Source organism: Gasterosteus aculeatus, chromosome 1, assembly GCF_964276395.1.
Source record: "Gasterosteus aculeatus chromosome 1, fGasAcu3.hap1.1, whole genome shotgun sequence".
In the NCBI taxonomy this organism is placed as follows: domain Eukaryota; kingdom Metazoa; phylum Chordata; class Actinopteri; order Perciformes; family Gasterosteidae; genus Gasterosteus; species Gasterosteus aculeatus.
The window spans coordinates 29956446-30230647 of record NC_135688.1 but is presented as its reverse complement, the minus strand read 5'-3'; the positions used below and the strand labels follow the sequence as shown (position 1 = coordinate 30230647).

Sequence of the window (274202 nt, the reverse complement as noted above, 5' to 3'; positions counted from 1 at the left end):
CGCACTAAACAGCCGACTACGGGTTGATCCTTGACAGTAAAATGACACTTTAGGAAACAGTTCTATAGAATAACAACAATAATATGTTTTTGTTAATTTTCTTCTCTTGGATCAATGATAGAATCCTGTTGTAGTTTAATGGATGTTGCAAGGAACGGATTCGCTGAATTAGCTAAAAGCTTTTACAATGCTGGAAACATTTAGTGTGATATTTTTGATATGATGAAACAGCCCGGCACACCTTTAACTGCTGCTCCAATGTATTCAGATTCATGTTGAATCATGAACATGCGTCACGCTCGTCCCAGCCAATGAAAACACAGCACAAAACGACCGCGCGTCCCGGTGAAAGTATGACGACTGTCATCAGCGACGCGGCTTCACTCATTTCCTGCTGTGCTCTGTCAGCTGCACGTTTATATTTTCTTCCATTTTGCATATTTTTGCCAAGCGGTGACCTCATTTCTTTTGCCATGACAACGACACTTAAATAAAGGATTTCTTTATTAAATGAGTAACAAAAACTCGTTCTGTGTGATGGACATTTTATTAAAAATATATATGTTTTTTGTAAAAATAAAACCGCCCCACTCACGTTTCATGAGTACTTCCCGGTGGGTAAACCTTCTTTCCCACATTGCAGAAGCATTAATTAATAGATTGGTTGAGATAATTAATTACTAAGGATTCCGATGATAAATAACTCCTTGCCAGTGAACACATGTTCTCACTTTCTCAGATTCCAGCTTCATATTTTGGCCACCTTGAGTTTTAGGAAAATTCTTGACAAAATAAACAAATGCTTAATCAAAAAATAATTGTCGGATTAATAAAAATGCAGCTGCCAGTATTGTTTCAATTTTTTTTTTTAAAACACCTAGCCCATTACTCAACATCCCACCCAAGATTAGATTTTTCTTCTGGAACGCTGCACAAAAACCAGCCACAAACAAGCCCGACGCTGGTGTGAAGTGCCGCCCGTCACACGACAGCTCCAGCCTTCACAGCGATGTGCGCAGATGAAGGGCCGCGGCTGAGGGGCCCGGCCAGGCGGCACGGCGGCCCGGAGAGGAGCGCTGGGAGCCGCGGCGGCCCGAGCTCCCCTGGTACCCCCCCCCACCCCACCTAATGAGCTCCACTACAGCTCCCGACATGAGCCCTCGCTCCTCCACAACATCACACACACACACACACACACGCAGCTGCTGCAGCGTGGTGCAAGGACACACACACACACAGTGAGAGTAGCAATATGCATGTTTAAACATACAGACACAGCCCGAGACTAACAAGTACACACACAGTCATATGTACTCGGATGCTAAAATAGTCCCTCCACTTACACACACACACACCTCACAGCTGTTGCATGGCCCACTCCAGCAGGAAGAGAGAGAGAGCGAGAGAGTATTTATTAGAGCGGGAGAGAGGCGGCTAATTAGAGATGCAATATGCATGCACACACAACCTTTCCTCAGCAGTAGCATGGACTGTAACATTACACACCAGAGCCCATGAGATGAGCTGCACACACACAGGATGAAGCACCGCTCCATATACTAAGCAGAACGGAAACCCAACCTGCAGGCTTGGTTCGACTCAGATCTCCGTCCCTGATTGAAGCAATCAACTGATTAGTCAATAGAAAATGAAATTAAGAATTTGTTACCCTACCAGTGACACATGCCATCTCCCATTAAGAGTGTCGAAGCTTAGCAATACAGGGAACTGTCATCATAAAGCATCCCATAAGCTTTCTTAAAACATCATGAGCAAACAAAGACATTTCACTACTTTTGTACCAAAAATACATGTAAATATCGTCGGAATAAGTCTGTTCGGCCTTCACCCCTTTGGTGTCTTTTCATACGTGTACTCAAATGACAAATTATAAAAACAGGACACGTTTTGCAAATCGCACCCAGTGAACTTCCATCTCCAGCAGGACATCGGACCGTCTCCACGGCCTCAACATCAGCAGTGGACAAGACTTCCAACAATTACCAACACTTACAGAGACGCCGGATAACGTCTGCCCGAGGAGCAAACAAATTCAATTTGTTTTTATTCCAGTCAAAGAAATCAACTTCCAGTAATCACCCCACATGGCCCAAAAAAACAAGGAGGGAGGAAAATGGCAAACTATAATATTTGTATTTTTTTGCCGACCATTTCAACTAATGATATTGTAATAAGATGCCTCGGAATGGAAAACATAATTACATGCATTAGTTTATCTAAGCGCTTGTACCGTCGCAGATCCATCAGTTTTTCAGAGCTCATCTGGAAGCCCATGCATCACTGTCAGGGGCCGTTTGATAGGAGGGTGTGGGGGGGGGAGAAACGTGTTCATTTGTTAGCCTCGTTTAAAAGATGGCGCCTCAGATTCACTTAGGCCCGGACGGAGCAGAGCGGTTATGACAGCGCCATTACAAAAACACACAGCGGAAGAAAAGAAAAAAAGAGAGAGAGAGAGAAAAGGCCGGAGACGGAGCCGTCTGCGCCTCGGCAACTTCATCAGCTTTTTACATCAAGGAGATTAGAGGCGATGAGAAGAGCCCGGGCCGTGTGGTGTATGTTGATGCTCCACCTGCACGGGGGCGAAGCTGCTCGGGGGAGCGAACGCACCGCGCCGGGGCTCCTCGTCTCCTCCCAGAGACGCAGGTCACTTGTTCTGCTCAAGTCATCAGTCGCCCGCTAAACAAATAGCGTTGTTTTTGCGAGCCGAATCCACTTAATTATCAAGTGAGTGACCCTTAGACGAGAAAAAAAGGAAAAAAGGGCAGCGGATGTTGTGTAATAGATGATACAATTAACAAGTCGAGGTTTTGCGGTAAATTGTTCTTTTAAAAGTCTGTAAGGGGGGAAAAAACCCAAAAAGCATGCGTATGCTACAGGACACATTACATTCCTCAGTCACCGTCTCTCAACTCTTAATGGACATTAAACACGGAGCTGGAAAAGCCCAATTGAGTTAGCGGGCACTTACAGGGGAGACGCCCGGCTCTATACATTTGCGTAAGAACACACAACTGTCACAAAACAGGTCACTATTAAGCAGATCGTATGGATTCCACTCATTGTTGCTTAATGGCCTCCTTTTCTTTGGAAATGTGGTTAGCCGGTGTTTAAAGGAAATGCCGAGGAGGATGCTGGGGTGTTGTCTTCCTCCTGCCCCCCCCCCCCCCCCCCCCCCTCCTTCCATTGAAAGCAAGAATCTGCTCATTCAGTTACATTTCTAGCCTCAATTTCCGTTTGCAATCAGCTCATTAGGGCTGACAGCTTGAGAGGCGGCCATTAATGACCCACACAGTCACTCCGTGTCCAAGAGGAGGCCTGCTTCTTCTGCAGCCAGGACGCGCTGCAGCTCAGCAGAAGGGGGGAGGCGCCCCCTGCTGGCCGGGCAAGAGGAAAGCACCCAAACAAAAGAGGATTTATTTCACATCGTTTCCTTTATTACTTTCTATTGTAAAGCACTATCTATGTTTTCATGTTGGCCGGTTTCATCATTAATAAAAATGACCAACAATCGAGCTTTAGTAGAAGGAGAAAAGGTAGGCGTGTCCCGCCGCATGCATGATGTAATATTTAGGCAGAGTAGCCTCTTCATTTGGGTGACAATAGCTGATATTTGTGTAGATAAAGTCTAAAGTCCCTTAAATCACGACCTTTAGTAACCGAGCAGGTGTGGATCATTGAACCAAATGGAAATCTTTTGATTAAAACATTTTTTGGCAGCTTCTCTTGCATGATTCATGGAAGACCTGCAGAGGGATAATTGTTCAAATTAATTTGCGTAACCGACTAAGCAAGAGATAACAGAATTACATCTGCACCTCCCTGGCGCGGGTTCAACAGTGAGGGGCCTCGACAGGCAGCCGCACAAGACCCCCCCCCGCCCGCCAGAAATTACAAGCCACAAACATTAATTAATAGTGGGTTTGTTACGTGAAGTAAAAGTAGGTGGTGTGTGCATAATTACAATAAATTTGCTGAGTTTTTCTTAGGAAAAAAGGTAATGGGTTAAATTAAAATGCCTAAGGAAGGGGGAGGGGTGTAAGACTTCAATCAATCACCGTGGTAATGGCGTCGCTACAGTTGGAGCACATTTGGCGTTCGGTGTGAAGGCGGGCGGCAAAAACAACTGACCCCAAAAAAGGGATAAGAGGAAGTAGAACCATCACCTCCCCCCCCCCCGGCCTCCTCTTCCCCACAAATGAAGGAGCAGGCCGCACTTTGCGCTTGTCAATCTGGAGCTTTATCTATTTATCTCAAAGTCTTGATGGCCCGGATGTAAATGATCTTAACTATCGCTCGCGAGGAGAAGCAGGAGCTCCAGGAGCAAACACTAACTTTAAGTGCACCGTGGAGAGAGAAGGCTGCTTGGACAGAGCACGTAGGCTTTAAGTCCGGACAGGTGTGTAAGTTCAGGTGACCTTCGCATTGCTCACGTCATCATAAACCTACGTTTGATATCGCACACTTTTTACAGCGCAGACGTCACGTGCAAAGTGCTTCAGAGACCAGACGCCAAATACAAACGTTAACTTTACGAAATGAAGGCACTAAAATATAGATTTCTTTAATTGACAGAAGCAACCAGGAAACAAACCGTGTTGTGGCACCAACGCGGTATTCAAGAATTAATTTACTTGATCGATGCCCCCCAGCGCTGGAAGAACCGTTTTCCTCAATCACAAAGGCAACGTAAACGATGGAGGAGGCCCATTTCTCCTCCGCGTCTTTACCCGCTCACCATGTCAGGGGATGTTATTAGCATAAGTTACGGCGGTAGCGCGCGGTGGGAGGCGTCCGGGCATCCATTTAGCTCTGCTAAACTTCCCCGTTGCCGCCGGTTCATGATCACCCATCCAAACGCACCATTTTATGCTCCACTTGTCTGATGCATGAGGAGGAGACGTATGCACGTGCATACATATGGACACGGAGAGGGCCATAGGAGGAGAAACCAGCTCGCGTCGGGCACGCGGCACGACTCACCTGGGCCCTCTCCGTCGCCCCGAAACCCACCGGCCACTCCCGCTGCGTCGCCGCCGCTCGCATGTGCTCTACACAGCTAAATGAGCCTTTTTCTTATGTACAACTAAAACGCTGCGACTCCGAGATGGATGCGATTCTCAAAACATTAGCTCTGCTCGCTCTGATTTATTAATCGTTTTTTCCTCCATCTTTCCCCCCAAATCCCTATTTCCCCCCCCCCCCCCCCACCACTGACATCCAGACAGTTGGTGCTGCCATGCTGCTGGAGGCCTCATTTTTCTTCTTCTTCTTCTCTTCTTCTGCTAATATATTCAGCCTCTTCCCCTCCTGATACATATTCCCGCTTGATTGTTGCTGCCAATTAGCCGGCGAGGCCGTGGCAGTTCATCCGTCTGACTTAAAGGTTCCTTGCCACTAATTTTGACGGTCGGGTCAAGTAGCAGAGGGGCCCATTAATTGGAATAATGAAGTCTTCAGTGAGTGATCATCAATGGCTCCAGAGTGCCATTAATCCTTTAAGAGGAATCATCATCTTTATTTTTAATGTTTAGCTTTATCGTCCAGCCGGCTGCTGCAACATCTCATTTATCCAAAACCTAATAAACATCACGCACATACGAGTTCTCTTTAACCCAGATGTAATTTAGCTTAATATCTACTTCTGCCTTTATACAATTTTATTTGGTGTCCTTTTCCTCTTCGTTTTCCCCCCCTTATGAATCTATTGCACACTCCTCATGTCTCCTTCCTCCCACTTTTTTTTTTCCTCACTCCTTACTTCCTTCCTTCCTTCCTTCCCACCGACTTTGAATCCACGTCAAACCCTCAGCACTCATTATCACCCTTGAACACACATTTTGATCCTTTTATTCTTCATCATTCTTCAATATGTACACAACCCTGTATGTCTAATGCTGCCTAATGCTTCCTCGATGCTTTCATCTTCACCTTCTTCACCCCCCCCCCATCTCGCCCGTTCCCTCCAGATCTCACTGCACGCGTGCTCTTCCACTTCAGGTCTATATTTGCTGCTTGACTGGACAAAGAGGATCTATCTGCGCACAATTTTCCTCTCATTCATTCTGTTGCCAGGCGGCAGACAGCTTTAATAACCAACCTAACAAATAAACCAGTGGGGGGGTACAAACAGGTTCATCACACGACTGGCAACCCGAGCCACATTATGCAACCACGGACCCACAGACAGCGAGGCGGGACCATCGTGCGTGACCACGGCGAGAGGCGTGATGTTCCCGCTGGTCAGTAATTGGTTATTAGAATTTAGTATTTAAATAGTGTGAATGATCCACATCCAGAGCTTCGCCGTCGCCATGAGCTCACGGGAGGGGGGGGGGACACGTACGGGTCAAACCAGTAAATCTAAAACACACGTTTTTCTAACGCAGATGTCACAGCCGCCCAGAAGAAAAGCAGAGGAAGGTCCATCTGAACCCGTGGAAGGAGGAGAGGGTCTCTCTCTCTCTCTCGCTCTCCCTCATTATGATCCAATAGTTGTAAAGTGATATTTTGCATCCAAACTTTCATTGTTTCTCATGTAGTCGTATTAATTACTGGTCATTTATACCTTTGGAGAGACAAATCGTGCTGCAGCTGGTCGAAGCATAACATAGTGGAGCATGCTTGTCTGACCTTTGACCCCCCCCCCCCCCCCCCCGCTTGGACCAACACCTAAATGGATAAAACGATTTCAAAAACATTCATCTATTTTCTAGCTCCATTTTTCCATCAAGCTGACACAGTAACTAATCAATGGAGTTGTTTGATGCATTCATCCCTTTCAAAACACGCTTAATCTATTTAAAATATCTATTCATTCACCTCCAGTGTCTCTGCATCCCCCCATCAGTCGTGGTGCCGGTATGAGCTGCACTACAGTTGCGTGTCCATTACTCACGGTGACAGTGAAGAAGTGACTGCCAATAATCCCAGCAGTGAATACACGTCAAAGGCAACTTAGGTGGAGCTCCGCGTGACACTGCTGGATTTCACACATGAAGGATGGACTCGAGTCGGCCCTCTGACAGCAAGTGCAAAGCCTCTGTGCGTTGGTGGCGTGGCTCCCCCCCCCACCCTGTCAAATTGTTCATTTTACCTCTAATCGTGCCATTTATCAAAATGCTGCTCAGCCGCGTCAGCGGTGCAGATATGCTAACGAGGTGCGAGAGGACGGACCGCCGCGAAGGGTCCGACGCGGACGTCTCCGGAGCAGGTACCAATCAAGAGTGTTCAGTTTGTGCATTCGCCGGGTAGAAGCTCATTGGAGGGACACCGACGCTTTAAAAGCTGCCATTAGCTGAACAAGTACAAAAACGGCACGGCCGCGACTAAAGAACCCTGGTTCCTTCCAGAGGAGCTGTGGTTGTGCGACTGTTTCCTCTCGTATTATTATTATTATTATTATTGAGACGGTGTGAATCGGGGGGGCAGAGCGCCACAAACAGTCAATTTACCCATTTTGCATCCAATTCTGTGGGACTATTATGAGCCGCGGCGCCGCAGTTGATGGAGAGATTAATCTTGCTTTGATAGAAATGTGTCAGTTCCCGCAGACTGTGATGGATGCGATTTATCATTCCGGACAAATCTGCGGCCGAGCGTCCCTCCCCCTGACAGCTCCATCGTGGCAGGAATGGCCCCAAATGTCACCTGTTGTACGCAGAGTGACCTTCTAATTTTCTAATTCAATTTGGAGAAGCCCCCTTTCCCGCCGCTCATATCGCGGACCAGTAATAGCGATTACACACTCCGAAACCTGCAATTCCCCCACTTTAAATCAAACCCCAAGTAGTCTTTTATTAGGCTGCCCGGTTAAATCAATCTAAATCTAAGCATAATAACTCTCTAATCAGGTGCTGGGGAGAATAATAGGTTGTCACGCTCGAGGAAAAATAGGCAATCATGGAATGTTTTCTTTAATTAGGCCGGCTAAAGTAGAAGGGCATGGCGGGAGCGTGGGACACATTCATCATAGCCAAGGTGGGAAATTACTTCAATTACTCAGGAAGGGGAGAGCGAGCAGAATTACAGAAGTCGGAGAGGCAGAAGAGAGGAGGCCGTGATCGGCGAGGAAGTCCAGACGACACCGAGGGGCCGGAGGGGGGCGAGGACAGAGGAGGCGAGGAGCGAGGAAGAAGGGGCCATACGGACGTTTACAGCGGTGCGGAAGAGGTCGAGGACACAAGAAAAACAAATGTTTACTCTGAATATGTAGGAATATTCCATAGAAGTAGAACACTTAGTCAATCATTGAGGGTTTCGTTGGAGATCCCATGTTACTCACTTGACGACCCTCAGGCCTGGAGGTCTCCATCCATCCATCCATCCATCCATCCATCCATCCATCCATCCATCCATCCATCCATCGCCACGAATCCGGAGTCTCTTTTCATCTGCTGTCAAAAGCAGTTTGATGGCAGACTGATTAAAAACTGCAAGAATTACTCACAATGTTCCATAAGCTGCTAAACATTAAGCACGTGCTTTACATTTTATTCATTGTTTACTGTAAAAAAAAAAAAGTATTTGTTCTTTTGTGAAATATTATATAATATATTGCAGGAAAAGACACATTTTAGCCAAATGTTTTGACTGATTTGCTTAATTTCTTCCGATTTGTGCCGAAGCGAAGTGTGCAGAAGTATGTATGACCTCCTGTATTGCTTGTGCGCGTCACTCCCTTTTCCTGCCCACTTCCTCAATCCCTTCCTTCCCTACACACTTCCCTCCTTCCCTCCTCTTTCTGCTTCGCTGACCTGAGAGCTCCATCATCATCGCAGGACCGGCCCAATTTTAGTTGTAAAGGCCATAAATCATTTCAGCTCTCATCTATCGCTATTGATGAATGACCAATTATTTGTCATCTATTACGCTGAGAAACGATGACCCGCGGAGACGGATCAACCTCTTTTTTCTTCTTCTTCCTCCACCGGCTGACGTGACGCAGGGCAGCGGTGATGGATTGCATCCTTAAACTGTTATTACACGTATAATGTGGCGCTCAGATCAGACAGCTCACTTGGTCGGGTTTTCCCCGGACTGAGCCGATAGATTCTGTATCGGTTAAATTAAAGAATAAAGAGCAGGGGATGTTTAAGATCATTGTTTAAGGATTCAAACAAGGTGGGATGTGTACCGATGCCGCGGACAACATTTTGCTGTTAAACCATTTCCTTAAATTCATCAAGAATTGATTCTGTTTTCTTGGTTTCCCACGAGAGAGAAAACAATTGTGTATATATATACACATACATACACACATTGTCCTGCAGAATTCAGGATATTTGCTGCCGTGCGACGACGTCAGCAGGTGTGTTTACGTTTACCTGTCGAGCAGCAACATCCGGTCGCTCCTCGAAACTGCAGCAGAGAAAAGAGAAGAAGGGTCGAGACGTCAACGCTCAATCAGTCTCCTCCACGTCACATCAATCATCGGCCTCCCGAAACATCCAACATCTGGAGGCACAAAGATCCAGTCCAAGTCCAATTAGGGCTCACGTGGAGAAAACATTTAGAAAACTAAAAAGGGAAATGACAAATGAGGCAAGGAGGAGAGTTTTTATTGATGGCAATGAAGTGTGTGCATACCTCCTTAAACTACATATTCAAGGTTATTTAATTAGGAGAAAAGTGTTTATTCTTTCACTAAATATAACAGTGACGGCTGTTTTTACCAGAAACCTGATTATTATCCATCGGTTCTTCATGCAGGAACAACATGATGCATCACAGAGAGCTCATAAACCCTCTAAAAGTACATAACCAAGTTACAATTACCGTAATAACTCGAGTTAAGATACTGCTAAACACACCGAGCTGTTAATAAAACTACAGCATGTCTTATTATTAGTTCTCGGGTGGATCCGCTATGAATTAACGCAAATAACGTTTATAAAGTTACATCAAAGGAACATCATTAAACTCACAAACCTCCAGGGAGAAGCTCTTCTTCCTCGATACACTTTATTAACGGTAACGTCGGTAATTAATTCAGGTGAATTAAAAGGGGGCAAGCTGCGGGTCACCCTCGTGTCACGCAGCTGCTAATTGGCAAGTGGGCGCGGCTGTGACTCGGGTCACGTGCTGTGGTCACGTGCCAAACGTTGAGTTCACTGCACCGCTTAATAAAATGAAATCTGATAGATGCAGAGGAGGAAAATAAGTAGACTATGTGCTTCAGTAATGCAAATATAATGTTTAGGTACTTTCATAATTAAGCTACTTTGTACTTCTGCACTACTTAATTTTAGCAGGAAATACTGCAGTATTTTCTTCATTGCATCATAATTGCATATCTTATGTTACAAATTCAGAAATATAGTATACAAATAATATAATATAAATGAACTCATCAATTATGAAAGTCTGATTAAATTAGATGCAATTACAAATTATATTATTGAAAATCAACAGATAGTATTGTGATGAATACATGAATAGGATTAAACTACGCAACTGTATTTAAATCAAATTACAAAATAATTGTCCTTCTTATGTTTTCATATAATTTATTTCACAATTTGGTGCTAATATTTTTATTTGTATATGTTCTTTCCAACTCGACTTTTTCTTCACCCTTGTTCTTGAGATTTTCTTTACTTGAAATTTTCTTATTCGATATTATTTATTCATCACAATCATTAACAATTGAAATTATGTCATATGTAACTTGGACACAAGGTGGCGGTATTTCATCACAGAGGTTTTCTCCTTCTCTAAATAGCGGTGCATTGTTTTAATATGTACTGTATTCATTACGAAATTAATTAAGACAAACTGACCTCCAGTAGTTATTTTATTAGTTTACACAGTTTAGTGTTGGTCTTTTGCTGGATTCAACGTTATAGTATTTTATGTTTGAGCTTAAATATGTATTTATTTTTCGTTTGATGTAGTTTGAAAAAACGGCCGCCAGGGGTCCTTGTTTAACAAAATATCGATCTGGAATCCAGATGATGACTGATTATATTAGCATAGAGAATGTATTACCAATACATTGTAGTCAGATTAATATCTGAGAAGTGTCCTTTGGGGACCTGATCCAACTATATAAGGGAGCAGAACACCTTACTAATTAATTGTAAAGGTTAGTTGGGAGAAGAATATTTGAAAAGAGCAGAATAGTCCAAATGTTACACTGCTAAAATATGTCCATTGTGTTAACAGGGAACCATTTGGCCTGATTAAAGGATCACTAACTCAAATGAGCTTCTTTTAAGCAGAAACATTTCATTTCAGTTTGAACAAGATTACTCCCATGATGAACAATGAGAGACATTTTGTTGTATTTTGCTTCCATGATTTGTTGTCTTCAGTATTTATTGATTTAATGGTCGGCTGCAGGAATTGCAGCTTCTTTTCTGTTTGCTTGAAAGGACCGACCATAGAAATGTAAATGCAGCTTCACAGAGCAGTGCTCTTATTCTCTGAAGTGTTATGAAAAAAAGTCTCCCAGTCCCATTTCATTTGTCAAGGGGCTACTTGAGAATGAAAGATACCCACCCACCCCCCTCTCAAGGACATATGAGCTCATGCTGCCTGGCCGGCTGCCTGGACGAGGAGGAAGAGGAGGAGGAAGAGGAGGCGTTCATCAGGTGCATTACGTCACCGCGGGCCAATCCGCTGCCCTCTGACATGATCTTTGAGAGGAGCGTCCGTAGCGGAGATCATCGCGTGGGAACCGGATCAGAGCTGGATTTCACCTCAGGGGTCACAAGGTCAAACGGACAAACCCTCCGCTGGCAGGTCGTCGCGTGAGGTTTTCATTTATTTATTTTGAATCTGTCCCCAATCAAACATCTTGGGTGATAATATTACTTTTGTATTGCTTTGACTGAGCAGCATTCAAATAAATCAACAGAATTAATCACCTGTATTCGCCTCCTTTTTTCCAGTTCTTTTTGCTGCGCTTGTTGCACACAAAATATCCGTATGACAAAAAACAAAACAAATTAATGATTAAAAATAAATCAATACGTGGGACATAAAACCTTTAAAATGACGCAACACTCTCGAGGTCGCTCGTCCTGTGCACAGAAGTAAGGCTGTAAAGCTGTCAGCCTCGCTCTGCTTCAACCTCCGGCAGATTGTGTGTCTGTGTGGGTGTGTGTGTGTGTGTGTGTGTGTGTGTGTGTTTGTGTGTTCCGCCCTTTCACCCAACATGAACCCACCCGTCATTCCTTGAATGATGAACTGATGGAAACATGTGAGCACGATGGAAGGATGGATGGATGGATAGAGGATGGATGGATGGATGGATAATCTACTGCACACACACACACACACACACACACACACACACACACACACACACACACACTGATATGATTAGCACCATTCACCCTTTAAGAAAGTACATTGTGTTCACAACAGAGGAGCCTGCGATTAGACTCAATCTAATGTTCTGCGGTTAAACTGTCTGTCTGCACTCCGACATTCAGGAACAAACAAATCTCGTCGAGGTCAAACGTCAACGATTGTGGGGGAGAAGGAACAACGGAAATGGAGGCTCCGTGCAGACGGAGGCAGGAAGAAGCTGGTTATGAATCCATGAGGATTAGTGGTTTCACTGGCACGCGAGTGTGAGACGGCACACCGAGTGAACTCTGTCAGGCTGCACTTTAAGGCGTCACACGGTGAGATGATCCCTCTCTGCATCTGGATCAAAGGTTAAAGGTAATCCGAAGATGTTCTTGGACGTTCCTCTTGTTCTCCAGGAAGAGTCTGTAGTTCCTTAAACAGCAGGTGGAACCTTTTGTCTTTAAAAGTGACGGCGGGACAACGCCATCAACATGGACACAAGTCGATGAAGCATCTGTGATGGGAGGAGCCTAATCGAACTAGCCAATGACCTACATGCCCAAAGCCGTGCCAGGTCCCTGCATAAGACAATCACTGTGGTTTAATAGCATGAAGGAAAGCTAGATCAGATACCGTGTGCCCCCCCCCCCGTCGGGCAGCGTGTTTGGAGCAGTGATGACAGGGCTGGCACCAACAGGGAGTGCTGCAAGCTGGCCTCAGACCAGCGGCGTGCAGTGTGTGTGTGTGTGTGTGTGTGTGTGTGTGCGCGTGTTGGTGTGAGGCGCCTGTCTGGCTTCTGGCTGGAGCTCGAGGTTGAGGCCTGTTGGAAACAGGGAGATATAAGTGCAGATGCCAAAAGTGGACTCTCTCCAGCCGGTGGGGGGGGGGGGTCCGAGTCTGCCTGGATACACGGACGCAGAGTGAAATAAACAACAATGACACAAAATGTGAGGTAACAGAACCCAGGAGTCAGAAATAGTCCCATTTGTATGTTGGTGTGTCGCTTCATCTAATAACACACTCGTCCTCTTGCACTTTTACTGCAATTTGCAGTCAAAAGAAAACTAATTTACAGACATTTTCATTCTTTTGTTTCCTAGTCGCTAACCCTTAAAAACAAGTTGTAACCCTTTTGAACCGTCCTCCCTCGCACGCTCTCACTCTAAAGGCCTGAAGCTCAAAATGGGACCTGACAAAGATAGAAGTACAAGATCACACACACACACACACACACACTGTTACCTCCTGAGTATTAAAAATCACACCGCTTAAATCAACACACACATGACAGCCAACAGAGTGTGTGCGCGCGTGTGTATCGCCGCACCGCTGCAAAGACCTTTGACCCTTTCTGATGATGGAGGACCACAGAGTTCTGTGTGTGCGTCTGCTGGCGTTGTTGTCCTGCGGTCTGCAGCGTGTAATCAGCCCGACCCGGCGGCCCGCTGTGAACGCTCCGCGCTTAGCGCCATATTCTGCAGAGCACCGAGTCGACCACAGAGGCCTTTTTCACTCTGAGGCTTCGCTCACCTGCCACGCACACTCGGCGCGCGTGTGTGTGTGTGTCTTGGTGTGTTTCTCGCATTGGTTTCCGCCGTGGCTGGAAATCAATTTGGGTTCTTTCATTTTCTGTCCAAAAGCATATGGAAAACAGCATTTTGGTCTATTTTAGTCGGGCGGAGAGGCTTTGGTCTGAAGCTTTGACGACTCTGAGTTGCTGCTTCTCATTTGCAAGGTAGAAGGCGGCAAACGTGACGGAAGGACAGACACGAAAGAGGTTCAGCGCTTCTTCGGGAATATTGTGTCTTTTTTGACACATTTGGGAGGTCATTCATTGGAAATGTGGCATGATATTTTCTGTAATATCTGAAGACCACATATGGCTGTGTGCTAATGCATTCCTTGCGAAAAGCCGTTTCCTGTTTGACATTATAGATGCGAGTTATTATTAGGTGTGATCTCAGCAACCCACAGTACATTTCGTCTCGGCTGGCAGAAGCGCACACTGACACGTGGTGAACGGTGTGAAAAGAGACCTTAGTTTGTGGGGAAATAACAAAGAGAAGTCTCCTGGGTGAAAGACGTGTGTTTCTAACACTTTCCTCCAGTATTTCATCAGGTAACGGAACACCAATGAGTTGTCATGGTGACCGGACTGGATCGCCGTATATCAAATCCACACCAGAACAACGGCGCCGCGTTTATGGCGCTTTCTTTGATTGTGTCTCTGCGGTCGGTGGGTTCGGCGGGGCCTTTTTTTTATAACACGCCGATGTCTGCGAGTTCTGAGACGTGAACCAGAAGGAAGCCACGCAGAGAAAGAATTAACGTCTCTCTCTGATCGCTCGTTTTGTTCCTCTGTTCACCCGCCGACACCGTAAACGGGTGTGGAGGTCCTCCACCAGCTCAGGCCGCTGATGAAGTCTCGTTCTGATGTGCTTTCAATGGCGGCCTCGCTGAAAGCATCACACTCGTCTGTTGTTTCCTTCTCCTGTGAGGCGGCAGCAGAGAAGCTCTTTGTCAACGCGTGTTAAATATACAAGGTTGTTCCTCTCCATCTGTTTGTTACAGCGCTTACACCAAGAAACATATATATACATATATATATATATATATATATATATATATATATATATATATATATATATATATATATGCATGCCAGACATTACGTGCATTGAATGCATCGACTTTCAATAGGAACTCACACAATACTCAAAAAGTTAAATATTAGACGGACAGACAGAAAAAAAGTTTCCACTTTTCTCAACAGCTCTTATTGTAAATGTGAACTAGTGCATAAAAGAAGCAGATGCCTTAAAATAGTACGTACTGTTCAGGCGTCCCCCCCCCAGAGATGAAGTTTTTTGAAGTATTTAATATTCCGATCTTTTGCTGCTTGAAGACAGATTGAGGCCATCCAAGAGTCTCTGTCGTCCTCGGCTCCAAGCGGATCACCAGCAGGGGAAGGACATCGTCTTCATCATTCTGTTGTCTCTTGCATAATTGACGGTATTAACTTCCCATCGAGCAGGTCTAATTATTATCAATCCTCCAGTGAGGCGTGGAGCGTTTTGATTGGTGGAAGTTTAACCCCGGGGCCTAATGATAGTGTGTGAACATCTGGAGAGGCATTTTGGATTCAGGCTCACGGTCAGAGCAACATTCTGCTTTGTAATGACTCCTTTCATATTTCACACGTTAACTCGATGCTCTTTTCTCATTAAAAGACGAGGAAGCTGCAAACAAACATTTAAAATCACCCGTCTTAATTCAGAAGCGGTGCCGCAGACAGAGCGACTTCGTCACAAAGCCAAAGAAGCTCTCGGGGGAACCGACGGGCACTTTTCTCTTCTCTCTTTAACTCCTTCTTCCCCTCAGCAGCGCCCGGTGAACTTTGACCTGCACAGCTGGACGAACCCGCGAGCTTCAACTACGATGCGCTACACAGCTGCGTGAATGAGTGAGCGTTTTAAACAGACGTTTTCACCAGATCAGAAACACGCTGAATTAGTCTGTGGTTGGTTCGGGGGTCTAGCAGGTGGTCTTTTTGGCACCCGTTGAAGCAACCGTAGTCTTCCAGCAGCACTCGCCATCCACAGAGATCTGCCATTGACGTCTTCCCTCCGACACACGTGACGGATGGTGGGAGGGGGGGGAATAAAAGGCGGCGGCGGCGGCCATGTTTGATGCCAATGGCTCCCCGCTCACTCAATCAATGCCCGGGGCCCAGGTGACACATGGAAGGCAGAGAGAAAGAGAAAAGCTTTTCTAGCCAACAAAAGGATCCCTGTGCTCTCAGACACACCAACGAGTATCGATCCGTACCTCTGAGCCCCCCCCCTCACCCCCCCCCCTCCTCCACTAATGGATCCGATCGAACACACAAACTCAGTTTCAAGTCACATGTTTTATTCAGCATTTTGCGCTGCTACGCATCCGTTTGTCGCCGCTTTGGTTAAAGCTTTTATCGGTGTTGGTGGGGGAAGGACAGAGTGTGCCGCTTTCTTCTCACGCTTCAGAGATCACGCCGCGTGCCGTGGATTCCTCTTTCACAAGGTCGGGACTGCAGCTACGATCTGAATGCTTTGAGAAATCCAAAAAAACGGGCAAGAAGCGCAACGAGGTTCCTCGCCCCTTACGTGCGCGGCTTTTGTGCGTCGTCCTCCGCTTCTGGCGTAAAGCTCCTCGAAGGCCCTCAAAGCTAATGGAGCGATGTCGGACACATCGAGGACGCGGACGCCGGCGAGGGAGAAGAGCAGCAAAGAAACACACGTGCAGACAAAGTGTTCTGGCCCGGACAACAGTTCTCTGCAGCTCCTCGGCGGGCAGCTCGTGTGCGTTTCCTCCATTAACACCTCCTCGCTGTTTTGGGAGCTCGGGGAGTCGTTTCATTGTAACCACATAAGCAGCCTTAATTGCATAAGAGAGGCAGAGAGAAACAGGTGGGAGAGGAAGACTGCCGCACCTCTTCAGCTTCGGAGAGACGGCGCTCCAGAGGGCCGAGGGCCCTGCAGGCGGACGGGGAGGACGGAGACGATGGTCCAACTTGGAACCGCCTCTAAAGCTGCTGGGTCTTGTCTCTGCAACTCCAGCGGCTTCCTCAACAAACTGCCTTTAGGTTGGTGATTTCCTGCTTCCCCCCCAGAACAGGTGAAGCTGCACTGGATCCAAGTCTGTCTTGTGCTCTTTGTGCATAACGGATGTCAGAGACAGAGAGATTCTGTCCTGGTCACAGGTAGGACATCGGTGTCCGTCCCAAAACCTTCTTTTGGTCAAAAATCACAAACTGAGGGAAAGAAATCAGAGGAGATTGGTACACATCACAATGTCTGTACATCCGATTCAACAGAGCAGGAGCCTCCTCCTGCGGGTCACATCGATGACGGACAAATGACAGAAATGACGGGGTTACTAAAGGCACGGAGGTCGCCGTGCCGCCTCCATCAGGCGGCTCGGCGCCTGCTGCAGCCAGTCGGAAAGACGACTGGACTCCTCAAAGACATTATCCGTCTGCAGGAACACACACACACACACACAGAACATGGAGCACATTCAGGGAGTCTTTTCCTGGAAGGATTTGCACACACACACACATTACATTTAAGTATAATGCATTAAGCCTTCCCTTTGCCTGTTCTGTCTGGCCTCCCTCACTTGACATTATGTTCCTGAAGTAAAAATGTGAAGGGACTTTTCACATCGGCATACGACGCTGGAGAGTAGGTTCGAAGTCCCGTACAACGTGAGAGATCATCTATTTTATTTACTTTCTTAAACATTTAACTGGCTCACTGTGGTCAGTGCAGCTCAGAATACAAGTGACGGGGGGGCAACAAAGTTTGCTGCTGTTTACCCGCCTAAAGAAGATGAACACATTGAAGCTGGACTTTTGTCGGTTTGCCGGTTTTAAATCATATTCTCAGCCCTGCTCACGTTACACATTCTGGTAGCCGTCACGCACGCGCCAGCTCTCTCGCGTCCCCCTCCCGGGAGGTTTCCTCTTGTGTCGGCCGCCGCCGCGTCCATCACTCCTCGCCCCGGCTGCGACTCTCCCTCCACTTCATCACTGTCAGAGTCCTCTCTGTGTGTGTGTGTGTGTGTGTGTGTGTGTGTGTGTGTGTGTGTGCACACATGTTATTTGACCCTCTCAATCACAACACACAGACACACGCCCGCTCCGTCTAATGCAAACACATAATATTAATTTCAATTACCGCGCGGCGAGAAAATAAATGAAAACAACAACATCCAAAAAATAATTTAAAAAAGACACAGCCGGTGTTTTTCCTCCAAAGGCCGCTGAGGAAAGCAAATCCCGCCGTACTCGTTTGGCTTCCGACTCTTTCCATTTCCAGTCGACCTGAAGTTTTAATTTGGATTGATCGCAGTGGCGTGGGTGTCGCAGCCGCGGCGGCGATGAGCGCTGTGGGAGGGAGAGGAAGAATTATTAATGAGACACTAAAAGGTGAGAGGAGGAGAGGAGGAGAGAGCCTGATGAATGACTAGAGAGGGAGGGTGTCTGAGATAAACTGAGATGATCCCTCAGTTGATTTTACATTTTTACAGTACTGTTATTTTTGACAGTTAAAGCACCAAAGCTGTTTTCATAATTGGGGTGAAGTGAGCCGTTTTTACTTCAGTCTTCGCTGTAGTATTTAAATAAAATAATACGGTAACATTGAACACAGCAGCTGGGATTACCATCCGTGTGCTGCCGAGTAGACACACACACACACACACACACACACACACACACCTGTCAGTGCTTCACCTGATCCTCCAACAAAATCCGCATCCCCAGGGAGCAGCAGCTGTATATAATCCGCCTCATTTGAGTCACACACAGGCTTCCGATGCTCACAAGGACACGTACTCTCACTCTGATATTTCCCTTTTCCTCCCACTTATTGTCCCCCCGTTTCATCACGCCGGCGTCCCTGAAGCTCTCGCTTCCCTTTGCATCCCGTTTCATCAAGCGGACACGCCGCGCCGAGGATGAAATGAAGAGAAGCGCCCTTCACATCCCCTCGCATCCTACCAGTCGACCCTCCCCCCCAAGACAAGCACTTCTTTCAAGCCTGACAGCCGGAGGTCTGCGGCCCCCCTCTGCTCGCACTTGATTGCAGGGGAGGAGGAGTGTGTCGGGGGGGGGCTCATTTCAAAGGCAGAGAGGAGAAGGATTTGAAGAAGCCCCAAAAGGAAGGCTGGTGCCTCCTGTGCTCCATCCCAGTCTGAGGAAGCAGAGGCCTCCTGCTGAGAAACCGGCCCGCAGGGGACAGAAGTGGACAGTTCTGTCTCACACAGCCGCGATTAGCACCTTTAGTTTGGTTAGTTTGTCCTCTCAGCGCGTCTTAATATATACGCGACGTCTCTTTGTTGGCGCGTTATACAAACACAGAATCCGTCACGCTAGCTGCGGCTGGAAGCGCCGATGAGAAGCGCCGATCAGCATGTGTGCTGGCACCCGTCCTGCCGGAGATCTTCTCCTCGGAGAGCCGGAGCGCTGCCAGTCAGCGGGGCCCCGGCGGGCGCCGCGCTCCTGCAGGGTGTTCTCGTTCAAACAAACAGAAAATGTCCTCTGCGTTAAATGTTGGTACTGGAAAGTTAAGGAGTCCATCCGCCTGCAGAGTGAAGTAGTTCTGGTGTTTGTAGCCCCAGAGGAAGTTTTGTGTTGCACAAACTGAAATCTTTGGCAGTATGTGATCACAGAGAGTCACACGTTTTGTGCTCGCTGTGAGCTACAAGAACCCTAATTGTTTCTCTGATTACATCACTTGTTTTGTAAGTTGTTGATGGCAGAATTATTGGCTATTCTGCATCCAAATCTTTTTAATCACGTTTTACACCTCAAAAACAAATCTTCAGCGTCTCCTCGAGTTTGTGGGGCAACGGTGGCGGAAGAAAGTGAAGCAAACGCACACTAACACGAGCAGTGGGACCAACACAAACATGGTTTTAGGGGCGCTGCTGGATGTCTGTGGGCTGGGGGGGGTCAGCACTGGACGCAGTGTTGTGTTTGAGCTGAGATTCACATAACGTGTGTAGAAAGACGGAGGTCTGGAGGCTGTAATCTGCATTTTCTTGTTGTCAGTGAGTCCTGGGAAAAGAAAAATGGAACGATTGCACCAACAAAGCCGGATGCATGTCCTTCCCCTGAGCCACAGAGCTCCATTGTTGTCCAAAAACTATGAAAAACCTACACTGATAATATATTCTCCATTTACCTGCTGCACAATTTTGAAATTTACGACCATTTCGTTGGCGGCAGTTAATGAGAAATAAAAAACAGTCAACGTGTAAAAAGGATAAAGGAAAAACAAGTTTCAAGTAGAAGAAATTAGAGGATGCGCATGAGAGAAAGAAGTGCACATCCATGACGACAATGGAGCCTGGAAATGGATCAATTAGACAGGTTTGCACAGAAAACGACATCAAGGCTTACGTTTATTAACGGAGGAGATGAATGAGCTCAAAAAAAGCCGCAGCATCTCAAGAGAGAGAAACACGTCCACGAAGGAAGAGCAATGATTAACCAGAAAGAGAAATAGAGAAAGAAAAGGGCAGAACATCTATTTGAAAAAGAGGCTGCTTTTATAAATGATTCACAAAGATGAATGTGTGATAGATGGCATTAAGACACAGGTGACTACTTAAAGAGAGCAAAATGTAAATGTAAGCCAGAATGCTGATTGAAAAGGGGTGATGGAGATATGAACCAGAGAAGAGAGACGCAGATACTAAAGGACACAGGCTGGCTCCCTTTGTATGAAGGAGCAGTATTATTCCCTCTGAATCCCTCTGAAAGGTGAGGACTTACTCCTATGGATGTGAACACTGATGGTAAATGTCCTGAATCAGAACCAAAGAGCAAGGCGATGGCCTTGGTTGATGGAACATGTCAAATTAAGAGCCCAATTAAAAATAGCACTGGAATACAAAGATGGGGTTTCAAGGTTGGACAAGGTGATGCTGAAAAGGAGAGTCTTTAGATATCTGTGCAATAGCCCAACATCTCATTCTCAAACGTCTCTGGAAAATGGTCCAGCACGTGAAGCAGGATGAAACATGTCTCAGCCTCCCGGACCTTCAGCACCGGTTTCCCCTCTGCTCTTCTCCCTGTACACAAGCTCAGCTTACATCTTAGCATCTGTGGCTTTTCCCAAAGCTTCATCTTTCAAAGCAGGGGGACAGAAATCCAACATCTACAAAGAAAACGGCAAACAAGGGTTCATTAGGCCACTAACGTGGGCATTTTCTGTATTGTCAGCGTTTTTACTCAACGAAATAAACAAAGATTTCATTAGGAAGCTTAAACAAACGTTCTGCACATTTCTAACACATCAGACGGCTTCGCAGAAAAAATGATTGCCTTAATTGTGCGAGAGACATCGATAAAGCGTCATGGAAGCCATCTTACGTCGGCCGTGCTGTGTGAAAATGAGCTTCGCAGAGGAGAGTACATTGTGTAACATCACCACATATGATTCATGTGGTATTTTTGTCAGCTCTTGGCAGGACGCATCACGTCCTCTGCTTCATATTCTGCAGAAAGCAACCTTCTCGTGTTTAGAATCCTCCTCCTTCAAGGAGGAGAGGACGGCCTCCACGGAGCCTCCTGGCTTTTGCAGCGTTTGCATCATTTTGTATTCACGCCACCACCGCTACAACCTACATTTGTCAATGGGTGACAAAGGTTTTGAAAGCCATTCTTAACATTCCTGCCAGAGGAGTAAAATCCTTAAAAGTAATCGCTTTCCAGGAAATAGATGATGATTCATGTAATGATGACGTTATTGGTACTTTGTTTTCTGTGTCTAACGTGTTCTGTGGATTTTTGTCTGCTTTCAGATGGTTGTCGTAAAGGCGACATTACAATAAGTTGCTACAATTTAACAATTTGCGAGGCAATTGCAAAATAAAATACTCCGAAAAATGCACCTCAGAGGAAGAGACCTCTTCAGGGAACACCAGCACACATCCAACCGCACTGCTGCCACTAATATTTTCAGGGGGATCATTTCCCAGAGCTTTTTCCCACCTCCACACAAGATGGCCGGCCTCGTGCGTAGGACGGGGAGGAGGAAGAGGAAGCGGCACTCTTCCTCCTTTTGGTAGCGCCCGGGCGAGGAGCAGATGGTGCGAGAGATTGGAAGCGTCGTCTGGAGCGGGACGACCCCGGGCTGATGGCAAGCTGTGCTGGCAGCGCCGCGTGAGGCCTCGGGATTGTCTCACTGCGCGTAGCCGGCATGCAAAAAGTTCATTACTTTATGTGCGCGTGCACGTGTGTGCGCGTGTGTGTGCGTGGCTGCCTTTTCAAACGCCGCGGCGCGTTCATGTGCGCGAGGCGCTAATGAAGAGACAAACAGGGACGTGAGGCGGAGAGCTTGAGTGTCATTATTCCCGTGAGAGTATTCGAATAACTTTGCTAAAGCAGTGAAGACGCTTCACTGATCAGAATTTGGAGGCATCAAAATAAGCGTTTAAAGTGTCACCGCGTGCGTCGGTAAACAAGCCCAGGGATGTAAACAGGAGACACAAACACAGTTAAACTGCATCCTGCCTGCTCTGCCTCGCTTGCTTCTCTCACTGCTGATCCATCAGCAGGTTGAGCTGAGATCCAAACCGGGCGCTTCCCCCCACAGGTTCCTGTTGGAGAACCTTTGCAGGTCCTCAGAAGATGGATATTGGAGATAAAACAACAAGAGTATGCAGTCTGATCTCATCTTTGTGATTTTAATAAACTGCTTTTTCCAATGACAGCAGGGGTCGTCTTTCCAGACGCCGTAAACGACTCGTCTTTAGGTTTCTCATGATTAATAACCTGTTCTGGTTGTGTGAGCTCATCCGTCTTCTCTGATAGGGAAATGTAGTGTGACGTTATGCTGCTGCGAAACCTCTCAGAGAGGATGTCGGGCGGGAACGTCTCTTTAAACAATGAGGATCGTTTCCACCCGGATCCTTCCCCCGTGACAGTTTCCATTAGATTATAACTTCAGAAAATGTCCCGTTCCTTTCGTGTGTTGAGCAGCAACCCTCACATGATCCTATTGAAAGCATTTAAGTAGAACAACATGCGGCAAACACACGGTTGTACTGCTCAGCAGAGAATGCAAAGTGTTCACAACAAACAATAGAATGTCGTGTTGTTGTTTTTTAACCGACAAGTTTGAGATAACAAGCTTTTCCTCCAAGCGCAGAAACCTATTGGTATCCAAAACAAGCGCTCCTTAGAAAACAGAGGCTTTCTACGGAATAATGACGGCATGAGTCGCTTCTGTGCCGCTTTATTTCTTGAGATTCCGCGAGAACAATTTGAAATGGATGGTGAAAAAAAACACATCTCCTTAAAAGGTTCAATCTTGTTGGGCTTGATAGCGTGCGGCCCGTTGGAGGAAATGCCAGGGCAGGCGGGAGATCCCGGGGAGATAAGTGGCGCCAAAGGCACCTCTGATGTCACCGTCTCTGGAGCGAGAACCCTCCCTCGCTCGCTTCCCCTCCTCCACGCGAGAGAGAAACGGAGGCCAATGCGAGGAGTTTGGGTCCGAAACAAGGTAGAGCTCATTTATTCCCCCTCGCCCCCCCCCCCCCCCCCTCAAAAAGAACCCCCATGGAGGTGAAGTCGAGCGAGAAGCTGCGGACTCACAGAGTACTTTGAAATGAAAGCGCTTCCTCAGTTCTGGGAAATGACATCATCCTTCAGCTCAATCAGCAGAATGTTTGGAATATTTTGCCAGCGGGTTCGAGATCGCTGAGGAACGCGGGAGCTCGCCGTCGGCAAAGGGCCAACGTGGAAGCGTTAAAGGCGAGGCGGTAATTCACACGGGGGCGAGTCAGGGGCTCGACGACTCGAACCTCAGCAGGCAGAGACAAAGCCGTCTGCGGGGCGCCCGGAGGAGGACGAAAACCCGCTCGACGCCGAGTGCTACGAATATCGATTTCGGCACCATGTGAAGTAATAAAACGCTGCGTATGTTCTCACGGGGGAGGCGGGGGATGTAAAGGCAGCTGTATATAGTAGCGCAGGTTATGTGTCTGTGTACGCAGAGGCCGCGCCATCGCCTGCGTTCACCTCCCACGCGCAGCCCCAGTGCATTGTGGGAGTGGGGGTGGCGGAGCGCGGCCATCTGCCGCCTGATAACGCCTGTGTTTTATCTCGGGAGGGAAAGAATGGGGAAGAGAAAGGGTGAGGCAGAGAAGGGGGGAGGGAAGAAGACAAAGTTTGCATTTCATCGCTGCCTTTCTCTCCCGAAAGAGTGAGATCTTTGGCCTCATACAGCTGTTGAGTGTTGTCACTCAACAGCTGTATGAGGGGTCATAGATCTGACCCCCCCCACCCCCACACACACACACTCACACACTCAGCAGGGGTTAAGCCAGCGACGACGCCGCGACTAGAACTTGGATCCGTGCGATAGGAGACAAACAGGAAACATTTTTCCATTTTCAGCCGTCTCAACGGGTTTCTGATGACAAATGGATGCGAAGTGACAAACAGTTCCCTGCAACACAACACACACACACACATGCGCGCCACATTTTCACGCACACAACACGAGGACACTAATGTGCTGCTGCAAGAGCTTTGTGATATTTCTCACTTCGACAGGAAAAGCTCCACGCAGCACGACGCTCTGCCGCTGCGACCGGAGAATACATGCATTTCATTCTTATAATGCACACGCACACACGCACACACACACACACACACACACACACACACACGCGATGTTCCTTAGATCATAGTCACGTGGAAAACAACAACCCGCTGACCTCTGAGAGGAGACTGGAAATTGGTTCTTTGGAGTCAAGAACCTCATGTATTGTTTTGGACGGTTTGTTAATCACACAAGGCAGAGACGGGCCTGCAAAATGAATCAAAGTCAGCAAATAGTCGGGGGAAAGAGGCCCATCGATGCTCAAATGAGAGACATTAAAACCAACAATGGGAATGAAAGGCATTGAACTCAATGCATGACACAGCTGTGAGCCCTCTGCACCCTGAGGAGTGACCGGGTGCTGCTGGGCTCCTATAGCACCCTGGTTTGCGTTACCGCAACAGCTGGCCGGGGGGGACACCTGTGATGTGAGCAGTTATTCCCGATTTTGAGTGAAAAAGACTGAAACAAAGTTGTGAGGGAGGATTATAGAGGATTATAAAACCATGCACTTGCTTCTTACCACATTATTACACTGAATTTAATATCCTTTTTAAAAACACGGTTGTGATTCCTGTTTTCTCAAGTAGTTTTAATGAAGTGGTTCAATTATTGATTGAGTGTCTCGGAAGCTTCTTTAAAACAAAAGCACGACGAAGTGGCTTCCATTAACTTCCGCTCCATTCCAGGAATCTGGTTCAAACTGTGATTTCCCCCCCTGAAAGACGCTTGGACGCGTCTTGCTTAGGGGGGATGGACGGCCGCCAGTTGGCTCCCTAAAAGTTGGCAGCAGCTGGCCCGTAAAGGGTGCGGGGTATTGGGTTACATTCCCCAGATACCACGGTGCGGTTGCATAAGAGTCACGTCACGCTCGGCTCACGGCTCCTGCACGGTGTTTGTTTTCAAACCAGCCCGGTCATGCCGATGCGTATTTATGGGCCGCTACGTACTCGATTCAGAGCTGTCAGCGCCACGTCACCCTCCCCCCGACCCCCACCGGAGAGAAAAATAAAGGGGAAGAGAAGTGCTATGTGAGGAGAGTGTTCTGCTCCTACTGATCCTAAACTCATCCTTAATACATCAGAATCTCTTTTCTGAACGCCGGATCAGAGCCACATGCTGCTGGGGGACCCTAAAGAAACTAAATCTGCATCTCTGACAGGCAGCCATTGATTAGTGGGCTAGATGGAAAAGCAAGGAGATGTAAAGCATTCTTCTCACAGCCTGGCAAAGGTCGAGATTCACACAGACACCAGCAGCGCTCAGGTGGCATTGATCAAAACGGACGGCGATGGATGTGAAGCTGGAAGCCTCACAATAAGTGTGTCCTTCGTAGCGCGCGCGCTGTACAATGTGCCTCTCTGCAGCGTGCGTCATCGCGCGGCTCGATCCGTCCGTCCGTCACACAGAGCCTCACCTACGGGAAACATTGTCGAGAAGCTGAGAAGGTTGGAAGTTCAACCCCCACACGCTTCACAATGGGATTCAACCCGTGCCACCTCTTTCCGCTTCACCTTCACTGTGCACTGCTTCTCTTTTTTTCCAGAGTGAACCCGTCGACCTTTCAAGTCGAGGGGGTGGGTGGGGAGGGGGGGGGGGGCTCATCCCGGGCCTCCGGCGGGCTGATGTTTGATGTCTGACGGGCACTTGCACGTCTCCAGTGATACCTGCCGCTCTGACGTAAAGCGACAACTTGACGATCCGACAGTAGATTCGGTGTTTCAGCGCCTCCTGACCTGGAAGCCGTAAGAACACGTTTCTCCGAGCTTCACGTGTGCTGCTTTGGCGATAACGTGCTTCGGCAGCCTCGTTTTTTAACTCTCCTTGCTGCACGGGTGTGTGCGGGCACGAGGAGGGCAGCTGGGTGCCGGATGAGAGCGGTAATTAGGCCGCTGTACACCGGGCTTTGGTTACAGGTGCAGAACTGCCTGCGGGGACGAACAAAGCTGTCAATGCAAAAGATCATTCATGCTGGAACAACAGGAAAGGAGGGAGGGAGGAGGGGGGGGGGGTTTGCTTCGGCTACAGAGAGACAAGACAAATGGCTCTGAGTGGCATTGCGACATGCCCAAAGCAGGCGTACAAATCATGTCTTTCAGGTCGTTTTAAGAGCAAAACGAGCCTTCGATTTGAGCTGGAGAGCCTCTGCTTGGATAGAGCCGACACAAGCCTCCTTCAGGCCCACTGGACGGCCCGCCGATACTATTGTTTCTGTAATCACAAGCTTTGAATCAGACAAAGGGGGCTTCCAGTGGGATGCTCGCTCTCAGTGGAGCGGCGTGATTTTCGACGCGATGCTGAAGAATCTCAGAGAGGATTTTAACTGAGTTGGCCCAGAAGGAGGCTGCTGGTTCAATATTGGACCACTGCCTGGTTGAATGCACACTGTAGGAAACGTTCTCTCCCTTTCAAGTGACTTTGATTCTATTTTTGCTCTCGTACTCGGCTGCATATTCTCTCTGAAGTATCTTTAGTATTCTGTCTTTGCAAAACAGCCTGTTAATCTCAGTGGCTAAGTGCATGTAGCATCTGTACTTCACACTGGAGAAAGAGGTGTAAGCCTTATTTCAGGTATGAGAGAAGTAGAGGATGGCCTGAAGCATGTACACACCTCCGTCCAACTGCATGCTTTCAGCTCCCGTGTCGGCGGTTTGCTGAAGGCCCTTTCCTGTTTCAACGTGTCTCTGCTGCTGTGAACACATCCACGTCCGTGCAGAAACGACTTCACATCTCGGGGGAGGAGGAGGTGACTGACCTGCACGAAGGAGCCAGCCCAGCACCCGAAATCAGCGTTGGTCCTAAAATGATGTTGATGCTACAGGTTGTGTTGAAATGCACAAAGGACGTTTGACCACTGGAGGTCGGATAAATACAATTCTGTGACCGTAATTAATGTGGATGAGTATTTCTAAAGACGTTTAAAAGGACCTTTCTGAAAGCTGCAGCAGCAGAGGGCGCGACGGCTGCATCCTTGCATGCATCATTCATGCTTGCATCTTAAAGCGTCCACCTGTCCTTGCTGTTGTCCTGTCACACACACACACACACGTTGCAAACACACACACCATCTCCGCCCTCAACTACAAACGTTTAGACCCAGTTTTAAAAGTATTTACATCCTTTGTTGCGCTGCAATGCACTCTGCAAGTAACCTGCTTTTTGTTAAAAGCACTTTGTCGATAAATTTGACTTCCCTCGACACTCAATACTAAGTCCATTAAGCCGCGGGGCCGCGGCGATGCTCTGGACGAGGGGCCACCGGTTCCAGTAAGGTATATCTGCTGAGCTCTCATTAGCAAGCATCATCATACGTAATTCTGGCACGTGTAATGCCATTAGAGGGGATTTGGCATCTGATAGTTGAGTAATGGGATTAGCTAGACGGTAAACCTCCAGGGCCAAAACCGTAGGTCTTCCCCACTCAAAGGAAGACAGACAGACGCTCCACACAAGCCGACCTTCTTTCCACATGAGCGCGACGCAAGTCATCTCTTTGTCATGGCACCAAAGTCTGTTTGCGTTTTGTTAACGACTTCTCGCAGAGAAGTGAGAGAAAAGAAGCTGTTTGTACAACGTGTTGTCAGAAGTGTTTGCGCCTGATCTGAAATCAGAGCAGGTCGTCTCTTCTCGGAGGCTTCGGCAGCGCACTCGAGGTCGTGCCAAGGGAGAGAAAACTTTAGACCCCGGCTGGATTCTCACCTCCGTGCGAGTGGCCAATCACAACGTGGAGAGGGTGCAAATACCAGAACCTCTTTGGTTCAAGAAAATTGCGGTTAATACGAATCGTCCTTTGGTGTTTTTGCTCCTCATTCTGCGGTGCGTCTCTCAACGTCCGGAGGAATGCAAACCGGTGGAGTCTCTGGGCAGATAGCGCAGCATCTTCTGCCTTCAACTCAGCCTTTGTGTGCAGTTCACATTTCTTGTTTACAGGTATACACGGTGACGCAAGAAGTAATATCCATCACTTTGTTTTCTTCACCATGACATTCACAGAATGTACAGTGTGCTACTTTAATACGACTGAGCTTGACTTTTTCTTTTGCTGAGTACTTCACAAGTGGAAGGCTTCTTCCCTCCGGCAACACAAAGACTAAAATGAGGCTTTGACTTGAAACACAAATAATGTACCTGCGTCTCTGCAGCTGGTACGGTGTCAGTGACCTCGCAGTACACAAAGAGAAGGAAGCCAGAGGAGAAGCGCGCGTCGTGCTGGATGGTGGTGGGGTTCAGCTCGTGTTGACCGTCGGTCGGTTGATTAAAGCGGGCGCACGCTGCACATTTCAGGGACGTCTGGGACATTTAGAGAAATATTTCATGGCTCGTTTTTGTTTCCTGAGAAATGAATTTGTAACGACTGTTTAGTGACTGTGCGGAATATGATTTCATGTGGGCGCGTTATCGTTTGTTCTTTCTCAAACAGAAATTCTAAACTGGCAAACTGCAGATTAGATTTTCTTTCTTTTGCATCTGCAGAGAGTTTAGTGTGATGCAACATGGGACAGTTCAGAGGGAATCTTGGGACCATGTTCGATAATAAAGAACAATCAGTAGGGTAACAACGTGCACAGGAACCGAACCCCTCACGGACGACAGCCAACACACCGATATAGAACAGGTGACTCAGCTTCCAGCTTGGCAGAGAAATCCCCCGAGACCTTTGACCTCCTAATCGTTCAGCAGCTCTTATGGTTGGAGATCTGCTCCAGGCTATTAGAGAGATTAGTGTCACACAGATTTGGGAGTGGGCCAAGCCTATATCTGTACTTCAGGGTATTCACAGCATTTATTACTGAGCACCCATCCCATGTTGAAACCTTTGTCCGAATAATAGCACAGAATGCAAAGTCCGGCCAAATATTACGAATAACCTATTGATTAATTGAAGATAGAAGGCATTTTCTGAAAAAATAACATTACTATGATTGACTATGGGTGCAGGATCTGATTAAAAAAAATAGATAAATGCTTGTTAATATATTACATCTGTACACATACACACCGATTGTAGGCTGCAATATAATTGTATTTTTGCAAATACTTACAGTAGCCTACATGGTTAACATCTTTTTTTGGTTATTGCGTAAAGATGACCGCCCCTCTTTTCAAGCAAACAGCACAAGCCAAGGTACAAAACGAGCACCCCTCCCGAATAAAAACAATCCCTAGCTCGTAAAACTGTTTCCCTCAAGCTGAATAAAGTGTGTTAAACTGATGCCGGAAATGAGTAATTGTGGCTTCAAAATAATGGTGAATAAAATGTAAACATTCAATATGCGCAACACAAACTACATATTTCATTTATGTAGTCTAGTGAATAAAATACCCGAGTGAATTTAAAAAATAAAATTGCTAGCACCAGTCTGAGCCCGTTTCATACTATCAGGAACCGCCACAATTTGCTTTCAAGCCACCATTATATAACTATAATGTAGACTAAAACAAGGGATGATGTAAATTGGGGCGCAGCACCTTACCGTTGGGTAACATTGCAGGACAACACCGAAGCACAGCATATTTTCAGATGGTAATGTAGTCTGGACATTCACTTATTTGTCCTAACAGTGGACTGTGACCACTGAGACACATGTGTTACTCTCAAACAGCAATATCTGGCATATCCTGTAATGCAGATGGAAAATGGAATGAGCTCCACTTCACCTCTATAACAAGTCTCACATAGTCAAAAATAGACAACGCGCATATGAGGGCAATGATGGGTAGTGCTGTTCTTGTCGAACAGTATGTCTCATCACGCGTTCCATTTCACATTTTATTTTGAAGTCCCTTAACGGAAGCTTTGCGTGTGCGCTCGGCCACCTCGACGCGGGTGCTGTGACGCCATCTTGAAATTGTCCCGACCAGAGGAGCCGAGGAGGAGAAGGACCTGGGGGGGGAAAAGCAGCTCGTCCTGAACCCGATAGCCCCATTAGCTACACGGATTAACGCAGCTTTGCGGGCTATTGCTAACACACGAGAGCGTTTCCACTTGTTCCTTCGAGTAATTTTCGTCGGGGGGTAAGGTTGTTTGGCCCACTTTGGAGAGGTCTAACGCGGCGGAGGGAAGCTTCGTTAACGGTTGTTTCCCCCGTTGGAGCGGACGGAGCTCCGGTTGTGGCCGCCGGAAGGAGCCGGAGCTTCCACACGGATTATAACAACAACAACAGAATAATACACGCTTTGAACATTGCTTTTTCTCCTTTTGGGATATTTTAAAAGCAACATGTCGAGTTATTTTTCTTTTTTCTGAAGCTATGCGACCGGAGCTTCGTCGAGGAGAAGTTTGATCGGAGAGCGGTGTGCGCTGGATTTGCTGTCCGATGGATGTTAGCCCCGTCCGGCCGTGGCTCCGCTCTGAAACCAGCCGGTGAAACGTCCTCAGGCTCCGGTGAAACGCGTCCGTTCGATGCTCAATGTGACAATGCTGCAGACATGGCAAGTGCATGACGGCCGCGGCTTCGGTGCCAACACGTCGCCCTCCATCGCCCGCCTGTAAACCTGGAAATACCTCCAACCAGCCCCTCCATCTTCTCCACCCCCCTTCTGTTGCTTTTTTTTGGGGAGGGGGGACAAGGAAGGCTTGCTGGGATATTTTGGATCTAGACTCGTTATTGACATTTTTGCAAACGTCCTTTTTGCTCTCCGCGAGACATTTGATTTAACTCTTTGAGTGTGAGATATTTTTTAGTTGGTGTTGCTTTATTCTCTTTCCAGTCAGAGGATCTATTCGGATGGAAAATGGGAGACGCCACCAAACTGGCCTTCGCCGTTTTCCTCATCTCCTGTTCTTCAGGTGGGTGGAGGGGGGGCTTGTTATCTGTGGAGCATGCAAGATGGGGAAATACCCCTCTGCTGCTTTCTCCACCTTTTTTTAGGATGCAGATTCCAGTAGTGAGTGAATGCGGGTCCTTGATTGGCTTCTTGTGCAGCACAAATTGGGGTTTTAAACCTGATTACATTGAGAACAGAAGCACTTCTACCTCCAACTTGCAGTAGACACGTTAATTAAAGTTCATTCAGATTGGGCCGATAAGAGGATTTGATGAAGCTGGAGCATCATAACATCTAATAATACGTAATAATAAATCTATTATCTTCACTAATACAACATAGTGGCTTAATGTCTTGGGAATCTAGCTCAGCAGGTGTAACCATTTTTTAAATTTAAACTGCACATTCAGGTATTGCAGTGTCGAATCTCTTTGCAGCAGTGCAATTTTCCGTCATGCTGGAAGTATATTCTCTTTATGTGTTTCATTTCCCGGTGGTGGATGCATAATGAATGCCAGCGGGGTCCGTAATGATAAGCTAAAAAGAACCGGCCCACCAGCACATATCTTCATGCTGAAAGACGTGTGATGAGTTTTTACCACACTGGATACTTTGAGTTTGACGCGTCGAATGTTGAAAGTTGAACTGTTGCGACTCCCCAAATGACCAGGACGGGTCGGGTGACGTGCAGGACCGGGCAGGGTTCCCCTCCTGGGTCAGCTAGGTCCAAACGCAGGAGGGAAACTGAGACGTGTCAGAACACCTGAACCCGCCGTGATGTTTATCCATCACGTGGCTGAAAGGTGACGAATAGTGAAGCCGTGCTTTCAGCTCCCATTTAATCGTGTAACGCCCTAAAAGAGCCGCGATACTTTCACTTTTCGCGTTCTGTTGGATTCGATTGGATTGTTATTGACGGGGCTTAAAATAACACGTTGTAGGTGTTTACAATGAAACAAAACTAGGTTTTTCTTCCCCCCCATATATTCCTATACATCATGATTTATTATGTGTGCAACAGTGGCTTACGGTAATAGCTTGGATTGGCAGGAGTGGCACCAGGTGCTGCCTTTATTGCGCCGCGCAGCAGGTGATTATTCCACTCGCTCATTACCGTGTGAAGTGGGTAAATGGGTAAATGAATGGTGCCTACTCGAGCTGGAATGATAATCTTCAGAAACCTCTGATAGTGGCAGAGTGGTTTCATTTAATGATGGCTGTGGATTTTTATTCAAAGACACTTTTATTTTAGTTGTTGTTCAAGTTAAACTGTGGCGTATGCCGGTTACATTTCATTAGACGGGGCGTGATGACAGTGAGAGTTTTTACACTTTAAAATGATGTGACGGCCAACCTAAACCTCCTGTCAATTGATGCGCAATGAATAAGCTACATTTATAATTGACGATTAGCAATTGTTTGCACCAGATTGCTGGTTTCATCTCCTTATATGTGAAGGCTTCTGGTCGATATACCTTTGCGTTCTGCTCGGTGTGAACTTGTCTTCCATCTAGCTCTTCAAATGAAGCGTGGTATTTTTTATGACACCGTCACCCTAAAAAAATAGATGGTTTACATAGTGTTTGTATACACGTAAAGTCGGTACAGTATGTACTCATGAATGGCTCCCGTTATGAACCATCATAAATAACTCTACATGCTGAGGTTCCTCCTCAGCTGCTTTCTGGATATTTCTGCATATCCAAAGCTGTCTAATTCAGCCTCAAAACCAGACGACTTGCTTTTGTAATATGCTCTTATTTTTGGACGTGTGTGTGCGCCTGGGTGTGACGTTTGACCTGGTTTAAGGTTGCATCCAACAGCTGCCCAGTGTTTTGATCCCTGCTGGCATGTGTAAATGCTGCTGTAACACATGGCGGCTCAAGGTTGTCCGCCAAAGTACTAATGTGACACCCTACTAAACGGGCTTCTTGTGTAAGCTCTGTTGCTTTGGTGGTTGGGTTAAAAAGTCTCTTTTGCTGAACAGGAAAGTGACATTTTACCTCCAGGGAGGATGTTGGACCCGATGACATGTGAGCTTCAACTGCAAACATGTAAATATATTAATGTGCTGCGTCATCATTTATGGGACGTCAGATTTAATGTGGCGCAGTAACACCTACTTGTTTTTAGCCTTTGCTGCACCAAATGACGGCTATCACTCATATCTATGACCGGGTCGGTTATTCCCGCTGGGAGATGTTGTGTTTATTTGACCCTGTGACCACCTCATTGGTCCCAAGTTAATGCGCACGAATGTGTCCACGGTGACCTTTTGTCTTCCTCCAGCTGTAGAGACGAATTTCTGCATGCGTCCACCACCGAGACCAGTCAAGTCCACGCTATGTCTTCACATCTGGCCTCCTTTCTTTTGTGCTCTGCAGCAGTTTCACGCAGACATCGACCCCGGTGCACACCGGTATAAGGTTGCAGCAACGTGCCGAGGGTTTTCAATCCTCAGCTGCACAACTGAGCCGACGATCTGGTTTCACTTGATTCCGACTTCCGGTGATCTGAGAGACCCAACGTGTACCAGTTGCATTAACTGGGCCCAGTTGGTTGACGCCCCTGCCAGCAGATTAGAGCCGCAGTCATCAAATGGTGCCAGCTGCCCAAGTGTTTTGCCGTCGACCTCTGACCTTTTTGTAGTGCAGTGAAAGAGATTACGAGGTCTTTTCCTCCTGCATGCCGTTCATTATCTGATTATTTTCATGACCGTGTTGTACTATTATTACTGTACATATCCGTCCTCTGCTTTGGGAGAATTGATTGATGTGTTTTGTTGGAATTTTGTCAATTTTACTATTTGAGTAGAATTCAAGTGCAATATAGTTTTCTTTCTTTATGTGTCCTGAATAAAACCCCAACTGGGTTATTCTTTGTCCATTGGAACCATTTGGATCATGTGCTGCAGTGTTCTGGTGTTTGCTACCAGCTCTGTTCTATTTGCCCCCCCCCCCCCCCACCCACCTCTTTTCTTACCTAATATGATCCCATGCATTATGCATTAGGCTCCGCACGCACAGGTGTATTTTTTAAGGCCAGATGTAGCCTTGAATTTCCCAGCGGGCCCAACTAGTCTGACTGCGTCCTTCCATGGCCGTGTATCATCCTGTGCCTTAACATCATAAAAACAAAGGGCTGCACTAGCTCATGTTCACTGAGGTAAAATGGTGACCAGATCAGGGCAGGGGAATTATGGCCCTCCTATATTTAGACCGAGGCCAGGTGTTTTGTGCCCTATGGACTTCACTCTTGTTGCATCCGTGCAGTGGAACAAGAGCTTTGTATAGATATGTTGTTGTTTTTTTACATTTTTTATAAGGCAGTCAATAATAATCTCCACAGAAAAGGACTTTGGATTTTGCCATCGGCCCACAGCGGTGAGCCAAAGCTTTCACTTTTTGATCAATGCAGTTGCCTTAATCTCCATTATTTTGCACGAGACAGGCTTTAATGAAACTACATCACACACAAGTGCAGGCGACCTTTGGAGATCACATTTCTCTGTTTGCTCACGTGTGGGCGTCGTTTCTTTGATCACTGAACTATGTTGAAAATATCGTCTGTCAGATGAATGGCAGGTGACCTTTTTTTAAGCATTTAAAAAAAAAAAAAGACACAATGATGCATGAACCAGTTTCAAAGCCCTGAGGCCTCTGAAAACACACTCATCACATAAATTACCATCCAACTCTCACTCCAATTAAGAATCATCCAAACACCACAATTGCCTTCTTCAGCTGCAGCGACTTGTTTGGACCTGCTCCGGGTTTTGTGCACAGGACCACATATGGGAAGAGGAAACTAGCCTCCGATGCTCCACACAGATTTCTAACAGCCGCGATCTATGGACTAAAATACCTCCTCAGCCTCCACCTCCTCGCAGGAAGCGGAGGGGCCGGCTGGAGCAACGTCGTCCTTCATCCCGACTGTTCGAGCCTAAGATGTAAACACAAACCGAGCGCAGCACAATAACGTGAAGAATTAGTCAAAGTGAAACAAAATATGGGGAGGAGAGTCTGCAGATGTAGATTTACTAAATTTCCTTTTGGATAGAAGCGCTCAAATACAGGGGACTATTTTATCTCCGTCTAGAGCGCTTGGTGTGTCGGTCCCCACCGGTCCTTTACTGTAATTAATGTGTCCTGCAGATGTTGCCTTTATGTGCTCCGGAGCGTCTCGGTCTAGACAGGCTGGCTGCTCTGCTTTTGATCCTTGATTAAAAACCACGAGCTGTACATTCGTCTCTCTCTATCTCGAGGGTCTTTGGCCGCTTCACGCTCCCTCCTTCTTACCCCTCGTCCGTCTCTTGCCAAGATTCCTCACTGTCACGAAGGTCGCCCTGGCTCCTTATCACCAGACCCACTAAAGGGAAATGGTGTCTCTGGCGCTCGGCGGCTCCTGATGCTCCTGATATCGGCGGTCTGTTATCCGGCCGCCATTGTTGCTATCGCTTTGTGTTACTATCTGATGAACCTTAAATGTCATTTAGGATGCGTCGAGCTCTATGAAGTGCGATACACATCAACGCGGCCCTGCGATCAACATAAATACCACATCTGATTCGCGGTAAAACAGCTGTGGCTCTTGTAGTTTACTTCAGTCTTAACTCTTCTTCTTCACAAGCAGCATTGATGGTAAAGTGACTTTTGAAACCTCAGCAGTTCCTGTAGTCAGAGTCATCAATGGTATTGACAACCCCCGCTCTAATCCCTGCAGATGTGTTTTGTGGTTATTCCGTGCTTCGGGCGGAGTGAAGACCTGCAATCCAATCTCGATTCTAAATCCAAGTGTTGGTGTTTTATTTTTGGCTGCGGGCCTCGTGACCAGCGTGTGTCGCTGGCTAACACTAAATATAAAGGCGAGTCAGCGAGGTCGTCTGAAGAGGGGCTTATCGACTCGCTGCGTTTATTAGCTTGTCTTCAGCAAATGTGAAGCCGCCGAGCGCAAACAGTCAATAATAAAAGTGAAGCTGCGCTCTCATATCTTTGATTATCTGGACAGCGATGTGTTTGCAGTATGAAGGTCTGGGTTGCTTGGGGAACATATGTGTATATGGCTTTACAGCAAAGGATTATGGGAATCTTTTTACTGAGCTGGATTCACAATATATATATATATATATATATATATATATTTTATAAACTGTCTCCCCCTCTCTCTCTCTATGTCCCCCTTTGCCCCCCCCCTCCTCCCCTCTTCACTTATGGATTGCTTGTTTTTTACAATGCTGCAGGCTTTGTGACTTTATAATATCACTGCTAACTCAGTACTCGGTTCCGCCTTAAACGTAAGTGGCACTTAAGGCACCCTTCAAATAAATAAATTCAAGCAATAAGAGGATTGTTTTTTTGGGAGGGGGATTGGGGGACTTTGGCGATCCTTCTAGGGAATCCGGCGAGAGATAACAAGGGGTTTTAAATTACTCGTCCTGTACAGAATGTGAGGAATGCAGCTGGTGACGGCAGCCCATTAGGCTCAGGCGATGCAGTGTGTTTGTTGGTGTGTGTTTTGTGTGCACGGCGCTCCTTGTGCAAACTGCACACTCGTCGGTTTGCGGCGAGGGACCCCGGCGCTCTCCCGACCCGCCTAGCAAGCGGCCCCATCGCTGCTAATAGAGGCGGAGACCAACGGGCGTTTGGCGCTCGGGCATACCAGCGGGGATTATAGGGATTGGATTCAGTTGCTGAGTGCTGTGGTTTTTAATGCCCCCCCCCCCCCCCCCCTCCTCCTCACCGTGTCCCCCCCCTCCCGGCCATGGAAAGACTGCAGTCTTTGTGACCAGCTTACCCGAGCCCACCCGACCACCCCTGCCATGTCACGACACCCTCTGATGAAACGTTAATGTAGCACTCCGGCGTGAGCCGAGCTGCTCTCTGGGATGGTGTCTGTGAGCGCGTCTACCTCTCTATTCATTGAGCCCCCGCCACATGATTAACAGTCCTGCTGGAGAAAGTGTGAAAAAAAAATAATCAAATGAGACATTTTCCACTTAAATACACCATTACATCCAAAGAACTGAAGTCGTCTTTCTCTGGACCCATCTGAACTTAATATAGTCTTCATGTAATCATTTTTATAATCACTACCACCAGATACGTGAGGGTGATAAAGCAGCCGCGCCGATTAAGCAGCATGTCCAATCCCTTGTATAACTTTGTACAGTGGTCTAGCATACTACCATAGTCATCTCATGACTGTTACTGGAGCCGCTATAAATGGTGTAAAAAGAGGGGGGGCAGTTTTTGATCGCTCTTGTCCCCAATGCCGTTTGCCCCATTCAGCAGGAAAAGGACACCCGCACTTGTGTGGTTTGGACTTAAAACCATGCTAGTGAATGTATCTTGTTTTTAGCAAGCAACCCGGAGCTTGATTTGATCAGAGCTGGAGACGCTTCCAGGCCTGACGGCTTAAAAATGTTGTTGACTGAACCCAACTTCCCCCCCAAAGCCATGACAAACGTTCCCGTCCCTCCCTGCATGTCGGATACTCCTGTCGTTACCGCAGGATGTTTGCAGGATTTGTGGGCGACTGTTTTTTTAGCCATTGTCACTTTTCTGCATATTCGTACACGCCGAAGCTGTATTTAGTTGAGTCCTGACTCCGTCACGTGGGGGAGGGGTGTCCACCGGCAAGTATTGAATCCAAGAGGGCGTCTCTGCAGACTGACCCCTGGCCTCGGCATAACTTCTTTCTTCAGCACTATTCAAAAAAAACACACATACTCCCACACAGAGCCACGCCCCCGAAGAACCATACATCACCTCAAGTCTGCCTGGACGCAGGTGATGAGTTGATCCGGAGAACAAATTCCATCACAGCGAACAATACCTGCTCCCGGGCAGGCCCACAAAAGAAAAAAGAAAAGGCCCTGATGAATGACTTGTTTACCTACTTGGCTTCACGCGGCGCCGAGTGCAGACCCGGCCCGCCAAAACGCCTTTTCATTATGAGGCCCTGTGACCAGGCGCACACAGGAAATGAAGTGTTTGATTGTCTGGCAAAAACATGCCCGACAGTGTGTGAGGTAGAATTTTCACGCTGTGGTGCTGCTACGGGCCGGTGGGGAACCCACCTGAGGGTCTTTCCTTTGCTTATAATGAACCCCTGGAGCGAGACACTTGCCGCTGCAGCGTTTTACAACCAACGTATCAGCCGGAGTCGTGACTTCCTATCTGCACGTTCCGGTTGAATGACTCATTGTGGTGTTAAGACCACTTGTAGTTCAGAAGAACCAAGTATACGTTTATGCACTCAGAGGTGTGGGGCGAACATGTAGCCCTCCGGCACAGAGCTGCCTGAAGCTTTCCCATCCCACAAGCTCATGGCGTCCTCAATGAATGAATGAATGAGTTTTGGAAGAGATGACTCAAAGGTGTCCGCTGGCCGCCTGCCAGATGGACTTGGTGGAAATCTCCAACGTTTGGCAGGTGGTTGGTGGTCATTTCCCACCCAGCGTGCGCCTTGCTGGCCTGGCCGCGGATCAGACCAGAAGCATCTCTGCTGCGCGGCCCTCTGACTCGGGCTAATAAAGACGCCGATGGAGCCGTCCCCGGGGCGTCTCCGCGGCGAGATGGAAGAGGTGCTCGCAAAGTGAAGCCACTTAGCTTCAGAGAAGGAAAATACTGTGCTGGAAAAGTTGCTCATGGTCATATTTCAAAGGGTCAGAGAAGTAATGGAAATGTAAGGAGAGTTTTGCAATCCCCAGAGGACTTCAAGTGTTCAAGTGTTTGGAGGATGGATGATTATGATAACGTCCTGCATAACAGAATACAGTGTGCTCTGTGTTACTGTCGATACTTTTAATCAAATATGATTTTATAATTCATATGAATACTTCCCATTAGGACATTTTTCAACAGAAATGGTAAAAATCCTTTTGAGGGAAAATATAGTATAAAGTGATCATACGTTATATTCGCCACTCAATGTCCAAATAACTTTCACACCTGATTTGTCTTGTTAATAACACAAGAAATGTAATGAGGATTCTTTTTGGTAAAACATTCCATGACATGAATACGTGATTGGAAGCAGTTTTTGAAAAAGCCCCAGTGGATTGAGAAGTGGGTCGGGTGTTTAGACGTTTTCCAGGGGAGGCGTTGCTGAAACATCTACGACCAAAGTAGGTCGCGGTTCACCTTGATACATCTCTCCCTGGCTGGAGGAGACCAAATGCTCTGGTAATTTCCCCAGAAGAACGGAAGCGGTGACGAGGGTGTCACGCGTTGTGCTTACATTCATCTTGATGGAGTAAGTGGCTCATTCCCTATATCTGATATTTAAATGAGCATTATTAGCAATCCAGTCGTGATGATTAGGAATAAATGGCTTTCCTCCCTTTCATGTTGCTTTGCCTCCCCTCTTTAGTTTCACGCTATCGTTTCCCGTGCGTAATGAATTAAACATTCGTTGTTCTTCATCCTTAAGAGGAGAGACATAGTGACCCGTGTGCCGCTCATATTTGACATTTCTATATGTGAAATATGGATCTGAGACAAAAAGGCTTTTCTCTGTATTGCCTGGATACGTGCTGGTGGGTGGAAGCCTCCTTCCTGCATGTCCTTGCACAATCGTCATATAGACTCACTGACATTAGTCGCTTAGTGATCTGAGCTGCAACTTAGAAGATTGATTTCTCTGCTTTATATCCTTCATATTCGCCATACAGCAGGGCAGCTCACGCCCGCCTTTGGCACACGGCGCTATAGGCAGCCGTCCTTTATTGTCACCTCATTTCAGAGAGGTGATTGATTCGAGCTCTTAACGGCTGTATTTACAGCGGAGCGCAGTATTTGCAGTTCACATGGCTTCCAGCTCGCTCTCAGCCACGGAGCTGAGGCGTTATCAAAGAAGCTGCTGCAGCTCGCCGGGGCCGACTGGAACAAAGTCGACAGGCTGTCCTAGTTAGGCACTTTGACAAACATTTCATTTTGAAAAAACGGTTGACATCATACATATACAAGAAGATATTAGAACTTTCCTCTCAGTGAAGTCTCCTAACAAGTAGGTTTCACCAAGTTACAGAGACATCATGTTTTAATTTATGCCACATTGGTTCCCTAGCAACACAAACAAACAGCACTGTACGCTCCTCATTATGACATGCTTGTGATTACGTTTGTAGTCAGGCTTATCCTTCCTGCTCACTTCATTGTAAATCCCTCGCGAGTAAAATGGAAATGCGCGTTTGGCGAGGACCTCAGCATGGCTGATGCCGTTACGCCAGAAGTGGCTAATGAGCGAACCTTCCGCTTTACCTGTGCATACCGCTCCATAATTAGCGCTGTCAGCTCCCACGAGGGGCCGGAGGAGGGAGCGCTGCATTCGCCCCCTCCAGGAAGAAAGCAGGCGCCATACAATGGCCACTTAAAGTGCTGAAGGGCCCGATGGGAGAGGCTGAATTTACCAAACGCAGCATGGAAAGGGTCTCTCCAAGGAAAGCATCAATCCTTATCCTTTCCTGCCTTAACAGCCCAAAGGCATGATGGGATATGGGACAAAGGCATGAACCATGCCAGTGCAGTGTTTACATTTCTTTCGTTAGTTGTGTTCCGTGCAGACATTTTTATAAAGGAAGCCGTGCCCTTATCAACAATTCTCATTTCCACCTAATCCCTGCCGCAGATTTCGGTGCCTTGCTCAAGGGCATCTCTGCAGTAGGTTGTGATGGGAGTGAGGGAAACGTGATCCTTTTCCTTCACTCGGTTCTGCAGAGATCACGACACAGAGCTATTGTTGCAATGAATCGTCCACCTTGAGCCCGACTTGTCGCTCTCCTCACGATCCGCTTCCATCGCACACACGCAGCTCACTGTCGCACCTGTTGAGGGAGGTGGGGGGGGATTCGGCGAAAGGAAGCTGAGTGACCTCGCCTGGTGGGGGAGTGGGCGCTCTGCGCTCAGTTCCATCTGCAGCTGTTGATGTCGGTGGAAAGAGCCCTTCAAGGGCTCCGTGCTCGCATCTACCGGCTTTACTTAAGTAGCCGTTTTGATAAAAAATAGATCTTCCTCCGAAAGGTAACCTCCATTATGGAGGCTACGCCCTAATTTCCTCAAAGCGCTGTGACCGGAGACACGGTCGGGGCAGACGGGACACTTGTCCTCTGTGACGCACACTAGTGGAGGAGAATTGGATAATGATCATTTATATTGAAGCGTTATACTTTAGATGTCCTTCACTTCGAGTTACAGAGCACTTTGGTGCATTAAAAGCAACAATAAATTAAAGATGACCAGGTCAACAGTGCAAATTCTAGCTGGCTGGCAGACAAAATATACAGGATATCAAATGAATAAACCCGGTTTAAATAATGAATGAAGCCTATTCGGAAGCCAAATATTGATGCTAACCGCGCTGATGGCTCTGCACAGGAGGGTTTCCTCAAATGTTTCCAAGATGAGCTCTGAATAGATTCACTACATGGGTCACTAACTCGCACATAAAACCCACAAATACAGCCTCCACCCGTAGCCTTAAAACGAATGCGTTGGGGGTTATAGACGCACGTTACAGACCGTAAAAAAGACGATCATGTTCCAGTTACATAAAACCGTCTATATACGAGGTTATTGTTTTTCATAAGAAAGTTGCTGGTGTAAAGAAAATTCTATCCCCTCGATAAGCAGCGGAATAATAAACTGCTTCTTGGGTCAGGAGCAGAAATGTGTCACGGCGCTGAGCGACGCTCATTGCATCCGGATGCTTCAGAGTTCCCATTGATTTCTCAGAGCTGTAAAAAGCTACTTATTGCCCCTTTGGGAGCACAAACAGAATGATACGTAGGAAGCATCCTGGTTTCCTGTGTGTCTGAAGCGCTCGGGGAGGCAAACAAACCGACTGTCCTCCGTCTCGACTGGAATAACCCGCCGATGAGAGGCGGCGGCACCGTTAAACCGCCTGCTTCCATCTGCAGGAAATCCGAGTTACCTTTTATTTTGGCAGGGAGTGCAAGTCAATTGGCTTACGTCAGTTGGGTTTGTGAACAGCAATCTGGTTGCTCTATAACTCCTGGGTTGTTTATTTTTTTTATTTTTTTTTACATTTTTGTATTGACTCTAAAGCACTAGAATAAAATGTACTGACTACACTTAGGCTGCAAAGAAATTCCGCCAGTTATTGATGCAAAACTAAAGTACCTGGTTTGTCAGCAATAACCTTTTTATCTCCCACCCCAAGTGGCTCCTAAATCCACAGGTTTTACAGCACATCATGTTTGATAACATGCCAGCAACGCAATGTCTTAACGAAATGAAAGAATGCCCTCTTGTCCCTCTGCAGGGGCCATCCTGGGACGCTCGGAGACGCAAGAGTGCACCTACTACAACTCCAGCTGGGAGAAGGAGCGCACCAACCGCAGCGGCATCGAGCCCTGCTATGGCGATAAAGAGAAGCGAAGGCACTGCTTCGCCACGTGGAAGAACGTCTCCGGCACCGTGGAGGTCGTCCGGCAGGGCTGCTGGCTGGATGACATGAACTGCTACGACAGGTAACGCCTCATCTGCAAATCAGCAAAGGCAGGAACCGCCTTAAAACGTACGTGATAAGTTGGGCTCCACTGTGAAGACACTCAAAGCCCCCTTTTTTATTCCGAGGGATGCTCCCTCCTCGGAGAGACTGGCACAAGGCTGCGTTTTTAATTCCCGGGCAGAGGAAATTGAAATGGCTGCGTGCCCTCCTGCAGTAAACAGACATCAATAGGTGGTGTTATGATGTTTCTTCCTGGGTCTGCGCGTGTTTTCCTTTCGGATTCTGGAGCGATAGATTGTAGATTGTGCAGCTCGCACAGTTTGGGTTTCTCTGCTCAGACGGCGCGGCCACGCCTCCCCGGAGAGTCCAGAGCAAGTCGAGGGCGGCTGCCACTTCCTTTGGCTGTTATCTGATGACTGTGTGATTGTTAGTGTACATGTGTGTGTCGGTGTAGGAGTTAGATTTTATAAATGGAAAAGGGAGGAAGCGTGTGTTATGCTCCAAGTGTGTTTGCGCGTTTCAGCAAACGTGTGTGTGTTCGTGCACTCACCCGCTCTTCAATAAAATGATCTTTTGCAGTAAACAGAGAAGAGAGTATTGTTGAGCTCCTTGTGTTTTTTCATTTCCACCTCTGCAGTAGCGAGTGTGTGGAGAGGAAGGAGAGCCCCGACGTTTTCTTCTGCTGCTGTGAGGGCAACATGTGCAACGAGAAGTTCCTGTACGCCCCTGAAGCTACGCCGCAGAGCGACCCGCACCATTCAACCGCCTACAGTACGTACACTTCAACACACTCACACAAACATCTGTATTTCTCTACCATCCCAAAACATTCAAACCACGGCCAAGCTTTAACTTTGAAGATATAGTCCTCCACCAAGTGTTAGTAACGTCTTAGTACTTCATCTAAACAACATCATTAAAGCCAATGATAAACCCATGCAGTAAAAACGAGGCAGTTAAATCCATATATCATCATTTACTGTTAAATATGTAAGCACAAAATCTTCATATTAATATGTTTATAGTTGCAAATGTGTGTGCATGCGGCTTATTTTCACTTTATATGGTGTGATTGAGAGTATGCCTGAAGCATTGAACCTACCATCCATCCAAATAATCCATAAGAGCTGTCACTCACAATGCTAAAAGACAGCTAACGCTAACAACACTGAAATGAGCTCAGAACAGAGACAAATAGCAAAAGGCTTTTGTTCTAAGGGTTACAACAGTAAGGCCAGTAAGTGCACAATGGTGCCGCTGCCATGTGCACCAGGCGGTTCTGGTGTCACTCTTCACTTTTTTTGCTAAGTAGTCCAACAGGCCTGTCTGTCTTTTCATGTTCCTTTTTAAATGCGAGTCTCTGAAACTTGCAGACACCCCGTGGAGTAAAACGCTTTTGACAAATGCCCTGAGTGGGCCATGATGCAGCTGGTGCAACCCTGCCGACCCCCACTATTTCTTGTCCTGCGCCCCCTCCCCCCACCCTGCGGTCGGCGCTTTGACAGCCCTGTCGAATCAGTCTGTCCCACCTTGGGATGGGAGGACGGGCTGAGCCAGCAGGCGTCACCCGGCGACTCCTGCCGGGGTCGGACGCAGTTCAGGGCTCTGTTATTTTTGGCAGGCGGATTACGTTATGTCACAAGATAGATTTGCTAGTCCTGCTCCGTGTGTGTGTGTGTGCGCGTGTGCGTGTGTGTACGCGTACATTGATATGATCCCAAAGCACCGTGACTGTAAGCTGTAAGCAGAGTTGGTGCTGCACTCAGAGGGGATGGAGCACAATGTCGGGCCAATCAGGAAGGCTGTTTTTATATTTACTTGTGCTCCGTCCATCACATTTTACTGTTCATTGCTTTGCTTTTGTTTCTATGAATGTAAAATAATCTTCACGTTCTGTTTTCTTCATTCCACCATCCTCTCTGTCTTGATCTGTCCACAGCAACCTCCAACCCCTTTTCCCAGAAGCCCCAGCTCTTCAGCACCCTGCTCTACTCCCTGGTCCCCATCATAGGCCTGGCCGCCGTGGTCCTCTTCTCCTTCTGGATGTGGAGACATCATAAACTGGCCTACCCAGCGGCCCTCGTCCCCACACATGTGAGTCTTACCAGGGGGACAAAACGAAAGGATGGATTCTTAAACTCTGACTAACGTCCAGTCCTTGACCACCACGCTCGTGGCCCTTTCCAGAGGTCACCTGTCAATCAAACGGTGTGGCAGGGACTGTCGGTGTCCTCTTTCTTTCTCTAAGTGTCTGCTGATGCGGTCAGAGTTTCTCTTTCTGTCTATTCAGCCATGCCGGCCACTGCGTCCCACTGCGTCCCACTTTGTCCGTTAATTGCAAACAAAGAGGAAACGCATCACATTCTTCCGCCCAAATCACTTATTTCTTGGAACTCAACAGAAATAACCAAGAAAGTTTAAACGTTACTCCTGTAAAAAAAAAACATGAAAATAATGAATTGCAGAAGTCGTGTAGTTCTGCTCTGTTTGCTTTACTTGATATTTGATTTAAAGCTCTTTTATTTGCTTTTGGAAGCAGAGGGCGCCTGCATTGTTTGACGTCATTGTTAGCACTGGTCTAGTTTCTCTCTGGGCAGCCTTGGCCTCTCCTGCCCCAAAGGGAAAGCGCTCCAGTTGTGTGCCGGGTTTATGTTCACTGTGATTGCTTTTTCAGCTACTTCTTTCAGAGTTGGACGAGCGCAGCCTTGGTTCTGTCTCTTTCTGAGACACGTTCCATACTGGGATGTTCGTATAGTGTCCGTTTAGTTCTTTTATTACTTTGGTTTCCCGTTCAGCCGACCTCGCCAGCGTGTTCTTTCCATTGCTGCTCAGGGTGAACTGTGTCTGATGATTTAAAGTCTTCTCTTGAATCGGCCCGTTTCTTCACCTTTTGGAAACCTTTTTGGTATCTTGTCCTCTTGGACTGACCATGTTTTTTTTTTGATGATTTGAAGACGTTTTTAACCCAACGTCAGCGAAGCTCTATTCTCTGCTGCTCGGCAGCACCCGGGTAAAAAGAAAACCCATGCAGAGCTTCCACCGTATGGAAGAGGAGTCGGGGGCCTCTGCATTATTGATGAGGCTTTATATAGGCAAACACAACTAAACACAGAGCCGCTCGCAGCTCTGCCTCGGAGGATGGGGGCGGTGGGCTGGGTGGTTAGTGCAGGGGAGGGAGGACGGAGACACACGCTATTCTTTCAACCTAGTTATTGTATTTGCAATAAGCCAAAGAAGAGCAGGCAACAGATATTAAGACAGTGACACAAATGCAAACGGATGCTAATGTTCATTGGAAAGATAGGAGGCGGCTGAGTCATCTCACCTGGAAACAGATGAATAAGTGGATGAATAAGTAAAGAACGTTAAACAAAACATGACCACAAAAGAGTGGATCGGATAACTAATTATAAGAAAATGAAATCCCAAATCCTGGATGGAACAAATGAAGTCATGCCGGGTGTGTGTAACCGTGCGCGTGCAGAGGTATTTCATGCATGAACGAGTAGGAGGAGGGAAGGAGGTCACAAGAATGTGTTTTAAAAGTCAGCTCGTAGGCTTTTTCTGGAAGGAGGTGATGCAGTGAACCCCACCCGCCTGCTGCTCCGAGGAGGTGGAAACCAGCACGGGCGTATTTGCAGTCACTGTATGACACATGCTCCGTGGTTCAGGCATTCGTAGCTTGTTTTGTAAGCGATTTAAACAAGGTTCTTCAAGAGAGAAGATGGAGGGGGGCATGCAGAGGAGAGAGATGCATGATGGATGCAGCGAAAGGCATTTATTACTTGGTTCTTTTTATTCTTTTTGTGTTGCACCAATGCTGTAAATACAGAAAAAATGCTTGGCCCACTGACTCGAGAACGGTATCAATCTTCTCGCATGAATCTTGGCGAGCAAACAAAACGACGATATGCTTCTTTTTAAGTCGCTCCCCGTGCAGGCGCTGTCCAAAAGGCACTTTGCGGACAGCCCTTTTGCATTGATTGAGTAAAACGCATTTAATTGAATTTGAATAATATGTTTTTGAGAGAGAGAGAGGTCAGTCGGTCGTTATGATTCCATATCAACTTTCAGTGAAACCTGGAAAGCAGAAGCTCCTCTACAGATGCGCTTCGTCCTGCTGGTTTCTGTGCTGTTCTGCTCTGCCACCGCGTAGCGCTCCATTGGCGTCCTGTAGTTTTGATGCGACGGTTACAAATGGCCCGCACTTGTTTGCCAGTCGGGTTTTTAGGCGCCCCATGCGAATGGGAAGTGGTGACAGTCGTTCATCACAGGCGTTGGTAGCTTCTCAACGTCCATGTGCAGAGCGGTGCTACACACTGTGCTCCTGTATTCCACCTCTTCAATAAAGAGGAGTAGGAGTGTGATTATGTCGGATCAGCGGACAAAGATCTCACAAATACGTTATGCTGATTTCAGATTTTCATTAGAACTGTCTTTTTATTATTCATTACAATGCCGCTGAACCTCGAGTTCTTTTTCATCCTAATGACCATAAGAACAAAATATATGTATTTGTCTTCATAAAATCCCCCAAAATGTCTCATTCATTTGATTTTCTGCATTTTTGCGAGTTCGTAGTCTGTCGAGAAAAACACAAAAAGAGGCATCGAGTTGCCGCCGCTGTGTTCTCTGTAAGGTAATGAAACATGCAGTCTTCAAGAGGCAAAAGTAATAGTTCCCACTTAATGACCTCTAATGGATTCATTATCACGGATCTGTTGTCGAACTTAGCGAAGCGAGGCACCGAGGAAAGAAGGAAAGGAGACTAGGCCGATGCAGAGAGCACACACAGCTCCACACTGCAGCCGGCTGAAGGGTGCAGCTCATAGAGAAGTGCTTTGACTTTTGCTGCACACGTATTCCCATTTTACACTGCAACCCTTCAAAAGGCCGAATCCAGTGCGGCCGAGTCACTTAAAGGCCTCCTGTCACTAGGCCATTGTGATGGAGGTTTATCACAAAGTGCATATTTGCCACCAAGCCTCCATTATTCACACCACAGTGCGAAGTGGAGGCAAACTGGAATTGATTGTGTCTGAGTACACAGACCCACAGCTTTCACACGGAGCGGCCTGCAGCACTTCAACTTAAGTCTGGCCATTTTTTTCTTTCCACCTGGACCCGATTCTGTTATCTCTAGCCATCTGGCAGATCGATTCTGACCAAAATCTCATCAATTGCTTTATTATGGAGCTACTTGCGTCTTGTTTGTCTGGGTGCAGCCTTCCAAAGGACTCCTGATAGGCCGGTGGACTCCAGGCGTCTGGAAAAGCCCCCAAAACCCCGTTCCGAGACTCCATGTGGTCCATGATTTTCATCAAGCAGATTTACACTCTCCACTGCTTCCTATTACTTTTCTTTTTTACATGCAGAGATGTGATTTAATTCTCCCCAGTGAGAGACGTTCACTTCAGCTGTTTATTTGTCTCATGTCTATGTGGACAATTTATCTAAAAAAAAAAAAAAAAAAGGTTGGGGGTATTGACCAAAATGGGCCCAACAGCTCATATTTGGTTCTTGTTGAAGTAAGGTTTGAAGAAAGGCAAGGCGTTACTCAGGCCTCGGCGAGAGGGACATACTGGGGCTCTTTGTTAATATTTTCTTCCCTTCGCCAGCATTTCTCTTACATGATGTGAGTCCAGTCATCGTTGCATTCATCTGGGTTTGGTTTCACAGTTCGGTCAGAGAACTTTTTGGGTCCTTTTCATCTATTTTCATCATCAAAGTTCCTGAAATATACCAAATCGGCTTTGGTGCCTGCTTGTTATTAACACCTTCTGTGATCACGGGGCATCAGGAGCCCCCCTGAGCTGTTGCCCTTCATGTGTCCCTTAAACCCCAAAGCTTGGGTGGTCCAGAGATGACCCATCCTCTTCTACCTGTTACCTGCCTCTTTTTCCTCCTCTAACTGACAGAAAATAATGACTGTGTTTGCTTCTTATGTTCTTTTTCAACAAGCACGCCTTTCACATAATGGTGGAGGTAAGAGCAGTTCAAATGAAGTTGAAAGCCATTTGAGTTATCCCTATTTTTTGGGATTCAGAGCTTGGTATGAATTCTCTCCACCTCGATCCCGGACCACTATTTTTTTCTTCTCTTTGCTTTTCCGACAGCACATTCCTGTCTGCTGTTTTTTTGGGGGGGGTCTGCCGGGGTTTATTGCATGGATGTCTTTTATGTTCCCTGGTGAAAACATATTGTGCATGGTGGAAAGTGGCCAACGTGGCTCCGAATGCAGCCCCCACCCCCCTTTTCTAGTATTGTGTACAAATGTCCACCTGTGATGTTTATGTAACGCGCTGTGCCTGATGTGACCCAGTTTCCAGAATGGTACCTGCTCGACCGACGGCTCAGAAGCAGAGCAGGAGGAATGCAAACTGCTGCATGCTTCTCCATCTTATTTGCTGACTGAAGAGTGCAGCCACATTTTGCATAAGTAGGATAAATGCTACTTCCCTGGAACACGTTTCAAGTCAGAGTGTAAATGACTTAAGCACAGGAGGAGCATCAGCCTAAGTAGAAGCATGGCTGCAGACATCACAGAGAATGCTCCCTGGGTAAGAACGTCGGGCTTACCGTCAGTCCAGCCTTCCGAGTCAACACTCGCTTAGGTCATCAGTCTGTCTTTGATATAATGATTTAACCTCCAGTTTTATGGCCATATCAACATCATCATATGACCTTAAGACATGAGGCTGAGCCCAGAATAACCATCGCTAAAACAAAAAATCAACCATAGCAAGACATAAGCCTGGCAGCAACCAAAGAGGACCTAAAGGACCCGTTCTGATAAAGGTGTAACCCGACCGGGCCATGGGAGCCGGCTGAGGGTTGGGAAGAACGGCGTGAAGCAGCAGATTCTGTTTTCCTGCTTCCTGTGGTCTGCTGACTAAGTGTAATGCGCCACGGCGCCCTGCGATCGGACGAGGGATCCGGTGACTCCCGGTGGGGGGGGTGGGGCGGGTCGTCAGGCCAAAGCCCGAAAGAGGGACGGCGAGTTTACAGAAACCAATGCGGATCCAATAAAACGACAGCAAAGTTTGTTCCATCATCATCCCCAAAAGCCTGGACGTTGATGACTTTCAGCGCAGCGCGGCGCTCTGCCGATGGCGAGGATCATCACGCCCGTCAGTCGTCATTCCCACCTGTCCGTCATCTTGATTGGAGGCGGTGGCACATATTTCACCGGATGCTCAGGAGCGTGTCTGGGCGATGCACCGAGGGTTGCCGTGGAGACGCGCCGCGTCTCTCATCACCAGGGACCTACAACACAGAACCTCGTTGTGTCGATTTAATGGCCGTCTGGTTAACAACCCGCGTGGTTAAACCGTCTAAAGCATGAACCGAATCCTAATCGCGCAAGCTTTGTTTTTAGTGCTTTTGTTTCTGCAGACTCCTCTATGGATTGCATTTAAAATACGAATCCTGATCAGAATGGGAAATGCTTTAATTAGCGACCACAAAAAAACACACACACACACACACAAACACACACACAAGGGTTTGGAGAGGCAGACAATTTGATGAATTGCTTCAAAACACTGAGCGCATCACAATATTTAGAAATAATAACCGCTACTGACTGAGCGGTACGTTTTTAGTTCCATCTCCTCCTGCACAAAGTAAGAGGTGCTACTCGATGTGCTGAACACAGAAAGAAACATTTTTGTGAATCCGAGTACATCGTGTTCTTGAAGGTGTTTTTTTTTTTCCGTGGTGCCGAGTCGGGCCCGCGATGTAATCCGACCCAGGCACCGCCGCGGGTGACGTTCTCCCGCCTCTTGGCCGGCGCTCGGTGTGAACGCGGCGCCCGGAGACAGCAGGTCTGCCTCACAGCTCTCTGTCAGAGGGGAGACGCTTCGAGGCAGCTCGTCAAAGACTCCTCCATTCTTTCAATGTGCAGCTGCTACTGTGTGTACGACCTGCACCCCCGGAACCAATGAGTCGGGTATCAGAGATCAGCTCTGGAATACAACTAACATCATGCAATGCACCAAACCACCACAAGAATCTGCATTTCTGCACCGTTTTGTTTTATAGTCCCATATTTTTACATCAGAAATTGTGCTTTTTTTTTCTTTCCTGGGCCTCGTGTATCGTGCAGGAACAGCAGGCACAGATATTAAAGTATTGAACTGGAGAATCACATGTCATTTAAGAACAAAACTGCTGACTCTCGCTTCATGTGAGATTCTTCTCCTCCAAACGGCAGAACCTTCTTTTGTGTGTTGTTGTTCCGGACCAGGTGAACATTTTCAAATAAAAATCAAAGTACACTTGGCTTCCGATGCCACGATATTCCTGTCGGGACAGGCGCCCAAAGAGACGCGTGTTTGTCTTTAAGAAAGGCCGAATGCCAGAACCCCGGCAGTAATGTACCTTTTTTTTTTAAATTCCCCACAGCCAGAAGGGACGCATTATGAGTGCTTCACCTCGCCCGTGGCCCCTATAGGGAGCAAACCTCTAACCCAAAGGGGCATTTTATGTGGAGGTGCCATTGACGAGGTCCTTTGATAAATCACCACGCTACTTGAATGGAGCCTGTGGGCCTCGGGGTCCTTGAAACTCGCTCCAGCTTATCGAGCACCTTGTAAGCCTTCAGTTCAAGTAAAAACACGAACATTGGCTGCGGGGAGGTGGGGGGGGGCTTTTTCTTCTTTTCCTGACAACAGCGATACACAGACCTGGAGGTGAAGTGGAGATTTTACAGAAGCATATCTGGTTTCATCTGAGGCCATCAGTCATGTGCTAATCTTTCTCCGCTACCTTTTATCCTTTGGAAATGTGACTCCCTCAGTGCATGCTTCTTTTTGCCCCCCCCCCCCGTTCGTCCTTCCCTGTGAAGTCACATGTGAAAGTGATCAGCTTAATACCGATCACCAGCTGTGTTTAACCTACTCTACATTTGGAACACTTGGCCTCCTCGCTCCCACTTTTGTTTATATGGGATTAGCATGACACACGCATGAGGTTTGACCTGCCAGAATATATGGTTCCTTTCGGTCAGCCCCGTTCATATTCATTGGGGTTAAAGCCTGAGCTTTATGTGCCTTGCTCAGTGGCAGTGGAGGTTTCAGATTTCAACTTTGTTCTCCTTGACCGATTTGGTCCAAACTGGCACTTTTCCAGTTGCGATGTCTGTTAACTCGAGCAAATGCAGCATCCAGGGGTTTAATTGCGTTCTGAAATGAATGAATCAAACCCCTATTTAATATGCTGTGTCCTCGCTGCCAAAAAACGTCACAGTAATATTAATAAAGCTGATTTCAAACACGCAGCGCTCTCCCAAGTGCTTCAACTATCAAATAAAGCAAACCGCTGATCCATAAAACACAGAAGTACTGAGGCTCCACTGCATAAAGCATAAAGAGAGCGGCTAAAAACAGCATGTTGGCAAAGGATCGTAAGTGCACCTGGCCACCTCAGTCTATAAATGCAAGTTGTGTTTGAGGATGTGGAGATGACGCTGCCTCTGCTGCCCAAGCTCCTCAGGCACGCTGTTGCCGTGCCAACGGCCCGGTCACCTTCAGCAGAAGCCGATGCTGTTTCAATGTCGCGAGGGGAAGAATAACGCTCTCTCTCTCTCTCTCTCTCGCGCCCCCCCACAGGACCCCGGGCCCTCACCCCCGTCCCCCATTTTGGGACACAAACCGCTGCAGCTGATTGAGATGAAGGCCAGGGGCCGCTTCGGCTGCGTGTGGAAGGCCCAGCTGCTGAACGACGTCGTGGCTGTAAAGATCTTCCCCATTCAGGTATTGAACCGAGGAAGCTGTAGGCGAGGAGACGCCCAAGACGTTTCCTCCGTCGTATCGAATCACTTCTAACATTAATCTTCACCAGCGTGACCTTGATTTGTTAGAGGGTAACGTTAATGAAATATGTCCACGTTTAATGTCGCTGAAGGAGAATGTCGGGGGACTTGTCGCTGAAAGGAGACGGTGGAAATGTGAGGGAGAGGAGTTACTTTTAATTTCAACAAACTCTGAAGAGGCCGAACCCTCTGACGAGGCTTCAGGGCGAGACTCGGATGCCCAAATAACTCGACTTGGTGAGAGAAATAAAATCTGCATCCGTGTCTCTCCTCGGCCCAGGACAAGCTGTCATGGCAGAACGAATACGAGATCTTCAGCGTGAGCGGCATGAAGCACGACAACATCCTCCACTTTATGGGCGCGGAGAAGAGGAACAACAACCTGGACCTGGAGCTGTGGCTCATCACCGCCTACCACGAAAGGGTACGCTGTCCGGGAGGGAGGAGAAGTGGGCGCATATGGTCTTTTCTAATGTAACACAATTATTTTTGATGACTGAATTGCCCATTTTAACATAAATGTAGAGAGCCTGCATTCTCTTTCCCCTGACAAGGTCAAAAGAGCTTATCCACTGAAAGATTGGTACAAAATCTGCCTTTAGTCCAGCCTCTAAACCTGACGACGCTAGCCTGGCTAAGCTAGCTTCATCTAAACCCTGATGAAGACATCGGAGGGGGGAAAGCTTTGCTGCAGCAACAGTGCGGAGGGTGAACAGATGAAAGCTGTTGGTGCTGCATCGCTGCATCCAAAATAATTCAATCTAGTGTGTAACTGAAACTAGGACTGAAAAAAATGAGTCCAAATAAGCGCTCGAGTTCCCACAACCGAGCGAGAGGCAATTTGTCAAATTCAGACGCATTAACATAGTAAGAAAAGAATCAACATGGCGCTTCCTTTTTGGTCTACAACACAGGAGGAATGTGATTAGCGGCGGGCTTTAGACGACCCATCTCCGGTTACCAAATAACCCGGTTAGTGTGTGTCCCTGTGAAGACATTGTCCCGTGCTCCCTCTACACAGCTCTTGCAGCCCCCAGGACGGGCTGCTGGGAAGTTGTAAAGGCAAGAAAACAGGCATTGTCTTGCTAATCCAACAATCACAATACACTTCATGCTGTTCCCCTTTCCTTTTCACCAGCCCTGTTTGTCCAGAGAATGTGGATTTGGGCTTTGTTGGCCGCGTGGTGCTTCACTCGCCCTCGGCGGCGTTGGGGGGCTCTAAGTGCCTCTGTGCTTTGAGGGTCATTACCGACGGAGTGGAGAGTGATTCTCGCTTGCTTGGGTTTTTCCCCGCCTGGCCGAGAATTTAAATCGCCGTGCTTGAAGACCTTCCCTGTGTGAATTAAGGTTGGAGGGGTTGTGGGTGTGGGGCTTTTACCCAACAATGCACCTCTTGGTCAGCCACTCAACCCCGCAGTACGTCAGCAAGTGCTCCTCTGGCTCGTAGAAGCTCCTCAAGTAGGAATACCATTGAATGGACTAGTTTTAGCAAAGGTCATCCGACAAGCACAGATTTGAGCCTTGCCAAGCGTGCACTGTAATTATTCTGAAAGGACAAGTCTGTAGGGGATACATAACTTAAACTCTAACCTACAAAAAGCTTTTCCTTCCTGCCAGTTTTCGGGAACGTTGGCCACGGCAGCTCGGGCTGAGCCTTCGCTGGTGTAACAGCTGGAGCAGTGATTGGAGAGGCCTTGACAGCTGATTTATGCCTCGATGCTCGGTGCACGTACGCAGCTTCACGTGTTGAGGTTTGCACTATCCGTAGCATGCAGGGGCTTGCTCGAAGGATGCAGGCCCCTCCAAAACTCCCTATAATTAAAATATTTGTAGTAATGGCTGCCAGGGATGTTGCCTTTTTAATAATCACGCGGACTAAATGCATCTACATCTGTTGAAGTCGGCTGCCCCCTGGTGGTCACTACTGCAACTACGGCTGTCTTTGGCCCCGCAGGAAGTGACCTTGTATCCTACTGACATACATTATATAAGAACGTGGAATTGTCGAGGAAAAGGAACGTAAGCGGTGCCGTTGAAGATTAAAGCGTAAACATCTCAGTATACGGGAACTGCATTTATTCATAAAGAACCATTAACCCAGTGATTTAGGTAAATTATTAAACGCGTAACATCGTCTCCAGGGCTCGATGACCGACTACCTGAAGGCCAACGTGGTGTCGTGGAATGAGCTGTGCCACATCACCCAGACGGCGGCCCGCGGCCTGGCCTACCTCCACGAGGACATCCCGGGACACAAGGACGGACACAAGCCCTCCATCGCTCACAGGTTCCGCTGACTAGATATCGACACGGCTTCCATCACTCCGACACACTGTGGTCCGTCGCACTCAATGTGTTTCCCTCGTTGCCTCTCAGGGACATCAAGAGCAAGAACGTGCTGCTGAAGACCAACCTGACGGCCTGCATCGCCGACTTTGGCCTTGCCCTGCAGTTTGAGGCGGGGAAATCTGCAGGAGACACACATGGACAGGTACGGTTTGAAATGGGAACAACTCGTCCACGTCTTCACCACGTGTCTTGCCTTTTGGCCGCCAGCTAATGGCGGTGTTTTCAACGTGAATGTGTTGATTTGTGAGGTGCCAGTAGGTGGCAGTGTGGGACAGGAATCTCCTAACTCGCACTAATGGAACTTCTGGTACTGTCCCCCGCCAACTAAGTACATCGTCGAGCTGTTCCATGACTTCCTGATTCCTGGCAGCTTGTGCTTGATGTTCACCCTTGACCTCTCAAGCTGTTCCATCGTAACCCGCCCCACTCATCCCCTCAGGTGGGGACGCGGCGCTACATGGCTCCCGAAGTCCTGGAGGGCGCCATCAACTTCCAACGTGACTCCTTCCTGCGCATCGACATGTACGCCTTCGGCCTGGTCCTCTGGGAGCTCGCCGCGCGGTGCACCGCCGCCGACGGTGAGACCACCGCATTCAATGTGGCCGCCGTGCCGCCCGCTGTCTTTGGGTTCACTTTAATAGTGTAATAATGTGTTTGTTACCAGGCCCGGTGGATGAGTACATGCTCCCCTTTGAGGAGGAGGTGGGTCAGCATCCGTCTCTGGAGGACATGCAGGATGTGGTCGTCCATAAGAAGCTGAGGCCCGTTCTGAGGGACTGCTGGCAGAAACACGCGGTGAGCAGAGACGTCTCGGATCCAGCAGAGCCCCGTGGAGACGCTGATCACGTGACCCTGGATGACCCCGCTGCGCTCTCTCTCTCTCTCTCTCTCAGGGTCTGGCCATGCTGTGTGAGACCATCGAGGACTGCTGGGACCACGAGGCCGAGGCTCGCCTGTCCGCCGGCTGCGTGGAGGAGCGCATCGGCCAAATGAAGCGCCAGGCCCCCGTCATCGGGCCCGAGGAGATCGTCACCGTCGTCACCACGGTGACCAACGTGGACCTCCAGCCCAAGGAGTCCAGCTTATGAGCGCCAGCCGGAGCGCGGATCAGCGCGAGGCGATGAGCAGCCGACCCGGGCCGGTTGGCGAGGTGTTATTTTTCTTTTTTTGTTCCTTCTTTCCATTTTTCTGTTTTTGTTCCTTTTTTGAAGTGCGGGCCGCTACTCGCGTTCAGGAAACACCCTGCGCCCGCCTCACCACGTCACCCGATACCATATTAATACGTAACATTTTACCTGTGGAAACCGTTGAGGATGAAACAAAGTGGTGCTCAGCTGCTGGGACGCCGACACGCAACAAACACTTTTATCATGTATTGTTTTCACACACACACACACACACACACAGGGGGGCGACCTGTTCTGCCCGGTTTTCTACAGAGAGAGAAGATCCGGCAGAAGAATTTCACAGAACTCTCAGTGCATTTTAGTGTAAAACAAAAAAGAAAAAGAAGAAAAAGACGAGCACCAGGCTCTCAATACTTTTGCTGTTTTCTTGTGTGCGTTTTTCTGAGGAAACGACTATCGTTCTGCCAATAAGCAACGGCTTCTGAATGTTTATAGTGTAATGCTGCTGTACATAGTGTATTATGGACCCAGGCAACTTGGTAATCGAGCTTCTTTTGAAGGGGGAGGGGCGGGGGGGGGGGGGGGGTCCATCTTCAAGCATTACGGCGATTAAAAACCATAAACCTCCTTCAACCAGGTATACCTCAGTTCAGATGGACAGATTGAATTAGTCCCTTTTCAGTCATCGCTCACTCATTGTGACATCCAAACAGCCTCTGTCAACACGGCCGTACGCGCCAAACAACCCCAGTGTTTCTCCCCTTTTCCTCCCCCTTCTCAATCTTTAGTTGTCTCCACTTTGATGTGTGGCTGAATATTGACCTTCCCTTGTTGGTTATTTCTTTTCTCTTTGAGATTTTGATGAACAAAAAAAGAATATCCCCACGATAAAGTGGTCGTTTAAATAGATTTTTTTCTTCCCCAGTTTTTTTGGGTTTGCAGTGTCAAATGCCAACAGAGTAATAATATCTATCGCTGACCAGCCTGCTTGTGTCTGAGATGTGGATTTACAGGATGTGTATTTATATCTCCGGGTGAGCCAATGTTACCTTTTGGTTCTTTTGATCCTCGGTGTCTTGTTCCTCCTCCCACGTGTCTGCTTCCAGGAGGGGACGGGTTTGGAGCCACGCTCATCTGGATCAGTATTCCTGCGTTCAGCCGGCTCGCTTCTGGATTTGATTGCTCACGCATCTCTTTTCTTTTTCTTACTATCAAGAGTTTCTGCTCTCTTTTGATACACCTCAGGAAACTTTGCTACTCATCCTCACCCGTCTCAGACAGGAGTACCTCCTCTCTTGTTGATACGTGCCCCCCCCCCCCCCCTCATCTAACAGTTGCCGTGCCGTGTGTCTCCACAGGCTTTAGGACCAGATAGAGCTTCATCTCAACACTAATGTGCCGGTCGAGCCTTGTCGATCCCCACACCCTCTTTTATTAAGTCCTACGTCAGTATTTCTACTGGAGCGGCCGCTCGCACCTTCGTAGCTCTGGACCTGTTCGGGCTTTTCACTAAAATAATGAACACAGAGGCGTTGACCGCGCAGCGAGACGAGGAGCTCTCCTCCCGGTGCCATTTCGACGTACCATAGTAGTTCACTCTAGTAGATGTCAGGCAAAACGGATGTATTCGTCGTCGTCGTTGTGAAGCAATGACATTTTTCAGAGTATTTCTTTCTCCTGAGGGACGTTGACACACTGGCGCCGACCTGCAGTCTCTCCTCCAGCTTCGGGACGGTTTCACAAGACGCGGTTTAGAATCGAGCGTTTTCTTTTTAAACCAGAGGTGTAGAAACGTCTCTCTGCCAAAGCATTTCAGATCCAGTGTCGAGCCGGAGGAGAACGCGTGTTCATTTAACCCCTCGACTGAGCTGAATGTTCCGTTGGAGTCCCCGACCATGAGATGACTCAGCGTTTTTACCGCGTTGCTGCACGAGACCGAAGAGCAGGACGGATGCGCTGACCGGCAGCAGAGGCGCCAGTATTACTCTTCAGAAACCGCCGGTTGTGGTTTCCTGCCAAAGTGGCGAGTAGAGCTGAGAAACCCATCAGCCCCCCCACCCCCCCCCCCCCCCCCATCGCTCAGTACTAAACGGCTCTGCTTCAAACCGCGCTTTGAGGAACCGACCCGAACTAACAAACACCATTCAGGGATTCAGTACTATGCTTTTCTAAGTTCTAGCAAGTTATATGCAACCAGTGGCGCTAAGTACCCTGCAGGAGGGACACACAACACAGACACACAAATAACGTGTAGCATTCTGATTTCCTTTGTATCCGTTACCTGGCATATTGATGTGTTGTATTTATTTTGTTATTTACAGGCCTGAGGTTTGGGGTAACACAACATTGGGTGCGACTCTGAATAAAGCTGAGTTGGCACGGTTTGTTTGAGGGGGGGGGGGGTTGTAATTCAGGAAGTACTTTAATTAATTCAAAAAGAAAAGATGTAAACTGTAACGTGCGTCTTTCTATTCAGTCTGCGGACTGCCGACCGAGAATGAATGTTCTTCAGGCTCCTGGGTGGAGGGGGGGGGGGGGCCCGGCCGGTTTGGCGGGTTTTTCGCTTGATTGTGCCCCGTCGCCGTGGAAACTAGTAAAACCAACGCACCCCGGGGACTCACTCCCACGCCTCCTGGTTGGACGTGAAGGAGGCAGCTGAAGCAGCACCGCCGCGCAGCGAGGAGGAGAGCAGCAGGAGTGAAGTAACTTCTGGCCTTCCTGCTGCTCCGGCCCGAGACCTCCGCCCCTCAACCCTGCACACGGGTCACCTGAACGAACCCCCGCGTCCGCTTGTGAACACGTGGAACCCGTCTCTGCTTCCCTTCTGGGCTGCGGACGGGGTCATCGGATGGGGTCACCCGGAGGTGTATGGGCGGGTTTCCTCAGCAGGCGTCGCGGGCTTCTGTGTGGACTTCCTGCAGCCCAGCGCCTCACGCTGCATATTAACTACCAGTGAAACATTTGTGTCTTTGTTGCCCCCACTATTTTAAGCAGTCTAGGATGTGTACAGACATGAGAACATACGTACCTGTATCAACTATATACTCTGAACCTTTATAAGTGCGTGTTGAACTTCCGTTTCCTCTCCATTCACGTCTCCTTTGCTTGTGTTTTGCCTTGGCAGCGGGTATGGGTCCGGCTGCATAAATATTGTCCTTCACAATGCGAATAAATGCTTTAAGTTGAGCTTTGTGTCAGCTGAAAGCTACAGGCCCATTGGAGTACTTTGTAAGGCATCCAAGAAAGCACTTAAGGGTTCCTCGCCATTAAAGAAGAGGAATCCTCCACGAGGTCCCTGACGGTTGTAATTTGAAGGAGCTCCAAAGCTCTCGAACATCAGTACTCCACTACAGGTCTTTCATTCCAGCCCCTCCTTTTCCCACGGTTAGTCACATTTTTAGAGGAAACATTGGACTCGAATGACCTCGCCGCCGAGACTTTGTCTGGATGGAACCCCCCCCCCGCCCTAATCCAAAACACTACATTTGTGACCCCACATTTCTCAAGGCTCTGGAGTCGCAGCGCTGATCCAGGATCTGCCAGCGCAGCGTGTACAGGAAGCGATGCTCACTGGGTTTCTGGTGTTTAAGGCCGGAAGTATCCAATAAATCTGATTTGGTCACATGCTAATAAAATGGTTTCTTCTTTGCATCTTGACCAAAAGATGTGGAAAATAGTAACATTGATGGGACTTAAGGCAGTAGTAGCACCATTTCCAGGGCAGTCCCACCCTGACCTTTGACCTTGCAGTGGAGGGAGGATCAGAAAACTTCCCTCTGAAAAGTATTGCAGCAGAAGAACTTCAAAAACCCTGGAGCCTGATCGGAGAGCAGATCCCAGGTCAGCGCTGTGACCGGGCTCATGGTTTTTATCAGCTGAAGTGATCCACGTGATGTAAATAAATGTTTTTAGATTGTGAATGCGGTGTCTCCTTTGTTCACTGACTCAATCGTGACTTACGATGTATTTATCAATTGAAGTTCCTGACATGTGCAGGTGGTTATAATGGCAGGAAACCACCACTAGATGGCAGCGTGAAGCCCTGACGCCACGTCTTCTCTCCAGACTAACGTTTCACGATTCATTTCAAGAAGGACTTTGTGCCAAGTTATGGTTGATAACAGGTGTCTTGATTGATTCACAATACAACATATAATACACATTTTATTTGAGCACATCCTCAGCATCAGTAAAGCAAAACGTGTCCAACAAATTTTGAAAAATGTTATATTCAGAGTACATTTCGTACAGACGGCAGCCGTGCTTTCTCCTGTCATTTTGGTCCAGTTCAGTGTCAGACCTCTGAGGAGTTATTCCACAGCAAACAGAACAACGGTCTACATGGAGGCCCAAATGTAGGCGGAGTCTTAGCCGAACGCCGACATGGCCCACTGCTTGACCTCCGTGGGGCATTGTGGGTACTTCTGCAGGGCCTCCATGATCTGACTGTGGTCCAGCATGAGTCTCATCAGCTGGAACTCCCTCTGAGTTTTGGCCGAGGAGCTGTCGACCGGCCGGATCATCTCCAGCTGCTGCAGGTGCTCAAAGGCCTGAAGACGGTGAAAAGACCATTTTTGTGATGTGTTGGTAATGGCATTAACTCTCCACACCAGCAGTGGGTGCTATGCTACCGTACATAAGATGTATGCATTAGGAAATAAAGCAGTGTAGAACTGTAGCTAAATGTGGTCAATTGTCATTCAGAATGGTCTTGCATACCGATGCTACATAAGGGAATAAGTACTATAATTGACTCAAAGTCACTACAATTTTTATGTAAAAGAAACAGGACTCTTTAAAGCGGCCGCGCCCACCTTCAAGATGACCGGCTGGTCAAAGTTGTACATGGAGTTTGACTTCCTTTGCAGGAACTTCTTAAACTCTGAAAAAAAACAGAACATGAAGAAAATGATTATGTACAAGTAAAGAAAAAGCCAAACAACCTTCTGGCTGATATTTAATGGTTTTTTATAACTTAAAAGTGCTCCTCCATGTCTTCATCTTGAAGTTCTTTCACGACCAAACCACAAACGGGCCGTACCGTTGTGAACCATCTGCAGGTTGAACGGCTCTCCTTCGTACACGTCGTTCAGGTGCTTCATGGCGATGATCAGGCACAGCTCCAGGATGGACAGACCTACGGAGAGAGGAGCCAAAACACGGGTACAACACAGGCGCGAGGGAGACGGTCCCGAGTGCCAGCGGGCCGCCGCTTACCGTGGAGCATGTTCGCCTCGCCGTCCGCGAAGCTCAGTCTGCTGGCCTCCAGCAGGTCCGCTGGCCTGATCCAGGGTTTGGCCACAGACACGCGACTCAGACACAACATCTGGAGGATTTTAAAAAGGGGTTAGGAGGTAAAGCTAAGAGGCAGGATGTGGTCCGTCACAGTTCAGGTGAGGCGTGTCGCACCAGAAGCATGTGCAGGGAGCGGAAGTCCTTGCTGGAGTGGAAGTGTCTCCGTAGAACCTCCTCCACCGATTTGTCTTCACACAGAGTCTGAACAACGAACACAAGCAGGGGGGACAGTCAGACTGCGGACGTCTAAATCCAGATGTTCAACGCCCAGGTGCGGCCCGCCCTTCACCTCTACGCTGGCGTTCCAGTCCGCAGCGAACCTGCTGTCGGGGAAGTGGTCGGGCAGGCCGAGCCGGGTCCGGATCCGCCCCAGGTACTCGGCGAAGGTGGGGTTGCTCAGCAGGTGGATCTGACGGTGGGAGAACCGCGACTTCACGCGCTTCTCCAGCAGCTCCAGGACGTCCTGGAGGAGAAAAAAAAAGGAACCGCCGTGGTCAAAAAAAAAAAAAAAAAACATCGGTGCCATCAAAGCCGCGCGGTGCCTGAGCGAGGCTCACCAGTCTGCAGGTCATGCCCACCACGGCAATGGGGGCCTGGGCGGACTGGGACACGTCCAGCAGGTTGTAGAGCAGGGTCTGGTTCTTGTGGGCGGCGAACAGGTCGAACTCATCCAGGACGAAGAGCACCGGGCGGCTGCTGCTGCGATCACCTGGGTGGGAGAAAGAGTTGAGTGGGGGAACCTCCCCAAAAAGAAACTGTGCCACACTCTTTATAAACACTAGATGTTCTGACCTTTCTTCAACGCCTCCAGCAGGAAAGTCAAATTCTCTGCAAAACTGCCCTGGAATCAAAGAGGAGGACGTTTTCAAGCCGTTTCGTTTAAGCGGTTGAAACTCTTTCCAAACACTCACAAACACTTTGTCGCCGACGACGTTTTCCAGGTGCAGCTGCCGCGTTATTTCTTTCAGCGCTATTCTGTCGTCAGTCTGCAGGAGACCTGCAGCAAGCAGGCAATAAAGAGATCTAAGGTCGAGGTTTGAGCCCTGGGGGGCGTGTACAAGAAGAATCCCACAACATTCCTGATGCTGTCATTCTGAAAAAACGACATCGGGTTTGGACTTTGTACCGTTGAGATGAACCTGGAGCAGGTTCTTCTCCGCTTCTTTCTCCTCTTGCAGGTCTCGCAGCACACACTTCAGCAGCTGCAAACACACAACCGCTCACAGGATTTAGGCACACTTCATCATCATCATCATCATCATCATCATCATCATCATATCATTTTAACTACGTGATCTGGCTGCAGAGGCCCACCATTGTTTTCCCTGCTCCTCTGGGCCCGACGATGAGCACAGAGTTACTCTCCCCGTGGACGGATGTCCTCTTCAGCAGCTCCAGCAGGTGTCTGAAAATACAGAGCTTTCACTACAATACCCAGAATGCTCCTGCAGCTGCAGAAAATAGCAGGTTCAGTAGTTGAGAGACTTCTTTGAAACCACTAATGAGTGTAAAATAAAATGCTGCGTGGTGGAGGTGGACTTCACTACATCTGGGCTACGCGTGTCGTGTTCAAGTCTGCGGGGAACTGGAGCTTCTCTAAACTGGGACAGCTGTCCGCCAGGTCACTGGGACTCGGCCGGATTACAGATGACAAAGCTACTGTAGCTTCAGGGACTTCCCTTTGATCGTGTGAATCTTATTTTCATCTCCCCCCCCCAACTACACCACTACAACTACACCAATACACCACTACAACACTACGCCATACCCCTCACAGCGACAATGGCCATTTCCAACACATCAAAAACCTTTATATGACCTAAAACACTACAGCAAAAACAGCCAGTGGATTAATAGAAAATGAATCTGAAGCTATGGTCATTACTCATGTGTGTTACTGTTGGTTGGACAGAAACAGAGAAGTTGAGATGAACCCACTTGTGTTGCGCTTCCACTCCCTCGGGCCGGTCAGGGAGCTGCTGATGACACAGCCGCTGCCTCAGCATCTCCTGCAGCTGAAGATCAGCGACAGGCACCGCAGTGAGACGTCACGCGTAAACAAGTTGCATGATCACAAGTCAAGTTGGCAGATACACACCTGAGAGACGCATTCCCCCGCTGGCAGATCAGCAGGTTGCATCTTCCTCTTGCTCATGATGCTGTGACTCGACACTGAAACACGTGTCATTTTATTAACGACTCGGCATATTGAGGGTTCATCGTTGAGTACTTATGCCAATTTATAAAATAGCGTATAAAAACCCAGAAACGGGATCAATTTGTCTTCGATGGTTTGAAAATTGATGCTATGCTATTGATGAATATAATGTTATATGCGTATGTGTCCTTTGGTACACGTCCCCCCCTCGCGCCGTTCTAAGCGTCCGGGGCTCGTTAGCTCAACAAAGAGGAACTTTGACTGTTTGACTCGAGCCGCGTTTCATTATGTGGAACAATTAAGCGCACGGAACGATAAAAGAGACAAACCCGATGACACGCAGAACTCACGGTCGGCGAGGGCTCAGTCTCCGCGGGAACGCCGCTCCGCCGGCGGTGACGACTTCCGGCTTTTACGGATTCTCCCGTCTCTGATTGGCTGAGCGTCAGAAGAGAACGGACGCACTGTTCCTGTTGTAATAAACCACGGCTTTCAAACACAACGCATACACATACACACGTTACTCATCTCACTGTCTGATGTCAACAGAAACACATGCTGACATCCGACTATTTGAGTTTGTTTGAGATCTCACGGTGTTTATGTGCTCTAGTCATGATGCTTTGCCCATTTTGTGACGTTTTTTTAATATTTCGTGAGAACAATAAAAACAAATGTATTGATCCAATGTTGGCTTTAAATCATTCTCTGGACCTTTTAACCCCCTCCAGATGTTCAGAGTGCTCCATGCAACCGCCATTAGACGCGCTTGTAAGGTTACATTTCTATCCTTTAGACCCTATTTACAAAAAAAATATTGTAGAGACTCCAGAAATTCAAATTCTATAAAGCGTTTATATACTTCTGATTTGGGGTAGTAAAGAAGCCTGTGGCATTTCAAAACATGACAATGGTTTCCCCAGCAGAAGGAATTAAATGTAATTCGGATTTATTTCTTTTTTTAATCCATCCCCACAATTTTGATTTTGTTCATCTGAATGCCTGCATGACATCTTTGACGGTGACCACACGTTCCCTGTGACTTTTGGTTGACTGATGAAAAAAGCCCAATAAACCACCAGATATCTCACAAACCGTCTCTGCTCCACGTTAAGCCTGTCACATTATTCTAAAATACGACTCACCGCTCGAACATTCAGCTCCGTGTTTGCCCTTAAAAATACACGAAGCGGCCCGTTTACAACAGCCACACACTGAATTAATTTAACGTCTCCACAGGTTTGACCTTCAGACACAATTCTAGCATTTGCACCCTGAGCTACGTCTCCTCTCCTTTACAGCTCCATATCTGAGCTTTTGTGACCTTTATCTATTTTATCCAGGGAAATTATTTTGCTGAACATCATTTTTTGCTTCAGTGCCTCTATGTTTCGTGCTGAATTACCACACCTGCCTTACAGATTGGTATTGTCTTTTGTCCCAACAATGTATTTATTAACATACTATGAGTATTCTTTTGAAATGTTCTTACTTTAAATGCTGCTTCCCAGGCTTTTTGACCTGCCAGAAATAATATTTTATTTTATTACCATTTTGCGTGCATTAAAATTATTTGAACATGTCTCAGCCAGGAAATGCAATATAAATGGATCCCTTATAATCAAAAGGGTGCAACGTGATTATACGAGCGGTCAGAAGGCTAAATTCAAATAATTGAAACCACGTGAACTGTTCTTTATTTGTGAAGCTCCCTCAGCAGCCCCTGGAGGCCCCCATAACCCACAATAGGAGCCACAACTCTGTGTGAGTCATCCCACCCACACATCCAGTTGTTCCTCATTCATTTCATAATTTTATTCCCGTTTTGCCATAGAGAGCTTATGCATGCGAGCTGTGGGGGTAACGTGCATCACCTCTCCCATCTGCTGCTTGATCCTGCCACGCATGCGCAGTGCGGCTCTCCATCATTTCCAATATATCCCAGTGTAGAAGAACCAGCAGAGGCAGAGAGCTAATGGGTAGGCTTCTTATTCTTATTTTTCTAAAGGTCAGAAACGAACCGCAGCCCCCACGTTTCACTGTTTCGGTACCGGCGTGCATTCGCCGCGGTGGCCGGGTAAGCACGGACTGTTTACGGTTCGATTTGACGCAGACAGAAACGTTAGTGCCTCAAAAGCGTCTCTCTCTCTTCTTCTTCTTCTTCTTCTTCGCTGTCTCTCTGCAAACGCAACGGGTTCGCACGGCTATCAGCTAGCATGCTAAGCTAACCCGTGCTAACACGGCCTGTGCCCCGGCCTTGCCTGGCCCCTTGGCTCGAAACCTAACGCGGGCCTAGCTAGCTTGTCTTTCACTTCGATAATTTGGAAAGTCGGAATCCGGGCTGGCGGGTCCGCACGCGGGCCTCACGTCGGTCCAGCTTCGCCCATCAGAACGCCAAAACGTTGCTAGCGTAGCCGAGCTCGCCCTCTAATCAATTTTCGTTACAACAAGCTAGCTGGCTAGCCGACGGTTGCTAGACAGCTGACGGTTGGCGTGCTAACCCCCCCCCAAGCTAGCAGACGCTGTATCCAATGCATCAAAAAGCACAGTCAGACAGGAGCGATTCCGCTTGTTGACACGGTCACTTTTTCAACGCGGAGGCCCGCGGGCGATGGAGTCCGGGCAGCAGGCGTTGCCACGCGACGTGCTCGACCACATTTAACGGCACACGGCTGTCGCCAAAGCGGTGATAAAGCGGCATTTGTCACAGGTGATCACAGTCTAGCTAATGGTCACTAAGCTAATTTGGCTAGCCGCTACGGTTCAGACAGCTGTGGTTGCTTTGGTTATGTACACAAGCGGTTGTCATGTTCGGAGGAATAAGTCGTGTCATGGAGCCAACTTGAGTAGCTGTCAACTTTTGAAGTTGGTGAATTTACGGGTTTCAGTCCGCCTGAGCCAGCTGCATGGGGTCACGGCTAGATGGAATGCTAGGTTGGGAATTAATGGGTTTAATCCGGTCTGAGAGACCGAGGTAGAGGTCTTGTTCTTCAGTCAGAGGAGGGCAAAGCGCGTAACGTTACTAAAAGGATTCTCCGTAAACAGTACGCGCTTTGTGCAGGTAACTTGCGTTGCTACCTGTTACCTGCTCTTTATCTGACAACATTCTGGCAAATGCGTTTCTAGAGATAAATGATCGGAATTTCATGCAACGGCGGTTTGTCCGCCACCAAAAACCTGCCCTTCGTTGCACAGTCAACCGAACGGAGAGCAGACTGACGTGACATGAACTTTCCAATCACTGACGGATAAAACCACTGCAGTCCTTATTTAAAATGATGAACAAACAAGAGTAAAAATGTGATCCAAAGTTCCCGAGGATAAAGTGTTGGTGTTTGCTGGAATGAAAATGCATAACACACATAGTGTGTCAAATTCAGCAGACCTTAAATGTCTGTTCAGGGTGGACCTATTTCCTGCAACATCTTTTAAAGTATATACTTTATTTTAAAAGGCTCTCACTTATTACTACGTATGATTACTTTTTAAATAGCTTCATTCATTTGGCGGTCTTGGTGTTGGTAACATCCTATAATCCAAATGCTAAAGTCGAGTTCACCAGCTGCTCTTTTAAGTAAATCGTAGATATTCTTTCGTCGTTACAAGCAACATGTTCTTCTATTAACCTGTACGAGAAAACGCCTGTAATGAGATCCACACAAGCCACTTTGTCTGATCGTGTTCTATAAAATCTGGACATTGAGAGGAGACGTTTTCATTTACTTGAGCTGCAAATTCTGTTACTCAAGAACCTTTTGAAAAATAGGAAATCCTCGATAAAATGATTGACTGCTTTCCCTTCACTTTCAACAAGGTGCACTTTACCTTCCTAAGTCCCAAAAGTTTGACTCTCGTACTATTTTTGCCGACCTTTCTAAAATCTTCGGTGACTCCGCAGTGGCGTTGGGCTTTGTGTGTGTCCTTGTCCTTAAACGCACACACCCTTCTGCGTATCATAACCTAATCACGAACCCTTTAAAGTTTAAAAAAGATGCAGTCGATTGCTTCTTGCAAAGAGTTTAGTAACGTTCAGTCACTGACGTTTCATATTGTCATCGTAAAAACAACTTGGACATTTTAAACAACCATTTCTTACACTGTTGCTCAATCACACACACACACACACACACACACACACCGTGCAGCCACAAAGGAGTCCAGGCTGCGTTACTGTTGGGCTTTTATTTACACGCAATGTCCTGACTACAACAACCTCTGGTGTCTTTCTGGGTCCTTTCTCGCCGTCAGTCTGTCTCCTGCTTGTTTCTGCCAACGATAGATGTGTAAAGGCCAAAAACATAATCTTAATAAAAGATCCACCTGCAGCAAAACGGTTCCAGATTAGAGGGTTCCGTGTGGGACTCGAGAGTCGGGAAATGGTGGGCAGTAAACTGGTAAGAGCTGAGATTTCATTTTGTGCCTTCACATTAGCAAGGTGACAGATTTAGATGGCGCCGCTTTGCCAAAGGTTAAAATGAAAACATTTGGCTGTGTCACCCGTAGGTTTTAATCAAAATGTCTTTAATTTGATTCCGGTCCAGGACTTTTCTGGACATTACGCTCCTCTCTTTGCACTGCCTCCCGTTTGCCTCCAATTGAGGCAAAAAAGCCCAAATACCGAATCAAAACATGAGAAATTGAGGTTATTCGTGTCACCGTTGTCAAACGGCTATTCTTGGGAAAATAATTAGTCTTTATCTTCAATATGAACCCAACGTTCGGCATGGCGTTTTCTCTGTTACCTCTGCATTCTCCAAACAGAGAGGAGGTTTCAGCGCTGCGATGGCGTCTGACACGGCGCTGCGCGCCTCTCCCGGCAGGACGTGGGGCGACGGTTGCTGCTGCGTATTTCCAGTTAAACAGAACGCGTTTTTTTTACTGTGACCACGGGCAGCACCACCCTCCTCACCTCTCTCTCTCTCTTCCTCTGTGGTGGTGTCACCGGGTTCAGCAGCTCACCGGGCAGTTATGAGTCAGCAGTACTGGCGGATGAGAGGAGGCTTTGCATGGAGCGCCGTCACTAACGCACCGATTTACCAGCTCTGATGGGGCTTCTAGCAGCGTTTTGAAATGCACTCTGCGGGACTATTTTTCTTCTATATTATCTTATTTTTATGATTCAGTTTTGGCGTCCACATTATTTACAAGACTCATTTTAAATCTGCAATATTTGTGCAATGAGGTGGCAAACGCGTTAATGGCTTACGCAGTAAAATACTGAGCTGATGTGTTTTTTTAAATATCCGCTGTTGCCTGTTCTGGGTCTTCTAGTTTGTATTCTAATATCTGGTAGTTTGGTGCGTTAAAAAGACACATTACCAAGCAGCCCTTAAGACTGGGGTGGTGCTGCTTAAGGCATGGCATGAATTATGATCTAGGATGACAGATCTAACCCCCGAAAAACGACACCGCAGTCTGTAATACTCTTGCACAGAGCTGGACCGCAGCCGAGGTAATCGTTTGAAATACTGCGTTCATGTTTCAAAGTCATGTATGGAAGTTCCAGCAAGCTCCTGTCAGCACCACGTCCGGTGAAGGATCTTTATTTAGTTTTACTTTGTATCGCAGACCATTTAAAAAGGTCCTTCCACACAAATATTGAGCATTTTGCCTTTCTACAGAAAAATGGAAATACTTTTTTAAATTTTCTTTGACTGGTGGAAGTTAAAGGGGCCATTATATCACCTGTCCACACTGACCATTTATGTATTCATCTGGTCTTCTGTTGTGCCCTCACAGGAACCATGGGAATACCACCACCACCCAACTGCGTTCGCGAGCCGATACGCTGAACACGCTCTGAGGGAATCCGTGGCAGCACAAAACCAACGGTATAAAATAGTGAAAGTGAAGCCACTCCTGGTCCAAACTTCGTCAGCCAGCACCTTCCCCAGTCGGATGGCTCCGGAAGACGAGATGCACTAATGGAAGTCCACGCACAGTTTAGCTCCGTAGCTATGAAGCAGCTGAAAGGGTAGGGTCTGCTGCGAGCTTGCCTCACCCTACCCCCCCCACCCCACCTACCCCCACCCTCTGTCCACCGGCCATCTCCTCCACCACGGCTTCGGAAGACCGCCATGAGGTGCGTTGCGAACACGCCGATTGATGTCTGATAGATATACCTCTGAGGCGTCGAGCGTAAAACCAGTGGAGCAATGAATGGCGGAAAGAACTGTGAGGCGGGGGACGAGAGGCCGGCCGCCCCTGTCCAGGTCCCCATTGGCTGGCAGCGCAGGCCGGAGCGCGGCGGCGGCGGGCTCGTATACGTAAGGTAAGAAATGGACGATGACAAATCTGCCTCTTTATTTTCTCCAGCCGTTGTTGAAATAAGAAGTCAACAATAACCAAAATTGAGCACATTGACACTTTTCTTTTTTTTACCAATTGTTAATAATAAGCTTCAAGACTTTTGCCGTAAAATGCCTGTGACGGTGAAACTCATTTAATTCAATTGAAATGTGCCTTGAATTTTGCATCATCTTGAATGACTTAAAAATGCTCATTTTGTCCCCCAAAATCATGTTCTTTACTCTGGTGAAGCTGCAGCGTGTCTGGCACCTAGTAGCTGTGAAAATCTGTGAACCATACGGTTCTTCCGGGATTCTGCCGCTAACGTTCCAGCGAGCCGTCCCGCCACTCCAGTAAATCGCAGCCCACATGTTTTCCCGGCTGGCAAACGGCAAATTGTAAGAAGCGTTGATCGTCGCAAGCAAATTTCACTCCGCCTCCTTGGAGAAAGCGGCGGGCGGCTTCTAAAGATCCGGCGAGCTTCGCCTGGTAGTGGATCCCCTCCCAGGGATTGAGTTGTGCAGACTGGAAGTTGGTGTCCTTCCCAGCGTAACAACCCCAGCGCCACAATGAACCAAAGCAGTTGGCTGGTGTCAGGTTTATTTTGGGTGTTGGAAAGAATCCTGTGTACTTCTGTGACCGTGGCCTGATACTGTCACCGCGCACCAGCTCATGTTCTTTTACATTCAAAGTGTGCGTTTGCTTCACATATGTGCAGCCGTTGATTTCTTGGTTGCAGTGAGTCTGTCGACGGTTTCCTCTCCTCTTCTGAGTCAGGAAGACAAATGCTGGGGGAGAACGAGGCCCTTTTTGAATGTTTCCCCATGAATATGTTCAACGTTAAAGTCTAAACACGATGACAGACCTTCCGAAATCCTTGCTGAACGTCGGCGTATGACGGGAGTGGCGGCGCTCTAACGTCGCTGTGTTCTGTGTGCAGTCCCAGCGGCTCGGTGCTGTCCAGCTTGGAGCAGGTGAAAACCTACCTGCTGACTGATGGGACCTGCAAATGCGGCCTGGAGTGCCCACTCATCCTCCACAAGGTAATACTTTCCGGCCCGTTTCATCTAAAACAAACAAAGCGAAACCTGCATTAGCGTCCCTTTTCCTAACGAGCTTCATTCATCAGCTCTTCTCCAAAGGTAAAAAGTGAAGAAATGGATCGGAACCACACAATTTCATTGCAAGCGTCGAATGACTTCAAATTTTGGCTGAGCTTGGGAAGTCGTGTCTGATCCGCTGTTTGAAATCACAGGTTGAAATGAAGTGAACATTTTTGACTTCTTTCTGGTCCATTTCCATATTTTTACTCTAAGAGAATTAGAAGTCAACACAAACGGGGAAACAGTATATTAAAACAGTTATTGTTGAGGTGATGCTTTAATTTTTGTCGACCTGGTGTTTCGAGTATCAAAAAGTTGCTGTGAAATGTGGCTGCGAGGCCGGTTGGTGGTTTTGTCCTTCACGCAGCGCGGTGGCTGCGGTCGGCTTGGATTAACGTCCGTCCCCATGAATTCCAGTAGAGGAAAACCGCATAACAATGTCCAGGGAAAGCTCTGCAGCATAGTCCCTTTCTCCACCCCCATTCGGATGCGCAGCATGCATGAAATAAAGACTCCCCTGATCTATGGGACGGTCCTCACTGATGATGTTGGGTGTCGTGAGGCGTTCACTGTATCCCATTACGTTGGATAAAGGATTATCTTGCTTGAAGCTAAATTTGTCCCTGATGTCGTGTCCATCAGATTAGGCGGATGTTGTTGTGTCTGCTCTATTCATTTTTTTAATAGCAGGCACTAACCCTTTTCTTTTAGATTCTTGACCATTCTTACATTTAAGGCTTATTAGTCCAATTCACATTTAGCTCTGCGGCCTTGATGAAACACTTTTTGAAGCGAGGTCCATAGTCGGTAGGATACCTACAGTAGCCTGCAAAGCTACCATGAGTTTATGGATTCACCTAATGGCACAGCACCACTTTCTCTCTCTGGCTTTTAGTGCAACATTTTAATTGAGTTTCACCTGCAACAATGAAACCTGTTATCTGTTATCTGTTCAACCCTCCAATCCTTTTTTCCACAGGTGTTCAACTTCGACCCCGGGGCAGCTGTCAAGCAGAGGACGGCGGAGGACGTGAGAGCGGACGACGACGTCACCAAACTCTGCATTCACAAGCGGAAGCTTCTGGCGGTGGCCACGCTGCACCGGAGCATGGGGACGCACCCGCCTCTGACGCTCACCAGTCCGGGGGGAGGTACCAGTAAATCCAGTTGTTTCCACCTGAAAATGAACGTTTCCGTTTGATGACGGGACGCCATCAGTAACCCTTAATATGCAGAGGTGACGTGGTTTCGTGGTGTTTGAAATCTACTACTTAAAGTGTGCATTATTTCAGCACTGATATCAACTAGTTTGTCATTTTAATGGTTCACAGCCACTGTGACCTGCGGGCAACAATCATTTTCCTCCTCTGCTTTTTGCTCAATGAGGTGCTATTGATCCAACTCAAGTGTTCCTGTTTTTGTTGGGTCTCAAGGTACATCGTCTGTGGTCGTTGCGCATTCCACGTCTCATCGAGCAATAAGGACTAAACCCCACGACGGCCTGCCCAATGCTGTTGGCCCAGACTGCAAGATTCCTTTCAAGATGATGATGATGGCAGTTGGACAGCAGCAGCAGCAGCAGAGGCTGTATCCACCCCAGGAGATGGGTGGAGCTCAGCAGCCCGAACTCTACCCGGGCTACCCCAGGCCGCAGAGGTTGAGCAGTGGGGAGCCGGGCCCCAAATCCCCTTACCGGGTGGGGTATGGGCGCATGCTGAGCCCACCTCTCTCCACTGCCAAGCTGTACGGAGATGGCTCCCATTCCCCCAGTGCAGACACTGTGGGCGGCCTCGATGGCTTTCAAAGGACCAATTCTTGTGGGTTTCCAGGAGCCGGTAGTCCAGGCTCCGCCTCCATCCACAGGAACACGAGGACGCCTCTTTCCCCACCCGGTTTAATGCTCCATGGCTCCCCCGCGGGCCAGCCATCTTGTGCCATGACAGGGAGGACTAGCACGCCCCTCTCCCCCACGGCCACTGCCAAAAGCCCTGTCATGAACATGCCTCGGGGGGGCTTCCCCCCAGGGATGGACATGTCCCGTGCAGCATTTCACCATAAAACACAACCCCCTGTGCACACCGTACCACCTCCTTCATCCATACAACCATCCTGTGCACTTCAGAAAAGGCAGTTGACCTCTGAAAAAGACCCATTAGGTATCCTGGACCCCATCCCCAGCAAGCCAGTCGGCCAGCCCCCCGGCAACGCACCAAACGCCTCCAACTTCCAGCCCAATATCCACTCTCAGGTACAAATGATGAATGTAAACACCCCCCCTCCCGCCATCGTTCCCTTGCCAAGCAACTTACCTTTACCCACAGTGAAGCCTGGGCCTGTGGGGCATGGCAGCCACGTTCAAAGGACTCAACAGGGGGGTCCAGCGTCCTCCATGTCCCCCTCCCCTGTCACGTCACCTGTCCACATGGCGGGGCCTGTCCTTGGCAGAATGGAGGCCTCTCCTCATCGCTCACGTTCATCCTCCACCTCCTCTGAACATGGGAACTTTGCATTGCCCTCGGGGCACCAGGCCCCGTGCGGCAGCATGAAGGTTCCTCCTCGTTCCCCCAGGTCTGCCATGGGATCTCCAAGGCCTTGCATGCCCTCCAGCCCCTCCACCAACAAAACTGACGTGCACCACCAGTACAAAGACCCCCAGATGCTGCCCGGCATGGGAAACTCAATTGGCCTCCAGCAGCACAGCAACCCCATGTACTCGCCCACCTCTTGCTCCTCGTCGTCATCCTCTTCTCTGGCAACCCCGAGCGCTTCCCAGAAGGGCCACCCAGGACTCCTGGGTATGCCCCTCAACCAGATTCTCAACCAACAGAATGCCGCTTCCTTCCCGGCCAGCAGTCTCTTGTCAGCCGCAGCCAAAGCACAGCTAGCAAATCAAAACAAACTCGGCACCAGTGGCAACAGCCCTGCGGGCATGGGTGGTGGTGGTGGAGGAGGTGGTGGTGGTATGGCAGGCATGGGGGCTGGTGGTGGTAACGGAGTAGCCGGTGGACACCCTGGCTCTATGAGCGGCCCTCGAGGCATGGAGGGGCACGGCACTTTAAACTCCATGCTGCCGCCAAACTCCACCATGCTGCTCAACACTCCCGAGGGTCAGAGCGGTCGGGCGGCCCTCAGAGACAAGCTCATGGCCCAGCAGAGAGACCCCATGCGCAAACGGAAGCAGTCCTCGGGCAGCGCCGCCGCCGCCAACCACGACAGCAGTAACAACATGGTCTACAACATGCTCAACAAGAGAGGCATGGGGGGACCCCACATGGCGGGGCCCAGCGCCACTGAGCAGCTTCGCAAAGTGGGCCGACTCGGAAACCTTCCCCCCAACACCTCCATGGCCCAGCTTCTTCAGTCCATGAGCTGCCAGAGCTCACACGGCCATCGTCCAGGTCTCAGCCCGGGGCCTCAAGGACCCGCACAGATGCACTACAACGACGGCACCGGAATGGCCCCTGCTGGCCCTCCGCAGAACCTCCTTGTTCAGCAGAGGCTCCGGGTGCCAGGAGACGCCATGCAGCACTGCCAGAACATGGACACCTCCGGGGGCCATCTGGGCCCTCGTCCAGGCCAGTTCCCTGACACGATAGGCCAGATGCAGGCCTCTTCCATGAGTAACTGTGGGCCCATGGGGCCAGGAGGTGGACCAGTGGGTCCTGACGGCATGCCGCTGGGACGCCCCCACGCCAACCCACCACCGCTGTCCCATGCCGGCCCTCACCCGTCACAGCAGAACCTCCTTCACGGAATGGGAAGAAACACCATGGTGGGGATGCCACACGGAGGTGGTGACGGAAGCTGTGCACCGACCATCTCTGAATCGGGTGAGACTTTTTAGCATTCTTTCATTACATTTGCAATGTTACGCCATGTTATTTAAAAAAAAATTTAAAAAATCTGACATTTGCATTTCAATGTCCTTTCTATCATGTGATCACGCTCATAATTCCTTGATTGCTGAAATGCTATTCAAAGAAATAAGATGCGAAAAAGGCTCCTATTTGTCCTGAAATGTAAATGTAGGTTTTTGATTACATATGTCCAACTGGTAGATTTTATTCCTTTTGAATTCATCTATACAAATCCTAAAAATAATAGTTTTCAAAATGACACACATACATACAAACCAAGAGTCCAAAGTTGATGTCCTGTGTAGTTAGAGACTGTGTCCACCGCTCCTCCTCGTGATAAGCTCGTGGTTGGATGAAGATGTGGTTTCTATGGTTATGGGTGAACAAAAAGCAAAGGATTTAAGTGATAGGCGCCGAGCCGAGACAGTCGGGCTCCTCCAGTATCTGTGAGCTAATGAGCAGGCCCCTCATCTTAGGAAGCTCAGCTAATTGTCAGTCAGCCAGTGTGTCTCTTTGTTTTATTTGTATGGTAGCATCAGTCAATGGTGTAAGAAGATGGAAATGGGATCTGGATCACGCTTTTAAGGGAGGCAGCCTAGATAGGGCACTCTAAAGAGCTTCTCGCTGCTAGCCGGTCGCTATAGTAACGATGGACCCTGAATGAGGACCAGAGTGAAGCTTTTGATGAGGGTTTAAGCCGTAGCGTGTGTTTGAATGATTGCGTGTGCATGCCTACGACTGCTGGTGTATTACAGGGTTTATTTGTGCGCATATGAATGAATGTGTGTGACTGTATGCTTTTTCGTGTGTGTGTGTGTGTGTGTACTGGCATTCATGGCAGCATTTGTTTTGAATGCACTGAAAAGATCTAGATCTTGTTTTTTGTTTTCCTTCCTGCATGCTGTGGGGCCGGGTTTTGCGTTTATGCATTCACGGTGCGTCTGTGTGTCTTCATATGGTTTATAATGGAGATACCACCAAGGTCTCCTGCAGGCCACCTGCTCTTATCACCAGGTGTGCCGCTATCCTCCCAGTCGAGGCGAAAACATTGGGTTGGTCGTGTGAGGGAGAGCATGACGGGACGAAGGGACGTATGATGTAACAACCCCAGTGAAATGACTGGCCTCAATGCCTCAGATAAGTGCCTCTCCTGTCTGGCAAATACGCACTCACAGGCTCTTAGGATAAAAGAATATTCTGTCACAAATGGCATGTATGCCTCCGAGTAGTTCTGTTGATTTTCCCGTACTTGAGGCTTATTTGAAAGACATGTTCGGGATCTTTAGAGCACGCAAAGCTCTTTGAATGTGGCCTAGTCACTGGCTTTTTAGCATTTAGCCTCTAACCATCTGTTTCCAGACAGCTAGCGAGCTTTGAACACGCCCCCCCCCCCCATCAACAAGACCTCCTGCCACCCAGCTGACCACCCCCCATCCCCCCAGAGGAGTAAAATCACACCACCCGACCCGAGTAACCCCCCACATCCACCCACCCAACTCCCCCAACAAGCTTCCTGGCAGTGGACAGCCCCACCAATCATCACTCGGTTCCCATGGCAACCTTCCTCGGCAACAGCCGTCACTATATCATAGCGGAGGATGTGGGGAGTTGGGGGGAGGGGGTTGGAAGCCCGGTCGTGGCTCTCTGCGTTGTAGAGGGGAAGAAAGAAAAGAGAGGGAGAAAAAAAATGGAGAACGCACACACAGCTGCCCCTCAGCTACGTAGCATCGCACCAGCTGCCCCAGTCGCCACCGTCCTCACACGCACAGAACACAACGTCAGGCCTCGGAGAGTTTGAATCCGCCTCGGCTTTGTCTGCATCGCGTTGCTGCCGGCCCTTTTCTTCATTCATTGATACGTCCGTGGCCTTGAATTGTTTTGTTTATGTTCTGTCCTCGAACGCTTTGCTAGCTGGACCGCGCAGCGAGTCCATCTGTTACTTTTGGAGGCATCCAATAGGTTAATGTGCACCTTTTTCTTTTATTCTGAAAGTCTTGACACTAGCTCAGCTTTGGCAACTTGGTCTGGATGTTGAATTTATTTGGGGCTGCCAACTTTCAGTAGATCTGCTTGTGTTTCTACGCCGTTCATTGTTTGCAAAAAACAAATGTAAAGGGTTAATGCTAATAGCAACGTCTGCTTTTATAAAAAAAAATCTTTTTTTTTTGGAATACAATTGAATAATTCTCTGGTTGGAGAATCATTTTCCAGCTACAGGGAGAGTAAACCGTGACTTTGCTGTTTGGTTTGAATGCTGAAGGGATCGTTCCCTCCAGCTCCCGTCTTTCTTGTTTTCTCCCTGGACAATTTTGTCATGCATCATCCGGTTTTGCAGGAAACCCCTCGTCCCTCAGCTGTGGCATGAGCGGCCTGCAGCCGCACGGCAGCACCGGTGTGGGTCAGATGTACCAGCAGCAGGTCCACCAGGGCATGCAGCAGGGGGTAGTGGCCTCCCACCCGGCCTACCAAGGACCACCACACTTCTCTGACGACCCGGCCTACGCGGACAGAAGCAACGCCGGCTCCATGGCCTGCCTCTACCAGAACTACCAGGTGGGGGCGATGAGCTCTCCTCCAATTGCATTCCACATTCACGAGAGAACTTTCTTTTCATCGTTGTGACCTTGCTGTTCTGCCCTCAGCCGGGGATGTCGTCTCACCCTCAGTTCCGGGAGGAGCAGCAGCCCCACGGTGAAGGGCTTCCCGGGGGGGCAACCGGCGGCGACAGGGGCCCGGGTGGAGGCCCCGAGTCGGTGGACGCCATCTACAGAGCCGTGGTGGACGCCGCCAGCAAGGGCATGCATGTAACCATCACCACCACGGTGAGTGGGACCACACAGGCGAGTCCGGTGCCCGCCCTCAGCGCCATGAGTGCCTTCACCGCCTCTATAGGGGAGCCGGTCAACCTCCCCCAAGTCGTCAGCTCGGTGCTGCACCGGCACCAGGAAGCGGAGGCGTTACCCCAGCAGGCCAGGCCGAGGCAGGTGAGGCCTGGACGGGGTCAGAAGCACATGGACGCGGGGAAGAGCACTCCAGACGGCCCCGAGGCAGGCGACTACTTCCGCTCTCCCGGCCGCGCGACTCCCAGGGCGCAGTGGGACGGGGAGACGCAGCACGTGGGGGGCTTCGACGCTCACAGCAACAGCAGCGCCTGGGGTGGCGAGGAGTTCCTGGAGTGCTCCACCCAGGTGAGGAGTAGTCCCTGCATGGAGCGTCCTGCCAGCCTGGCCCCCGCCCCGCCCTGCCCCAACGAGGGGTCCGGCGACCACGGCCTGGTCATGGCCCACGACAAGGCCTTTTTCGACGACGGCTATCGCTTCAGCAACTGCCACCGGGCCCCCGCTAACTACAAGGAGCGTCTGGAGCAGACGGTGGAGCGCTGCGTCCACATCAACGGCGCCACCCCCCACTTCAATGCCCGGGGTTACGGAGAGGTGCTGGGCCCCCCGCGGCAGGAGTTGACGGGGGACGACCAGTCGCCCAGCTCCTCCACCAGCCTGGAGGGACCTCTGGCCACAGCCAAAGACTACAGCCACTACAACGGCCACTTCAACGGTATGGCGCCCAGCCCCTCGGACACCAAGAGCCTGAGCAGCGAGGAGGACCTGCGGCAACCGGACTCTCCCTCCTCAGAGCTGCTTCACTACCGGTCCAGGACCTTCAACATGGGGGAGCTGGTCTGGGGCCAGCTCAAGGGCTTCCCACCGTGGCCCGCCAAGCTGGCCGGGGACGAACAAGTGCACAGTGCTGCCGTGCAGCTGCGTGAGCAGGCCAAGGTGAGCAGACCCGCCTGTCGGTATTTCACAGGCCACCTTCCAGACTGAATGCAGAGTGAAACAAAACAAACCAGCCGCATTCAAGGTTCTGCAGCGTGTTTTTCCACTGCAAGACTGATGCTTGCCAGCAAGTCAGTGGCAGGTCGCCTGCCAAATCTAAATATCTGCATGGAGGACTAATGACAGTCCAACAAATTCACCGTCATTGTTTTGGTGTTTGATCTCCATCCAGGTGGAGCCAGAGAAGCTGAAAACACTGACTCACGACCTGGAGGCACTCGAACGAGCCGCCAAAAGAGGCCTGAAGTAAGTCAATCTCGTTTGTGATCATCAAACTCTTGTCTGCATTAGCGTGACCGTAACTAATGACAAATCCAAATGTTCCACAGACCGGGGAAACTGAATAATCACTTGGAAGCTGCTATCCACGAGGCCATGAGTGAGCTGGATAAGATGTCTGGCACGGTGAGCCTTTGCACACACTTAAGAAGCCATTTTTTCTCCTGGTCAGTTGTGCTTGTGTTCCACCGGCGACGTGCTGCTTCTGTCCCTCAGATCCCGTCCAGAGATCGTCAGGTGAAGCTGCCCAAGCCGAAGAGGAGGAAGATATCCAGATAACATTGAATGTGTCGGCCCTTCGGAGACGTTGTTGTCTGAGCTCTCCCACAGGTGCTACACGTGGACTTTCGGTGGTACATCAACTTGACTTAATGACCACAGAAGGTGCTGGATATTCCAAACACCAATACAGTTCAAACTGAAGAGCAAGAAACTGAAAAAACGGAAAAACATTGGTTGCGATTTGTCTACAGCTCACTGAATTAACTATTTTTTTCTAGTATAAGACAGTAAAACGAACAAAAAAAGCGACAAGCATAACTTTACATATTTAAGAAAAATAGACAGTCCAAATATTTCTGATACATTTTCAATATGTATATAGATAATCCTGAAATTTCATGCTATTAAGAAATGTATGTAAATATTGTACAATGTCATGTACAAGCATACCTAATGCACATTTTATCTTTTATTGTACAAAAACAAAGCAGAGGTGTACCAATGTCTTGGTTTCTATTGAGACATGCGGTGGCGTACGGCCGCATGCGTAGGATAAATAAGAACGCAGCCTAAAGCTTTTATACGATGAACTGCGAGACGCGCTGTTGTTTCGTTACGTTTTTTTGTTGTGAGCGAACAGCAGTGGAGCGAGTTACGTCAGTTCTTCATCACGAAAGTCACCCAGTGTTCCTTTTGTATTTGGGGAAAAAAAAGGCAGAAAACAGAATGAACTTTACCAGCCCAAAGTGTTGGAGTGTCCCATCAGCGGGTCGGGGGGGGGGGCGACGATGGTGGAAGGAGCCTCCACACCAAAAGCCTGCCCCGTCGGGTTGGCAGAAGACTGCTTTGGGTTCACCAGCTGCTTCTTTTCTTTATTTGAGGGAAAACTCCACCCGCAGGCTCTTTTCAACATCCAGTGTGTTTCTGAATCATTTTCATTTCTGTGCAACTATTTGGATAATAAGTATTTATTTAAGAAGATACTGAGAAACGTAAGGGTATTTTTAATGTTAATAAGTTAATGATTAAAACAAAAACAAGCAACAGGCAGGTCAATGGACAATAATAAACAGTCAGCATTTCCCATTAGCGCAACTTCCCCAGCTATTTTGATTCAATTATTATCATTAAGCTAATTTCTTACCATGAAATACTTTCTCAACCACTTCCCGCCCCGTTTTTTTAATCAATATTAAACTGAAGCATGCAGCTTCTGGAGGTGTGACCTACATACTCTAACTGCATTAAACCGGATTACCCAGAGGACCCTGAATGCAACACAACCTAAAGAGCCTTCGGGTGGATTCCTCAACCGCTGTCAACCATCGCCGGCTGCGTTGATGGATTCCGTCATTTGGTTGTTGTGATCATGTTCTCGTGCTTGTTTGTACAGTGGTTTTTGTTTCCATGGCGATAGCTTTAGGTAGAGTAACCGACCTCCAGTCTAGATCCTCCACAGGGACACTAACGCGGTTTCCAGGAGCAGTGGAAGCATTTCTCTCATTTAGGGGCCTTGTGTTACTATGTTTTGCTTATTAATGTAAATTATTTATGTACAGTACTCCATATTTATTTTAAGCTTTACAAATATGCTAGATGGCAATAATACTACCAAGAGTTGAGAACTCAAGCCTTATATGTGTATATGTATGTTTGTTTTTTTAATAGAGATGTATTCAGAGTGTTACGAAGCTCGTGTTCCCGCTTAGGAAGCGAGCATTACAGATTGCTCCTTATTTTACAGGCAGGTTTTCTGATTTTTTTTTTTTCTGGATTTCTTGGCTAAAAGAAGAAAATGTAACAACGTCTGCGTCCAAAAGACCATACTATTTATGAATATGCACATCTGACGCCGTTAACGATGGTAATAAATGCAGTTTTAACACTAACGAAGCAAAACCATCACTTGATCAGTCATGAAAGCCACAGTGAGCCCATTATTGGGAACTGTGGACACACACACACACACACACACACACACCTCTGCTCCTCCAGATCAAAACAACCTGAAATCGCAACAGAAATATCAAGTGCAATATACCGCTGGATGGCAACGATCCTCATCTTAGAAACTCTGCGTCTGTGATTGTCTGAGACCTTCTATCTGGTGCTCGTCCTCAACATGCATGCTCAAAAACTCATGAAGTAGTAATTTATTTGTAGCTTTAACTTTGACGTGTACACACACACAGCTGGCTACAATGCATTTAATTTGAATTTTTTGCAAAGAACTCAGCGATTACAAATGTTTCTGACGATAACTTTAAAACCAAATAGCACACTACGTTGTATAGAAACCCACTGAAACATGAAGACACTACTATTGAACTATATAACTTTTATTCCTAATATCCTGAACAAACTGAATCACAACCCAGAAACAAGCCAAACCCTTCTGATTTTGTCATGGTGTACTCGGGTTTAAGAACACAACTTGGGTTGTGTGGTATTTTCTAACCAGATTCATCTTTTTGTGTTGTGCACACTGAGGAATAAAAGGGCAATTTGAAAAATGTGCAGCCTCGCGAGGTCAGATAACATTATTTAAAGATAAAGATCATCGGGCTCAACACTTGGAAGTATTTTATTGGCGTAATCCGTGTTCATAATGCCCCTAATCCTTCAGTGTGCACACCTACGTTTCTACTGTAATCTGGAGCGGAGGTCTCGGTAAAGTTCATTCTGCCCCCCCCACCCCATTCTTTGTGCAATGACATGCAGGAACCCGGTGTCATGTTGGGAACCCATGTGTTATGGATCTGTTCTTTAACCCGTTTCATGTCATTTGTGGTCACGAGTTCAAAGCCTTTCTGTGTTTGCGATGGTGTGTGTGTGCAGTCGCTTTTTAGTTTGTTTTCCTCCCGCCTGTGATTGTGTGTTGAGGTTTGAGTGTGATGGTTGTTTTTCTGCCCTCTGAATCTCACTTCCCCCCCCAGCCCGTCATTGTCAGTATTTTATTTTGTCAACTTGTAATGAAGTATATATTTTCTCACTAATATATACTTTACAAAGAATATACTTGCGTGAAGTATGAGGTGCACTTGATTGCTCTTGTTTGTTTTTCTTTTTGCATTAACGTGGACTCGGCATAGTTTGTCGGTCCATTCTTTTCAGATTGTTTGGACTTTTTTTAATGGTTTGATGTAAACAGCATTTTTTTGTAAATATTGTGAAACATTACAGGTCATGCAGTGATGCAACATTATGAATAATGTTGCACAGATGTTTAAGATATTAAAAACATGGTCACTCTTACTTGAATAATCTGGTGTGTGACGTGTATTTGTTTCTTGATTACGGTTCTTCAGGTTCTAAAATGTTTACATTTTTAAAGTGTGGAGATAATAACTAGGCTCATTTTAAAGCTATTGTTGTCGCACACTGCCCTCTAGCGGGCAAATAAGTGTTTGTCTATTAAACGAAATTTATTTCATTTAATGTAAACGAATGATCTAATGAGTCATTTACATTATTTTCTAATATACAAGCTTTAAGCTTCACTGTTTAAGCTCGCAGTGCTGGGTTTACTTTTGACAAATATTGCTGCATTTTTGATCTATAATAATACATCATCATTTATTTATTCGTTCTATTTTGATCAGAAGACCCTCTCGATCCCGGAGGGACATTCGGGTGTGGTGGCAGCAACAGCAAAGAGAATGAGCACATGTGCAGGTAAGAGCCCACAATACACGTAATAAAAGCAGACTCACACACTGAGCATCTGGAGCTTAAAACATAATTGGCCCTTCGTGTCAATTTAAACACTCCTGCATGTCATATAAATAAAGATGGCAGTATGATGTGGATCTAAATATGACCACCGATGAGAATATAAATCCACCAGTAATGAAGCAATACGCGATTAGCGGCTGCAACCTGCGAATGTTCCACCCGAAAAATAATGGAAGTTTTAAATCAGAGATTAGTGCAGTTTCTTGTGTGTGCGCGTGCACGTTCGATGGTGCTGATGCAGGGCACGGGTGCGCGCCGCGATCGTCAGGACTCTGCGGATGTCTCTGCGCATCCTCCCCGGACCCCCCCCCCCCCCCCCCCCCCCTCTGCAGACCGGGACCGACCCCGGAGTCCGTCCCCGCCGCTGATACGCGCGCACACGCTCGCCAGTCCGCTCCACGCACGGGCGTTTCATTGTTTTTGTGGGTGTCACCGCCGCAGCGGGAGGTCCCCGCTTCACTTCGGCCATGGCGCAGCGGAGCGAGTCCGGACTCGGGTGAAGGACGCGCGTGCGCATCGGACAACGAACACAGCTTTGATCGCGGTGAGGAAGCCGGACGTGTCTCTCCACCCCCCCCGGAAATCTGTAGCCTATTTCCCAATAATGATGTGATTCTCTCCCGTAGTGAATCGTGTAGCTCTCTCTTGGCCCCGGGACGCAGCGAGGAATCCCCGCGCTGCCGGCGGGTGCGCATTGCTCGGAGGGGCGGTGTAAACAGCAGCAGCAGCAGCCATGATGGATGCGGCGGAGTGCGGGGTGAGGGTGATGTGCCGCTTCAGGCCCCTCAACGAGTCCGAGATAAACCGAGGAGACAAGTACATCCCCAAATTCAAGGAGGACGACACGGTGGTCATAACGGCAAGTGTTGCAACGTGTGTCCGTGCTGCTGTGTTGTCCGTGCGCAGCCACTGCGGAGCTCCAGGGGAGAAGGTCCCCTGGAGCTCCGCAGGCAGGTGCGCAATGAGCCGGTGGTCCCGGTGTGGAGGGGGGCACACAGGTGCTGATGGTCGGCCTGTGTCAGTAGATAGAACGTGGAATAGTTCATGTATCTTTTGGTATATTTAGACTTACACCTTTCCATTATGGGACACAATAATAATAATTATAATGAAATACTGCATTACCATATCGTGCAAAAACGTCGTTGGGTCTACACTGTAAATGTCTTGTTCCAGAAGGTATTATGAAGCTTATTATGAAGGGGCTCGGGGAGGTCCGGGAGTGCTGAGGGGTGCGTTTCAGACGGAGACGGAGACACTGGTTGGATGGGTTCAGGAGGAATGATGGACTGGAGGCGTTTTTGTGTGACACTGACGTGTGCTTCCCCTGAACAGAGTAAACCCTACGTGTTCGACCGAGTGCTGCCTCCCAACACGTCCCAGGAGCAGGTGTACGACCAGTGCGCCAAACAGATAGTCAAAGGTACCGTGACAGGTCGCTCGTGCCCAACAGAACCTCATTGTTCATCCTGGTCTGGTTTAACAGCTGGTGTTTTTAACGCCTGTGTTCTGCCGTCGCTCCAGATGTGCTGGGCGGCTACAACGGGACCATCTTCGCCTACGGACAGACGTCCTCCGGGAAGACACACACCATGGAGGTGAGACACACACACACACACACACATCTTCAGCCCGGAGGAGCCTCGTCAGAACCTCCACAGAGGTCTGACCTCAATGTCTGCGTTCACAGACGGAATCCGAGCCGTCGAGTAACACCCAGCGATGCCCTTTATTTCCTCGTCTCCGGTCAGAGGGTTAGAGCACAGCAGGCATTGTGTAACAGACTTTGCGGAAACACTAAATCCAATCTCATAGGAGGTTCTCTCAAAGCCCGGAGAGAAGTTTCGGTCCAAAGCTTTCCAGCGAGGCATCGATGTCCAAATGAAATCAGAAACCAGTGGAAGAAGGAGAACTGTTCGCACAGACTGCATTTAAAGGAGATCCTCACTCATCATCACAGACCAATCCCCCAGACAGCAGTAATACTCTGATCTGATCTGCCATGAAAATCATCTGCTTCCTTGTCTCTGCCTTAAGTTCTTGCTCCATCTCAATCTGCTATAAAGTGATTAAAACCAGCTTAAAGTTCCGTGAATACTCCCCGCTGTGTTCAGGGCAAACTGCACGACCACCAGCTGATGGGAATCATCCCTCGCATCGCCCACGACATCTTTGACCACATCTACTCCATGGACGAGAACCTGGAGTTCCACATCAAGGTGAAGAAACAAACACCGCAGCTGCAACATCTGTAATGATGAGTCATAACGTGATTATTATTTACTCTTATAAGACCTCAATATTTTAGATGAGGATAAACTGACACCAGTGAAACGTTTTAAGAACATTTTTTGGTGCAGGTTTCGTATTTCGAAATCTACTTGGACAAGATCAGAGACCTGCTGGATGGTGAGTAGGACTGATGGTCTGAAGCGTGTAACATCGCTGCATCGTTCCCCCTCTTTTTTTATTCCCACAAATCAACGTGTGACCGTGAGGATTTTCTGTTTGAAGTGTCGAAGACCAACCTCGCTGTGCACGAAGACAAAAACCGGGTTCCCTACGTGAAGGTCTGTGAACTGGCCTCAGGGTTCAGAACCCTTTCACTGTGCGATGCTTCAGCTTGTGGACGTCACGGGTGAAGCGCCTCAAGGTGATCTGTGAGTGTTCCTCTGTCTCCGCCAGGGTTGTACTGAGCGGTTCGTGTCCAGTCCAGAGGAAGTCATGGACGTCATCGATGAGGGCAAAAACAATCGGCATGTGGCCGTGACTAGTATGTATCTTCAATGTCAACCGAGGACATCTCCCACCGTCCTTCACATGTACTGTAAAAAGACCAGAACCTGTTTCGTTCTTCTAGACATGAATGAGCACAGCTCTCGCAGCCACAGCATATTCCTCATCACCATCAAGCAGGAGAACATGGAGACGGAGAAGAAGCTGTCGGGGAAGCTCTACCTGGTGGACCTGGCGGGCAGCGAGAAGGTAATCCCGGGCGGGATCAGGAAGATGAGCGGCCCCCCCGCCGAGGGGCTGTGATGTGTGACCCGTGTGTTCCGGCCCCGCAGGTCAGCAAGACGGGAGCCGAGGGGGCCGTGTTGGACGAGGCCAAGAACATCAACAAGTCCCTGTCGGCGCTGGGGAACGTCATATCGGCTCTCGCCGAGGGAACGGTGCGGCACTCGCAGCTGTAGCTCCTCCCCCCCGGCGTGTTTTAGAGGACGCGGGTTGAACGTGTTTTTCCCCTTTCAGAAGTCCCACGTGCCGTACCGGGACAGCAAGATGACCCGCATCCTGCAGGACTCTCTGGGGGGGAACTGTCGCACCACCATCATCATCTGCTGCTCGCCGTCCGTCTACAACGAGGCCGAGACCAAGTCCACGCTCATGTTCGGGCAGAGGTAGGCGGGACGTGGTTGGCATGGTAACAAGAGCGCAGCGACTCAGTGGGACGTCGGTGCGGAAAAACAGGCAACCAGATGGCTTTTAGTTTCCCCGTTGTTTGTTTCTGTGATGAGACTCTCTGCACCTTGCTGGGTTCTATTTTGAGAGAATAAAGAGTCTTGAATATCCACTAAATGGTATAATTACTAATGAGAATAATGATTTAACATTTGCTGGATTTTACCTTCTTAAGTTTGAGAGAAGAATCCACAAAAATGACTTTTTACACGAACTTCAGAGCCAAGACCATCAAGAACACAGTGTCTGTGAACCTGGAGCTGACGGCCGAGGAGTGGAAGAAGAAATACGAGAAGCAGAAGGAGAAGAACAAGAGCCTGAAAGGCATCATCCAGAGGCTGGAGGCGGAGCTGAACCGCTGGAGGAACGGTGAGACAAAAAAACACACAGGAACCTTCGGGTTGTTTTGGGTCTAGACGGCCGCGTCGGCTCAAATGTTCGCCGCGTTTAGAACATCGAGCAAACCTCCTTCGGTCAGTCCCAGTGTCATTGACCAGATACACAAACGCACCACCAGGGACTGTTTCTGCTCCTCTCTGAGACCGCAGGGACACCTTTAACATCACCTGCTCTGTTGCTAGGTAACCGCTGTCCCTCGCCCCCCCCCCCCCCCCCCTCTCTCTCTCTCTGTCTGGCCATTGCGTTTTTAGATTGTTTTAATTCCCACACTCACGACCCCTCTTCCGTAGCCACACGCTGCGCGTGCGGAAATGTAGCGCGCACACGCACAATCTCTGAAAACACACACACACACACACGTAATGCTGATGCAGCGTTTCTGACATGACGCAGCCGCTGGCTGCACGCCGAGGCCTCTTTAACGGGAACAGCTCTCTCCTCCTCTCCGTCGTCCCATTTGCTGATGACTTTCACCCCAGTGATGAAATGAGAACAATTAGCTTTACGTGATGAGGTCACACACGCGCACACACACACACACACACACACACACAAAAGGATCCGGTGTTGATGCACAATACGTGCATGAGAGTGGACCTGACCGGCGGGTCGGCGTTGCAGGGGAGGACGTCCCCGAGGAGGAGCAGCTGAGCTCCAAAGATCAGAAGAGCGTCGAGGCGTGCGACAACACGCCCGTGATCGACAACCTGCTGCCGCCCGACGGAGGCGTCTCCGTCTTCGGGGACGAGGGCGGCAAATACGAGGAGGACATCAGCAACCTGTACAAGCAGCTGGATGACAAGGTGACACCTTGCTTTGCAAACTAGGAAGCACTTTTTAGCGATTTTATAAGTGTCTCTATTATATTTTTTATCCACTTTTTTTTACATGCTATACGTTGACATTATTTTCTCTTTTTTCTACAGGATGATGAGATTAACCAACAGAGTCAGCTGGCTGAGAAACTCAAGGAGCAGATGATGGACCAGGAAGAGGTTTGTCTCCGGGACCATGAAACCCACATTTCTCGCCTCAGCCGTTAGTTTTATGTTCCGATACACGCGTGTATCCCGGCTTTTATAGACCCGTCTCTTTCCAGCTGCTGGCGTCGACGAGGCGTGACTACGAGAAGATCCAGGAGGAGCTGTGTCGGCTGCAGGCGGAGAACGAGATGGCCAAGGAGGAGGTGAAGGAGGTGCTGCAGGCCCTGGAGGAGCTGGCCGTCAACTACGACCAGAAGAGCCAGGAGGTGGTGGAGAGGGATGGAAGCAACCTGCAGCTGATCGAGGAGCTGCACCAAAAGACGGTGACTGCACAAAGATTACTGCCGCCTTTGTGTTCTAAAAAATACTCAACGCCTTGTAAATTTGAGATGGAGGAGCCTACGCCGCCCGTGCATGCCGCTGATGTGTGGCGGTGCGTTCGTGCGTGTTTGCAGGCGCTGCTGGCGGCGGTGCAGAGGGAGCTGAGTCAGCTGCAGGAGCTGAACGGCCTCCAGAGGAAGAGAGCCGCCGAGGTCCTCAACCTGCTGCTGCGTGACCTCGGCGAAATCGGCGCCATCATCGGCAACGGCGACGCCAAGATCAGCGCGGTGAGAACGGAGGCGCTCACATCACGTGTCATCGGTCACGCGTGCCCACTGGCGTCCTAACCTTCTCCCCGCCCCTCGCTCAGTCTTCGGAGACGAAGGGGAACGGCTCGGCGGTGGAGGAGGAGTTCACCATCGCTCGCCTCTACATCAGCAAGATGAAGTCCGAGGTCAAGTCTCTGGTGAACCGCGGCAAGCAGCTGGAGAGCGCGCAGGCCGACGCCCACCGCAAGATCCAGGCCAATGAGAAGGAGCTGGCATCCTGTCAGCTTCTCATCTCCCAGGTGACCGTCGCATTGGAAGCAATGGTCGCCTGATGCGTGTGTTATGTGCCGAACGTTTGTTTGTTTGCAAAGTAGGAAAATAAAATGTCCCTCGGCTTGTTGTCCCCTCTGTGCGCAGCACCAGGCCAAGATCAAGTCTCTGAGCGACTACATGCAGAACATGGAGCAGAAGAAGAGGCAGCTGGAGGAGAGTCAGGACGCCCTGACCGAGGAGCTCACCATCCTGCAGGCTCAGGGTCAGCCCAGGAAACCACCTCGCCTTCACCTGCAGCTTATGCCCATAGCTCAAAACAAATCGTCTCCTTTGTGTTCTCTCAGAGAAAAGACACGAGGCGTTAGGGAAGGAGAAGGAGAAGGAGGACATCAGTAGACCAGGTGGAGACGAGGACATGAAGGTGACCTGAAACGGCAGCCGGAAAATGAAAATGACACATGTTTGAATGGTGAATCTCTAATGTTCTTCCATCCGTCCTCCAGAAGACGCTGGAGGAGCAGCTGGAGAACCACAGGGAGGCCCACCAGAAGCAGCTCAGCCGCCTGCGAGACGAGATTGAAGACAAGCAGAGGGTGCAGGACGAACTCACAGAGTAAGGAACGCCTCAGCACTGGCGACGTGCAGCTGTGCCGCATTTTCCAAATGGCTGAGAAAGAGAGGAGAACATGAAGCTGCTGCATGAAAGTCGTCACATTTTGTCGTCGCAGGACCAAATAACGGCCCGTGAATTACTTTTGTGTTTACCACCACGTCTCTTCCTCTCAGTCTGAACCAGCGCTTGTTATTGGAGCAGGAGAGACTCGTGTCGGACTACGACAAACTGAAGGCCGAGGAACAGGAGAAGGATGCAAAGCTACAAAAACTCATGTAGGCGTCTCATCAGTGATCGCATGTAGTCCCAGTCGATTTGTAAATGTTAACGTGTGCATGTGTCCAGACTGCTGAATGAAGAGAGCGAGCAGGCCAGAGAGGACTTGAAGGGCCTGGAGGAGACTGTGGTGAGTGTGTGAGACCAAGTCTTCTAACACGCAAGACGCTGCGAGCGATTTTATCTTTGACAATAACATTTAGTTTCAAAGAGGTTATGACTTCATAATTTAGGACGTTGACTCTTAATATCGTTCCCCGCAAGATTAAAAAAAAAAACGAACCCTCGATTCACATTTTAATGCGTATTTAAAAAGTAATCATCCAATGTGACAAGACAAGTCACAATATAGGATGTCGGGAAAAAGGCAAAAAGAAATCATGGTATGTCGTGTTGAAAGGATCTACAGCATGCTTCACAAATTAAAAAATAATGCCTTCAGAAATATACAGAAGGTTAGGCTTGAAAATACCCAGAAACCTACAGTATCCCTTCGAAATAATCCTAGAAATGTACAGAATGCCCTTAAAGATCCCACACAGAATGTCTTATATACCTGAAAGAATCCCAGAAATCTCCAGAATAAATTTAAAATGAAATAAATGTATAGAACGCCTTTAAAATAATGTACAGTATGCCTTTTAAAATGCTAGATATTTACAGTAAGTGTAGAGTAGACCTTTTAAAATACTACAAATGTGCCGAATGCCTTTTAAAATGCTATTAATGTACACTACGTGTACAGTATGCCTTTTATAATGCTAGGGATTTACAGTGTACAGTAGGCGTTTTAAAATACTACAAATGTGCCGAATGCCTTTTAAAATGCTATTAATGCACACTACGTGTACAGTATGCCTTTTATAATGCTAGGGATTTACAGTGTACAGTAGGCGTTTTAAAATATTACAAATGTGCTGAATGCCTTTTAAAATGCTATACATTTACAGTAGGCCTTTCAAAATGTTCAAAAAGTGTACAGTATGCCTTTTAAAATGCTACAAATGTGCCGAATGCCTTTTAAAATGCTAGAAATCTACAGTAAGTGTACAGTAGGCGTTTTAAAATGCAAAAAATGTACTGTAGACCTTTTAAAATCCTATTAATGCACACTACGTGTACAGTAGGCGTTTTAAAATGCTACAAATGTGCCGAATGCCTTTTAAAATGCTATAAATTTACAGTAGGCCTTTCAAAATGTTCAAAAAGTGCACAGTATGTCTTTTAAAATGCTAGAAATCTACAGTAAGTGTACAGTAGGCGTTTTAAAATCCTATTAATGCACACTACGTGTGCAGTAGGCTTTTCCAAATGCCTTTTAAAATCCTATATTACGCTGATTCAAATGCTAGAAAAGAGGGTCTGAATTTAATTTGGGGGATTTGTACTCAATACAAATGTGCTTCTGTATCTAACTACTGGCAACGTCTTTTGGTAGGAATCAACCATCATTTGCAGGGTGTTGGAGGAGAGTTCCACATGTGACACTATGCTTTGCCTTTTAACTCTTTCACGGTGGTATTTGTTACACGTTATTATTTTGGTATCGGTTGTGTTTCCGCAATGCGCAGCTTTTATTATTAGTTTAGCATCTATTTTAGGACGAACTTTGTTTTGTTGTATATTCGTACTCACTCTGGTACCGAGCAGGTCTTGAACCCGACACGGGCGCCTTTCGTGTCGAGGACAAACCTGCTGCGCCACCAGCACGAGCACACTAACACTTCCTCTTTTTGCCTTCTTCAACTTTGCTTTGTGCAATTTGGACCTAAATAAAACCAACACCCATGGGTATTGAACCCACAACCTTTGGTTTCATGACAGACGGTGTATTCCACTGAGCTACTCTACCTCTCCACACGTCAACTGTCTCTTCTTGTATTTATTTCCGATTCAGGGAGAAATTTGTCTAAAATAGTTAGAAAAAGGTTTTAGAAAATAGTAACGCAAAATTTACAGTATGATATGTGAAAATATAAAGGAATGGACTCACAACCTCAAGATTTCTCACCAGGCGCAGGATGGAAAAGTTTTTGACATCACTTGGTGTTTGAAAATTGTTCAAGCTAATTAAATAAGCATCAAATTATCAAACTCTCAATCCCAAACGGGTCCTCCGTCACTCTTTGCTGTCTTTGCTTCTGATTGGCTCGGGGCTTGACTTCATCACATGACAAGTTGGTTCTAATAAATCAAGGCTCGAACCAACAAACTCTCAGATACAGAGCAGTCCTGCATCCCTCTGAGCGGTTCAACCATCTGTTTATCTCCTTAAATTTACAAATAAATGTGGCTTAAGGCGCAGACGTCACCTGGTGGAATTGAACCAACAACCTCATGGTACCAACCCCAGTGCACCATCACAACGAGCTACTGAGAATGTACTTTAGCTCATATATTCAGCTCATCTTCTGGGGTGTTGGTTCTAAAATCATCAAGAATCAAAGATCACACCTACAAACCGGCTCTTCGTCACTCCGAGGTGTCACAGCTGAGAGGCTCTTCATCGGGTCGGCTCGGGCTTTGACCTCCTCACCGGGAATTGAACCAACATCTTTGTGGTTCTAAGGCTGCAACCATCTCACTGAGCTAAAGCAGCTGTGAGGTTCTGCATCTGGTTTCTTTAACTTGGGCTTGCAGTATCATTCTGAATTTGAAATGGACACCACTGGTCTGGACTCCAGAACGCGTGTGACTGGGTGACTCGTTGAGCCACGCCGTCTCTCGCACCCTTTAATGAGGATAACCTAACCTCCAGAACCGTTTCCTTCCTGTTCCCTCAGGCCAAGGAGCTGCAGACTCTGCACAACCTGCGCAAACTCTTTGTTCTGGATCTCACCACGCGGGTGAAGAAGGTACATCATCTACCTTCCCCTGGTTGTTTGGTGCCAGGAACCTGCCAGTTTAACGTGAAGCTGTGGTTTGTTTCCTTTCCTAGAGTGCAGAGCTGGACTGTGAGGAGGGGATAGGAAACATGGCCCAGAAACAGAAGATCTCCTTCCTGGAGAACAACTTGGAACAGCTCACCAAGGTCCACAAGCAGGTGGGAACACTGTAGAAGATGTATACGAAATGAAGGAGTAACTAAGGATGAACCAGGACCTTTTGATGCATCGAGCACTTCAACAGACGCACTAAAGTAAAACGTCCTTCCAGCTGGTTCGAGACAACGCGGACCTCCGCTGCGAGCTGCCCAAGCTGGAGAAGCGTCTGAGGGCCACGGCCGAGCGGGTCAAAGCCCTGGAGAACGCCCTGAAGGAGGCCAAGGAGAGCGCCATGAGGGACCGCAAGCGCTACGAGCAGGAAGTGGACCGCATCAAAGAGGCCGTCCGGGCCAAGAACATGGCGAGGAGGGGGTTCTCTGCGCAGATCGGTGAGCTGACGGTCAACATTCCAGCCTGGGATCGGGGGGAAATTGAACATGTGTATTGAATGGTTCACTTTCTTCTTTGTTTGTGCCTCAGCGAAGCCCATCCGACCCGGCCATCACCCGCCGTCATCCCCCATCTGCAGCTCCATCAGAACCGGCGCCGTCTACGGCCACAACTAAAGCCGCCGCCGCCGCCGCAGCGACTTCACCCTGTGAGAAACTCGTATTTTGTTTTGGCGTCAGGGATGCATCAAAGTGTGATTCCTTTTTCCCTCTAGAGTTAAAATTTCCCTTTGCTTTTATGAACATATAGATGAGTACATTTAGTAACTGACTGTAGATAATTGCAGTTTTCATTTAAAAACAGAAACAAGACATAAAACGTCCAACAATCTTCCTGCAGACTGAACGACTGACGCATGCCCATCGTCCCGACCGGATCCACAAGCCCCGCCCCTTCTGCTGGAGCACCAATGGGAGGCCATCACCACAGACTGTCAGCCGCCCTGAGAAGAAACATCCACTGTGTATTTACTCATATGAGCTGTGAACACCTTTCATTTGATATCAGAGGCCTCATTTAGGAAATGTCCCACATCACGTTTTCGGAAAAAAAAAGATCAAAAGCATTGAGCCTTCTCCTGATTACATTTGTATTTATATGTATGCATTCTGTTGCATAATTACAAGTGTACGATCTATAAATGAGGCCCTGATTGAGAAATGTTGCGTTGACGTGATTGTGACCAAAGCTGGAAGAGGCCGACGCAGCAGCGACACGTTACGATGTCAGTTTACTGATCTTAACCCGGCATTCGTCCATTTGAAAGAATCTGTTCATATTTTTCTTGTATATTCACACCAATATCAATATGCAGAGTGGTATCAGAATATCTAAGTCTCTGTGAAAAAGCTAATAATGTCCCAAAATGTCAAAGCATTCCTTTCAGCAGGACGTGTTTTGCTGAAACCTTTGAGTTTCCCACCTTGATGAAGTTGGAGGTCACAGCTGGTTATAATCAACACGCACACGGCTTGTTAAATGTTGCGTTGAAGCGTTTCCCCACTGACGCCTGATATATCGATGCTAATGTGCTGGAGTGTTGGACATTTTCCCAGTTACTTCTTTTGTCCCCCAATTGGTGACAATCATCTAAAAATGAATCACCACGAAGCTTAGAAGAGAGGCGTCCCCTGCTGAGGCGTGTCTGCAGGAAGCAGGTGTTCAATGACTGTAGGCCTCCATAACTGAGCATCACTTCTTGTTGTGGTTGAATGTACGTGTACGCTGCAGGGACACTGACCAGCCAATCAGACGCTCCCGGGGCCGAGCAGTACGACACGAAGGCTTCTCATGGTTTCACACTGCAGCAGGAACAGGAACAGAAAAGCCTCCTTGCACATCCAGGATGTTTCCAGTCCTGTAAAGTGTTGCACTTACTCTGTAAAGCTCCTGATCAGCCAATCAGAGAGCTTAGAAACGGGGCGGTGACTCATCAATCACGGAGAAAAGTCGGCTTTTCACTCTGCCACACCTTGTGCCTTTAGAAACACCTGAACGTATACGTGTATTATTTCCGCAGGTAGAAACACCACTTCCTAAATTTAAAGCAGAAGATTGTAATGGATGAGAGCCCATCGGCCTTTGATCAAACATCTACAGACGATATTCTCCGTCGCTGAGAGCAATGACGAAGGGGGAAACTTTCTAGTGGCGGCACTCTGAGCAGATTATCAGCATCTTCATTTCACGCGCAATTGTTTGATTGTGTCCGTTTTGAGGGAGCTGCAGTCACTGTACATGAAGACGAATTCATTGAATTAAGATGAAATGAATGTACCTGCATGGCTCTTGTGTTAAAGGCATGCTCAGGGAGGACCAGCTGAGGCCATAACGATGTACATTTTGTTGGTTAAATGCTGTTTGTTTTGGCATCTTATCTCTGAATATACCTTCATCTGATGCGATTAAAAGATAATATTAATCCAAGTCTATTTATCTTGGGATTTTTCGGTCCAAAAAGATGATTTCCGATCTGTTGTCATGATATAATCTTTAATCCCTATACATATATTTCCCTCTGTAACATTGCACATTATCATCAGTTTTGGACAGAACAGACAGATGTATTTTGGTCAGGTCACAAGTAAATAAATAATAAATAATAGAAAAATCTTCTTCACACAATCACAGAAAGTTCCACATATTGAATACAACAAACTGACAGGACGCTCAAACCGTTGTACCTGTACAAATAGATTTTCACGTTTTTTTCCCCCACACAATTCACATACTTTATGATATTACTGCACTTTTTGGCCAACACACAGTTGTAACCGCGGTTCTAGGAGTCTTTTAAAAGTTTTTAGAGCACAGTCTGTTTTATTTATCGCAGTTTTGTTTATTTAAACTCAAATAGTACCACTATGACTTATCCTTGTTAATAGTATTGGGTCTTCTTACGGGATCCCTCAGGATGTTGCTGGCTAATGACAAATGAAAAACGCTCTAGACGAGCAGCTTTTGACGAAGCCCACGGGAAACAAATCCACGTCCACAGTAATGCAGATCAGGTTCAAACGCTTAAGTTGAGATTTCCTGACTGGCGTTTTCTTATTTTCAATACAGAAAAACCTTAATGGAAACTTGCTCTTAGCAGCACGGCTTGTAGCCATAACTTCACTTTTAAGTTACTTCTTCAAAATTGTTCCTATAAACAAATGCATTAAATGCAACTTTTATTTTATATTTATTTATTCATTTTTTCTCTCGAATTTGAGACTTTTATTATCGAGCTTTGTATTGTCGTATAATTAAAGCTGATTGTTATTGTTACAATTGTCCTCCTTCCCACGTTAACGGTTAAGATCACTAACTTATACAAAAAGCACGTCACGGTTCTTCAGTTTACAAAGTAAAAGGAATAGTTCATATTTATCTGCATTATTGTGGCACATGGTCAAACTGAGCCCGCGTCCTTCGGTACAGTTTTGACAAACGCACACACACGCACGCACACACACACTTTCTACACCCAGGAGTCGGGGGAGCCGGTGAACTTGTTGGCCCTGCTGGAAGGCCTCCGCGTGGTGGAGTAGAAGTCCACGTAGTTGGTGTTGGCTTTGAATGGCAGCGAGTGGCCGGCGAACGCGTCGGGGGAGGCGGGGTCGAGGTGTCCCGGCTCGTCCTCGTAGCGCTGCTCCTCCTCCCCGTAGCCCTGCGGGGACGACAGGTACATTCTGTAGCTGTTGTAGTTCTTCCTGTCGGGCTCGTCGTAGAACGGCTCTGCGTGCTGGGGGGGGGGGGGGGAAGCGGACATTCGGCGAGTGAGACACTAAACCGACCGCTTCATGTTGACGCTGGATTTCACAGATGTCTTACCTGGGACCTTCTCAAATCCTCTCCCGACTGGGAGGAGTAAGTCCCGATGAAGTACGGAGTTTTCGTCTGGGACTCTGAGGGGAGGAACGCAAAGCCTGAACACGGAGGCACCTCGGTGTCAATGTGCAGCAGGTGTCAGGTGAACAATGCCGACCTGGGTACTGTTTGTGTAAACTGTTGTCTCCGTAATACGTGTCGAGTTGCATAGACGACTGCGCTCTCTGGTAGTTTGAACTGTGTCTCCTTATGCCGAGCATCGCCGGCGAGGACGTCGCGCTGCCGCCTGGAGAGGGTTGGAAAAAGAAAGAAAAGAAAAAGACAAATTATTATCAGTCGTGTAGTTTCTCCAACGCTCGATGTCCATTGAACCTCCGGGAGACGCCCCGGGTTTGAGCTCTCGCACCCGATTGGATGACGGGGGACATCTGCAGCGGGCTGGTGGGCAGCGTCGGGTGGGACAGGTAGCGGTCTCGATCCAGGGTGGAGACCGGGGTCACGAAGTGGGTGTAGTTCCAGCCGTCCTGCTCACACAAAGCTCGGTTTAGTCCCTCCCTCCCTTTTATACCGACAAGTCTCATATTTGTCCCCCTGCAGAAATCATTTCACTGGGACACGCCGACGTTTCACGACCTAAGACATTCATGCTGCGTCTGCGGGCCCCGACCTGTTTGTAGAGGTTCCTCAGCTCTCTGTACTGCCACAGCGTGTTCAACACCTGCGCCGCCGCCTTCACCACCTTCGTCGAGTACCTGCGGCATCAAGGTCATTTCCCACATCACATACCGCGCGGCGCGTCTGCGCGTGCTCGCTCAGCTGTCGGCGGTTCCGTACCCTTTCCCGCGCCCTTTGCTGATGTCCACCAGCTTCTCGATGCCGCCGCTGTCGGCCAGCGCCTTGGCGTTCTCCACGTTGCGGCTGGTGACCTCGTGCAGCGTGCAGCAGACGGACGCCACCGTCTCGTCCGACAGGACGGGCGGAGCGCCGCCGGGCAGCCGGTTCACCAGGTCCCGCATGGCGTACTTTCCTGAAGCAGAGGGGGGGGGGGCGGCGGCGTGCACTGTTGTCATCACAGATCCAGGGTGTCAGCGGACGTTCGCGACGAGCGGCGGTGAGCTCACCTATCAGCTCCTTGTTGCGGCTGTCCAGCGCCATGTTCCGGAGGGCGGTGGCGACGGAGCAGACGACCCGGTCGTTGTCCATCCTCAGCAGCTCCACCAGGATGGGCAGACCTTTCTCCTTACGCACCGCTGCTCGGATGTAGGCTGAGAACTGGGGCCACACACACACACACACACACACACACACACACACACACAAACACACACACACACACGTGTAATCAGATCATTTGAGGTATTGCGGCGTTCAGAGCGCCGAGTTCTACCTTCCAGTTCCCAGCAGAGAGGTTCTGCAGCGACCCGGCGGCGCCTTCCAGCGTGGCGGGGTTGGAGCTCTCGGCCAGCAGGTTGAGGTACGGCTTCACCACCACGGGGTGCCACAGAAGCTCCGCCCCCCTCAGGGACTGGGAGGAGCCCGGGGTCGGCCCCACGCCGTCCCACTGCGGCGAACACATGCGAGGTGGTTTGAAACGTTATTCTGTCATTTGGACTGCAGAAGAAAACGTTTACCAAACAATCCAAAGACCCCCCCCCCCCCCCCCCCGCGCTGCGTTCACACCTTGTCGTCGGGCCAGCCGCCGCGCTTCCTGCCGCGCCTCCTCTTGCCCCAGCAGAGGTAGTCCAGCTCCTTGGCCGGGGAGGAGAAGCCCAGCAGGGTGTCCAGCTCCTGGTTGCCTAGGAGACGGGAGGAGGGCATCTCCACCTCCAGGCGGTACGAGAGGTTCCTCAGGGTGCAGACGCTGTTCTCCACGATCTGAGACGGGTAGACGACCATTAAACCTCCAGCTGGTCCATCGGAATGAGCCTTTTGTCGTCGCTAACGTTTGTTTCCACGGGGTGAATTGTACGTGAATAAATATGTTTTTTTAGCACCTTGCTGTCGTAGTCGGAGGTGTTGACGCAGGCTTTGAGGACGTGAAGCAGCGAGTCCACCAGACCTTCACAGCAGCGCAGCTGACTCCTCGCCTCCTCCCCTGCTGAGCTCAGGTTCCTCACACACACACACACACACAGACACACACAGACAGACACACACAGTCACACACTAACCCAGACTGAGAAGCAGTGTGTGGATTCTCCCACACGGTGGCTCAAAACCTGCCTGGATACAAGTAGATGGGGGAGCGGGGGGGGGGGGGGGGGGCGTGGTTCTCCAATAGGATCCTTGGCGGACACGAGAAGGCTGCACGGCAGCACATGACTCCCACAATGCATTTCTATACCATCAATCTACCGCCTGAATGCAGAGCATCGCTGGAGGCTTCTTGTGGACGAGAAGACGTGAGTTTGTGTAAATGCAAAACACGTTGCTGATGAATACGCATAAACATCTGCAGGTCAAAGCCACTTTATCGTCTGCCAATGAACAACAGGAGCAAATCCTCACCTCAGGCAGCCGGTGGTGTTACGCAGCAGCAGGGAGGACTGGAACTTGACCTTGTGCTCGTCGCGGTGCGAGAGGCTGCTCCAGCCCGAGTGGGGGATGACCACGGTGTTGGTGAGTGTGGAGAGGGCGTCGCGGATGATGGTCATCTTCACCGCGTCACATGACGAGAGGTTCCACAGGACGCCTGTGGGTGCAAAGGGAGGCTCGCGTGTATTTTAATTGCACTTGAGTTTACGCTTCTCGTTTGACCTTCTGACCCGTGAATCACGTCAAGGAAGAAATCATGCTTTTCTGCAGGATAGCACACGAAAACGATTTTAAAACCCTTACTTTGCCTGGGCTGGACGTGCAAATCAAACAGCCTGCGGGGGAGAGCCTCGCTCTTTCAGAGCATTGTTTTTATTTGTGTAATAAAGACACAAATATAGTTTCATAATAGGCTGAAATATGTGAAAAGACCAAACCTGCGGTGAGCTTGTAAAGAAAGACGCTTTCTATCAGACGGGAGGCGTCTCGCAGCTTCCCTCCTCCCGCTACCAAACAGTATGTCCGCTTCCAAAGCACATTATCTTAGCATCTGTCCCCAGATCTGTTCCTTCAACACCGCCGCCGCACTCGCCTCCCACAGCACAGCCGCCACTCAGTTCCATACACAACACGCCGCCAGGCGGTCAGACCGGCAGGACACCCACGCCAATCACAGCGGGGGGGGGTGATGTCCATCTGGAAGCTGCCTTCTCTTTAAGGCTCCTGTTCTGTATCTGACCTGCTGGATTCAGGGATTTTAGCTTGTTTTGGTGAGGATTTATAATAATTAAATAAAGGTTTTTTTTTGGTTGTGCAGCTTTGGAATTGATCAGGTTTTGGTTTTCAGTGAAAGAGAAATGTAGCAAAGTGTTTCCCGGCCGCCGTGTAAGGTTTTTGCACGACATAATGCACATAATGCGCGAACAAAAGGACCCTTTTCAATGTGAGTCTGTGACTCAGCACCTTTATGAAGAGAAAGCGCTCGCGTTAACCCGGAGAGTCGTACCGGTGACCAGCTCCCGCACTTCGTTGTCGGTGGTTTTCCTGAGGAGTCGCAGCAGGGCCGGCACGCCGCCGCAGTTCCTCAGCGCCACCTTGTTGTTGTCGGTGGCCTTGCCGTAGACCAGGTTCCTCAGGGCCCCGCAGGCGCTCTTCTGGACCTCCGTCAGCTTGTGATCCAGCAGGTCCACCAGGTGCTGGATCCCTCCCAGGTGACACACCTGCAGACCAATCAGAGACGAGGGATGTGCGGGTGTTTCACACACTTTCATTTCTCATTTATCTTGTGCTCATGCTGGTCAGTTAAAACGGTTTAAACATTCTAAGACGTAGACAATCGATCCAATTCTCTCTATCGGAGCAGATTGATAATTCCTTTACAGAAACATTCAAATAAAGCGAGAATTCGTTCAATGCTCAAAACTTGTGTCATCTCAAAATAAAGCCGTCTGGGGGAGCAGCAGACACTTCTCTCGAACCGCCACAGGAAACGAGCCGGCGCTCCTGCAGGCTGATTAAAACCACGGAGGAGCTATTTATTGCACGGGGAAGAGCGAGCGGCTGCACATTTGGCACCGACGTTCCTCAAAGTTTCACAGGAGCAGATGGCGCTTTGGCTCAGAGGACGGCGGCAGAAAGAAAAGTCAAACTTCAAACCCCGGAAGCGGAGAATAGACCCTCGGAGACAGAGGAGGGTATCTGAGGAAAGGTAAAGAAACCCTCGGAGGACGTGTTTTGAGTCGAGCCCTCGAACGCGGCGTCCTCACCTCCACCTTCACCCCGTTGTCCCCGTAACACAGGTGCTGCAGGTACGCGGCGGCGTTGGCCTGCACGGAGGGGAAGTGATGCTGCAGCATGTGGATGACCTCCTGCAGCTCGGGGTCACGCCAGGCAAACTCCCTGAGGTGGGAAAAACGGAGAGCGCAGCTCATTCAAGGCCGACCGCTCGGGCGCGCTTTCGCGGTGTGAGTGGGCGTTTTGCGCCCGCCAGCACCTGGGGTCCTTGTGGATGCTCTCGATGGACGGCGTGCGCGTGACCTCTCGATCCAGCAGTCCCGAGTGGCGGTGGGAGAAGACGGGCTCCCCGGAGAGCCGGTAGGAGTCCACGTACAGGGCGGCGGTGCTCAGCCCGTAGCTGCTCCTCTGGTACGGCAGCGTGCCGCACTGGCTGGAGGCCCGGGGGAGGGTCCCCATCCCCCCTGAGGAGAGGACGGCGGGAGACGTTAGAAACAGAGCGGGATTTGGAGCTTGACAGCCAAACCACACTGGAGGTAAGAGAAACGAGAGAACGCTACCCGGTTTCATTAGCGCTTCACACGAGCTTTTAAAGCAGCGGGGGGGGGAGGAAGGGAGGCGTCTCACAGGCCAAACTTGTTTGAATCTAAACGGAACTAACATGGCTCCTTAGACGCTGCGCTATCAAACCCCGCAGAGCTTTCAGCTTCAAATGGTTCCGCGAGGGCTTCCATTAGGCAGCCGGCGAGGACATGAAAGGTTTCAGCCTAATTAAGTTCTGACGTCGGGGAGCGACGATAACAACACTTCCTGTGCCTGTAAACGCTGATTTCCCCCCGCAGAGAAAGAGAGAAATGATCTTCTAAGCAGATGTGACGGTCCGGCAGCTCAACCAGGGGACGCCAGACGCTGAGGAGTGATTCAATCAGTTATTTGCAATGTTTTGAGAGATTATTTCTGCTTTTACCGCAACGTCATTACTTGAATTAGTCCTGTATTCATGCTGGTTTTCCTGCTACGAGTACTACTATTGCCAGATATTTGGTACTTTGCCAACAAGCTGCGCAGTAACATTTGAATACTATCGCTGTGCAGCATCCGCGTGCCCTGTGTGCACGCTTACAGAGTGTAATACCGAGAATCGTTGGTGCGCTGCAGTACCTGCGCTGGTCCTGTAGAGGGAGCCCTGGGGGTCGTGGGTGGGGCTGTGGTACAGGGGGCTGTGGAAGGAGCGCTCATCGAAGACGGGCGTCATGTGGCAGTCCGGAGACAGCGCCGCCCTCATCTCTGCGTCCATCTGCCCCGAGTGGTCGGCGTACGAGCTGTGAAGCCCTGCAGCCGCAAAGGACGTTATTTAAGCGTTTGGTCAAAGCAAATCTTATCAAGGAGGAGAAAATAAATATAGAACAACACTGAATGTTTGCTGGGCAAATCTGCCACATACAAGATGTTAGGATGGTGAATCATGAGCGTAACATAAGAGGATATAAGTATATAATTCCATGCACGAGATGATTTTAGTCCAAAGAAAAGTGCCGAATAACGTCTGCAGAATGACATGAAACGGAAAGCTGCGCGACATCTGTAGGAGCCAAATGAAGCCCCGTCGTGCTCATACATAAATCATACGTTCATCTCGTTATCACGCACACCAGCCCTCTGTAGGTGAGACCGTGCAACTCTACGCCCATTACACCGGTGGATTTCATAATGCCGACTCATCCCAACCGCCGCTGTGCTTATAAAAACGTACAGAAAAAGACTCGGGTCATTCATTCTGCTGCAGGCGCCGGCATCAGCAAGTCAAACAAGCGGAGCAGAGGGTTCCTCCGTCCTCCAATCTGAGCGCAGATCAGTTCAAAGCGCGCTCCAATTATAAGCAGGCTTCAGGGCACGAGGAGGGGGGATGGGGGGGGGGGGGCTCTCTGGCTCAGTCCAACGAGAAGAAAGCACACAATTTGCACTTTACGCTGGTGATGAAGGAGCCGCTTGCTCGCGCAGCGCTCTTTACATAAGACGGTCGCTTATCGCTCAGAACATTCCTCCGGAGGGGAGTGAGGAGCGGCGCGCTGGATGCGGCTCGGGCCTTGTTCGAGCGAAGACCGCGACCTCCAAGTGCAGAGGATGCTTAGGCTGCTACCAAAAGCCCGCTCGTCCTCCGAGTGGGAGCCTCGCTCTTCCACAGCTCCTTTAAACTGGATATTATTCAATATGAAGTATGAGTGGAACTATCTGCAGTGGCAGGTTCATAACATTCGGGTGGTTTTGTTTAAGTTTGCATTATTACTGCAGAATAAAAACGGTTGAACAATTGAATCCGAGGTTTTTAGCTAAATAACAAATGAGGATTTAGCTCCTCTGCAGTCCCTTATCACATGAATATTACAAACTATTATTATGTTTCAACCCATTCTGCGCCCACTCTAAAGAAAGAGATCATCTCGCGGTTTATTGCCTGGCGGCTCACCCCGTTTCCCCACCTCAGCCACCGGTTAGTAGTAGCCTAATCTCGTATTTTGATCTATTGCTTATCTCGCGGGTGTAATCTGGGATTACGTTGGATGTGCAGGATAACTGAGAATAAGGACTCAGGCGACGCATTGGGCCACTTAGCAGCGCTGCAGGATTAAAAGCATCCAGCTAGAGAATGAGAGGCATTTTATTTAGTTCACTGACTCGGCCTCCCACACACACACACACACACACACACACACAACCCTCCCAACACATGCACAAACACAACAGCACCGATGTCGTCACACACACACACACACACACGCACGGACGAGCATCGCTTGAAAGCGATCGCGGCAGAGCAAAGCCTTCCCGGGGCCGTCAGCTGATAATCGCGGGCTGATGCTCTGCGATAGAAGCAGCCCTATATGGGTCAGGGGGAGCGGCTTAGGACGGGGGGATAAATCTGCGTCGCTGCTGCAGCGTCAGCGCTTCTATCAGTAAATCCTCAGCAAAGGGTGGAGAAAGTTGTCAAAGGGCCGGTTAGGGAGGGAGGAGGAGCGCCATGTTTAGGAAGAGAGGTCACGTGTCTCTCCGCGGCGTTTGATGCGTCCGGTTCGGGTTTGAAATTCGTCTCCTTGAAAAGGTGTGTGAACATCGGTCTTAGTGGACGGCACAGAAATACTCCCTCCTCACGTCGCTCAGGTGTCAGTCATCGTCATCGTCATCACACTGTAAACGTTCAGAATGGTTTCCCGATTTAGGAAAAAACAAAACAAAAACTATAATAAGTCGAAAAACTAATTTAATTTATATATAACGTAACGTTCTCACCTCATAATTACAGTTGAAATGTAATTAATATCTAGTATTTTCTTATAATTATGGGGACTTGTATTGTAGTAATAATCAGTAGTAATAATCATTATTATAGAAAGGTCACAATGTATGTAACGTATGAGTATTAGCTGCCATCACGTTAATATCAGCTTTTTGATTTGATACATGATATTGGAATTATAAACATCTTTAATTGAGCAGATTTGATCAAGCAAAATGGTTCCTGATTCTAGAGGGAACTCATACAGTCTAAGTGGACCCCCCCCCCGCTGCCTCCTCATCGAGCGTATGAAGACCAATAGATACTAACGCGGTTTCTTCTCACAGACTTCAACGGCGCACGAGAGAGATCCTGGAGGAAGGTCACCGCGCTGTGATCTTGTTTCCCTTCAGACTGCTGCAGATCAAAACATCCACCTGGGAGAGGAGGAATCCTCCCCCCTCGAACATTACGTTCCCCGTTTGTCATAGCGGCACGCAGCACGTTGTCAAACCCAGCAGCGCGGTCTGCTGGTGCTGGAAGAGATCATGTGACCTAAAAGTGCATGAAATGAGCCCGGTTGCTGATGGAAACCCGCCCAGCTTGCAGTTTGCCTCAAACGTATTTTTTGTTCGGCATGCAGCTTTGCGGAGATGCAGGAACCTCTACAGTAATAAATGAGAGCAGCTCGATCAACTTCCTGTGCGGTCAATGAACCGGAGAGGCGGTGCTGAGGCTGCGGAGCGCAGGAGACGGTTTACTGAAGAACATCCGCGAGCGCAGCAGCCAAACTCCCCAGTGGAGCCATTTTCTCAGAGGAAACGCAACTTGAGATTTTCTGCCCCACATTTTTGACCCGGTTGGATTTTACCAAATCCACCCGGAGGCCGAGCTGACCGCTCTCACCGCAGCGAGGAGCTGAATAGAGGCCAACGGGATCTCGGATGTGTGCATTCACTGGTCCTCTACGGCCGCCAGTAAGACGATACGCACCCCACCATTAAAGAACATCGTCATGGACAAAGCTTGTAAATATATAAGCGCGTCGATATTAATGCACATGCAAAATACAAACATCATAAATAATCCTGACTATTGCAGCGTTAAACGAGCTTTTGAAAAGCAGACTTTGCACTACTTAAAGAATATCAGGGGTCAGGGGTCAGCGTGCATCAGTGGGATGAATGCCTGCACCGCGTTGCACCGTTGCGTGAGGCGCCATTTGTTTAAATGTGTGCGTGAGAGAGAGAGAGAGCGTGCTGACCTATGAGGCTGTCGGGTCGGGGCAGCGCGCCCCTCTGGTACAGCCCGTACGGGTCGGCTCCGTAGCCCAGCGGCTGGCTCTGCCGCGGCAGCGTGGAGCCGTAGTGCTGCGGCACCGCCGTCATCCCCGCACGCAGCGGCGACCCCGTCAGACACCGCCCCTCCACCAGCGACAGGGTGGAGCCCAGACGCCCGCCCGCCCCGACTCCCCCGAGGACCAGGCCGCCCCGCGGGCCGTCGGCCGGGGAGGGCGGCGAGGGGCAGGAGGGCGGCAGGGCGGTGCCGGGGAACACGGCGGCGAGAGGTTTGGGCTCCGAGAGGACGGGCGAGTCGTAGGTGCTGCCCTGGGACGTCCGCAGGGAGACGCGGGACGGCGAGACGGCGCCACAGCCGGGAGACTGGCTCCGGGAGGGCAGGGAGGCCATCCTGCGCAGCACGCGGCCCGACACCTGCGAGGAAGAAATACACAATTCATACCGAGGCATCTGTTGTGGAAAAATAAGATGGTGAATTCTAATACTTATTTTATATGTGAACTATTATTTTTTTTGCATTGTGACCATCGCTGTCTTTTTGTGGTTACAGAGAAGCTGCTGGGTTTTGGACAAAATCGGGAGAAAAGATTCAAACCACTGCTCATCAGTCATTCCTGCTCCTGCTGTCATTATCAGCCACACGAGAGAATAACGTGATTCAGATTTGAGTCAATTTGAAAGGTTAAGCTGAAGTTCTTCATCATTATTAGACACCAGTCTGTGATAAAAGGAACTCATTCGTTTAAATCATCTTTGTGTCAAAGAAGACAAACGTTCGCGCGAGCTCCTACCTGCCCGGACGCTTGGCCCTCGGCTCTCGGGCTCCTGGACACGGAGGCGCGGGGCTCCGAACGCACCACGTTCTGGTTGCTGTAGTAGCTGACGCTGCTGTCCTGGTAGCCGCTGTCCGAGTACGAGGTCACGTGGGCCGAGTGGCCCCCCGAGCCTGAGAGAGGGGACGACAAGGTGAGGAAGCACCTCGCCGGTGCTTCTTGTGGTCAAACCCGGCCCGGCGCGGACACAGTCACAGCCAGCTCCATGATTTGCATTTCATGTCGCTGGGCTCTCAACTCGTTGAGGGGCGTTATGCGTGTGAACGCGTGCACATGGATGTTCTGCTTTAAGAACCATCGGCACACAGCTGCTGGACTACTTTCTCCTGTGGGATGAGGAGCAGGAAGCATGTGAGGGACATTTTCATCAGACCACCCCAGCCGTGTGGAAAATTCAAACAGCTCTTTGTTAAAGTGATGTGAGTGGATGTTTGTATTTGACGTGATGATCACAAAAGGGACGTGTGGGATTTGTTGCAGATTTCTGCCGTTTTTTTGCCTCATAAAACGACAAAGTGCGTCGATGTCGGTGACGGGAACCCGGAATTTTGTACATGCAACAGACCCTCACTGTCATGCAGGGAGGCGCGGTCCGGTTCGGGCATGAAGAGCCCGTCCTCCGCCTCCAGCTGACGTCCAGACGCCACCAAGGCTCCGCCCCGCAACTCTCCACCTGCCGGGGCATCAACCGCCGAGTTACGAATCTGCAAAGTCAGATGCGTTTCCCCCCAAAAAATGGTCCACTTCGGTAGCTCTACCTTTGCAGAAGGAATTTTCTTAATAAAAGACATTAAATGTAAAGGTTGTTTGGCCCAAACACACGACGGACTTTACACCGTTGCTTTTGTTCTATTGGAAAGCCGGCAGAGAAGAATGAGCCGTGAAACCGAGCCGAGGGATCTGTGACAGAATAGTAAATGGATCCATTTCAAAGCTCATAAATTCCGCCGGAAACGTTGTTTAGTTTTGCTTCAGTGGAATTTCCATCCCTTTGGAGGTGGAACAGTCCTTCTACAGCTTGAAAAACTGCTTTCTTTAGAGCCGAAATGATTAGATTTGATCTGATTTCAGGTTTCAGGGACATTTTGTTCGCAGAACCAGATAGTAACACTTTCTCGCCAAAGTAACTTCCTAGATAAAACATTTAAAAGGTTAAAACGTGAGAAATCTGTACCTGCAGACCTCCATGCAAACGACTTCTCGGATGAGCTTCAGTAGAAGAGAGGTGGAGAAAATAGATGAGAGATAAATGTTTATACACAAATGTAGGAAGATTACAACGGGAATAAGCGCTCAAAGGAAATCTGATTTAAATGAATGAGACGACAAACAAAGGAGAACAAGACGCCTCCCTCGTTGGTCACATGTAAACTTCATGCTTACCTGCTACTGTCTCCCGCCGGGGACTCGGCTCCCAGCATGCACCTCTCCAGCTGGCTGGCCACGATCTGCCGCTCCTCCTCCAGCTCCCGAGTCAGCCGCTCGAACTGCAGCTCCTGCAGGGAGGCGTTCCTTTTTTACTACAACGCGACAGCAATTTAATCCTCCTTTTTAAGACTGATGCCAGTTAGAATTACGCCTAAAACCCGCTCTGTGTTTGGGCCCCGCGGCTCGGCGCATTCGATCGAGTCAGTGTGAGTGAATTCTAGATTCAAAACCCTAAAAAGAAGAGGTGCAGATAGAATCACTGAGCCGAGAGCGATAAAACAGAACAGGTCGGTTCTGCTAGTCGATTGGGGTCGGAACCCCTGGACATTAAAGCATTAAATATACACTTCATATTTTCTTCTTTTTGTCAGTACACGAGTTTTAAGGCTTAAAGTTATCCTTTCGCCCTCCATAATTAAATGGATTTTTTTCGCTGGGAATTTAAAACGTTAAGACCGTCTGATCGCGCTCCGCAGGAATGTTTATGTGCATCAGACGCTTCCTGATTCAGTGCTTTGTGATTTAAATAGAAAAAATCCTTTTCATTTTGTATCCATGTTCAAAATGTGATTAGGCAGAGAAGAAATGTGATATGTATCTCAAAACATGACATTTGTCCATTAGGCAATCTGGACAACTCCAACGCCGCGACACTAAGACGTGCCCTACTTCCCAAGCGCTTGGAGGGATCCAATGCCTTGCTCAAGGGTAATGAAAGAAGAGCAGACGTGTGCAGACTGCGGTTGGGTCCCTTGCAGTTTTGGCCGTGGCTCATTTTTATTCAGTTACATAACACGCAGCCTTCCAGCTGCTTCGTAAATCTTCTAGGAATCCCAGCTGGCGTCATCAGGGTCCGTCTCCAAAAAAAAAAAAAAAAGAGAAGGTCTAAATATAAAGCCACCCGGCTGGAAACCAGGCTGCTGGAGGTCACTTTCACACCTGTGGTGAAGAGAAAGGGTGTCGACGCGAGGGCTTAACCACAAGGACACATCCGAGTCACCAGGGCCGAGGACACATCGACACAAGACGTGTCCTCAGACGCTGCAGGCGTCAAACCTCTGGCAAAAAGACGGCCGATGCTGAAAAATGCGTCGGCACTTCTCCCGACAGGAGGGAGATGAAGGTGTCTACAAGTGAAAAGACCTCACGGGGAAACATCCCGAGGTAGAAAAAGACACGCAGTCGAGCATCCCAAGCTGAGATGGTGGCGGATGGAGTGCTCTTCACCAGATCAGACCAACAGAATGTCCTTCCAGCAGGAGATCCTTCAGAGACACCACACGGGAACCGTCCTTCTGATTAAATACATACAAATGTGCAACGTTCAAATCCGTCCCTGGTTTGTTTAAAGCCGTTCGTTTGATAATCCTTCAAAAAGTACAAAAGGCTCGCAGCGGTGCGTCTGTTTAAGGCTCTTGATAAAAGCCCTTTTGTATTTGGGTCAGCTCGGGCCGCGTGGCGCTCGCAGTTTACCGCCGCACGGTTTAACGTTAGCGAACGGTTTGACGTTAGCTAACGGTTCTTCCGCGTCGGCTGTTTGCTCGTGTCTCATCCGCTAGGGAATGTTTTGGCGGCAAGAACTAAGAGCGACGGACCGATTGCAGAGTCTTAAATCAAAATGAGCTCAGAAATAAAGACTCAATCTGACGTATTATCACACACATGATCACATTATTGCGGCGGCTAATTTTACAGTTCTAATGATGTTGAATTGTTTAAATTGCCGACTGCTCCGAAATATTTCAAAATGCCGATTTCAGTGCGCAACTGTGGAAACTTCTGCCAGACTTTCTCAAGCCCCCATAACGAGGTAAATTGGATATATCTGGGGGGATTTACTGGTTTCACGTTGCATTATGGTGACTCATACAGAGAAACGGCTTGAAAGAGGAAAGACAGATCCAGAGAAATAGTCAAAATCAGTGAGCGATTCTTTGTGGCTCACCTTTGAACTGTGTCGACACTTTGAATCTACAACGTCGGCTGCAGTCACACATTGGCAGATTCAAACTAGCAAGAGGTCGCCTCGGGGTGACCTCGGGATGGGACGCGTCCAGCAATTTGAGGGACACAACAGTGACACTGTCACAGCACCACGGCGGACTCCGCCTGGCCTTCTCCTCAGAGACAGGACGGGACGGGTGGGAGGGGGGCAGCGGCGGCACACAGCCCCCCTTGTTTTCACGGCGGGGGGGGGCCTCCGGGGGACAAGCGGAGCCGCGTCCCGCGCCCCCGTCACCCCCTCGTGATGGCCTGGAGACCGGGTTGATTGCAGAGGGCTGCTTGGTGCCAGCTGGGGGAGGCGGCGTTGCCAACGGTTTCTCCCTGCCATCGAGGGACACCAGCCTTCCTCCCGCCGTGTCGAATCGCAGCCCGGCAGGTTGCTTTATCCGGGCTGCACCGGTGACATCCGTGAAATGTCGGGCCTGGTTCTGCTGCTGCGACACATCGCCGCCCCTAAAATCGCCATCTTGTACAAGCCTGAAGGAGTCTTCACACTTTAAGGCGTTGTTAAATAGGCAGATTGGTTTTTTTAAGGTGCATCTTTTCTGCAGAGTCTGTAAATACGTGTGAACTATTGCAGTGCTTCACCCACAGAAGACGTGATGGTTCTCTGAGGGCCCCCAAGGGGCTTCGTGGGAGCCGCCGGGAGTCACTAAACACACGAGGCACCGAAAAGGTAAATAACTCCCACAATGCAATCTGAGGGTGGACTTTCCTCTTTGAATCCGTGATCGGTAGATGACAGCCAGGCACCATCTCCAGCTCCCGCTTTCCCCCGAAACATGACAGCGAGCACGCATGGGAACGTGTAACAGCAGCCGCTGCCTGGGGAGGAGCGGCGGTGACATTAACTGGATTGACGGAGATGGTTTAACCCTGCGACTGAGATTGTGACCCCCGCGGAGGCGGACCTCTGACAGGACAAGCTCCATCAATCATCCCCATCGACGTTCGGTAAATTCACCAGGTGTTTTTAGCCCCAATAGCTGAACTCAATCCAAGCGTGCGGAGCGCTGACTTGGCCCAGTTGTGGTTTTATTGAGCTTTTTCTCCCCCCTTTCTTTCCCCCGGGGTGGGTTTTGCAGAGCATGCACGTTCCTTTTCAGCAGCGCCGTGCGTCACTTGCAGAGGACCACTGCTCCTGCACCCTGCAGCTGACCGCCCGGCAGCCGCCGCCTGGTCCTTGGACCCCATCTGAACCCGTTTTAGCAGACGGGTTGGATGCATTTCAGAAACGTTGGAAGTCAAAGCCGACCCAAACTCCTATACTCGGCTCTCCAAGCGCGTTGAAACGTTGTATTGTGACAGCTCGCCTAACTGCTCGGATCCGATGTCAGGGACGCGTTTCTCTCTTGCAGCGGCCGACATCTTTGCAGCAAGCTGTCGTCTGTGCGTCAGCCCCAGACGTGGCAAGCTGTGCGCCACCGCCGTTATTTCCAAGCCTTTAACGGACTCAATGAGAGCAAAGTGGCAGCGCGTCAGGGCCCGAGCACAATGGAGGGCCATAAGTGATTTGCTCCATTTAGCAAGTATAATTTGACATTTCTGTGGCAAAGCTGCAGGAGGCAGATTTGACGCTTGAGCGGCGCTGCCGCTTGCATTTCAGCACGCAGAAGAGAAAGGTGAAGCTAATTACTTTCCCCACTCGCAGCTCGAAGCCCGACAGAGAAAATGGTTCCTCTCTCGCGACGTCAATCCGGCTGCACGTTGTTTAGCTGTTCAGCATCCGCATCTCTCCGTCCCGCCCTCAACATGCACCTCCTGTTTGGAGCCTTGTGTCTGGTGAGGAGCTGAGCCTCTGCATGAACACTGACTGCGAGCGAACACATGCACCTATTCCACCGGAAGGCAACGCGCGCTGCAGCAGTCACGGGTCCTCGCGTGTGAAAACGAGTGAGTTTCCAGCGGCAGGCAGAGCTTCTGCGGCATTAAGTCTTGATCAAGGGCTGACGAAGCGGCTCCCGCAGCGCCCGGCGAAAACCAACGCCGCACCACGGAGGAAGCCAGAGTGCCTCAACTCCACCTGGGAGGAGAGCTTCCCGATGCCTCCAAAGGGACCAAGATTAAGAGGAAGAGCAGAACCTCTTTTCTTGGACGTTTTAAGCATTTAAACAGCAGTGCGCGCGCACACACACACACACACACACACACACACACACACACACACACACACACACACACAGTGGAGAACATGGCCACTGTCCAGAACAGAAAGGCTGCCATGTTGACGGGATAGAAAGCAGCATAGGAATAACAGCCGGGGAAGGAGACAGACTAAGAGACAGACAGAAGGAGACATACTAAGAGACGGGGAGAGACGTTCTGAAGCTGCAAGTGTCTCTGGACATGTAACACAAATCTCGTTTTACATCATTTAAACAGACATCGCCTCCTGAGAAGTTATTATTGGGGGTTTTAATAGATTTTGCGGGGCACATTTGGAGCATAGCATGGAGACCAAGTAAATTTCAGTGAATCACGGACTTAAATCATCCTGTGAGCGGGGGCGGGGCCAGCCGGGTGGCCCCTCCTACTGGAATCAGAACACGGTGATGGTATCACACATGGACCTCGCTGGGTCCATGCAGCGGAGCTTCTGCACGAGGAGACTATAAATAGATGCTAAATGACCACAAAGAGACAATAAGTGACTGTGGTCACTTGTCTGTCCATTTGGCTGCTGTTACGTAGGTGGGATGGGGGACTTTTACATTCAGGGGCCCATCGTCTCCGTGCATGACTGTAGGCTCATCAGGAGGGCCACCAGCCAGCCAACAAGGGCTGACTGCAGCATCTCCTGCCTCCTACCTGCTCTTTGACGGAGGCCAGGAGGTTGTTGGTGGTGGTGGTGCTGCCGCCGCCGGCGTTGGGCTGGATGCCGTGACCGCTCGGCCTCTCTGTGACCGCCAGGGGCCCTTCCCCCTCTCCGTCCCCTTCCTCCATCTCCGCCGCCTCCTCCTCCTCCTCCTCCTTCCGCGCGCGGTAGTACGCCGCCGGCTGGCTGCTGAGGCGGCCTCTGACCCTGCAGAAGGACTACAAGCCGGTTAGGAAGGTGGGCGCACGGCGAACAGGAAGTCACTGTCAAGGCCCCCCCGGGGGGCCGCTGAGCAGGTTCACGGAGATCACTGCGTTTCTGCTGCTTTAACAATCCTGCAGGGACTCGTATTGTGTCCACGGTGACCTTATGGTGTAAACATACACTCCCGGCAGTAACCCAATGGCGTCTAAGCCGGTACGGTAATGTATCCTGTGAGGATTCCTAATGAAATGGCAATGCCTCCCCTTGTTTAGTTCTGCAGCGCGATGTAACCCTCACTAACGCAGTAATTGGTTCTACCTTCCGAGCTTTGCAGCGCGTGTGCAGGTGAGCGCGCGCGCGCGGCACACGAGGCGTCTGACAGCGTGTCAAGCTCAAGGAATCAAGAAAATTCTCTTTTCCACGCAAGAGCTCGCGCGCTCCTCGTTAATCACACGCAACCTCTCGGTCAGCGCGTGCACACCGGCGGGCAGAGGACGAGGTCACGGCGACTCACCGGGCTCCCGCTTCCCGGCGCGGCTCACCGGCCAGGTGTTGCCGTCAGGAGCAGGCCACAGCTGGCTCAGTCCATCCTCCTCCCCCCGCGGGCGGCCGTGACGGACCCGCTACATGCCCCACGCGCCCGCCGCGACGGAATAAACAAAAACAGCAAACAATCCCGTGCGCGTCCACGCACGCCGCTCGTGCAAGAGGAGAGTATTTGGTGTTTTTCCTTCGCTTCGTTAATCCGGTGTGGAGGTTCCGCTGCTCCCGTCTGCCTCCCTGGCAGCCCCCCGCCCAGCAACTATTGCCGATCAGCGGCGTGACGTCACCATGCGGCTACGGATTGGTTTCCGATACGGGGGGGAAATCGATCCCGGAGCCGATGCATGCGCGGCTGCAGAAAGCGAGAGGGATGCGGCGCTGCAGCTTCGTGCAAACTGCGCTGCAGGGGAGGAAGGACGCGCGCCTGCAACGGCCACTGTGCGTGTGCACGCGCGCCCGTGTGCGTGTGTTTTTTTTCCCCGCGACACGATTGGTGGAGGCCTGACTGGTCGTTACGGAGCCCAGAAACGAGATCTAATGATTCATTACTGTATGAAGCGTTTTGTTGAGGTTACAAATAAACATGATTCAATGTTTAGATTCTGTCACGTGGCTTTTTGAGCTGCACTTTGTGAATAAAAGCCAGTTAATAAAGCTGCATGATGCTTTTGATAAAAGTGCTTTTAGGTCCAACGCATAATAACACCATTCAAGAAATTGCAACAGAAATTGCTCAACTAATTTGGTCCTTTGATAAATGTAAAGATATTCATGGCATAACTAATGTCCTGAAAATTGGTTGAAGAAAAACAGCACACGAGTCCATGCACATGCCCATTTATTGAGATGATGGTGGAGTCTGTGTGCAGTCATCGGGGAAAAGCGGGGTCTTACATTGAGGCGTGTCAGCTGGATTCCTCTCCAAACACTTGGTGATATTCTGTTTAAAAGCGTCAGTCACTTCTGGTACATTTGCACATGAAAATGAACCACTTGCAGATAAAAAATAAGCAATGGGGGGGGGGGGGGGTACAAGCAACTAGACATCAGGGAGGACGTTGCCGTTCACCCGGTGAAGATTCCTGCTATGGTTTGTAAACAGTTATGCCACCAACTCACACGGGAAGAAGACGAAACACATGAACTAAAACTGTACCTTAATACCTAACCATACAAAATAAACCTGTTCATCAGCGTAAAACCATACCAACGACACGACGGCCACTCCGTCTACTGCAAAACAAGGTCCAGTGCGTCTACTTTAATACCACATACAGATAAATAATGCATCACTGCTGTGACGGCAGCGTTGAGCATGACACACATTTCTTGTGAGAGTTTTATCAGCGAGTTCTTTTCAAAATGACAGTCTGCTACTGCTGCATCATTTCAGAGTGATGTACGTGCTGGATTTATGGAGGACAAACCCGGAGCTTAAACCTCGCCGTGAGCGGCCAAATAAATTATTCCCATCCTTTTCCTTTGCAGGACAATGTTCCCTGCAGGATTTGGATTTCACTGACTGTCAAGCGACAGAGCGGGACTGTCTATCAAATCAAAAGCTATCCTGTCAGTCGGAGGCACTGACCAGCTTCTCCTCCCCACATGGACCTTTATCTCACTCAGCAAGAGACTTTAAGGCAAAAACAGTCAAACTAAAAGGGTGTAAAAGTGATTGAAAAGTTGGCTGACAGTTCAGCAAGTCAGATTTAAGGGGTTAAGACCTTGTTAGTGTCACGTGAACCGGTTTGAAACTAGTTGGGCGGAAAGCAGCAGGGACATGAAATCTCTCAGCACGTCTTCCCAGTAGTGTGTAATCAATAAAATAAACGCAACCTGGATACGCGGCAGAAAAAGCATTAAGAGACCAATTATGCTTTATAAGGTTTTTGCAAAAAAACAACATTAGCCCATCACGAGCTGAGCAGCGTTACGGAAATAGTTTGCTGCAAATAAAAAGTACATTTAGACCATCCTACGGAGTGACCGGTAAATATTTTTAAAACAATCAGCATGGCAGATGTCTTCCATCCTAAATGTGTTTTGATCTGTCGACTTCCTGGTTAGAAGTCTTCGAATGCTAAAACGTTGCCGCGGTAACCGTTGATGAGATGCAGGGTTTGTTGCGATCAGGCAGCGCACCAACAAACAACGACAAACCGCTCGGTTGGCATATTGAGAACTCGCTCGCTGGGCGTCACGACTTTCAGCTCGTCTGCTCCACGAGGCCCCGAAGGCTCCCAGAACTCTGCTGCTGCTGCTGCATGACGTTTGGCTTTACGAGGCGGAACGTACAGGACAGACCTAATATAGTTATTAGCAACTTCCTAAACACTCGGCAGAGTTAATAATCCTAATAAAATGAATGTTGCAGCACCTGATAGTATCCAAACCCTTGGAACTACCTTAAATCCAGTTATTTTCTTATACGAGGCATTTTTATTCTGGGAGATGGACGAATAGCAGCCGGATAATGATGTCAAAAACAGATTTAATGTGGTGGGGGGGTGGGGTGTTGAGAAGGCCTTTCTCCTCGTAGCCAAACTAACGGTCAGGATGAACTCTGACATCTGGCAGCAGCTGTCTCAACCAACAAAAATTTCCACCTCTGCAGCCGAAAACACACACACACACGGGAACCTGCAGCGTCCCTTCAGAGAGCGGGGGCCCCTTGGTCCAAACTAATGATACCTCACGTCACTGGAACCACATTTCATCAGCACAAACACTTTAAATTCACCGACTCGATCGTCATACAACCGGGGGGGGGGGACTAACGCCGGGTCGAAGCTTTAGAGCCGGCCGGCCGAAGCGATGGCGATCAGACGGGCGGTTAGTTCCCTCCCCCCCCACAGCGCAACTCGTCTGTCAAATCGAGAAAACGTCAACACAGAAATAAAATGTTTAAAAAAAAAAGAATCACACCGCGAGCACCAACACATCTACTCCACAAAAACAGCCTGAAGTCTTTTTTACAAATGAGAGCAAATAAATAGATTATTAGACACAGTACCTTTGCATAAACATGAGTACCAAACCTAACAGTCAGGATGTACAACAAATGCGAGTGAATCCGAGAGGGGGGGTGGGGGGGGGCAGGGGTGTAGTAGTAGTATGTTCTCAGATCTGTAGGAACCATGAACCAGTGTTACAACGAACCCCCTCTTCCTTTACCACCTGGACGCACTACTCCAGCTCCCCCGCGTCCTCCGTCACCGTGGTGCTCGTCTGTTCTGAGGTCACACCTGGAAGGCGAAGCACACGTCAGCACCCGTCAGCGGGCGGAAAACACTGGCGGACCTGCACGGCGCGACCGGGTCGTACTTGAAGTGTCGTCGTCGTCGTTCTCGGCAGACTTCTTCTTGTCCGCCATGTAGCCGTGACTCAGCAGCCGGGTCATGCTGACCGGAGGAGCCTTCTTCTCGTAACACCTGGGGGGGGGGGGGGGGGTGGGAGGGGTCACAGGCCGTCAGAACGCCCCTTCGTCTCAGCAGGCGGTTTCGGTTCTCCAGGATAAACAATAACACTCACGTTCTCTTGTACTTGTTGGTCATGGACAGACCTTCCATCTCGTCGGCAACTCCGTCAGGAGACATCTGGAGGATGGAGGAGACACCCACATTTAAGCTGGACAGATTAGAAGAACTAGCGTGGGCAGGCCACTGCAGAATCAGACACGGTTCACGTTATTCACAAATATACCAGCTGGGGGGCAGGTTGAACAGATCGCGGTGACGGAGGAAAAGGGTGGAGTGATGGAGGAAAACTTCAGACGCAATGTATCATGCAATGGGAAGTGATTGAAGAAGCCTGATGCCAAACAGCAAGTCATTCTGCAACGAGTTAAAGTGATTTCAATCACAGGCAGCGCAGCTTATATATAAAAATATATGCATATACACACACACACATTTGTATACATCTATTTTTAAAAACAGAACTACGAATACACGTTGAATCGGGTCCTGTCGATGCATCGCTCTGTACTTACCTGGAAACTGCGATATGATATCTAGCACACAGCCAAAGCGCGGGCAGGAGATGCAACCCGAAGGAGTTTAAACCAAACTGAAAATGCGACAATGGAGCAAAATTGGGTGGAGGAAAAAAAAAAAGGGGGGGGGAAACGGTGGTGGTGGTGGCAAAAAATGTAAAATAAATGGATGAAAATAGGATGAAAGACATCAACACGGTATAAATGTTTGGGGGTGGGAGTGGGGGGGGGGTGACCAGTTTTTTCTATTCACCTTCTCTTTATCGGGGGAAATTATATCACCGCTTTCCCAGGACGAACTGTTATCAGTCCCAAAGGGCGCAGCCATTGGCTGCCGGCTCGCCATCCTCACGCCGCCGGGAGACGCGGTTTTGTTCCCGCTGTAAGCACAAAACCACGGTGATATTCCACGTGCAACGGCATCACGTTGACGGCGCGGACGCTCGCTGGGCGCTTCCTCCCAAAAGCACTTAGAAAATGTCTCTCAAGACCCCCCCTCCCAGAAAAAGACGAGGTACTTATTTAAGGATCACGGCGTCCGTTGACTGTTTGAGCCTACCGCTCGTGTGTCGGGAAACGGACTTTGAGTGGCAGACAAACCCTTCTCACTGTTAGCTGCTCTCACCCCTTTGACTCATCTCCAAACCAGTTGGGTGGGTTGTAGGCCGTCACGGGGAGGTCATCGGCTTCATCGTCATCATGGCTCAACAGCCCTGCAGAGACAAGAGGGGCAATCAAACACTGCCTGCAGTTATAAAGCACTGGATCCCACCGATAGAAGCTCGGTCGGTCATTTAAACGTCCGTTCAGCTCATGTAGCCTCCAGATCCCTGCTGCACGTCAGCATGGCTTTCACAGGAGTAACAAGACAAACACGCCGTCTTCCATCTGTTCAATCGATCATGAGGAATAGCGCAGGTGTGCAGAACAAAACATACAATTTTAAGAATGTTTATTTGGTTATTAAGTTGTGGTTTGGTTGATGCCTCTTCTTCCCAAAGTATCAGGAGACAGCAGATTAACTAGAAACAAAATCAGTCTTTACGATCAGCATCTTGTTGAGCAGAGTGTCGCTTCTTCCTGATTTGCATTTCAAAGAGAACCCCATTCATAAAACTGCCGAACAGACGCGTGCACCACATTTTAAACTCAAGAATTTTACCTTTGTGTCCCCCTCCCTTCGCGAGCTTGACATACTCAGAGTCCGACGCAAAGATGCCGACCCGCCTCCCACTGGTCCTCTCCACCGGAGAGGTTTCGTCGGCAGTCTGGGACAGACCCGGGATCTGGGAGTTCGGTCCGGTGGCGCCGCTGCTGCTCACAGGCACGGTTTTTATACCTGCAAAGACCTGAGAGTTGGGCTCCATCCATTTGCACGGCTCCTAAATAATGCACGCTCCAAAAAAATAAAAGATGCACTTTGTGCTTAGGGAGCAAAGCTGGTAACACACATCCGAAGCATTTCTTAAAAGCAAAAGTGATTTTAGCTGCGTTACACAAAAGAAAGCGTCGTGTGCTTTAGCTTTGGGTATGTAAATACATTGCAGGCGGTGGAGCCGTGTCTTACCGCCGGGTTTGGTCCTTCGGTGGTTGGGTACTGCAGCACTCATTTCCGCGCTAGACATTTGACAATCTGAAGAGCAGGGGAACCTTTTTAGTCTGTTAAAGGCAGATGAAAACATAATGTAAATACAAAGCAACCTCACTTATTAGCAAGCATACTGAATATGATGTGACCTAAATTGGTTATCTTTTAAAATGCTGAACACATTTAAAACTGTGAAAAGAAAATTACTTGTTGCACAGATTTTTCCTTACTCATCCTCCACCAAAATGGACGTACAAAGATAGTGGCCTAAACCCACTTGAAGATGTGATTTTTAGATTTTAGACTTTTTTATATTCAATAGTATCTGGGCCGAAATGACCGACGGAACGCTGCAAAAATAAAGCACGTCATGTTTAAAAAAAACCCAACTATTTTCCGTTCACTAACGGCGAAGCCGTCGAAAATGATCGATTTTTCCAATGGAGCGTGGCCTTCTGTTTCCCCTTTCCTCCCATATGCGAGAGCGCGGCCCGTTTGCGCTGCTCCATCGAGACAGATGCAATGACGTTAGCATTATTGAGGGGAAATAACACGGCCCTTATTGATCTATCGTTATATTATTCGAATAAATACAGCTACCATCAAGAACACTACATTTGAAGTATAAAAATAAATTGGATTTAAAAAAAAGTCCACTTTGCAGAGGATGTATATTACATAAAAGCTGGGGTAAAATTACAAATCGAGCAGACACTGTGCAATAAATACATTTAAACGCGCACAGTTCTGAGAGGCACGCATGTATTAAAGAGGAATAGTAATAACTTAACGTTAGCATGTACCGTTAGCTAACAAAGCCATGCTAATTGAGTTAGCCGCCTAGCTAGCTGCCGCAGCGGCGGCTTTCCACCGGCTCACAATACAGATCCCCGAAACGGTGCAGTTTTCTCCGCGCGAAACACTCGTTACTGCTCATACAAAAGCCAACACAATACTCACATTATATGATGTGCTTATTTTGGATTTAATTGCTGAGAGGCTTGTTGCAATTACACGCCACTAGCTCCCTCCCTTTCTGCAGGCAAAGGCTGAACCGCGCACACTTCCGGTGGCACCTGCTGCCGACTTCCGGTGCGCTAAACAAAGATCGCTTATTTACAACAAAGGCTGGCGGGATATTGTGGGCTTGTAGGCTGTTCACAGAAAACCAGATACTTGAAATACGACAGAGTAAAAGCTCCTTTCGACAGTGTTGTTGCTGATGCGTGTAAAGACGATCTTTGTTCTTTCAGAGGATAATCGGGAACAAAAGCTATTGGTTAACATTCGCTCATAACAACAAATTGGATGCTTCAAATATTATTAGCAGTAATTTCACACTTGAAAAAATACCCCAAACACATCTGTAATTAATTTGTTCTTATTTTATTCACCTCGCTACACCTACACTTTAAGTGCTATTTGTTAGTTTATTTTTGTTGATTTTGTTAACATTTTAAAAACACACGTTTTAGCAAACTAACCTAAATATGGATTAAAATAGTAACTGGACTGTCATTGAAATGTTTCCATGACAAGTTGCACCACTGATAAATAAACATTCTTCAATTGTATTATGTTATGCAATAGACAGAATGTATGTAATTTAAATGAACAGTATTAGTAGCATTAGATTGTAATATATTAAGAGTGTTAAGAGTTAACAATAACTTAACTTCCTCTAAATATAATGTAACATAGTTTTGCAAAGGGTTATTTAGATGCAACACAGACAATTTCACTCCAAAATGAAATCAGTTTTTTTTGTTGGGATACTTGCTTTTGAATTAGGAATGTTTCACAGGACAAAGATTTCAACTCAGTGTCATCAGCACGTGTAGTAAAACCTCGGCAGTGAGAACAGGTTAATGTGTGACAAATCAATACACGGTAGTTAAGGAGGATGCTGCCAACGCCCTCTGCCTTGGAGTTGGTTAATTGGGCCTTCGGAGTTTGCTCAGAGCTCCTTGACGCAGTCGGGGCAGAGGATGTCGTCTTTGCTCGTCAGGAAACCTCGACCCACCAGAGACATGCAGCACTTTTTGCAGTTGAAGCAGTCGTTGTGCCACTGCCGCTGCTCAAACGAGATGTACTTGCTGCCTCCGAGACCTGAAAAGCAACAAAGAGGAGCCATGAGGTACCAACAAAAAGTCCCGGGACGTCTGTAATGCAATAATCCAGTAATTTGTGGTAATTGGATACACATCGGGCAGCATATAAAAGTGTAATTTGTGCTGTGGTTACTTGACGCAGTTCACGTGGGAATGCTACATGGAATCAGAGGTTACCTTGGATTTAGCAGACGGAAGCAGTACAAGCTGCTGAATAAACGCCAGCACGAGTGAATTGTTGTGATTTAACTTCCTCGCCTTTTTTTCCCCCCGTCCGACCTGCACTCGTCGCCATGCGTGTTTGATGCTCGCTGACATCTTACCACTGATCGGGGTGGTGCAGTGGGCGCATTTCTTGGCAAACAGGTTGCAGAAGCAGTTGAGGCAGTAGGCGAAGTCGTCCCGAGAGGTGAACCGCTGCCCGGCCAGCTGCTGCTTGCAGCCGATGCAAACGAAGCACTCCTTGTGCCACGGCTGGTCCCGGTAGTTCACTCCTCCGGTGGTGATGGGCTGAAACATTCATGTCATGTAGTGTGAAATTCCACCGGTTACAGTATACTTAGAATCAAGTTAAAAAAAATGCTTTGGATGCAGGATTTTTGGAGATAGAATGTCAGATCCACGCATGAATGCATGGATTCAACTCGGTGTCATCAGCACGTGATGGTCTGGAGATGACGAAATAACCCAAACCCAGAGGAAGTGGCTCACGCCGGTGGTTTCACCTTCTTGCAGTGGACGCACTGCTTGGCAAACTGCTTCTCGTAGCAGGGCAGGCAGTAGTGGTCGGCCTCCTTCTGGATGAAGCTCCTGGTGCCCATCGGCTGCTGGCAGCGGTTGCAGGTGAAACAATTCTCATGCCAACTGTTGCCCCTATGCTCCATCTTTTTGGTGCCTGGAGGTGGAGGGAGAGGGGGGTGGGGGGACGGGGGGGGGGCACAGAAAGGGTCAGGCTCGACCAATTAGAGTCGATGGCAGTTTGCTGATGTCATGTGAGTCATGCAGAGCGAGTGAGCCGTCTAATTAAAAGGCCGCTCTAACCGCCGTGGGACATTTGCACAGTAATTAGAGGAGCCTGATTGAACTGATGAGAATAATAAGAAGCACGGAACCCCGGGGAGAAAAACGAGACAGGCCTCCTCACCGGGCATGATGGTCTTCAGGCACCCATGGCACTTGGAAGAGTACTCGTTGCTGTAGCACTCGGTGCACATCGGCACGTCGTCCGTGGTGGCGAAGGGCCGATCCACCAGAGATCGCTGGCACTTGACGCAGAGGAAGCATTCGCAGTGCCAGTGGCGGTCCTTGTAGGACAGATCCTGCAGACGGAGCGTTTGGTTTGGTTAGAAATCGGCGGGACACTGTTCTGAGGTTAAAGAGCTAACGGGTGAAGAGCGCTTGGACCTTGCTGGTGCAGTTGATGGGCTTCTGGCACGCTTCACAGTTGCTGGAGAAAAGGTGCTCGAAGCACTTTATGCAGAAGGGGTCGTCGTCTCTCAGGATGTACTTCTGTCCGTACAGAGAGTCTGTGCACTCCGTGCAGTTGTAGCGCTCGGCCATTGTGACGGCGGCTCCTCTCACGGTCTTCAGTCCTGCAAGACGGAATAAGGAGACTATTAAACAGGAGAACAAGATTTTAAAAAACTGGAAATTGGATTTCTGCGATTAAACTGACAAATAATCCAATAAATGAATGATCGTGCCTTCATGACCTCATGAGGTAGAAAGACGAGCCTCTCGATTGGAAACACACTGCAGGGAAAACGCCTCCCACTTCATTAATAGACATTACGTGACTTCTTTATTTGGTTTACTCCAAGAGAGACTAATCCCGAGCAGTAGGATTCATTTAATAGGGGGTCGGATTGAAGCGGGTGGAGGAGAGAGGAAAAGAACGCGTTAAAAGCAACGATAGAAGGAAGAGAAGAAATGCGAGGAACAGAGGAGTTAATCAAAGGAAGGCATCATACAAGAAGAAATGAAATAAACCTTTTCATCATCACCCACAGCAGGAGTTTTTAAACTCCCTTTAACTTCAGCTGGAGGACGACTTTTAGTCTGCTGTTAGCATCATAAGAGGTTTAAATACTGAAGACGTAGGAGATCATTTCTTGGAGGAAATCTAACTGGACGGCGTTCAAAGGGAATGATGCTTCTCTACCAAGTCAGTTCAGGGCACATTTGATGTGATCAGCGGAGCCTACAAGTCTCCTTAATCATTATTAACAGCGTATGTTCACTGATTGGTCTGAAGTCAACCAACAGGAAGTCGATTTAAGGATATCAACGGCACCGCTCTGGCACAAATAATTTGTTTTTAAGTAAGGAAAAAGGTTAACAGAGACTTGTGTAGTTGGATGAAGAGCAGTCAGGGTTTCTTCATTTGTCATGAAGACGGAGACGAGAACCAGTGATTTTATTCCTTCACAGATTGATTTAATTAAAGGGAAGAAAGACTTCAGCAGGTAGCCCCAAATACGCTTCCACAAAACCTGGACTGTACCTGCTATAAATATCAGGATTCTTTTGAAAAAAAAAAATTAAAACATCTCCACACTCTGGAAAATAGCGTGTAATCATCTCAGAGGACTAAACTTCAACAAACACCCCCCTTTCTAAATCCTGCGTACCATCACAATCTAATAAAGAAATAATCTAAACTTTCTTCTCCTCCCATCCGTCTATACGCCTTCTTCTTCAATGTGTACCGCTCCAACTAAAACAGCCTGTTTTAGTTGGAGTTCGAGCCAGCCTCGATGTCACTTTAAGATATAGTGAAGCTGAAAATATAACAGCTTTTTGAAAAATACACGCCATTAAAGGAAAGTGTAATTTAAATAATCCTCTAATCCGCTTGAGAAACCTGGATTATATTTACGGAATGATGACGCAATTACTGATACGATTACTGTATAGAATACATGGCATGGTAAACTATACGAGGCTGAGGAACAGCGGCTCGTGAAGACCGAGGTCTTACCTGTCGGAGGGAGAGCCGGCGTGCACACTGAGTCCAGAGGTGTCTTCTGAGCGCTGTCCTTCATCTGCCTTTCAGCTCACCTCCCGGCTCAGATGGGAGTTGAGTTGGTGGTGTGACCAGAGTGGGCAGGTCAGGGTTATATTTAGACGTCGAAACCTGTCAGCATGCAATCACTTATAGAGCACACAACTTTAAACAACATTAGACTCAATGTAAAATGTGTAAAATAAGTTAATAAGGACAACTCTTGTTGTTGACCTGAATGTTTTTAGACAGTTCAGATCATAAGACAACGTTTCAAATCAATGCCCTGAAATCAAATAGGCATTTCATAGAAAATGACCTTGATCTCTTGATTTGATTACATTTAATTTAACTAGGACTAAGAGGGAGATCAGATGAGTCCAGTTTACAGATGCCGTGTTTTTCATTTTGTCATCCTGTCCCTGAACTGTTGAATTGTGGTGCCTGCATCCATGTATTTGCAATTTTAAAAAAACCCCAATGAGATGGAGGTTAAATCAGCTTTATTTAATAAACGAAACAAACTATAGCATCTCCATTTACTTTCTTTCAGTGGTTTAAAGGAACAGCAGGTCATCTCAGATTTAAACTGCAGCCACATGATAGTGCTTAGCTTAATTTCTGCGGGACAAAATACTGGAATAATCCATCCGTGTGTGACTCCAATGAGTGTCGGTATGTTCTAGTTGACATTTTAATGGTTCTTGTACAATTTCATTTTCTGTGTCATGTTTGTGCGAACCTGCGTTCCCCGTTCACTGCAAAAAGGGCCCTTTCAAAATGAACCAAAGGGAACGCTGAGACGCAAGCTCTTTCTCAGAAAGCGTGTTTTACAAAGGTCAAGTAAACAACTCGTGAATGGCACAGCCTGGAGGAGCTGAACGACAGGATTGTGAGAAGGGAAAGTTGGACAGAGAGGATCGGTAACGAGATAAATACCTTTCTAAGAAACGCACATTATCAAATGTTTCGGAATATTTTACATTTCTCCATTTTCTTCTAATGTCTTGTTTAATTCAATCAAAGCCATTTAAAATCTATTATCTATAAGTTGGCCCTTTGCTTCTAAATTAATGACTTGTCCTACTTTATTTGCGCTGTATTTGAAAGGAGACAAAGTATAAAGTAATCGGAGAATGTGTTGTCATTCATTTTGATGAAACGTGGAAAAAAAACATCTATACTTAATTTACCTTGAAATCAACTTTTTACATTGTTTACATGGATTTTTACAATTGGAAATAAGTTTCTATTTAAGCTCAACTATAACTATGCATTGTAGTTTAGTCTTGCAAGATTAGCACACTGGTCATTTTAATGTTGTTGAAGTTTCAGAAATGGAACTTCCGCCACGTTTTACTTTGAAGGTTCCTACAGGAAGTGCTAGCTCGATATAGCCACTAGCTTGATAGCGGTTTCTTTTTTTCACATCCGGAAAACTTGGGGTTTACATTGAAAACAAGGAAGCGGAGACAGACCTGGTGAACATTTAGCTAAATGCCGAAGGAAGCTGAACATTTCCGGTGAAGAACATGGAAGACGAAGAGCGGCTGCAGCTCGGGGGGAACCCGGACTGGATGTCCCGTCTGCCCGGGGAGCTGCTGGATGTCCCGCTGTGGAACCTGGCTCTACCCGGTAAAACAGCGGGGACACGTCCAGTGTCTTCCACCGTAACGTCATTCCTTCATGGTTATCGCCTCTCGCCGCAGGGAGCCACGACAGCATGTCTTTCTGCCTGGACGTCTCATCTCCGGTCGTGAGATCGGAGCCCTGCGTCCTCAGGGCGATCGACCGGCTGTTTCCCTGCTGGACTCGAACCTGCGTCTCCCTGTGGGCCACCACGCAGGTGCACGCGCACGCGCACACAGGCCTGCGTGCAGACTACACACGTCGCATCGACCTAGCCTTCTCTCACAAGCTAATAGGACCTCCATGCATTATGTTGTCCGATCACTACTACCTGTATGACCATATAAACAGCATTTTAATATTGTGGCTAGTGACGTCAATTCTGACACCTTCATGTGTATGTAAGAAACCTGTGTATTTACCTTGTGAAGTGCAAGTACTGCATTATTTGTTTGAATGCTTTACATTTGCCAGAGTTTCATTACATTCTCATCAAGCATTTATTCTGGTCCTTCTCTTCCACGCGCGCACGTAGCAATCGGTCCTCAGTGATCAGTGTGAGCTTGGCGTTCGTTTCTTGGACCTGCGGATTGCGAGGAAGCCGGCTGGTGGCAACACATTGTTCTTTGCCCACGGCATCTACACACTGATGACCGTGCAGGTACGCACGCACACAGTATGGACAAGGTTCACTTTGATCCACAGGCACACGATCTAGAGGCTTCGTTTGTTTGTGTGTGTTTGTGTGCAGGAGGCCCTGCAGGAACTGGCTTCTTGGTTGGACGCTCATCCTAGAGAGATCGTAATCGTTTCCTGCTCGCATTTCGAGTCGCTGAGCGATGAAGATCACGTCCACCTTGCGGAGTTCATCATCACTCTGTTCGGAGAGAAACTCTGCCTCTCACGGGTAACCGGGCCGCTACTCCGAGACTCTGAAATGATGAATCCATTAGCGCATCCTTTTTATGCTTAACAAAACCATACAAAAGAGTGTTTATTAGGCCGACATGAGACATGTTTCCAGCTTCAGAAAAGTGAGGATTTGTTGTTTTGTATCATTGTACAAGTTAGTTTTATTCTAGTTCTAAAGATGTGAAATACCTAATATTTGCGTTTATATGCAGGACATTCCCACTCTGCGTTCCTGTTGGTCCAGAGGTCAGCAGGTCGTGGTTTCCTATAGCAACCAGCAGATGGTGCTGCTGCACCCTGAGCTGTGGACTGAAATACCGTACAGGTAAATAAATATGCAACATGGGAGCTTTAAAACATGTATACCCAGTAGTTTGGTTTTTACAGCTATAGTTTACATATTACTCCAGGTATGCAGACAGCCCAGATCCTATGAAGGTGATTGCTTACCTGGAGGACCAGAAGCACAGAGGAAGACCAGGTATTCAAATATCAAAATTAAACTTTGTTGAATTCACAACAGTGCGCAATATTTCTTTGACTAACTCTCTCTCCCGGTTTGGTTTCCAGCCGGTTTCTACGTCAGCGGCCTGAACCTGACGGAGGACGCTCCCTACGTCCTCCTCCACCCCCTCCAGGGCATGAGGAAGATGACGGCGAGGGCTCTCCCGTTGCTGCTCAGCTGGACCAGCGAGCAGCGGCCGGGCGTAGAGGCGGGCGGGGTCAACATCCTCTGCTGCGACTTCGTGGCGGTCAGTCGGTTCTGCTCGCTTGTGATCGGACTGAATTACAAACTGCTCGCTGCTCCAGACGCCGCGAGCATCTCACGCAGATGATGTTGGCCGTTGCCGTGGCAACAAGACCAGAGGGCCAAAATAGATAAAGATAAATCGGACATATTTTTTTATCCTATTTTTGTTTGTTTGTTTGTCCCGATGCATTTTCTACTCTTTCTCCATTTCTTGCCATTTGTAAATATACTTTTACATATTTTTTAACGCAGCTCCCTGTGTGTAATCACATTAGCATAATTAGCAAAGCTGTCAAAAATGATAAATGTCACCTCTGAGCTTTCGTTAAGCCGTCGCATTCCTCATTCTTCATTTATCCACTCAGATCCACAGTAGATCTGAAACCGTCACAGACAAACACAAAGGTGCCGATGCTGCAAAATTCTATCCAAGGTTTACATTTAAATCATTGTCTTCCCTTGGAAGAATGTTACCTGCTGAACAGACATCCCTCTACAGAGTAAATAGACTGCATATGTCATATCCCTATATACAAATTACAGCAATACTCACTCAAGAAAGAACAAACACTCACAACTTCCACACAGGTTTATTCAATGAGAATTAAAAATCGCGCTCACACAAGAAAACAAAAGCAATATAAAAATGTAACTGAATTGGTTATGGCAAATTCAAACATCACTTTGGACTAAAAACCCTGGAATAATGTCCGTGTTTAAGCTGGCAAACAGAAAGCAACAGTGCATGAACACACATTTAGAGCTGAATCCTCCAGATATCTCTAGATAATCGTGTCTGCTTACCAAGTGCACCAACTCCATATTAGAGTTTAATATTCATTACACACATTTGTGTAGGGTTCGCACATTTGCTGGATATATTTGGAAATGTTGTAATTATTTGTGAACGCATTCACATCACAATATAGTAGAAACAGTTTATAAAAAAATAAATATCCATTTGTTACTGCTAAGATTTGAAAACTCCCCAAGTACGACAGTTGAAGGTATAAAAAGGCTGTTAATGGAGTGCTAAGGGTTACAGATATCAGTGTGCAGATAAGATGAAGTCAAAAACAAACATTTCATTTACCGGGCTTCGGAACTACTTCCTGCAAAGAAAATAGTCCTTAAGAAATCAGTCTGTGTTCTGTTAATTATCCAGAGTAATCTGGACGTTGTTTCTAAATCTCAACAGCTAACGAGCTAGCACCAAGCTAATGTTAACATTTACATCAACGTTATGGCGACAACAGTCACCTGAACTCAACGTTGGCTCCAGAAGTGGGATAATTCTGAATAGCACCAAATACGAGGGGCTGACACACAAACTATTCATGACAAAAAAAAGACTTATTTACAGTAGATAGAAGAGCATCTGTGGACCAAAGCACGTCTGACTGCTTTGTCCAGTGTGTGTGTGTGTGTGTGTGTGTGTGTGCGCGCGTCTATCTCTTGGCCTCTGCGGCGTAGCTGTTCTCGATGCACAGCACCACGTAGGAGCCGGAGCAGCTGCTGGCGCTGGCCTGCAGCAGGCTGCCGCTCTGCAGCGGCGACGCCATGCCGGTCACCGCCCTGTTGTCCACGCGCCACATCTCGCACATGCCGTCCACGTGGCCCTGCCCGCCGCCCGTCGAGCCGTGCCACACCATCTTGTCTGGCCTGGCGTCGAGGATAGAAAAAGTAAAGTTAATTTCGACAGTTTATGCCCTTGTGATTCGAGTCCGTTCTCCACTTAGTTTGGACGATGGCGTTTGCACATCCGCGGCTCGTCGGGCTCACCATGTGCCGTCGTCGAGGACATCTTTCCCATCGAAGGAGTAGATTGGCACGTTGTCCTTCACCCTGCCGTCGTTGAAGACGGCGTCCCAGCTGTCAAACAGAACCTCGTCCTGGAGACAATCAGCACAAAGATGTTGTTTCTCGCTTCGTGCTAAGCTAACCCGTAGCTTTATATTCACTTTCAAACGATTCCCCTAAATGGCCGCGTAAGCACCTTCAGGTTGACTATTGGCACTCGGTCCCTGTCGGCCTTGCGGACGATGCTGTGCAGATCCTGGAGTCTGGCGGACAGGAAGGCCCGGAAAGTCCCCTTCAGCCCGACGGCCTGGGCCTGAGTGAAGCACAGGTAGTCGGCCCCGCGGATGCCCCGCATGGAGCCGGTCTGGGGGCTGTTCAGGGCGATTAGGTGGAGCTGCAGGAACACAGATATGTTCAATTAATGTTCCGTTTTACAGAGAAAACCTAGAGCAGAAGACCCGTCAATGAGGAAAAAAAGGGATAGGGTTAGTCTCTTACCCCTGGACCTGAGGTGTGATGGTGGACTGGAATCTGGGGCACAGCAGGAGCTGGTCTTCGCTGGGGGGTGACCGGGTAACGAGGGTCCGGGTAGGCAGGGCGTTCCTGGGCCGTATTCAAAGAAATCCTACCGTCTGGTTGATTTATCCGGTCTGTGTAACTTGGATACCTGGGATCTGTTGGAGCCGGGAACCGCGGATCCGGCTGATATCGTGTGTCAGGTTGGTATGCTGGGTCTGGATTTGATGGGTATTGTGGGTCCGGGTTTGAAGGGTACCGGGGGTCTGGATTTGATGGGTATTGTGGGTCAGGGTTTGAAGGATACCGGGGGTCTGGGTTTGATGGGTATTGTGGGTCCGGGTTTGAAGGGTACCGGGGGTCTGGATTTGATGGGTATTGTGGGTCAGGGTTTGAAGGATACCGGGGGTCTGGGTTTGATGGGTATTGTGGGTCTGGGTTTGATGGGTATCGGGGGTCTGGGTTTGAAGGGTACCGGGGGTCTGGGTTTGAAGGGTACCGGGGGTCTGGGTTTGACGGGTATTGTGGGTCTGGGTTTGATGGGTATCGGGGGTCTGGGTTTGAAGGGTACCGGGGGTCTGGGTTTGAAGGGTACCGGGGGACCGGACTCTCAGGAATGGGGACGGCGTCGTGTGCAGGGTTGCTTGGGTGGTGGTCTGTGAAATAGGGGATGACTGGTGGGGGCTCCACAGCTGCTACCTCATTACCCTGAAGATAAAAGAACATATGTATTCACACATGACACATATGTTCTGAAGGAAAGGGAAAAAGGAAAAACCTCACTCACATCCTCACTGGGAAAAGCGATGTAGCCCCCGAGCTGAATAAAACACAAAGGACTCCATTAATATACAAGGGGAGTATTTTTATGTCTCACCTGATGATTAAAAAGTATTTCTCTCACCTGGACTTGACGAACTCCATCTCGGACCCGGATGTAGAGATCTGTTTGTTCTATGACGTAGACCAGGGAGCCCTCGGGCTGCCTTCTAGCGGTGGCTGTCATGGTGTCATAAGACCTCATCACTGTCACCTACGAACGGCAAAACGCTTAAAGTGAACAGGGCTTTTCTCCTGCAGCTGTGATGGCAGTAACGTTTTGTTCTTCATGGTAAATGGGTCCATCATTTAGAAATAAAGCAGAACAATCACAAGAACAAAGTTTTCTCACCCCTGAGGAGTGTCCAGGTACTCCAGGCGGTCCCGGGGGTCCAGGAATATTGATCGCTGTCATTAAGAAAGAGGAAGGAATTCACACTTGAGGCTTGAATAAATACCTTTTGCAATATTTGCACCCCCCCTCTCCAATGTGCAAAGGTCTTTGATGGTGAATATGTGGGGAGTTTATGATGGTAACCCACTCTGCGTGCCCCTTTGTGTTCCGGGTGAGGACTCTCCTGGCGGCCCCGGCGGCCCTGGTGGTCCAGGCGGCCCATCGTACCCTCTTCCTGGCTGACCAGGTGGCCCTTGAGGGCCCGACGGGCCGACGATTGAATCGCCTCTGGGACCCTGATGGATCAAGGACAGAGAAAGGTTCAGGGTTGGACTCATTTGAACAGAGTGCTTTAGGATTTTGGAAGTGGGATCTTACGGGGGGTCCAGGCACTCCAGGGACTCCGACTCCGCTCCCTCCGTAATATCCGCCACCCGGTTCTCCTTTCTCTCCTTTGAAGCCCGGATCGCCCCGAACCCCTTTCAACTCATCCTGCACACATAAACATCCAAAACATATGAATACAAAAATCTAACCGAGGCTAATAGTTTAACCACAGACATCAGAGTGGAAGCTTACCCTAATAGTGGAGGTAAGGCCAAAGGTTGATCCGCCACCTGGACCACAAACAAAGCAGAAACAGAAATGTGTCTATAAACATCTACTCTTCAGCTCTTTTCTGCACACGTTTGCATAGAAGAAGAAGCCCTACCTGGAGTCCCTGGAGTTCCTCGATCACCTTTCTCTCCTTTAGTACCTACAAACAGGAGGAACGGCAACAAAGTGTCAACGGGCTAGCCGCTTCCACGCATATCCAGTCTTTATGCTAAGCTAAGCTATGTGCGCGTAGCTTTAATTGGACAGAGACGTGAGACCGGCATCGATAGGCGTCAAACTATTCCATTAAAAGGTGAGATTACCTGGGTGAAACCTGTGATCATATCCCTGAAAAAACAAAGATGATCGTTCACAATCACAAGTCGCACTATTTAAGAAGCTTTAAGTTTACTATTTATTTACTATACATACACTATAAAGCTTTCAGTGTTGCATTTGACTTTTAATTTTTCTATTCTATTTTTCTATTTACTGGACAGAAATAAGATGAATGATAAATAAAATTATGCTTACCGAGAGAGTGGGGGAAGAACCTCCTGGAGGACCAGGGGGGCCCGGTGGACCTGGAGGACCCTGGGACACACCGTCAAACATAGATTACCGTGTGCCAGTCGCCTCCTCCTCGGACTTTTAAATAAAATGAATCTGCGATACTCACAGCGATACCGGATCCATATCCAGAGTGCGAGTCCCCCTTCTCTCCTCTGACGCCGTTCAGCCCCGGGCGACCCTAAAATAAAACACATTTTAAAATCAAATGTGAGCATCACTAAAGCCCCAATGTGAATGGAGTACACATTCATTCTGCAGTGGTTTGTACCATTTTAAACATAGCAGGAGTTCTACTTACAGGTCTACCTGGTAGCCCGATCTCTCCCTTGTGTCCTGAAGGACCAGGAGGACCCTGGGGAAGAAAGAACGATCTATTAGGGTTATTCTACTGATGCAATGCTGTTTGTTGAATCAGTAAAACACCAAATGTGGTAAATACAAATATGGCACGCACTCTAGGTCCCTCTGGGCCAGCAGGTCCTCGGTCGCCCTGTTCACAAATACACAAAACACCTTTTAGGCATTAATCCCTTAATTGGACGCATAAGATTCCTGGATTTAAAGAGAATGAGCAGGACTGGACGAAAGCTCGATGCAACATGTCCCGGGATGCAGGAATGCATCCTCATCGCAGGTTATCCGGTCAAAGAGGTTCTCACCGGACGTCCCGCCTGACCACCGATGTACTGAGGTCTCCCATCAGAGTCCGTGATGATACCCGGTTCTCCCTTCTGCCCCTGAACACAACACGTTTCATGTGAATCACTGCAGGGAAAAACAAAAGGGCATCTTCCTAAAAGATTCCAACGACTGCTTAGATTAAAAAAAATACTGATTGTGCTGCTTTTAATTTGTAAAGCAGGATGTTTTCTGCAAGCAAAAAACCCCAAATCATGATTTTACTTGCAGAAATCGAAATGTTTGATGTATGGTAGAAAAAGAACTGTAATCACAGGGAGAAATAATATCAAGACTGAGAAAGGAATGTCAACCCCAATAAATGTAGATCTACTAAATAAGGGGTCAATCTTTGCAATACTGCACAACGTATCATTCAGCATGCTGAATGAACAAATTCAAATATGTATTATCTTACTTTAGTTGCGTATCCCGAAGGACCCACATCTCCCTTGTCTCCTTTTGGTCCCGAGGGGCCCTAAATAAAAGCACGAAAACACTCACTGCCACCGTTTATTTCGTCACATTGATTTTCAAATCTGTGCGATATTGATAAAACCACATACTGGGAACCCTGGTCGACCCGGAAAACCAATCCCGCCCTAAAGAAAAGAGCGATGAGACGTGTAGAAAGGGAACACATGTGCAAACGTGTTGAGAGAACTTCAGTCGGGGTTAGCTTTCCGGGGAGGTTAGTTATGGAACAACTCACCTGGAGGCCTTCGCTCCAATAAACGTCATTATACTACAGCAAGACAAAGTCAGGTCGGTTAGTGTGTGCAGGCGGTGACCGTTAGTGAATGTGAGTAACTCAAACATTAACCAGGGATCATATGGCAGGCTTTGGTGTGAGGGTTAAATTCATTCTTCACGTGTTTTGGGCCGCTGACTCACATCGCTCGTCTGGTACGGGACTTGTCCTGGAGGACCGGGAGGCCCTGGAGGTCCAGGAAGACCCCCGTCTCGCCCTGGCAGACCCTGCCACAAAAACAAAAAGTATACATCATCCATAAGATGTCGTCTCCAAGGTAACGAATTCAAGCGAATACTGTTGGAGCAGTAATGTAGATAAAGATAAGTAGATTATAGGGCACATGTATATGTCAATCAATACATTCCACAAAACGTATTAGCTAATCTTTATTCTCAATATACTGACTGGCATAGCACTTGATACGTTCAATTGCTTTTATGTACGATACATGAGTAAATGTGTATATATTTTAATTGCATTAACAATATGTAACTTGCAACAGGCGCTTTCATCCAAATAGTTTAACAGCTCAGTAAATATATTTGCATATTAATAATTCATGTTACACGTTTAAAATATTTTGCGCGTGACTCACCGGCTCCCCCTGCTGTCCGCTGTTCCCCTTTTCACCCTGAAAATATCAACATTATTAGTGTACAACCGGGAAAGTGTGTAATTATTTGCAGTAGAACTCCCATAATGCATCTGGGCTCGCACCGGCTGTCCTGGGAAGCCGTCGAGACCTGGAATCCCACGAGGTCCTGCCGGTCCCTCTGATCCTTTGTCTCCATGGTTACCTGGAAAACCCGGCCTACCCTGGAAGTCATGATTAAACTCTTAAAACACCACTGATATCTCTCCGTGAACAACAGGCGTATTTGTGTTGTATAATCTATGGAAAGAGGACTCCGCAGGACTCACAGGTAGACCTGGGACACCGGCTGGACCCTGGAAGACAGAAGACATGGGCTCATGAGCGTCTTGTGCAAAGTGTAAGGTCTAGGGTTTAGGTGATGGGGTACCTGAGGTCCAGGTGGGCCAGCGATGCCCGGCGAGCCGTTGTTCGTCCCGTCTCCATCCTGGTAACCCTGAGGGGAACGGAGGAGAGAACTTCTGTCCATCACACACACCCTTTGATTAGAGATTGGTAGATCTCACAACCCATCCCTGTATTTGTTTCACCCTCTACTCACGTAACCAAAGCGAGGCGGTGGCCCTGGTGGACCGGGGGGTCCCGGGGGTCCAACTGGTCCCATGGGACCTGGAAGCCCTGCCAGCCCTCCCTGCCCTGAGGCACCCGGGAGTCCCAGGTCACCCTGAGCACCCTGCGGGGAGGAAGGACACTGATCAGCGGGTTGAGACACTTTTGATGCAAGTGATGAAAAAAAGGACATGCAAGAGAAGTGTGTCGAGATGGAAAGAAGAAGAACAAAAAAACAAACAGATGCAGAGTAGTAGAAAGGTGGAGGAAGTTCCATAAGAAGGAGGACTCACTCCCCAATGTTAAAGAGATAATGACAGCGTGCGAGGAAGGAAACCAACAAAGCAGAGACCCCCCCCCCAGTACCTGCAACCCATTACACACCGTAGAGGATGGAGCAAAGTAAGAAAACAGGTCGGTGAAAAAGTTGGAGCCTTGTGAGGTTTGCTAGAGGAAACAAACACGGAGGACAGAATCTATCTGGATGCATCGTCACATCATTTTAGATTTAAAGTAGAAAGAATAAATAGAAAACACTTTTTAACTATAAAATCACCTTTTCTCCAGCGGCTCCTGGGAGACCAAGGTCACCGCTGTCACCCTGCAGGGGAAAGTATTTTGTGACAAAAACCTAATGAAATCCGCCCGTCTCACAAGCCCCAAGTATTATATTGAAAATCGGAGAAATGTTTCATCAACCGTCGCTTTTCCTCACCTTCCCTCCTGCGGGTCCAGGTTGACCTATTCTACCAGGAGGACCAGGAGGACCCTGCAGGAGCACACACACGTTTATTGGTCTTTATGTTTCAGTAAGAAAGTCCATATAGTGACATTTTACAACTGTTTGACATGTCTAATTTTTTGACGAACAAATGTATTGTATTAACCCACTGGTAGACCGGGCGCTCCATCCTGTCCAGGTGGTCCAGGTGGTCCGAAAGCAATCGGACCGTCGGGTCCCAGAGCCACAGAGACCCCAGGGGGCCCGGGAGGCCCCGGGGGGCCCGGAGGACCAAGGGCACCCTGATGAAGAACCAAATAGTCTTTTATGTCGCAAAGAAAAAGAGCCGCTAAGTTTGAACGACGCTCATCAACATACCCTCTTGTACGAGTCTGGGAACCCTGAGCCCTCCATGTCGATAAACTGCAAACAGAACACAGTGAAAAGTCTGGAGCGAAGAATACCGGACGAGTCGAGGGTTTGAAGTGCGGCCTTACCGGGTTGTCACCGGTCCCAGGTCCGGGAGGTCCTGGTAGACCCGGGGGGCCTCTGGGTCCTGGTTGACCCTCTCCGAGATCGCCCTGAAGAAAGAAAAAAAAAACAATTGTTACCGTGAACAAGTCTTTTTAATACAATACATCAACATGATGCATCTTATTCCACTACAACCTTCTGGCCTTTGGCACCAGATGCTCCTGGAGTCCCTGGAAAGCCTGGTGGCCCACTGGGACCCTGGGAACAGGAGCAACAACGGAGAGTCACACTGCTAACGTTTGAATTAGCGAGTCCACAAATAAATCTGTTTAATAGGAAGACAAATGTGAGCATTAAAAACAAAGACGCTTACAGCTTTTCCATCCTCTCCGGGATCCCCCTGAAAGAGGAACCACCAGTGAGTGACATCAATACACTAAAACAAAACATTCGCCAGCAACCAAACTTTCTACACGCACGGGTTCTCCATCCTCTCCTGGGGGTCCTGCGGCCCCGTCCGAGCCCGCTGGTCCAGGGGGTCCCGGTAGTCTGGACCCCTGCTGCACAACGGAGCCGTTCCCGAGTCGAAGCACCTCAGCTGAAGGTCCGGGAGGACCGGTGCGCCCGGGGGGGCCCTGGGCCCCTCGTTCTCCTTTATTGCCCGAGTATCCAAAGCCAGAATTCCCCTGAGGAAGAGAAACGGGATTAAAAATGAGCAGAGCTGAAATAAAAGAAGAAGAAGAAGAAGAAGAAAGAAGCAAACATACCTTTGCACCCTTTTCTCCCTGAGATGAAGACAAACAGAGAATTAGGAATTTGTGTGTGTGATTTGCGTCTGACTTTCATGCACACAGAGAGATGTTTGTACCTTTTGGCCTTGTTCTCCCCCCTGAGAGGAGGAACCAGAGGAACCAGAGGAGGAACCCGAGGAGTCGGAGCCAGAATCCCCCTTCGGCCCCGCGGGGCCCGAGTCCCCCGCCAAGCCCGTCGCTCCTCGGTCACCTTTGTCCCCTTTCGAACCTGAAGGACGTCCCGATGGAAAAGTCAGGAAGAGGTCGACTCAATGCAACGTGCAGAGCAACAAAAAGCGAACAGTCACACACAGGCGGCACGATTAAAGCACATTAAAGATAGGATTAAAACTACGTTGTGGCTGACAATTTAACTTCTCGTTGATACGAGTACAAAAGATAAAAATAACTATTCAAGACACAATTGACATGTTCATTGTACAGGGATATTTCTCTAATATTTAGGATTGCATAAATTAGGTCATTTATCAACAGTGAACATTATCGCAGCCAAAATGCTGAAGTACAAACAGTAATTATTATCATTCGTATTATAAATGACAGTTTCAGGGTTCTCGCTCATAAGTCTGGCGCCACCTAGTGACCTCACGACGGTCAGTAGAAGCAGTGAAGCCATCCGTTCTGCAGAGGGTGCTACTGCATCACCCACAATTCCCCCTTTTGACACATTGTTGTAAATGTCAACACAAAACAAGGCTAAATACATCAGTTTTCCTGCAAACCATCACCGGGAACCAAACAGAGGCACCTTGTGAGTCAAAACTGTATTTTATTTGGTAAATATAGATTATGGATTCTTCTAGATTCCACTTCTTAGCAAAGAAAATGTTACGCTGAGGTTCATGAATTATTTACAGCTAATGTTAATCTGTATTACTTCCTTTACATTCATGTTAGTGCACCAGTGCAAATTGTTGGATCTCATAAGAGTTCCGCGAGTCGACACGTTGAAACCCTGCAGCAGAACCTGTCTTCAGGTCCAGGCAGGCACCCTTTTGCACATATTCATGGATACAAGTCCACAGACCTTTAGTTGGCAGCGGCTGCCGTGTCATTAAAAAGATGATGATGAAGATGTGAGGCATTACACTGATGACGATGACGCCATTTTACCTCTTTCTTTGTTTTCCGGTCCATCCGAGGATATCAGAGGCGGTTCAGGTAGCGGCCGGGAGAAAGTGGCTGAAGTCTGGAAATAAAACGGTTTAAAAAAAAGAGCAGAAATCCCCAAAACGCAATGCTTCATTGTAGAAGTTTACTCAGTGAATTCAAGCTGCAACCTAAACCATTGAAGCTACAAATAGCGTTACATTACCTCGAGTTCTGCAATGAGGTGAGACCTTGTATTACAGAGTTTGTTGATGCTCGTTATCTCCATTCGACAAAGTGCTGACCATGTGAGTGCACTAAGGGTGTCTGACTTCTGTATTCATGCACGTCCATTTAAATGGAACGGGAAGACCAACCTTCACGGCGGTCACCGCGGGTGTCCCGTCTCCTTCCCCGCTGCCGCTCCAGTCTCCAGAGGCCTGCGAGACGGAGGGAAAGAAAAGACGTTTCACACACCAAAGCATTCAGGCACCTTAAATCAAACGGCTTGATGAACCGAAGACTCACAGCGTCGGAGTCGTCCTCGTTGTCACACAGACGCTCAGCTGCGAGGTGGTTTCCCACTAGCTTCAGATCGGCTATCTCCCCCTGGAAACACACACAGCGAATGCTACAAGCGTCTTTGGCGACGACGTCACCTCTGAAATGAAAACACTACGAACGCCGTATGGAGTCACGCGGATGAATCCAGCAGAGACCTGATTCTGGCTCTTGAACGTGACGCAGACTTTTGGAGTCAAGGTGGACTACTACTTAAACCTGTATGACGAATGATGTCTCTACTTCACTTCACAGGTCACGTGACCGTCACCTGGGTCACTGAGCGGGTGCAGGCCGAGAGGTCAGAGGGTCAAGTAATAGATTTACAAGAACAGGGAGGGTCATTCCTCCCATTCCGATGCTCGATGTGGCCCAGAGGGAGATGTTAAAAGGGGGATCCGACCCAATGAACACACACACACACACACCTGCTCATGCAGTACACAATCACTCTCACTGCTGCAGCTCCCGTGGGTGACATTTGGAGGATTCATGCTGTTTGTAAAAAATTCATTTCAGGCACAAATGTGATGCGCAAACATCCCTTCGGCCCGGGAGCGTTTCCTCTGCTGGTACCGTGGAGCATACGGACGGGAGATTCCTTCTCCTCCCAATGCTAAAGTGTAAAGGTCTGTACAAGTGATCAATTTGTGAGACATCGATTTGATATAAAATGTCTTGGTCGTGTCTTTTGTCCACATCTGGGACACACAACAGCTGCAACCTGGTCAGCTGCTGCAATGATTGAAGAAGGTACCTGGAACTTGTCCCCGTCGGCTCCTCCTGCCTGACCCACGAAGATGCCCGCCCCGGCATCGAGCTCCATGGGATCCGGCGAGCGCTCAAACTTCAACACCTGCGGCACCGAGTCGCAGCCGTAGTAGAAGGTCACCCGCTCCTCGTAGACCGCCAGCGAGAAGCGGTTCCACGCGCCCACCATGCTCGGCACCTCGAAGCTGGCCGCCTCGTAGGAGGCCTCGGCGTCGGGCTCCGTGTAGAAGAGCTGCACCCGCTGCCGGCCGGACCGCACCGCGCCGAGCTTGACGGCGATGTACATGATCCTCTGGGGCCCGTCGGTGATGGAGAAGAGCACGGCGGCGGCGGGGGTGGAGGGCTTGACGTGGAAGAGGAGGGAGAAGTGGCGGTGGAAAGGGTTGGGCACGTGGGCCACGGCCGGCTGGCCGGACACCGCCGCGGAGGTGAAGACGTAGGCGCTCTCCCCGTTCGGCATGTACGACCTGGTGACCTCCTCGGGCAGAGGGTCTCCGATCAGCTGGAGCAAAGAGACGCCGCTCTCCTCTGCGGGAAAACAAAGAGGCCGAGCAATGAAGAGGAGGGCGGCTGAACGGCAAGAACGGCCTTCGAGTGAGGTCATTTCACTGAGCATGAATGCAACTAGAGATTGAAAAGAATAAGTTTAATATATGACGTATTTTGTAATTATTTCCCCTTAAAAAAAGAGCTCAAGTGTTTGAACTATCAGCTTGTGGAGTTCCAGAGAGTCGGTCAGTTCAAGCACAGAAATCTTTGAAAAACTGTTTGTAGAATTCGAGGAGAAAATAAACGTCTCATGCTTCAGCGATCTTTCTAAATGAGGTCAGGAGGTGTTAACTTTCACTGCAGGAAGGGCTGCAAGTTTAGAGTAAAGACTCAACTGTCCATGACGGGCGCCTCTGGAACAACACACACGTCGACCTTTCAGGTCAACCTGCAGCGGTTCAACCAATGCTGGATCGCACCATCCTACATTTACCCAACAGACAGAATTAATGGGGAAAAAAAACTGCAGATGTTTCAGTTCCCATAGATTCAAACAGCCCAAGAGACCAACAGATCATATTGTCATAAATCAGAGTCACGGGGGAGAACTGGAGGACACTTCTGTCATCACGGATTCATAAGAGAAGAGGACCCCAAAGTACAATGTGAGCATTGAACGCTCCCAGGGGTCAGAAGTCGTGGGGGTTTCCCACGTTTATTAATCACGTGAAAGTATCGCATGCAGCTAAGTTCAGTGTTCAGTCAGAGGAGCGAGAGGAAGCTGTGCCTGACAAAGAACAGCTGCCTGCTAAAATAAAAAATCATGCATGAAACAGTAAGAACACATTGTTCTAAATGTGAGATTTAGAAACTGTAGAAGCTTTGATGGTTTGATTAAGATGCACGTAACAAAATCTCAATCTCAATCACAGTAAAAATCCAAACAATAAATTCAAGAAAATCATTCAAACAATTAATTGATTTAAAAAAATATCTGCCTTAAAGTGAGAATTATATCCTCTGATCTTGGACTGATTTTTTCCTCCACGCATTTTCCCCCCCAAAAATAAAAAATGAGTGTTGACAAGACAAGATTGTTCTGACCAGCACATCTGCACTCGGCCCCTCGGCCAGAACACTCGTTCTCACAAACACTCGTTGCACGAACAGCCGTGTTCTGTTCCGTGGAAGTGAGCAGCAGCCACTAAGTCCGGATTCTGAGGGATTTCGTCCAATCGGAGGACGCGGCGGGTGGTCAACTTCCCACCGAGGGCACCTGCTACCGGTCCGTCTCACAGCTGCTGCAGCTGTTGCACGCACTCAGCTGCCGCAATTATGTAGAATAAAAGCTGCTTTTTTTTCTTAATCTCTAGAAGGAAACGTCCTTCCTCTGCAGCGGCATTGGAAGTTAAGATCTTGCTTCACTTCATACGCCTCACATCTGGAAGCTGTCCAGCGCGGCCACAGCTCTCCCACCGAGCCGGCACAAGGCTCCCATGAGCGAGAACGACGTCTTTCAGGCCAAACGTTTTCCTGGGAACCAAGCAAGATTATTGATAAATGCTTAATGTGGATTAACAAAGAACGAGCTCTGCCTTTCAAGTCATCAGTCAGTGATCAGCTGTTTCTGGAAACGCTCAACACACGCAGATGGAGGAAGCGTGACACCGCGTGCGCCAGGCTTCTGTCGGCTCCCCGCGTCATGCTAACGAGGCCCTTTGGGTGGAGGAACAACATGCATAAAACATGGCCTCGCGTATGTATTCTGTTACAGGGGATTACTGACGTGCCAGCACTGTTTTACCACGCTTACCCCCACGGACATTCCATGCCTGTTTAACCGTGTGACGATGCTGCCAGTGAGGAGAGGCTCAGGCGGACAGATGCAGAGGAAATGAGTGTCAGATGTCCCTGGGAAAGTGGACCCTGAGTCGGGCCCAAAAGCCTCCATGGAAACATGTCAGTTAAAAGGGGCTGAAACCAGTGTTTCCTCGGGGGAAAGATGAACAACACAAGGTTCAGAAATAACAGTTTTCAAATCTGCTGCCAGACCAGACTTTGCATCCACTGATGCTCCACTCCATTTGCTTTTCATTATTCCCAAAAGCAGTTTTCTCAGGTTTTGCATTAAAAAAAATGCAAGCTTTAAATGTATACCGTCTCACAAAACAAGCCGAGCGTCAGCTAACTTTTAATAACCAGGAAAAAAAGCTGCAACATTGAGATTTTTGGAGGATATCCAAGATGAAATCTTCTCATTCCTCGTCTATAATTACACAAAACATTTCTTTCCATTCTGTGTGAGGAGGCGTCTCGCACACGAAAGGGGAAAGAACATTGCAGCATTACCAAAGAATGCCTGAGAGCATTGTTCTCTACCTCCAGCTGGAAGCTGCAGTCCTCATTGGGAAAAGCAGACCCTCAGTATGAAGGAGGACACACGACGAGGAACCCCGAGGCACGAAATCTCGAAAAACACCAGATACACCAGTGGGTTCGACCATTAACAGCTGCAGGTCTGCTCTCCTGGGACCAAACCCACTGAGGCACCAGAGACGCTTCCAACGGAGGCGACGTAGCTGCGACGTCTACGCCGTTTTCATTCCAGTCCGGTTTCCTTGGCAGGAATCCAAATTTCCAAACTATTTATTAGTTCAAATTGTTAAATTTCGCCTTAACGTTTTGCTTCTGCTTCCACTGATCCGGTTTTCCACACTTGTGGCCGTTGCCATGGATGCAGATCATAAACAACCGGCTCACCACTTCATTACCACCCATCAAGGGTCACTGGTTTGGGGCGGTGGGCGACTGGCCGCGCCCTCTGACCACTGGCGGAGACGCCGACACACACACACACACACAGCCAGCCAGTCGCATCCCCGGTCACAAGGCGCTCTTGTGCTCGTTACGTACCGCGGCGCCTTTGCCCTTTCTCCCAAAGCGAGCGCACAATCGCCACACTCTTCCCGCCCACAGCCGCCATCACGAATGCCACCCCCCCCACCACAGACGGCCCAATTGTTCCCCCGTCTGTGACTCCAGAAGCATCGAAAGCATCCGGACCCAAAATCCACCCGGAATTCCTCGCCAGCTGATCGGAATCGAGGCGACAAGTAGATCAGCTGAGACGAAATGGGTGACTGGCCTGCAGGGGTACGACGCGACGGGAGGAATGATTATTGTACAGACCGCCTTGTATTCCCTCATAAAACATAACGTCCTTAAAACCAACGAGAGAAGTCACTAGGGTTCAGTTGGCTTTCTGCACACATGAGCCAACGCAGGCGTTTGGAAAATCACACCAAATAAAACCAACGACAAGAGCGTCGACGTGTCACATCCTGGAGCGCTTGGAGTCCAAAGCGTTCCCCACGAGGCCACTTTACCTCCGCGGGGTTCAGAGGGGAACTAAATTATACAGCTAGTGTTTCGCAGCGTGGTTTAAAAGGTTATCCAAACACTTGTGGAAAATTACAAAACCATCTTCCACTCAAAGCCGGAGCATAAACATTAGATGTTCCTGTGGGACGGCACATGATGAAGATGGGTTTTAGTTCATGTGGTCGATGGGGCATAACTTATGACGGGTCTGTAAGGTTTATGCGTTTCTTCATGAACTTGGGAACCTTTGCCTCATCATTTGCAAAGTCATTTTAAGAGGATTTGTGCAGAATGAATGGACTTAAAGATACGATACCCTGCACTGGAGCGAGCTGGTTTCAATACAACAAATAAATAAAACAACGTTGCTGTCCATTGCTCACACAGAGCAGAAGCTCTTCTGCACGGTGAGGACAAGACAATCACAAGAAGGTAAACATCCTCTGGAAAGCAACAACCACTGCAGACGTGCATGTTTTAACAAATCAATCGCAGACTATTTATACGACACATATTTGGCTTCATTTGGCTCTGACGCACGTCGTGCAGAGACTTGAAACATGCCTGAGCAGCAGCATTCAGCACAGTAAACACGACACATCAATCTGCAACTGCTAATGCAACAAAAATGTAACGGACAACAATGGTGAGAGCAGACGGGATGTTTATTGGGATGGAAAGCTTCATTAAAGGGGAACTCAACCAGACACAATCTGCAAGTTGCAGAATAAATAAAAATGGGGGTGTGGCGTCAAAAGGTGAGAGCCAATCACGTCTCTGCGGCCCGCTCAAAGTTTTGCCTTTCAAACCGTATGAAAAACTACAAGTGGGTTGAGCAAGTGTTGCATTAAATGCATTAAAACATGCAACGTCATGTTAGAGCAAAAAAAACACAAAGGACACAGACAGACAGGAAGTGGCGGATTCGGTATGTACCAGCGGACGGGGGAACATTCTCACGCGCCGGCGTTACCTTTCTGGTTACTAACTGACGCACACGCCCTCTCGGGCAGCAGGTGACAGTCCACCGGCAGACGCCCCCCCTCCAGAGACGCCCAGCAGCTGTCCTGCAGCACCTGGCAGAAGCTGCGGCAGGGCGGGGGCCCGGCGGGCTGCGGGCACGCGGGCGCCAGCAGGAGGCAGAGGAACCACTCCGCGCTGTGGTGGCACCTGGCCGCGGCGAGCCACGCCCACTCCTGTAGGACCGCCCCCACCTCCTCCACGGCCGCGTGGTTCAAAAAGTTGGGCAGCGCGAAAAATTGTGGCCGTCCGACGGAGCAAATTGGCCAATCGGAGGGCACCGGGTGACACGATTGGTCGGAACTATTGGCGGGACTGTCGGGGGGGGTCAGCGGGTCAACTGTTATTCTGGTTAAATTAAGAGCCAGGACTTCGACGTCAGATCGCTCTACCCCGCCCCCCACCCTCTCCTCTCCGAACCGGCGTGTGTTACCCGTGGTGTTAGCGCCGACGCGCTCCACCTCCTCCGTCACGCCCCCGTCATCAGTCCTGGCGGCCGGGGTCGCGTCCCACGTCTCCACAAACTTACGGATTCCTGTCGCCACGTTGACAATTTCTTCCCCAAGTCCGGATAGGTCGTCATCCTCCTCGTCCTTCGCCAGTGGGGCGTTGAGTGGCGTGGTGCCGTTGAGTGGCGCGGTGCCGTTGGGTGGCGCGGTGCCGTTGGGTGACGTGGTGCCGTTGAGTGGCGCGGTGCCGTTGAGTGGCGCGGTGCCGTGGGGTGGCGTGCCTTTGGATGGCGTGGTGCCGTTGGCTGGCGTGGTGCCGTTGGGTGGCGTGCCTTTGGATGGCGTGCCTTTGGATGGCGTGGTGCCGTTGGCTGGCGTGGTGCCGTTGGCTGGCGTGGTGCCGTTGGGTGGCGTGGTGCCGTTGGCTGGCGTGGTCAGCGCCGGAGCCTCGGTGGTGTCCGGGATCCACCACCAGGCATCCAAGCTCCTGGCACAGAGGACCAGGAGAGGCAACAACACCTGGATCCTCAGCATGCTGCTGGCTCCTGACGGTCCACAGAGGTTCTCACTGTGCACTCCAGTCCACCTCGGTCCTCGTCCCTGAGCAGCACCTGCTAGCCGGCCGGCCCACGGTTCAATCCGAGCAGTTCAAGGGCCACTGAATGAAGACTGAGACATGAAGACGCTCACTCTCACAGACCCTCCCACTACATGCACTCACACGGGGAAGACCCAAAGTGTGGAGGCAGGCTTTGCTTCGGATGTCATTGGTTACTCGAAGGTTGCCCCAACACCCTAAACTCCTCCTCCGTGAGAGTTGACCGAGACCTTCTCTGCAGCTCGGAGAAAAAGCAAGTGTCACCACTACGACACACCCGTCCCTGCCCAGAGAGAACTTCAGGGAAATGTGGAGTTTTTCTAAATATATGGATCCCATGACGGACGGGATACGAGTTCAGAAGCGAACACGCTACCTGCAGCCTCCTCCGGGCTGCCTAAAAGGGGATAGTTATGTATTATCCGGATTCACTCTGAAATACTTAAATACTATGAAACTATGATAACGAACGCTGCTGCTGACGGGCAAAGATAAAACAAGCTAAACATGCAGCCGGCCTGGTTCACACCGTGTGTATTCTGAGCGAAAGGGAGGCCGTGCCCGACTGGATCGATGCCATATGCTCCTCTCCATTGCCTCATCGGTGAAAACCCCCCTTTAACGTCCAGGTTCTCACAGAGGGGCGATACCACCCCACACACACACACACCCTTCTTCTCCCAGGCCCCCCCTCATCCAGCTCCCCCGCCATCTGCCAACCAAGGACATCCAGCTGTTACACATTCCAGCCCTCGCAGCGCCCACGACGCATCACATCCGCAGGTTCCTCAGACCGCCACATGGACCCTTCGTGCTTTCACACATCGGCTGCTGGACACGGAGCAGGAAAAGTAAAAGTTTGAGCAGGTGAATTTTGACTCAATAGACCTTTTAAAAAGGTTATATTATAAGTCAGCGGGTTCCTTTTCATGCGAGTTGTAATCATGTTGTGCTCCACCTTGGGAACATTAAGTGAAAAGGGGCAACATGTGAACACAATGAGCCTCCGCTGGGTTCTTACAGCAGCAGAGAGGCACTTTCATACAAAAGCAATGCATGAAAATGAAAACTGAACCAAGAAAAACAAAGATAAAAGCTCATATGTCAGTAATTACCAAAAGCAATTACAGTGTGTTTGGGGAGAGACTAGACTTCCCGTCTGCTGTGTTTTCCTCTTCGGTCTTCATCCTTCACACAACAATAAAAAGCATCACATACAGCGCAGGCATCACAAATGATGTTACTTCTGACTTTCCTTGTTTGAGGATCTAGTCAATAATTCGCCATAACTGCCCAATAACCCCCCCGCCCACCCACCCCCGTGCACGTTAACCCTCCCTCTGGGTCTGCAGCACTTTTCATCGCCATCAGCTCTGACCTGCACGGGGCCGCGGCTGGGGGCGGGTAAACACGCCGCGGCCTCCACGCGATAGTGAGTGGCACTTTATGAGGCTTTCCATTGCACACACACACACACACACACACACACACACACACACACACACACTACAGCTGCACATTACTGCTCCAGTGGGACGGTTCGCTCTACTTCCTCCTTACACACTTATTGATTCAAAAGCTGCATATTTGGGATTGAACGACTACCTGTCGCTGTGCAGAGGAGGCGCACGGAGGATGTTCTCACACAGTGAATGTTTATTTCGGTCTTTTATTATTTAACCTCTTTGTTAGTCAGGACCAGCAGTCCAGCATTTCATTGATATGGAAGATAGTTCAGGAGGGCTTGAATCAACGTGGTGGAAAATCTGCCTAACAAATCTGGTCTATTGATATATTTGTTGGCATTTTTCCATGAACAGCTTTCCTGGAGGCAGAATTTACCCATATTTATTTTCTAAGAGAACTCGTTGAACTCCTTCATGTTTTGTTTCCTGTTATGTTGAAATAAGATGTTTTGAGTGAAAGAGCCCCGGAAATAAAGAGGAAACGCCGCCACCTGCTGACTAAACTCTGGAGCACTCCACCGATTAACGGAAGAGTCTTTGCACCAAATGTGTACCAATATTTGTGAGATTTGGTTTAAATCTCACGTTAACGGACTTAGTAACTGATTCATCATGACAGCAGGTCCCCGACATTCCTCCCTGACTTCAATCGCTGCTTCACGGTTATCAAATAACTCAAATTCTTCAAACCAGAGACTCCCTGCGGGGCGTCTGTGCAGAGAAGCACAGCAGAAATCAACACCCATGGCACTGCTCAGCCCCCCGGCCCCTCCATCCACTGCACGATGCATCGAGCAACACGGGGGCTCCAAGACGAGACAGTCGGCTCCTTGCGGCGAGAAAGAGCTGCAGGAACCAAGCAGGGAAGAACATGCTGGCTTCTGCCGAGGGAGGCGATGAACTCAAGTGATCTATAGAGCAAAATTAAATGCAATTATGGGGCATTTAATGTGATTAAAAAGGTAATTTTAGATCTTGGCGTGAATGAAGCATGCTCTGCTGCCAGAACTTGAGATGATGCATTCAAAGGCTTCAGGCCTCGGAACTTGAGGCCTCAGTGCTGCAGGTGAGTTCAAATTCCTGCAGCCCAGATACTGCACTGCAGGACAAGTACAGCTCATGAGGCGGCTGACGGTGAAGCGGACAGCTTCACAGCCAGCAGACTGACATCATGGGAACTAGAGACAATAAAGCTGCTGATTACAGGCTGCTGGCCACAGAGAGCGTCTGTTTCTGAGGCCCGGGTGCAGCGAGAGGCGTCGTGGCTTCTGCATTCAAGTGCAGGGGGGGTAGTTGAAGCCTTTTATATAAAAAGTGGCTTCGGGGCTTTTTGCAGGTCTTGCCTGCAAAAACCTGTGGCCTTATAATCACACGCGTTACCTACTTTTTCCATCCTTTTCAAGGGTGGAACACGGCTTCCCTTTGTTCCCACAATAAGAGGAAACCTGCTGTTTTTTATCTCCGAGTCCCCGGAATCAGGGAGTAAAAAGATGTCAATGTGCACGTATGGTTCCGCTCAGCAGACACAGACCCAAAGCTCCGACCAGCAGCCCGTTCGAAGGGCAACCAGCTGATTAGATCTTAAAGCGCGGAGCAGGTGTCACAAGTGAACCACGTCCACCAGGATCACCGTCATCTCCACCTCAAAGCCGCCAGCTCTGCAGCTGGGAAAACAAAGCGTAGATGGCAGATTGGACAGAAAGAAGGAGGATGGAAAGGAAAACATCCCCCCCCCCCCAGCATGAGATCATGCATACACCTCTGCTGCCTTCATGGGGCTCTTCAGTCCTGCACGAGGAGGCATCGTTAGAGACATGATGTTGTAAAAGGCCTCGGTGTTTCATTTGCTCCTTTCCTCACGTCTGGTGGAATTACACATGAAAATGTAAGCTCCTGTTTACTGGACCTCCTCTGGAATCACCTCGTCAGATATTGTTATTTGCTATGCTAACCATATATTTAATGCAACATAAACATTATTGCGCTGTGATGAAATACAGCGTCATCCATCACGGACCACCCTGGGGAAGCGTCCTCGTGTTAAGTGCTTACATGTTGCATAAACACAGTAGATCCCAGAGGCTTTATGTTAAACTCAGAGAGAACAAAGACGGTGTAAATCCTGAGGATTTGCTTCCAAAGATGTTGAGAGGATTGTAAATGGTCAGTTAATGATGCTCAGTGTGTGGCAGAGTTCTCCTTATTTGGTGAAGTCAACCACTCTTATTCCACTTATTGATTTGCTATGTAGACGTGCAGAACGCCTCATAGAACATGCTGAATCTAAACACTTTGTGCATCAAGTTCATCTTCTGGAGGTGCAGTGGAGCAAGATTCTGACAAACAGACGCTGATCTTTGCAAACATCTCTGCGTCCTCTGCCAATCAGAGGAGAATAAGAAGAACGGAGTCGCATCAACGACCGCTTTAAACCTCAGAGGTTTTTCAAACAATGCACGGGCCGGAATTCTTGTGTGAAGTCTGTCGGATTGTTTCTGCGTCTCTACATGAATGTGTGGGCATGCCTGCGTGTCAGCACAATGTCTGTGTGGGTCTGTGTGTGTGCGTCTGTGTGTGCGTGCCGACATCCTGCAAAGGAGGGAAACCGCAGCCAGATACAGATGAGGGACGTGATCACGTAATGAGAACGAGCCCTGAAGAGAGGAAAATCTCTAACTAACCGCAAACCAGCAACCCCCCCCCCCCACACACAAACACACACACAGCCTCACAGAAAACACGCCTCCCTGCACAGAACTGAATATTAATCCTAAAAGTAGTCATGATGTGAAAGGCCAACCAGGAGGAGGCTCCTCGGGGGGATCTTGGACCCACTGGTCAGGGGCAAAGTCCAAATGTCTCAACACAGCTAAAAAGAGACACAATACAAGTGTAAGAAGCACCAGAACGCAAACTACACAACAATGTGACACAACACGACTGTGCCAGTGGATCCGCTGTCTCGCAATGTCACGTGTGGACAAAATAGTGCAAAAGAAAACCAGACATGAGGTAGCAAATGACCAGAAGCAGGTGGAGGAGGAGAAGCTCTGCGCCACCCACACCTCCACATGCAGAGAACTCAGGTCAGAGGTCACCACGCGCATCGTGCACAGGCACCTCGTCGTCGTATTCAAATCAGAAATAAGAATTCCTTCCAGATTTCTTGCTATAAAACACAAGTTTAAATCAGTGCAAAAAGAGGAAGAGGAAAAGTGGGAAATGCAGATTCCTCTCACCTCTGCGCCGAGACTCCATCCGCGGAGCCGCCAGCAGCAGGAGGACGGCGGTCCGCAGGGTCCACGGCGACCACCCGGCGCACCGACGCATCCCCGGTGATTTATTTATCGTTTTATAAGAAGAAGCGGGAGTTTAGATCCGTTCACAGGCTCCTGGTGGCGCTCATTTCTCTTTCTGCAGCTGTAGTGGGGGAGACGTTCAGCGACCTCCTGTCTACCTGCAGGACGCGCGCACCTTTACGCACGGCGGCGCGCCGGGCGCCAGGGAACTTCCTGCCTGTCCTTTTCAAAGTAAAAGCTCTACTGATGATCAGTCCATGCAGCAGCAGCGCCAAGATGTTGATAGATGACAGACTAAAATAGTCTATACGGATGCTTTATTTATTTAATATTATTTGTGTGTCAATATTATACTATATATACTCTCAAAAGTTGATTTAATTTGTTAAATAATGACAATTGTGCCAGTGTTTTGCCTACAAACTGGTTGAACATAGTAATACTTTAAAAAATGTTCTTTAGCTGATACATTCCTATGTTTAGCATCTCTACCTAAATGCATTCCGTTCGGTACTCGCTAACCTCCCCCACCTGCCATCAATTAGCTGCCACCTCGAGGCTTCACGCCTCCATCGGCCCTGATGGAGTCCAAACCCCCCCCCAGGCTGCACGGAGCCCATGAACCCACCATCAGGGGCAGCTGGCAGGAACAGAAACGTTTAGTCCGCTCGCTTGAGCTGAAGAAATCTTTTGGTGTGTCGCCCCACCGATGACCTTCAGGTGCAAACACCTGTGTGACCTTTGACCTGCTGGAGCATTAGAGCGAGACATGAGGGCTTTTATTCAGACAATTAAAAGCCCAAACATGAAAACTGACAGGGTTCAAATTAACTGCTGCAGATACAGATGTTGACAATTCCAGTTGTTTTAATTTCACAGAAAAACAATTCTTTTGTCATAAAACCGGCAGTAGTTACATTTTTATAAGCAAATGTAAATGGGGTGAAATAGAGGTAATTACTTCACTAAAGTGGGAGACTCGGGCGGTTTTCCGTGAGTTTGATCCTCTGTTCAGACACGTTGGCCTCCATGGGGCATCTGACATTTGTCCACACAGAACCCTGCATTCCTCAAGGAGAGAAAAGCGTCTCATAATGACACCACATCTCCACACACACACACACACGCACACACACATCCACCTTTTTCTAGACAAAGCTGCGCATTTCAGCACGGAATCAAGCAAAAGTGTCAATTTTATTCACAAACGTTTCCCTAGAAGAAACTGGCTGCTTTTCTTTTTTTTTTCCACAGAAGTGTGATGGGCTTTGTCAGAACTTGTCCTCCACCACTCCTGAATGGAGGGATCCCTTTGACACATGGCTCCCTGTGGTGGTGCGGAGAGCCGGTGCTGATCCTGTGAGCACACGCAGACATAAATCCCCTCTGCGCCGCGGGCATGTGTCCTCACATACGCTCCAAATCTAAATTCCATCAGTCTTCCCTCGCTGCTCTCGGCTGTCAACGCTGGGGAAGAGTCATCTCGGGAGGGTAGCACTTACGTTGTACAGGTGAGCGGGACACAATGGGAGAGAAGAATGATGTGCGCCGTCCCTCTGAGAGGAGGAGAGCTGTGGCAGCGCTTTTGACACGTTATAAACTCTTGGGCTCTAAATCTGAAACCACAGAGGTCAGTAGATTCACGGTAAATGGATGCATATTAGATATGAACCTTTGAGGTTCCTGTTGCTGGACAACATTCTCCCACAGAAGTAATATGTGGAAGTTCTTGTATACTAACCAGTACAAGTACACGCAAGTAGTATGCGGTTTATTTATATTTAGCTATAAGATTCACAATTAGTCGTAACATCCTTATGTACATTAGTGTGTTGTCTTTACACATTAAGACACAGCTGCTAGTGGTGCCCCCTGGTGGACAAAGCAGGAACGACGCTATTTATTTGTGCAATCCGAGTCATACAAAATAAACAAAAACATGACTCACTGAGCAGGAAAAGGCACAAGTTGAGAACATCAAATTCACTTTGAAGTGGGACTCAAACTGATGAATACTTCCTTCACCTAAAAGTATCTTATACATAGAAATGTTCTAAAATCTCCCTGTAACCTCAGACCTATAAGGCCAAGGGTGATCACATGATTCATGTCATTAAATACAAAGGAGTTCTTTTAATAGTTCATATTAAAGCAAAGAATAAATTATGCCTAAAACATATTTAGGTTGTAACAGCGTACTTTTCAAATACTCACTTTCAGAGTAGCACCTGTAAATGAAGATGCGCTCATGAACACACAGGGAATCACTGCACGGTGCGATCTGTCTCGTTGTCAACCGTCGCATTGTCTCATTGTCCAACGCTATGCACCACCCCCAATGTCAAACTCCTCATATGTCTAATACACTTTGGCAATAAATGTTCCTGATTCTTGATCCCTAAATAGTGTGAGCCCAACAAAATGTTATTACAATGAGCTCTTCAGTTTTTCGGTCAACTTTCACAACCACTTTTGACAAATGTGGTTTGTTGTCTGATGAAATCCTTCGACAACATCTCAGTGGGACGGAGCAGCGGTCTTCCAGAACATCTTCCCCTTTTTGAAATTGGAACTTACCTAAAATGCCTGACCAAAACTTCTCACCTTAAAAGTAATTTGGGTCAACTGTAGACCCGGCTGCTTTCTTCTAAAACTGCTTTTTGAGGTCGGTTGTTTCACAGTCTGTTGTTTCATGGTTGGTTTGCTTCTGGTCGGTCGTCTCACAGCTAGTTGTCTCACGGCTGGTTTTCTCATGGTCGGTTGTTTCATGGTCGGTTTGCTTCTTGGCCGGCCGTCTCTTGGTCGGCCGTCTCTTGGCCGGCCGTCTCTTGGTCGGCCGTCTCTTGGCCGGCCGTCTCTTGGTCGGCCGTCTCTTGGTCGGCCGTCTCTTGGTCGGTCGTTTCTTGGTCGGTCGTTTCACGGTTGGTCGTTTCACGGACGGTTGTCTCATGGTTGGTTTGCTTCTGGTTGGTCGTCTCACAGCCGGTTGTCTCACGGGCGGGCGTTTCATGGTTGGTTGCTTCATGGTTGGTTGCTTCATGGTCGGTCGCCCCACGGTCAGTGGCCTCAAGGGCGGTCGTCTCATGGTTGGTTGTTTCATGGTTGGTTGCTTCATGGTCGGTCGCCCCACGGTCGGTGGCCTCACGGTCGGTGGCCTCACGGTCGGTGGCCTCACGGTCGGTGGCCTCAAGGGCGGTCGTCTCATGGTTGGTTGTTTCATGGTTGGTTGCTTCATGGTCGGTCGCCCCACGGTCGGTGGCCTCACGGTCGGTGGCCTCACGGTCGGTGGCCTCAAGGGCGGTCGTCTCATGGTTGGTTGTTTCATGGTTGGTGGCCTCACGGTCGGTGGCCTCACGGTCGGTGGCCTCACGGTCGGTGGCCTCACGGTCGGTGGCCTCACGGTCGGTGGCCTCACGGTCGGTCGTCTGGTTGGGTTGCTTCTGGTCAACTGGTGTCCATCCTGTAAAACACACCAAACTTTGTGTTCTCCGTATTGAATTTCTCATAATGCAAATTCTGCTCCAATCTAGAGGGAAATGTCTCGTGTCTCCTTGGCCTCAGCATTTTTATTCCAGAGCGTTTTCCTCTCCAAGAAAATGACTCACAAATACAGCCCACTAAGGAGGAGAGTTCTACGTATTTCATTCACTTCCATGAAATACTCCACTGATAGTCATGTTTATTTCTGTGAGGTTATGACGCAGTCAAAGCAGATCCAAGAACTGGAAACTGAGTCACTTCTGTTGGCTTTTAGTTGAGTTGATAAAACCATCCAAAAGTTACAAGTAACAAAGAAGAGCTTTTTTCCCCACAAAGAAGGAAGTCTAATGCTGTCAGTCACAAAGCTGTGACGAGCCGCAGCTTTGTGCACATTGGCACCACCCAAAGCTTTTAGCACGTTCCTGTTGGAACAGTCATGAAATGCATATAATCCAGTCACATCGACAGGAATTATTACACGTAGAGATGTGAATAATTTGAGAGACAAAAAAAGCTCTCGTCATTTTTGGCCATTCTAAATACATTTTTTGTTTTTAGATTTAGTAAATATATTTGAAATGATATTTAAAATAAAATTGTGTGGCTGCTTACCTTTGCGGGATTTGAATTTGAATATAAGGACAATCCCAATCACTGCTGCTAGAAGGATGATGCAGAGTAATATCCCCATCCGGTTCCCTACAAAAAAACACACGTGAATGAATAAATGAACAATAAGTCCGACAAACACTCCGATGTCGAGACAGAGACCACTCACTTTTTTGACGGAAGGGGTCGGTGATGGCGGCGCTCTCCTCTCTGCTGACCGGGTTCTCCACGATACACGAGTAGCTTGTCTCCGTCTTGTCCTACACGCGGAGCAGAAAGACGGCGCCACCTTGAGGCTCATGGAGGGAACGCGCAAGTCGTTTTTTCAACGAGACGTTCGTCTTGTTCGTACCATAGTTATAGTCAACACCTTGGTTGAGTTCACAAAGCCGCCGGGCAAACGCCAGCTGAAGGTCACCGGCTCGGCTCCCATTATGTGGCCTTCACAGGTGAGGTTACAGGAGGTCATGTCGGGGTCACACCATGTGGAGATATTGGGTTTGGAGACAGAGGCTGATGGGGGGGGGGAAAGGGAAATTTGAGCACAAAGCATAACTCAGGTAAAGGACCCCCCCCCCCCTCCACTCACAGATGACTAGTAGCTCCAAGGAGTTGGCGATATTGTAGTTGATCTCTGCTGTGTAGGTGCCGCTGTGGTCGGCCGTCAGGCCCATGATCGTCAGCGCTCCGGTCGAAACATCCAGCGCGCTGCGGCCTGCTGAGATATGTACCCGTCGTTAGCATGCACCCAGGGAACCAGAGAAAACCTCAATACATCACCAGGCCTGTTCTGTTCAATTGGCACCAAAAAAATATTAACGTTGGTCCATTGATACCATCCATTGATTTATCACATATCTGGAGGAAACTGAATACCATAACACCTGAATATAAATCCCTTAAAATGATGTTTAGGACAAGGTCCAGAGCTGATTTCCCAAAGGGGAAACGAAAGGTACTTATCTTATCCTCAAAATGAAGCGGAATTCAACATCAACACCTTAAAGAGTTAAGGGATCGATCACACCAGTGCAGAGATGAGTTGGCTGCGCTGCAGGTCTGAGAATACCTTTAAAGTGGCTGTAGTAGGTCGTAAGCCCCCCGGACCACTCGGCAGCGATGTCTGGTACTTGTTTCCACTGGATGCTGGTTATGTGTTTCTCCTGAGAGACCGCTGTGAGGACCACGGTGTCACCGACGGCCTTGTAAACAAGCCCGTCTGAAAAAACACACAAGACGACTGTGGTGAGAGATCAAGAGTATCTTAATCAGAGGTGTCAAGTAACGAAGTACACAAGTTACCTTACTTAAGTAGAAATTTGGGGTATCTATACCGGAGTATTTATTTTTCAGACGACTTTTTACTTTTACTACTCCTTACATTTTAAAAATAGCCTTGTTACTTCCAGCTTGTCGTTGTTCCAAGAAACGTATGTAAATTCATGCAGTAACTTTTCCAAGGATAATGTTTGGCAGTAACACAAAATTGTTGACACCCTGTTCTATAACGAGAGCCAATTCATTCATACGTGAATTACCGTAAATATTGTAATGTTCAGTCTTATATGTAGACTGTTAACATTTACATGTATATTTAACATTTATATTATTTAACAACTTTGTGTTACTGCCAAACATTATCCTTGGAAAAGTTATTACATGAATGTCTCTCTAAATGTTTGAAAAAGTGACATATGAATACTTTTCTTTTCCTTATGACAATGCTAAATGTACCAAAACTGCGCAGGTGACCTTCACCTAGACCTACACCCAAGGCTTTTTGACATTTTTGCCCGGGGAGCAATTAGGGGTTAGGTGTCTTGCTCAGGGACACTTCGACATGGAACATGGGGCAGCCTGGAATCGAACCACCGACCTTGTGCTTCCCAGCACACCTTCTCTAACCCCTGCACCACGACCCCACCGTTTACAAACGGCGGCCCTGAATGTGACCCACGGAACCATGTTTCGTTCACACAGACGACAGCACACGATCGATAATGAACGAAATGGATTTCAGCTAAATTATTTAGGAGCTTAGAGTAACCGAATTCTTTTGAATACTGATCTACATTTGTACACAAGGGAAATCTTCAGTGCGTAACTTTCACATGTAATGGGAGGGGGTTTTTTGTCTGCTGCTACTTTCACTTTTCAAATGAATACAAAAAAGTGTCCATTGGGATCCTCTGTCGAGGTTCTTCAATGGCGTCTGAAGAACACACGCACCGCCTCGTCCTTCCGCGCACCTTCAATTGGATTAATGAAACAGTTTCCGGTAAATCTTTGCTTTTGGATTCCGAAGAAAACACCGACGCGCGACTCTTCCGCACTTACCGGCGTTCAGCGTCACCGAGAGGAACAGAAACGTACTCAGCAGCTTCCACATTTCTAGCGAATGAATTAAAAACAACTTTAAAAACTGCAGAGACTCTTGAAATATTAGGAACCCTTCGTGTTGAGACGATGTGGAATGCGGAAATAGAGCTGGCGGAGCAGGGAGTGGCAGGAAGAGTCCGCCCCTGCCCACTGACTCCGCCCACTGATCACTCCCATTGGAGGAAAGCACCCTCGTGATGTTCTGACGTTTTACTCTGCAAGAAAATGAAACAGAAAGTAAAAAGTTAAGCAGGAAACTACGGTTACTACTTTTACTAATGCTTCCAGCATCAACAACCAGATAGAGGGGCAAGTGAAGGACAAGGAGAAGAACAGTGGGACGACACCAACAGGAGGACAGTTGAAGGGGAGGGCTTCACTCACTCAATCCAATGGTCAAAGAAAATGTGATCAACTGATGTGTTGTGTCATCACCTCGTTGGTGTCTTTCCGGAGAGAGCTCGGCTTTTTCGAGTGTTGTTGCTCCAATAGATCTCTGTGAATCAACTCCATCCCGATCTCCAGTGTGTTCTGTGGGTGTGTGTTACTGAGAGTTCCTGGTCTGCGAGGATGTGTGGGTCCTCATCTCGAGTCAGATAGTTAATTAATCCACAACAACCCAGAGAAACATAAAAAAAACAAGAACCAAACAGATAAATCTTAATAATTTTATTGTCTTTGTTCTCATGATTTTACAAATATGATACTTCTGCAATTCAACTTTAACTGTGCAACACAATGGCATTATGGGAGTTAAACTGGACGTCTGTGAATCCTGCAGAACGACGGTCTGGTTGGATCTTTTTATTTTAGCGTCATCCTACGAGTGTTATGAAGCAAGAGTAAATTTATCCACGGTCACCTCTGGATTGTTGGGCAGGGGGGGCTCTTTTTTTTCTTTTTTTACCACTGACGTAATGACAGTCAGTCTCTTTGGGGTCAGAGGGGGTGACCTCTGGGACACCGGTACAGATGAGAACAACGGCATGCAAGACTCACATACAGACCCACTTGGTATTATTTCTCGCTCTTTTTTTCTTTTCTCTTTTTATAGAAAATAAAGACAGAAGCGCTGAGCCGTCGCAGACACCCAGCAGCGCCTACACAGACGGGGGGAGGGGGGGTACAGGTGGGCTACGGCCGACTGTTAAAACCATTTCAACACGACAGCTGGCATCTTTACATATTCAAAAAGTCCCGTGTGCAGGACGTAATACATCTCACATTTATATTAGGTCTTCTTCTACACCTTTCCACTACAAATGTGCTTTTGATTTAAAACTCAAATAGAAAATGCAGATGTGGAGTCCTGCGACGGTCCGTCCGCCCCCCCCCCCCGTTCGTCCGGGTTATTGCAAATGAAGTGACAACCTCTGAACAGCAACACGCACTTCAATATGGCACAAGCGTTTTAGAAAGGACCTCAATGCATCGTGGGTGAATATCAAAAACCAAATCACAGCATATCTAAAAATATTAAGACATTAATCCTCAGAGCAGACAATAAATGCCGCCCCCCTTTTCCTTTTCCTTTTTGAAACATGCAGTCTGCCGCTCCACAAGCAACAACAGATCCCGGACCTCTAGGTAAGCGCCAAAGAAACTAAAGTCTTTCAAATGCACGTGAACGCTGCAAACGATGAGCCGCGTCGGTGGAGCGGATATCGGTTTATTAATCACGCCAGAGTCCAGGTCCTTGTGCTCTGCCCTCTTCTTGGGTGAGGGGGGGGGGGTTTCCATTCCTTTTCGTTCAGAAACGCACACCCTGGTCCGCAAAGGGAAGCACGTGGAGACTTTGAGTTTAAACCTCGGAGGCGATCAAAGGAATCACCGCTGTCGTCTACTGTGTCACCTTAAGACTTGTCATGTGCTTTTCCTAGTGAATGTCAGCTTTGGCACGCTCTCTGATGGAGGTACCTAAACAACGGTTTTGTCAAGTACGGAAACTACTGTTCATCTCCCACCGAGGATATTGTTGTTGCATTATACTTTATATAATATATATATATATATATACGAGTCATATCCTCCAAGTCGTCTCTGCAGCGTTAAGGAGAAAATGGACACGTGAAGGCGTTCTCTCCTGCAGCCGTTTGTCCGACGGCTGCGACGTGGAAACCCGGTCCGACCCACCTGCTCACCTTTTATCCCACTACAAAAATCGAAATAAATATTCTTTAAAACAAGGGCAACAGAAAACGACAACAAAAAAAACAAAAAAAACAATGTAGTGGTCTCATAATGTAACTCAAAAACTCTCAAAGTACAATAAATCCATCGGCGTCCAGTTCTCAGCCGGGTGAAGGAAGAAAGAAAGAAATATTACAGGGGAGAAAAGCTCGTAGTGGTTGAGAGCGAGTGGGCAGCAGCTTCCTCTCCGCGTCCTCTCTTCGCCCGGAGGTGATCATGCTCTGTCTGATCAAAGTCTTTGACCTTTTAACCCTTGGCTCTCCTCCCCCCCCCCCCCCTTTCCCCCTCCCCCATCCAAACGCTCCCCAGAGGGAGGCTCGTTCAGTCGGCGTAGTGCATGATCGACTCGACGTAGTTGCCGGGGAAGAGGCCCGTGGTCCCGTTCATCACGCCCTCGTACCAGCCGTCGTCGTTCTTCTTGATCACGTAGATGATGGCGCCCTCCTGGAACGACAGCTCGTCCTCTTTGTCCCGGGCGTAGTCGTAGATGGCCACCACTGCAGGAAGGCAAAAAAAGAGAAGAGGAAATAATTAGAAAGGAATCGCTCGTTTGTGGAGGGGACGGCGCGGCTCGGATCCCCCTTTTCGGGCGCACCTTTCTCCATGTAGGTGCGTGGAGCCCAGGGCGGGTCCTCCTCGGCGTAGGGGTCGCTGTACTCCACAACCGCCGACTCCGACTCCTCCCCGTCATCCTCCTCCTCCTCGTCCTCGTAGTCCTCCGGCGGCGGAGGCGGCGGCACGGGGTCATCAAACACCGGCTCGTCGGCGGGCGGAGGCGGTGGCGGCGGCGCGTCGGAGACTAGAATTTTTTTAAGTTCCAGATGGGCGGGAAGAAGAAGGGAGCGAATCAGAGGCAGAGAAGAGCAGCGCGCTCCTCATCACGGACAATGCATGCATCCAAGGGGCGGGAGAGAAAGCGTCCATGCAGGATGCATAGAGACCACATCCACCACATCACCATGGAAACGTAACCATAATTCTGTGTGATTTACTAATAGTAAAGAGATTAGAACATCTGATCCATGCATTTAGAATTCAAGGTGAAGCAACATAAAGCTGAGACGAGCGAACTGTACTTCAGTGACAGAATATTCCACTAGAAGGGACGAATCACGGACGAGCTGTTGGGAGGACTTAGAACGAACTGCGGTCATGCAGGAGGAGGGGGGGCGGAAGGGCACGGTGGGTCTAAGGGCCACTTACTCGTCTCCTGAACTCGGGCCACAAAGCCCATCAGAGGCAGCTGGGGGGTGATCTGCATGGAGGGGGGAGGGGGCGCGAGCGGGCCTGCTATCACTGAACAGCATCGTTACACAGGAGGTGGAGGAGAGACATGAGAAGAATTAGAAAAGATCGCTTTCACAGTTAATAGCTTTGTGTATCCTGGTGGCTTGCAGGGAACATCTGTCAGAACGCACATATGGAGACTGTAGTCAGTCATTCTCAACCAGAAGGCAGTACCTTGGTTCTGGGCAAAGTGCGGCCCCCCGTTGAGCTGGCTCGGGTTGAGGGCGGCGTTGGGCTGGCCGGTGACGGAGGCGGGTCGGCGGTACGGCAGCGAGCCTCCGACCTGCGAGTTCTGAGGCAGCTGAGCGGGCCGGTTCATGCTGTAGAACTGAGCGGCACCTGCGGGGGGGGGGGGGGGGGGGGGGGGGCAGCGGAGAGACGTCAGCGAGGGAGGGTTTACTTTTCACCCCCTCTGGTGGCGTTTCTCTTTTGACCACTACAGGGGCTTCAGCATAATTGAGTTTAGCTCAGCGGGAAATCCTTCCAGAAAACAAATGATTTATTTACTAAAACTGAATGAAAAATACAATAATTTGTATAATCTCTCTCTTATAAGAGCAGCACTGGACATCAATGCACAACGACAAAAAAATAAATAAATAGAAAAATAGAGTCAATACAGACAAATGAAGAATTCACTGTAAAGCGCTGCACACACAGCTCGTGCATTAAACATCAACACACAGCTGATGAGCGGGATGAAGAGCATGAAGTCACTCGGATCAAATATAGGATTCACTGAACACATCCATCCGGTATGTATTGCCCCCAACTGGACTCCTCAGCCTAAAAGGACTTCTACACCAGAACCAAAACCAATGGGAAAAGGCCCCAGAACCCAACCGGGCACATGAGCTGTGCAAGTATCCGTAAACTGAATTAGAAGATAATTATCGGACTAAGATCTGAATGTATAATTATCACTAAACTTAAGAGTCATTGCAGGTGACTTCAACCTCCTTTATTACGAGCATCTGGATCCGTGGTGATGGCATGCTGGTGGTGGAACACGTCAGGGGCTGATGCATGTGAGGGGGGGGTGATGGAGGGGGTGGGGGGGGGGGGGGGGGGGGAGCTTCTCCCACCTTGTTAAACTCACCTTGTGCCGGGTTGCCAAAAGCAGCGGGGCCGGGGGCAGGTGGGCCCCCAGAGGCAGGGAGCTGGGGTGGGGGCGGGGGTACCGGCGGGATCTCTACGGGGGGGTTTGGGGCCTGTGGGGGGCCGTCTAGGGCAGTGGTAGGGGGTCCGGGAGTGGTGGCTGTAGTGTTGAGGGGAGGTTTAGCCGGGTTGGACGGGACGGGGGCTGAACCAGGGCGGGGTGGGGGTCCAACAGGTCAAACAGGTAAAGGAGGGAGAGAAGAGAGGTGAGGAGGTCAAGACAAGATCAGAGTGAGAAGGGGATAAAGGATTCCAGGAGATCCAGGGTTCCTACACAGCGTCTTTCTATTCGCTTCACGCTACAGCATGCAGGAATCCTGGATGCTCAACAAATATTAGTCCACCACCAGGTCAGTCTCAGGCGCACACGCACACGCAGACACACACACCAGTTGTGTGCTAGTAGCAGAAGGAGGCGTTACCTGGGAAGGCGTTGGGCGGGGCTGGGGTCGGCACGGCGATGGGCACGCCCACGCTGCCGCTGCCGCTGTTCTCTCGGCTGCTGCTGCGGCTGCTGCTTGGATGGCTGCCTCCGCTGCTGCCACTGCTGGAGGAGGGGGATGGGGGGGGGGCAGGCAAACACGTCAGACCACAAAAACACATCGGTGTCCGTGTGGTGTTCGGCTAATTCTGGTTAAAAATGGGAAATATGTCGCTTGCTCAAGTTCTTTATGGTTTTCATGTCTGCGTCAGTAAATCGCGAAGAGAAACTTTGATTTTTCAATCGTCTTCTTATTCACTGCGGTTTTCAGCTCATTTGCTGTGCTTCACTTTTAAAGTAAGTCCAAAAAGCTGCGTTTCCTTCTCAATAACTCTCGTTATTAACGGGGCACCCTGGGGGGGCGTTGATGTGTTAGTGTGAGCCGCTATGAGATGACACAGGGACAACAAAAGGAGACAAAGCGGCTGGAAGCCTCCCCACGGACACACGACACGCTGTGGAAGCATGGAGGCACGCGGGTGGAGGCGAGGTGGAGGGAATGAAATGTAGTGCAGATAAAGCAAAAGTGCAAAGGGGGGGGTCAGGGGAAACATTCTCACATCACCAACGAGGGGCGCAATGACTGCACATTCCATATAACTTAAGAAAAGGATCCTTGAATGTCTCTGGAGTTCAGGATGAGAGAGTCTCGTCTCGGAGCTGACAGGCCTTGGGGGGGGGGGGGGGGGGGGCACTGCCTACGTGACGGGTGTTACCAGAGGAACTTGTGTCTCGCCACGCGCTGATACAGTTTGAGAGATCTCTACCTCTTTTCCTCCACCCGGAGAGCCCACAGGTGGGGGATTTCAAAATAAAACCAAAGCGGCTCCCTGAGAGCAGGAAGTGTTGATTAAAAAGGGGAAAGTTGTACAAACTTTAGGTGGAATATTAAAGGAGGGAGTAACTGCGATTTCCATGAGAAGTCATTTCAGAGAAGAAGGGAAAATGTTCTCCAGCAGGAGAGGAGAGGGACGGTAGAAGAGTAGAGAGGCATGCTGGGAAGGGGGGGAAGGGGGTACCTGTACGTGCGGTTCCTCTGATTAACGGATGCAGTGCGTGCAGGGCTCTGCAGGGGGGGCGCCGTGTTGCGCGTCGGGCTGGTGACGTAGTCGTTAGGGACAACGGGTGGACGCACCGGCTCAAGCGTCCTATAGGGGGAATGGCGCCTGCGAGAGGGTCAGGAGGACACAGGAGTCGAGGTGGGAAAGGGGCACCCATAGAGAAGTGGAGGGGAGGGGGGGGAGGAGCAAGAAACAAACAAGTGCAAACTTAAAAAATGGGGTATGACAGGTGATGAACATCTGGAGGAGGGTGGGGGGGCAGTTAGGTGATACAGGGAGACGAGGGCCACAAAACTCTGGTATGAAATAAAGTCCCTGACCCACATATTGTGAACCCATAACCTGCTCAGTCTTCTAAAGGAGGGAAATGACTGAGATGTATTCAGTCACAGCGGGGTGACCGTCTCCGAGCACGGTTGCTATGGCAAACGTTGCTATGAGGAACATGGGCCATGAGGGGGCGGGTCACAAACTCACAACTGAAAAGTAAATTCTGAAGGAAGAAAAAAGAAAAACCACCAGACAACAAATGAAAGGTAGGAGGTCTGCTGGTAGCCGACGGTGCTCTATGAGGGTGGAGCTGAGGTTGATCGGCATGGGACCAACACACAAACACACACTTTGAGGCCGATATGAAGGGCTGGGGACACGGAGACACTACAGACTCTCCTGGGCGGGACACACGGACAGACCACAGAGACAGAAACTAGAATGTGATCGTCTTTCACATTGGACTAAAATCTCATTTTAAATATGTTCTTGAACAGGATGTCCAGCATTGGAAAGTAAAGTCATAAGTAAATAAGCCCCATCAGTCTAAATATATTCTTTGGGAGCGAGCAACGATCAGAGACGGACAGTCGGTTTTTAAATGGATTTCAACCCCCCCGAGGAGGTAAAAGGGCTGAAAATAAAAATGGGAGCCAACAGGCCCGTCTGGAGGGCCACAGGGACACAGAACCAGTCCTCACGTCCATCTGGACTCTGCTACATACCCAAGGGTCCCTTTACCCGACATGGGCGGGCTCGGTGGCTTCTGCGTGGGGGGGTTTGTGCGAGGGAGCGCGCCTCCTCCGGCCTTCATGCTCTGAACGCCGGCCTGCAGGAGGAGAACATGGAAACGTGATGGTTAACCCAAAAAGGACTTTAGAGACTGAATAACGTCGTTGAAAGGAAATTGTATTTATTTACCTAAATGTTGATACCACCCTCAGAAGTGTCTGATCAATATGAACGGCTGTTAAAGTAATAACGCCTCGCTCGTCTCTTATTCAGGGTACTTTAGGGGTTCATTGTTGTGAGACCCCGGCGAGCCGTTTCCAGTAATTATGCAAAGCTAAGTTAAATATCAACACAAATGAGAGCGGTATCAATCACAATCTCAACAGATGATATTTGCAAAATGATTCAAAACAAAAAACTCTTTTGTTTGAGGCTTTTAGTTTGAAGGTCTTACCTTAAACCTTAGCAACCACTACGGTTTATTATAAAGACACATTTAGGCAAGCAGAGAGAGAGAGGGAGAGAAGAATAAATCAGAGGATTAGTAAGTAAGGAAGAGCAAACAATTCTTCATGCACGAGGCTCATGAAAGCTGGTGGGAAACAAAAGCGCAGTGTTCAAATCTGAAGAATTTCGTCTTTGAGACCTCGGTGAGGTTGAAAGGATTTTCTGGAAAACAAGCTCGCCTTTGTTCACGAAATCAGTGGGAGGCGAACTTCCCCAGAAATCCGCCACTTTCACCATTTCATCGAATAAAGAAGATCCTCGCAGAGGAACCGGTTGGCAACAGCAAGTGAGTCTCCCGACGTGGGAGAATTTAGTTGGGTGACGAAAATCGCAGAGATTCCCGGATAATTACTTCTAAAAGAGTAAACCGCAGCCCTTTACAAAGTTAAACCCCTGAAAGCGGGTGGAGGAGGGGGGGGCGCAAAAAGCCCACCTTGACCCCGTGGCCCATGTCGTCCAGCATGCTGTAGTCCACGGGCTTGCGGATGTAGCGCACGGGCCTCTCGGGGTTGGCCGGGGCGATGATCTTGTGCGTGCGGGATGTGTTCTTGTTGGTGGTGAGGATGCCGATCTCTCGCCGGGCCACCTTCTCTTTGTGGATGTCCACCGTCTGGGAACAAACAGGACACAGGGGGGGGTCTTTTATTTCAACACTTCAACACTTTTAAATCAAGTCTGTGGCTTCTCTGCGCATCGCCTGGCGAACCTGTGAGATGTGGTTGATGGAGGACTCCATGCGGCGCAGCTGCGAGGCCTGGATGTCGAGCATCTGCAGGACGTTGTTGGCCAGAGTGTTGATCAGGTAGGCCACGCTGGCCAGGGACTGGGTGGTGTAGTTTTTTGTCTCCTCCAGCGCCCTCTCCTTGTCTGGAGACTGAATGAAAGAAAGGAGACCGTAGACTTTTATTTTAAAAAAAAGACACTTTTTGCAATTAGAAAGCGGCTTCTAAATGTTTCAGAGGCAAGAAGGAACATTTTGAAGGACAAGGAACGTTAATGGAGCCGCAGGCAGAGTGAAAGGAGACGTGAGCGGCAGGGAGGAACGGTTAAAGAATACTAGCACATCTATTTATGATCACATCTTCTTAAAATGCGAGGATTCGCAGCTGATGTCGTTGCCTCTTTGGTTTTTCATGGTTGTCACATAAACAACTTGAGGACTACATATCAGAGTTGTCTCAAGTTCTACTTAATATGATTGAGCCACGCATGCCACAATAACGATGGTCATTTTCTGTCCTGGTGATGAATTCATCTGTTTGATTTGCATTGAGTAATGACAAGAAAAATAATTTGTTGCACCCCTGAAACCAAATGGAAATGCACTTCTTTCTGCGTGCATAGCAGCAGCAGATTGATTTGAACACTCTGGGACACAACAATCTCCGCGCGTGATTGGATATTGACTTACTGACTGATTTTGTTCTCGACAGCAACACTGCGAGAGTAAAGCGTAAGCTTTTATTTGAATTTCTGTTGCACGTCAAATCTCGATATGAGGAAATGAGAAGAATATTTACAAGAGACTGAATGGTAATAATTTTTTTTGTGTATAGGGGGTGGTGGGGTGGGACGTGACATTAAATAATCATGGCCCTGAATAAAGATGAAAACCTAATGAGAGGCAGCGCAATAAGGCCAGTCCTCAGAGGTGTCTATTCTCTTTCATGTGAAACGCGGGGAGCGTGTGATGGGAGGTAATTCACAATTCAATCCGACAAATCATCAAACTTCTGCCAACCGGCGGCGTCCTTTAAAGGAAGCGTGCAGGGCGCAGCATCCCTGGATCACGCAGACGAACCGGTTATGTGACAAAAGGGCGGGAGCGAAGCTGCAGCTTCTCCCTGCAGGGCACAAGAGACATTTTGGACGTACCGGCCACACTTGCTAATAGACTGGTGATATGATCTTTGGGAGGGGAGGATAGATGCATGGATCAGCACGCCTCAGTGTGATTGAACAAGTGACGGATTGCTGTTTAAGTCAGGGAACAAAGCATCGGACTAAAATTAAGGCGGCGTTTTATTAAAACAGAATGACCATCTGTAGAAAAAAAAGAGGAAGATTTTTGTAGTAGAGATGGTGAAAACCAGCTTGATTCAACAAACTAACCTTACCAATGCTACAAGGAAACTGGCTTTAAGGCAGGACAAAGGCGAGAATTACAACCGTGCCAACATCGCAGGGCAACCTGTCAGACCGGTTTATCACCTTACATGCCAGTATCACACCTCCTCCTCCTCCTCCTCTCATAACACTATGGACACAAATGTCGACCCCTAAAGAATTTATAGGATGGAGAAAGATCCTGCCACAAAATCGCTCCCACCTGCAGAATACCACAACGCAAAAGCTCTGAATGGGATTGATTACACCCCCCCTCCCCTTCCCCCTACACACACACACACCTCAATGCTACGCATGTCAACAGCAAACGAGTCCCATCTTTCACAGAAAACGCCACATAACAGTGACTTTTCCTCGCTGAAGAGGCCGGTGTGGGTGAAGCGATGGAGGCTCTAGTGGTGCATCTTTAATGGGGTGAAAAAGCCTCAAATCACGTGTTTCGTTTCAGTCCGACGCGATAAATCAGTGGTTGTTGGGAATATTGTCACGGCTGTTAAATCTTCTGTCAAACCAAAAGATCGTCGCAGATTAATCTGATATCCCGTCCGGCCGATGCTCGATCAGCTGGCCGCCGAAGCGACATCGATTGATCCCGCACGGGGAAAATACATGGATTTTCGCGGTGCCCGTGGGGTTATTTAGAGAGTGGGGTGATGGCGAGCAGCTGGCTAGCAGGCTACCCGGCTAACGACGAAGCCCAGGGGGGATGTACGAGTCACACGTATCGATCTGTCGATGGAAATACAGACTCATAAGCAGCATCAAAGCTCCTTTACAAGAATGAGGCGGCAGAAAGACGAATAAGTCATTGACATGCCTTTCCAGTGGCTTGTGTTTGCTTTAGCCGTTGTCAGCTAGCCAGCTGCCTAGCGTTAGCAACAGCTAGCCTAGCATCAGTTCGCCCCTCCGCGACAACCGTCAAAAAAACAACAAGAACCCGGTGATTTATTCCACGGACGTGGCGGCCTACCTGGACATAGTTGCTTTCGCAGTATTCCGCGACTCTTTCCAAGTTAGTGAAACTGTCTAGTAGTGCGCTCCGTCCAGCTGGAATCTCCTCTTCCAGAAGCATTTGTAGCTCGGCCATTTTCACATCTTTAGCAGAGCTCTGTGTGTGTGTGTGTGTGTGTGTGTGTGTGTGTGTGTGTGTGTGTGGCGCCTCTTGCGCCCCCGCGGCTGCACGCGGTACTGCAGGACGAGCAACTAGTGGAGAGAGGCGTGAAAATGCATTTTGTTTGCTCCCAATAGTCGAAACGCTTTTGTAAGTGTGGTCTGCAAAATATATATATATATATATATTTGATGTTGTAACATTTTTTTAACCAGTTATGAGTTCTGGGATATTGCACTTTCCCACTAACTCAAAGACGCCTTTTTTCTTTTCTTGTATCGCTGCCTTTTCAAAGGCAACGTCATAGAGAACGCCTAGATCATGTTGGGAAAAAAAGTATTGCCCAAGGGCCCTCCAGAAACACATTAGCTAATAAAGGGTGTCTGTAAAAATTAATTCAATTAAATATTTCAATACGCAAACTGAAACCGCAATTACCAGGAGTGGCACTCCTTTGCCACTGAAATCTGTATTTGATGTTGGACATTTTCCAGTTAGGGCAAATATAATTAAAAGTGTGACACGAATCAAAATAAATCTTTAAACATATTTAATTATGCGTAATATGCAACAGTGTTTAAAAAGTGGATGAAATGTCTAAATGCCACATTGGCCATATAAATAAACAAGCGCACAGTTTATGTTGACTCAAGGTAACTGCACTGTGTATTACAGAAAACATTTTCCCTACATCGTGAAGTGTTTAACCACTGCGTTGCCCCACTTTTACGGATTCCATGAAGTGCAAATCTAACGTGCTTAAGGCCTCAGATTACCGTTTGTAAAAAGCACCTGTCAGACAACCTATGACTGTACAGAACAATCTATCTACCAAGAATAGAAAATGCATTTAAGAATCTTTCAAATTACCAGTTTAATTCCAAGTAGTGTCAACTAACAATGTTGAAAAAGAACAGAAAGAAAAAAAAAGAATTCTGTGGCACTGAAATAAAATAGTCTATACGCCGGTAAATCCTTTAACTGAGATAAGTTGTTCTCCAGGAATCCAACTCGTCAGCTCTTCTCCCCGCAGTGTTTTGTAAAGATTATCTTCTTCTGCTGACGGTGAGCCAGGTTTCGTCCTTCGGCGTGGACACCAGCTGAGATCGGACCTCCACGACGTGTCCCTTCAGCTGGTGGAGCTTCAGCTGGCGCACCAACGCGCTGAGCAGCACGGTGGCCACGGTGTAGGCGAACCTGAGAGAGACCGCGCATGTCATCGCCTTTTTGACAATAGCATTGAAGTACGCGAGAGATCCAAACACAAGGGCTCATCTAAACCGGACTCCCGCCCCCAAAAAGAGAACGTTAAAAGTGAAATGTAGCGGAGTGTGTGCTCGGGTCAGTTCACGTGTTTTCATGTCAGTCTCTACCTGAGCTCTGGGCACGTTTGATTTCCAGAGAAGCCGAGCAGACAGAAGCTCTTCTCCACCGATTCCTCCTCAAATCGATCCGGGTCGAACCTGATGAGGTCACAGGAAACCCCGTGTTACAAATCAGACTAATCAATATATAAAACCTGCTGAGTTCAGCATGTGGACTCATAGTCCCCATTCAATTGTAAACAGACTTTCTGTAGTGCGTTGGTGAATTATGATGTACATAAGTCAGTAAATGGGACCTGTATGGGGTGCTCCAGGTGTCAGAGTCTTGCAGAACCACCCCCAAAGCGTAGATGACCAAAGTCTGAAACATGGAATGGAAAAAAACAACCTCTTTGCGATGCCCAGCTGCATAATTCATGTTACTATCCCCAAGGCCTCTCTCCCGATGAGCTGAGGAGAAAGAAGGCAGGCAGATACCTCTTTGGGGATGACGTGTTGATCCACTTTGCCCTCCACTCCTTGGAGGCGAGCCGCGACGGGGGTCAGCTTGGCAGTCCTCACCGTCTCGTTGAGGACCTGCTGGCAGTATCTTTCCAAGGGCACAAATGAGATCGAGGTCATTGCACTAAACAACCGGGCATGGGTGGTATTAGAAACATCATCTGTAAAATCATGGAGTTCTACACTGAAATTAGAAGAATGCCACATGTGTATTCTAAGATCTGAACTGAGATACTAGATGTATTAGGTCCGAAGTTCTTACCTGAGCTGAGGGATTTTGTCCAAGGAGATTGGGTCTGAACCCAAAACCTCATCCAGTTCTTTGTACAGTTTGTCCTGAACGTCCTCTGAGGTGGACAGGAAGTGAAGCGCCCAGATACACACTGCGGAAACACAACATTTAACACTTAAGCTTCAGGGAATCACAAGAAAAACATAACTCATTGATGGACTCATTGATGGACACGTACAGTTTGCAGTGATGACGCATCCGGCCAAGGTGAAAACCATACAGTCCTCCATGACCTCAAACAAGCAGAAAATGTTAGAGTTGAGTGCTTTTAGGGGAACCAGCTTCCCTCTGGGCTTTAAACCTTAACCTGAGTAACCTGATCAGTGTTCACCTGCCGTTCGGTGAGGCTGGACTGGAGCAGAGCGTCTACGAACGCCGTCTGCTTCTTCTGGGCTTTTCTTTCCTTCACCACTGACAGCAGCATGGACTCCATCTCCGACAGCGCTGAACACCCGGAGAGATAAACATAGCAAACATTGTCGTTTCACATCGGTTACTTCTCACACTTTTTTTGGCATGAAGACGCAGCTGACTGACACAAAAAAAATGAAAGGCAGCATTTTCGAAGATGCATCTCGCTTTCCAGCTCTTGGGGCAGCTTCTAAAGTGAACTCCAGCAACACCTGTCGTCGGCAGGTAAATCAATAAAAGTCCACCCGATCAGTCTCTGTTCACAAAGGCGAGGTACTGAAAGTGTCGGTTATTCAGTCTCCTGAACTATTGTCTGTCGCGCTGCTCCACAAACACAAAGAGATCACGGCTGAGCCTCTGCAAACTTTCCCCCGTCTCTCCACAGCTGAAACAACGATAGAAGCCCCACGCGGCTCACTCATGTCAACACACGTGCAAACACACAGCGGGTGCAAGAGATCAAGAAGAAAACCAGAGTCACTAGACTCAAGAAATGACAGACGGTGGTTCAACGACTGAACATACATGTCGGCTGTTTAAGCCGAGAAAACTCGTGCCACCTTCCTCACTCACCCTTCTCGTAATTCCCCTTTCTGCTCGAGCTCTTCTCCAGGGAGCCGTCCAAGTAGCCTTTTCCGATCTCTGACCAGATCTGGCGAGTTGGGAGACCAGGGAAGAAACTAAATAAAGTGACGGCATTCAGCAGAACACAAGCAGGCCAGATTCCAACAGGCGTGGAAACTCAGCAAATATGTAAGAAGATGCAGAAGCCGTCATTTGATGGAGAAAGACAGGAAAGCTGACAAGCAGTTGAGGGATGTGTAAGAAGTACGATGCGCCCCCCGTGCCATCGGCCTCGTCTGGAAGGTGGGGAGAGCTGTCTCACCGCGTCGTGGTTCTTGCGGAAGGAAAGGACCTTGGCGTCGTCTCCGAAGCTCTCTCCCAGAGCCAGCTGGGTGACCGTCTTCATGGCCAGACCCAGCAGGTGGGCACACAGCGGGGTGTGCTGAGACGCTGGGAATGACTTCCACTTTCCAACCAGCTCCTCCACGAGCTACACAGCAGAAGACGCGTGAGGCCCTTTGTCTGAATGCTTCATTTCAGTCGTTTCATGACAGACACATACCTTGAGCACAAGCGGGAAGTTGCTCTTCAGCGTGTTGTTGATGGCATTCTCGTACACCTTTTTCCTTATTACTGTCTCGGCGGCCCCGCCTCCCATTGCCGACTGGTAACCCAGCAACGACTTCAGCATCGTCTCAAAGGAGTCAGCTAAGAAGAGCAAAAAAAAAAAGTCCTTTTTCGTTTAATCATGTCTTCCCTACAGACATACAATGAGAAAGGCCTCCGTTGGGTTTTGGCGACAGGAATACCAAGGCCGCATGGACACCGCTGGCGCTCTTACTGGTGTGGTTGGGGTTGATGTGTTGCCGTAGCTGGTGCACGGAGCCCAGGCTGACCACCGGCCGTCCGCCGAACCAGAACGACGCCACCGACCCAAACTCCCGATGCAGGCTGACGAGGAACTCGTGCAGGCTGCCTCTGTCCACGATGTCCTGCAGGTTCCCATCCCTGGGAGAGCAGACGGAAAGGATTCGGGTAGAACACAATAGCCGGGATGACGCGCACGTGTTGCATGCGTCCCTCTAAAGGGAGCTCAGTCTTTAGGCAGCCGCACACACCTGGACTAGTTTACAGGGGAATTACAATAAATCACATATGCGACACAGGCCTCATGTTGCAGCACTGGCCTCATATTATATTTGTTTCTGTGTAGTTAAAAGTGAGGAGCAGCTGCTTTAACAGATGTGAAGGTGACGACTTACTTCTCATCTGTTGGATTGAGACCCGGGATGCCAGAGGCCCTTCTGGATGACTGGAAACATGATTGGAGATCATTTCTTTTTTAAATTGACAGTAGACCTTCTGTCTTCTCTGATAGAGTGGCTATCACACTGGAATACACGTCAGTTTAACACTTCCTCGCTTAGATTGTGTGACACCAACGTTGTCTAATATTCTAATAATAATAATAATAATAATAATCTAATTCTGAGGGAGAAATCGGCAGACAAAAATCACTTTACACTAGTTTGGGTGAAATCACCACTTTGGCAGTTGCCGCCCGTTGTGAATCTTTACAAATGATTTTTCGCTGACTCCTGTTATCGATTGGTGTGATGGATGTCAGCCGAAATAAAAAAGGTAACACACTTGGTTGAAGATGTCGTATTCCGTTAGATGTTTCCTCTCACCGGTGAGCAAATGAGCAATAAACGGACCGTCTTTCGGGAGAATGTTGCTAACGCAACGCTAGCTAACCGAGCGTTGGGTTGAGGCAGACTGCCGCGGTGACTTACCGGGTACAAATACAAAACGGCGCCCACCAAAATGACGACAAACGTAACGGCAAAGATGGCAAAGTCCAGCATGACTGCGCGCTTTTAGTAGCAAGACTTCGGCGACTTCTCCTCCCGTGTGTCCGTACAACAGACACCGTTACCACGTCAACAGAAACGTTCGGGGAGAGACGGGCACTCTGGGCTCGACTACAATGGCTGGACCGCCGGCAGAGCAAACGAATCGATCTCAGAAAGAATATGTATTCGTTTGATACAATAATGTAATGCATAATAGTAAGATGTATCGAATTAAGATATATTGGAGAAATATAAGACAACGATCACTGTGGGAGCTATGATTTAGTCATTTATTCTTAAATATTGATATTTGATAGTATTAAGATAGCTTTTTGTATTTGGTTTAATCATTTTTTCACATGGTATGTGTAGTTTTGGGGTTATTTAAGGGCATAGCCAGGTACAGGACCAGCATGACATATAGTTTTTTACCAGCGAGACAGCAAGACAGAGCACTGCATAGGAAGGCAGCAAAGTTTTATTTTATGTGTTTGGTGGATCTTTGGAAAATGTGAACAAAAGGAACCGATTGCCTGGACAATACACTCTCTTGCTGCATTACACAAAAACAAACAGTAGGTGCAGCCAGTGGCCCTTTGATTTGTAGGACAAATGGCCACTACAATCACCTTATATATAAAAACACTTACTTCCCCGTATGTCAAAAAGCGGTTGGATTTGTATAATAAATATTTATAAAGAGACAAGCACATTCAAAAAATACAAAAATAATCTACATCACATTCACAGTTCACTGACAAATTTCAGTGCAAAAATATTGGGCAAAATGACATCAAAGCTGTACAGTATGAATACGAGCAGAAGTATTTATTCCTCAGGCACTCATCTCTGATTTGTCCTCTGGCTTTGGAGGTTCAATCGCCATGGTTTCCAGATACTCTGAAAAGAAAGCAAAAGAAAATCAAATATTTTTTCTTTTTTTGGGAGATTTGCAGACTCTTTTTCTCTTACTGTCAGTGTAGTCCGTTTCTGGTCGGAGGGCGATGAAGATCCAGGCCAGTCCCACCAGCACAGCCACCACCAGGTTCACTGTCACCCACGGGTGCAGAATCTGGTGCTCCAGTCCTGGCGGCCTGGAGGAAACAAAGGAAATGTGTCGCGTACCATAGTACCAAGATAGAAAGATCAAATGGTACCATAGTAAGATAGAAAGATCAAATGATCCCCTCATCCTCACCATAATGTGGTGTTGAGGGTTGGATACAGGTTGATTCGATCGCTGGTCATCTGCTGGCTCAGAGAGAGGACCAACGCTGAGAAATACACTGAGCGGCAGACAAACAAAGCGTGTGAAGGGACCCTCGGACACCAGGTCGAAGGTAATGATGTGACAGTAAGTAGTGAGGACTCACAGAATGAGGCCAGAGCGACTGGGTTCAGCGTGATGAACTCACGGAGAGCCATGGAGCTTTTGGCCAGGTTCACTCTGAAAATACACAACAGGTTATCTTTGTCAAATTGCAAACCTTTAAATAACAAACTGTTGTGCCAGTGATGCGGGGTTGGGTGCTGGGCTTCACCTGTCAAAGGCGGCCACCGTGCTGATGGCGAGTAGCATGTAGAGCAGCGACTGGGCGGGGTAAGCCAGGCTGTGGTACTGCTCCAGCAGGTTGGACAGAGTGGTGAGGTGCCGTCCGGCTAGAATGTACACCACCGTGATGTTCCACATGGCGTAGCCCGCCAGGAAGCCGTGGCAATACAGGCCGAACACCCTGCACCACGTGCAAAGGAGAGGAGACGTTCAGGGAGGGGGGACCGCTTGGACACATCTAGCATTGTGTGAGACTCGTCATCTTCACCTGAAGCCTCCGTGGACTCGGAGAGACACGTCTCTGGTGCTCCAGAGCGGCTTGATGTGCAGGATGTCCGTCATGGCGTACATCTGGTCGCTAGTCTTCCTCCGGTCGGAGCGCTCAGCGGCCTGGAAACGCTCTGCGCGGGGACACACGGGAGTTACCGACTCGGCTTCTGTCCAACGGACCGGATCACTAGTTCTTCTTCTTTTGTCGTTACTCACTGTTCCTCTCAACAAAGACTTTCCCCACCGGCTGGCTCTGACCCAGCGGGGCCGAGAACAGGGGATGCTGGGAGATCGGAGGCGCCGTGTCGGTGAGGATGTCGTCCTCCTCCACCTCCAACTCATTGGAAAGCGGCGACTCAACAAATTTGGTCTTCCTGAAATTACAAGAATAAAAGCATAAACCATATATCAATATATCAAATACGTTTCACTCTTTTTTCTTTCTATCAATTGTGTGGCAAAACACAGGATTGTTAATTTCTTACTTTTTCTTTCTGCTTTTTTTAACCACTTCTTCTCCATCAGTGGTCTGATCCGCTGTGTCGCCGTTCACCAGGTCGGCCTGGTCATCGTCCAGATCTGAAACCATGAATTCACACATCTGTAAACCTCTGGGCTGGCAGAACTACAGCGCTGCATGAACGGACCAAACCGCGTCCTCGGTCCTCACCGACGGTTGCTGCTTTCTTCTTCTTCTTCCTCCTCTGAGTCGGCGCGTCCGTTGTGGATTCAAGGGGAAGCTGCTCTACGACCTGCGATGCCCTGCGGCTGCCGAGGCCTCCCATTTCCATCCCAGCATCTAAACCGGTGACATTGAGGAAATGTTTCAGGCTAACCTTCTCACATGCAACGCTCTCAACTGTGAAATGGTTCGAACCGGCGGTGTACTTAAGTATCTTTGGCACTGTTCAAGGAGCTTGTTGTGCTTAATGCGTGGGTGCAATAGCCCTTCAAATGCAGGTAAGTGAAAGGTTTAAGGTTACGTACCGCTCAAATGATCGGCTCCATTGGACTCCCTTCTCACTTTCTTCTTCTTTTGTTTTAGTGCTGGTACTTCTGTACAAGGTGACGAATGATGAAGTTAAATGAAATCAAGAATTTGGGTAAAAACCATTGGATGTATTCGTCTCATCCGGACTCACCAGCCGTGTCTTGACTTCATGTTTCCACGAGTCCGAAAAAAAGGAGAGAAGCAGTAGTTTAGTTTGACTGTTTTATTGTAGATTAAGGGGTTGTGTCACATTAGAAAAAGACATTCACCTACCTGGGCATAGTGGGAAGGGATCGTTGTCCCCGCTGGGACACAAAGAGAGAAGCAGGAGTCAAGTTTTGTTCTGTGTATATTTCTGTTTCCAATAACCTCAAATGGAACAAATCTTATTTCCCCCCCTTCTTTCTTTTTTTTTTGCTACTTAAGTGACTGAATGTTTGAGTTACAGTATTTACAAGTATTTCATACCATTAGAGAAAATAAATATTGATTCACAAAAGAACAAGAAAGAAATCGGGAATAAAAAGTAGGCACCTCTACATTGTGAAGGTCCAATCAAACGAAGCACAAACACAATAACAAATAAATCACCTTTCCTCTGACACAAGGAGCGAAGTTAGATTTAAAGTGTACAGGAACATTGCGCGAGCCGTTGGGTAAATGTCAGGGACTGCGTGCAGTCCGATAAGAACTTACCGACATCTTTCTGGCCATTTCACCCACAAATCCAGTAAGATTGAAGAGCAGCTACGCAACACATCCTGTTAAATCCTCAGCTAAATCCGTGTCCATTCATCCGCCAGGACCGGGGATTACTCAGGACAGAGGTCACACGACGCCAACCTTTATGAACTCTTGTGAGTGTGTGTGTGTGTGTGAGACGTACAGTAATTACTCTATATATTGCCCCTACATGCAGTCAGACAACTTATGGACAACTTTTAATTTACATTTCAGGTTTAGATAAGTGACAGTTTACGTGTAGAGTTCTACTGCTTTGGGTGAGACGCGATTTAAATCCTGAACATCCTTTTCATTGACCAGCTATGAAGTAACAGGATATTATTAAGTTGTGAACCACTAACACGTGTTTCCAAATTCACCTGATCAAGTTTGTGAACGTAAAGAAAATCGAGAAAAGGCTTGATTGTGTAATCGATTACGTGATGAAATTAGAAGCTCCCTCAAGTGAACAACGTTCTTCCGTTTAGTCAGTTTGTTCTCTGCGTTCATGGAGGTCCTTTTATAGTTTAATATAATAATAAATGGAGTAGTTCCGTTTCTTGGCGGTCGTAATAAAGGGACATATTTGAAGGACTCACCTGTGGAAGAGGCGGCAGCTCCCTGGGTTTCATTTTCTATGAAGGTAAAACACAAATCCATAACAAGATCTTCAAGTAACGCGAATTTAAATGCGACTCATTAGCTGTTCGAAGCTATTAGCTAACAGTTAAAGTTAGCCAGCGTTTGTAGTTCAAACAAATGTGTTGTTCAAAATAAAGTTCTATTAAAAGTCTAGACTCGAGACCATTTGAAACCTAACAAATAAGCAAACAGCGTTCTGAGGCAGCACTTTATTCACCAAAGCGACCGTTATGTGTGTGATAAATAAACGTTACCTTTGAGCCTCCCGTGTCCATAATGTGGAGTTTCTCTCACAAAAGCGACTTTACATATTCATCCTGCTAAATTATTAGTTGATAGGTAAGTTATTTAGAGACAATAACCGTTTAAAAGTGAGGAAACTGTAAAAGTTCTTATTATAATCATTTAACGTGTTTATATTCTGCGAGCGGAAATGTTTTACCCGGAACTATTTCAGCATCGGACACAGACTTCCGGTATCTTCAAAATAAAACCTCCTATTCGAAACACCCAAACAGATTAATGAAAGTCGTACGTTTGTGAATATTGTTGAAAGTGGTTTGTTGCTGTAACAAACAAGTACAAATATAAATCGATCCATTCTTTTTGTTAATGTTTATTACATTTGTACGCAATAACATTTTAGGCTAGAGTAAACTCATGAAATGACAAGAATTTAGCATGAAAAACCATCACTTTGTAAACATATGTTCTTTGTTGCAGGGCTGTGTTTCAGAGAAGGGAGCAGGGCAAGAATGATCTTCTACAATAATAATAAGTAAAATATTCAGCTCCATATGTCTCTAATAATCAGGTGAATTAAGCAACTACCTAAAAGATGGAAATGGTCGCATTTCTTTCGTGCCCTACCCCCTTAAAAAATTCAAATGGATTTACATGTTAAGATTTCACAGTGAGAAATGTGTAAAACAAAAACCATTGCTGCCATAGTGAGAGGAGGTTGAGTTTCCCTCTTCCCCCTTCGCCGCCACCCGATCCTCCTCGCTTACGTGGTCGTGGGTCGTATCCAGCTGGCAGGGACCCACTGCGGCTCGTCCTGCGCCTTCCTCACTGCGGTCAGCAGCTGGACGCAGGAGTCCTGCAGCCTGTCGTTCACAATCACCTGGTCAAAAAACGCCCAGTAGTGAGACTCGATCTTCCGGGCGGCTTCCTCCATCTCCTGGAAGTCTTCCTCCTGATTGAGGAAACAAACGTCTCAACTGATGATTTCCAATAGGTTTTGTTCTCTTATCGTCTCTTCTCTACATTCCTATTTCGATTTTCACTTCAAATCAAAAGGAAATTGCTCAGAGACGTAAAATGTCTGTGTCACCGTTTAAGTATTTGGTGTCTTCCTGAGTTAACAAAAGCAGACGTTTTACCAGAAGCATAATCTAGAATCCGGTCAGGGGGTAAAGGGGGGGTTACTTTGAAAGGCCGGTTGATGTAGTAGTTGGTGGTGATGTACGAGTCCTGTCTGGTCTCCTTGAGGCGATCTTGTGAGGGCGGCTTCACGTAGATGATGTAAGCCTTCAGCTCGTGGCTCCTCACTGCATGGATGGCCTGAATCAAGAGTTGAACATTTAAAGCAAAACTTTTAATGACAAGTCATTAGAAGTACAACAAAAAGAGATTGTGGTGTCTGGAAGAGGACGGTAATGTAACTGCTGCTGCTACATTTGGATCGATGTCCATGACGCAGATCTTTCCGCTGAGTAAGACGTCCCTCACAGACTCGATGCTGGTGCCGTACAGATTCCCTCTGTACTCCCCGTAATCCAGAAACCTGCACAACAACAAGGAAGGAGTCACTAGTACTCAATGCTTAAACATGCACACCTCAGTAGAGCTCTACCTCTACTTGACCTTAAGTTAAAGCTCATAAATAAGTGGGTATATTTAGTATAAGAGCACAAACGCAGTGCGTTTAGTGTGTTACATCCATTACTCATGGTTCAGTTGTACCTGTTGTTGTACACCATGTTGCCAAAGGTTTCTCTGCTGATGAAGTAATATTCTCTGCCAGACTCCTCGTATCCTTTGGGTGCTCTCGTGGTGTCTGGGGAAGGAAAGTCTGGTGCCGTTTCTCTGTCATACGGACAATCACTTAACAACAAAGGACCATCGGACAAGCTGATTCAATCCATGAAGTTGATTCTAAATCTGGTCTTTACGTACGAGGCACGGCTCCCAGAAAGAGGTTTGGGTTCAATTCAATCAAGCGCCTCCGGAGTTCATTCACACCCACACCGGGCGGGCCTGGATGAACAGGGGAGAGTCAAACATCTCGTAGCAAATTCATTTAAATCAAATGTGATCGATTAAATAGGTTGTGTTGCTTAAACAGGGCTGGTGAGAAATACAAGACATTAAACAATGAGGCCTGTGACAAGTGCACCTAAGAGGGCGATGAGGCGGTGTGCGTCCTGCGGGTGGCGCTGGTAGCGCACCACCTCCTCGTAGGGGCTGCCGAGGCTGTTGGAGCAGCTGCTGGGGCAGCGGGTGTGGCAGGAGGGCTGCGTGGTGCTGTGAGACCGCCGCCGACACAGACGCAGGCTGCGCCTGAAGCCCGCTGGGAGATGAAGCTCACGTTAACGTTTGAGAAAAGATCCGGCGAGTGTGTAACAATCGAGGGGAACTGTGCGTGAGGGATTTATAGGTGTGCAGGTATCAGAGCGGGTAAGAGCCAGAATTACCCAAGTAGATGTCTTCAAGGTTGCTGCAGCCATCATCCTCCCCTGGTTAAGGAGAAAGATACATACAATACAAAATTGGCTCAATAAATACATTAAAACTAGTATGTGGAAGACCAAGCCTGACTACTACTGCTGATCCTTGGATCAAATAATAAAATAATAATATTCTGGCACTAAAATCTTAAATAAAATACATGGAAAAGATTGAAACTGAAGGTAAGTGTAAAAGCTTGTATGGAGCTTCCTCCTTTCAGGGAGATGAAACTGAGGTTCTCTCACCTTCTCTGAGCTCCTCTGACATTCCGCCGGCAGACAGATGCAGAGTTTGGAAAAAAAAAAAGGGACCAAGGATTCAGATTCAGATGGAGGGAGACAGAAAACAGAGTCGGAACCAGATGACATCAACAAAGACTTACCTACCAGATTCAAATGCCTCCTCGTCTGACAGGAGGGAAACAACACAAAGCGGGGGGATTAATCATAGAGCAGCAAAGACGTGCAGCCGGTGTACGTGTGAGAGATTAAACGGAGCTTTACCTGCTTCGACACATTTCTCGTCGAGGGCGATCAAGTCCTCCTCTGTGGGGGGAAAAACGGAGTTCTGCTTTGCAAAGCGAGTTATGAATCGCTGGTTTTTGGAGCTAAATGGGGAGAAAGCGACAGGCGGCGTGTGTGTGTGTATGTGTGTGCGCTCCTTACCTTCCTCCACCGTGCTCACTTCAGCGTCAGCGGGGTGAAACACAACACAAGTCACACAAAGGGAAACGGGTTGCAGAGAGGCCGCGAATGGTGAAGCGCTGACAGCGAGTTCAGGGGGACTTACAGGTCTGGATGCCGGCCTGTGGATGATACGGCTGAGACCACCAGACCTCCCTCTGCTTCCTGGGACAACACGCAGATTACGGCTACATGGCGAACCGAATACGTTTAAAGATCGGCTCCGCGGTTACACCTGTATGGTCTAGTGGCACCAGCAGCAGTTTTTCTTAGTAGCAGTTTTGAGGGACATGAATGCAGAAGTTAATTCCTATTGCTGGTTAAATTCTAGCCAACATTTGTAAAAGCATAATAACCCCAATAAAGAAATCTCTGTCCTCCTTAACGAGGGCATCCCGCCCTCGTGGGCGGAGCCACTGACCGTCTCAGCAGGTTGGAGGAGGGGACGAGGCCGGCGCAGGCCGAGCTGCTGGGCAGCTTCTTGGCCTGCCACCACAGCGCGTCCGTCTGGTCCACGATCTCCAGGACGTCGCCTTTCCTGAAGCTCACTCCGGCGTCCGCGCAGGGGATGGCCGGGTCCTGCTGGGGGCTGTAGTCCACCAGGGCCCGAACGTAGAGCTTCACCAGAGCGGCTCAGTTAGCAGGATGCCGGTGTGTGTGTGTGTTTGTGTGTGTGGAGGGTGACTTACCATCGTCTGGTTGTGGACCGGCCTTTCTGTGATGGGAATGACCTTGAACATGATGGTGCCCTGCGACCTCGCTTGCTGATTGTTTAGAAAAGAAGACATACAGGATGGATTTGTTAGCCGATATCAGGCTGATAGACTTGTCAAGGATGAATAGAGGATTTGGCTTAACGTATAGGCACCACTTCAAAACAAATGTCTACTTCCAAAACTTCTCATCTTCTACATCAGTCGGGATCAGAAATGCCAGAAATTCCCTAAATTGCTCTTTTTCGTACTATTTCCTTTATTTTAGGCCACAAAGAACTGACGTACCACAACTTGGATGACCTGCTCAGGTTCCAACCCGTCCACGGGAAAACCGTTCACCTCTACGACCCTGTCCCCTGCGTGGAGCAGACCTGCACACACACACACACACAATAATGTCAACGTCTTCTAGTAGTTACTAGTAAGCTGAACTGGTGGATTGAGGACAAAAGGCTCACCACTGCGATCAGCCAGACCTCCATGAATCACCCGAGCGATAAAAATCTCCCCGGTGATCTCATTTCTCTTTATAGTGGCTCCCTGGAACAGAGGAGAAGGAAAACAGAGAGTAAATAAAAGTTGCGGTGAGGTGGGGGACAGGCCACACGAATCGTGACGGGACGTGAAGACGGATGTGGTAAAAGAGATCGGACACGAAGGAGAAGTGATGAAGATCCCGGGACGAGACCTCCAGCATGAAATGGTCCACGACCGAAGGAAAGGGATGAGAAATGCGACAGAAATGAAGGAATGAATGACGGCCATCACCGTGTGCGCCGGCAGGTCGGCCGCTCTGTGGAGACGGCGTGAAAGGTCCAGACGCTGGAAACTCTGTGGGCGTCGCTCACGTCGCCTTCTTCTTCTTCTTCTTCTTCTTCTTCTTCTTCTTTCTCCTCCTATTCTTCTGCTGCTGGTTCGGGCGAGCTTCCAGCTTGGCTTCGTCCAGCAGGCCGTTGGTCAGAAGGCGGGCGGGCGCTTGGTGCTCGGTGGGCTTCTCCCGCGGGCTCCTCCTGGTTTTCGGGGTGGTTCGGGGCGAGAGAGACACAGAGAGACAGCTGGTCCCCTGGGAGGTGGAGGTGGCGTCCAGGGAGCTGCCGAGGGAGCTGGAGGAGGAGGAGGACAGAAGCGAGGGGATGGAGCGCGCCGGGGAGGGACGCTTTGGAGATCTCTTGGGCGTGGGGTCCCGCTCGGCGGGGTCCGGCCCGCCGGTCTCCGCCGCGGTGGCGGCCAGGAGCGCCTGCAGCCGGTCCACCACCTGAGAGAGGAGGGTCAACGCCTGCGAGTTGTCCTGCACCGCCTCGGACATGCGCTCGGTGGCCGCGGTCATCCTCTCCCCGAGGAGCTTGATGTCTTTGGTGCTGCTCTCCATGGAGCGGGCGGCCAGCTGCACCGCGCTCCTCAACTGGTCCGGGCTCTCCTGCTGGGCCGGATCCACGGGGCCCGCGGGGGGCAAAGCCGCCCCCCGGCGAGGCCACATGGGGCTCGGGGGAGCGGTGTGGACGCGAGGGCTCTGGCTTCGCAGCCTGTGGGGGACGCCCGACGGGAGGCAGTACGGCGCGGCGAGACACGGCGGAGACATTGTCCACCGCCGGGCTGCGCGGGGGCCGCTGGACTCCACCTCATCCTCAGCGCCGCTGTCTTCCACCATGTTGTCTCCAACGACAAGAAACAGACATTAACCACCCGGGGACACCCACGGGTAGCTGTGATGAAAGATGGAGGAGCACCAGTGACGGGGGCTTTTCTTACCAATCAGAACCGAGCTGAAGAGCGACGGCGCCGAGCGGTTCCGGCTCTGATCCCAGAGCAGCTCGGAGTAACAAACCCTGCACCGGCCAATCGGCTTGCGGCCTGCGGACTGGCAGCTACCCGGCGGCTTGTGATGGTGCTTTCTCTTTAAACAGATGCACAGGGAAAAACCCAGAGGAGATACAGACGAACGTTGACAGATGCCTGGAATGTATTTTGTTTCTCCGCGTTTAGGAGATCTGTAGCATCAATAGACAATTTCTAAAATGAGGGATTATGAAATTCAAACATCTGGTTTCTCTTGGATGCAGTCAGCGGTTTGATTCACATCTGGCACAAAAACACAGCCTACATGTTCAAACAAATCTTCTGTCAGGCTTCTGTTGTTGTCCTGTTTATTTGTAACGTATGCACGCTGAAGATGTTTATTCTAAATGTGAAAACATGAAAATATTTCTCAAGATTGGTGACTTGGCTTAGTTCACCCAAATCACAAAATGTACGTTCATACTGATCCCTATATTTTGTTTTTTTATGTGCAAAACCTTTTGAATCTGCACATTTTTCACTTTGTAAACCCACATTTTACCAAGAAAACACGCTCGAATGTTTCAGGTTCACGCGTCTGCATTGCAATTGATAAGCCGTCATGAATCCTCCCGTGTTGCAGGCTGCGATGTCCAGGTTCTCCTGAACGATTTAAATGTGGTGGACATAATAACAGAAACACCTGTGAGCATAACACGATTGAACCCGGCGGCACGGAGGCGTTTCTTTGTTCAGGAAGGCTTTGGGTTAAAGTGGAAATCTGAGAAAAGATGGACATTCAAGAGTCTGGTTGTATACGACTTACTGTCTTTGCATGACCTGACGGGTCTGAAGCCTTTTCTATGTTCTGGTCCTATTTGAAGCGTTTGCATTGAGGCGCTGTGAGGCTCACCAGTGGCTGCTTGTTCTTCACCAGGCAGATGATCCTGGTGGCCTCCTCGTCGTCCGGCAGCTTGTCCGGCATCGATGGGAGCACCGGCTCATAGTCCTTCTGGGCCACCGTGTCATGAGCTGAGAGAAGAGCCTGCAAAAGCACGGAGATCAGGTGTGTTTCTTTATTGAAATCCGCCGGCTCGTCGATAATAACAAAGCAAAGTTTTAGGATTTCTTCTCACAAATACAGGTGAATAATGTAGGAAACGACACTGAAACCTGCAGGTTTGGCTTCCTCAGCAGGCTGTAGAGCTCTTTGGCTTCTTCAGAGCAGCCCGGCAACGCGCGGATGTCAGCCAGCAACTGCATACAACAACAATGAAACGCATGAGGAAAAAGACTGGCACAAAGTGAACAAGAGCAACAAGTTGTTCACAGAACCAACCTGAAGTGAAAGTCCGGACGCGTAGTCCAGAGCTGGTGCTGGAGAACCTCTCAGGTACCTTTGAAGACACTCGTAAACCTGAAACAATGGGATCAAATGTCTCAAACTTTAATAACAACAGCAGTATTTCAAAAGTTTGAAGGTATAAATCTACGCTAGAAAACTGGAAGCCGTTTCACATCCCGTCTTTATGAAAAAATAAGTAGACTTGAGCTCCTGACTGAGAAAAGACAACATTTACCCTGAAAAGCACGTCGTCCAAACTGACACCTTTTCTCCTCATCTCTTACTTTTATCACTCACCATTTTATCTCCACGGTCTCATTCATTGAGTGCTTTTTTTGTGTATGAGCATTCAACTAATGTCACTGGGATACTGGAAGCAGTGTGTGTGTGTGTGTGTGTGTGTGCGCGGACCTTGAGCAGCGACTGCAGCCAGGAGGCGTTCAGCAGGCTGTGGAGGATCTCCGCTCCGTCGATGTCCTGATTCACCGACCGCTGCACCTCCTGGATCACGTCGCTCAGGATCTGACGCAGGCCTGCGGCGCACCACCACCAGTGTGAACAGGGAGCCGAAGGGCCGCCGCGGCCTCGCAACAACGCGCCCACTCACCGTGTTCTCCTAGTTCACAGCAGGGGTTCAACACCTGAGCCTCCACCGCCTGCCTCATGGTCACCGGGGCCCCCGACCTTTGACGCCCAAGCAGGGGGGCGGACAGGAAATTCCTGGAGACGTGAAGGAAACCCGACAGTGTGACGTGTTGTTATTAATAAAGAATAACTAGTCTTCGTGGACTACGTACTAACTAGGTCCCACCGTTTGCATGTTCGTGAATCCTGTCGGATAATATCTATAACAGCGAGCCCTGTGGGGGGGGGGGGGGGGGGGGGGGTCAAGGCTCGCTGGTACACTTTGCAGCAGCTTGAAAGAGTAACTGTGATGAAAACAGAGATGTGCAGATCCTAATCTCTGGCAATGCAAAGACCAGTATCAAGTCCAATCTGGTATTTGTTTTGCATTACATTCAGCTGCAATGTCATTCCAAGGATTATTAATTCCATTTTACAAGAACAGGGACACTGACAAGATTGGGCGATAAACGTCACCAGTAAAAACCTCTATGCCCGTAATCATGGCTGTAAATAAACAACGACAACCCCATTAAGACATGTGTTTAACCAATAGCTGTTGGAAATAAAATAGAAGGTGCTCCTCAAGAGGTTCCTCGTTAAAGTAGGAGAGGATCATCCCTCCAAGTCCTCCCCTCCTTCAAAAAGCATCTTACCTTTCTTCTGTCTGAATCCTTAAGGGTGCCACAAGCTTCGATCCTCCAGCTCCTGCAGGTTTTTGCACCGGGACTTGCAGGAAAAATGTATAGAAAAAGACGGAGCGCAACACTTTGATCGAGCAGCAGGGAACAAGGGGGGAGAGAGAGGGAGGGAGAGAGGGCTGTAATCTCTCCCGATCCCACTTAATCCCAGGCAAGTGAGCCGCCCGCCTCTGGCCACCGGAAGCCGGTTCCTCCCTCACCGGCTGGCTGCTGCGGAGCTGCTAAAGCTCCTTAGCTTCCAGCGGCACGCAGGTGGAGAAGAGGCGACTGACGGAGAAGGAGGGAGGGGGGGGTCAAGGTGTCAGGAGAAAGGCTTTAAAAGACGATGGAGGCCGATCGACACTTTGTGCTGACGGTTCCTGGAGAGGGGCACAGTCACGTGTGGGTCAAAGGTTGCGTCGTCACATTAGCGTGTAAATGATGCTCTGCCTCAACAGCTGGAGTTAAACACAGAGATCTGTCAGGAACGGGTGGAACCTCCTGCTAGGGAACCTTCTTCCTAAAGCATCACAACAAATATCCCCTCCCACCACCTGAGGAGTCCTGACCCCATCGTACCCGGAAGCTCAGATTATCTCGTTGCACAAAGTATGTTTTCGTGTTGTATTCTTACCCCCCAAGTTTAAAAAAGGGCGACGCTGAGAGTATTTGAGAGTTTGACACCTGAGCCGCCGATGACCTGGAACACAAACATTTTAAATTAAAAAGGGACGTACTCGGTTCTGTTGCCTCTGGTCTGGTGACGTCTTACTCCATTCGGTCATTATTTAGGCATCACTAGATGTAAATTCTTCTAAAGTGGGTCAACATGTAAATCCGGTAATGAAATGTTCTCCGAGTGAGAAATCTGCTCTGGTTTCAGTTGCTATGGGCGAAGACGTGGCTCATTTGTGTTTGACCGTTCAATTCCTGTAGAATCACATAAAAACAAAAACAAACAGATTCATTATCAACGTCCATCAAATGAGTTTATTGCCTTCTGTCATTATTTAAAGGTTTAAACACACGTAATAGAGACACGTTAACAAATAAACATTTTTTCAATTTCATAGTAAACATGAGCTTATGGACATTCTCTTCAGTTTGGATTTAAAATACCACAACATGTACGTCAGTCAGTTCAGGAACAACCTTCACAAGAATATCAGTTTGGTTTGCAAGTCAGTTACTTCAGCAGTAATCTTAAAAGGAACTTTAGTGACACGACAAAGAAATATAAGCATCTTGGGAATGAACTCCTGAGCTACAGAGACCCTCTGATTAAAGGTCAGGCTCATACGCAGCAACAAGAGCTCATGAAACAGTCATAAAAGTGAGAGAGGCCCAACGCACGCAGACGTCCACGTACTACTACAAGGAGATCATGTTCAAATTCAACCGCACTTCATAACATTTCCGATTGGTTACTGTTTTCATTATGACTGCTCTTGACCTTTACCCATCGTTTCCAAAATAAAACCCAATATCGGTTTTAATAAACGCACGGTCAACGACAAAAAGGTTAAATCTTTCCTAAATCCTGGAGGGGAAAAACCGCTGCCTCACCTATATTTAGTCCCTTTCAAAAAAAGAGGCTTCCGATCCACCGGCTTTGCTTTTGTTAAGCCATCTGACAAAACAAAAGCCTTGATTTTAATAAAAATAAAAAAGCCTGGTCATCCTCTGAATCCTCTCTTAAGCCCTCTATAAAACGGGCCTGTGTGACGCAAATCACAAATAACCAACAATGTCTGACAGCTAGTGCTGTAAAACAAGAACTGTTAGCATTGACAGATGGCGCAGAGAATCAGCTCTGAACATCACATCTATAAAAACCGTGGTTACATTAAACTGCTCGCCGCTCTGCTGCAGCACAAAAGAACCCACAATCAGGCCAAGTGTCACCTTGTGCATTCATGGTTTTACAGGTAAAGTGGTGTCGTGAGACCTTCACACGGCGGTTAGCTTCATGAAGAATGTGCGGACTTCTCTCCCTGCCTGCATGCAATAAACACAGTGTTATTCACAACAACACAATTAATACCACCATTGTTATTAGATGTCTGATGAGATCTCTGAAGGCGAAGGTGAGACCTGAGCTGTACCAACTCAAACCCTCCATCCTCCAAAGCATCTCCAGCAGCCGGTTTGAGGGTGTCCAGCATTGTGTTCACAGAAAATGATTTATTTGACTTCAAAATCATTATTTTGCATTTTGATTAAAAACCAGATTGTCATTTATCTTGTAAAGCTTTTTCCTCAGCTTGGTTTTGCATTAAGGCCTTATGATGTACATCTCTGCCTCTACGGAACAACTTTCAAAGTCCATGAGGAAAACGTGTGTCTTCAAGTCAACAGGCTCATAGTCATAAGCAGCAGTGAGGCGGAAATATCATCCAGTCAATCCGTCTTTTCTCTTGATATCCGTCCCTTTCTTCATGGAGGTGAAATAAAAAAAAGGAATGTTATCTTGCCAAAAGCAGGAAAAAACTGTCGTTCTGCAGTGAGAAGAGGTGAGGTATCTCACAGCGTGCGACTGTGAGCAGAAAAAAAACACAGCAAACCGGTTCTAAATGGCACAAAAAAGAAAACACCGGTATGGACCAGTGAGGTTCCCCACAGGTAACGGGACGTCGGTGTGACGTGGCTCACATGTGCACCCTTGTGATCTAGCAGAGGTCACTAGAACGGGACACAGTTTGGAGGTGGAGGTCCCACAGCGGGTGGAGCCGTCAACAACCTGTTCAAGTGACGCTCTGCTCCACATTGGCCGCTGCTCGCATCTGTCATCCCGAAGCCCGGCTGAAGTAACGCCACGCTGGCTTTAGGTGATCTTCTCATGCTGGATCTGGTAGTAACAAGCCTGAAGGGGGGAAAGACACACAAATAAGAACACACACACACACACTAGTGCATTGTGGGTCTAATACTTTCAGAAATGTTTAAACAGTCGGTTATTTAATGACAGATGTGTGGGCGGGACCTTCAGCGTGGTGAACATGATCCCATGCTCTCCGTGCTGCAGGCAAGGGTCCATCAGGTCTTCGATCAGGCTGACCTCTGACCCCAGGTTCCTGATTCTGAGAAGAAAACAGTGATTAGGGTGTTTCCCGTTTGCTCTCGGTCGCCTCGTCATTGTAACATTTAAGCATTCGTGCGCGGCGGGGTCGGTCCGTTGCTGACCGGGCGCGCAGCACCACGTAGAGGAAGACGGGGAAAAGGTCGTCCATGGACCACAGGAAGTCCTGCTTCACCAGCGCCTGGACCGCCAGCGTGATCTCCTCAAAGGTGAGCTGGATCACCTGCAGCTTGTCCGACGGGGTGAACGTTGTGCTGAAAACAGAGCAGTGCCGATTCTCTCAGGTTAAATAAAGCACAACGGTGGTTTTTAGAGCTGCTGCGTGAAGCCGAACCTGATCTGCTGCAGCGTTTCCACGGCGGAGGCAAAGCAGGCATCCTTGGTGCTGGACAGGACCTGGGGATCAGAAAAGGGTTTACTCGAATACTCAATAATATTATCTGACTGTTTTTTCCCAATGACATATTTAGACTTTTTTAAAAAACAATTTGTCTCGTTCTGAAAGTCCAATGAACAGGTGAAAAGTACCTGCTGCATCTCCCCCGGTGCAGGCACGGCGACGGTAAAGGAAACAGGCCAAAACTTTCTGGGGAGAGGATGCAACCGTTTAGGGTGGATTTGGAAATCAACAAACAGAAGGACTGAACCGCGGCGGGTGAGCGTGCGACCTACTGCTGGACTCCCAGGAAGGCGAGCAGCGCCAGGTCGGGCTGCTTGTTGAGGCGGAGGACACACTCCCAGTACACGTCGTCCTCCCTCTCCTTGTCCAGCGCGTAGAGGGTGAAGAGCGGCGGGTAGAGACGAGGGAGCAGGACAGGGAGCAGCAGGGCCGAGCTGCTCACCACGCGGCTGAGGAGAAACACGGGGGGCGGTTACCACTTAAGAGCCACCGAAGAGCGCGCAGGAGGGGGGCGGGGCCCGTCTTTACCCGGCCTTTGGAGACTCCGGCTCCGTCTCGTCTCGGAGGACGGCGGTCGGCTCGGGGATCAGGCCGCCTTCCTCCGGCAGGTCTTGAAACAGAAACCTGACGATCTGGAAGATGCGGTTGAAGTAAGACTTTATCTCGTTGACGGCCTGAGGGAGCAGGCGGCGGTTGGCTCCCACGCCCACGTAGGTCATCCGGTAGACCGCCACCAGGGTCTCCAACAGCCGACCCAGCGGGTGGAGCGAGGTGTCGCACGCCTGGAGGGGCGAGATCTCTTTTGAGCAGCCAGAATAACATGTTTTGGTTTATGTGAGTATATTTATTCAGTCGTAATTGGATTTCCTGGAAAGAAAGCAATGCTTGTATTCCTGTTACGTGGTCTGTTCCTGGAAACACAACTTGTTAAAAATAAGTCAGCGGAACAATTTGGAAAAAATTTTAATTGCTGTTGAGAAATAACGACCATAACGAGCCGAAGGGTCCTTTTAGTTTCTTAGTTCTTGCAACTATTTTTAAACAGAGCTTGTCTCTTTCCGTTTCAAATGACCGTAACATTTAAATCTTCATTCCCCATTTGGCCTTGACATAATACTTCTACTGAAAATTTACCAAGATAAGAGATATCTTAAATTGGTAAATTTTCAGTTACGATACGATGTTATAAAACCATTTTTCTGATGAGCATTTTCCCAGAAATCTGTAACTTCTCTATAAAGTAGTTTTCATTGTTACTGGTACTCACAGCTGGATGGACTCACTGGTACTGCTAACCAAACATCTGTGTGGCTGAAAACAACCCCAAATTACGTTGTCGGTGTGTGTGTGTGGGGGGGGGGGGGGTTTACCTTGAGGAGGTAGAGGCGGATGGCGTGATACCTCTCCATGGTGATCGGGCCAGCGTGCTGCGGGACGACCTCCAGACCCTCCAAGGTTCTGCTGTGGCTCCGAGACAACATCTCCGGGCTCGGATACAAAGAGAAACAACACTTACATCCTCCCTTCGAGTTCACTAGGACTCATTCTTTTTACTGTAGTGTGCTTTAGTGTGCGTGTGTGTGTGTGTGTGTGTGTACCTGTCCTGGAGGAGTTGTCGGCTGGTGGTGAGGGCCGCGGCGATGTTCTCCCAGGCCTTTGTGTTCTCTCCACAACCCGCCGCCTCGCAGCCCAGCTGACTCCAACACTCCTCAAACACCGCCTGCCACTTGTCCTCCGCGCACACACACAGACGCCCCAACTTCCTGCCGCAGCGCGCGCGCACACACACACACACACACACACACACACACACACACACACAAACGTATACAAAAATATGGGTAAATCCAATCTAATAAAACATCCCTTTGCTGTTGGCCCGGTGAGCTTACACGGCGATGCTCTTCTCCTTGTCGGTATCGAACAGGTGTGGCTTGAAGTAGGATCCCGTCACTTTGAGGCCCGAGCCCCATTCGCCCCCGAAGGACCCCTCCAGGTAGTCCCCGTTAGCCATCGTCAGCGTTCCCTGGGGGAAGGTCAGACGGCGCATTAAACTTTTGAGCAGTTTCTTACATGACGTTAGAATTGATCATTTCAGTGCCTTTTCACAAAAAAACATACTAATAGTTACATGCAAATACTTATATTGACATCATGTTCATTTGTCACCTTGCCACTAAGGGTCCAGTCGTCAGAGAACTCCCCCTCGTACGTGGTGTCGTCCTCTGAAAGGAGGATCCCGGTGCCCTAAAAGAAAATAATATCCCTTCAGTTGGGGATTTCCTCGCTAACATTTATCTTAAATGGCGTTTTAGGAGCTGGGACATGACGTCTTTCTAACGCTGAACAGTGAATATAACGTATAAAACAGCCCCTTTACATATATCACATGGTCTATTTCAAGACACAATCATTTCAATATCTGTTAAGTGCTGTTACTCTCGATACGCTCAATGTGCTTTGGGCCATATTTTAAGTCCTATCTCACAATGTGTACAGAGAAAAGAAGTGCCCACCATCATCTTGTTGTCTTTGAAGGCTCCTTCGTAATAAAGGCCAAACTGAGTGACCACGACGCCGTTTCCCTGCCGCGTGTGATCCTGCCACATGCCCATGTACTTCTCCCCTCTGTGCAGAAAGAAGACACACCTTTTGTATTTCGTTCTGCGTAATGTCGGCAGTCTGTGCTGCATTGAAGTCAAGGAGCCTACTTTGTGATGTCGTCGAACACGCCGTAGCCGGTCTTCTTGTCCTGCAGCCACTGGCCGATGAAGACGCTGGGGGAGGAGGTGTTGAGCTTGCCGCTGCGCAGCACGCCGTGTCCGTGTCGCATGCTGTCCTGGAAGGATCCGTCGTAAACCTCCCCACTGGCATAGCTGCAGGCAGACGGGAGGAAGTTAAACCCCTCCCACTTTCTTTAACGCCCATTTGCGAATAATTAGTTTTATTGGTATTTTCCCATATTTGCTGTACAATATACAGAGAAATAGACTTGACAAACCTTATCCAACATAAAACATGACGCATCTATGGAGGAGGTAAAATTAAGTTGATCTATCCCCCCCCCCACACACACACACACACACACCTGTAGGTCCCGAGGCCGTGCATCTTGCCGTCTTTCCAGTGACCGACATACTGATCGTTCTTGTTCAGCGACTTGTTGGGAGCCACAAACTCCCCGAAGCTACAGAAAGACACGGAGACGCATGAAGAACCGGATCGCCCGACGAGGCTCTGGTGCAACGGGGGCGAGCACTCACCCGTCCTCCAGCCCGTTCTTGAACCCCCCCGTATATATTCTCCCGTCAGGCCATTTTAACACACCTCTGAAAAACAACACCAGCCATCACTACACATCAGCACTTTCCCCCGACCCGCAGACAGGTGGTGTGTGCGTGCGCCCAACCTGCCGTCGGGCTTCCCGTTGAGCCAGCTCCCTTCGTACGTGGCCTCCTTCAGCCGCCCGTCCTTATAAAAGGCGTAGGACGCCGTCCTGGAGGCGGGAGGCTCCGCCTTCTGGCCCGGCCCGCCCAGGGCCCGGTGCACCGCCTGGTTGATGGAGCGGAGCCACTTGGTCTAGGAACAAGCACGCGGTTGAGGGGAGAATGACGCACGGCCGTCCGTTTTCTTTGACTTACAACAAATGGAAATGCTGCGTTTGCTTTTTTTAAGTGAGCATTTTGTCAATAATCATTAAAAGATGAACCTTCTCTGTGGGAGAGGAGGCGAGCACGGTGAACGTCTCCTCTGGTGTGATCATCTTTAGTCCATGTCTGCAGACACAAACACACACAGCGTTTTGCACCGTCATGCATGTCATATTCATACATGACAAACATAAAGTACTGAGACAAAAATAACTCTTCACAGTGAAATAAGAAATAACTTTCATAAGTATCTGAATACACCATCATATCTAACGTGCAAGTACTATTAATATTATATGTAAACTTCTAATTGTATTAGACACAAAAACACTGAATCACCATATTCATTTTGTTACAGGTGACTTACAGGCCGGGGTTCTCCTCTGGAATCGGCTCCAGCCAAAGCGTGGCCAACGGGAAGACGTGGTGGGTGGAGAACTGGGAGGAGACGGTAGGTGAAGGTGAGCTGTGACCATTTCTGACCACATTACGCCCATAACGACAGACTGCTATAAACAGGTTGCTCATAACTAGGAGCCCTGCTGCAGTTTAGGTAGTTTAGTTATTTCCAATAACTAGAAATGAATAATTATGTATATATGTATGTGCAGGGAGGCCAAAAATGAAGTCAAGAAGGACTACAAATGTAACCAAACTTTTGAGAATAACATAATAAAAAAATAAAGTGGTGCACATTCAGGCATACTTTGAAGACAGTGAGAAGAACCTGAGGAATGATGGGGTCAGTCATGCAACACAAGTTTTTAAAGAGGAGACAAACAGGGAGAGCGGGAAGGAAGCTGCTTTGGAGAAGTGAACATGAAACTGTCAAAAGGTCATCGTTATTTCACTATCAACAGATAGTGAGAAAAAGGCTTCAACGGGAAACGGATGTCCGCTGGTTATGTTTCTACCCGTCCATTCAGAGTTTGGTATTTTAGTTTGGAGTTGTTGCAATGTTCTCCGATGCATTAAAGCTGCCGAGCCTTTCTTACAGTCTGTTCATCCTTCCATGCAGTCTCCCTCAGGTGGAGCGCAGGCGGTGGTGGAGGGGGGATTATCTAACGCCCTCAAACACACACAGGAGGGGAGGGGCCGTACAGGTAGCTGTGCTGACCGATACTTACAAGATTTTTACAAGGCGCCACGCCCTGACAGCACGGAGGCAAGCACATACAGACGCTTGAAACACACCACGTCGCAGAGTCTGAAACATGGATGGCGCGCGTGTGTGTGTGTGTGTGTAGCTCACCTGTGCGTGAACCAGAGCGTCGTTGAAGACGATGAACCAGTTGACGGAGAATCTTCCGGCGTTCTGCAGCGTCAGCGCTTTGTTGCTGCTCTCGCAGATCAACCGGCGTCCGGGCTTCCTCAGAGAGTCCTGACCGCACACGATGACACCGTTCAGCCATGTGCGGGCGTCATGCGGCACCCCAAGGACCCACCGTGGGTGTTGTTGCAGACACACAGACACTCACTCAGTGGGGCTTACCGTCATTTTGCCGGGGAAGCTCTTCCAGAAGTGTAAGGTGTTGTCGGCGTCTTTTCTCTTTCTCTTCAGCTGGAGATCTAAAGCTTCAAACTTGGAGCAGCTGTCCTGCAGCCGCTGGTAGTCATCGGAGCTCTGACATGTTCAACATGAGGAATAATTAGTAACAATCCGATTTAGAGAACTTGAGCAATGCGCACAAACTTTTTAAAACTTTTGCTCAATTATATAGTCAATATTTCCCCAATTTTATTGGCCGACACTTCATTTTACCGGTGCCCTAAAAGAGGTACGTAAAAACTTTAACTAAATAGTCCTGAAAATTCAACTCATTTTTTTTTATAGAAATTCTAAAAAAAAAATATATATATATATATATATATATATATATATATATTACATAGTAAACCAGACTCATTTGAATGGTCAATAACATAAAATGTGCCAACATCACCAACCACTTCGAAGCAGGTGACCAGTTTGAGCAGCAGCCGGGCGTACTCGTGCAGGTGGCGCGTTGGGAGGTAGAAGAGCACCACCAGGAGGTCGGCCATGGTGGGGTTCTCCTCGCTGCACTCGGACAGCCTCTTGAGCAGCTCTGGACTCTTCCCAAAGAAATCTCTAGAAAAGGAGATTTTTTCAAAAATTCACGACAGCATTTAGAGAAATGTGATTCAAAGGCTGTGTTTGTATTGTTGTGTCACAGCTGCTTGTCGACGCCGGGGTTTTATGATGGAAAAGTATGTGCTCACAGTGAGGGTTTGGTCAGGGTCTGGAAGCCTCCCATCACATGGAAGTTGCCCACAGCGCTGCAGTACCTTTGACGATAAAGACACGGGTCAGATTCGGGTCAGAGGACCTAGAAGCATTGCCAACAATCACGCACTCGTTGTAAGAGTCCAGGAAGATGCTGCCGTGGTCCAGCAGCAGCAGGGTGCTGACGTCGCGGACGCGGCGCAGGTTGGCGGTGAGGCTGGCGGCGTGCTGCCCCGTCAGGTGACACAGGAGGCTGAACCGGCCCACCAAAGTGTGCAGGAGCCCCGTGGCCGCCGGGCCGAGGGTCGAACCCAGAGACTCTGGAGAAGGAGGGCGACCCAACAGAAGCAGCGACATCAGCCGGGGCAGAACTGCAAACTCAAGACGATTTCCCTGGCGTCATTCTCACCCAGCTCCAGCAGGGGGCGTATTATCTGCGTCTTGATGTTGCACAGCTTGCAGTAGAAGCGCCTCTCGGCCGAGGCCAGCTCGTGGAGGCTGGCGATGAAGCCCATCACGTTCATGTCGGAGAGGGCCACGCAGCGCTGGCCGCCCGCGGACACGTTGCTCACATAACCGAGCTGGAGGCGAAGGGGGGGGGGGGGAACACACGGGCTCAGGATCTGATACGCATTGAGGTTAGGACCCCAACCAAGCTGATTTGATCATCATTTCACCCACGAGGGCTAACTCAGAGCTTACGTCCATGCAGAAGGGCAACAGAACGGGCTGCTGGGTGTAGCTCCCCGGCCGCTCCTCCTCCTCCACTTCCTGTTGACCCAGCTCCTTGGCGTTGCCCTCCGCCCCCTCCTCCTTCACCTGCTGTCCGCTGTAATAGATGATGGGCCGGAAGCAGTCTCCGTCTGCGAGCAGGAGGGTGTGTCTCTCTCCAGCGCTCATGTCCCAGACCCGGATCCCCTCTGACAGCTGGAAGGGAAAGCGGAGAGGGGCATGAAGCACACAGCTCCCTGTGACTGTGTGTCGTACAGGTGGGGGGGGGGGCTACCATCACACCTTTGCGAGGCGAGGCACAGTGCTGGGTGACTCCATGTGTCCAAGCTGACCAAAGCTGTTGCTTCCCCAAGTAAACACCTGGAGGATTTGTAAAAAAAATATATAAATATACATGGTTAAAAAAAAATCCTGCCTTGTCGTAAAATGCGTGAAGGTAAAAAGCAGCAGCGTCTCACCTGGGACTGAGCGGTGAGAGCGAGGGAATGATGAGCGCCGGCCGCCAAACGCACCACCTCCTTACCGTTCAGACTCTTGATGCACAGCGGCTGTGATCTGCAGGCGCCACAGAAATACCAACCTGATATTCACTCCCATTTAGGTTTTGGTCAATAAGTAATACGCTTTTTTAATGGATATGCAAAGACCGCTGGGTTTCCCATCTGATCTGCCTGTGTAATTCTTCCTTCCTGGGTCTCGCGTTCTCTTTTCGAGCCTATTCTTCTTTTCAGAATGCAGACAAGTTTTTGTCAAAATTCCCCAGAGACTTCCTCCAACCTGTCCAGAGCGTCTCCGTGTCCCAGCTGTCCGTCCTCGCCGCGGCCCCAACTCCACACCTCGGTCTGCAGGGTGGGAAACAGCTCCTGTGCCTCGGGGACCGCCCCCCCCAGCGGGGTGAGGGCAACGGCGCGCATCCTCGGAAGGCAGGCTTTCCTCAGGAGCCGCGGGGACACTTTGGGTGAAAAGACACACACACACAAAAAAAAATGTTTTAATCTTTTCTTTTCTTCCTCCACTGCAAGATATCTAAAAAAAAAAAAAAAAAACAGCATCAAGCTGAGTGAGTATCACTAGTCACACACACACACACCTAAACATGCAAACACAATCTGCACGGTGACACATTTCTGAAAAACACGATTCTGAAAATGATTGTGGGTGATGCGCCGAAGCAGCAGCGACGATCAGCTGACGTGTCAAACACGAGCTGTGACAAAACAAACAGTGAGAGGAGGCCTGAAGGCGGCGGGGAGAACAACACAGGGGAGCTATTAAGAATTACAGAGGACTCCCTCGCTTCTTATTCCCACTAATTCAGACTAATTCTGACATCTGATGTTCTAAGAAGGTTTTCGACTTCTACTGAGAATTTTGCCGACATGCTTCTTGTGACTTCCTTTATCTCTTAAGATGAAGGTGACAGCCTCTGCTTTCAGCCTGTGCCGTGCATACGAGCCGCATGAGGAGGCCCCGAGCAAACACACACACAGCAACCTGCCCATGCGAGTACTTACGCAGCAGCGCATAAGAGGTGGATAAGAGCTGAACTGTGCATCTACCCTGAGAGAGGAGTCCCGGTAGCGAGAGGCGGCGCCGCAGACCCTCCGCCTCCTCCTCGCGGATGTCCCCCGTGCTGGAGCTCTTCTTCGCCTGCATGGAGTCCTCCAGGCGGACGCGCTCGGCCGTGTTGTCAGCGACGACGCCCGTTAGCCCCCCCGCCGCCGGGCTGCCGGACCTCGGCAAGTAGTTCATCATCTTTTTGAGGGACAGGGCCTCGTAGGTGGAGGCGACCCGCTCGCCCACGGCCGAGGCGCAGGAGGCCACCAGGCTGTTGAGCGTGGAGCTGGCGGGGGTCAGCCCTCCCGCTGGGGGCTGGAGGACAAAAGAAAAGGGGGTTAAATGAGAGTCTGCATCTCTACGTCTAGGAATATGCAAAGTTCTAAAGTATCAATATTCCTCCTTTGAGTATTTTAGGTCTTCATCACTGTGATACAGACACAACTCACCAGCGTTCCTCCAGCAGACGCCTTCGCCATCTGCTCAGCCTGCGACAGTTTCTTCAGATACTCTTTGACGGCCTGCTCATCTGGATAAAGTGAACTCTTGACCCCCGAAACAGCCCCGCCTCCGGCCCGAGACGGGGGGGCGGAGTCCGAGGCTGTCAGGGGCCCGTCCGTCGCGGCTGACTCCTCTTTCTCCGAGTCCTGAGTGGGGACAACCCCGTCGGTAGGTGCCAGGGAGTTTGAGGTGGAGGTACGGGAGGAGAGGAGCGGCTCAGAAGGGGACATTTTGAGGCCTTGTGTCGGCGGAGGAGCCTCCCGCCTGCCCTCATCCTCGGTCAGCTCCACGCCAGGGGGGCAGTAGTGACCGTCGGAGATGATGACATGGTCCTCTTTATCCGTCATGGTGTACAGCAGCTGGTTACACTGCCTGCATTTGTCCACCAGGGGCCTGTGGACGTCCTGGGGGCCCAAGCAGCGCACCAGAGCCAGGCTGTGCGAGCCCCCGCAGGCCAGCTGTAACACATACCTCCCCGCCAAGTGCTCGACCTTCTGCGGTTTCCAGACAGGGAAGACGGCGACGTTGAGGCCCAGCTGACAACCGCTGCCCCACGCCCACACCTCCCGCTGGGCCGACAGCGCCAGAGTGTGCTGCCCCCCGCAGGCCAGCTCCAGCACCGGGACAGTCTGCGGGGGGGCAGCTTCAGCGTCCACTAGGGCGACCGGAGTCGGGTTTGGGACAGTGCTGAGGCCTGACAAGCCGCACTGCCCGAGAGCGTTGTCCCCCCACATGTGGACGCCTCCGTCCTCTGTGACGGCCCCGCTGTGGAAGCTTCCGGCGGCAACGGCGACCACCCGCTGGCCGCTGAGCGCTCCCTCCACCGTGGGCTTCGCAGAATCGGGCACTTGACTCTGCTTCCACGGCAACTCCCCGAAACTGTACACCAGCCCTCCTGAACAGGGAGCGACGACAACACGAATATCAAAGAGCAGCGTTGCAGATTTTCTCAGTTGTGGGAATATTTGCATTATATTCGCATAATAAATATCTAAAACATCAAATTGAATATACATTACTTTAGTTTCCCCGTTACGGGTTGGATGACAAAGCATTCATTATTTCCACTTTATTTATTTCTCGCTTTATTATCAGGTTGTTGGCGATACAAATATACAAAAAAAAGCCCAAAGAACAATGCTGCTACCTTCCACCAGCAGGACACCATGGCGCGTGCCCAGGGCGACCTGCAGCACAGGCCCGGGGAGGAATAGCCTGTCTGGGGTGACGCTGTAGGAGTAGCCCTTCCAGGTGTGGAGCAGGCCTCGCTCTCCTCCGCTGTCATCTCCAGAGCTGAGAGAATAATGCATCATAAACACGAGGGGCCGTAAAGGTCGATCTCTCGCTGGAAAATGCGGCGAGCCGACCTGACGGGTCCTTTAACGAACTGTCTATTTTCTCAGAATCACCTTTTGTTAAAGGAATAGACATTATAAAGTGTAGATATACCACCATTTATTTTCGAGGAAATGCAAGTTCCTGGAAACACAAAGTTCTTCATGTGAGACAAATCACACACACACACACACACACACACACACACACACACACACAAGGAACAACAGCTGTTTTGTGGGGGAAAGCCTCCGCAGGCGGTTTGTCACATGGTGATGACATCATCACAAGACACTTGAAAGCATCATTTGAGGGAAAAGGGACTTTGGTTACCTCTTCCTCTCCATCGGCGGGGTTTATGTCTCCATCTGTGATGCTGCTGCGGCTGTCAAACACAACACGCCCGCCATTAGCAGCCCGCCCCGCACGGGCTCTGAAACGAAGTCAAACGTCCGTTGTCCTCACTGAAGTCTAGGGAGAAAACTCCGTACACCTGTGAAGTTGTGATGTCAAAAATGAAACCAGCCAAGTTACGGTTTCATTTTCACGTGGGTTGGAATATTGCACTTAAATGTTCTCCTATAAAAAAAATGTAACGTTACTCCTATAAAATAGCGCTAATTACCTGAAACCCCTGGCAGGTGTTTACACGTATTAGTTACTAAGCTAGCTGGAGTGAGCTAACGTCAGGTAACGATGATAACCGTTAATCTGGCTAGCTTCATTAGCTAACTAATAAGATTTTCTGACTGGCCGAGCCGCTAGCTGATAACACAGGTGGAGTAACGACACTCTCTGTCTTACGGGCTGGTCTCACACGTCCCCCCTCGATGTGCTCACCCAGAGAGGAAAAATGGAAAAACGTCAGCAAGGTGGTGTAGCAGATAAATGCCGCAGGTTGTTGTTCATCTGCTGTGTTGACACAGAGTGAGCGCCGCGGAAACCAAAGATCGTCTACACGCAAACAGGAAGTCTTGCTCGGCATCGAAGACGTTGAGGTGCACCCAAACCGGTCCGCCGAAGCAGCAGCAGAGTGGGACGTCTTCTTCTTCTTCTACTACTGCTGCTCCAAAACAGCTATATTCAACAGCGCCACCTCCTGGCGAGAGACGCCATACAGTTTAAATAATACTTTTTTTATTAAACTAAGAACACACAAAAATCTAAATAAATATTGGAATGAAGAAATACAATAATAATGCTTACATACATGATCCTAACATTATAAAGAGATGAACTAATTGATTTATAATTAGACAACTTTAAACAACCACCTTTAATGTGCAATTTATGCTTCACAGTGCGTGTACATAATACGTCTTGGCTGGTCATTTTTTTTGTTTCATATGCGTACATTTAAACACTTTTACTTGATTCGAAATATTTGGAAAAAAAAATACTTTTACTCGAGCGCAATATCAAAGTACTTCCATTCCTGCTTAAATCACTTATACCGAAGTTGTGCTGTGGTTTCACAGTGCAGTGACAGTCAGGTATAATTTATGTGACGGTCACTACACTTTAAGCATTAAGCTGTATCGACTTATAAATGTCCTGAACGTCAGCACTGTGACAGACTGAGGTGGGAATATGAGGACAGGTACTCATCATGTACCCGGGAGGTTACGATCCATCCAGCAGGTCCAACACGAACACGACAGACGGGGAAACAAAGGCGAAACATGTTTTAAGACGTTTATTTTACGGATCTGTGATCTATTTCTGCCGGTTATAGAAATGAAGCTGAAGAGAGACTTCACAGTGATTTCAGCGCTTCACCGCTGCTGGATCTGCATCAACTTGGGTGAGTGCGACGCGCTGATATTTAACACATGTTTTGTTGTTTGTTTGTTAAGCGAAACACTGCTGATGTTCTTACAATATCCCTTAACCGATCATGTAATAATATTTATACAGTATTCGTCCTCCTGTATCACATAGAAGCGTCTGTGCGTAATTCCACAACTCCACATTAATGTCATAATTTCGCGGTAATATTCGTAACTCTCCGACGACGTGGAGGAATGAAGAAATATGTTGAAACATGTTTATATATTATTTCTATCTGGACTAAAAGTGTCGGTTTTGACTATAGATTATTTTAATTTAACCTTGTAGTATAAAATAAACGGAGGGATTCTTACAGTGTTTTTGTAATATCTGGGACTGGACTTTATAATGCTTTGCGGTATTTGTTCCTCAACAATACTAATATCAGGGTGCATCATCATTTCACAGCATGACACATATAAATCAAATCAAATCATTAAATCTAAACCCAACTTTTTTCAATTCAACATTGAACCTCGACATACAGAATTGTGTTAAAGATAAACAATTAGTCCTGAATTAAACCACAACACAAATATAAAACCATCCAATCTATTATGTCCAATGATTTGTCCGCATGACATAAAATGAACTCAAAGTCAGTAGATTGCAGTCTGAAATGTTATGAACAATAAAGCTTATGTAATGGATTTGTTTCCCCCAGAGGACATACAGGAAGACGCAAGGAAATGTAAAAAAATGAGGGCCATTTTTGAATGTGCACGCAATAATAATGGAGGGCGCTGAACTACAAACCGGGGCCCGATACTTGATGTCTGTCGTCTCCGTCCCTGTCCCTCAGCTCTGGCTGAGGACTGGACTCGCGTCCACAGCGAGGACGAACTCTTCAGGAGCTTGTTCCGCCGCTACAGCAAGTGGACGCGTCCGGCGCGGAACATCACCGACGTGGTCATCGTCAAGTTCGGCCTGTCCATCGCACAGCTGATAGACGTGGTGGGAACCGCCCAAAAGAAACATCACACTAGTCTCTGCCTTCTAAATGTCCAACAGTCGAATAATTAACGATCCATTCTAACCCAGTGGTTTGCTTTTTTCGACGCTTGGCGCCTAAACAGGACGAGAAAAATCAGATGATGACGACCAACGTGTGGCTGAAACAGGTGAGGAGGAAACCGACCCGCGGGCTCAGCGCTTCATCGCTTTAACTCGTGTGTGCCTTTGGCAGGAATGGACGGACTATAAGCTGCAGTGGAGCCCGTCCGACTTCGACAACGTGACGTCCATCAGAGTCCCTTCTGAGCTGCTCTGGGTGCCGGACATCGTGCTTTACAACAAGTAACAAACATTCAGCAGTTTGCACACATCTGGGGGGGAAGAGGAAGAACGTTTGCTTTGATAGTTGACTAATTAAGAGTAAAAGGCAACCTTTGTACACAAGAGGTCCTCTTTTTGGACCCCCTTGTCTTCATTTTTCTGGATACAAAGAAGGCTGTGTCGCAACCGCAGGCGGCCCAGGACACACTCCAACACACACGAGTACACTCCGAGCTCCTGGCTGGAAACGATCGGTAGTGATCAATTACCCGCTCGATCCGTAACGTCGCCCTCGACCGCCGTCGAGTGAGCGGAGGTCACTCACATGGAGCCGTGCAGCTTGATTGCAATTCCCTGAATAGATGAATAGACAAACCCGATTGTATTGCATCTCTGCAGCGATCTTGCATCACACGGATTTAGTCAAGAGTCTGGCTTCCGTCCCCCCCCCAGGGGGGGGAAGTATTCATCCTTAAAGTGGTCTGAGAAAACTTTCTCCCGCTTCAGCGTTTCTGCAAATGAGTTTGCATCATGAACACAGCGTGGTTAACATTCGGCTGATCAATTATTCAGCCGAATGTTCAACATTTTATGTGTGAAAGGGGCAACGCTCGAGGTTTATTGACACAGCGCTTGAGTTTGAAACGCAATGAGATGGAAACGTGGGAGCCCCGCTGAGAAAAACGGCTGAAAGTCCTCCTCTTTATTCACATGATGCCCCAACTTCTTGGCATTGGCGTCGATTCCGTCTTGTTTTTCGCGTGTCAAAGCTACGCTCCCTCCCCCCTCTCTTGTGCTCTTCTTCCAGCGCCGACGGAGAGTTCGCCGTCACCCACATGACCAAGGCCCATGTCTTCCACACGGGTCGTGTCCGCTGGGTTCCCCCGGCCATCTACAAGTCCTCCTGCTCCATCGACGTCACCTTCTTCCCTTTCGACCAGCAGAGCTGCAAGATGAAGTTCGGCTCCTGGACGTACGACCGCGCCAAGATTGACCTGGAGCCCTTCGAGGACACCGTGGACCTCAAGGTTCTTTCCATTTTCATTTTTACACAATTGGCATTTCTCTAGCGTGTCCTATATTGGAAGATGGTGATTTACAGGAAATTGGGACAAACATTCATTGTCCTCCTTGGAGATCCATTGTCCTTTCCCAACAGCGTCGTTATCAGGTTGGATTTTTCCTCTGTGGGCCACGAATATCTGTACGATATCTTTGGGCGATCCATCAAACATTCTGATAAACTTGTAGGATTACTGGGAGAGCGGAGAATGGGCGATTGTGAACGCCGTGGGAACCTACAACACCAAGAAGTACGACTGCTGCCACGAGATCTACCCCGACATCACCTACTACTTCGTCATCCGCCGCCTCCCGCTGTTCTACACCATCAACCTCATCATCCCCTGCCTCCTCATCTCCTTCCTCACCGTGCTGGTCTTCTACCTGCCGTCGGACTGCGGCGAGAAGATCACGCTGTGCATCTCCGTGCTGCTGTCCCTCACCGTCTTCCTGCTGCTCATCACGGAGATCATCCCGTCCACCTCGCTGGTCATCCCGCTCATCGGGGAGTATCTGCTCTTCACCATGATCTTCGTCACGCTGTCCATCGTCATCACCGTGTTCGCGCTGAATGTGCACCACCGCTCGTCGGAGACCCACGCCATGCCCCGATGGGTCCGCGGGCTTTTCCTGTCGGCGGTTCCCCGCTGGCTGTGCATGAAGCGTCCAGAACACGGCGTGAGGCCGGCAAGGTAGAGCTGCATTCTCTCCCCTGGCCAGCAGGGGGCGACTCCTCTAGTCCCGGAAAGAGGTGCGATATTATGGAAGTCTAGGGATGAAAGGACCCTTCTCCTAACATGATGGTTGTTGAGAACAACAACATGGCGACGAACGTAATTAAGATGAATTGAATTAAGTAGACGTAATCGTTAGGAAGGGCTTGTACGTGAAGCACGTGTTCATCTCAAAATGGGGCATTTTCTTATTGACAAACTTAACTCCTAAACCTGCATTAAGTGATCGGGGCTCTCGGAAGCAGGACAATCAATTAATTGGCTTCTGTAGAAACCCATTCTCAGATATTTTTTTTATTAAATAGTAATGACTATTTAAAAATGTCGTCCTCACTTTTTTGGGCTCAGGCGACTTCACCTGAATGATAGACTCCTCCCCCTCCGGACCTCGGGCCCCGCCCACAGCTCGGCCGCCTGGGTCACCCAGGAGTCTGACGTAGATCTCCGTGGTTACCAGAAGGAGGGCGACGGTTGCCGCGGCAGCGGGGACGAAACGCACTACTGCCGTCTCCACGGTTACTCGGACGCAGCTCACCTGGGGCGGTTTGGGCCGAGGATTTCCCCCCTCTCTCCTCCTATGGGTCACATGCTCCTCCCGCGGAGAAACCCCCCATTCGCCTCGGACTGGGACGCCCTCCGCGTGGAACGTGGCTCGGCCCGGAGCCCGGCGGCCTGCGCCCTGTCCCCTGCCGTGGTGTCGGCCCTGGAGGGGGTGACCTACATCGCCGAGCATCTCCGAGCCGAGGACGCAGACCTCTCAGTGAGTGCCGACCCGACCACAGGAGATGGTTTCATCTCAACTCGCGTCAAATCTTTTTTTTGTGTGTTTTTCCGTCTCCACAGGTGAAGGAGGACTGGAAGTACGTGGCCATGGTTGTGGACCGGATCTTCCTGTGGATGTTTGTAATCGTGTGTCTCCTGGGGACCGTCGGACTCTTCCTGCCTCCGTGGCTCTCGGGGATGTTTTAGAACCAGATTGAAAATCAGAATTATTAGCCTAATTAAATTGATGTTGAACCAGATCAATCAATCACAAACGTTTCAAATGATTTCAGAATGAATGAATCTGTATTTTTACCTGAGATATTACTCAAACGACGGTTAATTGACAATCTACATTTTTGTTATAGCTATAAAAATGTCTTCCTGCAAACAAGTGGAAGACAGCAGGTACGTGTGTTCTTTTCTATACTGAAAATATCTTTGGATTTCAGGAAAATGTAGTTCTTCCCAATCTTACTTGGCCTGTTATGACATTGGAAGGCTAAAAGGACGATGCCGTAGTCAATTAGCCCAAATTAACTCAAATATAATGTGAAAACTCACAAATAGTGAGTTGATGACTGAAAAAGAAGAACTGTGATGTAATTGATTTTTGTGTTACTAAAGCAAGGTGAGAGGTTTTTAATGTCGCCTACAAACTGACAAAAATGTTGTCATTTGTTTGTTATGCATTTTGGAGAAAAATCCATGTCCTGATTTCTTTTCAGCCGCAAGGTGAAGTAGGACACTTGGACACAATCACTACGAAGACCCTGATGGGCTTATGACACTGCATGAAAGTAGCTGTTAACCATATTATACTTTAGAATATGCAATAGGATATTAACAGCTCAACGTAACGTATTTCAACATGTTAAATTGTGTATTTCATTGCTTTGATTCATTTATTAGTGTGTAACAACTATGTATAGTGAAAAGGGAAGCAACCAATAAAAGAGCCGAGACACGAATCTGAGTCACAAGATTGAGTTTATCCAACGAATGGACACGCGTTTTATCCAGAAAAGGGCAAGGGCACCCGCAGAAACCTATTTCTCCCCAATGAATACGGGTCACGGGGCCGGTGAGCGAAATGGCCAAACGGAGCATCCTTAAGGTTTAGTGCTTGTTGAAGAAAACTCAAAAAGGAAAACGAATAGATGCATTAATACACGGAGGACACTTAAACCCTAACTTCTCAGGCAGGAGAGAACTTGAGACTAAACAAATCTCTGAAAACATGTGCAGCGTGCTGCCATGAGTTTACTGGGGCTTCATCGAGCATGCGAGTGTTTGTTAATCCTCTCGCAAACTGAGGCCCATTAAAGTTAGCCATCATGTTTTAAGCCCAGAGCCCTTAAGAGTCCACGAATAAAGTGCTTCTTTGCATTTTGGAGGAGAAGAAGTGTTGCTGAGCTTTTCCGACTGGTTAGTTGTTCAATCTAAATCTGTAAATACAAGATTACGCGTTCGCTCACCTAACCGCAGGCTATCGGGCACCTCATGAGCCTTTTCAATGTCACACCAGCACAAGGGAGCGCCGCGTTTCAGGCGCGATGAAGTGTGTCTTTTGTAACTTGTTGTTGATGAAAGGTTTCTGTGGCTGGTTCAGCTGATCTTTATTCCCGGCGCGGCGGCAGAATTCTCTCTGGACAGAGTGAGTTACAGGAAAAAACAGATAATCAAGAGGAGGGAGTTTGAGTAAACCTCAAACCTCGGGGGCGGGGGGGGAGGTTCTGGTCTGGACTTAATCAAACTAAATTAGTTTGGTGGTCACTGACAGGAAGGAATACACACAGGCACCGGGGAGGAAAAGTTGAATTAGGAGTATTGTTTCTTGCACATATTATCATAGTTTTTGGAAGGTAAACGTTTTATATGTTTGGGATCATTTCAATGTGCATAGTGTTTATAACCGTGATGGCGTTACCTCCACCATGGGGTTGGGGGGGGGGATTGTGTGCAGAAGTTTATCTTTGTCTCATCGGTCAAACATGAACCTTTGTGAGAGACATTTTCATGTCTGTCTCAGCGTCTTATTTCATCTGTATTTCGATATTCGAGTTGCTCAGTGGCCAAATTTTGATTTGCTACTCCCAAAATTTGAGCAAAGGTTTTCTTTTCTCTGCTTCAAAAACTAAAAATAGTGGATGGTTGAAACAAACATTTTTTATTGATTCGTATTTACATCCTTTGATAATAAAATGAAAAAAAGTGAATACATTACAAGAACCAAACAACAGACTCATGAAAATATCTTCACAAATGTGCAACATGTACGTAGAAGGACAGAAGCCCCCCCAAAAACACGCCGGTTCCTCCGCAGCCTATTTGGCGTAGAGCATTTCTTCTCTTTTGGCGTACATGGAGCTGAACGAGAACACGGCGTCGGTAAAGACGGTGGGCAGAAACGGGAAGAGCTGGAAGAAGAAGGTGTCCGCCGCCGAGGCCAGCAGGTACCGGTATTTAGGCCGAGCGGAGGTGACGGCGTGCACCATGGCGTCGACCACCATGTCGGCGCTCTTGAACCCGCTCTTGCACGTGGCGGTGAAGTACTCGTTGGCCACGTCGACGTACTGCCGGTTGAAGAGCCGCTTGCGTTCTTCGTCTAACTTCTCCCAGATGTCCACGCTCGTCTTGGCCTTCAGGATGTTGGTGGCTTGGCCGAAATTCCCCGGCTGGATGATGCTGACCTGCACACGGGAAAGACAAGAGTTTAGTTCTCGGGAACGTCGACGTGCTAGCTGGCTAATTCTCGCCTGGCAAAGGCTATACGGCCAAAACACACGTGCGTTTTTCTGCCTGTACCTTCACGCCAAAACTGGCCATCTCCACCCGGAGGCAGTCTGCGAAGGCCTCCAGTCCCCTCTTGGACACGCTGTACGCCCCCATGTTCAGGCAGTTGAAGAAGGCAAAGATGCTCGACGTGTAAACCATCCGACCTGAAACGGCAAATACGTCTATTTGAAAAACGAGCCGCAGCCGCGCGGCGAGGGTCGCTGACGCGGCTCCGTCTTTGAGCTCACCTTTGGAGGCGCGGATCAAAGGTAGGAAGGCAAAAGACGTCCTGATGGGGCCGAACAGGTTGACGTCGGCCATGTTCTGGAAGTCGCCGATGGAGCTCCACCCGATCTCGGCCCAGTCCGTGATCCCGGCGTTGTTCACAACGGCCCACAACCCTGTTACAGTGGGTCAGAGTAATTCTTCAGGAAGGACGTGCAGCGTGCAGATGGTTTGAAGGCATCAGTCAACATGGGGAACTACGGGGAAATCGTTCCATTTTCAGCGGATGATTTTATCTCGTCTGAAGACCCCTCGGGACACGTTGCACGACAGATGATGCATGAAACCCAAGCATTAAATCAAATGTGATGCAGATCAAACTGAGAATTGAAACATTTGAGACACAACGACAACATTGCGAATTCACATTATGTGATTGATTTAAGGAACAACAGATATAAATGACTCACCAGTGAACTATTAACTGCGAGTCACTTGAGAAATTAAATAAGTCAATTAAAAGTTTTGAGATTGAGACACAAAGCTAAAAACAAGGTCATTTACACAATCGGAGATGGAATCAAGTAACTCGAACAGTATTGATCGATTAGATTTGTTCTACGTTGTCTCATTTTTGGGGGGGATTTCTCCCATAAATGACCATCTCCACTCTTCGGACCCTCACCTTTCTCCGGCAGGTTCTCCTGCACCACCCTCTTGGCCTGCTGCACCTCCGCGTCGCTGGTGACGTCCAGCTTGAGGACGGTCACATTGCCGCAGCTCTCCCGGACCAGGCTGCGGGCCCCGGGCCCCTCCGGACACAAGCACCCGGCGAACACCACGAAGCCTTGGCGGTCCAGGCGTCGGGCCAGCTGGTGTCCGAAGCCGCTGTCGCAGCCGGTTATCAGCACCGCGCGCCCGTCGCCGTCCTGCACGCCGTCGCCGCCGCGCCGGCGGGACAGCAGCCTGGCGACGGCGAAGAGGAGGATGCAGCAGACGGAGGCCACGCCGGTGACCTGGCCGATGAGGAAGACGGCGTTCATGGCGGGTGGTGCGTGTTGTGTCGGGCGGAGGGCGCGCTGCGTAATTTATACCCACCCGCAAGAGGAAGGGGGGGTGTTGGGCAATTCGTTCAGGGTTTCATGTGACTGTTGTTGTGAATTAATCAATCGTGACCTCAACTAATCGATGATCGTGGGTGAGACTTTAAGTATGAGAGCAACAACCCCCCCTCTCCCTCCCACAGACATCAGCTTTAACATTTAACAAACTTCTAGGATCTTTCATCTGGTCTGTTGCAATTAGGCCCTCTGGTCACACATCGGATGACGCCTCCATCATGCAGACACACACACACACCCACACACACACAATCACACACCTGCTGGAGCCACCTTGAGGAAAACGAGCTCCCATGAAATGGAATTAAGGGGGGCTGCAGGGACACGCTGGGGGGGAAATGAGTGCACACACAAAGAACTTCAGCATTGGAATAAAACCCTTCAGGCTGTGAAAGAGGTCACGGAGCACGGCGCCGCGGGAGGACACACGCGCTCATGACTCTTGAGGAGAACACATGCAGCGTGATAGCAAAGCACCCAGGAAGCCACACGGACAGCGGTCTGGAGATCGGTGGACGCGTGGGCTTCTCAGAGTGTCACGTGTTGCTTCTGGTTTCAGAGACCTTTGGGAGTTCAGGCTGCATCCTGGTGCCTCTTCACTGCAAAGACCAGATGAGACGACCAACCAATTACCGCTGCATCGGAGAAAAGCTGGAAAATATGTAACATTTTCATCAAATTTACGAGCGCTCTTAACTCCTGTGGTGCTTTAAACAGTGACCTTTATTGACATGAAAATCGTCAAGGTTAATACTTCAATTTACATTGATACATTACTGTAAAATTAATATGTGTCTAAATATAAAAACAAAACAAAATACATATTTATTTCAGCAACAGATGATGAATGACAAGTTCTAAAAAATGGCCCCGTTCAAACCTTCACAGATGTTCTCCTCACAGAAAGTAATTATAATCTACAACAAAAAGCACTCATTTGATTGATGAAGCCAATAAAGGACGGATGTCTTTCTGCAGCGAGTGGGACACAGTGCTTCACCTTTCAGTCCCTGAGGGTGGAGCGCGGGCTCCACCGTGTGCTACGGATTGGTCATTGCAAATAAACGGTGAGGAAATGCCAAGAAATGTCCCAACGCAAAATAATACGTCTTAGCTCGCTTTGGCTGCTTCTTATTTGAGCTCTAAATGTCTTATTTTGTTAACGCCATGTGCTTCGTTCACATAATGTCAAACAAATTGCATAGAAACAAAACGTGGAACACAAAGCTGCCCGTCTGCACCCGCTAACAATCGATTCATTCATCAAATTAAGATTCAGTTTCATTGAAGTTATTTTCTAATTTGGCAGCTTTGTGACGTCATTGCAAAGTTCAGTCCAGTGTTCTTCACATTCAACCAAGTTACAGCTCCTCAACGGTCGGCGCCACAGAAGTTCTGCTGAAGGGTGCTACGTGTTCTGCAGGTGGCGTGTAAAACAAGCAGGACGCTCTCGACCGTTTCCCTCTGCGAAGGGGAACCCGTAAGCGAGTAACGCCTTCTGTATTCCAAAGGGACGGTGAAATGATTAAGCAAAGACCTGTGAGGCATAAAGGTCAAACCATATATCTGTGACACGTTTTTAGCGGCTTTGGGCCGAGTACCAGTTTTTGATATTTTCATGAATTCTGTTAACAACAATAAAGTTTCATTGAAGGCTTCTAGACATTCAATTGTACAAATACTGCAGGTCGACGGCAGACAACGGCCTCTTTTATTTCTATCTAGTTCAATCTAAGCAGGAGGTCCTCCTGATTCTCACTTGTGGGGCGATATGGATGGTATCAAGAGGCAGTGTAGTTTCAAGTACATCTTCAGAATAAGAAATAAAAAAACACAGCTCAACGTTCAGCGTGTTACGCAGAATGTGGTCCAATCAGGTCTCCACCTTCCCGTAGGTGCCGTCGGGGGGGCGGTAGTGTTTGGGGAAGGCCTTGAGCTGCAGCGAGTTGAAGGCGTACTTTCGGCATCCCACGTTCTTCACGGTGTTTTCACGTCTGCAGCCCTCGCTGAGGAGAAACGAAGCAGAGACGAGGGTGAAACCAATGAAGAGGTGAAGGTCGCTGTGAGACGAGCAGGAGTGAAACTTACTCTGCCGGGAGTCCAGATCGTGTTCATTCAACAAATGACTTGATGACGTAATGCATCGGGTCCTCAAAGGACGCATCGCTTCGTTTGTTAGAGAAACGAGCAGCTGGCGGCCAGAAGAGGCCAGTAAACACTTTTAAATAAACTAACGCGCTGCAGCAGCGCTCACACACACACACACAAGACGCAGAAAAGAAGGAGTTAGAGTCGGTGAAGAGATGCAGGAGGAGATGCACGGGGCGTTTGTTGTTTAATAATATCAATTATTGTTTACAGCAGGGATGGGGCGTTCAGGGACACTGCGACTGGAGGGCTTCTGGGCTTCATTGTACATTTAGAGCATCAACTCTATCATCATCATCATCTGTCACTTTTGAAATATACCCATAGAAACTCAACACATTCGGAGTTGGAGATGATAACGGAGAAACACGTCATTTGGTAACTAACACAGTTATTGTTACAGGTTATTACCATCATAAATGGCATGTTCACACAATATAACTTATGTTTTAAACATCCCTTATATGGGGGATCAGAGCAAAAGTGCAAATTGTCATCATGCCAGCTGGTTGTACAAATTGAACAAACCAAAATAAACTTGCATTTTAAATATAAAGTGACAGCAGCACAAGCGTGATAATATTGTAGATTATAGATAATCTGCTTTGGAATAATTTAAGACAACATGGAGCAAACGTCTTGGCAATACATAAATACGATTTATGTGCAGCAATGCAAATATATTCTCTGATACATCTGGATTCTTCAGAATAAAACAAAGACAAAGAAGGTCAATGACTCAAACTGTCATGACTCAAAAGAGGAAGCACTTTAGTGGAACTACACACAAGTGTGACAAAATAATTGTGATATTAATCATTTAAATAATCACATCCCTGCTGCTCAGTGATTATATCACTACACATTTCTCTGCTAAATGCATTTATAAATGAATATATACTTCTTTGATATCAACTCTATAGCTTCCGTCTCACAGAGGTAGTCCTTAACTGGAAATAAAGTTAAAACACAGGGAGTGACAAGTTAAATCAAAGGGTTTTACATTTTAGCTACCTTTCAGGTTGAAGCGCTGAAGATACACAAAGTGGGAATTTACAACACACGTGTGCTTCTACCAGGCGACAAATACAAAAACAAGCACAGGAAAGTATGCCGAGAGATATTTAATCCCTCCCGGATCCTCACACACTCGCATTCGAGTACAGAGGGTCACCGGAGCAGCCATCACTCCCACGGGAGGCTATTCTGGGTCTGCTCCCTTTCCTTAGTGGGTCGATGTTAATGAGATGGAGCCTGCAAACTCACAGAGGAAGAGATCGATCTCCACTGAGCAGGTTTCTAACGTGCAAAGAAAGCTATGACCATCAAACGACCACTTCCAACAAGCTCACAAAGCATTTGGCACACATTCCCCATCCGCTCATCGGCTCCTTCACGCGACGCTTTAAAGCTGAAACAAACTGCTGAAGCTGCAACTTGTAGTTCACGTCTGAATGAATGTAAACGAGTCCTCGTGAACAGAACCGACGGCACCGCTGTGCACAAACAAACACACTCCCCCGAATATCCTACGGAGCTGCGTTCCAGCATCAGCCCATCGGACTTTGTTTCTGCTACGCAGGGAAATGCAACGAAAGGCCCGGCATGTCGTGCTAATGCACAAGGTACGCAAAGAATACCAAACATTTAATCCCACGAAATAGAAGTAAACACACAGTTAACTGAAATGAGGCATCTGAGTCTAAATGGAGATATTGGTAAGAAGTGACCCGAGGTCAGCTGGAAAGTGCATGAAGAGGTCAAACACCTCGTTCTGTCTAGAGAAGCAGGAAGACTTAAAGGAAGAAAATCAGCAAGTACTGCATAGAAATATGTACAAATGTAAATAAATACATATAGTTACTTCATTTTGGCACAGATTAAGAGTTTTCCCGCTACTACAGCCAAACAAACTGCACAAACAAAGATTTCTATTCTAAAAGTTACCGTCAAGACACCTGCATATCTGTCCATCAGAGGGCGCTATGCAGCACGCACACCATAGAGGCCAATTCACCTTTGACCCCATCTTTATACATCTTAAATGCGTCTACTTTTACCTGTTCTAACCTTCGTTAAGAGCCGTCCTGGACTCGCCTGGAGAAGCGCCTGGGAAACCACTGCATGAAATATAAAGCGGCTTGTCGAATCTACACAGGCACCCGAATGCTGTGTAGAGCGAGTCTCACTCACTTTAAAGGGCAACACACAGGTTCGGCCCTCGAGCTTCTGGCCACATCCGCCGTCTCACAAAAGCAAACCCGTGATATTATTATTTTTTGGCAGCTCGCAAGAAAAAGGAAGCGCCCTTAAACAAAATGCAAACTCGCTGGAGCTTTGCGGTTAACGCATGGGGCGCCGCTACGTGAAAGCCAGAGTCCGGGTGGGACAGTATGTACATGCTGCACAGTAGCAGCGTGGAGAGCCGCCCGTGGCCCCTTCAGCTGCAGCGGAGTTTGGCCAGGAAGTAGGCCACGCTGAGGAAGATCCACACCACCAGGAGGTTGGGGCTGAGGGCCAGCAGGGGCAGCGAGTACAGGAGGCCCGGGTCCAGCCGGAGGTCTCGCACCGGCAGCAAGCCGCTCAGGTTCTTCTGGATCACCCCCTCCCTCGTGCCAACTCTGGCGGGTCACGTGAAGGAAGAGGAGGCGCGGAGCGGCGACAAAGGAGGTGGGGGGGAAGTTTGATAGATAAAAGTGAAAAAAAAAGGAGCCGAGGAAACAGATGTGGTGAGAGGGGCAAAAAGAGGAGGGGGAGGAAATGGGGAAAGAAAATATTGCAAGATGGAACAAGAGGAGGAGGAGGAGGAGGAAGAGACGGCGTGAGGAGGCCAAGGGGGGAAATGACAGAAAGTAACAGGTGACCCCACAAAGAAGCCAAAAACACAATGACAGACAGCGGTTCCCACGTGATAGAAATAACGACCACAACAATGATTAATACAAATCATATGGAATCCAAATCATGACGAAGATAATAAACACAGAGGGAAGCAGAGGAAGAAAGGGGGGAAAAAGAGAAAGAGAAAAAGAGAAATTAAGAAAGATGTTTCTACATCTATCAGATAAAGGAGAGAAGAAAAAAAACTCACCATGTTTATAAATTCTAAGACATGGGATGAGGAGAAAAATGTCTAATAAAACACACTTTAAATGAGACGTTCGGGGACTTTTAGAAGAGACTCATTTACACCAAATGTCCCTGCATGCCGTTAAAGGACAAGAACCAGAACGTGCCAACAAAGCTAACGTGCACATTTGTCTTTATATATATTTATATTTATTAACTCCTTATCACAGCTAAGAAGGGAAAAATGGTGTAATGGAGGAAAAGGGTAGAACATTAAGCTTTTTCCATCGTGCATCGTGCAATTTCCTAGCAGCCATCATGAAGCTCTAATAATGATAAAAAGCTGCTTTCATGCTGGTTGGCTGATGAGGCAGAGAGAGGGAGTGAGGGAGAGGAGGAGAAAAGAGGGGGGGTGAAGAGATGAAGAGATGTGGCGTCATGCGAACGACGCAGACAGCTGTGATCACACCGGTGTTTTCACAACGAAACCCAACAAAGTCACAGAGATACAAACGCGAGGTTGAAACTTATCATCGCTCATTTGTGTCTGAGAGCAATCGGACCTTCTTCTGTCCTCCTGAGCAGAAACAACCAAATTCCCGTTTGCTGTAACAACGGATAAAGCTCCGTTTGGCACGATGAATTCCGCCCGTCACCGTTTTCATTCGGGTCACTTCTGTGAGTCTTTTTGTGTGTTAAATGTGCCGTTTCTTTTACAGAAAGGACGGCGGAGGTGAGACAAAGAGGGGCGGACTCGTAGAAGAGCCGACGCACAAACACACCGGCGAGCACTCGACACGCACGCACACGCACGCACGGCAAGAGGCTCCTGTGGACGTGGAGGTCAGATAAACGGAAACCTGTGGTGAAGTAAACGACCCACGGAAAATATGGAAGCGCCCCCTTTGAGATGAGCCGGCGGCGGCGGCGGCGGCTTTAAAGTCGCACGCCCTCTGCTGCGTTGTCCTTGTGTCGTCCTACCTGCGCATACAGTCGAGGGCCTGCGTGAAGACCTGCGGCGCCATGCCGTGCTCGTGCTGCAGGATCAGGCACTGCTCCAGCGTCACCGACATGGCCGTGCGGTCTTTGGCGCTTTTGCAGCTGGTGAATCGAACGCCGTTGAGCCGGCGGCAGATCTGAGACGCAGAGAAACGACACCGGGATTTTACTCCACATGTAATCGCACGGAAAAGGCTTTCACAAAGAGCAACAGCGGACGGAAATCTCCTCGGCCGTGCACAACGGAGCTTCACCTCGGCCGCCTGCCACAGGATGTCCACGTTCTTGTTTTTCCTGGCGTGGACGTTCTGGCCCAGAAATCTCAGCAGCTCGGGGAGACACGTCTGAGAACGAGACCTCGGGAGGCCTGGGGGGGGTTCAGGAGGGGGAGACAGGGGGCGGGTGATGAAAGTGTACTTGCAGCATCTTCACTGCTGAACTTTTTCACTTACAGTCTTCAGGCAGGACTTCCTTGAACTGTTCGTAGTACGAATTTAACCTGGAGAGACTCTCCAGGTTGATGACCTCCTGCAGGGACGTGTCTCCGAACCTGAACACAGAGGAAACGCCGTTTGTTTCTCACGGAGGAGCAGCGCGGGTGAATCGAACCTCCTCTTCCTCCTCACTCACTTCTCAGCCAGCGTCTGCTGCTCGTTGATGCCCACGTTGAAGTGCACCGGCTGCACCCTCAGCAGCATGCCGCTCTGGATCTCCCGCGGCAACGCGTCGAACATGGCCCCCGGCAGCGGGATGCGGACGTTGAAGCCGTCCCGGTTCCCCGTGATGATGGGCAACATGTCGGGGGCGGAGCTTCCGGTGGCCTGGGTCACCTGGTAGCCGAGTGGATGAAAAAAAAAAAAAAAGGTCTCAAAGTTTTGTTTTGCTACAACAAACAATTACTTACCAAAAAGAACTAATAACATTCTATAAAAGACATAATAAAGTTTTAAATATAACTTCTATGAAAATAAAAGCATCACATATTCAGATCTGAGAGCTGGAACCACTAAAAGAACAAATTATCTGACTCAAATAACTGCAAAAAGTGATGAAGTCAATAAAAAAGCACATTTAAAAAGAGCTTTTAATTTATTTCTCACAAGCATCATGGGACGTCTTACTACCTTAAAGGTGACATTGCGGAGATCCATGATGCCGACACTCATGTCCTCCAACATGGCCAGCTCCTCTCCTGGGACCAACAGAACCGAGATAACCGATTAACCTCCCAACTGTCGTAGGTTCGGCCGGGAAAGAAGAGTGTGTGTGTGTGTGTGTGTGTGTGTGTGTGTGTGTGTGTGTGTGTGTGTGTTCGCACCATAAGTGCTGAGCAGGGACTCAAACTGCGCCAGCAGGCCGATGGTGTACAGCTGCCGGAGGAATCCGTTGTCACGGAGACAATTCCTCAGTTTGATGATGAAGCCGCAGATGAGAGCGGTGAGCTGCAGCAGACACACACACGCAGACACACAAACACACAGCTTATACTTGCATCCCCAAAATGGTACACATTAATTAGGTCAATATTGTATCAAGCACAACTAATATCATTATTAAAATGGATCGTTTTTAAGGAAATAAGGCAAACTTTTAAATGTTAGTCCTAACTTGATGCATTAGTTTCAGTAAGATGATCTGTGATGGGTTTTGTCGTCGTTTTATATTTAGACAAAGTAGAGCATGTTTGTGGTTTCTGTACAAAATCCTGTGTTTTAAATAAAAGGCTGAGGAGAAAAAGGGGAATCAGAATTGTCTGGTTGTGTTCGGATACTGTCGAGTTGTTCTGGCTGCTTCTTACTCAGATCGCTACTGCACTTTAGTTATTGCACAATTATTTACTCCCCTTCTGTGAATCTTGCTCAATGCGGTTGTAAAACTGAGAGGAGATCCCACGTCAACAATACCTACAACCCCATAATAAGAGGCCGCACAAATAAAGTTCTAAGACAAAAATGCACTCCCTGGATTTTTCCTCTGTGCACGGATGCTTGTTATAACTTTTGCCTGAAGACGTAGACGTCCGGAGGGAAGCAAGTGTCCTGCAGGGGAAGAAATCCCGTCCTCTGCCTCACTTTCTGAGGTTTATAAACTCTCCTCGCTGACGTAAGTGGGGAGGCCGTCCTCACCGTCTGGCAGAAGACGACGTCGCGGCGGCACTGCAGCGACAGGTCCATGGCTATCGTCGGGGCGCTGTCCTGCATCAGCAGGAACACCATGGACTTCTTGGCCTTGTCGCTCATCATGGCGACGCACTCCGTGAGCGTGGTGAGGAGGGGGTACAAGGCCTCGCTCCACTCGCCTGGAAACACACAGGAAGACGCGGGGCGGGGAAGTGAAGCCGGGGCCAAAAACACCAACACGGCGATATTCAGCCACGACGGCGCCGGGACGCAAAACAGGCGCGACGGAGGAGCGACAGCAAAAGCAGAAGCGCTGAGAGGGGAAGAACTCCACGGGGTCAGGACAGGACTGAAGAGTTTTCTCCCAAAGAATACACTGAAAAATTGTGACTTAGGGTCATAGATGCCCCACGTTTCCCAACTTGATATTATCCACAAAGGGGCAGCAGCTCTTACCTGGATACGCCTCCTCAGCACCGGGGCTTCCATCTGAAGAGAGGATGGAGGTGCAACGTGCATGATTAGCGGGCGCTGCAGCACAAACGAGGCAGCAGACACACACAGAAAACACTACACGACCAGGGTCAACCATCCATCCAAAAAACATTTCGTTTGGAGCATAAAGTCGGACTCGTGATTGAAATAAAAGGTGCTTAATATCCTTCTTCAGGGCGTAACCAACACACAAAGCCTGAACTGCAGCTTCCCTTTTCTGCAACGTAGCTGACAGACACATTTAAACCTACAGGATTCCTGTGCAGAGGCGAGGGCGGGCAGAGAGGAAGAGGAGGGTGGAGGCAGGCATGATGATGATGATGATGGTGGTCGTAGTGATGGAGAATCCTGGGGTGTACTTCCTGGATTGATCCAGAAAGCTCTTTTTTCTTCACCTTTCACAGCCATACAAAGCAGTGTTAATTCATACTCATTAAAGTAAAATGTAATTTATTACATGTTAATATATAAATGGACTATTGCTGTTTATTTGTTACTATTGTTTATTTGTAAAAACCTTTTCGAAGTTGCATAATTATAATTTAGTTTATTTGTTCCCTTTTGTAGTCAACAAACAAACAACTTACTTTCTAACGACAAACAAGAAACATAATTAAAAAGGGTTCAGTAAGTAGATAAAGAAAACCAAAAAATCTATACACACCTTTCTTCACAAATTCACACATAAACCCTCAATAATTTGTGACACTTATACACTAAACAAAAGCCCAGGGTATTGGACGCGATGAGTGCGCGCTACCTTTCTGACTGGCGCCGCCCTGCAGGCCGGAGTGGGCGCTGTCGTGCCTGACGAGGCTGGGCCTCCTCTCCTTCTGAAGCAGCTTGTCCACACGCTGGATGATGCACTCCAGACACTTATCCACATTCACCCAAACCTTCTCCTGAAAGGACACACACACACACACACACACACACACACACACACGGCCATGGAAGGAAGGCTACGAACGGAGCGATCGCAGATAGCAAGATAAATATCAGACCACTGCCCGGATAACTTCCCCTAACTCACCCACTCCTCCTCGTGCCAGTCCACGTGCAGCGAGGACCGGCTGCTGGAGCCGCTCCACTTGGCGAGCAGCGTGTCCTGGTCGTTGCGCAGGACTACTTGCTCCGAGTCGGCGGAGGGAGACGCCTTGGAGGCGATGTACTCGGGCCGCGCTGCGTTCAGGGCCTGGATGGCCGAGGCCAGCAGCTTGCTGTCGCACACGGTCACCAGCTGGCGGGTCTGAGAGCGAGTATCCGTCACACCTCATCAAACCAAAATAACCCACCTCGAGTGACGCCCGCGGTTAGCGCTACACACCTTATCAGCCAGGATGGCGAGCGTCCTCTCCAGTCCGCTGGCGGAGCGGTCCTTGGCGGCGCGGGAGAGGCGCTCGGCGTAGTAGCCGACCTGAGTCTTCAGCGTGTTGATGTGGGCGATGATCTCTTTGGCGCGGACGATGTCCTGAGGTATGAAGACGATGGACTGCGAGCTGGAGAGCGCGCTGCTGCGGGAAGCAGAGACAGCTGCTTTTAGCCGCGCGTGCGTGGAGTCCTCCAAATGCAAAGGAAAGACAACCCGACTGTCCAGCCTCCATCTTTTAGATCGACATCTAGGCCTGCACATGCACATGCGTGTTCTTACTAACGGCCCTTATGATACTTAAACACGCACACGACATTAAACTTAAGAGTCTAAATGGGAAACATTCTCATTAAAGCCTCAATGCCGCCTTTGACGAGGAGATATTTAAACAACCTTTGTGTTCTGCTCTTTTTGGGACAACAAACATTACACACAACAGTGTTAAAGTGCATCATGGGTCATCATTTGGCGTCTGGAAAAAAAAAAATCCCTAAACGTGGTGGCAGGTTTTCCTTTTGCGGGGCACACGTGGCGGTCGAGGACGCACAGACGGAGACGGAAGCAAAGCAGTGCAACAACTCACCGTTCCTCCTCACACACGCTGATCCACAAGAAGTAACAGAAACAAAATTAAGAGGGAGCCATAAAACCGAACAATGCAGTCATTTGTTTCAATGTAAAACTGACTCCGGCGAGCGGCCAAATCAAAATAGAACCACCTTTCGTTTGAATCAAATGTTGAAGCAATTGGAAATAGCAGCAGGGTGAAGAAATCAACAGAAACAGCGGATATCGCCGTGGTCGAGTGTCCTGTGAACTTACTGTTTCTTTGCCTCCTTGAACTTCTGAATGAGTTTCCTCAATCCGCCGTTCTTAAAGCCCCGGCAGTGCGCCGCCGGAGCTCCGACAGTGACCACGTCGTACGTGTGCTCTGGGGAAGGAAGAGGAGGCCGTCAGTGGCGTGAAGGACTGGTTGCATCGATTTTTGCGCGCGTGGTTCTCTTCTCTTCTCACCGAGGCCCAGCTCGTCCCGCACCCTCATCCTCTGCACGTGGAGGTTGGTGGGCATGAACTCCAGCTTCCTCTCCGCCTTCAGGCTGCTGGCTTTGAACAACGGACCTGACGAGGAGACAGGACAGAAAGCCGTCACGAGGGAAAATGATCAGAGACGGAACAAGGGGAAAACCAGAAACGGACCCTGACCTCGGTAGGCGTTGAGGTCCGACACGCTTTCCTGGCACGCGAGTATGATGGTCTGGTACTGGGACACGATTTGTCGCCTCAGGCCCTCCCAGCAGGGGGAAAGCTCTCCCAGCTCCTCCAGCTCGCACACCCTGCGGGACAACAACGAGCACACGTCAGGGACGCGGCCCCACGTCGCCCCGCCCCCCCCCCCGGCGCCGCATTGACCGGTTTTGTCTGTGGTCACCTGGCGGCGTCCTCCTCCAGCAGCAGCTTGACAAACTGCCTGGGGACGTGGAGCGAGAGGACGCTCTCGGCCATCTGCTCCAGCACCCGCAGGTGGTTCCCCTCGGTGGTCGGGAGGCGGTACATCCTGTACATCGTGCCCCCGAACACTGAAGGAGCAGAACATGTGATCAGCCCGGGTTTGATGTCGACGGATCCGACCGAACAGACTCGATCGATACATTTCTACCCGATGATGGGACCTGAGGTCTGATGTAACAAAAGACATATCGCGGGGGGGGGGGGCTGGAGTCTATTCCAGCCAACTTCGGGCGATATATATATATAAAATATATATATACATATTATGTATATATATATATATATATATATATATAATTTTTAAATATATATATATATATATATATATATATAATTTTCGATACACTTGTATTTGCACGCTTTCTGGAAAGGGGTATAATATATATAAAATGTATAATATATATAAAATATATATATATTATATATATATTTTTTTTTATATATAATATTTAAATATATATATATATATATATATATAATTATCGATACACTGATATTTGTATAATTGTCTGTACAGTACACTCTCTCAGTCATGTGTGAGTTGAGCGAAACCTGAACCACCAAACCGACCACGTTCATCCTTTCCAAGTGCCGTCATCGGCGAAAGGCGAGCCGTCGTACCTGAGCGCAGCAGGGTGTCTCTGCACAACGAGCCGTACTTTATCCGGACTCCCATGGACTCGGTGAGGCTCTCGTCGACGGGCAGCACCGTCTGCAGGACACACGCACACACACGGGGTCTTCAAGCCGCCTCCTATCCCTCTGTTTCACTCCCTCAGGACAACGCTCCACTCTACTGTGCGCCTACAGAGACGCGACGCTCTGGCGTTAGTCGCTCTGACGCGTCTGACGATGACACGGAGGCGCTTAAGTGACTTATTGTCGGATTATAAAGCACGTCACACGCACACAGATTGAGAAGACGCCTCGGCGGCGCCGCTGTGGCCTGCAGGGAATGAGACGAGTCGCAACCGCCTCCACTTGAAGTAAACAAACACCACAATTGGACCGAACAGAGACATTTCATTTGACGGTTCTCACCCGCCCGCCGATGTTGTCCGGCAGGCGTCCGACCGCCGTCCTCTGATCGGCTCTCTCCTCCATCTGCCAGGCAGCAACGGTGATGTTCCCCACCCGCTGGTTCTCTGCCGATCTGTCCATTCAGGTGCATTTATGGAAATTCACAGACAAAACCATTACTCAAAAAATGGTGATTAAAAAAAAAAATGTGCAAGGACGGAAAGCATTTCCTGTATATTAAAGAAGATGATGTTTATATGCATGCACTTTTGTTTTCACGCCTTATATTGATGAAATATGAATACGTTGCAAAATCTAAAACACAAACAGCCCTTTCTGTGTGTGTGTGTGTGTGTGTGTGTGTGTGTGTGTGTGTGTCTGTGTGTGTGTTACCTCAGTTCGAGCTGTAATTGGTGGCTCCTCTCTTGCAACAACTCTTTCACAGGAAATAGTGCCGAGCCCAACATGTACATCTGCAAAGAGACAGAAAGGCGATTCCTCTTCTCTCCCTTTCAGGTGCGGACCCCAGAGAACACGTGCACGGACGGGTCCGCGCGCACCTAAAGGTCCGACAAAGACAAGAGCGCGTACCGTGCCCTGCGAGCGGTCCTTCACGTCGTAGACGACCACCTTCACCTGCGTCTGCTGGTCGATGTTGGACTCCTGGAAGAAGGCGATGCTGCTGAGGAAGGTGGGGTTGCTGGTGCCCTGGAGACGGAACCGGTCACAGCGGGTTACCGACCACGCGTCCCACGTGTAAGTCCTCTGGGACTTTAGGGGGTCTCACCTCGATGACCTCCGTCTGGGCGTGTTTGGTCCAGAAGGCCTGCGGCGGCGTCGTGCAGCTCACTGCGACGAAGCTGTTGGGTTTGCGATCCATCGCGGGGGTCAGCAGGTCGGCGCAGGCTGGACGGGGGCGACGCGGAACAACAGAGGGACGAAAAGTGCACAAAGCTTTCAAACATCGGCTGCGTACTTTGCCGACCTGCATCTCATGATGAACGATGAGAACGATGGAGGAGTCGAGGCCTGAACCGTGCTACTCACCCACACTGAACTCCAGCACGGGCGCGTCCGGGTCCTGACTGTTTCCTGCACACGACATGACAAAAGGAAACAAGAAGCCTCGTTGGTGAGGCTGCTTTTCGTAGTTTTATATTATTGTAAAATGAATTTCAACATAAACATCTATTTTTCCAAACATTGTACGGACCAAACGGTTCATTAATTGAGACAACAAGTTCCAGCCGGGACGTTAGAACCTACCCGTTAATATTATCCACCCATCAACTCATGAACTGATAGAAAAAGGACGCCACGGCGTTGATAATACCTGCCAGAGCCAAGCTGATCATCTCGCTGGACAGCTCCAACGTGCTTTCCCGGTACACCGACCACGGCCTCTGCGTGCGGGCGCCCGCCATGCCGGCCCTGTCCCGTGTGAACATGCGCACTCGCGGTCACACACTCCCATGGGAGGCGCCCCTCTTTCTGCAAAGACCCACCGCTCTCTGGGTGAGAAACGACAGGTCGGGTTTAACAAACTCGCCACGCAGAGCGAGCTTTGTCTGAAAATGAGGCTAAATTTAACGTGCATTGTAAAGTGTGCGTCCGTGGAGACAAAGGGCACAACAGTACAGCAGGTGTGTATTGACGGGCGTCATCGGAACTTCTGAATTAGCCTCTCGTGTGCCCATTTATTCCCACCATGGGAAGATGTTACAGACTCAAGTCTTGCTCTCGGTGCTGCACTTTCCTTTTGTGTTCCTTCCTCGTGCCGGAGCGGCTCTTCCTTCTGCTGCCGTCGCTCCCTCTGTCCCAGTTCGGTGAAGAGCAATTAGCCCGTTTGGCCAGCGCAAGGGACCGTGGCTGCTGTGGTCTAGTTAGACGCTGTGGTCTAGTTATTTCAGTGCGTGTCGATAATTCCGATTCAAAACATATCTTGGTCACTTCTGGATTTTCTTTAAACCTCCCCGCTGAGCTTTTGTTGGACATAATTGTTTAATTGTGGTTGTGGGTTAGTGGTTAGTGTCCTACTTGCTGATGGGTGGAATCTCCAGTTCCTCTAGTATTGATTAGAAGCTAATGCTAGAATACGATTCCTAATGCAAAGCACTGCAGCACCGGAGAATATGAGGGGACGGATCGGGGTCTCTGTTCCAAAAGAAAAGAAAGTTTCCAGCGTCTCGGCCAACTGGAGCCACAATTTTCCACAGCCCAAGCCAAAAAAACACAGAGGAGTTCACTCATCAAACGGCGGGTTTCTACACCTCGTGCAGAGCATCAACTTCATTGCTTGGGTGAAAATTCAGCGTATTTATGTGTCGTGTATTATTCCTTACTGAGCTGAACTCAATAAATCTTTATATTTGTCCTGTTAATCCTCAATGTGCTGACACATCGAGCACAAAATAACCGGCGACGGGCGACAGATGTGACGCCTCAAATCGATGGAGTGGTTTGGGCGGGCCCGCGGTATCTACTGCCTCCATAACGGTCAGGTGGCGCCGGAAAATAAACCAGCAGCACGGGGAGGTCAAAGCGAGCAGCTCGGAAGCCTCACTGAGGGGGAAAAGACGCCATAAAAGGGAGCTCCAGATTTAGACTGGTGTGTCAGTGGATGTTGTGACGGCCCTGCCTATTGGCTCATGTCATGACGTCACTGTCTTTCCCAGAGGTAATGCCATCAACTGGATTGGGAGCAGCTGGGGCGTTCTGGCAGTATAAGAGCTCATGGTTCCTGCCTGCCAGGGTCGCTGGTTTTCCCTGGCCAGCGTCCGCACCTTTGTTTTGTGTCTTTTGACGTTTAATTTAGGTTCACAACATTCCTCCGACATGATCAAGCACCCACACTGACATGACTGAAACTACTGACGTACACACCTCATAGTTGTTTTACTTTCGGATTAGTTACTTTACTTAAATAAATATATTTGGAAATCACCTTTGCATTGTGTCTCTCCCGTGTTTGTCATCCCCTTCGAGCCGGGTCATGACAAAATGGGGGCTCGTCCGGCCGTTCGTCTGCGCAATTTAGTCGAGTGTGTTTAAATTTAGTTACTTGAGCTTGTGATTTGGTAGGCCTGGCTGAAATGGTGTTTTAAGTACGGATTTTTGTAGTCGGTGCCGGTGGTTGCGCACACGTGGAAAGTTGCGATAGAGCGTGCTTGTTGCGTTGGTTAGTTTGCCTAGAGTGTAAAACATTTGGTTGTATTCGTAGTAAATTAGGGGAGAGTTTACAGTGCATGTGGGCTGACTGATCAGGGAGAGCATCGGATTTGGCACAGTCTGTCTATATATCGGTTTGTGTGGATTCCTTTACCTTCAGCGGGGTCAGGAGGAGCTTGTTTTATTTTGGGTTCGATTGTTTAAGTTTATGCCAACGTCCGGGGAGACAAGTGTGAGTGTTCTTAGCGTACCTGGAGATCAAAGTCTGGAGCGGAGTTTTCCCTTGTAGGTTTGGTAGCGTTCCTCTTTTAGGATCGTTGCGTGGGTTCGTGGTAGTGTTGTGGTGGCATAGTGGTTAAAGCTTTGTCTTGGGAGCATATCCGTGTCTTTGGGAGAGTTGCTGGCTTGCTAGTTGCTCCCCCGGGGCAGCGGTCTCTGGTGCATAAATACCCACCACTGCCCGCTGCATGAAGACTAGCCGGGAGCTTAGATAAGGGGGTTAATGTTAGATAGCGGGGAAACTCCAAACCGAGATCTTGGTGCGCACGGGGATACCTCGCTGTCTTGCTGGTCCTGTTTGGCATAGATTGGTGTTGTTTGCCTGTTCTGGGTAAACTATTGATGTTGCGATGGCTGAATATGAGGCGTTCACGGCAGCCCCGTCAGAAGAGGCCTTGGAGAGCTGTACTAAGAAGCAGTTATTGGAATTGGCTGAGCATTATTCAGTAGTTGGGATGGATAGGAGGCGTAAAGACGATATTAAAGCTGCTTTGAAATTAAAACTTTGTGAACTGGGAGTTCTTACGTCTGGCCGGTCTCCACCGGTCGTATGCGTTCCTGCACAAACTCAGGGGTTGACTTTTGAGCAACAGAAAGAGCTTCTCCTGTTGCAGATGGAGCATGAAAAACTCAAGTGTGAGTTAGAAGCTAAAAAACAAATTGAGCTGGAGATGATCCACCAGCAGACCGAGAAGGCAAGGATGGAGCTGGAGAGCTATCGTCTGTCCCTAGGTAAGGACAATAAGTGGGCTGGTGAGAGTGAAGGTCGGCAGCTGTCTGGGGTCGGTGCGCGGCCCTTCGACATAAACAACTTGCGGTTGTTGCCACCATTCAATGAGAAGGATCCTGACTCGTTTTTTGTGATGTTTGAGCGTGTTTCCACGGCGAGGGGCTGGTCGGATGGAGACTGTGCTCTGCTGCTCCAGTGCGTACTCACCGGTAAGGCGCAGGGGGCATACTCGTCTTTGAGCACGGCTGATAGCGGTAGCTATGTTAAAATAAAATCTGCCGTGCTGAAGGCTTATGAGTTGGTGCCGGAGGCGTATCGCCAACGGTTCCGGGCTTGGGAGAAGAGAAGTGGCCAAACGTATGTTGAATTTGTTCGCGATGTAACAACTCATTTTAAACGTTGGCTGGCTGCGCTTGAGATCACTACTTTTGATGATTTGTGTGAATTAGTCATTTTGGAGCAGTTTAAAAACAGGTTGCCTGGTCGGATTGCAACCTACATTAATGAACATAAGGTTGCCTCCGCTGCAGAGGCTGCTGTGTCAGCAGATGAGTATGTGCTGCTTCATAAGGATGGTGTGAGAGAGCGCACGCCCAACCGCGATGATGCGGGCTGGGGTGAACACAGTCGAAGCACCGTAGCGGCTGACCAGATGCGTTCGAGGAAGCCTGGCTTTGTTAGATTCGAGTCTCACTCACGGAGAAATTTTGACAGCAGTAGAAGCTGTAATTACTGTCATGAAAAGGGTCATTGGAAGGCGGATTGTCCAGGGTTGTCTAAACATAGAGGGGGCCATCCTAATGTTAAGCCGGCTGCGGCTGCTGTTCCGGTAGTTACCGGCTGTGCGTCAGTCGGATGTTCTGAGCCGGATGTTCTGGAGGCATATGCTCCTTTTATCAGAAGTGGTTTTGTGTCGCTTGGGGGTAGCGATGTTAAAGTCCCGGTTACGATATTGAGGGACACGGGGGCATATGATTCCTATATGATCGAGTCCGTCCTGCCGTTGTCCGTAGAAACTGACAGCGGGGACCGTATCCTCAGTCGGGGGATGGGGTTGACTGTGTTACCTGTGCCTGTGCATAGGGTGGTTCTGGATTGTGAGCTAATACAGGGGGAGGTAGCTGTGGGAGTGCGGCCGGCGTTTCCTATCGAGGGGGTTCAGTTCATTTTGGGAAATGGCTTGGCTGGCGGCCGCATCTGGGATGATGTTCCTCCCGCACCTGTTGTTACACACTGTCCAGTTAGTACTACGCCTGACTGTAGCTCCATTGAGATACCTGAGGATTTTCCAGCCTGTGTGGTTACACGCGCAATGAGTAAGGCTGAGCCTGGGTTAACCGATGAGGAGCGTGGTGATGCGGATTTTGAGACTCTGTCCTTGTCCAATTTTCCACTGTCGGTGCCACAGAGCGAGTTGTTGCAGGAGCAAATCGGTGATCTCTCCCTAAAAGAATTGTTCGAACGTGTGTTGTCGGCTGCGGAGATAAAAAGTGCAGCCAGCGGCTATTTTCTGCGCAACGGCCTGCTGTTTAGGAAATGGATTGGGGTGAATAGTGACTGTGTAGGGGATGCTATTTTCCAGTTGGTCGTGCCGGCTAAATTTCGTCCTTTGGGGCTTAAAATAGCGCACGACGAGAGTGGGCATTTTGGGGTCAGGAAGACATATCTAAACATCTTGAAACATTTCTTTTGGCCGCGCGTGAAAAGAGATGTTGCTGTATATATTAAAACATGTCAGGTGTGTCAATTGACGGGAAAACCAAATCAGCGTGTGAAGTCTGCTCCTCTACAACCGATCCCTGCCATAAGCCAACCTTTTGAATATTTGATTGTGGACTGCGTCGGCCCGTTGCCGTGTGCTAAATCTGGCAGTAAGTATTTATTGACAGTGATGTGCCAAAGTACCAGGTATCCGGCTGCATACCCGCTAAGGTCCATTACAACTAAAGCAGTGGTGCGGGCTCTGACTCAGTTTATTTCGGTTTTCGGTATCCCGAAGATTATCCAAAGTGACCAAGGGTCAAATTTTTCCTCTCATATGTTTGGTCAAGTGTTGAAATGTTTGCGCATCAAACACAATCAGTCATCTGCTTATCATGCGCAGAGTCAGGGTGCGTTGGAGAGATTTCATCAGACTCTCAAATCTCTCCTGCGTGCTTATTGCACTGAGCTGGATCGAGACTGGGAAGAGGGGCTCCCATGGCTTATGTTGGCTGCGAGGGAGGCCGTACAAGAGGGCACTGGTTTCAGTCCAAATGACCTAGTTTTTGGGCATGTGGTGCGGGGCCCTTTGGCGGTGTTAAAAGATGATTGGGTCGATGCTGAGCCGCCCAAGAACTTGATCGATTTTGTGAACGGGTTTCGGCATCGATTGTTCGTGGCAGGTGGTAGAGCACGCGATAAATTGCAAATGTCTCAGAGCAAAATGAAGGGGAATTATGACCGCCATACAGAGCGGCGCGAGTTCAGTCCGGGGGACCAAGTCCTGGCATTGATGCCTATTGTAGGTTCGCCCTTCCAGGCCAAGTACACTGGTCCATATACGGTAATTGAGAAAATCACGGATTTGAACTACTTTATTGCGACACCGGGGCGGAGGAAGTCCAAACAGCTTTGTCACGTGAATTTGTTGAAACCGTTTTACAGCCGTGGTATGGGGTCAGGACAGACCGAGGAAGGGGTTTGTCCAGCTCTGGCCGTGGGTTCAATGGCTCTGATACATGAGGATGGGGTGCCTGAGCCGGATGACAGTCTGCTGTGTGGTCGCTTAAAAAATTCAGAATCTCTGAGTAACTTGGATAGGCTGCTCTCTCATTTACCGGAGTCTAAACGTTGTGAGCTCACTAATTTGGTGCGCAAGTTTCCCTGTCTGTTCGGCGATGTCCCTTCGCGCACCGATTGGGTGGAGCACGATATTGAGGTGGGAGATGCACAGCCGATAAAACAACGTTTCTATCGTATGTCACCAGAGAAGCGTCAACATCTGGACTCTGAAGTAAAATACATGGTCGAAAACAATATTGCTGTACCGTCCAATGCCAGTTGGGCATCTCCGTGTATTTTGGTACCGAAGCAGGATAAAACGCCGCGGTTTTGTACAGATATGAGAAAGGTAAATTCGGTTACAAAGCCAGATTCTTTCCCTTTGCCGCGAATGGAGGACTGTGTTGACAGTGTTGGTGCCGCCAAGTTTGTGAGTAAATTTGATCTGCTCAAGGGATATTGGCAGGTACCTCTGTCCAAGCGGGCTCAGGAGATCTCGGCATTTATTACACCAACGGGTCTGTATTCGTATACTGTCATGCCATTCGGACTAAGAAACGCTCCCGCTACGTTCCAGCGATTAATGAACAGAGTTGTGTCCGGGCTGGAGGGATGTTCGGTTTATTTGGATGATCTGGTGATTTATAGTGACACGTGGCACTCCCATTTGCAGCGCATTCGGGCGCTGTTTGAGCGCTTGGAAGAAGCGCGACTCACCATTAATTTGGCAAAGTGCGAGTTTGCTAGGGCCACTGTTACTTATCTGGGGCGGGTAGTTGGGCAAGGTCGTGTAGCCCCAGTCCAGGTTAAGGTTATGGCCATCGAAAAATTTCCACGGCCCACCACCAAAAAAGAGCTGCAGCGGTTTCTGGGTCTGGTGGGATACTATAGGATTTTTTGTAGAAATTTTTCCACTGTGGTGTTTCCTCTTACTGAGCTGCTGAAGACCAGAGTAAAGTTTGTGTGGTCTGTGGAGTGTCAACAGGCCTTTGATAACGTTAAAACTGTGCTATGCTCTTCTCCTGTTCTGGCAGCACCGCGTTTTGATCGGACCTTTTTGCTCCAGGTTGATGCCAGCCAGGTGGGAGCAGGCGCCGTCTTGATGCAAGGAGATGACCAGGGGGTAATGAGACCAGTGAGCTTCTTTTCTAGGAAATTCAATGGTTACCAGTTTAATTATTCTGTTATCGAGAAGGAAGCATTAGCGTTGGTTTGGGCGTTGCAACATTTTGAAGTGTATGTGGGGGGTTGTGCACCACTTGTTGTGTATACAGATCATAATCCTCTGACCTTTCTTCGTTCATTGCGATGTCCGAATCAGAGATTGATGAGATGGGCTCTGTTTCTGCAGGGATATGATCTTGACATTCGGCATATCAAAGGGTCCGATAATACAGTTGCAGATGCGTTGTCACGTGCTCCGTTGCCTTGAATTAGTGTTTCGGAAAAGGGAGGTCTACATTTGAGTTATGCCATTTCATGTTGCTCGTGACTTGTTCTTGCTGTGCCTGTTGTCTTAAATTGCTTCTCAGGTACCAGAGTTGCTGAGGACAGGTGGGGAAGGGGCGGAACATGGGCAGGGTGATGGGTTTCTTGTTTATAAATTTTTTGTAGTAATTCGGTTATTTTTGTTTTTCTGGTCAGTTGCTTATTTTTTATTAGCATTGTTTAAGTTTCGTTTTAGTGTTTTTCTAGGGGGACTAGTCCTGCTTTATTTGTTGTAGTGTGTCGGTGTTCCCTTTGGGACACCGATCTTATGGGGGGGGGTGTGACGGCCCTGCCTATTGGCTCATGTCATGACGTCACTGTCTTTCCCAGAGGTAATGCCATCAACTGGATTGGGAGCAGCTGGGGCGTTCTGGCAGTATAAGAGCTCATGGTTCCTGCCTGCCAGGGTCGCTGGTTTTCCCTGGCCAGCGTCCGCACCTTTGTTTTGTGTCTTTTGACGTTTAATTTAGGTTCACAACATTCCTCCGACATGATCAAGCACCCACACTGACATGACTGAAACTACTGACGTACACACCTCATAGTTGTTTTACTTTCGGATTAGTTACTTTACTTAAATAAATATATTTGGAAATCACCTTTGCATTGTGTCTCTCCCGTGTTTGTCATCCCCTTCGAGCCGGGTCATGACAATGTGTGTCGGCCTGGAAGTCACATGAATGAGAGCACGCACACACACACGCACACAGACACACACACACCTGGGCCAGAGCCCCTGACTAAAACCCCTATCAAGGATTCACAAGGTGGATTTTGGTTATTTTTAACAGTATGAACCGGCTTAAAAACAAAAAACACCGGCTATTAAAAAGCTAAACTCCAGATTTCAGAATAAAACAGCGGGAAAGAAGGAAGAGGAGGTTGTGCGACGGAAAGGACCCGACGTGTCTTCTCATGGATGTGTCCGACATGTAATGTGTGTGTGATTTTTCTCACAGGGTTTATGGCTCAACGTTGGTTTGTCGGACGTCTTCTCAGTCTGTCGGGTGAAGAAGAAAAGGAAGGAACTGATCCAGGTTCAGTGTGGGCGGCAGAAGTTGACAATCTGGAAAGACACACGACAGCATGTTTTACTTCTCGAGTTACAAAACCTCACAAAAAAGGTTCACGTTTCCACATTTAAGATTTGCACCTAAATTCTGTTTCCCTCATTCACTACACGCTTGTTCTTCTGTGTTTGTCCACATCATGGAAGGACGAAAGTGGACATTTGCTTTCAAAACTAAAGATAAAGACTGAGGCCCGTCCTGTCAAAAACACGTTGGCCCCCGTGTGGGTCCATTGAGCCCAAAACAGAGGTCCCTGTGTGTGTGTGTGTGTGTGTGTGTGTGTGTGTGTGTGGGGGGGGGGATTGGCATTAGAATAAAGCATGAATAATCTCTTTAGAGGGACGGAGCAGCTGGAGCCTTTTCACATGAAAAAGAGCATCACCCACCCTCTGACACACACACCTCTCTAACGCAGTTATTGTCGTGTGCATGTCGGTTATTCAGTTATTGTCGTGTGCATGTCGGTTATACAGTTATTGTCGTGTGCATGTCGGTTATACAGTTATTGTCGTGTGCATGTCGGTTATACAGTTATTGTCATGTGCATGTTGGTTATATCTCAGCTGCATCTTTCTCAGGCACATTTACACTAATTAAGGTAAAAGTAAAGAGCTGTTAGATCTTCCACTTTTACATTGTTTAGATTGAGAAATATGTTCCACATGAACTTATTCACTCAAGTAAATGAGTTTGATTACACTATTGATTAGTTATCAGTGTCCCTAAGCAGCCTAAGAGAATAAAAACCATCTCACTGCATTCAAGTTCATCACTGTGACGGTATAAATGTTCTCACTTCAACAAAGAGTGTCGAACAAAAGAAAAGTAAAAGTGTGTGTGTGTGTGTGTGTGTGTGTGTGTAGCATCACTTCCTTGATGTTTCAGGAAGTGTCTTAAGCTTCATTGTAACACTTGGCTGCTGCTGCGTGTTTCACATATCATCACAGGCTTTATATCTCCAGACAGCCGATTCCTCATTAATAAAAGGGAGGCGGACTTGTTTCAACACAAACCAGATGATGAGGAACACAGTACAGAGACCACAACTGAACATAGAAGCGTAACCCAAACGCTCGGGGGATTTCCTACCACAGAGCCGGCCTGGACACAAAACAGAGTATCGCCTCAAAGATGGAGTGGGAGATTTAAAAAAAAAAAAGAATCAGTCTGAATGTGTTTGAAGAGAAAGCAGAAGTGAGCGTCTCGAGGGAAGAGTCTCTCTCTCTGAGAGAACTGAAAGCACCGACTCCCACAATGCGAGGGAGGGGGATTCATGGCGGCCATTGTTGCCCAGCGCCAGGGGTCAATCTAGCGAGGGGACACGAGGGATGCCAGAAAATCAATATCATTGCAAGCCATCCAGATGTGTTGAAACATCAAGTCTCCCTACAGAAGTAAACCCATCACCGGAGCTCCCTTTCACCAAATGACAGGCGGCCTTTTCCTCGTTGCCCCTTTATTGAACCCGCAGCACAGCGGTGACTTGTGGGTAAGACTGCAGCATTGTGCAGCATTGTGCAGCATTGTGCACTAGTAGACGACCTCTCAGCATCTGGCAGTGATGGTGCACTTCCTCCCCGATGCCCGCAGACGGCTCACATGTCGTCCGCCAGACATCGAACCAGCGTCACCGTTCAAGTGCTGCTGACGGCGTGAGTTTACACGCACACGCACGCACACTGAGGACAGATGTAAACAAACGCGAAGCAGAGACTGCAGCCGTCGGCCTCTCCTCTTCCTCCTGCTTTCCCTCCTCCCTCCCGCTCTTCCTCACTCTTTACTCTCTCTCTTGCGGCTCCACAAAACATTAACTCTTTCTCTGCCCGAAACAAACTGTTTGCATTGTTGATATGTTGCTTCATACTCGCTTCAATGCTTCATACAATAGATATTTTTTGCAGAGGAAGAGGTTCATCAAGACAATCTGGCAATCTGTGGGGACACAAATCACGTTTGTTGCAGTGCCACCGGTGCGGTGGCCCTTTCTTTGCACCGCACACACGCGTTTCTCTTCCCCTTTTGATGCCTCTCCATTCTCCCCCAAAGCTCATCAATAATTAATTTGACTGTTGCATGCGAGCATCGGCAGAGCAGTGCGTCCGCTCGTCAATCCATCCAGACCCTTTTGGAAACATCCGCGCTGCATCAGACTGAAGATAATGGAATTAAGCACCGAGAGGCCAAATTCAATGGAAAAAAACACAATATCCGACTAACTTATTTTCATCTTCTTGGCACAAATAAATTGGTCAAATACATTTGTCTGATCTGAACACAACACAGATCAATCAGCAAAAAGTATTGTTTGTGGAATTTCTGTGTCAGCAAGACTATTGTGTCTTCTTTGATAATAAGTGGAACATATTTGGGCCTTTGAGTCATCTGAAGACGCCCGTGTGAGCTCACACCATAACAAAGGTTAATGACATTTATTGTGTTCTGTATTAATGGACTTTTAAACACATTTGTTGTTATATATTTGTGGTAATGGAACCATCTGTTTCCCATATATACCCATACCCATATATTTCACATGTCTGCATGTGACAGATGTTTCACAACCTCATTCCTGCTCAACTGTGACGATGAGACCGAGGAGCCACCCGAGCCTCAACCATCCACCCGAGGCTCATCCACCCACTTGAGCCTCATCCATCCACCTGAGCCTCATCCATCCACCTGAACCTCAACCATCCACCCACCTGAACCTCAACCACCCAGCTGAGCCTCAACCATCCACCCACCTGAACCTCAACCATCCACCTGAGCCTCAACCACCCACCTGAACCTCAACCATCCACCTGAGCCTCAACCATTCACCCACCTGAGCCTCATCCACCCACCTGAGCTTCATCCATCCACCTAAGCCTCATCCACCTGAGCCTCAACCATCCACCCACCTGAGCCTCATCCATCCACCTGAGCCTCATCCACCCACCTGAGCTTCATCCATCCACCTAGGCCTCATCCACCTGAGCCTCAACCATCCACCCACCTGAGCCTCAACCACCCACCTGAACCTCAACCATCCACCTGAGCCTCAACCATTCACCCACCTGAGCCTCATCCACCCACCTGAGCTTCATCCATCCACCTAAGCCTCAACCATCCACCTGAGCCTCAACCATCCACCCACCTGAGCCTCATCCATCCACCTGAGCCTCATCCGACCACCTGAGCTTCATCCATCCACCTAAGCCTTATCCACCTGAGCCTCATCCATCCACCCACCTGAGCCTCATCCATCCACCTGAGCCTCATCCGACCACCTGAGCTTCATCCATCCACCTAAGCCTTATCCACCTGAGCCTCATCCATCCACCCACCTGAGCCTCATCCATCCACCTGAGCCTCATCCACCCACCTGAGCTTCATCCACCCACCTGAGCCTCATCCACCCACCTGAGCTTCATCCATCCACCTGAGCCTCATCCACCCACCTGAGCTTCATCCACCCACCTGAGCCTCATCGCATGTCACTAACAGGCTTTTGCTTCCTCCATTTGTTAAAACCAGACGGGAAATGAGACCAGCGGCTGACGCACACACAATGTATTTGTGTATATATTTATACATATGTGTGTGCGTCTGTATGTAGAGGCACACACATATGAAATAAGAAAGGCATAAGAAAGGCAGATGCAGAGGAAGACACAGATGAGGGTGAATCAACAGGAGTCAGCTCGACCCTCGTCAACTCGATTAGAGTGGCTCTAATGAGTTGTTGGATTTGTGGCAAAAGCACAAAGATTCGGTGACACCAAAGTGAGTGAATGCACGTTGCATTAAGGAACGAGAGAGCATAAAGGCACCATAAGTACGCCCTAATCCCCAAACATATGACTATTAATCACCTGAGCAAAGGGCTGCACAAGCTTTCTCAGATCAACTCTCAAAAGTATGACGGTTGTTTGTTTGGTCAGAATTTTGAGCCCAAAGTGACTACCTGAATCAAAGTTTCCCGCTGAGGGCCCTCGGCCACTCTCCTCCTCCTCCGGCTGACCTTGACTCCTGCAGAGACACTCTAAACCCCTGTGAGGGCCCCGGGGACGAGACGCTGCAGAGACACTCTAAACCCCTGTGAGGAACCCGGGGACGAGACGCTGCAGAGACACTCTAAACCCCTGTGAGGAACCCGGGGACGAGACGCTGCAGAGACACATCCACAGTCAGCATCACACACGTGAACAAATACGTCTGCGTGTGTAATGACACGTGACTTCATAGAATAAGGATGCTCAATCATGACATGGCAATAAAGCTGTAACGTCAGGCTACGTAATTACTGACGGCACAATAAAGCACTCGCAATAAAGTATCACAACGCAGGATGTCCTCCATAACAAATACAAACAACATGCAGTCGTATTTACTTGTTGTCCTCGTACGTCACGTCCTGTTGTTTTTCAACCCTTCCGATGTTTATGAGATAACGCGCCGAGCGGAAGGAGCGCGACACTCCGCGTTCACCAGAACCTTCAGCTCGTTGCGTAGAAACACAACGAGTTGAAGCTTCCGTCCCCAAACTTACTGACAGCGTAAACAGAGCGGACGGCCGCTCATTGGCTGGAGGCCGACATCACGCTGCGTCTTCCCCACCGAGCCGTGCCGAGCCGCTACGTACCGGTCCGCTCGCGTGTTCCGGTCGCACTTCCGTTTTGTCGAATGAAAAGTCAACAGTTTCGAGGAGTGCGCGTCCACAAAGTGCCGCACTGTTCTCTATCTGGCTGCAGCCGGGTTGGCCACGCCCCCCCCCCCCCCCCCCCCTCTCTCTGCGCGGCACGTTGGTGTCGTCATCACGCAGGATTCCACGCACGCATTGCGTCGATGTTTTTGCAAACTAGAAAATAAAAACATTTGGTCAGGTACTTTTGGATAATATTAATTTAAGGTAGGGTCGTTTTTACGTAGTTTAATACGCTCTATTTCTGATGGTTCAGGAATTTAATGATAACATAAGTTTTGAGATGGTGCCGCAACTGTTGCAAACTAAAGCTGACATCTACCGCCATCACGTGGACGTAATATGCAACTACAGGTATCCAAAAAAGACACATACACTTGCTGGGTCCATCTTTGTTTTAATTCATTTAAACACAGATTTAGTCAAACTTAGAAAGACTTTGATTCCTGTAATAGCAGCACCATTGCCCAAGTGTTTTCCTATCATGTAAATGATATCTGTCGTCCTATTGGGCTACACTCAGAAGGCAGGGCCCACCGACAAGCAGGTTCTGCAACTGTTGAAACCAGAATTGTGTTTCACTTGTTCAACATTAGTTCTCGAAGAAGGACTCACATGACTTTGCTATTTAACAGCTCCGGGAATGGAGTAAAGGAGTTTTGCTTTCGAAGGCAACGACCTACTGCAGCTGCACCACAGCCTCCCAATGCCATGACACACTGGTAGTACTTGAGGTCGGTTGACATGGGGACCTTTGCCCTTCACGCGCTTCTGCTCCTCGCGCTCTGCTGCTCGGCAGGAAAATGTGAGCTGCAGGAATCTGAAACTTCAGCGCAGACGGACTCCCCCGGTGTCGATCCTTTCATGAGCGGACCGGATGAGCCCCAGGCCTCCCCCGTCGAGGACAGGGCCAACCTCCCGGTCTTCACCATGGACTACCCTCGGATCCAGGTCCCCTTTGAGTTCACAATGTGGGTGCTGCTGGCCTCTTTTGCCAAAATTGGTAAGTGTTGATGAAACTCTTTATTTCTTTTTTTTACCACTAACTATTCAAATGCTGTACTCCATCACAGTGTTGAGGTACTTTCTGCTCTGCAGGTTTCAACATTTACCATAAAATCACCATCTGGATCCCGGAGTCCTGCCTGCTGATTTCCATCGGCCTCATCGTGGGCGCCATCATGCACTCGGTCAAAGAGGAGCCCCCCGCTGTCCTCAACTCCAACGTCTTCTTCCTCTACATGCTGCCGCTCATCGTCCTCGACAGCGGCTACTTCATGCCCACGAGGCCGTTCTTCGAGAACGTGGGCACGGTGCTGTGGTACGCCGTGGTGGGAACCCTGTGGAACAGCATTGGCATCGGGATCTCCCTCTTCGCCATCTGCCAGTTCGAGGTGTTTGGAGTCCAAGACATCAACCTGCAGGTCAGTCCACAGGAAAGGTCAAAGGTGACGAGCAGGTTTGCGTGTTGTTTGGAGGGCAGTTTCCTTGATGGCCCAAAACATGCGGGTAGAGGAAGGTATCAAGTCTTCACCCTCCCCTTCACCGCAGGAGAACTTGCTGTTTGCCTCCATCGTCTCGACCGTGGACCCCGTGGCGGCTCTCAATGTGTTTGACGACATCGGAGTCAATGAGCAGACGTACATCATCATATTTGGAGAAGGACTCTTCAACGACGCCGTCACGGTGGTGAGAATGCTAAGAGATTTAACATCAGGAATATTTCATAATACAGGGATTTGTTTTCAACATAGCATTTGGATAATTAGCATTAGCATGCTAATTTTGCGTGCCATTGAGAGCCACTTTCCAGACTCAAGTTGGCACATGACGGCGTGAATAAAGAGTCGATCCGGCTCAGTAGCAGTTGAACCTGCTCCACAACAACAGCGTGAGAGATGCAGTTGGCACCCAGCCGCCTTCACGTAACCCTCCTTTTCTCTGTGCAGGTGCTCTACAACATGTTCACCTTCCTGGCCGCGCTGCCCGTCGTCGAGTCCACCGACGTGTTCCTGGGGACGGCCCAGTTCCTGGTGGTGGCGGCCGGAGGCGTCCTCTTCGGCCTCGTGTTTGGATTCGTGGCCGCGTTCACCACGCGCTTCACCCACGGCGTGCGTCAGATCGAGCCCCTCTTCGTCTTCCTGTACAGCTACCTGGCGTACCTGGTGGCCGAGTGCTTCGCCATCTCCAGCGTGATGGCGTGAGTGTGGGCTGACACCGATGTCCGCACAGGAAGTGGTTCATACGTAGCATAGACGCTGCTTCAAACGTGAAAAAGATTGCTTTTATGGATGTTATCATCATCATAGTTGGATGACCTCCGACGTTCTCCTCCCTCCACGTAGCCTCATAACGTGCGCCATCACCATGAAGTACTACGTGGAGGAGAACGTTTCCCAGAGCTCCTGCACCACCATCCGCCACGTGGTCAAGATGCTGGCCACCATCTCCGAAACCCTCATCTTCTTCTTCCTGGGCGTCGTCACCATAACGACGGAGCACGAGTGGAACTGGGCCTACATCCTGTTCACGCTGCTGTTCGCCTTCGTCTGGAGAGGGATCGGTGGGACTCCTGGTTTAGGTTCTGAATTAGTGCCCCCCCCCCACTGGGACCTCCTGGAGGGGTCCCGCTCTTTAATCGAAATCTCTTTCAGGCATGCTGGTTCTGACCCAGATCATCAATCCGTTCCGAACCGTCCCGCTCAACTTCACGGACCAGTTCGGCCTCGCCTACGGGGGCCTGCGGGGGGCGATCTGCTTCGCCCTGGTCTTCACCTTACCCGATAGCATCAACAGGAAGGACCTGTTTGTCACAGCCTCCATCGCCGTCATCACATTCACCGTTTTCATTCAGGTGAGGCCTCGCGCGGCTTTGTAATATTACTTTAGCAGCTCAGCGAGGAAGATTTAAAGTGAAGCACGATGTACATCAGCACATGCGTTCTCCCTGTTTGTGTGCGTTTAATTTGAGTTTGTTCAGCTTCGGCCTGCAGTTTATATTATTTTAATTTGATCATATAAGTTCTGATAATTGGTGTTTTCAGGGCATCAGCATCCGTCCAATATTAGAATATATGAACATCAGGAAAACCAACAAGGACGTGGACACCATCAACGTGGAGATTCACACCAGGGCAAGTGTCTTAGTTTGTTTGGCGTCCGTGGTTCATGTTTATGTGCATTGTTCACGTTGTTGTTGTTGTTGTTGTTGTGCAGACGATGGAGCACGTCCTCAGTGGTGTTGAGGACTTGTGTGGACAATGGAGCCACTATTACTGGAAAGACAAGTAGGATCTATCAAGGCTTTAGTGTGTTGATTTTGGCTCATTTAGATCCAGAGGCAATTAGTCTCCCTCTGATTGCCTTTCTGTCAGGTTCAAGAAGTTCAACGACCGCGTTCTGAGGCGCATCCTGCTCCGGCACAACAGGGCCGAGTCCAGCATCGTGTCTCTGTACAAGAGGCTGGAGCTGCAGAGCGCCATCGGGTTGCTGGACTCGCCGATGGGAGACCTCGGCGCGGCGCCCTCGCTCCTTCCTCTGCAGTACGTTCGTCGAGTCCGGAAAACTCTCGTTTGCTCTGCTAAGACTAATCTGAGTGCAGGAGTGCATCAGCTCAACGCATCTTATGTCGATAACAATAAGAGAACATTTCCTCCTCCTCTTCCTCCTCCTGCCAGCGACGAGAGGAAGGAGGCGACTCGCCCCAAGAAGAAGTTCCTGGCTGCTGACGTGAGGAAGATGCACCACATCCTGTCAAAGAACATGTACAACATCCGACAGAAGGTAGCCGACGCCTGCAGAGAAACTCATGTGCTCCATCACTTTGGGCTTTTTGGTCTTTGTAACGTCTTCCAATGCTCTTCTTTTTTTGGCAGATTTATAATCTTGAATAAAACAAAAAGAGAGACGTCATACATTAAATATGCTCTGATACCTTTGTTTGACAAACATAATCCTTTAAAGTAATACAATTCCACATGGATGAGCTTATTTTTGACGGAGGAAGATTTTAAATTGGTAAAATTGAATGTAACAAAAGCAATATGTATCAGAAGCAAGACGACTCAGCTCATCAATCGCAGCTCAAATAACTTATATAAGCGGCATTCACTCAGTTTACAACTAGAATTTTTTTAAAATCTTCTAATGAATCCTCTTAAACAGCATTATTCTGTGAATGCGCTCCGACGTCTCTACTCTCCACGCGTGTGCTCCGACTCAGTCCTACTGCAGCGTGTGTGGAGGATGTGCTTTTTAAAAACAACGCTGTCCATGTTCTCCAGACAATGGCCTACACCAACAAATACGATCTGCCCGACGACAGCCAGAACCGGGAGATCCTGATCTGCCGCCACGCCAGCGTCAGACGCAGCCTCCGCGCCGCCAGTTTCCGCCAGCCGGTGAGTGTTTTTTATATTATTTATTTTTTATTTTATTTATAGTGTGCATTACTCCCACCTGCGTGACCTTCACTCCCCCTCCTCCTCCTCCTCCAGCCTTCACAGCACATCCCCAGGTCTCAGAAGTACTTCTCCCTGCAGCCGGGGACGGCCCTCCGTCCACCGAGTCGCGGTGAGGACTTGATTAAGTGGTGCGATTAAAAAAGAAACCTGAATGAAAACACGGTTCATTATTTAGGTGGAGACGTGCACCATCGCTCGGCGCCGCCCTCACGCTCCCCGTCCCGCTCTCCTGTCCCGCTGGAGAGGTTGGACACCATCGAGGGGACCGGGAGGGCCTCCTCCCGACCGTCCTCACCACCCCCTGGGCCGGACGCTTGGGACCACAGGGGTCCCAGAGGTCCGGAGGGTTCGGGCTTCGGGGGCAGGAAGGCCCCAGGGAGGAGTCATTTGGATCGGCCGGACGAAGGGGAACCGGAGGACCGGGACGGAAGAGAACACGAGACACTACTATGGGACTCCCCGCGGGGGGGCGGAGGCCCAGGGAGTGGATGATTGGAAGTATTAATGACTTTTATAAACATTTGTTTATGGCTGCATGGGTGTTATTTCTACCTCCTCGGATCTCTTCAAGGGCAGGAAGTGAAGCGTCTCAACCTGCTGACACAATAAAACAGGAAATGACTAACAAGAGGTAGTTATCCTACAGTTGCTCTGACAACAATAGAGATCGATGCATAAGAGTACTGTTTATTATGCTCCACAGTATACATGCACTACCTGAGAGCGACTGCCAGACTGTTCCTTGTTATTTAATTTAATTTAACGTTGGTGCCACAGTAGCATAAGAGCTTTGTGGTGTATTTGTACATTAAACACAACAGGATGTAATTCAGCTACCAGGTGCATTTGGACGCAGTTATGAACTCTACACCGGAGCATTTGAAACAAGACCCACAGACCGTGAAAGTTTGTATAAACTAAATAAGGCACATTGCTGCTCTGAAATAAGAAAATATAGACTTTTTTTACAGTGTACTGGGGAATGCAGGAAATGAAAACATGATGTATGTCTTGGCATTTATTTTGCAAATTGTGTAGATTAGCTAACAAAGAGCAGATAATATTTTTTCCTGAATTTATTGGAGTGTAAACTCTCACTTCCTGCACAGTCGCTCCAATCAAAGATGTTCCACTGTGATTGTTGCATTTAATTATTTTGTGAAAATCACCACAGTATGAAATTAACTATTATTTATACTGAGGAGAAAAAAATAACTCGTGATTAATACACAAATTTGGAATGTGACCATTAGTGGAACTTATTTAGATAAATTAGTTAGATAAGCAGAGTGTTGTTGCAGCAACATTTTCCTTAAATCTGTTCACTTCTCCACAGTCAGATTTTTAAAATAAATCTTCTATTTGAGCATAATGGATTAGATAGAGTCTCACTTAAAGTTCTGCAGTTTTAAATAACAAATAAATTAACATAAAGTACCACTTAGAAATGTCCCGCATGAAGCTAATCATCAGATTAATTTTGAAGAGAATAACTTTAAATGCTGCATTAGCAATGTTATTTTACCCCGTTTGTACATATTACCTCTAATTAATAGCTTTACTACATGTAAATAACACAGAACCTAATGAGTTTATTTGAATAAGTTGCATGTGCCATATAATAAACTCAATTACAGAATTAAAGAGAAAGACAATGGAAAGTACACAATATCTGTCAAACAATAATAATGAAACAATAATAGTTCATCAGCACGAACATGAGAAATGGCGAAATAAAAAAGTTGCTATTGTTCATCTCAGAATATATTGAACAAAAAATCCACCAAAAAATCCTAATTCCTAAAATGTATTTGTGGTTATTTCCACACTTTAAAGGATCCATATTAATATAAAAGTGCTTTTTTTAAATCAAAGAGCAGGTAGAAGTGCTTTTTAAATACATACAAATACATACAATACATAGACGTGTTCAACGTCAACATTCTGTGTCTCATTTTATTCTACCGGCTGACAGGAAGTCAACATGGAACAAAGCTGTTGCCTAGCAACACAATCCTTTTAAAACAGCCTAGAGCAGAGCTAGCATGAGGAAATGTAAACATGTTCTGGTAAAAAACAAAAACAAACAAACAAACAATCAATCAGCTCCATACAAATCAATAAAGGTGTGAAAATAGAATAATGGAAATCCAATAGAAACAGTGTCTGACTCTAATGTCAAAAGGGCTGAATGGAGGAAATCATGTAAATGTTATTTTTGGCATATACAACATAGCAAGCGTACTAAAATTGAATCATGTCCATACATTTCTAATGGGGTCAACACTGCTTTATACGTCTCCACCGATTTGATACTTAAATCAATAATGCAAAATATGATCAACAGATACTTTATTATGTATTATTGGAGGGTAACATATGGCTTTATTGATCCCTGGGGGTAATTTCACCAGCATGTACATTAAGTTACATCAATTATACATCAAGGCATCAATTATAATCCAAAAATATAATAAATAATATTCTCAGCTGGAACGTAAGTAGCACTTTTACTTTCAGAACTTCACGTATATTGTGACGCAACAACTTATTATTTTATTTAAGAAAGATTTTCTTTTACTCGTTTAGTTTATTTAACGTTTGTTCATCTGTGATAATCCCAATGAGATTGTTTAATCTCTTTCACATGGGGATCCTGGTCAGGATGGACGCGCACATGAAAAACACATAAAAACCACATAAAACGCAACCACTGTGCTTCAAATACATAAAAAACATCTAACATCCGTCTGCTCTTCCACCTCTATTTGTTTTCCATGAAGGGAATTGTGCAGCTGATGCTTTCTGTAAATGAAACAAACAGCAGCAGGTTCTTTCTGTTTGAGCTCAACGTCTTTCCACCCGACACTAAACCTCCGATGTGAAAAGGCTCAAACCGAACGGCCGCAAATATCGTTGCCTCGAGCGCATTTGCATGCTGATGAAGAAACGTCTTGGTAGGTGGGAGGTACTGGCAAACATCCCGGTTTATGAACTGTCAGCTGCATGCGGAGCAGCACACACGCGCTTTAGTGGCAAAGAAGAAGAAGAAGAAGAAAAAGAAGAAGAAGAAAAGAGGGAAGAGGACGGATCATTTAGAGAGAGACATGGGAGGAAAAATAAGATGAGGTGTATTTGAATGTATCTCCTCTGTGAGGCTTCCATAGCGACGAGGGAGAGTGGCTCTGCAGCCTCCGGCATCTTCAGCATCTTCAGCATCTTCAGCCTCTTCAGCATCTTCAGCATCTACAGCCTCTTCAGCATCACTGCGTTGGTCGACTGGGAGCCGTTGAAGTCGGGGGGAAAACTTTGCCCGGCTCTTGGGATTTTATTCAATCGAAGTGGAAGGAGGATTTCAGTAAATCTGAGACACAAACATGAATCAAACTGCATCCGTCTCGCATCAGATTGAGTGTCAGCCAATCAAGGACAGCAAGGTAGGGAGGATTTGTTGATGCCCCGCTTCCTTTCTCACGCTTCTTATGAGCACTGTGCCACTAAAATGCAACAGTTTATTTTTAGTGTTGGGTCCCTCCTTGATTGTACGTCATATTTTTAGATTATAATATTACCTCCATCCATTCTTACATCCATTCATACATTGTACATGCACAGATGCCTTCAGAAAAGAGCGAATAGAAAACTCCTTTAATCTTCTCAGACTAAAACTTCTTTCGAATTGGACGTTTTACAAATATCCATACGTTAAATTGTGTATTCTTTGCATAATAGGATACATGCGTGGTGAATATAAAGCACCAAGGTGCACTCGGTAGGTCAGGTGTGTTTACATTACCACTGCCTCTGCCTTTATTTGTTATCCCGCTGGATCACCGGCCGAATGACATCATTAAAGAAACAAAAGCGCGAGTGTTATTCTAATGCAAAACGCTGCTTTTGTGTCTTCATTGCCGCTCCGTGAAACTGGATCCTCCATTCAGCAACCAGGTGGAGGTCACTCATGTTTGGTGGACGGCGTCGACGGTAACGCGCAGAGACACAGCGACAGCAGCGAGCAGAATGAAGGCTTATGCGAGACAGAACGATGAAGAGCCAAAGCGTAATCCTGCACCATCCCGTGCTTGAGCATTAAATCGCATAATCTGCCTGGAAGGAGGTTAATTTATGCAACAACAAAAAAAACGACACACTTTGAGTAACTTTTTGGTTTCATTCGTTGCCTTCTGAAGAACTGAAAGGGCTGAAATCACCAAAACGACTGATGCGTTGAGTAGTAATGAGCGGGGACGCTTTGGCGCTTTCTGTGCATTATTTAGCCTGAGTGGTTTTAATTGTCTCATAAATCACAGCTCCTGTAAACCACCGTGTGCTTTGAGCTGCTTCATGAATCGGCCGCTGCCTCTTGAGATTCATTCGCTGTTTAGGAGATTTTACTCGCCAAAAGGTTGCAGATTCGATGTATTTGATCGATCTATTTCAAGTATTTTCTTGTGCAAACATGACCATTTTCACACAACTTTAGATTGATCACGAGCTACATGTCAGCACTCCAGTGAGATGAGGCCTGGATTTCCCCACACAACACATTTCATGGGACAAAAGATATCCAGTTATCCTTCAGGAGACGTGGCGTTAAATCTGCAGGGACATCAGGCCTTGTGCACCTGGTAAGAAATCTGGAAAGCTGTTTTTCCTGTGAATGTCCCCACGGTTACTGCGGGTCTAAAAACACTATCAGCATTATCTTTTCTCATTGAAATTACTATAAACCATTTATTTTATGTGGAAGTAACAACCGAACTCAAGCATGAAACCAGTGGAACTGCACACATTGCCACGATAACAGCGCTCAGTTCAGTCGCAGGAACTCGCCAGCGTCATCACCGCCATCTGTTACCGTGGAGACGGACACGGCGTGAAGGACTATCAGCAAGTTAACCTTTGAGCATTTCTGCGCATGATGTTCTGATATAACCCCCCTCCCACTCACTCAGCAAGGAATAAATAATATTAGTACATTCATTATTTAAAAGTCATGCCTCTTTTAAGGAGATTTGTTGTGCAGAAATGTGACATGCAGAGTTGAGCTGGTGGCATTTGCACATCCTACACTGTCATGGTGTGAAAGCCGCGCGTGAGGACTGACTGTACGGCGTGACAGTGTGGGAAGAAGTATCTAGTCTCTGTACTTCACTAAAAGCACAGTACCACCCTGTGAAAATACTTCAATTATTAATAACTTAAAAACGCCATTGATTAAAAAATTGAAAACGTCCAATACGGAAAAGAATTCAAATCAAATTCACATTGGATCATATTCTGCAGAATAAATGACTTTGAATCAATTATTGTTTGCCTGACCGTGTTAAATACAAATATATTGACGAGTAAACATCGTGTACATTTCTAACACACAATGAAGTTCTCAACGGTCTCGTCCAGTGGGTTCATGGACAGTGGATTACGCATGAGGACATGAAGAAATGTCTCTTCTGGTCACTAGAGAGCAGTAATACACAAGGACGTGATCTGCGCTGCAGGCTTGAGGGGGGGCGGCTCTGTAAAGTTACTGCACAGGAAGAACGCTTCTGCATTTCCCCTCATCCGCAAACAGCTGCGACACTCGGACGTCGACGGAAATATGAGTAGTATTCAAGGTCACGGTTGCTTTTATTATCGAGCGAAAGAAGAACTATACAGAGCGGCGATAAAAAAGATAAAAGGGACAATAAATCATTTTACCGGTTAAACAAAGATAAAACAAAGACATCGTGATAAGAAACAGCTCGTGGACGCAGAACTCAAGGTAATAAATATCAAGTCCAATCACCCCTTAACATCCATGCAAAGTATTGATGATTCTCTGCTACACATTAACATCTACGTGTGGCCTTCACGTGTTTCTGGGAGTATTTGTCAGTAAAGGTGTGAAGGCAGAACACGAAGCAGATGTTGAGTTAATGGTGACCTCTGACCGTCGACCTCTAATCCATCAGTAATGACCTCTGTGATCCTCCCTCCAGGCTGCGAGGTGAGAAGTCCTCACTTATCTCAAATGTTTAACCAATTTAAACCGGTTATTAAAATATTCATTATAAAAAAACAAACCTTTGTATAAACCCACTTTATCCACTTTAATGGATGAATTGAGCTCCAATCCCCCCGACACAGAATTAGATCATCAGAGTAACGACGCCAAGTGAAACTGGGTTAGCCGATTTTTTTTTCGCTTGTATTAATGACACCATTTATTTTAAGTGGTGAAATCCGAACCGAGGTTTTTTTCGTGAGTGTGCATGCGTGTCAGACGTCTGTTTACTCTGACGCGGACGGGCAGCAGGGAAGGCCGTCTCTCGCCGGCTCGCTGCATTTCTGCAGAGGGAAAGCGTTTCTCGTTGTTTTTGGACGGCACGGCCTTTGAGGCCGAGCGCCACCCTTCACCTTTGAGGCCGAGCGCCGCCCTTCACCTTTGAGAACGAGCGCCGCCCTTCACCTTTGAGGCCGAGCGCCACCCTTCACCTTTGAGGCCGAGCGCCACCCTTCACCTTTGAGGCCGAGCGCCACCCTTCACCTTTGAGGCCGAGCGCCGCCCTTCACCTTTGAGGCCGAGCGCCACCCTTCACCTTTGAGGCCGAGCGCCGCCCTTCACCTTTGAGAACGAGCGCCGCCCTTCACCTTTGAGAACGAGCGCCGCCCTTCACCTTTGAGAACGAGCGCCACCCTTCACCTTTGAGGCCGAGCGCCACCCTTCACCTTTGAGGCCGAGCGCCACCCTTCACCTTTGAGGGTGGGGGCCGGAGAGACGTCAGCGCGATGGACCCAGAGCTCAGGTACACAGAGGTGAGGCACCAGTGCGCTTTTATTTATAGAAACCACAGGAGCGGCGGATGAGTGAGCGCTCTGACATGCGTGGGAGGGGGGGGGGGTGCGAGGGAGGTGCGGGGGGCTTTCAGCATGTGACGGATTATTCCAAGCGCAAAAAAAAGAAGAGAAACGGGTTAAAGTTTCCTTCATACGAAGCCGGAAACTCGTCAGGAGCGGCGTGCGTGTTCCATTGCGAGGCCCCCAGGAGGCCGCGCCGCCTCCCGGGAGAGAGTCAAGAAACAGAAACACGCCCCCAGGGACCCCGGTGTGTCACCTCGTGTGTGTGTGTGTGTGTGTGTGTGTGTGCTCCTGGGTGATCTGAACACAGATCAGCCGATGGAGGAGCAGGAAGCGCTCGCTTTAAGGGAGGTGGTGACGGAGGAATGATGCAAAGTGTGCAAAACAAATAACATAGAAATTTCTGATTAACTGTTTTGTCTTTAAATATATACAAAAAATATGTGACATCTTCCAATAGTCTATTGTGTTAGGTTTGTGTGTTCGGTCTACAAACAATGAACACAACAGTTCTCCACAGTTCGATGGATGTTTGTTTGTGACGAGTACGCGGTGCTTCTGTTGGAAGTGGGATTTTGATGGATTTCGCTCCAGTTGGGACCGTCTGGGGGAAGCTCGGGTGACCCGCCTGTGTTTGTGCCCCCCGGATCACTGGATCCTGCAGGTCTTTGTATTACCGCAGGAAGCGGATCGCTGGTTTGCAGTCGTGGAAGCTTCCATTCATTTTGAATCCCGAAAAATTTAGAAAATGTAGATTTAAATGTGCGTGTGGATTTTCATGGTGATGACTAATCCGTTTTGCAGGTACCCACTTTCATGCGCCAGCTGCACAACTCCCACACACACTCATTGTCGGTGCTGTTCGCAATTTAGCATTTCTATAAATGGATATTTAGGCCCTGAGCAGATTTAAAGCTTTTCCACAGTTGAGTGTTTGAAGTCCCTTCTGCTGCAAAGCACATGCAGAATACGAATTAATACTCACAGAGGGGAATGTTGTTTCCTTTAGTGGGATTATTTACAGGTCGCTCCTTTCTTCATGAGCGGCATGAAAATGGCTTTATTCATATTTAATGGCTCTTTACGAAAAAGCAGGTTGTATTTTTTAGTGTTCCTCGTGGTTAGAACCTCACTTCATTTTGCCATTTGAAGCTGCGTATATTTGAAAAGCTAATTAACTAACACAATATGATGTAACGTTCGGCGATAAAGAGTTTAAAGAGCTTGAAAACATCAGAGAGAAATATCTTGATAAAAATCCACTCCTATTATGTGAGAGTATCTCATTTGAATGATTGTACTACGTGGATAACACTTTGGTATAAAGTCAGAATAATACGGTATGAATCAGTCGGAAGAGATGGATCACATCCATCTAAGCAGCGTTGTAATTCGTGCATTAAATAACCGATGCAGAGAAGCACGTTCCTCAGTATTTCGCACTTTAACTGGCTCTTATCAGCACTTGAGCTCAGATCCTTCCGGGTCAACGGACCCACTCAGGAGCTTTGCTTATCTAAAACACACTATTAAACGAGACGTCAGTGCTTCCAGACTCAGAGCCGCGGGTTAATTACATTCACCTGGCCTCCCAGGTGTAAACCGGCCCCGGATTAGGCAGCGGAAGTGGTCGAGGAAGAGCAGTCGACTGTTTTGGCGAGTGACCTGCAGAAACAAAGTGCTGCGCGTTGGCTGCCTCGGCTACAGGAAAATGAAAAAGAAAAAGTTCTAGTAAATCTGGTGCTAGAGTGTCTTGACAACATGCTCAAAACGAACTAATATTTGACGTTAAAACAGATGAAGCAAAGCGTAAAATCAAATCATCCTTAGTAAATGCATGACTGTGCACGACAGAAGACTTGGGAGGCCGGAGCACAAAACAACGTGCGGAGCAAACATGCACAGATGCATCAACCGGTGCTGGAGCTGCAGCTTGTTGTCTGAAGGCTTCGGCCTCGGGGATGTTGGTGAACTTCTCAAACACCAGCAGAGGTCAGAGGGAGAGCGATCATCTCCATGTGCTCTCTGGTTCCCGTGTTGAATATTTGATGAAGAACAGGAGAAAGCTTTGGGGATGGAGGATCTTATCCTCCCTCTCTTTTCTACTACCTCCATCCTGCAGGGCCTCCATTATCCTCCGCCTCTCCCCATCCGGCCTTTACTTGAACATGTCTGCGTCAGGCTCTGGTCATTTTATGCTTTAAAATGTACTCGAGTTGTTGCGTCTACTTGGTCCTCAGAAGTGCAGCCATACGACAAGATGCACACACGAAGAGGCTTGACCTCCGGTTGTCCTCATTATTGGTGGATGGTGGGCACAGTGTGTGTGTCTGTCGCCTGTAGGTGTGTGTCCTCGGGGGGGGCATCAGTTTGTATCCAGTCACTCAGCAGGGGAGGCCAGCTGGTCGCCGAGCCGCTCCATTGTCGAGCTCGGAGGAGGTTTCACGTGAAGTCTCGGTACCGCCGTGACGCACAGGGCTTGAATCCTGCGCCGAGTGACATCATCAGGGGTAAAATTCCAGGTCCCTATGGGAAAATTACACTGCTGTACAAGTGGTGATTCAATCCATAAATACGAGTACCACGTGATGGGAGGATTTAATAGTTTTAATTAAATAATGGCAACATCATGTGTCAGAAAAACAGATTTATTAAATTACCTTTTTTAAATTTTTTTAAATCAGATTGTGCGTTAAACTATTAACTTTTTTTAAATTAACCTTTTTTTGCATTGTAGTGGTTGAAAGTGGAGCTAAAAGTAATGATTATTTATTGTGTTTGCTCATTAAATAGATCTATCCATAATAATATATAGATAAGTACAGCAAAACATTTAAATAGAGACGCTTATGAGACCATTGGCAAGACAGACAGACTGTGCAGCCGGAAGTTGGTAGAAACTTACAAAATAAAAGCATACGGCAAAATAATAATATCAAAAATTGAATTGTTACTGCCAAAGTGTTCATCTAAAAGAGCTCCAGTATTTTATGTCAATCAACAGCGATACGTTTTATGCGTCTTAAAAACCCGTGTGCGAAACCCTGTGACAATTTTGAAAGTCCCTCCCGGAAGTCCTCCTCGTGGCCGCTCGGGCCAGCTTGACGCGCCCGCCTCCTCATCGCCGCGCCGCCCGCCTCGGATGTCATTACCGGGAGAGCCGCTGGGTCCAGGCTGCAGCAGAAGCACCGTGGCTCCGGCACAATGACGGCGTCCAAGGATCCGACCAAGAAGAAGCCGAAGGAGGCGCAGCAGGACGAGGTACGCGCGGACTCGTGTCCATCGATGCGTCGCCCGGGACGGTCGTGCTGTGAAGGACACCGCGGGGGGTGGGGAGGGGGGCGCCTGCAATGATGTATGAATTATGTATTCATGCTATTGAGATACGCACCGAGATGCAATAAAGTACAGGGAGGTCATTCATCGCTGATGTGTCCCGCGTGCCGGCGGATTTAAGGCGCAGGTGAATTAGTGCTGTTAATGCGCAGACTCGTGTAGTTTGTGGCACACTGGCGAGTTCTAGTCTCTGCATGTTGTCGTGTTTTCTGGATTCAGATCAGCTTCTGTGTTCAGGAGGTCAGCTGTGCTGCTGTGAGACACGAGTCATGTCTCCAGTCATGTCTGGAGAACAATTACATGCAAAGTCCCTTAAAACCGACACCCCTGTTTTGGGGGATAAGATCTTTATATTGTTGGATTTCATAATATTATGTTGACAACGAGGGCGATAGTCCTGCCATTTTTGAAAGGTTGACGTCTTTCAAAAATATTTAAGGAAATACCATTTGAAATGGTCTTGTATGGTAACAAAGCAGTTGTGTTGCATGCTAAAGACACAGTGAAAATAAAAGGTTCCTGTGAATATGAGACAAATGAAACAGTGGAGAAATAATCTGAAATTGAATGGAAGCATTAAGGAAATAAGTTCCGGTACAAGACACCAGATTGGAGTCTTCTCGAAAGAACGTTGTATTTCACTTTTATTTTGGTACGTGCAGACAAACAGACAGGATTCAGATTTTTGGAGTTTCATGCTGCTATTTTCTGAATCCACCGTTTGTTTATCTTCTCCTATTCCTCAAAGCTGATTTAAAATAGTAAAATAGTGATTTTGTGTTTATTATTTTGTAACGATGTCTTAGTTCAGTTTTAACAACGCGTCTAAGTCATTTTTAGTCCTAAATATACATTAATGTATGTGTTTGTTCGGGTAAAAACCTGAATAATCCATTTCTTTAACTCTTACGCACACACACACGCACACACACACACACACTTGATTTCCTCGCTTGTTTTACTTTCCTACACACTTCTTTGCACATCACTGCGCCATCAACTGCTCTCAATATTAGTTCTACATCTCGGAGCCAATTCTCATGCTGGCTCTGTGTGTGTGTGTGTGTGTGTGTGTGTGTGACAGAGAATCAGTTTCTCCTGCTTCAATAATTAAACATTTTCCTCCTCACATAATGTGCAGATTGTTCTTGACACATTTTTATGATTATAACCCATCAGCGACTCTGAAGTCAGTTCTAGTAGGAATAGTTTAGTGTATTCCATTTTTATATATGTATATGTGTATAATGTTATTGATCTGGAAGGTGGGCCCCATCCGATGGCAGGAGGTGTCTGTCTTCCCTCAACAAGTGTTTGCCCGTCTTTTCCAGTCCCGCACTGTAAATGAGACACGTCCGACGTGAGGAAGAGGCCTCGCGCGGCCCCCTTTGATGTATCACTCCTGTCCGTTTCAAGCTGTGAAGAATGCTGAATCAAACACCTTGTGACAGCCACCTGTTCGCGTTCCCGCGCAGTGTCTCTGCTGGGACGCTCGTCCACGCCCGGCTACTCTCCCTGTCCGCCGCGTCGAGGGGGAAAAAACAAAAACCACACGCGTCGTTTTTCTCTCGAAGTCCGCAGGTGACTTTCCTCATTTGCGTCTGAAAGCGGGTGAGGAGGCGAGTGCAGGGAGATGATGCAACCCCCCGGTAGAGACGAGTTACGGATTAGGACGTCCAGGAGACTAATGAGGGAGAACTGGACTCTGGCCGAGCAAAGAGATGACACATGCCTCGCTTGTCTCTTGTGTGTCTGCAGGAGTTTGTGGACGTCAGCCCCGCCCAGAGAAACTGGAAGGGCATCGCCATCTCCCTGCTGGTGATCGTGGTGGTGTGCTCGCTCATCACCATGTCGGTGGTCGTCCTCACACCCGGTGCGTCAGGCTCTCGTCCGTCCTTGTCCTCGGAGGACTTGAAGTCGAGTTACCCGTGTTTTCCTTTTGTCCCCCCTCAGCGGAGCAGCCCAGCAGCGGCCGGTCCCGGCTGACCGTGGCGGATCTCTACAAACCAGAGTTCAGCGTCCACGACCCCGAGGCCAAGTGGATCAGCAGTGAGTACGGCGAAGGGAGGGAAACCACATGAGACGCCAAATCCACCAAAATCAGTGTTTCATTCTGCAGGGGTACTTTTTTTTTAACATTGTCTCATTGTGATCAAAAAAAAACTTCTACTCGCATGCAAATTGATGCCATCTTGGCGTAAGAAAGTAATCCTGAAATCTGTCTCGTGGTGACTGTGCTAAAAGCTCGGACTACATTTCCCATAATGCATTAGACCAGCCCCCAGATAAACATTTAACGCGTGAACTCGGAAGGTGAAGATCGTCGAAATAAAGACGGACAGTTTCTCCACCTCATGAATAACTGACGTTCTTGTGTTTTACCTGCAGTGCATTCTGGGTGATTTTGCGGCTGAGTGCGTTGAGCATCAGTGCATTTGTTGCTTGTGCGAGAAAGATTTCATTCATGAGTAGAACTATATGAGAAGTCGTCAAATAAGGCAAAATACAGGATTAACATTGCGAAGGCGACGGCGCTCAGGAGGCGCAGTGTGACGTGCAGAAACTGAGACGCACGCTTCGGTGTCTTTATCTTCTGAAAAGGAAACATTTGTGCTCCTCGGGCATCCGAGGGAGCAGCTGGTTGTGTCAATTTAAAATAGCGTGAGGTCGGACGGCTGGTTTGGGATCAGCGGGGTTTTAACACCTTCTCGTTCCCCGCTGAGAAGAGGCTTTAGGACGACGCGGACTAAAGCGATCCCAGTTTCTCGTGGTTTCAGAGTGGGTTTCTAATACGACCCGGGTACGTTCAGCAAACCGCTGGAAGGCCGAGATTCTGCTCAACGAGTCGTGTTTATGATGAGCAGAAAACGAGAAGACCATCGTGTATGAAATGAACAATTTTACTGCAAACAGATCCAACAGAAATGAAATCAAATACAAATATTAATAATCACAATAAATAATTTTGCATTGAATTTGATTCAATCAAAAAATCCGTTAGATGTTCGTTATGGTGTCAAACACACGTTGTCGATTTAAGACTCACACTTCTTCGTCACACTTCTTTTAGGTTTTTGATTTTAGTTTAATTTTTAAATCCCTCCCTTGTTTGCATCGACACACAAACCCCTGCTGACCTGCACATTCAAACGCAGATGGCTTCACAGCAGCATCAACGGCCTGCAGGGACTCTGGGTCGGACTTCCTGCCACCGCGGGATCGACCATATCAGATCAACAATAATAAAGATGATCATATTAATAATAGCAACAGCACAGTGCTTGCTGGTGTGCAGTGGTCACGGGAGCAGCACCTCCGCTTTGGACCGGATCCTCTGCTTATTGCATCACTGCTGAATACACATTCAGGCGTTTACGAGGCCTCGATTCGGCGGCATATCAAACCCCCGCCTGCTGGAATAATAAACGGAGGCCAGCGAAGATGCGTTAAGGGGAGTTGAATGAAAATGAGCTGGATGTTCAGATCTTTTCTGGTAAATTATTCCAAAGTCTTGCAAACCAGCGGGCATGAAAAAAGTCCGTAATAAGATCTTTTAATTATGTCTCTGAATCGTGCAGGAAGTCAGAATACTGCATTGAAAGAAAAAACCCACCTGCACCATCTCTACTCTGGTTGGTCCCCCAAAGATTCCCTTTTTACATTCCGGCATTTAAATCACTTTGTTGATGTGAAACAGAGATTATGGTTGTGAGTAAATATCTAAAAATTCCAAAGTAACTTGAAGCGATTTTTGTGCTTTATAGCTCCAGCAAATAAAGATGGCGGACATTTATCCAACCAATGGCAAATAATTGAAAAGCAACTTTAACCGTAAAATGCAGTAAACGCACAGATGCATTTCCTTACATGTGAGAAATGTTGCTTCCACTTGAGTCCTCTGACCTTTCTCCTCCCACATCTTCCTCCTCATTACCTTCATGGTTACATAAGACGGCGGTGTTGCAGCTCAAGCCTCGATCTGCGCTCCAGGACTGTCTTCGTTGTCCAAATGTGCAGAATCTGAAATGTCATTTCACCGGCGCCTTGGCGGCGGGGACAGATTGTGTTTGCATTGGAGCTCGGAGGAGAAGGGGAATAAAGACTCAGGCAGGAGAGAAAGGAGCTGAACGTGAGAACGTAAAGTTCCAGCCCTCATGGTTAATTCAGGGGAGGAGATGACGCAACGTATTTCCTCACAGCTTTCTGGAGACGTGCAGGGAGGGACAGAGGTGGAGGGGACAGAGGTGGAGGGGACAGAGGGAGATGGTCTTCCATCACCTGGAAGAAACGTAGAAACACGACTTCATTCTTCAGCCCGACCGGCTCCGCCAGCTGTTTTACCCAGATTGCCGAAGACGTTGGGGAATGACCTGTGGTGCGGGGCGATGAGAGACGTGCAGGGAGGGATGAGATCCGAGAGCCCAGAGTACACGAGGCGTTGAACGAGGAATGCGAGGCCAGATGAGGCGTGGCCAGATGAGGCGGGGCCAGATGAGGGGGGCCAGATGAGGCGGGGCCAGATGAGGCGGGGCCAGATGAGGCACAACAACACAGTGGTTAAATTGTTTTACAGCAGTATAAAAAAGTATTTTATGCTGCTCTTTGTTCTTATTTATGATCTTCTACATTGCTGATGCTACACTGACTTTTGAACCACTTGGATATATTTAATGTATATATTTGTATGTATATATATCCGGGCTGTCAACATAAAAGCATTAATCTAAGCGATTAATGTGGCCAAGATTAATGCACCAAAATATTTTGACGGAGCTAACGGAAGTAAACCGGAAGTTGACTGCGGAAACTAAACGGTCGCTAGCTGCAGTCAGTTACAATAAGATGAAGAGAGCTTTTTGCATTGAGTGTAAAATGAACAGATGCGCGACATACAGCAGAGAACTGTGCAGAGGAATTACTCCTGTCAAACAGAAGGGGATGAGCGGCAAACTAGGCTAAGCTAGCTGCTATGCTAAGCTAGCTGCCAGGCTGCTTCCATCTCAGCATCTAACGTTACCCTGCGCGGCACACAGTCTGCAGAGCACCACCCTGAAAGAGGTGGTTTGAAAACGTCCTGGATAAATGTGGGGAGATTGTTGGCACTTCAAACACAGCCGTTAAATGATGGAGAGTTGAGAGCAGGATCAAATGTGTGTAGTTTTGTGTTAATATTAACAATTAAACAACAGTGTCTAAAATACACCCTTTTTAAAGTGATTACAATTTTTAAGATTTAGTCTAGAAGAAGAACAAACATTCATTAATTGCCATTAATCAAGATTAATGAATTTGCAAAATGTCAGATTAATTAGCTACATTTTGTTCAATCTATTGACAGCTCTAATATATAACATTATATATATAATATATATATATATATATATATATATATATATTACACTGGAGATGGTTCCTTTGCTTATTTCTACATCCACGTTGCCATGCTGCGTCTTCACAGGGTCACGGTTGGAGTGAATTATTCATGGAGGCATTCTGTATTCCTAATATACAGTCAATGTAAACAGAGCTTGTTTACATCAGACGAGGAAAGCATTCGGGTACTTACATAAGAGAGGATTGGCGTGCGTGTCCAATCAGAGCGCGGCGCGGGGGAGCGCTTCATGCCGCTCGTCCTCCGTGATTACGAATGAGGTTCACACAAACAGTAGGTTACATCTTCAGCATTGACCCATGCAAGTAAAACCACATGAATAATGCATTCGTTTTGATGATGTCGTAGTAAATACGTGCAGACGAGAGCCCGACAACAAGAGCCGCCGCGTCTCCACACCATCATTTTCACGGAGCTCTCCAGTATGGAGAGTGATGCCACTGGATAGTAATTAGGAGGAAATGAAACAATTTTCAAAATGTCCGTTTGAGCCAGAGGAGAAAAGAATTTGATGCATCCTTTTTTTCACTTGCATATTTCTCAGCACATTGAAGGCTGAAAGCTGCCTGGTTCTTCTTCTGCAATCAGCCACAGATTATCTCATAATGAGTTTCAGGAGTTCATTAAGGGGGGGGGGGGGCACAGCTGCTCCTGGTTCAGTTTGACAAGGAAACAGTTTGGATTTAAGTTATTCAAGTGAAATGTTACAGTCGCCGTTGTTTTAGAAATATTTATAAAAATACCCAGAAGGAATGACATTACTACCACACATCTGGCCTCACCTGATAATTGATGTCATTTTCAATGTCCATATTTTGATATTGTCAATTGATGCATTAATGGCATTTTAAAGACAAAAATCTGTACATCTTCCTGTACTTTCACGTTTCAGGTGTAGTATAACCGATCTGGAGAGAACTCGGTTGACAGGTTTTTTTTTCTAACAAGCTGAAGTCTTAACGAGCACAATTCGTTCACTCTGCGTTCGCATCTAATGAGGCTCAGAATGCTTCCTCGAGCTTCCTCGTGTGTCAACGTTTTCTTCCCTTTTTGTCCTCTGAGCTGCTGGTTGCGTTAACGCGTCAACGTTTGCTCTCTCAGACTCAGAGGTGGTGTACAGGAACCGAGACGGTCACGTCATCAAGTTCAACTTCGCCTCCAACGAGACGGAGGTCATTCTGACCAACAGCACGTTTGTACGTTTGACGCTTTGTATTTCTACTACTACATCCTTTTTTATTGGACGGATTTAATATGACCTGTTGGTAACCAGCATTTGTGCATATCGAACAAAAAACTGCAGAAATTCAGCCTCAGACGGTCTTTGTTTTTGGTGCTAATGTGAGCACGCTAGCTAGTATATAGCCTAACAATAATGCCTGAGTAGCCATTGAGTGTTTAGCGTATCCACTGATGGTTCATCTTGTAGCTCTTTGCTTCCTTTATATGAAGTTTCATGTCAGCTGCGGTGCACATAAATGTTGCTTTCCTCAAACTAGATCGGTTTTAGTTTGTGTGTCAAACGTTAAAAGAATAGTTTTAAGTCTGAAAAGTCCTCTGTGTCTAATTGTCAGCTAATTGTTTTTCTTTGTCAGGTGGCCTTCAAGGTGGTGAAGTATTCGCTGTCTGCGGATCTGAAGTTTGCGCTCTTTGCTTACGATGTCAAACAGGTGAGTTTAGAGTTTAAATGCCACCGTGAAACTAAATGAATAACTTTTAAGAACCCGTCCAATGCTTCGCATCCTTTTACATCCATGTACAACCTCAGATTAAAATGTCACGTAAAGCATATTATTGAATACAAATCTGTTTGCATTGTATTGATGAAAAGATTCAGGACACAAAACTGAGATAAAAATGCCAAGCAAATGTTAATGAGCAGATCACAGCGCTTTGTTTTAGAAGAGAAGCTGAAAAAAGAGAATAAATTGTCTTGCTATTTAATTCTAAATCTGCTGGAAAAGGTTAAGCGTCTGAGAAGCATCGCTGCGTGTCGGTGAGTGACCTCACTGCTGTGACTGGAGATTCGGAGCGTCCTTTCTGTCTTTTCTTTATTTCCTGACAGGCTTCTGTGCATTCCCATCTTTCCGTGCGTTGACAGCCATCCACAGCGAGGCTTTCTTCTCTCCTCCCCGTCGAGGTCTCTTTCATTGATTTTTGGCTCACGGACGCGGGCGGGCGGGGAATTTCGGGCGTCTGTGTCCTGCGGTGTATTCCGTAACGTTCAACCGCTCCGCTTCTTCTATTTGTAGAAACATTGGTTTCTCCTGTGTCACCGCCTGCACGGCTCCTTCTTCGTCTGCATCGCGAGGCCTAATTGATTGCATTCCAGTTGTATTAGTTGCCACGGCAACGTGAAATCCCATCGAGGTATGACTAACGCGACCCGCTGAGATTTTTAGCCGCTTCTCAAATTGATTTCTTCATTTCGTCTTTTCGGCTGCGGCCCGAGAGGAGTTGAGAGGAAAGGAAGGAAACACTCCTGAACCCCAAAAGCGTGATTTTTGAAATCGCGTGACAGCTTGTGGAAATGTACACGAAATGACCCGCGTGTTTACGAGTCGGGTGATTGTTGGCATCACGCGGTGAGCTGAACTCTTTTTTTTTCCGTGCAGATGTACAGATATTCGTACACGGCGTCGTACATCGTTTACAACATCTACACCAGGTGAGCCGTTTGTTTCTCTCTACCTGTCAGAAACAGATGGAGGCGGTTGCTGTATTTTAAGTGTGTGTGTGGAACAGGGAGGTGTGGGAGCTGAACCCTCCAGAGGTTCACGACGCAGTGCTCCAGCATGCCGCTTGGGGAACACAAGGACAGCAGCTGGTACGTTTCAATGTGTTTTATTGTGTGTGTGTGATCTATTCTTTGTACATCCGTGCTGCCTCGTCTCTCTGGTGAGATTTCCTCTTCTGTCAGTTTTTACAGCGGAGCCTCGGTTTGCTTCCCTCTGATCCGAGTTTGCCTGGTTCTGCTCTCCGGACTTTCAAACCCGAGTCCATGAGTTATGTCCTTGGTTATTCGGGGAAGACACGATGAGAGAAGAGCAGAACCTGTTACTGTGGGAACACTGAATAGTAAAAATGTTTTTTTATGAGATTCGTTGTCTTTTCTGGAGCGAATCTCAAAGTCAATCTGGGATCATTGATGATCTCAGATTCACTGCATCCCTTTTTAAAATTCGCTGTCATTCATTTTTGAGACGTCTGTGAGACTGAACGGATGCGGATGAAGAGCAGACTGGCTTTAGCGCTCCATGTAATATTTACTGGTGTATTTCTGTGTTTGGGCTGCAGCTGTAGAGGCTGTCTGGTTCCGATCAAGTCTCTTCCTCAGAGCCGGTGCAGCACTTTCCCTTCTGCTGATACCGGATACCTTTCGCGATAAATGTTTTATCCGATGCCGATTTTTGGTGCGTCTTCATGCGGCAGAGCCGAGTGGCTCCAGGTGAAGTTTCCCAGGTAGAAAAGGCTCCTCTGTCACTAATGCGCATTCAGAGCTGGGAAAGAAAATACCTCCTCGGGATAGAAGTGAACCTGCAGGCTGATCCGGTTTGTGTTTGCCGATGCAAATATTAATACGCCGACGGAGAAGAAGCAACGAGCACGCGCGCTTTGCAGAGCGATAAAAGCTTCAATGTGAAAACATCTCGTCAGAGAGACAATCAAAAAGCTCCACAAGCTTTTAAAATGAACCCAAATGTGGGATCATACATGAGCAAAAGTCTCCAATCAACACAACCATGATCTCCTCCTCAGATCTACATCTTTGAGAACAACATCTACTACCAGGCAGATGTGAAGAGCAACTCCCTGAGAATCACCTCCTCCGGGATGGAGGGAGTCATCTTCAACGGACTGACCGACTGGTTGTACGAAGGTGTGTGTGTGTGTGTGTGTGTGTGTGTGTGTGTGTGTGTGTGTGTGTGTGTGTGTGTGTGTGCGTGTGTTGGTAGTTTAAAAACCTATTTGGATTTTCCATTTTCAACAGAGTTTTAAACAGTGTTTAAATAACACTGCTGCTGCTTCACATTAGAAGGCTAGTTTTTATTGTGAAATACAAAAATCCTCAACCGTAGTGGAACGTATCAAACCCACATTTACTCCACCCAGTTCTACAAGCATCTCAAATTGCCTCCACCTTCACAAACTACAACATTGAAACACTCTCACTTTGTTGAGTTCTCTAAATACTCAAAGTACATTTTCTGATGACACTGTTCCTTTTTTTTCAACCGTGTAGTAATCCGATGATTAACTAATAAGATGATGATGACTTTCGGGGGATCGGCGGGTCGAGGTGCTTCTGAGAGCACACTGTAAAATATTTCATTTCAAAGAACTGCGGCGCAGCAGAAGAGACAAACTCCGCAGAATGGAGCCTCTTGGATCCATTAAGTCGCCGTGCAAACAGACTCGGTAAAGTTCTGATGGACTCTGCACACACAGACTGCGGGACGCTATGGAATCATTTCTGCTTACTGCGCTTGTTGCTCTCTCCCTTTTAATTTGCATTTGTTTCACACTGCGGCCGTTTGGCCCGATGTTTTAGAGTAAGAAAGGAACCAAAAGTGTTTCATCTGTTTCTTTTTAATTGATCCGTTTTAAGCATTTGTGTGTCTCCCAAAGAAGCATCTCAACAGCAAAATGAGATGTCCAACAGCACTGCAGAGGCAGAGAACCAGCACATCTGTAATTCAATGAATCAATGAAAGTCTGTGAGTCGTTATAGCGCCTGTGAGCTGATGGTTCGTGTTGGTGCCCTCAGAGGAGATCCTGCGCTCCCACTTGGCTCACTGGTGGTCGCCCGACGGAGAGCGGCTGGCTTTCCTCACCATCAACGACTCCCTGGTGCCCAGCATGGTGCTGCCCCAGTTCACCGGCAACACCTACCCCAGAGGACTGCAGTACCCGTATCCTGTGGTCAGCCCGCCGCGCCGGGGGGGTTGTGGGAAATGAAGCCGTTGAAGTTGTTTCCTTCATAAATGACTCGCCGCAGCAGGCAGAGCAAAGACATCCACCAGTTCCCCATTACAGAGCTGAAGGGTTTTTCTCTGATTTGGTGAAAGGAAAGTGTTCAAGACTTCCAAATTATTTGGGTACAAATGGAGTTTTTTTTTCTTTCTTATCGAGACCCATTTCAATCCAGATGAATTGTACCAAATTACTAGTTCTTCCTGTGGAAAACCTCAAAGCAAAATAAGGAATACATTCAGACATGAAATTACATTTTCACCTGCAAAATGAAGTGTTGCTGCTTATTAATAGAAGAAAAAAAAACGAGTCCATGCTCTGGGGAAGGACAAATATCTTTCGCTGTGTTTGGCAAACATCTGCAGAAGCTTTTGTTTGAGCTGCTGCAGGTGGAAATATTATTCGTATCCTCACATATTTAATAATTGCTTCTCCGTCTTGCAGGCCGGTCAGAAAAACCCCACCGTCAAGCTGTCAGTGGTCAACCTGTTCGGAGCGACGCACACGCAAGAACTGCAGCCTCCTGATCTGCTCAGGTGAGACGCGCACACACGCACACACAGCAGTGATGCACACAAAGCCACAGGGTGACTGTCCACTTTTGGTGCAGGGATTTCTACGTCACCATGGTGACGTGGATCAGCAACACTCACCTGGCGGTGCGCTGGGTCAACCGGCCCCAGAATGCATCACTGCTGACGGAGTGCGACGCCACCATCGGCGCCTGTAAGCCGGTGGGTATCGACATCGACGGCGACACCTTTTTCGAGATCACACCTGCTGCTTCATGAGCGTGAACTTCCCTTTCTGTCTGTTGAACACAGCGACACGGGGACTCTTCTGAGACCTGGCTCTCCATGCAGGTGAAAACCTCATTTCTAATAGGGGGGGGGTTGGAACAGTGGAAAGCCCCCCGCGGCTAAAGTGCGTGTCCCCTGGTTGTCCCTGCAGACACAGGAGCCGCTGTTCTCCAGGGACAGGAGCAGGTTCTTTCTGTCTCTGCCCGTGAAACAAGGAGGCCAGGGCGACTTCCACCACGTCACCATGTTCTCCAGGAAGGTGAGTCCCCCGCGGCCTGTTGAAGTATTCCACCGGGTGGGGGGTGTTTTTCCTGCCCTTCCCAATTCCTCTTTCAGCTCCGAGGTGATCAGGACGAAGTCCGACACCTGACGTCTGGAGACTGGGAGGTGACGGAGCTCTTGGCCTACGACGAAAACAACCAGATCATGTAGGTCTTCATTCTCAAATAATTCCGTGAACGTCTCATCCAGGCGCCTAAATATTAGTTTGGCGCTGAGATTCCTCTTTTAGTCGCCCCCCGTGAACCTGCGGGCTCATTGCTCCCAGAGAACACCAGAGTAGGGTGATAATAAGGCGGTGGACCTCTGACCTCTGACCTCGTTCTAAAGCTGCTCCGCTCTCCTGTCACACAGATACTTTCTGAGCACAGAAGACGCTGCAGAACAAAGACACGTCTACAGGTAAAACACCTTTTGTTCTTCGTCGTTTGCACAATGCCCCCCCCCACCCGTTCACGTCGTTGTCTCCGTCCTCTCGCAGCGTGTCCACCCTGGGCCTGTTTCCACGGCGATGCCTCACCTGCGGACTGAAGGAGGGCTGCTTGTTCTTTGCCGCCGACATCAACCCCGACGCGCAGCACGCCGTCCTGCACTGCAAAGGTCAGAGAGGAGAAGGCCGTAATGATGCCAAACAGGATGTAGAGGTATCGGCGCTATCGGCACTAGATGTTGTCTTCATCGCAGGTCCGGGAGTTCCAGCGGTGCTGCTTCTGAGTCTGGACGATGTGGACTGTGAGTTGATTTATTCTCAGTTTGTGTGAGCGGGCACATGTGCTTTTGCTTTTAAAGTAATACAAAGTAGTTTCAATGTCAGAGTTGCTTTTTTTATATCACATTTTAAATATTCACAGTTGTGTTTTGTGTTTTTTTTTTCACCGCAAAAGAAAGGAGAAATCTCTTTGGAAAGACGTAAATGAGGCCTGTGTAGTCCTTCAGGTCATGCAAAGCATGTTCCTGTTTACTTCTGTGTGCGTTGCAGGTGATAAAACAAAAGTCGTGCCCTTTCAATGCTGCAGCCTCCGGATGAAGCGCTGAATATTTCATGTGAACTATGTTGTATATTGTTTGTATTTACCTCTGTAGGCTTAACAATCCCTTTGCATAAACTGCACATGCTGATGCGCTTTAGTTTCTTGTACTTTAGCAGATTTCCACATTTAAATGGTTGCATTCTCACAGCGTATTTCATCTTGGAGAACAACCTCCCCCTGCGGTCGGCGCTGGAGGCCAAAAAGAGGATTCAGACTGAAATCCGGACGATCTCTAACGATGACTTTGGTATAAGACGGCCTCAGTGCGCCTGCATCTCTGTCCCGCTCGGACCCGTCCGTTCCTTCAGCTTAACGTCTCCGTCTCGTCCTCACAGAGCTGCCGCTGAAGCTCATCTATCCTCCCGACTTCACCGAGTCCTTCCTCTACGGCCTCCTGCTCGTTGTGTGAGCCATAACCCTTCATTGCATTTACATCTTTCCACCATTTCCACTGCGCTCCGGAGGACCCTCCTCTTAAACCCAGACCACGCGTCACGCTTTAGGTCACAGGTGGAGATGGAAGAGGAGAACATGCAAAATGTAGGGCGGGGTTTCCCGGGTTTAGATTTCACACAACTTGCTCCTCCGCAGCATCGGCTCGCCGGGCGGCCAGGCGGTGACGGAGGAGTTCGGGCTGGACTGGGCCTCGGTGCTGGCGGGGTCGGACCAGGTCGTCGTGGCGCGGCTGGACGGCAGAGGGTCAGGCTCCAGAGGTCAAAGGTACCGGACGTCCGCACGGGCGCTCGGGCTCGTTCCCCGCTCCGTCCGGGTTGAGTAAATGTCTTTAAATGTCCTTGTCGCTTCTCAGGGTTGCGCAGCAGGTCCACCGGCGGCTCGGCTCCGTGGACGCAGACGACCAGATAGCAGCTCTGGAGTGAGTCACGAGTCCTGGACTTGAATTCACGCTCCCGGCTTTTAAAGATCGGTCCCTCCTGAGAATAATGCTGCGTGCTTTTGTTAAGACGGGTTGTTTAATTCAGAAGAAGGAACGCTTGAACAAACACTTTCCTCTGACTGCAAAACTATTTTAAAAGGCGCGATTATTTCCTCCTGCGGTCGCACGTTGAGATTTAACACTCGACGGGGAGTCTTTTGAAACGGAACCCTTGACTTGGAACACGGCGTACATGCGTAGGACACACGCTGTGTTCATGGTATTTCCATTCTCTCTCGCATGCGCTCGTGACCTTTTGACCTTCTCGCTGTTGGACTAGAGGCTTCTCTTTCCCCCTTCAGATACCTGTCCAAGCTGCCCTTCATCGACCGCACTCGCGTGGGCGTCTTCGGAGAGGTTGGTCTTTGTTGAGTTACGAGGCCGCTCACCAGCTCGAAACGGTCTGTGCGTCAATGCAGGTGTTTCACACGCAGCACGAAGCACTGGATCCTCATTTAATCCCCGTTATCTCATCGTCCTTCACCTCCAACAAGGGACGATGATGGCACCATGGCCCATCATCTGAGCTTAGGTTTCTTCTTCATCTATATATATATATATATACACACACCATTTTTAATAAAACACCGATGGGAGGTGCTACAAACCAATTTCTAGAAATGCTTAATAACCTGATAAAGGCCCAAATTCAATTTGTTAAATAATTACACTCGCTGCGGCGTGGAAACTAAACATTGCTGATGTCTTTTGAAATTGTGTGTGTGGGGGGGAGGGCGGTGTGGCTGAAGATGAGGATAAAACAGTTTCTTCCTCCTCCATCAGGACTACGGCGGCTTCCTCGCGCTCACGATGCTCAAGTCCACGGTGGAGCTGATCGGATGCGCTGCGGCTCAGGCTCCCGTCACCGACTGGTCCATGTACGGTGAGCGGATAGAACCTGGGGAGAGGGGGGGGTCCACATTACTGCTGACGTCTCCTTCCTATGAGCCGTCTGGCTAACGGGGCTTTAATTATCTGCAGGTTCCGCTTTCGGGGATTCCGACTTACTGAGTTTAGAGGATGAAAAGCTGTGGAGGAGCCGCGCTGCTCTGTGAGGAGATTAAAGCTTCACATGTGTCTTTTAAACTTTTCCTTTCTTTTCCAGCGTCTGCGTTTTCGGAGCGATACCTCGGATCGCCTTCAACTGAGGAGAACTCGTACCAAGTGAGCTGCTTTTACCCATCATGCATCTGTTATCTGCTGGGATTATATGCTGTTTATTTTCAAGATATGTAAATTGAAGGGAAAAAAGAGGTTGCTGAGGCAGCATGAAATGATTGAATCTGACACATCAGCAAGCCAACACAATTCTGTTTATTTGTGATTACAAACCGATTTGCCCTTCATTTATCATTGCTGATGAACAGAAACAATGGGAAAAAGAATTTGAATTGTTTTGACCTTTTTTACTGGCATTTAACTTCATTCAATCAGACCACTTGTACCATCGCACGTATTAATGGGTCAATTATGTCGGCGAATTTCTCATTCTGACTCATTTGCAGCATTCACGAATAGATACCGTTGGTATCTGACTGTAAACCATCTTGAGGCCCTTCAGGTTAATTTGTGACCTTTTTTTACCACAGATTTGGAGAAATTAGTTTTTGCCAACAGAATTGATTTTAACTCCAGACTTCAATGGAGCCTCAAGTGTTGATTGCTCATTAAAATACTACAATTAAAGTAATGTTTTACTTCAAATATAACTTTTCTTTCCACACAATCTCTCTTGTTTAAGGCAAAGGTCACACAGCTCTGAACTAAAAACGCATTCTGCTTCGATCAACTAAAAGATAAATAACAGCAAACGTGTCTCCGAGCCTCTCGGGGCCCAAATCCTCCTGAAAAACTACGCGGCAATCGTCCTCTACGCGAAGGTCGCACAGTGTTCTTCCTGGGCTGCGTTCTAACTGGGACGGCCATTTCCGCGACTGTCTCAGCAGGAGGAAGATGTGCGGCGCGATATGATCAGACAATAATCGACGGCACGTCGCCCGGGACTGAAAGACAAGCAGACGTGTTATTAAATGTCCACGGAAAATCTCCCTGGATTGAATCCCGGGCCGAGCGAGTGAATGATGAGGCTGCGATGTCCTCTAATAAAGCAGCGACTGCTCGCTCTCCCCCGAGCAATAAAATTCAATCTGGCTTCTCGTTGCCGTGGGGAAAAGAAAAAATGGTGAAAAATGAAATGTATGAAATGCGTGTCCACCCCCCCCCCCCCCCTCCACACTGTGCCAGCTAGCTTAGCAACCGCAGGATGACAAGAGGAAATGATGTATTGATGAAACAAAAACTCGTGTCTTGCAGGCATCCAGAGTCCTGAGCGACATGAAGGGCCTGCAGGGAGGAACCCTGTTCCTGGCTCACGGCACAGCAGATGGTACGGACCCCCCCCCCCCCCCCCCCCCATGCACCCCCCCCCCCAACCCCGGGGACACTCATCAGCTGTTTGTTTTGTCCACAGCAAACGTCCACTTCCAGCACTCGGCAGAGCTCATCAAACACTTGATCCGGATCGGAGCCAACTACACCATGCAGGTAGGAAGCTCCATCCTCATCGCGTACGTGCAGGCTGGAGATCCCGAGTCCCAATAAGAGGACAAACGGGCATTTTGAACCCAAAACGCATCTCGTGGTGTTTTCACGTCTCTCCTCTGTGGGCAGATCTACCCGGACGAGGGACACTTCCTGTCCACGCGCAGCCGCATCCAGCTGACTCAATCCCTAATTAACTACTTCAGCGGATGTCTGCTCGACTCGGCGTCCTCGCTGGACCGCCAGCAGCACGAGGACGACGCGTGAGAGGCGCCCCGTGCGTGTCCCTGGTAGACTGGAGCGTGCGCGTGCGTGTGTTTTTATGCCGGTAGCACAACACGTGATGGCCAAAACAAGCTCCTCCTCCTCGACATTTCAGACTTCGTTTCTAAGAGCTAAAGTGGTTCTGAGTACCTGAAATATCGCATCTCGCTCTCAAAATGCTACATAATGTGGGGGGATGTTTGGAGGCTCAATTCAAATAGCTCACAAAATCTACTGGAGCCTTAATTTGTGCTATTTTCGACAAGTTACGGCATTCATATTCATGCCTAAATACGCAAAAATCTAAGTAAAGATGACATAAGATGCTCCCACGTTGTAATTTATCTCTCTGATTCTGCTTCTGAGAGGCAGTGCGACTCTTTCACACGGGGAACGTTTGAAAAGCAGTTTGTCATATTAAGTGTTGTGTATTTATTTTGCAAAGACTTTAAGCTTTAAATTAGAGAGCGATAGTGCTAAACACGTGTACTTATTTATTACGCTTAGTGTTAAATCGATTTGTTTTTTGAATCATTCTTTTGGGATTCAGCTGAATGGGGATAAGTCAGATGTAAGTTGTCCCACAGCACGCAATAGTCCCTTTCGTTCTTCACGTGAGTTTGCTTTGGAGTTCGTCTGTGGTCGGTGGATGTTTTATTAGTTGCTGGTTCCTATTCTCCCTTTTTATACTTTCTACTGGTCGCAAAAATGTTTTTAAACCACTTAATGTTCCTTTTTTCACAAAACACACATATATCATGTGTTCCGTGAACTTATGTGTCCTAATTTGTTAATAAAAATGTGATTCTGGATGAGTTATCTGGAGTGTTATCTCTCTTGGTACCTTGAAAAACGATTGTCCTCTGTTGTCGTTGAGCCGACATCCGACTTTGACTTTCAAACTTCCTTCAACGCACGAGCGGAGAGAAGAAATCCTCATCATCCCCCGTTGAATGGCTACCGGTTGCCATGCCAACGCCGTGGGTAGCCTTGGATACGGCTGCTCTCCGGCTGGTGATGCAACACCCTCAAAGTAACGCGCGTCTGCGCTTCGTGACATTGAGTTCCATTTAAACCGCGTTGCTGGTTAAAGTTTCCATCTGGGTTTGTGGAGAGTTTAACGAACTATTCATCTTCCCATCTGCAAATCCCCGTCCACGCTGCTCATTCAGCCTCAATTACAGCAAAGCAATTAAAGAGCCAGAATGAAGCCCCCTTCCTCTGAGGAAGTCCAGAGGGGTCGGTCTCTGGTGAATCTATAAAGGTTTTTAAATGAGCTTTTGCAGTAATTCTGCTTATTGAACTAGTGGTACGCAGAAAACAAGTTGTTGGTATAACCCCCGGTTGTGTTTTGGAATATTGTGCACGTAATCTTCCTCACTGGTGAAGCCGTGCTGCCATCTGCTGGTGAAACACCCACACGTTCAAAAGTAAAAGCACGGGAGATTTGTGTGGTAGAAAGTCACCGCTGCTTAAATTGTTTTATTTGAATGTGAACATGCAGATGCTTCATATTTGTGCTCAAAGGTGTGTCGTTAAAATGATTCAAAATAATAAAATGTGCAAGATGTCATTGATTTCTTAATTTAGTCATTTAATTGGCACAATGCATTTTAATCCAAGGTTTAATAATTAAGGAGCGCCGTCAATTACAATTTCCTACCTTCATATTGCAAAATCTTAATCGCCAACACAGCGTAGACATTAATTAAAATCAGATGTTATTCTTGAGTCAGGAAAAGTTGGTCTCAACAGCTTTATTTAGAAAAGGATGTAAAGGCACATCTCTCCCATCGGAGTCATTTCTTGAACGCCGTGGGATTGAGCGCAGACACACTGCCCAGCAGTAACATTAGTGTTTATTGAGTTTTACGTACAAGCAAACTGAACATTGACACTCGGCATGCTTCTGGAGGAGACTTTGAATCATGAACTGTTGGATTGAGCGAGAACTTTACCCCTTTCTTTAAAAACGGCTCAATTTATAAACAATACACCTCTGCTTTGTTTTTCCTCAATACTCTTCGCCCTCTTCATCTTCTTCAAATGAGTCCATGCCCACCTCTTCGTAATCCTTCTCCAGGGCGGCCATGTCCTCCCTGGCCTCCGAGAACTCCCCCTCCTCCATCCCCTCCCCCACGTACCAGTGGACGAAGGCCCTCTTGGCGTACATCAGGTCGAACTTGTGGTCGAGTCGCGCCCAGGCCTCGGCGATGGCCGTGGTGTTGCTCAGCATGCACACGGCCCGCTGCACCTTGGCCAGGTCGCCCCCGGGCACCACGGTGGGGGGCTGGTAGTTGATGCCCACCTTGAAGCCGGTGGGGCACCAGTCCACGAACTGGATGCTGCGCTTGGTTTTGATGTTGCTGATGGCGGAGTTGACGTCCTTGGGCACCACGTCGCCGCGGTACAGCAGGCAGCAGGCCATGTACTTGCCGTGGCGGGGGTCGCACTTCACCATCTGATTGGCCGGCTCGAAGCAGGCGTTGGTGATCTCGGCCACCGTGATCTGCTCGTGGTAGGCCCGCTCGGCCGAGATGACCGGGGCGTAGGTGGCCAGGGGGAAGTGGATGCGGGGGTAGGGCACCAGGTTGGTCTGGAACTCGGTCAGGTCCACGTTCAGGGCGCCGTCGAAGCGCAGGGAGGCGGTGATGGAGGAGACGATCTGGCTGATGAGCCGATTCAGGTTGGTGTAGCTGGGACGCTCGATGTCCAGGTTCCTGCGGCAGATGTCGTAGATGGCCTCGTTGTCCACCATGAAGGCGCAGTCGGAGTGCTCCAGGGTGGTGTGGGTGGTCAGGATGGAGTTGTAGGGCTCCACCACGGCGGTGGACACCTGGGGGGCCGGGTAGATGGCGAACTCCAGCTTGGACTTCTTGCCAAAATCTACGGAGAGGCGCTCCATCAGGAGGGAGGTGAAGCCGGAGCCGGTTCCTCCTCCGAAGGAGTGGAAGATCAGGAACCCTTGCAGTCCCGTGCACTGGTCAGACTGGGAGGAGGTCGTTACCATTAGAGGGTTTTAAACAAATGGTTATAGAGAGCGCGACATACAGGCGACACCCTCTGGGGGGGACCAGATACGTTTTAGGATCTTTTTCGTACCAGTTTGCGGATCCTGTCGAGTACGTTGTCGATGTGCTCCTTCCCCACGGTGTAGTGACCGCGGGCGTAGTTGTTGGCGGCGTCCTCCTTCCCGGAGATGAGCTGCTCGGGGTGGAAAAGCTGTCGATACGTTCCTGTACGAACCTCGTCTGCGGGGGGGAGAGGCGGACGTTTACGGTGGATACTGAACTGAGAAACTAACTTAAAAACTGAAGTGGGCGCGGCCAACAAAGCTTGAATCGGCCCGACATGTAAACGACGTGACGTCACAGATCCTCACCGATCACAGTGGGCTCCAGGTCCACGAAGATGGCCCTGGGGACGTACTTCCCGTTGCCGGTCTCGCTGAAGAAGGTGGTGAAGGAGTCGTCGTAGCCCCCTTTGGGCTTCTCGCTGGGCATCTGCCCGTCGGGCTGGATGCCGTGCTCCAGACAGTACAGCTCCCAGCAGGTGTTGCCCATCTGGACACCCGCCTGGCCAACGTGGACAGAGATACACTCTCGCTGGAGGAGGAGAAATGTTTTCCATTAAGGACTCCAAACTGAAATGATGAAAGGGATCGGAAGCTACACAGAAATTAAACCGGTTCTCTTTATGCAAATCAGAGCGGATCGCGTCATGCGCTGCCACCTCATTTTCACCACACTATTTGGTGGCCTCGACCTATCAGGTCAGACGTTTACGCCGCCATGACACCTCCGCAGTCAGCGGTCTAAATAAGTGGGGAGAGGTCATTAGCATGTACTCGTCATCGACTCGAAGGGGGCCAAAGGGCCTCCACTCCCTGCAGAGGTATTTGTGGGGACGTTTAGATGACGTGGGTGGAGCAGAGGGCGCAGGCTGACTGAAGCATGTCTGGTCGCATCATTTGGAAGAGAGATTGGGCCTGAGGGAGCTTATGGAACACAGTAGGTCTATTTGTGCCAAGTGGCCCTTCGGAAGGTTAAAGCCACGCAAGCGCCGTGTGAGAAACATTAGCATGTTAGCGAGTGAGCTATGGGGCAGCAGATGACCTCTGCCTCCTTTTAAAACAGGAACACGTGGGCCGGTGAAATAATCCCGTGGTTGTGAAATTCCCGCGATGGCGGCCTCTCTCTGACGGAGCAGCTCGACAGGTTCTCCTGGGCGCTTTGGGAGGAGACTTTCATACCGGTTTCATGTGGGCGACCTACTTTATCTGCATTTAGCCACGTCCCCTTCTGAGAAACGGTTTGCTGAGGACACCTGTGAGCTAAATGCAATTTTAACTTTAAGTTCTTTATCCTATCAGATGTATGCTTTATTCTGCATTATGTCCTCTGATAGAGAATTTCTTGCAGTTGGCTGAATGAATCAGCAGTTTTTCAGAAAGATAAGATTTCTGCCAAAAGTAATTCGATGGTTGATAAGCGGCTATGGGTGAGGTGATTAGAGCAGCTAGGTCATCTCCACCCAAACGGTGACCACATAACTTGGTTTTGGTTTTATGGTGTGCTTTTGTTTTGAAATCTGCACGCCCCCCCCCCCTCCCTCCCTAAATAGCTCGTGATGCGGAGGGGGGCCGCCGCATGGGAGCTGCCAGCTATTCTGAGTGGAAGCTGCGCACACAGCGCCATTCCCGCGCGCGCGCGCGCGCACTGCGGAACTCACGCGCTTCACCTGCAGAATAAAAACGACGCAGAAAGAAGCTTCCTTTTTACGGTTTCGTGCGCGTGAACCCGCAACAGGGCGTCAGGGGCGTGTGTGCGGGACAGTCCACTTCCGGTATCTCGCCCTGAAACTACGTCACAGATGACGTTGCGGCGTAGAAACACGGGACAGCTGACAAGAGGGGCTTTGTGTTGGGGAGTCGCTTTAGTTTGACAACTAGTGAACTTTAAGTTAAGGGGGGGGCGCGTGGCTTCGTCTTCTCGCCCTCTAACGTATTAATTAATTAATTAATCTCAACGTGCGTCACTAAAGTGAAGTGACTTTTTAAAAACGCTCTTCCGTGTTGAGTCACTAGCAGGAAGTGTCACATCTCAACTGCTGTCGGCTTTGGGCCCTCAGACGTTGCGACACACGCACTTGTTTGCTCCCACGCGGGGAACAAAGTTTAAAAGGGTGAAAGGGCTGAAGAATTAATGTAAGCTGCTGAAGGGGGGAGAAAAAAAAAGGTTGATCCAGGGCTTCAGGGGTTTAAATAATCACATGTCTGACCTCATGTTAAAACACAGGCCTCAGATTGGTTTTGGGCTTCAGGTGTGACGCTGCAGACACGCAGCAGCTTTCGGCCCGATGGCGCAGGCCGGCAGGAATAGAAAAGTAAAAAAAAAAAACACACGCGCGCGGCCTGCGGAAGCCACATCAGCACCGCCCCAGAAAGTAGGGCCCCGCTGACACGACACATGGAAAGAGTTAACCGTCCCCCGCAGGATTCCCCCCACCGAAGCGCTCTGAGGAGCTTTCCTTTAAGGCATTTCTAAAAATGGTATTATTTTTAAATCGTTACATAGGAACAGTCGACATGTTGCTTTTGGATCAGCCCCGGGCCGCCGAAGAAGCAATAAAAAAAAAAGGCAAAAGCCGAGGCTCGAGTTTTTGGAGGGAAACTACGCAGATGCAACAGGAAAAGTACGACTTGCTGTTTCCTGTGACGAACTCCGGACGGGAACCGGCCGCTTCCCTCCGCGCGTGACCTCATAACAACCGTCGCACCAATACTCACCATTATGACGATGATCCGATTGTCCTTTGGAAGAGAGGAATTCAAAGACGCAGGCTCTCACAGGTCACCTATAATGAGATCTCTGTGAGTGAAGTCCCCTCACAGTGTGACGCACACTGCTTTATAGCCACTGCAGAGGGAGGAGCCGGAAGAGGAGGCGCAGGCTGAACTTGGCGCTTCCGGCTGCACCCTTTCACAGTAAGAGCAGCGTCCATGTTTAAGAGAGAGACTCGTCTTACTTTCTACTTAGTGATAAAAACATGTATTTGACGCCTGGCGTTACTTTTTGGATTACAAGCACGTTGATCAGATTAAAAGGACGTGACGCATCATTACAGACGAAATTATTCAAAATACGCAGCAGCAGACTTTAGAGATTTTACTTTTACAGTCCTGCGTACTAAATGTTTGCATAAAAGACCTTAGGAAAAGTACAAAATGTGAACTGTAGTGGAGTAATAAGTATTTTAATGCGCTACTCGAGTAAGTATACTCTATTGCACTTCTGCACAGCATTATCTTAAATTAAGCAGAAGTAATGGCTCCTACAAGAACAATATTACAAAAGTAAAGTAGCAGCCGAGTACCGTTTATTATCACCTTTACCGATGTAAAATATATAAATACTTCTTTCATGGCTTTATATTTAATAATCAAACTAATAGCGCAAGGCACAAATTAATTAGGAGTGCATATTTATAACAAAAAAAGTTGATTACTGACCGGGCTCCGGATTGCTCAGCAGAAGGGTGGAGTTGAAAAATGCTATTGCATTGTGGGAAATTGAGGAATAAGGGGCGCTTTCTTACCTAACGGGATAACGTTAAACTACAATTGTAATAAGTAAATTAATCTATTAAAATACATTATACTCGGGCAAATACTCGCGTATTTAAGCACACAGATGTTGTGCTTTGTTTGAACTCACGCATTCTAAAAAAAGTTGATTTAAATAAAGAGATTCTCTCATTGGATTTTAGCTGAAACGGCAATTCGGATTTCCGCCACTAGATGGAGCCACTCTCACTATAATTCGGTGTCCAGGTTGTCTTCCTCAATCATTCCCCTCACTGCAATCCATGTTTAGGTCATTTTAAAGAAGTTTGTCACAGATTTTGTTTCTTTTGCATGACATCTTAAAACGTTTTTTCGACTCCTTTATTACCATCTCGAAAGGAATTAGGTTTTTTCATACAGACAAAACACAAGTCAGATCAGGAATCAGGATCAGGAATCAGGAAACATTTATTACCAAAATATGCCAAACATACAAGGAATTTGTCTTGGCGGTTGGTGCGCGACAGTAGACAGACAAGACAGCAGTGCACAAGTAATAATATAAAGTAAAATGAAATGCTAATGCAATGGGTTAGTAGAATAGTTAGTAGATGAACACCGAGGATAATGCGCAACGACAATCAATAGTCATAATAGGCATAATGACAATATAACAATATTTAAAAGAGAACTAAAGTAGATATTTTCTAGACAATACGCAAAAAGGACCAGATCCAGCCCAATCCTACGAGTGGAAGATCATGTCCAACCCCATGAAGATACATTTATGTGAGTTGATTATACGAATTACTCAAAGATGTCTCACACATTTTTCGACCACAACATTCTTTTGACTTTTTATTCCATGACAATTTTGTCCCTAACATATTTTCCTCTTTTTTTTTGAAACATTTTCGACCAGTTTTTTGAAAAGTTTTTGACCATATATATTTATTAACTTTTTTAAAAACCTTTTTTCTACCTAATATTTTTCCTCGACTTATTCCCCATGACGTGTCTTTCCCTTACGTATTCAACCTTTTATTCTAAATGTCTTTTTTTCCCTTTTTTTTCATGACATAACCTATTTTGACTTTTTTTTTCTTACTTCTTTTGAAAAGAATTTCTACTTAATATTTCCACCTAACTTTTTTTCCATGGCATTTTGTGTGTGTGTGTGTGTTTTTTAAACTATGGTAGCATTATCAGTTAGATTAACTTGATGCAGTCTCCATGTATCGTGTTTGTGAGCGCCACCTCTCCACCACTCTTTACCGGAATGCAGAGCTGATCCAGGAGCCTTCAGAGGCCTCAGCTCATCGCACCAGACCTTCGCCTCTGAATGTGAGGGCCCTCCTAATCCTCAAACGAACCTCCAGAGCCCATAAAGCCTCGTCCCCTCAACCACTCGCTCCTCTTCAAACGCTCCCCGTAGCATCTTTTTTGGGGGGACGGGTAGTTTGCGATAGATGGATAATGGAAATCCCTCTCAAGTGTTGTGTTTTGGCTTCCTCCCCTCGGAGCTCCACAGATTACTTTTCTTTTAAATCTTCCGCCGGGGTAAAACTATTTATTTTCCCAGACAGTTTGGCGGCTTGTTTTTGACCTACTCTTCTTTGAGATGACTTAAATGACAAAAAACTTTTTGTGTGCAACCAAAAGGTCTCCATCTTACACTATTTGGTCGAGTCGCTCATTTGGAAGAACAAACAAAGAATACTTGTTCGTACAGATAATGTCTATTTAAAGCAGCTGTAATACATTTGACCTAAATTAAATGAGGTTCAATTATTCTTTTTGTTTATTGTCCAACTATAAGAAACAACATAAGATTCTATAAGATACTTATTTGAAGTGATGAAGAAGTAAAAGGTTTGGTGACGATTCAAATGTTGCGTCCTCTGGAAGCAGCAGGGCTCCGTCTGCGTGAAAGCTGTAGAAATGTCCCAACCACTGCTGCCAGACGGATGTTTGAGAAGGTTTCTCCAGGTGTCCTCATGCATACAGACCCAACACGAGACGTGTCCGTTGCACAGAGTCCCTGAACCTACCAGAAGGAAAAGATAGCTGATGATTCGACAATCCAATGACGGCTCAAATGGATTAATGAAGAGGAAGGAAACCAAGTACATTTAATATAACAGGAACGTATACGTGTATATTAGAGGATCATGTGTGCAAATATGAAGCTAGAGATTATGCGGATGGTTTTCTATTAATTTATCACGTTTTCACCCAACTGCTAGTAGACGATTTTCCATTGA

General features: G+C 48.4%; 20 protein-coding genes, 1 long non-coding RNA gene and 1 pseudogene across 114 annotated transcripts; 8 read left to right on the top strand and 14 right to left on the bottom strand.

Annotated features, from left to right (window-relative positions):
- The first annotated feature begins 30280 nt into the window (after positions 1 to 30280).
- acvr2ab (activin A receptor type 2Ab) lies at positions 30281 to 59926 on the top strand. Of its 2 annotated transcripts, XM_040170362.2 has the most exons (12): positions 30282 to 31266; positions 42528 to 42735; positions 43354 to 43487; positions 44656 to 44810; positions 48678 to 48701; positions 52328 to 52471; positions 52811 to 52954; positions 54672 to 54817; positions 54907 to 55021; positions 55319 to 55457; positions 55544 to 55674; positions 55773 to 59926. In XM_040170362.2, exons 1-12 carry the CDS (start codon positions 31212 to 31214, stop codon positions 55965 to 55967), a joined length of 1590 nt encoding a protein of 529 aa, XP_040026296.1. In that variant the 5' UTR covers positions 30282 to 31211; the 3' UTR covers positions 55968 to 59926. The 2 variants fall into 2 exon arrangements, with proteins under 2 accessions (XP_040026305.1, XP_040026296.1); XM_040170371.2 differs by lacking the exon at positions 48678 to 48701 and having other exon boundaries at positions 30281 to 31266.
- Positions 59927 to 60156: 230 nt separating this feature from the next.
- orc4 (origin recognition complex, subunit 4) lies at positions 60157 to 63981 on the bottom strand. 2 transcript variants are annotated; one of them, XM_040170400.2, is made up of 14 exons: positions 63789 to 63981; positions 63400 to 63473; positions 63240 to 63316; positions 62616 to 62706; positions 62428 to 62503; positions 62213 to 62298; positions 62094 to 62142; positions 61859 to 62010; positions 61591 to 61764; positions 61416 to 61502; positions 61224 to 61332; positions 61048 to 61143; positions 60821 to 60888; positions 60157 to 60556 (listed from the first exon to the last, which is right to left on the bottom strand). In XM_040170400.2, the coding sequence occupies exons 2-14, from the start codon at positions 63454 to 63456 to the stop codon at positions 60374 to 60376; spliced, it is 1305 nt and encodes a 434-aa protein (XP_040026334.2). In that variant the 5' UTR covers positions 63457 to 63473; positions 63789 to 63981; the 3' UTR covers positions 60157 to 60373. The 2 variants fall into 2 exon arrangements, with proteins under 2 accessions (XP_040026334.2, XP_040026326.2); XM_040170392.2 differs by having other exon boundaries at positions 63810 to 63931.
- Positions 63982 to 65213: 1232 nt separating this feature from the next.
- On the top strand, positions 65214 to 82308 carry mbd5 (methyl-CpG binding domain protein 5). Of its 3 annotated transcripts, none has more exons than XM_078102581.1 (10): positions 65214 to 65438; positions 69199 to 69730; positions 70688 to 70790; positions 71830 to 72001; positions 72284 to 74680; positions 77043 to 77260; positions 77350 to 78483; positions 78716 to 78789; positions 78873 to 78948; positions 79039 to 82308. In XM_078102581.1, exons 2-10 carry the CDS (start codon positions 69615 to 69617, stop codon positions 79099 to 79101), a joined length of 4353 nt encoding a protein of 1450 aa, XP_077958707.1. In that variant the 5' UTR covers positions 65214 to 65438; positions 69199 to 69614; the 3' UTR covers positions 79102 to 82308. The 3 variants fall into 3 exon arrangements, with proteins under 3 accessions (XP_077958707.1, XP_077958712.1, XP_040026085.2); XM_078102586.1 differs by having other exon boundaries at positions 65294 to 65536; XM_040170151.2 differs by having other exon boundaries at positions 65423 to 67853.
- Positions 82309 to 82700: 392 nt separating this feature from the next.
- On the top strand, positions 82701 to 94735 carry LOC120815561 (kinesin heavy chain). 4 transcript variants are annotated; one of them, XM_078102542.1, is made up of 28 exons: positions 82701 to 82719; positions 83221 to 83323; positions 83406 to 83638; positions 84115 to 84202; positions 84304 to 84377; positions 84894 to 84998; positions 85140 to 85188; positions 85294 to 85349; positions 85465 to 85552; positions 85640 to 85764; positions 85848 to 85952; positions 86032 to 86180; positions 86462 to 86610; positions 87262 to 87443; positions 87567 to 87635; positions 87740 to 87946; positions 88079 to 88231; positions 88315 to 88512; positions 88631 to 88748; positions 88831 to 88907; positions 88990 to 89099; positions 89273 to 89374; positions 89445 to 89505; positions 92159 to 92230; positions 92314 to 92418; positions 92532 to 92748; positions 92840 to 92957; positions 93149 to 94735. In XM_078102542.1, exons 3-27 carry the CDS (start codon positions 83513 to 83515, stop codon positions 92923 to 92925), a joined length of 2871 nt encoding a protein of 956 aa, XP_077958668.1. In that variant the 5' UTR covers positions 82701 to 82719; positions 83221 to 83323; positions 83406 to 83512; the 3' UTR covers positions 92926 to 92957; positions 93149 to 94735. The 4 variants fall into 4 exon arrangements, with proteins under 4 accessions (XP_077958668.1, XP_040026283.1, XP_040026267.1 ...); XM_040170349.2 differs by lacking the exon at positions 82701 to 82719 and having other exon boundaries at positions 83018 to 83323; positions 88993 to 89099; XM_040170333.2 differs by lacking the exon at positions 82701 to 82719 and having other exon boundaries at positions 83018 to 83323.
- A 45-nt stretch (positions 94736 to 94780) lies between these two features.
- Positions 94781 to 113256, bottom strand: LOC120815500 (plakophilin-4). 7 transcript variants are annotated; one of them, XM_040170310.2, is made up of 22 exons: positions 112764 to 113256; positions 112039 to 112263; positions 107182 to 107294; positions 106973 to 107007; positions 106364 to 106471; positions 105757 to 105911; positions 104932 to 105379; positions 101555 to 101725; positions 100653 to 100857; positions 100426 to 100558; positions 99666 to 99879; positions 98633 to 98816; positions 98119 to 98236; positions 97805 to 97999; positions 97512 to 97685; positions 97246 to 97396; positions 96959 to 97151; positions 96792 to 96876; positions 96531 to 96648; positions 96282 to 96410; positions 96128 to 96201; positions 94781 to 96038 (listed from the first exon to the last, which is right to left on the bottom strand). In XM_040170310.2, the coding sequence occupies exons 2-22, from the start codon at positions 112171 to 112173 to the stop codon at positions 95775 to 95777; spliced, it is 3402 nt and encodes a 1133-aa protein (XP_040026244.1). In that variant the 5' UTR covers positions 112174 to 112263; positions 112764 to 113256; the 3' UTR covers positions 94781 to 95774. The 7 variants fall into 7 exon arrangements, with proteins under 7 accessions (XP_040026244.1, XP_077958655.1, XP_077958647.1 ...); XM_078102529.1 differs by having other exon boundaries at positions 94781 to 95963; XM_078102521.1 differs by having other exon boundaries at positions 106370 to 106471.
- A 357-nt stretch (positions 113257 to 113613) lies between these two features.
- LOC120815621 (uncharacterized) lies at positions 113614 to 119488 on the bottom strand. Of its 2 annotated transcripts, none has more exons than XM_040170435.2 (8): positions 119335 to 119488; positions 118354 to 118445; positions 117949 to 118125; positions 117412 to 117499; positions 117040 to 117166; positions 116324 to 116388; positions 116117 to 116223; positions 113614 to 116037 (listed from the first exon to the last, which is right to left on the bottom strand). In XM_040170435.2, the coding sequence occupies exons 2-8, from the start codon at positions 118409 to 118411 to the stop codon at positions 115979 to 115981; spliced, it is 681 nt and encodes a 226-aa protein (XP_040026369.2). In that variant the 5' UTR covers positions 118412 to 118445; positions 119335 to 119488; the 3' UTR covers positions 113614 to 115978. The 2 variants fall into 2 exon arrangements, with proteins under 2 accessions (XP_040026369.2, XP_040026378.2); XM_040170444.2 differs by having other exon boundaries at positions 118354 to 118419; positions 119335 to 119468.
- A 256-nt stretch (positions 119489 to 119744) lies between these two features.
- Positions 119745 to 125321, bottom strand: LOC120815613 (four and a half LIM domains protein 2-like). Of its 2 annotated transcripts, none has more exons than XM_078102560.1 (7): positions 124968 to 125321; positions 123466 to 123621; positions 121890 to 122077; positions 121630 to 121804; positions 121211 to 121380; positions 120809 to 120995; positions 119745 to 120483 (listed from the first exon to the last, which is right to left on the bottom strand). In XM_078102560.1, exons 2-7 carry the CDS (start codon positions 123527 to 123529, stop codon positions 120332 to 120334), a joined length of 936 nt encoding a protein of 311 aa, XP_077958686.1. In that variant the 5' UTR covers positions 123530 to 123621; positions 124968 to 125321; the 3' UTR covers positions 119745 to 120331. The 2 variants fall into 2 exon arrangements, with proteins under 2 accessions (XP_077958686.1, XP_077958689.1); XM_078102563.1 differs by having other exon boundaries at positions 123466 to 123638; positions 124968 to 125085.
- On the top strand, positions 124939 to 127110 carry LOC120815606 (PI-PLC X domain-containing protein 1). The gene is made up of 7 exons (XM_040170413.2): positions 124939 to 125124; positions 125199 to 125335; positions 125654 to 125779; positions 125870 to 126025; positions 126243 to 126355; positions 126441 to 126511; positions 126601 to 127110. The coding sequence occupies exons 1-7, from the start codon at positions 125022 to 125024 to the stop codon at positions 126864 to 126866; spliced, it is 972 nt and encodes a 323-aa protein (XP_040026347.2). The 5' UTR covers positions 124939 to 125021; the 3' UTR covers positions 126867 to 127110.
- Positions 127111 to 127352: 242 nt separating this feature from the next.
- Positions 127353 to 149463, bottom strand: LOC120815198 (uncharacterized). 11 transcript variants are annotated; one of them, XM_078102497.1, is made up of 42 exons: positions 149184 to 149463; positions 138528 to 139069; positions 137738 to 137818; positions 137587 to 137649; positions 137234 to 137309; positions 136177 to 136328; positions 136076 to 136093; positions 135788 to 135994; positions 135682 to 135708; positions 135504 to 135566; positions 135332 to 135415; positions 135213 to 135257; positions 135005 to 135136; positions 134829 to 134882; positions 134670 to 134714; positions 134480 to 134560; positions 134106 to 134237; positions 133935 to 134000; positions 133834 to 133860; positions 133630 to 133728; positions 133508 to 133543; positions 133053 to 133136; positions 132871 to 132903; positions 132725 to 132760; positions 132577 to 132636; positions 132140 to 132217; positions 131935 to 131970; positions 131779 to 131832; positions 131587 to 131658; positions 131442 to 131501; positions 131231 to 131255; positions 131023 to 131067; positions 130890 to 130927; positions 130689 to 130802; positions 130459 to 130606; positions 130269 to 130324; positions 130002 to 130130; positions 129885 to 129917; positions 129080 to 129805; positions 128778 to 128975; positions 128564 to 128673; positions 127353 to 128443 (listed from the first exon to the last, which is right to left on the bottom strand). In XM_078102497.1, exons 1-42 carry the CDS (start codon positions 149272 to 149274, stop codon positions 128230 to 128232), a joined length of 4470 nt encoding a protein of 1489 aa, XP_077958623.1. In that variant the 5' UTR covers positions 149275 to 149463; the 3' UTR covers positions 127353 to 128229. The 11 variants fall into 11 exon arrangements, with proteins under 11 accessions (XP_077958623.1, XP_077958614.1, XP_077958616.1 ...); XM_078102488.1 differs by lacking the exon at positions 149184 to 149463 and adding an exon at positions 143961 to 144623; XM_078102490.1 differs by lacking the exon at positions 149184 to 149463 and adding an exon at positions 143961 to 144623 and having other exon boundaries at positions 134498 to 134560.
- A 629-nt stretch (positions 149464 to 150092) lies between these two features.
- LOC120820306 (uncharacterized) lies at positions 150093 to 155856 on the bottom strand. 5 transcript variants are annotated; one of them, XM_078102466.1, is made up of 8 exons: positions 155670 to 155855; positions 154402 to 154551; positions 153922 to 154050; positions 153685 to 153845; positions 153502 to 153592; positions 153336 to 153422; positions 152132 to 152703; positions 150093 to 151965 (listed from the first exon to the last, which is right to left on the bottom strand). In XM_078102466.1, the coding sequence occupies exons 1-8, from the start codon at positions 155719 to 155721 to the stop codon at positions 151891 to 151893; spliced, it is 1317 nt and encodes a 438-aa protein (XP_077958592.1). In that variant the 5' UTR covers positions 155722 to 155855; the 3' UTR covers positions 150093 to 151890. The 5 variants fall into 5 exon arrangements, with proteins under 5 accessions (XP_077958592.1, XP_077958593.1, XP_077958594.1 ...); XM_078102467.1 differs by having other exon boundaries at positions 150093 to 152271; positions 152362 to 152703; XM_078102468.1 differs by having other exon boundaries at positions 150093 to 152271; positions 152482 to 152703.
- Positions 155857 to 156364: 508 nt separating this feature from the next.
- abi2b (abl-interactor 2b) lies at positions 156365 to 166671 on the bottom strand. Of its 13 annotated transcripts, XM_078102451.1 has the most exons (12): positions 166495 to 166661; positions 164104 to 164271; positions 163831 to 164007; positions 163345 to 163362; positions 162884 to 162987; positions 161847 to 161993; positions 160769 to 160893; positions 160288 to 160491; positions 159363 to 159527; positions 159105 to 159197; positions 158497 to 158700; positions 156365 to 158398 (listed from the first exon to the last, which is right to left on the bottom strand). In XM_078102451.1, the coding sequence occupies exons 1-12, from the start codon at positions 166609 to 166611 to the stop codon at positions 158223 to 158225; spliced, it is 1698 nt and encodes a 565-aa protein (XP_077958577.1). In that variant the 5' UTR covers positions 166612 to 166661; the 3' UTR covers positions 156365 to 158222. The 13 variants fall into 13 exon arrangements, with proteins under 13 accessions (XP_077958577.1, XP_077958578.1, XP_077958580.1 ...); XM_078102452.1 differs by lacking the exon at positions 163345 to 163362 and having other exon boundaries at positions 166495 to 166671; XM_078102454.1 differs by lacking the exon at positions 161847 to 161993 and having other exon boundaries at positions 166495 to 166662.
- Positions 166672 to 167484: 813 nt separating this feature from the next.
- On the bottom strand, positions 167485 to 171797 carry cyp20a1 (cytochrome P450, family 20, subfamily A, polypeptide 1). The gene is made up of 13 exons (XM_040173067.2): positions 171525 to 171797; positions 170991 to 171040; positions 170570 to 170736; positions 170291 to 170436; positions 170051 to 170218; positions 169738 to 169816; positions 169085 to 169197; positions 168932 to 168986; positions 168724 to 168844; positions 168438 to 168549; positions 168257 to 168321; positions 168009 to 168098; positions 167485 to 167832 (listed from the first exon to the last, which is right to left on the bottom strand). Exons 1-13 carry the CDS (start codon positions 171594 to 171596, stop codon positions 167682 to 167684), a joined length of 1389 nt encoding a protein of 462 aa, XP_040029001.2. The 5' UTR covers positions 171597 to 171797; the 3' UTR covers positions 167485 to 167681.
- Positions 171798 to 172044: 247 nt separating this feature from the next.
- On the bottom strand, positions 172045 to 176237 carry LOC120817193 (transmembrane protein 237A). Of its 2 annotated transcripts, XM_040173112.2 has the most exons (14): positions 176017 to 176237; positions 175720 to 175755; positions 174671 to 174702; positions 174549 to 174562; positions 174394 to 174462; positions 174077 to 174205; positions 173892 to 173985; positions 173623 to 173780; positions 173405 to 173537; positions 173126 to 173317; positions 172958 to 173031; positions 172783 to 172870; positions 172557 to 172678; positions 172045 to 172484 (listed from the first exon to the last, which is right to left on the bottom strand). In XM_040173112.2, the coding sequence occupies exons 1-14, from the start codon at positions 176035 to 176037 to the stop codon at positions 172420 to 172422; spliced, it is 1227 nt and encodes a 408-aa protein (XP_040029046.2). In that variant the 5' UTR covers positions 176038 to 176237; the 3' UTR covers positions 172045 to 172419. The 2 variants fall into 2 exon arrangements, with proteins under 2 accessions (XP_040029046.2, XP_040029056.2); XM_040173122.2 differs by lacking the exons at positions 175720 to 175755; positions 176017 to 176237 and adding an exon at positions 175094 to 175514.
- Positions 176238 to 176345: 108 nt separating this feature from the next.
- On the bottom strand, positions 176346 to 183728 carry LOC120817157 (MAGUK p55 scaffold protein 4b). 2 transcript variants are annotated; one of them, XM_040173030.2, is made up of 21 exons: positions 183620 to 183728; positions 183424 to 183545; positions 183007 to 183084; positions 182841 to 182924; positions 182581 to 182712; positions 180350 to 180431; positions 180177 to 180262; positions 179865 to 179939; positions 179597 to 179793; positions 179282 to 179340; positions 179158 to 179175; positions 178996 to 179037; positions 178879 to 178899; positions 178738 to 178752; positions 178459 to 178500; positions 178161 to 178334; positions 177941 to 178021; positions 177728 to 177821; positions 177440 to 177548; positions 177191 to 177325; positions 176346 to 176957 (listed from the first exon to the last, which is right to left on the bottom strand). In XM_040173030.2, the coding sequence occupies exons 1-21, from the start codon at positions 183675 to 183677 to the stop codon at positions 176769 to 176771; spliced, it is 1893 nt and encodes a 630-aa protein (XP_040028964.2). In that variant the 5' UTR covers positions 183678 to 183728; the 3' UTR covers positions 176346 to 176768. The 2 variants fall into 2 exon arrangements, with proteins under 2 accessions (XP_040028964.2, XP_077958576.1); XM_078102450.1 differs by having other exon boundaries at positions 178996 to 179175.
- On the top strand, positions 182605 to 183795 carry LOC144407726 (uncharacterized). The gene is made up of 2 exons (XR_013467646.1): positions 182605 to 182733; positions 182862 to 183795. It is a non-coding gene; the product is annotated as an uncharacterized LOC144407726 (long non-coding RNA).
- A 1483-nt stretch (positions 183796 to 185278) lies between these two features.
- als2b (alsin Rho guanine nucleotide exchange factor ALS2 b) lies at positions 185279 to 198832 on the bottom strand. Of its 14 annotated transcripts, none has more exons than XM_078102405.1 (34): positions 198656 to 198832; positions 198149 to 198308; positions 197628 to 197773; positions 196429 to 197375; positions 195982 to 196294; positions 195200 to 195374; positions 194881 to 194977; positions 194705 to 194782; positions 194393 to 194617; positions 194100 to 194271; positions 193821 to 194010; positions 193687 to 193752; positions 193393 to 193555; positions 192938 to 193069; positions 192698 to 192826; positions 192573 to 192596; positions 191813 to 191883; positions 191505 to 191571; positions 191205 to 191374; positions 191059 to 191124; positions 190884 to 190982; positions 190507 to 190671; positions 190312 to 190423; positions 189965 to 190042; positions 189688 to 189821; positions 189394 to 189558; positions 189166 to 189283; positions 188324 to 188577; positions 188068 to 188244; positions 187924 to 187981; positions 187730 to 187791; positions 187500 to 187649; positions 187300 to 187396; positions 185279 to 187179 (listed from the first exon to the last, which is right to left on the bottom strand). In XM_078102405.1, the coding sequence occupies exons 2-34, from the start codon at positions 198160 to 198162 to the stop codon at positions 187141 to 187143; spliced, it is 4953 nt and encodes a 1650-aa protein (XP_077958531.1). In that variant the 5' UTR covers positions 198163 to 198308; positions 198656 to 198832; the 3' UTR covers positions 185279 to 187140. The 14 variants fall into 14 exon arrangements, with proteins under 14 accessions (XP_077958531.1, XP_077958532.1, XP_040028775.2 ...); XM_078102406.1 differs by having other exon boundaries at positions 198441 to 198830; XM_040172841.2 differs by having other exon boundaries at positions 195937 to 196294; positions 198656 to 198793.
- A 537-nt stretch (positions 198833 to 199369) lies between these two features.
- On the top strand, positions 199370 to 203939 carry LOC120817165 (neuronal acetylcholine receptor subunit alpha-2-like; annotated as a pseudogene). The gene is made up of 7 exons (XR_013467645.1): positions 199370 to 199619; positions 200448 to 200599; positions 200722 to 200941; positions 201729 to 201948; positions 202172 to 202674; positions 203065 to 203476; positions 203560 to 203939. The product of XR_013467645.1 is annotated as a neuronal acetylcholine receptor subunit alpha-2-like (transcript).
- Positions 203940 to 205627: 1688 nt separating this feature from the next.
- LOC120817201 (D-beta-hydroxybutyrate dehydrogenase, mitochondrial) lies at positions 205628 to 208785 on the bottom strand. The gene is made up of 4 exons (XM_040173137.2): positions 207167 to 208785; positions 206505 to 206657; positions 206287 to 206420; positions 205628 to 206171 (listed from the first exon to the last, which is right to left on the bottom strand). The coding sequence occupies exons 1-4, from the start codon at positions 207522 to 207524 to the stop codon at positions 205806 to 205808; spliced, it is 1011 nt and encodes a 336-aa protein (XP_040029071.2). The 5' UTR covers positions 207525 to 208785; the 3' UTR covers positions 205628 to 205805.
- Positions 208300 to 234609, bottom strand: LOC120817098 (inositol polyphosphate-4-phosphatase type I A). 34 transcript variants are annotated; one of them, XM_078102426.1, is made up of 27 exons: positions 234457 to 234587; positions 229720 to 229828; positions 221668 to 221845; positions 221382 to 221426; positions 221122 to 221240; positions 220926 to 221042; positions 220728 to 220807; positions 220356 to 220467; positions 219936 to 220026; positions 219235 to 219382; positions 219009 to 219139; positions 218820 to 218924; positions 218628 to 218736; positions 218389 to 218406; positions 217761 to 217944; positions 217467 to 217682; positions 217194 to 217335; positions 216685 to 216828; positions 216395 to 216427; positions 215945 to 216117; positions 215137 to 215260; positions 214943 to 215010; positions 214449 to 214648; positions 214271 to 214368; positions 214073 to 214185; positions 213801 to 213955; positions 208300 to 209608 (listed from the first exon to the last, which is right to left on the bottom strand). In XM_078102426.1, the coding sequence occupies exons 3-27, from the start codon at positions 221780 to 221782 to the stop codon at positions 209476 to 209478; spliced, it is 2973 nt and encodes a 990-aa protein (XP_077958552.1). In that variant the 5' UTR covers positions 221783 to 221845; positions 229720 to 229828; positions 234457 to 234587; the 3' UTR covers positions 208300 to 209475. The 34 variants fall into 34 exon arrangements, with proteins under 34 accessions (XP_077958552.1, XP_077958555.1, XP_077958566.1 ...); XM_078102414.1 differs by lacking the exon at positions 208300 to 209608 and adding an exon at positions 209907 to 212371 and having other exon boundaries at positions 234364 to 234594; XM_078102411.1 differs by lacking the exon at positions 208300 to 209608 and adding an exon at positions 209907 to 212371.
- Positions 234593 to 239601, top strand: LOC120817148 (sodium/hydrogen exchanger 2). Of its 2 annotated transcripts, none has more exons than XM_040173017.2 (13): positions 234593 to 235519; positions 235615 to 235940; positions 236068 to 236205; positions 236466 to 236716; positions 236862 to 237079; positions 237171 to 237370; positions 237561 to 237650; positions 237733 to 237803; positions 237891 to 238058; positions 238194 to 238299; positions 238800 to 238916; positions 239013 to 239088; positions 239155 to 239601. In XM_040173017.2, the coding sequence occupies exons 1-13, from the start codon at positions 235261 to 235263 to the stop codon at positions 239469 to 239471; spliced, it is 2337 nt and encodes a 778-aa protein (XP_040028951.2). In that variant the 5' UTR covers positions 234593 to 235260; the 3' UTR covers positions 239472 to 239601. The 2 variants fall into 2 exon arrangements, with proteins under 2 accessions (XP_040028951.2, XP_077958575.1); XM_078102449.1 differs by having other exon boundaries at positions 234902 to 235487.
- Positions 239602 to 241732: 2131 nt separating this feature from the next.
- On the top strand, positions 241733 to 266946 carry LOC120817143 (inactive dipeptidyl peptidase 10). 3 transcript variants are annotated; one of them, XM_078102446.1, is made up of 27 exons: positions 241733 to 242416; positions 250917 to 251031; positions 251112 to 251207; positions 255652 to 255746; positions 256146 to 256220; positions 257166 to 257218; positions 257296 to 257377; positions 258310 to 258430; positions 259319 to 259473; positions 259969 to 260060; positions 260135 to 260258; positions 260349 to 260387; positions 260476 to 260583; positions 260661 to 260752; positions 260958 to 261005; positions 261085 to 261203; positions 261288 to 261335; positions 261783 to 261881; positions 261970 to 262039; positions 262226 to 262354; positions 262443 to 262508; positions 262871 to 262925; positions 263352 to 263451; positions 263674 to 263732; positions 264882 to 264954; positions 265039 to 265112; positions 265239 to 266946. In XM_078102446.1, the coding sequence occupies exons 1-27, from the start codon at positions 242357 to 242359 to the stop codon at positions 265374 to 265376; spliced, it is 2385 nt and encodes a 794-aa protein (XP_077958572.1). In that variant the 5' UTR covers positions 241733 to 242356; the 3' UTR covers positions 265377 to 266946. The 3 variants fall into 3 exon arrangements, with proteins under 3 accessions (XP_077958572.1, XP_077958574.1, XP_077958573.1); XM_078102448.1 differs by lacking the exon at positions 241733 to 242416 and adding an exon at positions 244964 to 245780; XM_078102447.1 differs by lacking the exon at positions 241733 to 242416 and adding an exon at positions 246249 to 249083.
- A 169-nt stretch (positions 266947 to 267115) lies between these two features.
- On the bottom strand, positions 267116 to 271353 carry LOC120817189 (tubulin alpha-1C chain). The gene is made up of 4 exons (XM_040173099.2): positions 271162 to 271353; positions 268756 to 268978; positions 268476 to 268624; positions 267116 to 268362 (listed from the first exon to the last, which is right to left on the bottom strand). Exons 1-4 carry the CDS (start codon positions 271162 to 271164, stop codon positions 267388 to 267390), a joined length of 1350 nt encoding a protein of 449 aa, XP_040029033.1. The 5' UTR covers positions 271165 to 271353; the 3' UTR covers positions 267116 to 267387.
- Between the last annotated feature and the right edge of the window lie 2849 nt (positions 271354 to 274202).

Bases quoted from the DNA above. Each gene is read 5' to 3' on its own strand.
- acvr2ab (XM_040170362.2), top strand. From the start codon at position 31,212: ATGGGAGACGCCACCAAACTGGCCTTCGCCGTTTTCCTCATCTCCTGT. The intron at 31,267-42,527 runs GTGGGTGGAGGG...GTCCCTCTGCAG, and splicing joins CCTCATCTCCTGTTCTTCAG to GGGCCATCCTGGGACGCTCG. The intron at 55,675-55,772 runs GTGAGCAGAGAC...TCTCTCTCTCAG, and splicing joins ACTGCTGGCAGAAACACGCG to GGTCTGGCCATGCTGTGTGA.
- orc4 (XM_040170400.2), bottom strand. From the start codon at position 63,456: ATGAGCAAGAGGAAGATGCAACCTGCTGATCTGCCAGCGGGGGAATGC. The intron at 61,765-61,858 runs GTGAGCCTCGCT...TTTCTCCTCCAG, and splicing joins TGGGCATGACCTGCAGACTG to GACGTCCTGGAGCTGCTGGA. The intron at 60,557-60,820 runs GTGGGCGCGGCC...CACCGTCTTCAG, and splicing joins ACCAGCCGGTCATCTTGAAG to GCCTTTGAGCACCTGCAGCA.
- mbd5 (XM_078102581.1), top strand. From the start codon at position 69,615: ATGAATGGCGGAAAGAACTGTGAGGCGGGGGACGAGAGGCCGGCCGCC. The intron at 70,791-71,829 runs GTAATACTTTCC...TTTTTTCCACAG, and splicing joins GCCCACTCATCCTCCACAAG to GTGTTCAACTTCGACCCCGG. The intron at 72,002-72,283 runs GTACCAGTAAAT...TTGGGTCTCAAG, and splicing joins GCTCACCAGTCCGGGGGGAG to GTACATCGTCTGTGGTCGTT.
- LOC120815561 (XM_078102542.1), top strand. From the start codon at position 83,513: ATGATGGATGCGGCGGAGTGCGGGGTGAGGGTGATGTGCCGCTTCAGG. The intron at 86,611-87,261 runs GTGAGACAAAAA...TCGGCGTTGCAG, and splicing joins GCTGAACCGCTGGAGGAACG to GGGAGGACGTCCCCGAGGAG. The intron at 89,100-89,272 runs GTAAGGAACGCC...TCTTCCTCTCAG, and splicing joins GTGCAGGACGAACTCACAGA to TCTGAACCAGCGCTTGTTAT.
- LOC120815500 (XM_040170310.2), bottom strand. From the start codon at position 112,173: ATGGAGGAAGGGGACGGAGAGGGGGAAGGGCCCCTGGCGGTCACAGAG. The intron at 99,880-100,425 runs GTGAGGACGCCG...ATTGGTCTGCAG, and splicing joins ACAACGGGGTGAAGGTGGAG to GTGTGTCACCTGGGAGGGAT. The intron at 98,817-99,665 runs GTACGACTCTCC...TTGCACCCACAG, and splicing joins AGTGCGGGAGCTGGTCACCG to GCGTCCTGTGGAACCTCTCG.
- LOC120815621 (XM_040170435.2), bottom strand. From the start codon at position 118,411: ATGTCTAGCGCGGAAATGAGTGCTGCAGTACCCAACCACCGAAGGACC. The intron at 117,167-117,411 runs GTGAGAGCAGCT...TTGTGCTTACAG, and splicing joins TTTGGAGATGAGTCAAAGGG to CGGGAACAAAACCGCGTCTC. The intron at 116,389-117,039 runs GTGAATAGAAAA...TCCATCCTCCAG, and splicing joins TTTCCCCCGATAAAGAGAAG to ATGTCTCCTGACGGAGTTGC.
- LOC120815613 (XM_078102560.1), bottom strand. From the start codon at position 123,529: ATGAAGGACAGCGCTCAGAAGACACCTCTGGACTCAGTGTGCACGCCG. The intron at 122,078-123,465 runs GTAAGACCTCGG...TCCGTCTTGCAG, and splicing joins GCCGGCTCTCCCTCCGACAG to GACTGAAGACCGTGAGAGGA. The intron at 121,805-121,889 runs GTCCAAGCGCTC...CTCCGTCTGCAG, and splicing joins CCATCAACTGCACCAGCAAG to GATCTGTCCTACAAGGACCG.
- LOC120815606 (XM_040170413.2), top strand. From the start codon at position 125,022: ATGGAAGACGAAGAGCGGCTGCAGCTCGGGGGGAACCCGGACTGGATG. The intron at 126,026-126,242 runs GTAACCGGGCCG...GTTTATATGCAG, and splicing joins AGAAACTCTGCCTCTCACGG to GACATTCCCACTCTGCGTTC. The intron at 126,356-126,440 runs GTAAATAAATAT...ATATTACTCCAG, and splicing joins TGGACTGAAATACCGTACAG to GTATGCAGACAGCCCAGATC.
- LOC120815198 (XM_078102469.1), bottom strand. From the start codon at position 144,414: ATGCTGAGGATCCAGGTGTTGTTGCCTCTCCTGGTCCTCTGTGCCAGG. The intron at 139,070-143,384 runs GTAACGCCGGCG...GTTTTCCCGCAG, and splicing joins GTCAGTTAGTAACCAGAAAG to AGGAGAGCGGCGTCTCTTTG. The intron at 137,650-137,737 runs GTGAGTCTTCGG...TCCGTCTCGCAG, and splicing joins ACGAGGACGACTCCGACGCT to GCCTCTGGAGACTGGAGCGG.
- LOC120820306 (XM_078102464.1), bottom strand. From the start codon at position 155,721: ATGTGGAAGCTGCTGAGTACGTTTCTGTTCCTCTCGGTGACGCTGAAC. The intron at 154,552-155,669 runs GTAAGTGCGGAA...GTGTTTTTTCAG, and splicing joins CTCGGTGACGCTGAACGCCG to ACGGGCTTGTTTACAAGGCC. The intron at 152,704-153,335 runs GTAAGCAGCCAC...TGTGTTTTACAG, and splicing joins CAAATTCAAATCCCGCAAAG to GATGGACACCAGTTGACCAG.
- abi2b (XM_078102451.1), bottom strand. From the start codon at position 166,611: ATGGCCGAGCTACAAATGCTTCTGGAAGAGGAGATTCCAGCTGGACGG. The intron at 160,894-161,846 runs GTACCCCCTTCC...CCCCTCCTCCAG, and splicing joins CAGAGGAACCGCACGTACAG to CAGTGGCAGCAGCGGAGGCA. The intron at 159,528-160,287 runs GTGAGTTTAACA...CCCCCCCCGCAG, and splicing joins TTTTGGCAACCCGGCACAAG to GTGCCGCTCAGTTCTACAGC.
- cyp20a1 (XM_040173067.2), bottom strand. From the start codon at position 171,596: ATGCTGGACTTTGCCATCTTTGCCGTTACGTTTGTCGTCATTTTGGTG. The intron at 168,987-169,084 runs GTGAACACTGAT...TGCTTGTTTGAG, and splicing joins CCAGCCTCACCGAACGGCAG to GTCATGGAGGACTGTATGGT. The intron at 168,550-168,723 runs GTAAGAACTTCG...GCCCTTGGAAAG, and splicing joins GACAAAATCCCTCAGCTCAG to ATACTGCCAGCAGGTCCTCA.
- LOC120817193 (XM_040173112.2), bottom strand. From the start codon at position 176,037: ATGGACACGGGAGGCTCAAAG. The intron at 175,756-176,016 runs GTAACGTTTATT...TTACCTTCATAG, and splicing joins TGGACACGGGAGGCTCAAAG to AAAATGAAACCCAGGGAGCT. The intron at 173,781-173,891 runs GTAAGAAATTAA...TTGTAATTTCAG, and splicing joins AAAAAAAGCAGAAAGAAAAA to GAAGACCAAATTTGTTGAGT.
- LOC120817157 (XM_078102450.1), bottom strand. From the start codon at position 183,677: ATGAGGCAGGCGGTGGAGGCTCAGGTGTTGAACCCCTGCTGTGAACTA. The intron at 182,925-183,006 runs GTTGGTTCTGTG...TGTTGTATGCAG, and splicing joins CGTCCGGACTTTCACTTCAG to TTGCTGGCTGACATCCGCGC. The intron at 177,326-177,439 runs GTAGCAGCAGCA...CTCTTGATTCAG, and splicing joins TCATGGACATCGATCCAAAT to GCCATCCATGCAGTGAGGAG.
- als2b (XM_040172833.2), bottom strand. From the start codon at position 197,793: ATGATGCATTATTCTCTCAGCTCTGGAGATGACAGCGGAGGAGAGCGA. The intron at 193,753-193,820 runs GTGCGTGATTGT...TTATCGTCAAAG, and splicing joins TTCCTGGACTCTTACAACGA to GTACTGCAGCGCTGTGGGCA. The intron at 193,556-193,686 runs GTGAGCACATAC...CTCCTTTTCTAG, and splicing joins ACCCTGACCAAACCCTCACT to AGATTTCTTTGGGAAGAGTC.
- LOC120817201 (XM_040173137.2), bottom strand. From the start codon at position 207,524: ATGAACGCCGTCTTCCTCATCGGCCAGGTCACCGGCGTGGCCTCCGTC. The intron at 206,658-207,166 runs GTGAGGGTCCGA...CCACTGTAACAG, and splicing joins GGAGAACCTGCCGGAGAAAG to GGTTGTGGGCCGTTGTGAAC. The intron at 206,421-206,504 runs GTGAGCTCAAAG...TTGCCGTTTCAG, and splicing joins TTTGATCCGCGCCTCCAAAG to GTCGGATGGTTTACACGTCG.
- LOC120817098 (XM_078102414.1), bottom strand. From the start codon at position 221,782: ATGTTCACACGGGACAGGGCCGGCATGGCGGGCGCCCGCACGCAGAGG. The intron at 217,336-217,466 runs GTGAGTTAGGGG...GTGTCCTTTCAG, and splicing joins ACTGGCACGAGGAGGAGTGG to GAGAAGGTTTGGGTGAATGT. The intron at 215,261-215,944 runs GTGAGGACGGCC...TGTCTGCTGCAG, and splicing joins ACGTCGTCTTCTGCCAGACG to CTCACCGCTCTCATCTGCGG.
- LOC120817148 (XM_040173017.2), top strand. From the start codon at position 235,261: ATGGGGACCTTTGCCCTTCACGCGCTTCTGCTCCTCGCGCTCTGCTGC. The intron at 237,371-237,560 runs GTGAGGCCTCGC...TGGTGTTTTCAG, and splicing joins CATTCACCGTTTTCATTCAG to GGCATCAGCATCCGTCCAAT. The intron at 238,300-238,799 runs GTAGCCGACGCC...CATGTTCTCCAG, and splicing joins TGTACAACATCCGACAGAAG to ACAATGGCCTACACCAACAA.
- LOC120817143 (XM_078102446.1), top strand. From the start codon at position 242,357: ATGAATCAAACTGCATCCGTCTCGCATCAGATTGAGTGTCAGCCAATC. The intron at 259,474-259,968 runs GTCAGCCCGCCG...TCCGTCTTGCAG, and splicing joins TGCAGTACCCGTATCCTGTG to GCCGGTCAGAAAAACCCCAC. The intron at 262,040-262,225 runs GTGAGCCATAAC...GCTCCTCCGCAG, and splicing joins TACGGCCTCCTGCTCGTTGT to CATCGGCTCGCCGGGCGGCC.
- LOC120817189 (XM_040173099.2), bottom strand. The intron at 268,625-268,755 runs GTGAGGATCTGT...TCCCCCCCGCAG, and splicing joins CCTGGAGCCCACTGTGATCG to ACGAGGTTCGTACAGGAACG. The intron at 268,363-268,475 runs GTACGAAAAAGA...ACCTCCTCCCAG, and splicing joins TCGACAGGATCCGCAAACTG to TCTGACCAGTGCACGGGACT.